This window comes from Pimephales promelas, chromosome 16, assembly GCF_988280905.1.
Source record: "Pimephales promelas chromosome 16, fPimPro1.hap1.1, whole genome shotgun sequence".
Lineage (NCBI taxonomy): Eukaryota > Metazoa > Chordata > Actinopteri > Cypriniformes > Leuciscidae > Pimephales > Pimephales promelas.
The window spans coordinates 22861311-23075973 of record NC_142784.1 but is presented as its reverse complement, the minus strand read 5'-3'; the positions used below and the strand labels follow the sequence as shown (position 1 = coordinate 23075973).

At 37.8% G+C, this 214663-nt stretch overlaps 12 protein-coding genes and 1 long non-coding RNA gene across 18 annotated transcripts; 3 read left to right on the top strand and 10 right to left on the bottom strand.

Moving 5' to 3' along the window:
- Positions 1–62174: 62174 nt before the first annotated feature.
- On the bottom strand, positions 62175–65701 carry LOC120478461 (uncharacterized). The gene is made up of 3 exons (XR_005622724.2): positions 65622–65701; positions 64301–64376; positions 62175–64153 (listed from the first exon to the last, which is right to left on the bottom strand). It is a non-coding gene; the product is annotated as an uncharacterized LOC120478461 (long non-coding RNA).
- Positions 65702–67230: 1529 nt separating this feature from the next.
- On the bottom strand, positions 67231–114495 carry mcamb (melanoma cell adhesion molecule b). 2 transcript variants are annotated; one of them, XM_039670678.2, is made up of 17 exons: positions 114368–114495; positions 97197–97410; positions 76627–76745; positions 75931–76180; positions 75754–75824; positions 75594–75681; positions 75327–75506; positions 74970–75103; positions 74293–74425; positions 74080–74192; positions 73138–73282; positions 72746–72861; positions 72388–72544; positions 71291–71332; positions 69999–70037; positions 69403–69529; positions 67231–68711 (listed from the first exon to the last, which is right to left on the bottom strand). In XM_039670678.2, the coding sequence occupies exons 2-17, from the start codon at positions 97252–97254 to the stop codon at positions 68597–68599; spliced, it is 1887 nt and encodes a 628-aa protein (XP_039526612.2). In that variant the 5' UTR covers positions 97255–97410; positions 114368–114495; the 3' UTR covers positions 67231–68596. The 2 variants fall into 2 exon arrangements, with proteins under 2 accessions (XP_039526612.2, XP_039526613.2); XM_039670679.2 differs by lacking the exon at positions 69999–70037.
- On the bottom strand, positions 103686–110400 carry LOC120472229 (uncharacterized). Of its 2 annotated transcripts, XR_016146879.1 has the most exons (3): positions 110141–110400; positions 103874–109992; positions 103686–103725 (listed from the first exon to the last, which is right to left on the bottom strand). XR_016146879.1 is itself a non-coding variant. In XM_039662311.2 (2 exons), exon 2 carries the CDS (start codon positions 109855–109857, stop codon positions 104179–104181), a length of 5679 nt encoding a protein of 1892 aa, XP_039518245.1. In that variant the 5' UTR covers positions 109858–109992; positions 110141–110400; the 3' UTR covers positions 103686–104178. The 2 variants fall into 2 exon arrangements, 1 of the variants encoding a protein (XP_039518245.1); XM_039662311.2 differs by having other exon boundaries at positions 103686–109992.
- Positions 113607–116763, top strand: rnf26 (ring finger protein 26). The gene has a single exon (XM_039670681.2). It carries the CDS (start codon positions 114186–114188, stop codon positions 115488–115490), a length of 1305 nt encoding a protein of 434 aa, XP_039526615.1. The 5' UTR covers positions 113607–114185; the 3' UTR covers positions 115491–116763.
- A 2963-nt stretch (positions 116764–119726) lies between these two features.
- On the bottom strand, positions 119727–123204 carry c1qtnf5 (C1q and TNF related 5). The gene is made up of 3 exons (XM_039670413.2): positions 123054–123204; positions 121200–121433; positions 119727–120610 (listed from the first exon to the last, which is right to left on the bottom strand). The coding sequence occupies exons 2-3, from the start codon at positions 121423–121425 to the stop codon at positions 120090–120092; spliced, it is 747 nt and encodes a 248-aa protein (XP_039526347.1). The 5' UTR covers positions 121426–121433; positions 123054–123204; the 3' UTR covers positions 119727–120089.
- Positions 123205–124272: 1068 nt separating this feature from the next.
- kmt2a (lysine (K)-specific methyltransferase 2A) lies at positions 124273–157091 on the bottom strand. 2 transcript variants are annotated; one of them, XM_039670515.2, is made up of 35 exons: positions 156771–157091; positions 147111–147180; positions 143160–146506; positions 142883–143060; positions 142578–142803; positions 142420–142481; positions 141871–142338; positions 141535–141605; positions 140508–140744; positions 140273–140419; positions 139457–139552; positions 139247–139367; positions 139051–139164; positions 138503–138687; positions 138244–138417; positions 137960–138070; positions 137797–137870; positions 136893–137095; positions 136643–136743; positions 136388–136525; positions 136104–136262; positions 135891–136008; positions 135722–135800; positions 135476–135636; positions 135245–135364; positions 130702–135157; positions 130544–130612; positions 130206–130288; positions 129956–130123; positions 129750–129824; positions 129487–129661; positions 129251–129358; positions 129089–129172; positions 128863–128992; positions 124273–128760 (listed from the first exon to the last, which is right to left on the bottom strand). In XM_039670515.2, the coding sequence occupies exons 1-35, from the start codon at positions 157014–157016 to the stop codon at positions 128485–128487; spliced, it is 12630 nt and encodes a 4209-aa protein (XP_039526449.2). In that variant the 5' UTR covers positions 157017–157091; the 3' UTR covers positions 124273–128484. The 2 variants fall into 2 exon arrangements, with proteins under 2 accessions (XP_039526449.2, XP_039526448.2); XM_039670514.2 differs by having other exon boundaries at positions 135245–135397; positions 156771–157090.
- A 680-nt stretch (positions 157092–157771) lies between these two features.
- Positions 157772–168178, bottom strand: ube4a (ubiquitination factor E4A (UFD2 homolog, yeast)). The gene is made up of 20 exons (XM_039670516.2): positions 168043–168178; positions 167281–167448; positions 167012–167188; positions 164691–164803; positions 164417–164569; positions 164116–164275; positions 163831–164033; positions 163568–163759; positions 163150–163483; positions 162943–163069; positions 162316–162620; positions 162095–162227; positions 161819–162009; positions 161638–161738; positions 161096–161209; positions 160758–160932; positions 160375–160555; positions 159960–160107; positions 159700–159857; positions 157772–159408 (listed from the first exon to the last, which is right to left on the bottom strand). Exons 2-20 carry the CDS (start codon positions 167405–167407, stop codon positions 159273–159275), a joined length of 3228 nt encoding a protein of 1075 aa, XP_039526450.2. The 5' UTR covers positions 167408–167448; positions 168043–168178; the 3' UTR covers positions 157772–159272.
- phykpl (5-phosphohydroxy-L-lysine phospho-lyase) lies at positions 168155–172706 on the top strand. The gene is made up of 12 exons (XM_039670520.2): positions 168155–168293; positions 168425–168543; positions 170121–170280; positions 170355–170429; positions 170521–170608; positions 170688–170804; positions 171083–171165; positions 171250–171475; positions 171580–171734; positions 171857–171946; positions 172017–172147; positions 172260–172706. The coding sequence occupies exons 1-12, from the start codon at positions 168235–168237 to the stop codon at positions 172310–172312; spliced, it is 1356 nt and encodes a 451-aa protein (XP_039526454.1). The 5' UTR covers positions 168155–168234; the 3' UTR covers positions 172313–172706.
- nherf4a (NHERF family PDZ scaffold protein 4a) lies at positions 172286–181295 on the bottom strand. The gene is made up of 11 exons (XM_039670519.2): positions 181265–181295; positions 179903–179930; positions 179717–179781; positions 179409–179614; positions 177917–178124; positions 176277–176413; positions 175975–176179; positions 175054–175250; positions 174541–174735; positions 172995–173225; positions 172286–172915 (listed from the first exon to the last, which is right to left on the bottom strand). The coding sequence occupies exons 1-11, from the start codon at positions 181278–181280 to the stop codon at positions 172883–172885; spliced, it is 1521 nt and encodes a 506-aa protein (XP_039526453.2). The 5' UTR covers positions 181281–181295; the 3' UTR covers positions 172286–172882.
- A 267-nt stretch (positions 181296–181562) lies between these two features.
- nlrx1 (NLR family member X1) lies at positions 181563–190094 on the bottom strand. The gene is made up of 9 exons (XM_039670517.2): positions 189930–190094; positions 188790–188912; positions 188382–188436; positions 188165–188274; positions 187413–188038; positions 185197–186620; positions 184442–184528; positions 183220–183471; positions 181563–183024 (listed from the first exon to the last, which is right to left on the bottom strand). Exons 2-9 carry the CDS (start codon positions 188893–188895, stop codon positions 182670–182672), a joined length of 3015 nt encoding a protein of 1004 aa, XP_039526451.2. The 5' UTR covers positions 188896–188912; positions 189930–190094; the 3' UTR covers positions 181563–182669.
- Positions 190095–191350: 1256 nt separating this feature from the next.
- abcg4b (ATP binding cassette subfamily G member 4b) lies at positions 191351–200700 on the bottom strand. The gene is made up of 14 exons (XM_039670381.2): positions 199532–200700; positions 197725–197842; positions 197423–197555; positions 197222–197272; positions 196984–197129; positions 196750–196873; positions 196544–196658; positions 196094–196236; positions 195816–195914; positions 195047–195215; positions 194799–194899; positions 194464–194622; positions 192873–192991; positions 191351–192786 (listed from the first exon to the last, which is right to left on the bottom strand). The coding sequence occupies exons 1-14, from the start codon at positions 199761–199763 to the stop codon at positions 192561–192563; spliced, it is 1935 nt and encodes a 644-aa protein (XP_039526315.1). The 5' UTR covers positions 199764–200700; the 3' UTR covers positions 191351–192560.
- A 4423-nt stretch (positions 200701–205123) lies between these two features.
- Positions 205124–209953, bottom strand: hmbsb (hydroxymethylbilane synthase, b). Of its 2 annotated transcripts, none has more exons than XM_039670491.2 (14): positions 209791–209953; positions 209194–209247; positions 208533–208605; positions 208376–208425; positions 208205–208260; positions 207964–208041; positions 207641–207718; positions 206964–207039; positions 206708–206821; positions 206355–206393; positions 206132–206251; positions 205715–205768; positions 205541–205627; positions 205124–205445 (listed from the first exon to the last, which is right to left on the bottom strand). In XM_039670491.2, exons 1-14 carry the CDS (start codon positions 209812–209814, stop codon positions 205266–205268), a joined length of 1083 nt encoding a protein of 360 aa, XP_039526425.1. In that variant the 5' UTR covers positions 209815–209953; the 3' UTR covers positions 205124–205265. The 2 variants fall into 2 exon arrangements, with proteins under 2 accessions (XP_039526425.1, XP_039526424.1); XM_039670490.2 differs by lacking the exon at positions 209791–209953 and adding an exon at positions 209326–209463.
- Positions 209954–210091: 138 nt separating this feature from the next.
- On the top strand, positions 210092–213277 carry LOC120478556 (uncharacterized). Of its 2 annotated transcripts, none has more exons than XM_039670484.2 (5): positions 210092–210366; positions 210669–210876; positions 210968–211071; positions 211149–211236; positions 211765–213277. In XM_039670484.2, the coding sequence occupies exons 1-5, from the start codon at positions 210184–210186 to the stop codon at positions 213144–213146; spliced, it is 1965 nt and encodes a 654-aa protein (XP_039526418.1). In that variant the 5' UTR covers positions 210092–210183; the 3' UTR covers positions 213147–213277. The 2 variants fall into 2 exon arrangements, with proteins under 2 accessions (XP_039526418.1, XP_039526419.1); XM_039670485.2 differs by having other exon boundaries at positions 210290–210366; positions 210601–210876.
- Positions 213278–214663: the final 1386 nt, after the last annotated feature.

The following is a 214663-nucleotide window of genomic DNA, read 5'->3' as shown; positions in this document are numbered from 1 at the left end:
GGTCAAAATTTTGAATTTTGATATCTCAGCTCTGGAAGGGTCTAAATCCTCCATTTTTGCACTCAGGTCAAAGTCTCACAGCCCTCTATCATAATCCAGAGTTTTGAGAAGATTGGAGAAACTTAATTTTTTGCCCGAAAATGAAAAAAAAACGAAAGGGGTAACACTGTCGTTTTTTTTTCGGGTCAAAATTTTGAATTTTGATATCTCAGCTCTGGAAGGGTCTAAATCCTCCATTTTTGCACTCAGGTCAAAGTCTCACAGCCCTCTATCATAATCCAGAGTTTTGAGAAGATTGGAGAAACTTAATTTTTTGCCCGAAAATGAAAAAAAACGAAAGGGGTAACACTGTCGTTTTTTTTTTCGGGTCAAAATTTTGAATTTTGATATCTCAGCTCTGGAAGGGTCTAAATCCTCCATTTTTGCACTCAGGTCAAAGTCTCACTGCCCTCTATCATAATCCAGAGTTTTGAGAAGATTGGAGAAACTTAATTTTTTGCCCGAAAATGAAAAAAAACGAAAGGGGTAACACTGTCGTTTTTTTTTCGGGTCAAAATTTTGAATTTTGATATCTCAGCTCTGGAAGGGTCTAAATCCTCCATTTTTGCACTCAGGTCAAAGTCTCACAGCCCTCTATCATAATCCAGAGTTTTGAGAAGATTGGAGAAACTTAATTTTTTGCCCGAAAATGAAAAAAAACGAAAGGGGTAACACTGTCGTTTTTTTTTTCGGGTCAAAATTTTGAATTTTGATATCTCAGCTCTGGAAGGGTCTAGAGCCTCCTTTTTTGCACTCAGGTCAAAGTCTCACAGCCCTCTATCATAATCCAGAGTTTTGAGAAGATTGGAGAAACTTAATTTTTTGCCCGAAAATGAAAAAAAACGAAAGGGGTAACACTGTCGTTTTTTTTTTCGGGTCAAAATTTTGAATTTTGATATCTCAGCTCTGGAAGGGTCTAAATCCTCCATTTTTGCACTCAGGTCAAAGTCTCACTGCCCTCTATCATAATCCAGAGTTTTGAGAAGATTGGAGAAACTTAATTTTTTGCCCGAAAATGAAAAAAAACGAAAGGGGTAACACTGTCGTTTTTTTTTCGGGTCAAAATTTTGAATTTTGATATCTCAGCTCTGGAAGGGTCTAAATCCTCCATTTTTGCACTCAGGTCAAAGTCTCACAGCCCTCTATCATAATCCAGAGTTTTGAGAAGATTGGAGAAACTTAATTTTTTGCCCGAAAATGAAAAAAAACGAAAGGGGTAACACTGTCGTTTTTTTGTTCGGGTCAAAATTTTGAATTTTGATATCTCAGCTCTGGAAGGGTCTAAATCCTCCATTTTTGCACTCAGGTCAAAGTCTCACAGCCCTCTATCATAATCCAGAGTTTTGAGAAGATTGGAGAAACTTAATTTTTTGCCCGAAAATGAAAAAAAAACGAAAGGGGTAACACTGTCGTTTTTTTTTCGGGTCAAAATTTTGAATTTTGATATCTCAGCTCTGGAAGGGTCTAAATCCTCAATTTTTGCACTCAGGTCAAAGTCTCACAGCCCTCTATCATAATCCAGAGTTTTGAGAAGATTGGAGAAACTTAATTTTTTGCCCGAAAATGAAAAAAAACGAAAGGGGTAACACTGTCGTTTTTTTTTCAGGTCAAAATTTAGAATTTTGATATCTCAGCTCTGGAAGGGTCTAGAGCCTCCTTTTTTGCACTCAGGTCAAAGTCTCACAGCCCTCTATCATAATCCAGAGTTTTGAGAAGATTGGAGAAACTTAATTTTTTGCCCGAAAATGAAAAAAAACGAAAGGGGTAACACTGTCGTTTTTTTTTTTCGGGTCAAAATTTTGAATTTTGATATCTCAGCTCTGGAAGGGTCTAAATCCTCCATTTTTGCACTCAGGTCAAAGTCTCACTGCCCTCTATCATAATCCAGAGTTTTGAGAAGATTGGAGAAACTTAATTTTTTGCCCGAAAATGAAAAAAAACGAAAGGGGTAACACTGTCGTTTTTTTTTCGGGTCAAAATTTTGAATTTTGATATCTCAGCTCTGGAAGGGTCTAAATCCTCCATTTTTGCACTCAGGTCAAAGTCTCACAGCCTTCTATCATAATCCAGAGTTTTGAGAAGATTGGAGAAACTTAATTTTTTGCCCGAAAATGAAAAAAAAACGAAAGGGGTAACACTGTCGTTTTTTTTTTCGGGTCAAAATTTTGAATTTTGATATCTCAGCTCTGGAAGGGTCTAAATCCTCCATTTTTGCACTCAGGTCAAAGTCTCACAGCCCTCTATCATAATCCAGAGTTTTGAGAAGATTGGAGAAACTTAATTTTTTGCCCGAAAATGAAAAAAAACGAAAGGGGTAACACTGTCGTTTTTTTTTCGGGTCAAAATTTTGAATTTTGATATCTCAGCTCTGGAAGGGTCTAAATCCTCCATTTTTGCACTCAGGTCAAAGTCTCACTGCCCTCTATCATAATCCAGAGTTTTGAGAAGATTGGAGAAACTTAATTTTTTGCCCGAAAATGAAAAAAAACGAAAGGGGTAACACTGTCGTTTTTTTTTTCGGGTCAAAATTTTGAATTTTGATATCTCAGCTCTGGAAGGGTCTAAATCCTCCATTTTTGCACTCAGGTCAAAGTCTCACAGCCCTCTATCATAATCCAGAGTTTTGAGAAGATTGGAGAAACTTAATTTTTTTTGCCCGAAAATGAAAAAAAACGAAAGGGGTAACACTGTCGTTTTTTTTTTCGGGTCAAAATTTTGAATTTTGATATCTCAGCTCTGGAAGGGTCTAAATCCTCCATTTTTGCTCTCAGGTCAAAGTCTCACAGCCCTCTATCATAATCCAGAGTTTTGAGAAGATTGGAGAAACTTAATTTTTTGCCCGAAAATGAAAAAAAACGAAAGGGGTAACACTGTCGTTTTTTTTTTCGGGTCAAAATTTTGAATTTTGATATCTCAGCTCTGGAAGGGTCTAAATCCTCCATTTTTGCACTCAGGTCAAAGTCTCACAGCCCTCTATCATAATCCAGAGTTTTGAGAAGATTGGAGAAACTTAATTTTTTGCCCGAAAATGAAAAAAAACGAAAGGGGTAACACTGTCGTTTTTTTTTTCGGGTCAAAATTTTGAATTTTGATATCTCAGCTCTGGAAGGGTCTAAATCCTCCATTTTTGCTCTCAGGTCAAAGTCTCACAGCCCTCTATCATAATCCAGAGTTTTGAGAAGATTGGAGAAACTTAATTTTTTGCCCGAAAATGAAAAAAAACGAAAGGGGTAACACTGTCGTTTTTTTTTTCGGGTCAAAATTTTGAATTTTGATATCTCAGCTCTGGAAGGGTCTAAATCCTCCATTTTTGCACTCAGGTCAAAGTCTCACAGCCCTCTATCATAATCCAGAGTTTTGAGAAGATTGGAGAAACTTAATTTTTTGCCCGAAAATGAAAAAAAACGAAAGGGGTAACACTGTCGTTTTTTTTTCGGGTCAAAATTTTGAATTTTGATATCTCAGCTCTGGAAGGGTCTAAATCCTCCATTTTTGCACTCAGGTCAAAGTCTCACAGCCCTCTATCATAATCCAGAGTTTTGAGAAGATTGGAGAAACTTAATTTTTTGCCCGAAAATGAAAAAAAACGAAAGGGGTAACACTGTCGTTTTTTTTTCAGGTCAAAATTTTGAATTTTGATATCTCAGCTCTGGAAGGGTCTAGAGCCTCCTTTTTTGCACTCAGGTCAAAGTCTCACAGCCCTCTATCATAATCCAGAGTTTTGAGAAGATTGGAGAAACTTAATTTTTTGCCCGAAAATGAAAAAAAAACGAAAGGGGTAACACTGTCGTTTTTTTTTCGGGTCAAAATTTTGAATTTTGATATCTCAGCTCTGGAAGGGTCTAAATCCTCCATTTTTGCACTCAGGTCAAAGTCTCACTGCCCTCTATCATAATCCAGAGTTTTGAGAAGATTGGAGAAACTTAATTTTTTGCCCGAAAATGAAAAAAAACGAAAGGGGTAACACTGTCGTTTTTTTTTTCGGGTCAAAATTTTGAATTTTGATATCTCAGCTCTGGAAGGGTCTAAATCCTCCATTTTTGCACTCAGGTCAAAGTCTCACTGCCCTCTATCATAATCCAGAGTTTTGAGAAGATTGGAGAAACTTAATTTTTTGCCCGAAAATGAAAAAAAACGAAAGGGGTAACACTGTCGTTTTTTTTTCGGGTCAAAATTTTGAATTTTGATATCTCAGCTCTGGAAGGGTCTAAATCCTCCATTTTTGCACTCAGGTCAAAGTCTCACAGCCCTCTATCATAATCCAGAGTTTTGAGAAGATTGGAGAAACTTAATTTTTTGCCCGAAAATGAAAAAAAACGAAAGGGGTAACACTGTCGTTTTTTTTTTCGGGTCAAAATTTTGAATTTTGATATCTCAGCTCTGGAAGGGTCTAAATCCTCCATTTTTGCTCTCAGGTCAAAGTCTCACAGCCCTCTATCATAATCCAGAGTTTTGAGAAGATTGGAGAAACTTAATTTTTTGCCCGAAAATGAAAAAAAACGAAAGGGGTAACACTGTCGTTTTTTTTTTCGGGTCAAAATTTAGAATTTTGATATCTCAGCTCTGGAAGGGTCTAAATCCTCCATTTTTGCACTCAGGTCAAAGTCTCACAGCCCTCTATCATAATCCAGAGTTTTGAGAAGATTGGAGAAACTTAATTTTTTGCCCGAAAATGAAAAAAAACGAAAGGGGTAACACTGTCGTTTTTTTTTCGGGTCAAAATTTTGAATTTTGATATCTCAGCTCTGGAAGGGTCTAAATCCTCCATTTTTGCACTCAGGTCAAAGTCTCACAGCCCTCTATCATAATCCAGAGTTTTGAGAAGATTGGAGAAACTTAAATTTTTTTGCCCGAAAATGAAAAAAAACGAAAGGGGTAACACTGTCGTTTTTTTTTTCGGGTCAAAATTTTGAATTTTGATATCTCAGCTCTGGAAGGGTCTAAATCCTCCATTTTTGCTCTCAGGTCAAAGTCTCACAGCCCTCTATCATAATCCAGAGTTTTGAGAAGATTGGAGAAACTTAATTTTTTGCCCGAAAATGAAAAAAAACGAAAGGGGTAACACTGTCGTTTTTTTTTTCGGGTCAAAATTTTGAATTTTGATATCTCAGCTCTGGAAGGGTCTAAATCCTCCATTTTTGCACTCAGGTCAAAGTCTCACAGCCCTCTATCATAATCCAGAGTTTTGAGAAGATTGGAGAAACTTAATTTTTTGCCCGAAAATGAAAAAAAACGAAAGGGGTAACACTGTCGTTTTTTTTTTCGGGTCAAAATTTTGAATTTTGATATCTCAGCTCTGGAAGGGTCTAAATCCTCCATTTTTGCACTCAGGTCAAAGTCTCACAGCCCTCTATCATAATCCAGAGTTTTGAGAAGATTGGAGAAACTTAATTTTTTGCCCGAAAATGAAAAAAAACGAAAGGGGTAACACTGTCGTTTTTTTTTCAGGTCAAAATTTTGAATTTTGATATCTCAGCTCTGGAAGGGTCTAGAGCCTCCTTTTTTGCACTCAGGTCAAAGTCTCACAGCCCTCTATCATAATCCAGAGTTTTGAGAAGATTGGAGAAACTTAATTTTTTGCCCGAAAATGAAAAAAAACGAAAGGGGTAACACTGTCGTTTTTTTTTCGGGTCAAAATTTAGAATTTTGATATCTCAGCTCTGGAAGGGTCTAAATCCTCCATTTTTGCACTCAGGTCAAAGTCTCACTGCCATCTATCATAATCCAGAGTTTTGAGAAGATTGGAGGAACTTAATTTTTTGCCCAAAAACGAAAAAAAACGAAAGGGGTAACACTGTCGTTTTTTTTTCGGGTCAAAATTTTGAATTTTGATATCTCAGCTCTGGAAGGGTCTAAATCCTCCATTTTTGCACTCAGGTCAAAGTCTCACAGCCCCCTATCATAATCCAGAGTTTTGAGAAGATTGGAGAAACTTAATTTTTTTTGCCCGAAAATGAAAAAAAACGAAAGGGGTAACACTGTCGTTTTTTTTTCGGGTCAAAATTTTGAATTTTGATATCTCAGCTCTGGAAGGGTCTAAATCCTCCATTTTTGCTCTCAGGTCAAAGTCTCACAGCCCTCTATCATAATCCAGAGTTTTGAGAAGATTGGAGAAACTTAATTTTTTTGCCCGAAAATGAAAAAAAACGAAAGGGGTAACACTGTCGTTTTTTTTTCGGGTCAAAATTTTGAATTTTGATATCTCAGCTCTGGAAGGGTCTAAATCCTCCATTTTTGCACTCAGGTCAAAGTCTCACAGCCCTCTATCATAATCCAGAGTTTTGAGAAGATTGGAGAAACTTAATTTTTTGCCCGAAAATGAAAAAAAAAACGAAAGGGGTAACACTGTCGTTTTTTTTTCGGGTCAAAATTTTGAATTTTGATATCTCAGCTCTGGAAGGGTTTAAATCCTCCATTTTTGCACTCAGGTCAAAGTCTCACAGCCCTCTATCATAATCCAGAGTTTTGAGAAGATTGGAGAAACTTAATTTTTTGCCCGAAAATGAAAAAAAAAACGAAAGGGGTAACACTGTCATTTTTTTTTTCAGGTCAAAATTTTGAATTTTGATATCTCAGCTCTGGAAGGGTCTAGAGCCTCCTTTTTTGCACTCAGGTCAAAGGCTCACAGCCCTCTATCATAATCCAGAGTTTTGAGAAGATTGGAGAAACTTAATTTTTTGCCCGAAAATGAAAAAAAACGAAAGGGGTAACACTGTCGGTTTTTTTTTCGGGTCAAAATTTTGAATTTTGATATCTCAGCTCTGGAAGGGTCTAAATCCTCCATTTTTGCACTCAGGTCAAAGTCTCACTGCCATCTATCATAATCCAGAGTTTTGAGAAGATTGGAGGAACTTAATTTTTTGCCCAAAAACGAAAAAAAACGAAAGGGGTAACACTGTCGTTTTTTTTTTCGGGTCAAAATTTTGAATTTTGATATCTCAGCTCTGGAAGGGTCTAGAGCCTCCTTTTTTGCACTCAGGTCAAAGTTTCACAGCCCTCTATCATAATCCAGAGTTTTGAGAAGATTGGAGAAACTTAATTTTTCGCCCGAAAACGAAGAAAAACGAAAGGGGTAACACTGTCGTTTTTTTTTCGGGTAAAAATTTTGAATTTTGATATCTCAGCTCTGGAAGGGTCTAAATCCTCCATTTTTGCACTCAGGTCAAAGTCTCACAGCCCTCTATCATAATCCAGAGTTTTGAGAAGATTGGAGAAACTTAATTTTTTGCCCGAAAATGAAAAAAAAACGAAAGGGGTAACACTGTCGTTTTTTTTTCGGGTCAAAATTTTGAATTTTGATATCTCAGCTCTGGAAGGGTCTAAATCCTCCATTTTTGCACTCAGGTCAAAGTCTCACAGCCCTCTATCATAATCCAGAGTTTTGAGAAGATTGGAGAAACTTAATTTTTTGCCCGAAAATGAAAAAAAACGAAAGGGGTAACACTGTCGTTTTTTTTTTCGGGTCAAAATTTTGAATTTTGATATCTCAGCTCTGGAAGGGTCTAAATCCTCCATTTTTGCACTCAGGTCAAAGTCTCACTGCCCTCTATCATAATCCAGAGTTTTGAGAAGATTGGAGAAACTTAATTTTTTGCCCGAAAATGAAAAAAAACGAAAGGGGTAACACTGTCGTTTTTTTTTCGGGTCAAAATTTTGAATTTTGATATCTCAGCTCTGGAAGGGTCTAAATCCTCCATTTTTGCACTCAGGTCAAAGTCTCACAGCCCTCTATCATAATCCAGAGTTTTGAGAAGATTGGAGAAACTTAATTTTTTTTGCCCGAAAATGAAAAAAAACGAAAGGGGTAACACTGTCGTTTTTTTTTTCGGGTCAAAATTTTGAATTTTGATATCTCAGCTCTGGAAGGGTCTAAATCCTCCATTTTTGCTCTCAGGTCAAAGTCTCACAGCCCTCTATCATAATCCAGAGTTTTGAGAAGATTGGAGAAACTTAATTTTTTGCCCGAAAATGAAAAAAAACGAAAGGGGTAACACTGTCGTTTTTTTTTTCGGGTCAAAATTTTGAATTTTGATATCTCAGCTCTGGAAGGGTCTAAATCCTCCATTTTTGCACTCAGGTCAAAGTCTCACAGCCCTCTATCATAATCCAGAGTTTTGAGAAGATTGGAGAAACTTAATTTTTTGCCCGAAAATGAAAAAAAAACGAAAGGGGTAACACTGTCGTTTTTTTTTTCGGGTCAAAATTTTGAATTTTGATATCTCAGCTCTGGAAGGGTCTAAATCCTCCATTTTTGCTCTCAGGTCAAAGTCTCACAGCCCTCTATCATAATCCAGAGTTTTGAGAAGATTGGAGAAACTTAATTTTTTGCCCGAAAATGAAAAAAAACGAAAGGGGTAACACTGTCGTTTTTTTTTTCGGGTCAAAATTTTGAATTTTGATATCTCAGCTCTGGAAGGGTCTAAATCCTCCATTTTTGCACTCAGGTCAAAGTCTCACAGCCCTCTATCATAATCCAGAGTTTTGAGAAGATTGGAGAAACTTAATTTTTTGCCCGAAAATGAAAAAAAACGAAAGGGGTAACACTGTCGTTTTTTTTTCGGGTCAAAATTTTGAATTTTGATATCTCAGCTCTGGAAGGGTCTAAATCCTCCATTTTTGCACTCAGGTCAAAGTCTCACAGCCCTCTATCATAATCCAGAGTTTTGAGAAGATTGGAGAAACTTAATTTTTTGCCCGAAAATGAAAAAAAACGAAAGGGGTAACACTGTCGTTTTTTTTTCAGGTCAAAATTTTGAATTTTGATATCTCAGCTCTGGAAGGGTCTAGAGCCTCCTTTTTTGCACTCAGGTCAAAGTCTCACAGCCCTCTATCATAATCCAGAGTTTTGAGAAGATTGGAGAAACTTAATTTTTTGCCCGAAAATGAAAAAAAAACGAAAGGGGTAACACTGTCGTTTTTTTTTTTCGGGTCAAAATTTTGAATTTTGATATCTCAGCTCTGGAAGGGTCTAAATCCTCCATTTTTGCACTCAGGTCAAAGTCTCACTGCCCTCTATCATAATCCAGAGTTTTGAGAAGATTGGAGAAACTTAATTTTTTGCCCGAAAATGAAAAAAAACGAAAGGGGTAACACTGTCGTTTTTTTTTCGGGTCAAAATTTTGAATTTTGATATCTCAGCTCTGGAAGGGTCTAAATCCTCCATTTTTGCACTCAGGTCAAAGTCTCACAGCCCTCTATCATAATCCAGAGTTTTGAGAAGATTGGAGAAACTTAATTTTTTGCCCGAAAATGAAAAAAAAACGAAAGGGGTAACACTGTCGTTTTTTTTTCGGGTCAAAATTTTGAATTTTGATATCTCAGCTCTGGAAGGGTCTAAATCCTCCATTTTTGCACTCAGGTCAAAGTCTCACAGCCCTCTATCATAATCCAGAGTTTTGAGAAGATTGGAGAAACTTAATTTTTTGCCCGAAAATGAAAAAAAACGAAAGGGGTAACACTGTCGTTTTTTTTTTCGGGTCAAAATTTTGAATTTTGATATCTCAGCTCTGGAAGGGTCTAAATCCTCCATTTTTGCACTCAGGTCAAAGTCTCACTGCCCTCTATCATAATCCAGAGTTTTGAGAAGATTGGAGAAACTTAATTTTTTGCCCGAAAATGAAAAAAAACGAAAGGGGTAACACTGTCGTTTTTTTTTCGGGTCAAAATTTTGAATTTTGATATCTCAGCTCTGGAAGGGTCTAAATCCTCCATTTTTGCACTCAGGTCAAAGTCTCACAGCCCTCTATCATAATCCAGAGTTTTGAGAAGATTGGAGAAACTTAATTTTTTGCCCGAAAATGAAAAAAAACGAAAGGGGTAACACTGTCGTTTTTTTTTTCGGGTCAAAATTTTGAATTTTGATATCTCAGCTCTGGAAGGGTCTAAATCCTCCATTTTTGCTCTCAGGTCAAAGTCTCACAGCCCTCTATCATAATCCAGAGTTTTGAGAAGATTGGAGAAACTTAATTTTTTGCCCGAAAATGAAAAAAAACGAAAGGGGTAACACTGTCGTTTTTTTTTTCGGGTCAAAATTTTGAATTTTGATATCTCAGCTCTGGAAGGGTCTAAATCCTCCATTTTTGCACTCAGGTCAAAGTCTCACAGCCCTCTATCATAATCCAGAGTTTTGAGAAGATTGGAGAAACTTAATTTTTTGCCCGAAAATGAAAAAAAACGAAAGGGGTAACACTGTCGTTTTTTTTTCGGGTCAAAATTTTGAATTTTGATATCTCAGCTCTGGAAGGGTCTAAATCCTCCATTTTTGCACTCAGGTCAAAGTCTCACAGCCCTCTATCATAATCCAGAGTTTTGAGAAGATTGGAGAAACTTAAATTTTTTTGCCCGAAAATGAAAAAAAACGAAAGGGGTAACACTGTCGTTTTTTTTTTCGGGTCAAAATTTTGAATTTTGATATCTCAGCTCTGGAAGGGTCTAAATCCTCCATTTTTGCTCTCAGGTCAAAGTCTCACAGCCCTCTATCATAATCCAGAGTTTTGAGAAGATTGGAGAAACTTAATTTTTTGCCCGAAAATGAAAAAAAACGAAAGGGGTAACACTGTCGTTTTTTTTTTCGGGTCAAAATTTTGAATTTTGATATCTCAGCTCTGGAAGGGTCTAAATCCTCCATTTTTGCACTCAGGTCAAAGTCTCACAGCCCTCTATCATAATCCAGAGTTTTGAGAAGATTGGAGAAACTTAATTTTTTGCCCGAAAATGAAAAAAAACGAAAGGGGTAACACTGTCGTTTTTTTTTTCGGGTCAAAATTTTGAATTTTGATATCTCAGCTCTGGAAGGGTCTAAATCCTCCATTTTTGCACTCAGGTCAAAGTCTCACAGCCCTCTATCATAATCCAGAGTTTTGAGAAGATTGGAGAAACTTAATTTTTTGCCCGAAAATGAAAAAAAACGAAAGGGGTAACACTGTCGTTTTTTTTTCAGGTCAAAATTTTGAATTTTGATATCTCAGCTCTGGAAGGGTCTAGAGCCTCCTTTTTTGCACTCAGGTCAAAGTCTCACAGCCCTCTATCATAATCCAGAGTTTTGAGAAGATTGGAGAAACTTAATTTTTTGCCCGAAAATGAAAAAAAACGAAAGGGGTAACACTGTCGTTTTTTTTTCGGGTCAAAATTTAGAATTTTGATATCTCAGCTCTGGAAGGGTCTAAATCCTCCATTTTTGCACTCAGGTCAAAGTCTCACTGCCATCTATCATAATCCAGAGTTTTGAGAAGATTGGAGGAACTTAATTTTTTGCCCAAAAACGAAAAAAAACGAAAGGGGTAACACTGTCGTTTTTTTTTCGGGTCAAAATTTTGAATTTTGATATCTCAGCTCTGGAAGGGTCTAAATCCTCCATTTTTGCACTCAGGTCAAAGTCTCACAGCCCTCTATCATAATCCAGAGTTTTGAGAAGATTGGAGAAACTTAATTTTTTTTGCCCGAAAATGAAAAAAAACGAAAGGGGTAACACTGTCGTTTTTTTTTCGGGTCAAAATTTTGAATTTTGATATCTCAGCTCTGGAAGGGTCTAAATCCTCCATTTTTGCTCTCAGGTCAAAGTCTCACAGCCCTCTATCATAATCCAGAGTTTTGAGAAGATTGGAGAAACTTAATTTTTTTGCCCGAAAATGAAAAAAAACGAAAGGGGTAACACTGTCGTTTTTTTTTCGGGTCAAAATTTTGAATTTTGATATCTCAGCTCTGGAAGGGTCTAAATCCTCCATTTTTGCACTCAGGTCAAAGTCTCACAGCCCTCTATCATAATCCAGAGTTTTGAGAAGATTGGAGAAACTTAATTTTTTGCCCGAAAATGAAAAAAAAAACGAAAGGGGTAACACTGTCGTTTTTTTTTCGGGTCAAAATTTTGAATTTTGATATCTCAGCTCTGGAAGGGTTTAAATCCTCCATTTTTGCACTCAGGTCAAAGTCTCACAGCCCTCTATCATAATCCAGAGTTTTGAGAAGATTGGAGAAACTTAATTTTTTGCCCGAAAATGAAAAAAAAAACGAAAGGGGTAACACTGTCATTTTTTTTTTCAGGTCAAAATTTTGAATTTTGATATCTCAGCTCTGGAAGGGTCTAGAGCCTCCTTTTTTGCACTCAGGTCAAAGGCTCACAGCCCTCTATCATAATCCAGAGTTTTGAGAAGATTGGAGAAACTTAATTTTTTGCCCGAAAATGAAAAAAAACGAAAGGGGTAACACTGTCGTTTTTTTTTTCGGGTCAAAATTTTGAATTTTGATATCTCAGCTCTGGAAGGGTCTAAATCCTCCATTTTTGCACTCAGGTCAAAGTCTCACTGCCATCTATCATAATCCAGAGTTTTGAGAAGATTGGAGGAACTTAATTTTTTGCCCAAAAACGAAAAAAAACGAAAGGGGTAACACTGTCGTTTTTTTTTTTCGGGTCAAAATTTTGAATTTTGATATCTCAGCTCTGGAAGGGTCTAGAGCCTCCTTTTTTGCACTCAGGTCAAAGTTTCACAGCCCTCTATCATAATCCAGAGTTTTGAGAAGATTGGAGAAACTTAATTTTTCGCCCGAAAATGAAAAAAAAACGAAAGGGGTAACACTGTCGTTTTTTTTTCGGGTCAAAATTTTGAATTTTGATATCTCAGCTCTGGAAGGGTCTAAATCCTCCATTTTTGCACTCAGGTCAAAGTCTCACAGCCCTCTATCATAATCCAGAGTTTTGAGAAGATTGGAGAAACTTAATTTTTTGCCCGAAAATGAAAAAAAACGAAAGGGGTAACACTGTCGTTTTTTTTTTCGGGTCAAAATTTTGAATTTTGATATCTCAGCTCTGGAAGGGTCTAAATCCTCCATTTTTGCACTCAGGTCAAAGTCTCACTGCCCTCTATCATAATCCAGAGTTTTGAGAAGATTGGAGAAACTTAATTTTTTGCCCGAAAATGAAAAAAAACGAAAGGGGTAACACTGTCGTTTTTTTTTCGGGTCAAAATTTTGAATTTTGATATCTCAGCTCTGGAAGGGTCTAAATCCTCCATTTTTGCACTCAGGTCAAAGTCTCACAGCCCTCTATCATAATCCAGAGTTTTGAGAAGATTGGAGAAACTTAATTTTTTTTGCCCGAAAATGAAAAAAAACGAAAGGGGTAACACTGTCGTTTTTTTTTTTCGGGTCAAAATTTTGAATTTTGATATCTCAGCTCTGGAAGGGTCTAAATCCTCCATTTTTGCTCTCAGGTCAAAGTCTCACAGCCCTCTATCATAATCCAGAGTTTTGAGAAGATTGGAGAAACTTAATTTTTTGCCCGAAAATGAAAAAAAACGAAAGGGGTAACACTGTCGTTTTTTTTTTTCGGGTCAAAATTTTGAATTTTGATATCTCAGCTCTGGAAGGGTCTAAATCCTCCATTTTTGCACTCAGGTCAAAGTCTCACAGCCCTCTATCATAATCCAGAGTTTTGAGAAGATTGGAGAAACTTAATTTTTTGCCCGAAAATGAAAAAAAAACGAAAGGGGTAACACTGTCGTTTTTTTTTCGGGTCAAAATTTTGAATTTTGATATCTCAGCTCTGGAAGGGTCTAAATCCTCCATTTTTGCACTCAGGTCAAAGTCTCACAGCCCTCTATCATAATCCAGAGTTTTGAGAAGATTGGAGAAACTTAATTTTTTGCCCGAAAATGAAAAAAAACGAAAGGGGTAACACTGTCGTTTTTTTTTCAGGTCAAAATTTTGAATTTTGATATCTCAGCTCTGGAAGGGTCTAGAGCCTCCTTTTTTGCACTCAGGTCAAAGTCTCACAGCCCTCTATCATAATCCAGAGTTTTGAGAAGATTGGAGAAACTTAATTTTTTGCCCGAAAATGAAAAAAAACGAAAGGGGTAACACTGTCGTTTTTTTTTTCGGGTCAAAATTTTGAATTTTGATATCTCAGCTCTGGAAGGGTCTAAATCCTCCATTTTTGCACTCAGGTCAAAGTCTCACTGCCCTCTATCATAATCCAGAGTTTTGAGAAGATTGGAGAAACTTAATTTTTTGCCCGAAAATGAAAAAAAACGAAAGGGGTAACACTGTCGTTTTTTTTTCGGGTCAAAATTTTGAATTTTGATATCTCAGCTCTGGAAGGGTCTAAATCCTCCATTTTTGCACTCAGGTCAAAGTCTCACAGCCCTCTATCATAATCCAGAGTTTTGAGAAGATTGGAGAAACTTAATTTTTTGCCCGAAAATGAAAAAAAAAACGAAAGGGGTAACACTGTCGTTTTTTTTTCGGGTCAAAATTTTGAATTTTGATATCTCAGCTCTGGAAGGGTCTAAATCCTCCATTTTTGCACTCAGGTCAAAGTCTCACAGCCCTCTATCATAATCCAGAGTTTTGAGAAGATTGGAGAAACTTAATTTTTTGCCCGAAAATGAAAAAAAACGAAAGGGGTAACACTGTCGTTTTTTTTTTTCGGGTCAAAATTTTGAATTTTGATATCTCAGCTCTGGAAGGGTCTAAATCCTCCATTTTTGCACTCAGGTCAAAGTCTCACTGCCCTCTATCATAATCCAGAGTTTTGAGAAGATTGGAGAAACTTAATTTTTTGCCCGAAAATGAAAAACAACGAAAGGGGTAACACTGTCGTTTTTTTTTCGGGTCAAAATTTTGAATTTTGATATCTCAGCTCTGGAAGGGTCTAAATCCTCCATTTTTGCACTCAGGTCAAAGTCTCACAGCCCTCTATCATAATCCAGAGTTTTGAGAAGATTGGAGAAACTTAATTTTTTGCCCGAAAATGAAAAAAAACGAAAGGGGTAACACTGTCGTTTTTTTTTTCAGGTCAAAATTTTGAATTTTGATATCTCAGCTCTGGAAGGGTCTAGAGCCTCCTTTTTTGCACTCAGGTCAAAGTCTCACAGCCCTCTATCATAATCCAGAGTTTTGAGAAGATTGGAGAAACTTAATTTTTTGCCCGAAAATGAAAAAAAAACGAAAGGGGTAACACTGTCGTTTTTTTTTTTCGGGTCAAAATTTTGAATTTTGATATCTCAGCTCTGGAAGGGTCTAAATCCTCCATTTTTGCACTCAGGTCAAAGTCTCACTGCCCTCTATCATAATCCAGAGTTTTGAGAAGATTGGAGAAACTTAATTTTTTGCCCGAAAATGAAAAAAAACGAAAGGGGTAACACTGTCGTTTTTTTTTCGGGTCAAAATTTTTAATTTTGATATCTCAGCTCTGGAAGGGTCTAAATCCTCCATTTTTGCACTCAGGTCAAAGTCTCACAGCCCTCTATCATAATCCAGAGTTTTGAGAAGATTGGAGAAACTTAATTTTTTGCCCGAAAATGAAAAAAAAACGAAAGGGGTAACACTGTCGTTTTTTTTTCGGGTCAAAATTTTGAATTTTGATATCTCAGCTCTGGAAGGGTCTAAATCCTCCATTTTTGCACTCAGGTCAAAGTCTCACAGCCCTCTATCATAATCCAGAGTTTTGAGAAGATTGGAGAAACTTAATTTTTTGCCCGAAAATGAAAAAAAACGAAAGGGGTAACACTGTCGTTTTTTTTTTCGGGTCAAAATTTTGAATTTTGATATCTCAGCTCTGGAAGGGTCTAAATCCTCCATTTTTGCACTCAGGTCAAAGTCTCACTGCCCTCTATCATAATCCAGAGTTTTGAGAAGATTGGAGAAACTTAATTTTTTGCCCGAAAATGAAAAAAAACGAAAGGGGTAACACTGTCGTTTTTTTTTCGGGTCAAAATTTTGAATTTTGATATCTCAGCTCTGGAAGGGTCTAAATCCTCCATTTTTGCACTCAGGTCAAAGTCTCACAGCCCTCTATCATAATCCAGAGTTTTGAGAAGATTGGAGAAACTTAATTTTTTTTGCCCGAAAATGAAAAAAAACGAAAGGGGTAACACTGTCGTTTTTTTTTCGGGTCAAAATTTTGAATTTTGATATCTCAGCTCTGGAAGGGTCTAAATCCTCCATTTTTGCACTCAGGTCAAAGTCTCACAGCCCTCTATCATAATCCAGAGTTTTGAGAAGATTGGAGAAACTTAATTTTTTGCCCGAAAATGAAAAAAAACGAAAGGGGTAACACTGTCGTTTTTTTTTTCGGGTCAAAATTTTGAATTTTGATATCTCAGCTCTGGAAGGGTCTAAATCCTCCATTTTTGCACTCAGGTCAAAGTCTCACTGCCCTCTATCATAATCCAGAGTTTTGAGAAGATTGGAGAAACTTAATTTTTTGCCCGAAAATGAAAAAAAACGAAAGGGGTAACACTGTCGTTTTTTTTTCGGGTCAAAATTTTGAATTTTGATATCTCAGCTCTGGAAGGGTCTAAATCCTCCATTTTTGCACTCAGGTCAAAGTCTCACAGCCCTCTATCATAATCCAGAGTTTTGAGAAGATTGGAGAAACTTAATTTTTTGCCCGAAAATGAAAAAAAAACGAAAGGGGTAACACTGTCGTTTTTTTTTCGGGTCAAAATTTTGAATTTTGATATCTCAGCTCTGGAAGGGTCTAAATCCTCCATTTTTGCACTCAGGTCAAAGTCTCACAGCCCTCTATCATAATCCAGAGTTTTGAGAAGATTGGAGAAACTTAATTTTTTGCCCGAAAATGAAAAAAAACGAAAGGGGTAACACTGTCGTTTTTTTTTTCGGGTCAAAATTTTGAATTTTGATATCTCAGCTCTGGAAGGGTCTAAATCCTCCATTTTTGCACTCAGGTCAAAGTCTCACAGCCCTCTATCATAATCCAGAGTTTTGAGAAGATTGGAGAAACTTAATTTTTTGCCCGAAAATGAAAAAAAAACGAAAGGGGTAACACTGTCGTTTTTTTTTCGGGTCAAAATTTTGAATTTTGATATCTCAGCTCTGGAAGGGTCTAAATCCTCAATTTTTGCACTCAGGTCAAAGTCTCACAGCCCTCTATCATAATCCAGAGTTTTGAGAAGATTGGAGAAACTTAATTTTTTGCCCGAAAATGAAAAAAAACGAAAGGGGTAACACTGTCGTTTTTTTTTCAGGTCAAAATTTAGAATTTTGATATCTCAGCTCTGGAAGGGTCTAGAGCCTCCTTTTTTGCACTCAGGTCAAAGTCTCACAGCCCTCTATCATAATCCAGAGTTTTGAGAAGATTGGAGAAACTTAATTTTTTGCCCGAAAATGAAAAAAAACGAAAGGGGTAACACTGTCGTTTTTTTTTTTCGGGTCAAAATTTTGAATTTTGATATCTCAGCTCTGGAAGGGTCTAAATCCTCCATTTTTGCACTCAGGTCAAAGTCTCACTGCCCTCTATCATAATCCAGAGTTTTGAGAAGATTGGAGAAACTTAATTTTTTGCCCGAAAATGAAAAAAAACGAAAGGGGTAACACTGTCGTTTTTTTTTCGGGTCAAAATTTTGAATTTTGATATCTCAGCTCTGGAAGGGTCTAAATCCTCCATTTTTGCACTCAGGTCAAAGTCTCACAGCCCTCTATCATAATCCAGAGTTTTGAGAAGATTGGAGAAACTTAATTTTTTGCCCGAAAATGAAAAAAAAACGAAAGGGGTAACACTGTCGTTTTTTTTTCGGGTCAAAATTTTGAATTTTGATATCTCAGCTCTGGAAGGGTCTAAATCCTCCATTTTTGCACTCAGGTCAAAGTCTCACAGCCCTCAATCATAATCCAGAGTTTTGAGAAGATTGGAGAAACTTAATTTTTTGCCCGAAAATGAAAAAAAACGAAAGGGGTAACACTGTCGTTTTTTTTTTCGGGTCAAAATTTTGAATTTTGATATCTCAGCTCTGGAAGGGTCTAAATCCTCCATTTTTGCACTCAGGTCAAAGTCTCACTGCCCTCTATCATAATCCAGAGTTTTGAGAAGATTGGAGAAACTTAATTTTTTGCCCGAAAATGAAAAAAAACGAAAGGGGTAACACTGTCGTTTTTTTTTTCGGGTCAAAATTTTGAATTTTGATATCTCAGCTCTGGAAGGGTCTAAATCCTCCATTTTTGCACTCAGGTCAAAGTCTCACAGCCCTCTATCATAATCCAGAGTTTTGAGAAGATTGGAGAAACTTAATTTTTTTTGCCCGAAAATGAAAAAAAACGAAAGGGGTAACACTGTCGTTTTTTTTTTCGGGTCAAAATTTTGAATTTTGATATCTCAGCTCTGGAAGGGTCTAAATCCTCCATTTTTGCTCTCAGGTCAAAGTCTCACAGCCCTCTATCATAATCCAGAGTTTTGAGAAGATTGGAGAAACTTAATTTTTTGCCCGAAAATGAAAAAAAACGAAAGGGGTAACACTGTCGTTTTTTTTTTCGGGTCAAAATTTTGAATTTTGATATCTCAGCTCTGGAAGGGTCTAAATCCTCCATTTTTGCACTCAGGTCAAAGTCTCACAGCCCTCTATCATAATCCAGAGTTTTGAGAAGATTGGAGAAACTTAATTTTTTGCCCGAAAATGAAAAAAAACGAAAGGGGTAACACTGTCGTTTTTTTTTTCGGGTCAAAATTTTGAATTTTGATATCTCAGCTCTGGAAGGGTCTAAATCCTCCATTTTTGCTCTCAGGTCAAAGTCTCACAGCCCTCTATCATAATCCAGAGATTTGAGAAGATTGGAGAAACTTAATTTTTTGCCCGAAAATGAAAAAAAAACGAAAGGGGTAACACTGTCGTTTTTTTTTTCGGGTCAAAATTTTGAATTTTGATATCTCAGCTCTGGAAGGGTCTAAATCCTCCATTTTTGCACTCAGGTCAAAGTCTCACAGCCCTCTATCATAATCCAGAGTTTTGAGAAGATTGGAGAAACTTAATTTTTTGCCCGAAAATGAAAAAAAACGAAAGGGGTAACACTGTCGTTTTTTTTTCGGGTCAAAATTTTGAATTTTGATATCTCAGCTCTGGAAGGGTCTAAATCCTCCATTTTTGCACTCAGGTCAAAGTCTCACAGCCCTCTATCATAATCCAGAGTTTTGAGAAGATTGGAGAAACTTAATTTTTTGCCCGAAAATGAAAAAAAACGAAAGGGGTAACACTGTCGTTTTTTTTTCAGGTCAAAATTTTGAATTTTGATATCTCAGCTCTGGAAGGGTCTAGAGCCTCCTTTTTTGCACTCAGGTCAAAGTCTCACAGCCATCTATCATAATCCAGAGTTTTGAGAAGATTGGAGAAACTTAATTTTTTGCCCGAAAATGAAAAAAAAACGAAAGGGGTAACACTGTCGTTTTTTTTTTTCGGGTCAAAATTTTGAATTTTGATATCTCAGCTCTGGAAGGGTCTAAATCCTCCATTTTTGCACTCAGGTCAAAGTCTCACTGCCCTCTATCATAATCCAGAGTTTTGAGAAGATTGGAGAAACTTAATTTTTTGCCCGAAAATGAAAAAAAACGAAAGGGGTAACACTGTCGTTTTTTTTTCGGGTCAAAATTTTGAATTTTGATATCTCAGCTCTGGAAGGGTCTAAATCCTCCATTTTTGCACTCAGGTCAAAGTCTCACAGCCCTCTATCATAATCCAGAGTTTTGAGAAGATTGGAGAAACTTAATTTTTTGCCCGAAAATGAAAAAAAAACGAAAGGGGTAACACTGTCGTTTTTTTTTCGGGTCAAAATTTTGAATTTTGATATCTCAGCTCTGGAAGGGTCTAAATCCTCCATTTTTGCACTCAGGTCAAAGTCTCACAGCCCTCTATCATAATCCAGAGTTTTGAGAAGATTGGAGAAACTTAATTTTTTGCCCGAAAATGAAAAAAAACGAAAGGGGTAACACTGTCGTTTTTTTTTTCGGGTCAAAATTTTGAATTTTGATATCTCAGCTCTGGAAGGGTCTAAATCCTCCATTTTTGCACTCAGGTCAAAGTCTCACAGCCCTCTATCATAATCCAGAGTTTTGAGAAGATTGGAGAAACTTAATTTTTTGCCCGAAAATGAAAAAAAACGAAAGGGGTAACACTGTCGTTTTTTTTTTCGGGTCAAAATTTTGAATTTTGATATCTCAGCTCTGGAAGGGTCTAAATCCTCCATTTTTGCTCTCAGGTCAAAGTCTCACAGCCCTCTATCATAATCCAGAGATTTGAGAAGATTGGAGAAACTTAATTTTTTGCCCGAAAATGAAAAAAAAACGAAAGGGGTAACACTGTCGTTTTTTTTTTCGGGTCAAAATTTTGAATTTTGATATCTCAGCTCTGGAAGGGTCTAAATCCTCCATTTTTGCACTCAGGTCAAAGTCTCACAGCCCTCTATCATAATCCAGAGTTTTGAGAAGATTGGAGAAACTTAATTTTTTGCCCGAAAATGAAAAAAAACGAAAGGGGTAACACTGTCGTTTTTTTTTCGGGTCAAAATTTTGAATTTTGATATCTCAGCTCTGGAAGGGTCTAAATCCTCCATTTTTGCACTCAGGTCAAAGTCTCACAGCCCTCTATCATAATCCAGAGTTTTGAGAAGATTGGAGAAACTTAATTTTTTGCCCGAAAATGAAAAAAAACGAAAGGGGTAACACTGTCGTTTTTTTTTCAGGTCAAAATTTTGAATTTTGATATCTCAGCTCTGGAAGGGTCTAGAGCCTCCTTTTTTGCACTCAGGTCAAAGTCTCACAGCCATCTATCATAATCCAGAGTTTTGAGAAGATTGGAGAAACTTAATTTTTTGCCCGAAAATGAAAAAAAAACGAAAGGGGTAACACTGTCGTTTTTTTTTTTCGGGTCAAAATTTTGAATTTTGATATCTCAGCTCTGGAAGGGTCTAAATCCTCCATTTTTGCACTCAGGTCAAAGTCTCACTGCCCTCTATCATAATCCAGAGTTTTGAGAAGATTGGAGAAACTTAATTTTTTGCCCGAAAATGAAAAAAAACGAAAGGGGTAACACTGTCGTTTTTTTTTCGGGTCAAAATTTTGAATTTTGATATCTCAGCTCTGGAAGGGTCTAAATCCTCCATTTTTGCACTCAGGTCAAAGTCTCACAGCCCTCTATCATAATCCAGAGTTTTGAGAAGATTGGAGAAACTTAATTTTTTGCCCGAAAATGAAAAAAAAACGAAAGGGGTAACACTGTCGTTTTTTTTTCGGGTCAAAATTTTGAATTTTGATATCTCAGCTCTGGAAGGGTCTAAATCCTCCATTTTTGCACTCAGGTCAAAGTCTCACAGCCCTCTATCATAATCCAGAGTTTTGAGAAGATTGGAGAAACTTAATTTTTTGCCCGAAAATGAAAAAAAACGAAAGGGGTAACACTGTCGTTTTTTTTTTCGGGTCAAAATTTTGAATTTTGATATCTCAGCTCTGGAAGGGTCTAAATCCTCCATTTTTGCACTCAGGTCAAAGTCTCACTGCCCTCTATCATAATCCAGAGTTTTGAGAAGATTGGAGAAACTTAATTTTTTGCCCGAAAATGAAAAAAAACGAAAGGGGTAACACTGTCGTTTTTTTTTCGGGTCAAAATTTTGAATTTTGATATCTCAGCTCTGGAAGGGTCTAAATCCTCCATTTTTGCACTCAGGTCAAAGTCTCACAGCCCTCTATCATAATCCAGAGTTTTGAGAAGATTGGAGAAACTTAATTTTTTTTGCCCGAAAATGAAAAAAAACGAAAGGGGTAACACTGTCGTTTTTTTTTTTCGGGTCAAAATTTTGAATTTTGATATCTCAGCTCTGAAAGGGTCTAAATCCTCCATTTTTGCTCTCAGGTCAAAGTCTCACAGCCCTCTATCATAATCCAGAGTTTTGAGAAGATTGGAGAAACTTAATTTTTTGCCCGAAAATGAAAAAAAACGAAAGGGGTAACACTGTCGTTTTTTTTTTTCGGGTCAAAATTTTGAATTTTGATATCTCAGCTCTGGAAGGGTCTAAATCCTCCATTTTTGCACTCAGGTCAAAGTCTCACAGCCCTCTATCATAATCCAGAGTTTTGAGAAGATTGGAGAAACTTAATTTTTTGCCCGAAAATGAAAAAAAACGAAAGGGGTAACACTGTCGTTTTTTTTTCGGGTCAAAATTTTGAATTTTGATATCTCAGCTCTGGAAGGGTCTAAATCCTCCATTTTTGCACTCAGGTCAAAGTCTCACAGCCCTCTATCATAATCCAGAGTTTTGAGAAGATTGGAGAAACTTAATTTTTTGCCCGAAAATGAAAAAAAACGAAAGGGGTAACACTGTCGTTTTTTTTTTCGGGTCAAAATTTAGAATTTTGATATCTCAGCTCTGGAAGGGTCTAAATCCTCCATTTTTGCACTCAGGTCAAAGTCTCACTGCCCTCTATCATAATCCAGAGTTTTGAGAAGATTGGAGAAACTTAATTTTTTGCCCGAAAATGAAAAAAAACGAAAGGGGTAACACTGTCGTTTTTTTTTCGGGTCAAAATTTTGAATTTTGATATCTCAGCTCTGGAAGGGTCTAAATCCTCCATTTTTGCACTCAGGTCAAAGTCTCACAGCCCTCTATCATAATCCAGAGTTTTGAGAAGATTGGAGAAACTTAAATTTTTTTGCCCGAAAATGAAAAAAAACGAAAGGGGTAACACTGTCGTTTTTTTTTTCGGGTCAAAATTTTGAATTTTGATATCTCAGCTCTGGAAGGGTCTAAATCCTCCATTTTTGCTCTCAGGTCAAAGTCTCACAGCCCTCTATCATAATCCAGAGTTTTGAGAAGATTGGAGAAACTTAATTTTTTGCCCGAAAATGAAAAAAAACGAAAGGGGTAACACTGTCGTTTTTTTTTTCGGGTCAAAATTTTGAATTTTGATATCTCAGCTCTGGAAGGGTCTAAATCCTCCATTTTTGCACTCAGGTCAAAGTCTCACAGCCCTCTATCATAATCCAGAGTTTTGAGAAGATTGGAGAAACTTAATTTTTTGCCCGAAAATGAAAAAAAACGAAAGGGGTAACACTGTCGTTTTTTTTTTTCGGGTCAAAATTTTGAATTTTGATATCTCAGCTCTGGAAGGGTCTAAATCCTCCATTTTTGCACTCAGGTCAAAGTCTCACAGCCCTCTATCATAATCCAGAGTTTTGAGAAGATTGGAGAAACTTAATTTTTTGCCCGAAAATGAAAAAAAACGAAAGGGGTAACACTGTCGTTTTTTTTTCAGGTCAAAATTTTGAATTTTGATATCTCAGCTCTGGAAGGGTCTAGAGCCTCCTTTTTTGCACTCAGGTCAAAGTCTCACAGCCCTCTATCATAATCCAGAGTTTTGAGAAGATTGGAGAAACTTAATTTTTTGCCCGAAAATGAAAAAAAACGAAAGGGGTAACACTGTCGTTTTTTTTTTCGGGTCAAAATTTTGAATTTTGATATCTCAGCTCTGGAAGGGTCTAAATCCTCCATTTTTGCACTCAGGTCAAAGTCTCACTGCCCTCTATCATAATCCAGAGTTTTGAGAAGATTGGAGAAACTTAATTTTTTGCCCGAAAATGAAAAAAAACGAAAGGGGTAACACTGTCGTTTTTTTTTTCGGGTCAAAATTTTGAATTTTGATATCTCAGCTCTGGAAGGGTCTAAATCCTCCATTTTTGCACTCAGGTCAAAGTCTCACAGCCCTCTATCATAATCCAGAGTTTTGAGAAGATTGGAGAAACTTAATTTTTTGCCCGAAAATGAAAAAAAAACGAAAGGGGTAACACTGTCGTTTTTTTTTCGGGTCAAAATTTTGAATTTTGATATCTCAGCTCTGGAAGGGTCTAAATCCTCCATTTTTGCACTAAGGTCAAAGTCTCACAGCCCTCTATCATAATCCAGAGTTTTGAGAAGATTGGAGAAACTTAATTTTTTGCCCGAAAATGAAAAAAAACGAAAGGGGTAACACTGTCGTTTTTTTTTTCGGGTCAAAATTTTGAATTTTGATATCTCAGCTCTGGAAGGGTCTAAATCCTCCATTTTTGCACTCAGGTCAAAGTCTCACTGCCCTCTATCATAATCCAGAGTTTTGAGAAGATTGGAGAAACTTAATTTTTTGCCCGAAAATGAAAAAAAACGAAAGGGGTAACACTGTCGTTTTTTTTTCGGGTCAAATTTTTGAATTTTGATATCTCAGCTCTGGAAGGGTCTAAATCCTCCATTTTTGCACTCAGGTCAAAGTCTCACAGCCCTCTATCATAATCCAGAGTTTTGAGAAGATTGGAGAAACTTAATTTTTTTGGCCCGAAAATGAAAAAAAACGAAAGGGGTAACACTGTCGTTTTTTTTTTTCGGGTCAAAATTTTGAATTTTGATATCTCAGCTCTGGAAGGGTCTAAATCCTCCATTTTTGCTCTCAGGTCAAAGTCTCACAGCCCTCTATCATAATCCAGAGTTTTGAGAAGATTGGAGAAACTTAATTTTTTGCCCGAAAATGAAAAAAAAACGAAAGGGGTAACACTGTCGTTTTTTTTTTCGGGTCAAAATTTTGAATTTTGATATCTCAGCTCTGGAAGGGTCTAAATCCTCCATTTTTGCACTCAGGTCAAAGTCTCACAGCCCTCTATCATAATCCAGAGTTTTGAGAAGATTGGAGAAACTTAATTTTTTGCCCGAAAATGAAAAAAAACGAAAGGGGTAACACTGTCGTTTTTTTTTCGGGTCAAAATTTTGAATTTTGATATCTCAGCTCTGGAAGGGTCTAAATCCTCCATTTTTGCACTCAGGTCAAAGTCTCACAGCCCTCTATCATAATCCAGAGTTTTGAGAAGATTGGAGAAACTTAATTTTTTGCCCGAAAATGAAAAAAAACGAAAGGGGTAACACTGTCGTTTTTTTTTCAGGTCAAAATTTTGAATTTTGATATCTCAGCTCTGGAAGGGTCTAGAGCCTCCTTTTTTGCACTCAGGTCAAAGTCTCACAGCCCTCTATCATAATCCAGAGTTTTGAGAAGATTGGAGAAACTTAATTTTTTTTGCCCGAAAATGAAAAAAAACGAAAGGGGTAACACTGTCGTTTTTTTTTCGGGTCAAAATTTTGAATTTTGATATCTCAGCTCTGGAAGGGTCTAAATCCTCCATTTTTGCTCTCAGGTCAAAGTCTCACAGCCCTCTATCATAATCCAGAGTTTTGAGAAGATTGGAGAAACTTAATTTTTTGCCCGAAAATGAAAAAAAACGAAAGGGGTAACACTGTCGTTTTTTTTTTCGGGTCAAAATTTTGAATTTTGATATCTCAGCTCTGGAAGGGTCTAAATCCTCCATTTTTGCACTCAGGTCAAAGTCTCACAGCCCTCTATCATAATCCAGAGTTTTGAGAAGATTGGAGAAACTTAATTTTTTGCCCGAAAATGAAAAAAAACGAAAGGGGTAACACTGTCGTTTTTTTTTCGGGTCAAAATTTTGAATTTTGATATCTCAGCTCTGGAAGGGTCTAAATCCTCCATTTTTGCACTCTTGTCAAAGTCTCACAGCCCTCTATCATAATCCAGAGTTTTGAGAAGATTGGAGAAACTTAATTTTTTGCCCGAAAATGAAAAAAAAAACGAAAGGGGTAACACTGTCGTTTTTTTTTCGGGTCAAAATTTTGAATTTTGATATCTCAGCTCTGGAAGGGTCTAAATCCTCCATTTTTGCACTCAGGTCAAAGTCTCACAGCCCTCTATCATAATCCAGAGTTTTGAGAAGATTGGAGAAACTTAATTTTTTGCCCGAAAATGAAAAAAAACGAAAGGGGTAACACTGTCGTTTTTTTTTCAGGTCAAAATTTTGAATTTTGATATCTCAGCTCTGGAAGGGTCTAAATCCTCCATTTTTGCTCTCAGGTCAAAGTCTCACAGCCCTCTATCATAATCCAGAGTTTTGAGAGGATTGGAGAAACTTAATTTTTTGCCCGAAAATGAAAAAAAACGAAAGGGGTAACACTGTCGTTTTTTTTTTCGGCTCAAAATTTTGAATTAAAATATCTCAGCTCTGGAAGGGTCTAAATCCTCCATTTTTGCACTCAGGTTAAAGTCTCACAGCCCTCTATCATAATCCAGAGTTTTGAGAAGATTGGAGAAACTTAATTTTTTGCCCGAAAATGAAAAAAAACGAAAGGGGTAACACTGTCGTTTTTTTTTCGGGTCAAAATTTTGAATTTTGATATCTCAGCTCTGGAAGGGTCTAAATCCTCCATTTTTGCACTCAGGTCAAAGTCTCACAGCCCTCTATCATAATCCAGAGTTTTGAGAAGATTGGAGAAACTTAATTTTTTGCCCGAAAATGAAAAAAAACGAAAGGGGTAACACTGTCGTTTTTTTTTCGGGTCAAAATTTTGAATTTTGATATCTCAGCTCTGGAAGGGTCTAAATCCTCCATTTTTGCACTCAGGTCAAAGTCTCACTGCCCTCTATCATAATCCAGAGTTTTGAGAAGATTGGAGAAACTTAATTTTTTGCCCGAAAATGAAAAAAAACGAAAGGGGTAACACTGTCGTTTTTTTTTCGGGTCAAAATTTTGAATTTTGATATCTCAGCTCTGGAAGGGTCTAAATCCTCCATTTTTGCACTCAGGTCAAAGTCTCACAGCCCTCTATCATAATCCAGAGTTTTGAGAAGATTGGAGAAACTTAATTTTTTGCCCGAAAATGAAAAAAATTGAAAGGGGTAACACTGTCATTTTTTTTTCAGGTCAAAATTTTGAATTTTGATATCTCAGCTCTGGAAGGGTCTAGAGCCTCCTTTTTTGCACTCAGGTCAAAGTCTCACAGCCCTCTATCATAATCCAGAGTTTTGAGAAGATTGGAGAAACTTAATTTTTTGCCCGAAAATGAAAAAAAAAACGAAAGGGGTAACACTGTCGTTTTTTTTTTTCGGGTCAAAATTTTGAATTTTGATATCTCAGCTCTGGAAGGGTCTAGAGCGTCCTTTTTTGCACTCAGGTCAAAGTTTCACAGCCCTCTATCATAATCCAGAGTTTTGAGAAGATTGGAGAAACTTAATTTTTCGCCCGAAAACGAAGAAAAACGAAAGGGGTAACACTGTCGTTTTTTTTTCGGGTAAAAATTTTGAATTTTGATATCTCAGCTCTGGAAGGGTCTAAATCCTCCATTTTTGCACTCAGGTCAAAGTCTCACAGCCCTCTATCATAATCCAGAGTTTTGAGAAGATTGGAGAAACTTAATTTTTTGCCCGAAAATGAAAAAAAACGAAAGGGGTAACACTGTCGTTTTTTTTTCGGGTCAAAATTTTGAATTTTGATATCTCAGCTCTGGAAGGGTCTAAATCCTCCATTTTTGCACTCAGGTCAAAGTCTCACAGCCCTCTATCATAATCCAGAGTTTTGAGAAGATTGGAGAAACTTAATTTTTTGCCCGAAAATGAAAAAAAAAAACGAAAGGGGTAACACTGTCGTTTTTTTTTCGGGTCAAAATTTTGAATTTTGATATCTCAGCTCTGGAATGGTCTAAATCCTCCATTTTTGCACTCAGGTCAAAGTCTCACTGCCCTCTATCATAATCCAGAGTTTTGAGAAGATTGGAGAAACTTAATTTTTTGCCCGAAAATGAAAAAAAACGAAAGGGGTAGCACTGTCGTTTTTTTTTCGGGTCAAAATTTTGAATTTTGATATCTCAGCTCTGGAAGGGTCTAAATCCTCCATTTTTGCACTCAGGTCAAAGTCTCACAGCCCTCTATCATAATCCAGAGTTTTGAGAAGATTGGAGAAACTTAATTTTTTGCCCGAAAATGAAAAAAAACGAAAGGGGTAACACTGTCGTTTTTTTTTCGGGTCAAAATTTTGAATTTTGATATCTCAGCTCTGGAAGGGTCTAAATCCTCCATTTTTGCACTCAGGTCAAAGTCTCACAGCCCTCTATCATAATCCAGAGTTTTGAGAAGATTGGAGAAACTTAATTTTTTGTCCGAAAATGAAAAAAAATGAAAGGGGTAACACTGTCGTTTTTTTTTCGGGTCAAAATTTTGAATTTTGATATCTCAGCTCTGGAAGGGTCTAAATCCTCCATTTTTGCACTCAGGTCAAAGTCTCACTGCCCTCTATCATAATCCAGAGTTTTGAGAAGATTGGAGAAACTTAATTTTTTGCCCGAAAATGAAAAGAAACTAAAGGGGTAACACTGTCGTTTTTTTTTTTCGGGTCAAATTTTTGAATTTTGATATCTCAGCTCTGGAAGGGTCTAAATCCTCCATTTTTGCACTCTTGTCAAAGTCTCACAGCCCTCTATCATAATCCAGAGTTTTGAGAAGATTGGAGAAACTTAATTTTTTGCCCGAAAATGAAAAAAAAAACGAAAGGGGTAACACTGTCGTTTTTTTTTCGGGTCAAAATTTTGAATTTTGATATCTCAGCTCTGGAAGGGTCTAAATCCTCCATTTTTGCACTCGGGTCAAAGTCTCACTGCCATCTATCATAATCCAGAGTTTTGAGAAGATTGGAGGAACTTAATTTTTTGCCCAAAAATGAAAAAAAAAAACGAAAGGGGTAACACTGTCGTTTTTTTTTTTTTCGGGTCAAAATTTTGAATTTTGATATCTCAGCTCTGGAAGGGTCTAGAGCCTCCTTTTTTGCACTCAGGTCAAAGTCTCACAGCCCTCTATCATAATCCAGAGTTTTGAGAAGATTGGAGAAACTTAATTTTTTGCCCGAAAATGAAAAAAAACGAAAGGGGTAACACTGTCGTTTTTTTTTCGGGTCAAAATTTTGAATTTTGATATCTCAGCTCTGGAAGGGTCTAAATCCTCCATTTTTGCACTCAGGTCAAAGTCTCACTGCCCTCTATCATAATCCAGAGTTTTGAGAAGATTGGAGAAACTTAATTTTTTGCCCGAAAATGAAAAAAAACTAAAGGGGTAACACTGTCGTTTTTTTTTCGGGTCAAAATTTTGAATTTTGATATCTCAGCTCTGGAAGGGTCTAAATCCTCCATTTTTGCACTCAGGTCAAAGTCTCACAGCCCTCTATCATAATCCAGAGTTTTGAGAAGATTGGAGAAACTTAATTTTTTGCCCGAAAATGAAAAAAAACGAAAGGGGTAACACTGTCGTTTTTTTTTTCGGGTCAAAATTTTGAATTTTGATATCTCAGCTCTGGACCGGTCTAAATCCTCCATTTATGCACTCAGGTCAAAGTCTCACAGCCCTCTATCATAATCCAGAGTTTTGAGAAGATTGGAGAAACTTCATTTTTTGCCCGAAAATGAAAAAAAACGAAAGGGGTAACACTGTCGTTTTTTTTTCGGGTCAAAATTTTGAATTTTGATATCTCAGCTCTGGAAGGGTCTAAATCCTCCATTTTTGCACTCAGGTCAAAGTCTCACAGCCCTCTATCATAATCCAGAGTTTTGAGAAGATTGGAGAAACTTAATTTTTTTTGCCCGAAAATGAAAAAAAACGAAAGGGGTAAGTAACACTGTCGTTTTTTTTTCGGGTCAAAATTTTGAATTTTGATATCTCAGCTCTGGAAGGGTCTAAATCCTCCATTTTTGCTCTCAGGTCAAAGTCTCACAGCCCTCTATCATAATCCAGAGTTTTGAGAAGATTGGAGAAACTTAATTTTTTGCCCGAAAATGAAAAAAAACGAAAGGGGTAACACTGTCGTTTTTTTTTTCGGGTCGAAATTTTGAATTTTGATATCTCAGCTCTGGAAGGGTCTAAATCCTCCATTTTTGCACTCAGGTCAAAGTCTCACAGCCCTCTATCATAATCCAGAGTTTTGAGAAGATTGGAGAAACTTAATTTTTTGCCCGAAAATGAAAAAAAACGAAAGGGGTAACACTGTCGTTTTTTTTTTTTCGGGTCAAAATTTTGAATTTTGATATCTCAGCTCTGGAAGGGTCTAAATCCTCCATTTTTGCACTCAGGTCAAAGTCTCACAGCCCTCTATCATAATCCAGAGTTTTGAGAAGATTGGAGAAACTTAATTTTTTGCCCGAAAATGAAAAAAAACGAAAGGGGTAACACTGTCGTTTTTTTTTCAGGTCAAAATTTTGAATTTTGATATCTCAGCTCTGGAAGGGTCTAGAGCCTCCTTTTTTGCACTCAGGTCAAAGTCTCACAGCCCTCTATCATAATCCAGAGTTTTGAGAAGATTGGAGAAACTTAATTTTTTGCCCGAAAATGAAAAAAAACGAAAGGGGTAACACTGTCGTTTTTTTTTCGGGTCAAAATTTTGAATTTTGATATCTCAGCTCTGGAAGGGTCTAAATCCTCCATTTTTGCACTCAGGTCAAAGTCTCACTGCCATCTATCATAATCCAGAGTTTTGAGAAGATTGGAAGAACTTAATTTTTTGCCCAAAAACGAAAAAAAACGAAAGGGGTAACACTGTCGTTTTTTTTTTTCGGGTCAAAATTTTGAATTTTGATATCTCAGCTCTGGAAGGGTCTAGAGCCTCCTTTTTTGCACTCAGGTCAAAGTTTCACAGCCCTCTATCATAATCCAGAGTTTTGAGAAGATTGGAGAAACTTAATTTTTCACCCGAAAGCGAAGAAAAACGAAAGGGGTAACACTGTCGTTTTTTTTTTCGGGTAAAAATTTTAAATTTTGATATCTCAGCTCTGGAAGGGTCTAAATCCTCCATTTTTGCACTCAGGTCAAAGTCTCACAGCCCTCTATCATAATCCAGAGTTTTGAGAAGATTGGAGAAACTTAATTTTTTGCCCGAAAATGAAAAAAAACGAAAGGGGTAACACTGTCGTTTTTTTTTTCGGGTCAAAATTTTGAATTTTGATATCTCAGCTCTGGAAGGGTCTAAATCCTCCATTTTTGCACTCAGGTCAAAGTCTCACAGCCCTCTATCATAATCCAGAGTTTTGAGAAGATTGGAGAAACTTAATTTTTTGCCCGAAAATGAAAAAAAACGAAAGGGGTAACACTGTCGTTTTTTTTTCGGGTCAAAATTTTGAATTTTGATATCTCAGCTCTGGAAGGGTCTAAATCCTCCATTTTTGCACTCAGGTCAAAGTCTCACAGCCCTCTATCATAATCCAGAGTTTTGAGAAGATTGGAGAAACTTAATTTTTTTTGCCCGAAAATGAAAAAAAACAAAAGGGGTAACACTGTCGTTTTTTTTTCGGGTCAAAATTTTGAATTTTGATATCTCAGCTCTGGAAGGGTCTAAATCCTCCATTTTTGCACTCAGGTCAAAGTCTCACAGCCCTCTATCATAATCCAGAGTTTTGAGAAGATTGGAGAAACTTAATTTTTTTTGCCCGAAAATGAAAAAAAACGAAAGGGGTAACACTGTCGTTTTTTTTCGGGTCAAAATTTTGAATTTTGATATCTCAGCTCTGGAAGGGTCTAAATCCTCCATTTTTGCACTCAGGTCAAAGTCTCACAGCCCTCTATCATAATCCAGAGTTTTGAGAAGATTGGAGAAACTTAATTTTTTGCCCGAAAATGAAAAAAAACGAAAGGGGTAACACTGTCGTTTTTTTTTTCGGGTCAAAATTTTGAATTTTGATATCTCAGCTCTGGAAGGGTCTAAATCCTCCATTTTTGCACTCAGGTCAAAGTCTCACAGCCCTCTATCATAATCCAGAGTTTTGAGAAGATTGGAGAAACTTAATTTTTTGCCCGAAAATGAAAAAAAACGAAAGGGGTAACACTGTCGTTTTTTTTTTCGGGTCAAAATTTTGAATTTTGATATCTCAGCTCTGGAAGGGTCTAAATCCTCCATTTTCGCACTCAGGTCAAAGTCTCACAGCCCTCTATCATAATCCAGAGTTTTGAGAAGATTGGAGAAACTTAATTTTTTGCCCGAAAATGAAAAAAAACGAAAGGGGTAACACTGTCGTTTTTTTTTCGGGTCAAAATTTTGAATTTTGATATCTCAGCTCTGGAAGGGTCTAAATCCTCCATTTTTGCACTCAGGTCAAAGTCTCACTGCCCTCTATCATAATCCAGAGTTTTGAGAAGATTGGAGAAACTTAATTTTTTGCCCGAAAATGAAAAAAAACTAAAGGGGTAACACTGTCGGTTTTTTTTTTCGGGTCAAATTTTTGAATTTTGATATCTCAGCTCTGGAAGGGTCTAAATCCTCCATTTTTGCACTCAGGTCAAAGTCTCACAGCCCTCTATCATAATCCAGAGTTTTGAGAAGATTGGAGAAACTTAATTTTTTGCCCGAAAATGAAAAAAAACGAAAGGGGTAACACTGTCGTTTTTTTTTTCGGGTCAAAATTTTGAATTTTGATATCTCAGCTCTGGAAGGGTCTAAATCCTCCATTTTTGCACTCAGGTCAAAGTCTCACAGCCCTCTATCATAATCCAGAGTTTTGAGAAGATTGGAGAAACTTAATTTTTTGCCCGAAAATGAAAAAAAACGAAAGGGGTAACACTGTCGTTTTTTTTTCGGGTCAAAATTTTGAATTTTGATATCTCAGCTCTGGAAGGGTCTAAATCCTCCATTTTTGCACTCAGGTCAAAGTCTCACAGCCCTCTATCATAATCCAGAGTTTTGAGAAGATTGGAGAAACTTAATTTTTTGCCCGAAAATGAAAAAAAAAACGAAAGGGGTAACACTGTCGTTTTTTTTTTTCGGGTCAAAATTTTGAATTTTGATATCTCAGCTCTGGAAGGGTCTAAATCCTCCATTTTTGCACTCAGGTCAAAGTCTCACTGCCCTCTATCATAATCCAGAGTTTTGAGAAGATTGGAGAAACTTAATTTTTTGCCCGAAAATGAAAAAAAACGAAAGGGGTAACACTGTCGTTTTTTTTTTCGGGTCAAAATTTTGAATTTTGATATCTCAGCTCTGGAAGGGTCTAAATCCTCCATTTTTGCACTCAGGTCAAAGTCTCACAGCCCTCTATCATAATCCAGAGTTTTGAGAAGATTGGAGAAACTTAATTTTTTGCCCGAAAATGAAAAAAACGAAAGGGGTAACACTGTCGTTTTTTTTTCGGGTCAAAATTTTGAATTTTGATATCTCAGCTCTGGAAGGGTCTAAATCCTCCATTTTTGCACTCAGGTCAAAGTCTCACTGCCCTCTATCATAATCCAGAGTTTTGAGAAGATTGGAGAAACTTAATTTTTTGCCCGAAAATGAAAAAAAACTAAAGGGGTAACACTGTCGGTTTTTTTTCGGGTCAAATTTTTGAATTTTGATATCTCAGCTCTGGAAGGGTCTAAATCCTCCATTTTTGCACTCAGGTCAAAGTCTCACAGCCCTCTATCATAATCCAGAGTTTTGAGAAGATTGGAGAAACTTAATTTTTTGCCCGAAAATGAAAAAAAACGAAAGGGGTAACACTGTCGTTTTTTTTTTCGGGTCAAAATTTTGAATTTTGATATCTCAGCTCTGGAAGGGTCTAAATCCTCCATTTATGCACTCAGGTCAAAGTCTCACAGCCCTCTATCATAATCCAGAGTTTTGAGAAGATTGGAGAAACTTAATTTTTTGCCCGAAAATGAAAAAAAAACGAAAGGGGTAACACTGTCGTTTTTTTTTTTCGGGTCAAAATTTTGAATTTTGATATCTCAGCTCTGGAAGGGTCTAAATCCTCAATTTTTGCACTCAGGTCAAAGTCTCACAGCCCTCTATCATAATCCAGAGTTTTGAGAAGATTGGAGAAACTTAATTTTTTGCCCGAAAATGAAAAAAAAAACGAAAGGGGTAACACTGTCGTTTTTTTTTTCAGGTCAAAATTTTGAATTTTGATATCTCAGCTCTGGAAGGGTCTAAATCCTCCATTTTTGCACTCAGGTCAAAGTCTCACTGCCATCTATCATAATCCAGAGTTTTGAGAAGATTGGAGAAACTTAATTTTTTGCCCAAAAATGAAAAAAAAAAACGAAAGGGGTAACATTGTCGTTTTTTTTTTTTCGGGTCAAAATTTTGAATTTTGATATCTCAGCTCTGGAAGGGTCTAGAGCCTCCTTTTTTGCACTCAGGTCAAAGTCTCACAGCCCTCTATCATAATCCAGAGTTTTGAGAAGATTGGAGAAACTTAATTTTTTGCCCGAAAATGAAAAAAAACGAAAGGGGTAACACTGTCGTTTTTTTTTCGGGTCAAAATTTTGAATTTTGATATCTCAGCTCTGGAAGGGTCTAAATCCTCCATTTTTGCACTCAGGTCAAAGTCTCACTGCCCTCTATCATAATCCAGAGTTTTGAGAAGATTGGAGAAACTTAATTTTTTGCCCGAAAATGAAAAAAAACGAAAGGGGTAACACTGTCGTTTTTTTTTTCGGGTCGAAATTTTGAATTTTGATATCTCAGCTCTGGAAGGGTCTAAATCCTCCATTTTTGCACTCAGGTCAAAGTCTCACAGCCCTCTATCATAATCCAGAGTTTTGAGAAGATTGGAGAAACTTAATTTTTTGCCCGAAAATGAAAAAAAACGAAAGGGGTAACACTGTCGTTTTTTTTTTTTCGGGTCAAAATTTTGAATTTTGATATCTCAGCTCTGGAAGGGTCTAAATCCTCCATTTTTGCACTCAGGTCAAAGTCTCACAGCCCTCTATCATAATCCAGAGTTTTGAGAAGATTGGAGAAACTTAATTTTTTGCCCGAAAATGAAAAAAAACGAAAGGGGTAACACTGTCGTTTTTTTTTCAGGTCAAAATTTTGAATTTTGATATCTCAGCTCTGGAAGGGTCTAGAGCCTCCTTTTTTGCACTCAGGTCAAAGTCTCACAGCCCTCTATCATAATCCAGAGTTTTGAGAAGATTGGAGAAACTTAATTTTTTGCCCGAAAATGAAAAAAAACGAAAGGGGTAACACTGTCGTTTTTTTTTCGGGTCAAAATTTTGAATTTTGATATCTCAGCTCTGGAAGGGTCTAAATCCTCCATTTTTGCACTCAGGTCAAAGTCTCACTGCCATCTATCATAATCCAGAGTTTTGAGAAGATTGGAAGAACTTAATTTTTTGCCCAAAAACGAAAAAAAACGAAAGGGGTAACACTGTCGTTTTTTTTTTCGGGTAAAAATTTTAAATTTTGATATCTCAGCTCTGGAAGGGTCTAAATCCTCCATTTTTGCACTCAGGTCAAAGTCTCACAGCCCTCTATCATAATCCAGAGTTTTGAGAAGATTGGAGAAACTTAATTTTTTGCCCGAAAATGAAAAAAAACGAAAGGGGTAACACTGTCGTTTTTTTTTTCGGGTCAAAATTTTGAATTTTGATATCTCAGCTCTGGAAGGGTCTAAATCCTCCATTTTTGCACTCAGGTCAAAGTCTCACAGCCCTCTATCATAATCCAGAGTTTTGAGAAGATTGGAGAAACTTAATTTTTTGCCCGAAAATGAAAAAAAACGAAAGGGGTAACACTGTCGTTTTTTTTTCGGGTCAAAATTTTGAATTTTGATATCTCAGCTCTGGAAGGGTCTAAATCCTCCATTTTTGCACTCAGGTCAAAGTCTCACAGCCCTCTATCATAATCCAGAGTTTTGAGAAGATTGGAGAAACTTAATTTTTTTTGCCCGAAAATGAAAAAAAACGAAAGGGGTAACACTGTCGTTTTTTTTTCGGGTCAAAATTTTGAATTTTGATATCTCAGCTCTGGAAGGGTCTAAATCCTCCATTTTTGCACTCAGGTCAAAGTCTCACAGCCCTCTATCATAATCCAGAGTTTTGAGAAGATTGGAGAAACTTAATTTTTTGCCCGAAAATGAAAAAAAACGAAAGGGGTAACACTGTCGTTTTTTTTTCGGGTCAAAATTTTGAATTTTGATATCTCAGCTCTGGAAGGGTCTAAATCCTCCATTTTTGCACTCAGGTCAAAGTCTCACAGCCCTCTATCATAATCCAGAGTTTTGAGAAGATTGGAGAAACTTAATTTTTTGCCCGAAAATGAAAAAAAACGAAAGGGGTAACACTGTCGTTTTTTTTTTCGGGTCAAAATTTAGAATTTTGATATCTCAGCTCTGGAAGGGTCTAAATCCTCCATTTTTGCACTCAGGTCAAAGTCTCACTGCCCTCTATCATAATCCAGAGTTTTGAGAAGATTGGAGAAACTTAATTTTTTGCCCGAAAATGAAAAAAAACGAAAGGGGTAACACTGTCGTTTTTTTTTCGGGTCAAAATTTTGAATTTTGATATCTCAGCTCTGGAAGGGTCTAAATCCTCCATTTTTGCACTCAGGTCAAAGTCTCACAGCCCTCTATCATAATCCAGAGTTTTGAGAAGATTGGAGAAACTTAAATTTTTTTGCCCGAAAATGAAAAAAAACGAAAGGGGTAACACTGTCGTTTTTTTTTTCGGGTCAAAATTTTGAATTTTGATATCTCAGCTCTGGAAGGGTCTAAATCCTCCATTTTTGCTCTCAGGTCAAAGTCTCACAGCCCTCTATCATAATCCAGAGTTTTGAGAAGATTGGAGAAACTTAATTTTTTGCCCGAAAATGAAAAAAAAACGAAAGGGGTAACACTGTCGTTTTTTTTTTCGGGTCAAAATTTTGAATTTTGATATCTCAGCTCTGGAAGGGTCTAAATCCTCCATTTTTGCACTCAGGTCAAAGTCTCACAGCCCTCTATCATAATCCAGAGTTTTGAGAAGATTGGAGAAACTTAATTTTTTGCCCGAAAATGAAAAAAAACGAAAGGGGTAACACTGTCGTTTTTTTTTTCGGGTCAAAATTTTGAATTTTGATATCTCAGCTCTGGAAGGGTCTAAATCCTCCATTTTTGCACTCAGGTCAAAGTCTCACAGCCCTCTATCATAATCCAGAGTTTTGAGAAGATTGGAGAAACTTAATTTTTTGCCCGAAAATGAAAAAAAACGAAAGGGGTAACACTGTCGTTTTTTTTTCAGGTCAAAATTTTGAATTTTGATATCTCAGCTCTGGAAGGGTCTAGAGCCTCCTTTTTTGCACTCAGGTCAAAGTCTCACAGCCCTCTATCATAATCCAGAGTTTTGAGAAGTTTGGAGAAACTTAATTTTTTGCCCGAAAATGAAAAAAAACGAAAGGGGTAACACTGTCGTTTTTTTTTTCGGGTCAAAATTTTGAATTTTGATATCTCAGCTCTGGAAGGGTCTAAATCCTCCATTTTTGCACTCAGGTCAAAGTCTCACTGCCCTCTATCATAATCCAGAGTTTTGAGAAGATTGGAGAAACTTAATTTTTTGCCCGAAAATGAAAAAAAACGAAAGGGGTAACACTGTCGTTTTTTTTTTCGGGTCAAAATTTTGAATTTTGATATCTCAGCTCTGGAAGGGTCTAAATCCTCCATTTTTGCACTCAGGTCAAAGTCTCACAGCCCTCTATCATAATCCAGAGTTTTGAGAAGATTGGAGAAACTTAATTTTTTGCCCGAAAATGAAAAAAAAACGAAAGGGGTAACACTGTCGTTTTTTTTTCGGGTCAAAATTTTGAATTTTGATATCTCAGCTCTGGAAGGGTCTAAATCCTCCATTTTTGCACTAAGGTCAAAGTCTCACAGCCCTCTATCATAATCCAGAGTTTTGAGAAGATTGGAGAAACTTAATTTTTTGCCCGAAAATGAAAAAAAACGAAAGGGGTAACACTGTCGTTTTTTTTTTCGGGTCAAAATTTTGAATTTTGATATCTCAGCTCTGGAAGGGTCTAAATCCTCCATTTTTGCACTCAGGTCAAAGTCTCACTGCCCTCTATCATAATCCAGAGTTTTGAGAAGATTGGAGAAACTTAATTTTTTGCCCGAAAATGAAAAAAAACGAAAGGGGTAACACTGTCGTTTTTTTTTCGGGTCAAATTTTTGAATTTTGATATCTCAGCTCTGGAAGGGTCTAAATCCTCCATTTTTGCACTCAGGTCAAAGTCTCACAGCCCTCTATCATAATCCAGAGTTTTGAGAAGATTGGAGAAACTTAATTTTTTTGGCCCGAAAATGAAAAAAAACGAAAGGGGTAACACTGTCGTTTTTTTTTTTCGGGTCAAAATTTTGAATTTTGATATCTCAGCTCTGGAAGGGTCTAAATCCTCCATTTTTGCTCTCAGGTCAAAGTCTCACAGCCCTCTATCATAATCCAGAGTTTTGAGAAGATTGGAGAAACTTAATTTTTTGCCCGAAAATGAAAAAAAAACGAAAGGGGTAACACTGTCGTTTTTTTTTTCGGGTCAAAATTTTGAATTTTGATATCTCAGCTCTGGAAGGGTCTAAATCCTCCATTTTTGCACTCAGGTCAAAGTCTCACAGCCCTCTATCATAATCCAGAGTTTTGAGAAGATTGGAGAAACTTAATTTTTTGCCCGAAAATGAAAAAAAACGAAAGGGGTAACACTGTCGTTTTTTTTTCGGGTCAAAATTTTGAATTTTGATATCTCAGCTCTGGAAGGGTCTAAATCCTCCATTTTTGCACTCAGGTCAAAGTCTCACAGCCCTCTATCATAATCCAGAGTTTTGAGAAGATTGGAGAAACTTAATTTTTTGCCCGAAAATGAAAAAAAACGAAAGGGGTAACACTGTCGTTTTTTTTTCAGGTCAAAATTTTGAATTTTGATATCTCAGCTCTGGAAGGGTCTAGAGCCTCCTTTTTTGCACTCAGGTCAAAGTCTCACAGCCCTCTATCATAATCCAGAGTTTTGAGAAGATTGGAGAAACTTAATTTTTTGCCCGAAAATGAAAAAAAACGAAAGGGGTAACACTGTCGTTTTTTTTTTTCGGGTCAAAATTTTGAATTTTGATATCTCAGCTCTGGAAGGGTCTAAATCCTCCATTTTTGCACTCAGGTCAAAGTCTCACTGCCCTCTATCATAATCCAGAGTTTTGAGAAGATTGGAGAAACTTAATTTTTTGCCCGAAAATGAAAAAAAACGAAAGGGGTAACACTGTCGTTTTTTTTTCGGGTCAAAATTTTGAATTTTGATATCTCAGCTCTGGAAGGGTCTAAATCCTCCATTTTTGCACTCAGGTCAAAGTCTCACAGCCCTCTATCATAATCCAGAGTTTTGAGAAGATTGGAGAAACTTAATTTTTTGCCCGAAAATGAAAAAAAAACGAAAGGGGTAACACTGTCGTTTTTTTTTCGGGTCAAAATTTTGAATTTTGATATCTCAGCTCTGGAAGGGTCTAAATCCTCCATTTTTGCACTCAGGTCAAAGTCTCACAGCCCTCTATCATAATCCAGAGTTTTGAGAAGATTGGAGAAACTTAATTTTTTGCCCGAAAATGAAAAAAAACGAAAGGGGTAACACTGTCGTTTTTTTTTTCGGGTCAAAATTTTGAATTTTGATATCTCAGCTCTGGAAGGGTCTAAATCCTCCATTTTTGCACTCAGGTCAAAGTCTCACTGCCCTCTATCATAATCCAGAGTTTTGAGAAGATTGGAGAAACTTAATTTTTTGCCCGAAAATGAAAAAAAACGAAAGGGGTAACACTGTCGTTTTTTTTTCGGGTCAAAATTTTGAATTTTGATATCTCAGCTCTGGAAGGGTCTAAATCCTCCATTTTTGCACTCAGGTCAAAGTCTCACAGCCCTCTATCGTAATCCAGAGTTTTGAGAAGATTGGAGAAACTTAATTTTTTTTGCCCGAAAATGAAAAAAAAACGAAAGGGGTAACACTGTCGTTTTTTTTTTCGGGTCAAAATTTTGAATTTTGATATCTCAGCTCTGGAAGGGTCTAAATCCTCAATTTTTGCTCTCAGGTCAAAGTCTCACAGCCCTCTATCATAATCCAGAGTTTTGAGAAGATTGGAGAAACTTAATTTTTTGCCCGAAAATGAAAAAAAACGAAAGGGGTAACACTGTCGTTTTTTTTTTCGGGTCAAAATTTTGAATTTTGATATCTCAGCTCTGGAAGGGTCTAAATCCTCCATTTTTGCACTCAGGTCAAAGTCTCACAGCCCTCTATCATAATCCAGAGTTTTGAGAAGATTGGAGAAACTTAATTTTTTGCCCGAAAATGAAAAAAAACGAAAGGGGTAACACTGTCGTTTTTTTTTCGGGTCAAAATTTTGAATTTTGATATCTCAGCTCTGGAAGGGTCTAAATCCTCCATTTTTGCACTCAGGTCAAAGTCTCACAGCCCTCTATCATAATCCAGAGTTTTGAGAAGATTGGAGAAACTTAATTTTTTACCCAAAAATGAAAAAAAACGAAAGGGGTAACACTGTCGTTTTTTTTTCGGGTCAAAATTTTGAATTTTGATATCTCAGCTCTGGAAGGGTCTAAATCCTCCATTTTTGCACTCAGGTCAAAGTCTCACTGCCCTCTATCATAATCCAGAGTTTTGAGAAGATTGGAGAAACTTAATTTTTTGCCGAAAATGAAAAAAAACGAAAGGGGTAACACTGTCGTTTTTTTTTCGGGTCAAAATTTTGAATTTTGATATCTCAGCTCTGGAAGGGTCTAAATCCTCCATTTTTGCTCTCAGGTCAAAGTCTCACAGCCCTCTATCATAATCCAGAGTTTTGAGAAGATTGGAGAAACTTAATTTTTTTTGCCCGAAAATGAAAAAAAACGAAAGGGGTAACACTGTCGTTTTTTTTTCGGGTCAAAATTTTGAATTTTGATATCTCAGCTCTGGAAGGGTCTAAATCCTCCATTTTTGCTCTCAGGTCAAAGTCTCACAGCCCTCTATCATAATCCAGAGTTTTGAGAAGATTGGAGAAACTTAATTTTTTGCCCGAAAATGAAAAAAAACGAAAGGGGTAACACTGTCGTTTTTTTTTTCGGGTCAAAATTTTGAATTTTGATATCTCAGCTCTGGAAGGGTCTAAATCCTCCATTTTTGCACTCAGGTCAAAGTCTCACAGCCCTCTATCATAATCCAGAGTTTTGAGAAGATTGGAGAAACTTAATTTTTTGCCCGAAAATGAAAAAAAACGAAAGGGGTAACACTGTCGTTTTTTTTTCGGGTCAAAATTTTGAATTTTGATATCTCAGCTCTGGAAGGGTCTAAATCCTCCATTTTTGCACTCTTGTCAAAGTCTCACAGCCCTCTATCATAATCCAGAGTTTTGAGAAGATTGGAGAAACTTAATTTTTTGCCCGAAAATGAAAAAAAAAACGAAAGGGGTAACACTGTCGTTTTTTTTTCGGGTCAAAATTTTGAATTTTGATATCTCAGCTCTGGAAGGGTCTAAATCCTCCATTTTTGCACTCAGGTCAAAGTCTCACAGCCCTCTATCATAATCCAGAGTTTTGAGAAGATTGGAGAAACTTAATTTTTTGCCCGAAAATGAAAAAAAACGAAAGGGGTAACACTGTCGTTTTTTTTTCAGGTCAAAATTTTGAATTTTGATATCTCAGCTCTGGAAGGGTCTAAATCCTCCATTTTTGCTCTCAGGTCAAAGTCTCACAGCCCTCTATCATAATCCAGAGTTTTGAGAGGATTGGAGAAACTTAATTTTTTGCCCGAAAATGAAAAAAAACGAAAGGGGTAACACTGTCGTTTTTTTTTTCGGCTCAAAATTTTGAATTAAAATATCTCAGCTCTGGAAGGGTCTAAATCCTCCATTTTTGCACTCAGGTTAAAGTCTCACAGCCCTCTATCATAATCCAGAGTTTTGAGAAGATTGGAGAAACTTAATTTTTTGCCCGAAAATGAAAAAAAACGAAAGGGGTAACACTGTCGTTTTTTTTTCGGGTCAAAATTTTGAATTTTGATATCTCAGCTCTGGAAGGGTCTAAATCCTCCATTTTTGCACTCAGGTCAAAGTCTCACAGCCCTCTATCATAATCCAGAGTTTTGAGAAGATTGGAGAAACTTAATTTTTTGCCCGAAAATGAAAAAAAACGAAAGGGGTAACACTGTCGTTTTTTTTTCGGGTCAAAATTTTGAATTTTGATATCTCAGCTCTGGAAGGGTCTAAATCCTCCATTTTTGCACTCAGGTCAAAGTCTCACTGCCCTCTATCATAATCCAGAGTTTTGAGAAGATTGGAGAAACTTAATTTTTTGCCCGAAAATGAAAAAAAACGAAAGGGGTAACACTGTCGTTTTTTTTTCGGGTCAAAATTTTGAATTTTGATATCTCAGCTCTGGAAGGGTCTAAATCCTCCATTTTTGCACTCAGGTCAAAGTCTCACAGCCCTCTATCATAATCCAGAGTTTTGAGAAGATTGGAGAAACTTAATTTTTTGCCCGAAAATGAAAAAAATTGAAAGGGGTAACACTGTCATTTTTTTTTCAGGTCAAAATTTTGAATTTTGATATCTCAGCTCTGGAAGGGTCTAGAGCCTCCTTTTTTGCACTCAGGTCAAAGTCTCACAGCCCTCTATCATAATCCAGAGTTTTGAGAAGATTGGAGAAACTTAATTTTTTGCCCGAAAATGAAAAAAAAACGAAAGGGGTAACACTGTCGTTTTTTTTTTTCGGGTCAAAATTTTGAATTTTGATATCTCAGCTCTGGAAGGGTCTAGAGCGTCCTTTTTTGCACTCAGGTCAAAGTTTCACAGCCCTCTATCATAATCCAGAGTTTTGAGAAGATTGGAGAAACTTAATTTTTCGCCCGAAAACGAAGAAAAACGAAAGGGGTAACACTGTCGTTTTTTTTTCGGGTAAAAATTTTGAATTTTGATATCTCAGCTCTGGAAGGGTCTAAATCCTCCATTTTTGCACTCAGGTCAAAGTCTCACAGCCCTCTATCATAATCCAGAGTTTTGAGAAGATTGGAGAAACTTAATTTTTTGCCCGAAAATGAAAAAAAACGAAAGGGGTAACACTGTCGTTTTTTTTTCGGGTCAAAATTTTGAATTTTGATATCTCAGCTCTGGAAGGGTCTAAATCCTCCATTTTTGCACTCAGGTCAAAGTCTCACAGCCCTCTATCATAATCCAGAGTTTTGAGAAGATTGGAGAAACTTAATTTTTTGCCCGAAAATGAAAAAAAAAAACGAAAGGGGTAACACTGTCGTTTTTTTTTCGGGTCAAAATTTTGAATTTTGATATCTCAGCTCTGGAATGGTCTAAATCCTCCATTTTTGCACTCAGGTCAAAGTCTCACTGCCCTCTATCATAATCCAGAGTTTTGAGAAGATTGGAGAAACTTAATTTTTTGCCCGAAAATGAAAAAAAACGAAAGGGGTAGCACTGTCGTTTTTTTTCGGGTCAAAATTTTGAATTTTGATATCTCAGCTCTGGAAGGGTCTAAATCCTCCATTTTTGCACTCAGGTCAAAGTCTCACAGCCCTCTATCATAATCCAGAGTTTTGAGAAGATTGGAGAAACTTAATTTTTTGCCCGAAAATGAAAAAAAACGAAAGGGGTAACACTGTCGTTTTTTTTTCGGGTCAAAATTTTGAATTTTGATATCTCAGCTCTGGAAGGGTCTAAATCCTCCATTTTTGCACTCAGGTCAAAGTCTCACAGCCCTCTATCATAATCCAGAGTTTTGAGAAGATTGGAGAAACTTAATTTTTTGTCCGAAAATGAAAAAAAATGAAAGGGGTAACACTGTCGTTTTTTTTTCGGGTCAAAATTTTGAATTTTGATATCTCAGCTCTGGAAGGGTCTAAATCCTCCATTTTTGCACTCAGGTCAAAGTCTCACTGCCCTCTATCATAATCCAGAGTTTTGAGAAGATTGGAGAAACTTAATTTTTTGCCCGAAAATGAAAAGAAACTAAAGGGGTAACACTGTCGTTTTTTTTTTTCGGGTCAAATTTTTGAATTTTGATATCTCAGCTCTGGAAGGGTCTAAATCCTCCATTTTTGCACTCTTGTCAAAGTCTCACAGCCCTCTATCATAATCCAGAGTTTTGAGAAGATTGGAGAAACTTAATTTTTTGCCCGAAAATGAAAAAAAAAACGAAAGGGGTAACACTGTCGTTTTTTTTTCGGGTCAAAATTTTGAATTTTGATATCTCAGCTCTGGAAGGGTCTAAATCCTCCATTTTTGCACTCGGGTCAAAGTCTCACTGCCATCTATCATAATCCAGAGTTTTGAGAAGATTGGAGGAACTTAATTTTTTGCCCAAAAATGAAAAAAAAAAACGAAAGGGGTAACACTGTCGTTTTTTTTTTTTTCGGGTCAAAATTTTGAATTTTGATATCTCAGCTCTGGAAGGGTCTAGAGCCTCCTTTTTTGCACTCAGGTCAAAGTCTCACAGCCCTCTATCATAATCCAGAGTTTTGAGAAGATTGGAGAAACTTAATTTTTTGCCCGAAAATGAAAAAAAACGAAAGGGGTAACACTGTCGTTTTTTTTTCGGGTCAAAATTTTGAATTTTGATATCTCAGCTCTGGAAGGGTCTAAATCCTCCATTTTTGCACTCAGGTCAAAGTCTCACTGCCCTCTATCATAATCCAGAGTTTTGAGAAGATTGGAGAAACTTAATTTTTTGCCCGAAAATGAAAAAAAACTAAAGGGGTAACACTGTCGTTTTTTTTTCGGGTCAAAATTTTGAATTTTGATATCTCAGCTCTGGAAGGGTCTAAATCCTCCATTTTTGCACTCAGGTCAAAGTCTCACAGCCCTCTATCATAATCCAGAGTTTTGAGAAGATTGGAGAAACTTAATTTTTTGCCCGAAAATGAAAAAAAACGAAAGGGGTAACACTGTCGTTTTTTTTTTCGGGTCAAAATTTTGAATTTTGATATCTCAGCTCTGGACCGGTCTAAATCCTCCATTTATGCACTCAGGTCAAAGTCTCACAGCCCTCTATCATAATCCAGAGTTTTGAGAAGATTGGAGAAACTTCATTTTTTGCCCGAAAATGAAAAAAAACGAAAGGGGTAACACTGTCGTTTTTTTTTCGGGTCAAAATTTTGAATTTTGATATCTCAGCTCTGGAAGGGTCTAAATCCTCCATTTTTGCACTCAGGTCAAAGTCTCACAGCCCTCTATCATAATCCAGAGTTTTGAGAAGATTGGAGAAACTTAATTTTTTTTGCCCGAAAATGAAAAAAAACGAAAGGGGTAAGTAACACTGTCGTTTTTTTTTCGGGTCAAAATTTTGAATTTTGATATCTCAGCTCTGGAAGGGTCTAAATCCTCCATTTTTGCTCTCAGGTCAAAGTCTCACAGCCCTCTATCATAATCCAGAGTTTTGAGAAGATTGGAGAAACTTAATTTTTTGCCCGAAAATGAAAAAAAACGAAAGGGGTAACACTGTCGTTTTTTTTTTCGGGTCGAAATTTTGAATTTTGATATCTCAGCTCTGGAAGGGTCTAAATCCTCCATTTTTGCACTCAGGTCAAAGTCTCACAGCCCTCTATCATAATCCAGAGTTTTGAGAAGATTGGAGAAACTTAATTTTTTGCCCGAAAATGAAAAAAAACGAAAGGGGTAACACTGTCGTTTTTTTTTTTTCGGGTCAAAATTTTGAATTTTGATATCTCAGCTCTGGAAGGGTCTAAATCCTCCATTTTTGCACTCAGGTCAAAGTCTCACAGCCCTCTATCATAATCCAGAGTTTTGAGAAGATTGGAGAAACTTAATTTTTTGCCCGAAAATGAAAAAAAACGAAAGGGGTAACACTGTCGTTTTTTTTTCAGGTCAAAATTTTGAATTTTGATATCTCAGCTCTGGAAGGGTCTAGAGCCTCCTTTTTTGCACTCAGGTCAAAGTCTCACAGCCCTCTATCATAATCCAGAGTTTTGAGAAGATTGGAGAAACTTAATTTTTTGCCCGAAAATGAAAAAAAACGAAAGGGGTAACACTGTCGTTTTTTTTTCGGGTCAAAATTTTGAATTTTGATATCTCAGCTCTGGAAGGGTCTAAATCCTCCATTTTTGCACTCAGGTCAAAGTCTCACTGCCATCTATCATAATCCAGAGTTTTGAGAAGATTGGAAGAACTTAATTTTTTGCCCAAAAACGAAAAAAAACGAAAGGGGTAACACTGTCGTTTTTTTTTTTCGGGTCAAAATTTTGAATTTTGATATCTCAGCTCTGGAAGGGTCTAGAGCCTCCTTTTTTGCACTCAGGTCAAAGTTTCACAGCCCTCTATCATAATCCAGAGTTTTGAGAAGATTGGAGAAACTTAATTTTTCACCCGAAAGCGAAGAAAAACGAAAGGGGTAACACTGTCGTTTTTTTTTTCGGGTAAAAATTTTAAATTTTGATATCTCAGCTCTGGAAGGGTCTAAATCCTCCATTTTTGCACTCAGGTCAAAGTCTCACAGCCCTCTATCATAATCCAGAGTTTTGAGAAGATTGGAGAAACTTAATTTTTTGCCCGAAAATGAAAAAAAACGAAAGGGGTAACACTGTCGTTTTTTTTTTCGGGTCAAAATTTTGAATTTTGATATCTCAGCTCTGGAAGGGTCTAAATCCTCCATTTTTGCACTCAGGTCAAAGTCTCACAGCCCTCTATCATAATCCAGAGTTTTGAGAAGATTGGAGAAACTTAATTTTTTGCCCGAAAATGAAAAAAAACGAAAGGGGTAACACTGTCGTTTTTTTTTCGGGTCAAAATTTTGAATTTTGATATCTCAGCTCTGGAAGGGTCTAAATCCTCCATTTTTGCACTCAGGTCAAAGTCTCACAGCCCTCTATCATAATCCAGAGTTTTGAGAAGATTGGAGAAACTTAATTTTTTTTGCCCGAAAATGAAAAAAAACAAAAGGGGTAACACTGTCGTTTTTTTTTCGGGTCAAAATTTTGAATTTTGATATCTCAGCTCTGGAAGGGTCTAAATCCTCCATTTTTGCACTCAGGTCAAAGTCTCACAGCCCTCTATCATAATCCAGAGTTTTGAGAAGATTGGAGAAACTTAATTTTTTTTGCCCGAAAATGAAAAAAAACGAAAGGGGTAACACTGTCGTTTTTTTTCGGGTCAAAATTTTGAATTTTGATATCTCAGCTCTGGAAGGGTCTAAATCCTCCATTTTTGCACTCAGGTCAAAGTCTCACAGCCCTCTATCATAATCCAGAGTTTTGAGAAGATTGGAGAAACTTAATTTTTTGCCCGAAAATGAAAAAAAACGAAAGGGGTAACACTGTCGTTTTTTTTTTCGGGTCAAAATTTTGAATTTTGATATCTCAGCTCTGGAAGGGTCTAAATCCTCCATTTTTGCACTCAGGTCAAAGTCTCACAGCCCTCTATCATAATCCAGAGTTTTGAGAAGATTGGAGAAACTTAATTTTTTGCCCGAAAATGAAAAAAAACGAAAGGGGTAACACTGTCGTTTTTTTTTTCGGGTCAAAATTTTGAATTTTGATATCTCAGCTCTGGAAGGGTCTAAATCCTCCATTTTCGCACTCAGGTCAAAGTCTCACAGCCCTCTATCATAATCCAGAGTTTTGAGAAGATTGGAGAAACTTAATTTTTTGCCCGAAAATGAAAAAAAACGAAAGGGGTAACACTGTCGTTTTTTTTTCGGGTCAAAATTTTGAATTTTGATATCTCAGCTCTGGAAGGGTCTAAATCCTCCATTTTTGCACTCAGGTCAAAGTCTCACTGCCCTCTATCATAATCCAGAGTTTTGAGAAGATTGGAGAAACTTAATTTTTTGCCCGAAAATGAAAAAAAACTAAAGGGGTAACACTGTCGGTTTTTTTTTTCGGGTCAAATTTTTGAATTTTGATATCTCAGCTCTGGAAGGGTCTAAATCCTCCATTTTTGCACTCAGGTCAAAGTCTCACAGCCCTCTATCATAATCCAGAGTTTTGAGAAGATTGGAGAAACTTAATTTTTTGCCCGAAAATGAAAAAAAACGAAAGGGGTAACACTGTCGTTTTTTTTTTCGGGTCAAAATTTTGAATTTTGATATCTCAGCTCTGGAAGGGTCTAAATCCTCCATTTTTGCACTCAGGTCAAAGTCTCACAGCCCTCTATCATAATCCAGAGTTTTGAGAAGATTGGAGAAACTTAATTTTTTGCCCGAAAATGAAAAAAAACGAAAGGGGTAACACTGTCGTTTTTTTTTCGGGTCAAAATTTTGAATTTTGATATCTCAGCTCTGGAAGGGTCTAAATCCTCCATTTTTGCACTCAGGTCAAAGTCTCACAGCCCTCTATCATAATCCAGAGTTTTGAGAAGATTGGAGAAACTTAATTTTTTGCCCGAAAATGAAAAAAAAAACGAAAGGGGTAACACTGTCGTTTTTTTTTTTCGGGTCAAAATTTTGAATTTTGATATCTCAGCTCTGGAAGGGTCTAAATCCTCCATTTTTGCACTCAGGTCAAAGTCTCACTGCCCTCTATCATAATCCAGAGTTTTGAGAAGATTGGAGAAACTTAATTTTTTGCCCGAAAATGAAAAAAAACGAAAGGGGTAACACTGTCGTTTTTTTTTTCGGGTCAAAATTTTGAATTTTGATATCTCAGCTCTGGAAGGGTCTAAATCCTCCATTTTTGCACTCAGGTCAAAGTCTCACAGCCCTCTATCATAATCCAGAGTTTTGAGAAGATTGGAGAAACTTAATTTTTTGCCCGAAAATGAAAAAAACGAAAGGGGTAACACTGTCGTTTTTTTTTCGGGTCAAAATTTTGAATTTTGATATCTCAGCTCTGGAAGGGTCTAAATCCTCCATTTTTGCACTCAGGTCAAAGTCTCACTGCCCTCTATCATAATCCAGAGTTTTGAGAAGATTGGAGAAACTTAATTTTTTGCCCGAAAATGAAAAAAAACTAAAGGGGTAACACTGTCGGTTTTTTTTCGGGTCAAATTTTTGAATTTTGATATCTCAGCTCTGGAAGGGTCTAAATCCTCCATTTTTGCACTCAGGTCAAAGTCTCACAGCCCTCTATCATAATCCAGAGTTTTGAGAAGATTGGAGAAACTTAATTTTTTGCCCGAAAATGAAAAAAAACGAAAGGGGTAACACTGTCGTTTTTTTTTTCGGGTCAAAATTTTGAATTTTGATATCTCAGCTCTGGAAGGGTCTAAATCCTCCATTTATGCACTCAGGTCAAAGTCTCACAGCCCTCTATCATAATCCAGAGTTTTGAGAAGATTGGAGAAACTTAATTTTTTGCCCGAAAATGAAAAAAAAACGAAAGGGGTAACACTGTCGTTTTTTTTTTTCGGGTCAAAATTTTGAATTTTGATATCTCAGCTCTGGAAGGGTCTAAATCCTCAATTTTTGCACTCAGGTCAAAGTCTCACAGCCCTCTATCATAATCCAGAGTTTTGAGAAGATTGGAGAAACTTAATTTTTTGCCCGAAAATGAAAAAAAAAACGAAAGGGGTAACACTGTCGTTTTTTTTTTCAGGTCAAAATTTTGAATTTTGATATCTCAGCTCTGGAAGGGTCTAAATCCTCCATTTTTGCACTCAGGTCAAAGTCTCACTGCCATCTATCATAATCCAGAGTTTTGAGAAGATTGGAGAAACTTAATTTTTTGCCCAAAAATGAAAAAAAAAAACGAAAGGGGTAACATTGTCGTTTTTTTTTTTTCGGGTCAAAATTTTGAATTTTGATATCTCAGCTCTGGAAGGGTCTAGAGCCTCCTTTTTTGCACTCAGGTCAAAGTCTCACAGCCCTCTATCATAATCCAGAGTTTTGAGAAGATTGGAGAAACTTAATTTTTTGCCCGAAAATGAAAAAAAACGAAAGGGGTAACACTGTCGTTTTTTTTTCGGGTCAAAATTTTGAATTTTGATATCTCAGCTCTGGAAGGGTCTAAATCCTCCATTTTTGCACTCAGGTCAAAGTCTCACTGCCCTCTATCATAATCCAGAGTTTTGAGAAGATTGGAGAAACTTAATTTTTTGCCCGAAAATGAAAAAAAACGAAAGGGGTAACACTGTCGTTTTTTTTTTCGGGTCGAAATTTTGAATTTTGATATCTCAGCTCTGGAAGGGTCTAAATCCTCCATTTTTGCACTCAGGTCAAAGTCTCACAGCCCTCTATCATAATCCAGAGTTTTGAGAAGATTGGAGAAACTTAATTTTTTGCCCGAAAATGAAAAAAAACGAAAGGGGTAACACTGTCGTTTTTTTTTTTTCGGGTCAAAATTTTGAATTTTGATATCTCAGCTCTGGAAGGGTCTAAATCCTCCATTTTTGCACTCAGGTCAAAGTCTCACAGCCCTCTATCATAATCCAGAGTTTTGAGAAGATTGGAGAAACTTAATTTTTTGCCCGAAAATGAAAAAAAACGAAAGGGGTAACACTGTCGTTTTTTTTTCAGGTCAAAATTTTGAATTTTGATATCTCAGCTCTGGAAGGGTCTAGAGCCTCCTTTTTTGCACTCAGGTCAAAGTCTCACAGCCCTCTATCATAATCCAGAGTTTTGAGAAGATTGGAGAAACTTAATTTTTTGCCCGAAAATGAAAAAAAACGAAAGGGGTAACACTGTCGTTTTTTTTTCGGGTCAAAATTTTGAATTTTGATATCTCAGCTCTGGAAGGGTCTAAATCCTCCATTTTTGCACTCAGGTCAAAGTCTCACTGCCATCTATCATAATCCAGAGTTTTGAGAAGATTGGAAGAACTTAATTTTTTGCCCAAAAACGAAAAAAAACGAAAGGGGTAACACTGTCGTTTTTTTTTTCGGGTAAAAATTTTAAATTTTGATATCTCAGCTCTGGAAGGGTCTAAATCCTCCATTTTTGCACTCAGGTCAAAGTCTCACAGCCCTCTATCATAATCCAGAGTTTTGAGAAGATTGGAGAAACTTAATTTTTTGCCCGAAAATGAAAAAAAACGAAAGGGGTAACACTGTCGTTTTTTTTTTTCGGGTCAAAATTTTGAATTTTGATATCTCAGCTCTGGAAGGGTCTAAATCCTCCATTTTTGCACTCAGGTCAAAGTCTCACAGCCCTCTATCATAATCCAGAGTTTTGAGAAGATTGGAGAAACTTAATTTTTTGCCCGAAAATGAAAAAAAACGAAAGGGGTAACACTGTCGTTTTTTTTTCGGGTCAAAATTTTGAATTTTGATATCTCAGCTCTGGAAGGGTCTAAATCCTCCATTTTTGCACTCAGGTCAAAGTCTCACAGCCCTCTATCATAATCCAGAGTTTTGAGAAGATTGGAGAAACTTAATTTTTTTTGCCCGAAAATGAAAAAAAACGAAAGGGGTAACACTGTCGTTTTTTTTTCGGGTCAAAATTTTGAATTTTGATATCTCAGCTCTGGAAGGGTCTAAATCCTCCATTTTTGCACTCAGGTCAAAGTCTCACAGCCCTCTATCATAATCCAGAGTTTTGAGAAGATTGGAGAAACTTAATTTTTTTTGCCCGAAAATGAAAAAAAACGAAAGGGGTAACACTGTCGTTTTTTTTCGGGTCAAAATTTTGAATTTTGATATCTCAGCTCTGGAAGGGTCTAAATCCTCCATTTTTGCTCTCAGGTCAAAGTCTCACAGCCCTCTATCATAATCCAGAGTTTTGAGAAGATTGGAGAAACTTAATTTTTTGCCCGAAAATGAAAAAAAACGAAAGGGGTAACACTGTCGTTTTTTTTTTCGGGTCAAAATTTTGAATTTTGATATCTCAGCTCTGGAAGGGTCTAAATCCTCCATTTTTGCACTCAGGTCAAAGTCTCACAGCCCTCTATCATAATCCAGAGTTTTGAGAAGATTGGAGAAACTTAATTTTTTGCCCGAAAATGAAAAAAAACGAAAGGGGTAACACTGTCGTTTTTTTTTCGGGTCAAAATTTTGAATTTTGATATCTCAGCTCTGGAAGGGTCTAAATCCTCCATTTTCGCACTCAGGTCAAAGTCTCACAGCCCTCTATCATAATCCAGAGTTTTGAGAAGATTGGAGAAACTTAATTTTTTGCCCGAAAATGAAAAAAAACGAAAGGGGTAACACTGTCGTTTTTTTTTCGGGTCAAAATTTTGAATTTTGATATCTCAGCTCTGGAAGGGTCTAAATCCTCCATTTTTGCACTCAGGTCAAAGTCTCACTGCCCTCTATCATAATCCAGAGTTTTGAGAAGATTGGAGAAACTTAATTTTTTGCCCGAAAATGAAAAAAAACTAAAGGGGTAACACTGTCGGTTTTTTTTTTCGGGTCAAATTTTTGAATTTTGATATCTCAGCTCTGGAAGGGTCTAAATCCTCCATTTTTGCACTCAGGTCAAAGTCTCACAGCCCTCTATCATAATCCAGAGTTTTGAGAAGATTGGAGAAACTTAATTTTTTGCCCGAAAATGAAAAAAAACGAAAGGGGTAACACTGTCGTTTTTTTTTTCGGGTCAAAATTTTGAATTTTGATATCTCAGCTCTGGAAGGGTCTAAATCCTCCATTTTTGCACTCAGGTCAAAGTCTCACAGCCCTCTATCATAATCCAGAGTTTTGAGAAGATTGGAGAAACTTAATTTTTTGCCCGAAAATGAAAAAAAAACGAAAGGGGTAACACTGTCGTTTTTTTTTCGGGTCAAAATTTTGAATTTTGATATCTCAGCTCTGGAAGGGTCTAAATCCTCCATTTTTGCACTCAGGTCAAAGTCTCACAGCCCTCTATCATAATCCAGAGTTTTGAGAAGATTGGAGAAACTTAATTTTTTGCCCGAAAATGAAAAAAAAAACGAAAGGGGTAACACTGTCGTTTTTTTTTTTCGGGTCAAAATTTTGAATTTTGATATCTCAGCTCTGGAAGGGTCTAAATCCTCCATTTTTGCACTCAGGTCAAAGTCTCACTGCCCTCTATCATAATCCAGAGTTTTGAGAAGATTGGAGAAACTTAATTTTTTGCCCGAAAATGAAAAAAAACGAAAGGGGTAACACTGTCGTTTTTTTTTTCGGGTCAAAATTTTGAATTTTGATATCTCAGCTCTGGAAGGGTCTAAATCCTCCATTTTTGCACTCAGGTCAAAGTCTCACAGCCCTCTATCATAATCCAGAGTTTTGAGAAGATTGGAGAAACTTAATTTTTTGCCCGAAAATGAAAAAAACGAAAGGGGTAACACTGTCGTTTTTTTTTCGGGTCAAAATTTTGAATTTTGATATCTCAGCTCTGGAAGGGTCTAAATCCTCCATTTTTGCACTCAGGTCAAAGTCTCACTGCCCTCTATCATAATCCAGAGTTTTGAGAAGATTGGAGAAACTTAATTTTTTGCCCGAAAATGAAAAAAAACTAAAGGGGTAACACTGTCGGTTTTTTTTCGGGTCAAATTTTTGAATTTTGATATCTCAGCTCTGGAAGGGTCTAAATCCTCCATTTTTGCACTCAGGTCAAAGTCTCACAGCCCTCTATCATAATCCAGAGTTTTGAGAAGATTGGAGAAACTTAATTTTTTGCCCGAAAATGAAAAAAAACGAAAGGGGTAACACTGTCGTTTTTTTTTTCGGGTCAAAATTTTGAATTTTGATATCTCAGCTCTGGAAGGGTCTAAATCCTCCATTTATGCACTCAGGTCAAAGTCTCACAGCCCTCTATCATAATCCAGAGTTTTGAGAAGATTGGAGAAACTTAATTTTTTGCCCGAAAATGAAAAAAAAACGAAAGGGGTAACACTGTCGTTTTTTTTTTTCGGGTCAAAATTTTGAATTTTGATATCTCAGCTCTGGAAGGGTCTAAATCCTCAATTTTTGCACTCAGGTCAAAGTCTCACAGCCCTCTATCATAATCCAGAGTTTTGAGAAGATTGGAGAAACTTAATTTTTTGCCCGAAAATGAAAAAAAAAACGAAAGGGGTAACACTGTCGTTTTTTTTTTCAGGTCAAAATTTTGAATTTTGATATCTCAGCTCTGGAAGGGTCTAAATCCTCCATTTTTGCACTCAGGTCAAAGTCTCACTGCCATCTATCATAATCCAGAGTTTTGAGAAGATTGGAGAAACTTAATTTTTTGCCCAAAAATGAAAAAAAAAAACGAAAGGGGTAACATTGTCGTTTTTTTTTTTTCGGGTCAAAATTTTGAATTTTGATATCTCAGCTCTGGAAGGGTCTAGAGCCTCCTTTTTTGCACTCAGGTCAAAGTCTCACAGCCCTCTATCATAATCCAGAGTTTTGAGAAGATTGGAGAAACTTAATTTTTTGCCCGAAAATGAAAAAAAACGAAAGGGGTAACACTGTCGTTTTTTTTTCGGGTCAAAATTTTGAATTTTGATATCTCAGCTCTGGAAGGGTCTAAATCCTCCATTTTTGCACTCAGGTCAAAGTCTCACTGCCCTCTATCATAATCCAGAGTTTTGAGAAGATTGGAGAAACTTAATTTTTTGCCCGAAAATGAAAAAAAACTAAAGGGGTAACACTGTCGTTTTTTTTTCGGGTCAAAATTTTGAATTTTGATATCTCAGCTCTGGAAGGGTCTAAATCCTCCATTTTTGCACTCAGGTCAAAGTCTCACAGCCCTCTATCATAATCCAGAGTTTTGAGAAGATTGGAGAAACTTAATTTTTTGCCCGAAAATGAAAAAAAACGAAAGGGGTAACACTGTCGTTTTTTTTTTCGGGTCAAAATTTTGAATTTTGATATCTCAGCTCTGGACCGGTCTAAATCCTCCATTTATGCACTCAGGTCAAAGTCTCACAGCCCTCTATCATAATCCAGAGTTTTGAGAAGATTGGAGAAACTTCATTTTTTGCCCGAAAATGAAAAAAAACGAAAGGGGTAACACTGTCGTTTTTTTTTTCGGGTCAAAATTTTGAATTTTGATATCTCAGCTCTGGAAGGGTCTAAATCCTCCATTTTTGCACTCAGGTCAAAGTCTCACAGCCCTCTATCATAATCCAGAGTTTTGAGAAGATTGGAGAAACTTAATTTTTTTTGCCCGAAAATGAAAAAAAACGAAAGGGGTAAGTAACACTGTCGTTTTTTTTTCGGGTCAAAATTTTGAATTTTGATATCTCAGCTCTGGAAGGGTCTAAATCCTCCATTTTTGCTCTCAGGTCAAAGTCTCACAGCCCTCTATCATAATCCAGAGTTTTGAGAAGATTGGAGAAACTTAATTTTTTGCCCGAAAATGAAAAAAAACGAAAGGGGTAACACTGTCGTTTTTTTTTTCGGGTCGAAATTTTGAATTTTGATATCTCAGCTCTGGAAGGGTCTAAATCCTCCATTTTTGCACTCAGGTCAAAGTCTCACAGCCCTCTATCATAATCCAGAGTTTTGAGAAGATTGGAGAAACTTAATTTTTTGCCCGAAAATGAAAAAAAACGAAAGGGGTAACACTGTCGTTTTTTTTTTTTCGGGTCAAAATTTTGAATTTTGATATCTCAGCTCTGGAAGGGTCTAAATCCTCCATTTTTGCACTCAGGTCAAAGTCTCACAGCCCTCTATCATAATCCAGAGTTTTGAGAAGATTGGAGAAACTTAATTTTTTGCCCGAAAATGAAAAAAAACGAAAGGGGTAACACTGTCGTTTTTTTTTCAGGTCAAAATTTTGAATTTTGATATCTCAGCTCTGGAAGGGTCTAGAGCCTCCTTTTTTGCACTCAGGTCAAAGTCTCACAGCCCTCTATCATAATCCAGAGTTTTGAGAAGATTGGAGAAACTTAATTTTTTGCCCGAAAATGAAAAAAAACGAAAGGGGTAACACTGTCGTTTTTTTTTCGGGTCAAAATTTTGAATTTTGATATCTCAGCTCTGGAAGGGTCTAAATCCTCCATTTTTGCACTCAGGTCAAAGTCTCACTGCCATCTATCATAATCCAGAGTTTTGAGAAGATTGGAAGAACTTAATTTTTTGCCCAAAAACGAAAAAAAACGAAAGGGGTAACACTGTCGTTTTTTTTTTTCGGGTCAAAATTTTGAATTTTGATATCTCAGCTCTGGAAGGGTCTAGAGCCTCCTTTTTTGCACTCAGGTCAAAGTTTCACAGCCCTCTATCATAATCCAGAGTTTTGAGAAGATTGGAGAAACTTAATTTTTCACCCGAAAACGAAGAAAAACGAAAGGGGTAACACTGTCGTTTTTTTTTTCGGGTAAAAATTTTAAATTTTGATATCTCAGCTCTGGAAGGGTCTAAATCCTCCATTTTTGCACTCAGGTCAAAGTCTCACAGCCCTCTATCATAATCCAGAGTTTTGAGAAGATTGGAGAAACTTAATTTTTTGCCCGAAAATGAAAAAAAACGAAAGGGGTAACACTGTCGTTTTTTTTTTCGGGTCAAAATTTTGAATTTTGATATCTCAGCTCTGGAAGGGTCTAAATCCTCCATTTTTGCACTCAGGTCAAAGTCTCACAGCCCTCTATCATAATCCAGAGTTTTGAGAAGATTGGAGAAACTTAATTTTTTGCCCGAAAATGAAAAAAAACGAAAGGGGTAACACTGTCGTTTTTTTTTCGGGTCAAAATTTTGAATTTTGATATCTCAGCTCTGGAAGGGTCTAAATCCTCCATTTTTGCACTCAGGTCAAAGTCTCACAGCCCTCTATCATAATCCAGAGTTTTGAGAAGATTGGAGAAACTTAATTTTTTTTGCCCGAAAATGAAAAAAAACGAAAGGGGTAACACTGTCGTTTTTTTTTCGGGTCAAAATTTTGAATTTTGATATCTCAGCTCTGGAAGGGTCTAAATCCTCCATTTTTGCACTCAGGTCAAAGTCTCACAGCCCTCTATCATAATCCAGAGTTTTGAGAAGATTGGAGAAACTTAATTTTTTTTGCCCGAAAATGAAAAAAAACGAAAGGGGTAACACTGTCGTTTTTTTTCGGGTCAAAATTTTGAATTTTGATATCTCAGCTCTGGAAGGGTCTAAATCCTCCATTTTTGCACTCAGGTCAAAGTCTCACAGCCCTCTATCATAATCCAGAGTTTTGAGAAGATTGGAGAAACTTAATTTTTTGCCCGAAAATGAAAAAAAACGAAAGGGGTAACACTGTCGTTTTTTTTTTCGGGTCAAAATTTTGAATTTTGATATCTCAGCTCTGGAAGGGTCTAAATCCTCCATTTTTGCACTCAGGTCAAAGTCTCACAGCCCTCTATCATAATCCAGAGTTTTGAGAAGATTGGAGAAACTTAATTTTTTGCCCGAAAATGAAAAAAAAACGAAAGGGGTAACACTGTCATTTTTTTTCGGGTCGAAATTTTGAATTTTGATATCTCAGCTCTGGAAGGGTCTAGAGCCTCCATTTTTGCACTCAGGTCAAAGTCTCACAGCCCTCTATCATAATCCAGAGTTTTGAGAAGATTGGAGAAACTTAATTTTTTGCCCGAAAATGAAAAAAAACAAAAAGGGTAACACTGTCGTTTTTTTTTTTCGGGTCAAAATTTTGAATTTTAATATCTCAGCTCTGGAAGGGTCTAAATCCTCCATTTTTGAACTCAGGTCAAAGTCTCACGGCCCTCTTTCATAATCCAGAGTTTTGAGAAGATTGGAGAAACTTAATTTTTTTCCCGAAAATGAAAAAAAACGAAAGGGGGTAACACTGTCGTTTTTTTTTTCAGGTCGAAATTTTGAATTTTGATATCTCAGCTCTGGAAGGGTCTAGAGCCTCCATTTTTGCACTCAGGTCAAAGTCTCACAGCCCTCTATCATAATCCAGAGTTTTGAGAAGATTGGAGAAACTTAATTTTTTGCCCGAAAATGAAAAAAAAAACGAAAGGGGTAACACTGTCGTTTTTTTTTCAGGTCAAAATTTTGAATTTTGATATCTCACCTCTGGAAGGGTCTAAATCCTCCATTTTTGCACTCAGGTCAAAGTCTCACTGCCATCTATCATAATCCAGAGTTTTGAGAAGATTGGAGAAACTTAATTTTTTGCCCAAAAATGAAAAAAAAAAACGAAAGGGGTAACACTGTCGTTTTTTTTTTTCGGGTCAAAATTTTGAATTTTGATATCTCAGCTCTGGAAGGGTCTAGAGCCTCCTTTTTTGCACTCAGGTCAAAGTCTCACAGCCCTCTATCATAATCCAGAGTTTTGAGAAGATTGGAGAAACTTAATTTTTTTCCCAAAAATGAAAAAAAAAACGAAAGGGGTAACACTGTCGTTTTTTTTTTTCGGGTCGAAATTTTGAATTTTGATATCTCAGCTCTGGAAGGGTCTAGAGCCTCCATTTTTGCACTCAGGTCAAAGTCTCACAGCCCTCTATCATAATCCAGAGTTTTGAGAAGATTGGAGAAACTTAATTTTTTGCCCGAAAAGAAAAAAAAACGAAAGGGGTAACACTGTCGTTTTTTTTTTGGGTCAAAATTTGAATTTTGATATCTCAGCTCTGGAAGGGTCTAGAGCCTCCTTTTTTGCACTCAGGTCAAAGTCTCACAGCCCTCTATCAGAATCCAGAGTTTTGAGAAGATTGGAGAAACTTAATTTTTTGCCCGAAAATGAAAAAAAACGAAAGGGGTAACACTGTCGTTTTTTTTTTCGGGTCAAAATTTTGAATTTTGATATCTCAGCTCTGGAAGGGTCTAAATCCTCCATTTTTGCACTCAGGTAAAAGTCTCACAGCCCTCTATCATAATCCAGAGTTTTGAGAAGATTGGACAAACTTAATTTTTCGCCCGAAAACGAAAAAAAACGAAAGGGGTAACACTGTCGTTTTTTTTTTCGGGTCGAAATTTAGAATTTTGATATCTCAGCTCTGCAAGGGTCTAGAGCCTCCTTTTTTGCACTCAGGTCAAAGTCTCGTGGCCCTCTATCAGAATCCAGAGTTTCTAGAAGATCAGAGAAACTCAAAATTTCGACCCGAAAAAAAAAACGACAGTGAAAAAAAACGAACCCCTTTCGTTTTTTTTTTTTTCGGGCAAAAAATTAAGTTTCTCCAATCTTCTCAAAACTCTGGATTCTGATAGAGGACCGTGAGACTTAAACCTGAGTGCAAAAATGGAGGCTCTAGACCCTTCTAGAGCTGTGATATCGAAACTCAAAAATTCGACCCGAAAAAAACCCGACAGTGGTTAATGCCATTATAAATATCTCAATATCTCAGCTCAGGAAGGGTCTAGAGCCTCCATTTTTGCACTCAGGTCTAAGTCTCATGGCCCTCTATCAGAATCCAGAGTTTCAAGAAAATCAGAGAAACTAAAAATTTCGACCCGAAAAAAAAACGACAGTGGTACCCCTTTCGTTTTTTTTTTCAGGGGTGAGAAATTAAATTTCTCCAATCTTCTCAAAACTCTGGATTCTGATAGAGGGCCATGAGACTTAGACCTGAGTGCAAAAATGGAGGCTCTAGACCCTTCCTGAGCTGAGATATTAAGATATATATAATGGCATAAATGCTACGCGGGATCTCAATAGCTCAGCTCTGGAAGGGTCTCTAGAGCCCACATTTTTGCACTCAGGTCTAAGTCTCATGGCCCTAAACAACCTAACATTACCAGCTGTAATATTTTCATGGGCAGTATTTTCATTTAAATGCCAGATACCTAATTCTTAACGGCACAATCAGTCTGTGTGATATTATATATATATATATATATATATATATATATATATATATATATATATATATATATATATCATATATTTGTTAATAGCAACTCTGAAGTGTCAAGTGTCTAAAGTTTGATTATGTTTTTAGGTGGAGCTGTCACTTGAGCAGCGATTTATAAGGGAGACGCAGTGCAACTACAAAGCTGGCTTGGGGCAGTCACAGCGCAACCATCTCATCAGGCTGCTCTACACTCTTGCTCACTTTGCCAAGATGGGCTACACATCTGTCCCCCCAACAACGTGCAAGACATCACTGATAATCTGTTTATGTATTTAGTTCTCTTTTGTTTTTATGTTTTTAAATAGTTTGTTCCTAATGCAATTTCTAATGTTCCGACCTGTTCCGGTTCCTTTTCCATACTTATACAAGGTTACCTTTACAAACCTAGACTATTCTGCCTATCATTGTTTTTGAATGGCCAGTTGATTTGAATTGTTTTCTGATGTTCTGGTTTCTTTTCCAAGCTTACATTACAGGCAGGCCATTTTACATTATTCCCCTGTACCAACTTCTATATACCTCTATATACTGTCTATAGCATATTAATGGTTGTTTTTTTTATGTTTTCTTATACCTGTTCTGGTTCCGGTATATTAAATTATACAATTATGAAGGAAATCATCCATGTGTAATACAATTGTACTTTATTGTTTAGATTGAGACACATCCAGTAGCATATACATACACACACATACATGTAAAACAATCAAATCACTCACAGGTATGTAAAAGTAAAAGAGCATGAGAAGTGATTATAAGGTCTGACAGAGACTGATCCTGTTACATACTGACTAGTATAAGGTGCTATGGTCACAAAGTTCACATATTTGTATAGATACATAAAGAAGAACAATAATGATGGTTACAGATTTGTATAGATTCTAATCTACCATAGTAACTTACACAGTCAACAACTCCATGTTACAGCTACCACCTCTAGCTGCTACAAGCTCGCAGAAACTGAGGTAAAGATACATCCATTCTTACGTTCAATGTAGTGGAAAAAACCTCCGATCCAGGTACTGTATCCCTTAAAGGAACACTCCGACTTTTTGGGACTTTAGCCTATTCACCTTACCCCCCCAGAGTTAGATAAGTCCATACATACCTTTTTCATCTCCGTGCGTGCTATAAGTCTGTTTGACGCACCCACCGCTAGCCTAGCTTAGCACAAAGACTGGATGTGAATGGTTGCAGCTTTCATACTAATCCAAATGAGTGACAAAATAACGCAAACATTTTCCTATTTACATGTTGTGGTTTGTATAGTCACAGAGTGTGCAAATATCAAGGCCATATGAGACACAGACATCTTTTGACCGTATAAATACTATATTTTCTGAAGGCGAAGCACTGCTACTTGGGCAGAGTGATAACCATCACCTGAGACGCACCGTGACGAGGAGCAGAGTGTTCGCTCAGTGTTGGAGTAAAGAGTCAGCAATTACTAACGTTAGATAGAAAAGCATAGTTTATCATGGGTGTTTGCTTCATTGTATGAGCTGTGACAATAAACAGGGGAGACCAGGTAAACAGTACCATGTTTCATTGATTTCCAACCAAAAACGCACCCAGATTTATAAATATCACATGAATAAATGATTATTATTACAGGAATCAATATATTTTAAATGCAATTTATTAGCTGAACCAAATGTATTCAACAGTATATATTATACAGTAAAATTGCATTACTATAGGATAGAATAAGGGGAAAGTAATAGCACAAATTGTTTTTGCACAATGAACTCACAGCCTATCGTACCCTTTTGCACGCTCAAGTTCGTTATTTCCATATTTCAAATTTAGGCTTCTAGGCGCGCCGCGCGCAGGGTGCAAGTTCAACGCGGTGAACGCGCTCTTTTTTTTTCCAAGCGCGTCCGCACCGCATCAAGATAAAAACATATTCATACCCTAATCATATAATAGTGTCACTAACGTTACATTAGATCTGGCTAATGGCACTGTTACAGTAGGTCATCTAAAAACATAACGGAATACTTACCTCAGCCGCAGGTGATCCACTTGTCCTGTCTGTGCTATCGATGGGATGGCCGTATCCTTCAGCACATTATGGTCCGTGTGGCAAATTCCATTTTTTCAAAATAGTCTTCCTCATTGAAATGTACCGAGCAAACATAATGTCCCTTGATAATCTATAGGTGTGTTTGGATAAATATCCAGAGTAAGTTAGCCATTTCTTCATCCAGTCAGCGTTTTTAGTTGGAATTCTGTGAAACATGGTTACCTCCCCTGTTTACAGTCGCAGCTATTTACAATAGAGCGAAAACCCATGACTCTAAACTACGCTTTTACTATTTATAAATTGCTGACTCTGTTACCCAAACACCGAGCGAACTCTCCGCTCCTCACCACGGCGTGTCTCCGGTGATGCGGTTATTACGCCGTCAACGTAGCAGTGCTTCGCCTTCAGAGAATAGTTCCCAGGTTTTATACGGTTAAAAGATGTCTGTGTCTCATTTGACTTTGTTATTTGTACATTATGTGACTATACAAATCACAACATGTAAATAGGAAAACGTTTGCGTTATTTTGCCACTCATTTGGATTAGTATGAAAGCTGCAACCATTCACATCCAGTCTTTGTGCTAAGCTAGGCTAGTGGTGGGTGCGTCAAACAGACTTATAGCACGCACAGAGATGAAAAAGGTATGTATGGACTTATCTAACTCTGGGGGGTAAGGTGAATAGGCTAAAGTCCCAAAAAGTCAGAGTGTTCCTTTAATTAACACAGCCCGGGGGATGTTGCAGTCACTGGCTCACTGCTTCACATTTTGCATCGTTAATTCGGGCAGGCAGGAAAGATTGGTGGTCCACACTGTGAGTTTTCATTGCTGGTGCTGCTGCTTCGCATGCATACTTCGGGGTGAGTGTAGCGGCGTTACGTTTTCAAAACGGCAGCCAGGTGAATAAGGCGAATTGAGATATTTATAATGGCATAAATGCTAAATGTGATCTCAATATCTCAGCTCTGGAAGGGTCTAGAGCCTCCATTTTTGCACTCAGGTCTAAGTCTCATGGCCCTCTATCAGAATCCAGAGTTTCAAGAAGATCAGAGAAACTAAAAATTTCGACCTGAAAAAAAAAACGACAGTGGTACCCCTTTCGGTTTTTTTTTTTTTTTTTTTGGGGGGGGGGGGGGGGGATTAAGTTTCTCCAATCTTCTCAAAACTCTGGATTCTGATAGAGGGCCATAAGACTTAGACCTGAGTGCAAAAATGGAGGCTCTAGACCCTTCCAGAGCTGAGATATTTATAATGGCATTAATGGTGCATGGGATCTCAATATCTCAGCTCAGGAAGGGATCCAGGAAGGGATCCTCTATCAGAATCCAGAGTTTCAAGAAGATCAGAGAAACTAAAAATTTCGACCCGAAAAAAAAACCGACGGTGGTACCCCTTTCGTTTTGTTTTTTTTTTCGGGGTGAGAAATTAAATTTCTCCAATCTTCTCAAAACTCTGGATTCTGATAGAGGGCCATGAGACTTAGACCTGAGTGCAAAAATGGAGGCTCTAGTCTAGACGCTTCCTGAGCTGAGATATTGAGATCCCACGCACCAATAATGCCATTATGAATATCTAATATCTCAGCTCAGCTCTATCAGTGGATTCTATCAGAATCCAGAGTTTCAAGAAGATCAGAGAAACTCAAAATTTCGACCCAAAAAGAAAAAAAAAACGACGGTGGTACCCCTTTCGTTTTGTTTTTGTTTTTTCGGGGCGAGAAATTAAGTTTCTCCAATCTTCTCAAAACTCTGGATTCTGATAGAGGGCTGTGAGACTTAGACCTGAGTGCAAAAATGGAGGCTCTAAACCCTTCCTGAGCTGAGATATTGAGATCCCATGCACTATTAATGCCATTATAAATATCTCAATATCTCAGCTCAGGAAGGATCTAGAGCCTCTATTTTTGCACAGTGGTACCCCTGTCGTTTTTTTTTGTTTTTTGTTTTTTTTTTGCCCGAAAAAATAAGTTTCTCCAATCTTCTTGAAACCAGAGCGGGACGAGGGCGTGGTGGAGCAAGCTGAGGGCGTGGCCAGGGCGGAGCAGGCCGCGCCTTTGTAAAGGGGGGCGTTCTGTCACATGCTGCATCCCAATTCACTTACTTATACTACGCCCTAAAAGTATGTACTCTTTTTGTGAGGAAAAAGTACTTTTGAGTGTGTAGCTAAAGAGTAGGCAAGCTTTGGGACATACTATCACGTCATCTTTAACGGACAGCTCTGTCGCGTGCTGCATGCATCCTGTCACCGTAAACTGCCCTGTCAATCATCTTGTCACAGTTAAAATCCTCCATTCTATCTAATTTGATTTCCTACCGTTTCTGAGAGCACGTTCATCTGCCAGTTGTGGGTCTTTCATGCTCTCCTCGTGTTTGCAAATTGAATATAATGATGGATTTAAAACGTAATGGCTAAACGTGTCTTTACAAAAGTTCACAATGCTGCTGCAAATGCAATATAATGTGGACAACATTGAATAAATTCAATTTCGTCAGGTTAGATACTGATAATTAATCACTCAAAGCTCTTTATCTAAACCTCTCTACACAACCGCGGGGACTCGCGCATCCTCCGTATCGACTACGTGTCTGTAGTTTTTTAACACTTTTTACTCGTGTTTGTAGTTCTAACCGTATCCTCGTCCAACGCGCAATGGTTTGTGGGCAATATCAGCCGTTAGAGTGTGCATCGATCTACACTTCGGATTCTGACCAGAAAAAGTAGACCATCCGGGTATCTTTGAAACACTCTTTTCAACATACTACGATTTGGGACGTACTAATTCTATTTTCGAATACTATTTAGGACGGATAGTATGCGAATTGGGACGCAGGGACAGTCTTCGTCTGCACAATTCTGTCTTCGTCATCTTCACTACACTTCCCAGCATCCTCTTGTCTCCACACCTGAATTCACTCCCTCAATCATCCACCTGTTCATCATCCTGATCATCTGTGTTACCTGTCGTCACCTTGTTAGTGTTCACTTTGTATCTGTATTTAGTTCTCTCTGTTTCAGTCTGTGCTAGTGTGTGTAATCTTCTGCCAGTTTTCCTTGTACCTGTTTGGAGTTTTTGAGTAAATGTTTAGCTGAAATGAAACTTAATGGGCGGGTGGGCTATCTCTTTGACTGGTGTGGAGTGGTTGGAAGGCCCTTGAACGCGCCGGCGCTTTCCCCTGGCTCCAAAAAGGGCAGGAAAAGACATGTAATGATAATTTATTAATTTGACATTACACAATACAAATACACACATTTCACTAGCTATAGTTTGAGAATTTAAATTGATGAATGTAAGGGACGAGTCAGTCTGACAAAGAAACCAAATACCTTGAAGAACCTAGTCATTTCTGTGTGGACACTGGGTCGGCCATCTCTCCCTCTTTCCTGACTCCTTCCCTGTCAGCTAGAATGACATGCCGTGTTCAGGAGACGCATCACATTATTTTGTACATGTTAATCTGGGTATGTGTTATCGTATTTGTTGCGAAACTAGACAACACCTTGGAGTCTCTGGGCTAATTTGATGTTGGGCACTGGGCCCAACAGGGGTAGCAGGGGAAGGTGTTGCATTTGTGAGCAAATTTAGGAGGTGTCTTGCTGAATTGACTACTATACTGTATACTTCTGGGTTGTCTCCCTGGCAAAAGTATACAAATTCGGCAGTAGGTTGGAAAAGCTATACAATACATCAACTTAATAACCCATAAAACAATATATAACTTAAATACTACCAAATCAAAAATTACAAAGTGGGATGTTTTCCATATTCCCAAGAAAATATATTGCAAAAAGTTATTCAAGTAAATGGCTAGCTATATCAATATAAAACAAATATTACTAAAAATAGGCACTATATTTATAGACCACAATACCATATGCACTATTGAATTTAATTAAACAAAACATCCAGCTTTCTTTCGAAGTGTAAATGTGCTATTTTTGTGTTCTAGTCAAGCGGAATTAGCTAACTTATCAATTCAAATGAATAGGGCTAGTGCTATGGTGTACAGTTATTGCCTGCCAAACACAGCGACACATAACTTACACGCTTACTACTCTCTCTCTCTCTCTCTCTCTCTCTCTCTCTCTCTCTCTCTCTCTCTCTCTCTCTAGACGCTCTAGAAAAAATGGCGATTTATACCACAAGAAAAGAAAAAATTGAGCAAAATGTTTCTAGCAGTTTGGTAGCAATTTTTGTAAAATTAGTCAAATCTAGGATTTTGATTGATTATCATTATTAATGCACGATTTTTTATCCTTTGAGGTAAGATGGTGTTTAAAGGTCCTTTGTGAAATTGTTGAAGAAGAGTTACTGTTTTGACAATGACAACCACGAGGAGAAGTTATCGGGGAAAAAATCACACTGAAGACATGACCAGTCTAACGTTACTTGGCGGCGGCTAATAATACTAGCTACGTTTGCAACAACATTTTCACCGGAGGCAGAGGCAAACGCTTAAAAATAATAAACACCAGGCAAAAATGTTGTTACCAGAGCTAGTAGGCTACCATAAAGACGTGGGATTATAGCTACTGTGTTAGCAACGTCGGGAGAAAGATTTAATTTCCCCCGTTTCTACAAAATAGCTAATAACATTAACAACAGTAAAGAAAAGATCGTTAAATCGTAAAAAAAAAATGTCATTACCGTATTTGTCCCAGCCGAATCCATGGTGTTGGTCACTGGTCACGCCAGTCGGCAAGTCAGAACTTCTTATACGTTTGTCAGACAGACTTTGTTTCATCATGGCGGGTAACATACTGTGCTCCAAAACATTGGTGCTGATTGGCCCATTCTCCAACTACCCGGATGTCTGTCTCAGTAACTTGAAATTGAATTTGAGAACTGCATCTGAATTATGAGAAGTGAATGTGAAGATATATAGTTTAATTTTCAGTGAGGACCAAATATTTTTGGACTTCAATTTCAAATTATACAATTCAGATTCAGTTTTTGAATAAATTCAATTTTAATTAAACAATACAATTTCAAATTATGTGATTTAAATTCAGTTTTTCAATCCAATTATTCAAGTTTAGCCATTCAAATTCAAATTTAAATGGTTCAAATTCAGTTTCTGGTAGCACATATTTCAGTCAATACAATATGTCGAAGGGGGTGCCCGCGGTTATGTAGATATAAATGTATCTTTCTAATAAAAACATTATGGTTTATTCTTTATACACCAATGAAAACATAGGTGTCATATGGGTGTCATATTGCATTTCTGTTTATATATACTTAAATGTTTACACATTGCACATTTAAAAGGATTGTTAACCCAAAAAATTAAAATGTTGTCATAATTTACTCATTTTCACGTTGTTCCAAACCTGTATGAGTTTCTTTCTTCTGTTGAACAACACAAAAGAAAATAATTTGAAAAATGTTGATTACCAGACAGCTGACAGTAGCCATTGACTTCCATATTAGAAAAACAAAAACTATAGAAGCCACACTTTGGCATGAATGTAACTCACTCAGTTCTCACAGTGAACATAAGGAACTTCATTTGATATAGCTAATAATAATACTTAATAATATTTGCTTGGGTATTTAGAAAAAGGTCAATCATGTCAGACTTTCCTCAGCTGCCTTACCAACATTTTTTGAAATATCATCTTTTGTGTTCAGCAGAAGAAAGAAACTCAGCAGGTTTGGAACAACATGAGGGTGAGTAAATGATGACAACAATTCAGTTTTGGTTGAACTATCACTCTAATGAGAATTGTTTTTTGGATCATCAAATATTAAACTCAGTTTTAAAAGATGAAGGTTAAATTAGTTTTGTCACAGTTAAGTGAATATAGGGAGGGGTGGAGGTATAAAATAATCTCAGCACTTTGCCAGTTATTCAAAAGTTAGTAATAATCGTGTTTATCAAGTATTCCAGACATTTTATTTTCTTTCAATATTGTTTTAATAATTGATATTATTGATTTTTCCCTGTGTCTCCAATTTCACTTTTCATATGATTGGTCTCTATCACTTTAAGAATTTGGTAATTTTTCATTGTTGACATGCCCCTACCCAGTGTATATTGTTTTACTATGGATACATTGAGCTGGAAATATTTCACATAAAAAGCTTAAATTATGGTTTTCATCATACTTTTTCAACTATTGTAGACATATAAAACAGCTCCCAGTCAGCAACATAGTGTTGTGAAATCCACACGTACCGGATCTGGGCCAACACTGTTGCTGTCTGGGCTGTTTTTGATTAACAAAAATAAATAGGCCAAACGGTGACAAAATTAAGGCTCAAGTAAACCAGCCATTTTAATAGAAATTTAAGGAAAATTCAAAAACAAGTATTAACAAAAATACTACTGACAAACAACAACAGTGTAGCATACCAGAGGAAATGAAACGAATCATAACTGTTGTACAGACCCTGTGGGCCTGCTTTGCTTACAGTACAGGGTACATACTTCTTAAGATACCTGCCTTGGTACAACTTCAAAATATGAATCAGAAAAAAAATTAATAATATAATACTAATTTGTGACCAAAATAAGTATAAAAATATTTTTTTTCTACTGTCCCTCCATGTGTTAAATTAATGAAGACTTCCACATGCATTTTAATATTCCCTCTAAAATAAAAAAATGGGAAAGTTGGTTATGCAATTCTTTTAATATTTACAATCAGTGCAAGATGAGGACAGCAGGTCACTGCAGTAAAAAATAATGGCAAAATACAGCTGAACTCTGCAGGGAACTTCCATTTCTCTCAGGACATAGGGACATTTTTAGCTCAAACTTTGGCATGAATGTAACTCACTCAGCTCTCTCAGTGAACATAAGGAACTTAATTTGATATAGCTAATAATAATAAAAAACATTGGCATGTCATGGACCCAACATTTTGCTTACATATTTAGAAAAAGGTCAAACATGTCAGACTTTCCCTGACAAATGTATCTGTCCAGAAATTGCCCTCAAGCTTCATCATTGGGCATTTTTTCAGCGCTGATCCAGAAAAATGTTTACAGTGATGAAGACGGATCTTAGAGTTTCAGTGCATGGACTATGATGTGGCAGAGGTGAGAGAAGGTTCAAAACACAATGACAGCACATAGCAAAAAACTATTCTTCGGCACTTGTCAAATGCCCCTAAACAATGGGACTTGCATTATCAAAAAGCGATATCCAGGCACAATCTTTCAAATGTTGTTTCAGGCATTTTAAATAGCTAAATATATACAGTATTTCATATATATATATGTACAATTTGTAAATACGGGAGTGTGGTCGTTCATGATGAACTTGGTGCTCTTTTGGATCGGCTTGCTGTATTTTGAATCAGATTAGCAGGTCAAATACAAAACATGGGCAAAAAAAGTAGAATTGAATAGGAATTCAAGTAGAGGGGAAAATGTGGGCATGTTGTGAGGTCTTTGTGCACTCATGTTGGGATTGACCCTGAGACGGAGCGCTGTAGGACAGAGGCTGCTATAGCGTCTCTCCACTTGTCCATGTAGTTTTCAGTCTTTGACTCTAATTGAAAGGAAAGTTCTTTAGGTTTTTCGTCAAATCTTTGGTCTTGTTTAAGATTGGATTTGAGTTCAGAGGGCTGTAAAAGAGCTAGTAATGTGAATCTTTGCTCAGAAGCAATGACCTATTCAGTAGGTGACTTTTTGTCTCCGTTGACTCCCTGTAGAAGCACCGCCTCTTCAGATTTACCGCTCTTCATCTCCATCACAATATCATCCTTGCTGGCCTTTTCCTTCGTGCTGGGGAAAGCAAAGCAACAGCTGAGGCATTCATGTTTTCTGTCATGATGGTTTTGGAAAATACTTAAATGCACATCTCTCCAGACACATTTAATGTGGACTAAACATTGGATATTAGGATATTAAGGTGACTACTTTTAGACTATTTAGCTTTATAAATGTACGTTTTTTTAAGTTATTGCATATATTTTATTTCAGCTTAAAACAATTTTAAAAGTTACTGTAAATGAGCTGTATGTAAGAAATTTATTTCAAATAATCATAAAATGGTTATATCACTATATCACTATACTTATATCACTGACAACAGTAGTCCAGCCAGGATATTGTCATTTAAAAAGTGAAGTTGCAGCCCTCAACTGATGTTGATGTTGTCATGTTGTGTTTTGGTCTGAAGCTCCACCCTCCACCTATCTACCAATCACGAAGTCAGTAGTGTTAGGGTTAGGGTTGCCAGATTTGTTCTAGGTACCACAGCTGCAGATACAAACATGTCGGATAAAAAAAAAATGTTGGATCCTGCAGCATATCTGGCAACCTCGAGTCAGGGGGGGAGGGCTCTACAGTAATTTGAAAGTGAATGCAGTAGCAGTGTTGGCCACAATCTTACATACAGCTCCTTTAATAACACTGAAACCGAACCTACAAATTCAAACATACTTATTATAAATTGCTTAATAAATGCACATACAAATCCTGCTTTCCCGAGCGTCCGCAGGGCAGCCTTCCTTTCTTGTAGAGGAAGTAGAGCACACTGCCCAGTATGGCTATGAGGAGCAGGCAGATGATGATGACTGCGATGACTACTCCACTGCCACCTGCGGGTCAGAGGGGAATGGAAGTCAGTGCCTTGACAGATAAGAGGAAAAGCTCACACCTAAAGTAAAGCCTGAAAGACATACTTTGGGTGAACATTTCCTACATGTCTAACTGAAATATACAAAGTCTTTGCTGAAACACTTCATTTCAAAAAAGGTTGCGAGTAAAGTGATCTGAATGTGCTGGGTAAAAAAAAGCAGTGATGATGTGTGTCATTGTATGAGCGATGATACGAGCAAAGCATTTATTCATTCATTCATTCATTCATTCTTTCTAGAAGAGTAAGTGCCACCATCCTACCTAAAAAACACATCGATGGCCATCGCTTATTATTTAGACCAGTTTGGTTAAAGTGAAGATTAGCATAATAAATGATTGCTTTCACACAGCGTGGAAGGGTGTTTGTGGGATGACTGGTGGTGATCGGTTAGGCTGGCGTTGGATACATGACAAAGCTGTAGTACAAACCTTTCTCCGGCTGCTTTGGTGTAATGGTAAATCCTGTTGCTAAGACGCAAATGGATTGAGTTACCACATAGGCAGTATATTAATACATCAGTTTTATTAAATTTAGACCATGGGGGCTGTCCTGGACCCTTAGATGAAGTTACTGGTATAACATGTAGTTTTTAGTGTCTTTTCTCTGCTCTCCTTGTTAAGGGTAGACCAGTGGGGTTTAAACTGTCATAAACTGTCATCTAGGGAGCTCAGGGGTTGCTAATGGTCTTAGTTTTTGGGTAGAAAAAAGTTGTATTAATATATATATATATATATATATATATATATAAACAATATTTTTTATCTTACTAAAGCCCAATTTCCCTAATATTATTTTCAATATTATATTATTTATATTATTTGATATATACAGTGTATATATATATATATATATATATATATATATATATATATATATCATCATATTATTTAATTTAAAATTTATAAATAATAGAATTTTCCAAATATTTCATTTATTTTCTTTAGGATTTATTACAATTAAAAATAAAAGTATATTATTTAATAATTCTGTGTAAAAATATGTAATATTTTGGACATTTTCCAAATAATATCTTAATTACATTTTAAAATGAATATTTTTTTAATAGTCAATCATTTAATTATGGTCTACATTCATGATATACAGCTACTTCTATATTTTGACTGACACATTATTGCTATTAACCTCTTGTGTTGCATTGAACATGATGCTAGAAGCAACCGCAGACATTAAGAGAGGCTCATTTTGCTGTAATAGCTGTTTATTGTCCTGACTACAGGCATAAACAGTCACAGAGATAAGGGCTCTGAGGACCGCCATAATAAGGAACGCGAATGTCAGCTGATATCCCGAATTAAGAGTAGCTGCTTCGCCTCATTTGCCCTGATGCCAAACGCTCTGGGCCCATGAGGTCACAGGCAGTCAGCCAGGCCTGATGCAAAGCCTGTCTTTGTCCACATGAGAGCATTTTCACCATCAACCACCTTGTTCTGTTACAGTAAAACTGCTCTGTGTTCAAACTCACCTCCACATTAGTAAATAATAAATAAATACATACCACATTAGCTGCCCTCTCAGATGACTGTTTATACAGCACATATACTGCTTTTTGTCATCAATTCTCAAGTGTGTGTGTTTTATTACGGTCTAAATACGGTGACTCGCTGCATTGATAGAAGTAGATGTAGAATTTACAAGTATCTCAAATGTAGAATTTACAAGTATCTCAAAGTTTTCTCGAGTGAAAGATTCAGAAACATACCTTTAGGGCTGATGGCTTGGGTTGTCGTTGTCACACGTGCAACTACAAAAGAAAGATGGTATGAATAAGGTTGTATTAGTTAGCATAATTTAACTCTTAACCTAAAATGTACAATCATTTTAAATAAATTGTGTACTTTTTTCTGTGCAATACATGTTTTTTTGTCTTGATTTGTTCAATTATAAACTAATCAGTTTTATAATCTAATACATCCTTAACCTTACAACCAATATGAACCAACAGTGAACTAATAATTTTCATAGCAAATTAAAGTTAAAATCACATGAATTAAAATATAAATGATATAATGATCAAGAGTGCAAACACTTAGTATAGTTAATGCAATAGCAATAGCATTGCATTAACAAAATTATTTTCTTTTTTTAAAGAAATTAATCATTTTATTCAGCGAGGACACGTTCTGTTCAAAAGTCACATTAAAGACATGACGACGTTACAAAAGTTTTCTATTTCAAATAAATTTCATCAAAGATTATTCATCAAAGAATCCTGGGGGGGGGGGATTATCACGGTTTCAACTAAAACAAAATTAAGCAGCATGACAGTTTTCAACAATGATCATAATAAATGTTTTTTGAGCAGCAAATCAGCATATTAGAATGATTTCTGAAAGATCATGTGACACTGAAGACTGGAGTATGATGCTGAAAATTCAGCTTTGATCACAGGAATAAATTACATTTTAAAATATGTATATTAAAATAGAAGCATTTTATTTTGAATGTACCGACACTTAAGGGTGTTTCCAGTTTGGAATACAGTGAGCCCAGAGCGGTTTGTGTGTTTTTAGCGAACCATACCATAAGATGAAAAAGAACCATTCTCAGACTCGGTTTGGCTCGCTTTAAATGGGTCTGAGATCGTTTAGAGTGGGTTCACATATGGGCCAAAATCACTGTTTTAGTGTATAGATATATTTTTTAACATTTCAATTCAGTAAAAAGAATATTGTTTGTCCATGATACTGACTGCATGAACTAGAGTAAATATGTGACAAAGATTAATCTAGTTTTTTCAAATGTGTTAACAGTATTCATAAACAGAGGAAATCATATATGCCGAAAACAAAAACTCACTTGCGTCAATGCTGAGAGAACCATCGTCTGTCCCGATCTCATTGTCGGCTCTGCAGTTGGCTGTGAGTGCAGACGTGGCCTTCACAGAGATCATGCTGAGAACACCAGTGTCTGTACTCTGGGTCTCCACATTCAGCACAGGGACAGGCTTGCCAGTCTATATACACATATACTGTCAAGGTAATATCCATTTAAAACAATCTATGAAACTGATTAAGCATGTTTTTACTCACAACTGCACAATAAAATTACAATGAAGCTTACATTGAAACTACCCTTAAATTCTGATGAGTTACTAGCAAAAGACGTTTGGAATTGTCCCTGATTGGTCCGAAACAGAGTGATGATGTAAGGATACCCATCGGTCAGTGAGGGTCCAGGTGATATTGGGGATTGGGTATCCTTCTGCATGGCAGGTCAGGTTAACAGGACGGTCCGCATTATTGGTCGAACCCACTTCTATCTTAGGCTTTCCTAAAGAAGGTTTTAGACATTTTTAGCCATGAAAGCAAACATTTTTGGTTTTTGATTGTTCTTCTGTAACATTGATTTAACATTGATTACACTGAGCTAATGAAATTTTCTATCCCCAACCCCTGAAAGAAATGTTCCTGAATGTGTAGACTTTCATGAAGACATAGTATGTTTATTAATCCAAAGTTGATTTTAGGTTTTAGGCTAATTTTACTATCCTTTTATGTGCAAAAGTTTAGGGTTATTAAGCAAAACCTGATCCACACACAAACCCACCTCGCACACTGATTTGCACAGACTTCTGTTCTCGTAGCTCAGGCAGGGAAGGGACCATCACTTCACATGTATACACCCCAGCGGTGTCATAGGAGGCATTGTGTATCTCCAAAACATGCCTCTCTACCACTTCTGACGAGCCATCCTGCATTGAAATACACCGTCAAATAGATTTGTTTATTACAAACTTGAGCATTTCAAGAGCACTGTTTATCAAAAAGATTTATTGGATTCATGCTGGATATTATTTATGTTGTAGTTTTGATCGTGTGTCTTGGTCTTGAGATCTTTGGAAAACACATAAACGTTGTCTTCTTTTATATTTAAGTCTTATTATTAAAGTCTGGGTTTTGAAACTCTTGATTTGGGTCTATGTGTAATGATGTTAGTAGTCTACACTTCTAAAAATATGGGGTCGGTAATTAAAAAAAAAATTTTTTTAAATAAATTATTACTTTTATTCAAGGATGCAATAAATTGTTTAAAAGTGATAGTAAATTATTTTATGTTGTTACAAAATAATTATATTTTATAATAAATGCTGTTCTTTTGAGCTGTTCTCATTTATTCATCAAAGAAACAATGTATCACGGTTTCTTCAAAAACATTAAGTAGCACAACTGTTTCTTGAGCAAAAAAATCAGCATATTCGAATGATTTCTGAAGGATCATAACATACGAAGACCGTAAATGACATTTAAAAACATTTAAATAGAAAAAGTTTTTTTTTTTTTTAAATTGTAATAGTATTTCACAATATTACTATTTTTGATAAAATAAATGTAGCATGTAGCTTTGGAAAGTATTAGAGACTTCTTTAAACAAAAACAAAATAAAAAAAATCTTACGGACTCCAAATGTTTGAACGGTAGTGTATTTTCAGCATCCTAAAATAGGATGATCATTTATGTGATTGTTTTTTAGTCCAAATTATCGTTGTACCTTAGTCCATGTTGTGTATGTGGGTAAAGAAGACAAGGCATTGCAGGTTAAGGTGAGATCTTGCATCTGGTCCAGAACTGTCTCCTCTGGTGTCACCACAATATGATCCAGATCTAAAAAAGAAGAAGAAAAAAAGTGTGTTCTCACCATGGAGAGACATAATCTCAGCAAAATCTACCACAGCGCAGGAACTGCTGAGGAACGTGCTCTTACAGTGTACTTTGATATTGATGGAGCCCTCAGCGTCACTGCCTGTGTCAAAGTCAAATGATGAGCACTCATACGTCCCACTGTCTGATCGCGTGACGTTTTCCAGAATCCGTATTCCATTATCTTCACCCACAATCTGAAAATAATTAAAACAGCAATGTACTCCAGAACTGCAGGTGATCAAATGAATATTTTCAAATGGTTGAGAGATTTCAGCTGACATTTAAGTTCATTTGTATGGCACTTTTCACAATAGATTTAGTTTCAAAGCAGCTTTACAGAAAATGCATGTTTCAGCATTTCATTCAGGTATTCTGATAATATCCAAGCTAACAAAAATATGCTAACGTTCCCATTAAATTATGAAAACATTTCTGAATGTTCTCTGTCTGAACACTTACAAAATCCTTTTTTGAACAAGTAGTAACATTTAAAACCGTTAGACGAACGTCCAACTAAAACATTTTAGAAAAAAAATCAATAAACAATGCATAAATAACGTTTTGAGAACATGATTAAAGACCTGATAACTTTGAACAAACATTCTATTAAAGTCATTGGAAGAATATTTGTTCATAACCCTAAGAGAGCCTTGCTAGAGTGTTAGCTGAAGTTCGTATACTTCATGTTTTCAGTTAGGCAGACATAACATGTATGATTACATCTTGATTAAATATTACCTCTTCATTTTTGAAACTTAAACTTAAAAAGGGCTGAGGATTTCCATTTCCCTCACAATGGATCTTCACGGTGTCGCCTTCTTTTATAAGCCTGTCGGGTGGATTTATGGAGAGTGTTACCTCTGTTGTAGGGTCTGAAATGATTAAATGAAATAGTAAGACACTGTGCATTGTGCTTGGTAGATTTAATAGATGGCAGCACAGAGCACTGTCCACAAATAAATGATAATTATGTTGTAAATCCACAGGAGAAAAAAATACAGGTTTAGAATGACATGAGAATGAGTAAATGATGACTATTTCATCATATTTCATCTCTCTTTAAAGTTATTATAGGCTGAAAAGATGTTGACTTACAAAAAACTGTGATATTGATTGGTTGGGACTCTGCCATTTTAGATGCACCAGGGACAAAGTATTGGACCTCACAGTAGAAAACAGCATCTTCATCTTCCCTTATGACCTTCATGAAAAGCTGACTCTCAACTGCGACCAGGCCACTGGTTTTGACTGTCACTGACTCCTTGATCTCTATCTCTAAAGGGGATGCATATGGGTTTTGTCATTGCCATATAAAATCACATTTTGTTTTGTAAAATGTTGACTGAATGACCCTGTATTTACCACCATCTGAGGGTTGGAGAGGAAATCTGTCCTTGTACCATGTGATGTTGGGTCTAGGATACCCGTTGTCAACTTTACAATTTGCAACCTGAGTTAAAATACCATAATTATGTAAAGTTCATGAAAACGTTCAAAAACAAGTGGTTTTGTTGAGCTCTACCTTTGATGGCTCCTCATCAGTCACAGAAATCCCTGTGTGTGTAGGTTCAATCACAGGCAGAGATGGCGAGTCTAAAAGAGAGAGCGGATAAAGGTGAAAACAGGTCAAGCAGCATATGATGGTGATTCCTCAGCCTGGCCAGGCTCTTCTACAAGGGACAAGCCTGTTTTGTCTTACTGAATACTTGGAGACGAGTGTGTCCTTCACCACTCTCTTTTAACACATTGTGCACCATGCAGATGAACTCCCTCTGGTCACTCAGTTCCACCTTGTCAATGGTCAGAACGGCGCTTCCGACAGCACTCTGAGCGTCATGAGAGTGACTGACTTGGATCCTCCCGGCATAATCACTGCCCTCTTCGATGATCTCAGTCTGATTTTCATAGTAGCAGATTCTTAACCTGCTTTGGTCCTTGCCTGGCAATTTCTGTACAAAGTCAAAAATGTTCAGATTTTCAAATGTATTGTAGGTCTATGGATTTGTGTGTATATTCTATTGAGGTTATTTGGGTGAATCTTGGGGGGGGGGGGTTATATATTGTACAAATATATAAAAATATAATATTTTTGCATTTTTTACAATAAATATGTTTTCACCCTAAAATCAAGCTACACAGAAATATAATATCTTATTCTCAATGAAAAAGATTCTCAATTTACATTATTTTTTTTATTTATTTACTGTAAATATTTCATACTATTATATAAAAAAAATGTAAATAACAATATAAGTATACATTGCATGAGTAATTGTACTGGATTACAGTAACAAGAATAAGATACTTCAGCAAAGATCAGTATTATTTTCTGATTTTGTGGGGGATACTTGTAAAACAAAAGTTATTGTAAAATGTGAATATTTCTCTTTCTTACCGTAAACCAGACTATCATCATTGCTGGTTCTTTCAGAGTGTATATACAGGGGATCTTGGCCTGTTCTTTTAAATATACTTCCACCCTGTCTTCTGTGCTCACATCCACTTCGCCCCATGCTAATAGAAAAAAAAAAACATCAAAACACACAGATTTGTCAATAGGCCTAAACTTTGTACAGTCAAAGTAAAGTCAAATCCACAAAATAATGAGGCTCAAAGTCTATTTGTTGGACATTGTTTGTGATCCCTGTTCCCTAAGCCCCTGCAGTATATCATTTGAATGTAGTGACTCCTTAACAGGAAATGGGGCATGGGGAAGACCACTTCTGATTGGACCACGCCACCCATGTTCCCATGTCAAATGCCCGATCTAGTGGGGGAGAAGATATTATGAGTGGAATTTACTGAGCCCACCCATGTGCAGATTAATGTGTAGCATTCCTGCATGTCACGCCTCAGGAGGAAGAAAGACTCGATTTATCTAGAGAATAAGTGACCTACTGTTTGCCAGAAATGAGCTGTTCTCTCCCTTAAAGCATCTTAAAGCTTTCTGAATCATGAGGAGGCTGAAACTATTCATCCTCAAAAACATGATCACTACAAGACAACAAAAAACTCATCTACATCTAGTTATTCTGGCCTCCTGCTTGTTTGTTCTGTGAGGAAAATGGTTTGCAAACTCACTTCACAGTGAAGGTGCAGCATTTCCCATTGATTTTTGCAAATGTTCTTCGGTTAGCTTTAAAATATATTGTAAATGGCCTTTCTGGCCTCTATGTAGACCTGTGGGCACTACAAGGGGATAATTGCGTATGAAGGATGCTTTCACATTACAGAAATCTGATTAGTTTCTCCCAACAAAGGCATTTCCTGTGCATTAGCGACATCAGCGCAAGGCCAACAATCTTTGTTGTGGATCAAACATTCACCTTGTTCACGGAGTACAAAAGGGAGGACCAAGGTATCTATAATGCCATGTTTCTGACATTTCTGAAGACTAGTGAGGTGATGAAACAAATGCTCTCATTTGTTCAAACAAACAGAATTAAATCCTTCATATTTTGATTGATATTTATATTGGTGGTGCTGGTGGTTTAGCATGCTAACTTTGTGCTATCTTTTGAGTGTCTCACACCAGCATGCATGCTGTTTTGCACATCGCAATATTAATGTATGTACATTATCCTACCATAAACGTTTGAGGTCAGTAAGATTTATAAAGTATGACAGTAGACATTTCTAAAGTTACAAAAATATATATTTAAAATAAATGCTGTTGTTTTAAAGTTTCTATTTTTAAAATGCTTTTTATCACACATCTTTTTCCACCACTTAAAAACATATTTACAAATATTACATGATTTGCTCATGCTTCAAAGATATACCCCTATGATATACCCCCATTAATAAAACTGAAAGTTTCAAGATGTAGGAAAACTAATATAATTTTTAGAAAAATATTTTTCTTTTAATAAATAGGAAATTTCTCTGGCATATCTTTTTGCTGTATCGAAAAAGTACTGAACCGTGACACTACTGTATCGTATTGAACAGAACCGTGAATTTTGTGAACCGTTACACTGTGAACCTAATTTGTATGCATGTGTATATATATATATAGCCTATATACACACAGGTGAAACTCAATTTTTTTTCAATCATGTTAAAGTTAATTTATCTTAGTAATTCAACTTAAAAGGTGAAACTAATATATTATACAGACTCATTACATGCAAAGTGAGATATTTGAAGCCTTTATAATTTTGATGATTATGGCTTACAGCTTCGTGTACTCAGTACTTGTTTGGAGCCCCTTTTGCATGAATTACTGCCTCAATGCGGCATGGCATGGATGCTATCAGCATGTGGCACTGCTGAGGTGTTATGGAAGACCAAGAAGCTTCAATAGCGGCCTTCAGCTCTTCTGCATTGTTTGATCTCATGTCTTTTATCTTTCTCTTGGCAATGCCCCATAGATTCTCTATGGAGTTCAGGTCAGACGAGTTTGCTGGCCAGTCAAGCAATGCCGTGGTCATTGAACCAGGTTTTGGTTCTTTTGGCAATGTGGGCAGGTGCCAAGTCCTGCTGGAAAATGAAGTCAGCGTCTCCATAAAGCTTGTCTCCTGAAGGAAGCATGAAGTGCTCTAAAATGTCCTGGTAGACGGCTGCATTGATTTCATGTAATATTCAAATTACCTGAGATTTTAAATTTGGGGTTTTCATAAGCTGTAAGCTTTATAATCATCAAAATTATAACAAATAAAGGCTTCAAATATCTCACTTTGTATTTAATGAGTCTATATAATATATAAGTTTCACCTTTTAAGTTGAATTACTGAAATAAATGAACTTCTGCACAATATTCTATTTTTGTTTTGTTTCACCTCTGTGTGCATATATAAATATTTCACAATAGCTTTAACTGTATTTTTCATCACATAAACGTAGTCTTGTTAAGTATAAGAAGTATAAGACTTCTTTCAAAAACAAATTCTTTCAGAGTCAAATTCTTTTAAATGCTATTGTATATAAAAAATAAAAAAATCCAAGATCCGGCTTTTTTTTCAAGCTAAGAATCATTACAGTGTAAATCTGTAATCATCTATAAGCATAAACATCCAGAATTGGGCGTCACAATGACTAGCATTTCCCTTGATACAACCTTACAGATTACAGAGATAAAATGAAACATAAAAAAGAATAACAGTGTACTCCAATATCTTGCCCAGCTAAAAACGATCTGCAGACAAATGAGTCTTGCCAAGATGCCACGGCAGCAACCATGCAGAACAGAACATAACAAGCTTCAATTATAGTTAAGTGATTTAGACACACTTAGCAGTTTGACTGATTAAACATTCTTTTGTTAAATGACTCTTTTTAGGCACAGAAAATCTCTCAGACAAAAAGAATGACCAAAAAAGGAAGAGAGACATTATAATGTGCCCATGAGCCACTGTTGACAGCCTGGTGTCTCCACAGTCTGGAGTGCAGACAACCGTTGCTGATGGGTTGTTTTGTGTCATCAGTCGAGTCAATATTAATATAAGTTCTCCTTTATTCTTTTGTGATATACTGTTTGCTCAGTACTGGGCAGACAGAATGACAAAAGAACAAAGAAGCATACGTTTTTGCCTGGGTTTCAAACAAAAGACTTTGAGCAGGAAGACACAACTAAAGTTTCCCAGCAAAGCTGTGAGACATAGTCCCAGATGAGCCCAATATTAAGCAGCTGTTCTGCCTCTTTACCTTTATACAAGTTGACAACAAAAATAGCACATCCTGTGACTGCTGGAAGAGAAATAGAGGCAGTAGAGTAAAGAATCAGACAATGGAAATCACCCCATGAAATCCTGAAATGAACAACTACCGACAGGAAGTCACAGATAAAAAAGTAACATACATGTACATTTACATGTAGATACACTAATACACAACAAGAAAGTCTCTAGTTTTAATAGGGATCCACAATATCTTGGTATATAAGTTATTTAAGATTTCTTTAATTCATTTGTGTATCTGGTCATGTAACAAGAATATCCATAAGAAAAAAATCCATACAATAGTATTGGTATATGAATGTCTTAGTGCATGATACTCCAGTGCTAATTGGTATCTTTGAAACTTTGTGACAATTCAACAGTCCACCATATAAGAAGCACACTATACAACATATTCTAGTCTGAGCTGCTCATAATGAGCTTATAGAAATCCCTGACAGCCTTTGAGGCCAGCCCAAGTACAAGTGGGCCTCGAAAAGGGAAAAAAACGGGCTGATTTTATCCAATTCATTCAATTACATTAAATTAGCACAGAAAATCCCTCATGGATGGGAGTTTGACTCCATTCTCCAGATTCCATGATTTAGGAATGTTCAACGAAATCCTCTGCTCAGTATAGGATCCTATAAATAGTAGTCATGAATAATACCTCTCTGAAACTGTGGATCTCAGATGTATGTTGTGCTCCTTTTATTGAGCATACAAAAACTCTTGAAGCGAAGTGCTGAAGCCACTATATCAATCACCGCATGCTTTATTTATAGGACGTTCCATAGACTTACAGGATAAACAAACACACACGGCCTACAGCAGCTCTGCAGTATAAGCTACCACTTCCTCTGGTGAATTTCGTTTTCTTCACAAATTACGCAGATGTTTGTTTAATACCTAATGCTACACAAGTTGTTTTATTAGGGTTGTTTATTTGGCCCTGTAGATTATCTTGTGCTAGTTGAGAACCTGCTGCCAAGGGAGATGACTTGTGTTATGGGACAACAGACAAGAGAATGACTGTGCTCGGCGACAGCAAACCTGCTTAGTAGAGGATATTTCCTTGTGTATCACTTCATGAGACAAATTTAAGGGTTAGTTGACATGTCCTATCACATCTAACTATAACAGTACCATATCAGGTGTGTTTGGCACTATGAAAAGGCTCCTATTATACCAGAGAGGTTGCATGCAATGAACCAAAGACAGACATTCATCTTAAAGTAGGCTGATGCAATTATAGACAAAAGCCTTTTTTCAATATTTACAAAATAATTCAAAATAATAGTACAATTTCATCAAATTAAATTGAATAATTCTTACATATTATGAATTAAGAATTTTAAATGAGTAAAAAAATTATACATAAGTTTAAGATTTGTAAAAAAAAATGTTTTATTAAGCTCTAGTTTCTTTTACTAATTTAAAATTAATTCAAAATATGTAAGGATTATTTAATTTGTTGGAATTTTTCTACATATTGAAATTTGTAAATCTTGAGTATAGCAAAATATTACACTAATTAGCAACCACAATAAAAAAAATCTTTATGTGTTGATGATTTAATAAACATTTCACATTTTTTAAGTAGGGCCAAATTCTGTTTTATGTTATTATTAATATTAAGTTATTAATTAATAATTAATTAATATTAAGTTATTATTAATGTTTAATATAACAAAATAACATAGAAGAGCTATATTGTTGTAATTATTATTATTATTATTTAGTTAAATATATTACCTTAAATGCACTATTGCTTAACTTTTCGATTTATTAACAACACAGTGGCAACTTTTCAGAAAAATCTGATAAGCTAAAAAGAGCATACAGATTAAAAAAATAAACCACCCACTTTTAGCATACCATTTTCAATGTTAAATCATTTGAAATGCACAAATTCCAATACACTATTCTGAATGGGACACAGTCATTGTTAATGTAAATTCATATAATTCGATCATTCGGCTAACCTAACAAAGGTAAGCTTTTCTTGAGAACAAGCCATAGAAGCAATCTAGCACCTTTTTATTATTATAAGCATGAATGTCATATTGTTGGTGTATATATAGACCTCCGCATGCTATCAGTCAAACATCAGAGTAAAGAGACAGGTGTGCTCTGAAGAGGAGAACTTCCTATTAAAGCATAAATGGCAGGCACTTCTATGCTTCCCAGCTAATTATTGCCTTGACCTGAGGTTCAGAGGTTCTTTTTAAAAGGCTTTAATGGGTTTCGAGTGAAGTTGCTTTACTTCAGCCTGGGCTGCTGAATGACATGGACAGAGTGTTGGAAAGCCTTAAGAAGAACAGCCTGAGCCAAATGCGATACAAAGCTTATCGCAAGATCTTTTAAAGCAGTTTTATGGTGAGATTAAAGTAATGAGAACATAATCACTATTTAAAAGCCCAAAATCTTGAGCTGATGTGACCTTGGAAAAGCATACCGTACTATAACCGTTGTCTGCGTGTTTTATTATTACTCTCAAGTGGAGAGATAACACACACAAAAGCAGCTGTTAAACTCCATCTCACACTCCCAGAGTGTCACACACACACACACCAGCAACCCACAACATGAAACGTCAGACTGTCGCCCCCCGCAACAACCTTCAAGATTTATAAGATATTATAAAGGGTGCACTTAAAAATGTTAATCTTGATTGGTTTACAAAAAGCATCTGTCTGAGCTCACAAACACACACGCGCACACACAAAAACTCAACAATCATAACAAATGGACTGTATTAGCAATGTTCTCTGTGGACTTTTCCCCAAGCATCCTCCCATGAACCTCCACTTCCCCTCTGTTCTTTTTTCCCACGTCTCAGACGAATCATACTCACTGCATGCTTGGGGAAAGCAAAAATAGATGCTGAGTTCTGGGCTATGGGAACAAGCAGCAGGACATGCTTTTTATTTATGCAGCACCCATTGTGATGACTTGCCCTGAGAAGAATGGGATATGCGATGGAGATCTCTCATTGGTTGAGCAGATCTAAGCTCTAAAGATAGCCGGTATCCCGACGTGATGGAGCGCTAGAGAGCGGCCCATTCCTTTTTTGGTGTATTGGAAACTGGCATGATGTTGAGTTCTGATTCACAAGCCTCCCAGCGTGCCAAAAGAGCTGCATTTACCTTGTGACACAAGTATGCGGGATAGAAAATAAAACAGATAAAAAATAAATGTTTGTTAGGTTAATCATCTTTTAATCTCCATGGAATTTTGTGATGACAGAAAAAGTGGAAGTCTCATATTTTGAAGGCCAGAATTATGTAAACAGAAGAGCTCAGAGAGGACTGGACTCTCCGGGAGAAAACGAAAAAACTTAAATCCTAGTTTGGTGCGTTGAAACGGATATATACAACAAATGTACTCTTCTACATATTCCATGTCCCAGAGTTAGATTTTTGTCAAAACTATTAAAAAAAAAAATAATGTGTGACAATATTAATTAGGTATATTTTGAATAGATGCTATGATGTTGTACATTGTACAAAAAATAGTTTCAGTCGTCATAATTTCCACCACATAATGCTGCCAAAATTTTGAGTTGTGGTGGGAATTTTTATTACTTTTAGAAAAAAATACTTCCTGCTAATGGACACATTAATTAAACTAGTGAGTGTGAGTTTATTTTATAAATGTTTACAGGGCCAAAAGTGCCCATAGTTGTAGAATACCCAAATGCTTCCAAAAATATTTTTGTATGTCCGAAGTGTGATCTATTGCACCCACATCTGTTTAAACACAGAAACCTCAGTTTACTATTGGAGACTGGAGAGTCAAGTATTGGTGGCCTACTGTAATGCAGCAATGCGATATTATAAAAATAACTATGAGCTCTTGCCAAGCCATTCTCAGTAAAAAGCAAAATGCCAAAATGGTAGTTTGTCCCTTTACAAAGCTCTCAAATTGGAGATCATCGACATCATTCTCTGGATCAGACAATGATTGAGTTCAAGTTTTTCACATTGAAATTTGAGTCTTCATGCCAAGCAATTCATTGATTCAAACAGCACTTCCTGTTGGCTCAAGACTGTGAGCTGTTGTGTCTGCCTGAGGAGGAGACGTCATAAAGGCCGTAAAAGGCTTCTTAGATGTTTGTGATCAGCAGAGATTGGTGTTTCCGGAAACAACATAAATTATTAAGTTGCATAAATGAAGGATGAGAAGAATCCGCTTTTCCTTGTCAACATCAGCTCCCTGAGGAACATCTATCCCTTTTCACTAATAGCTGAAGGCCTTCAAAGCCTCAGCTAGTGGCTGTTTACAATCTGCTTCACTACATGGATACAAATGGATCCCCTGCAAGACTGTAAAAGGTCCTACATAAAGATGGAAGGAAGTCCACTTAAAAAGTGTACATTGTATTGACGGAACGTTTGCAACGTATTTAATATTATGATAGTACGAAAATCTTTTCTTAAAGCTACAGTGTCAATTAAAACAATGGCCTTAAACTACTGACACCATAAAGCCAAATTTACAGTACTGCCACAAAAAGAGCAGGGGTAAGACCACACAATGGCCAGAGTGGCATTTTCCCAGCCAGAAAGATGGCTTCCGTGTAATATTGCGTTGCTGAATGAAAGTCTTAATTTATTTTAGAACTTTTTAACTGTATATAAAACTTGCAGAGGTTACATTGAATTGAAATAAGTTGCAGGATCTAAGGTAGCTGTGAATTTCAGAGAACACGTTAATGGTTTTGGTTTACAGCAAAAAGGTGGGGTGGTGCCAGTGGATAAGGATTTTATATGTTGTGTCAAGAACCATCTGGGATTTGTGGTGGTTTGTATCGCTGGGGTAAACTTTCACTTATGGCAAAGGTCCAGAACGAAGAACCAGGGGCACAAAACTCTATAAGGGGGAGCAATGAAACGGTGAGGGAAGATTCTGAGGAATGTCTGGCATCTCTTGCCATATCATGGCTGGGATAAGATGACTATTATGGAGTACCCTCTGTCCCACAAGCCAGACGCCCTACAATTCACTCTCTGTCACCAGCCACTAACCCCACAAGTGTCCGTTTCACTTGCAAGTGGGAAAGGGGAGCCACCGTTTTACAGAAATTAGGCACGCCAGCACCAAATCAGGATATATGCAGGATCCACAATGACAAAACTATTTCTCAGGTCATGAATCCTGAGCTGAGAACACGGAGGGGTCTGTATGACAGAGGTTACAAGGTTGGGAGCCTAATAAATTACACTGCTGTGCCTGTAAAAAGCCCATGAAATTACTTGATGAATGCAGTTTTCTATTCTGTGTGTTGACGTATTTCCAATGAAACAGAACATTTCAGGATATATCAAAGAGTTCATCTCTTAAAAAAGATAATAGGCTGTTTGGTTAACGTGATTTGCTATTTGTTAATGCTAGTCATTGGCAGATATTGGGGGGAGGGAGCACTTTTTTTTAATCAAAAATCTGTGTAGTACAGAGTCATTCATATTTTTGTCCATTTTCCTGGAAGAGAAAGACTCACAATTTTAAATGCATATCAGCAAAAAATAATAATTCAATCAACTTATTGGTTAATGGCTACAGATTGACAGATGTGACTCTGGGTGACAATATCAGACTGAAAAATCTTGCTGTTTTTCTGCCACATACTGATATGATCATCATAACAGCAAAACACAGCATATCAAGCAACACTTTTGACATATATTTTGCCTGATTTCAGAGAAAGACAGGGGTCTGTTTTCTAAAATCAGATCACATGGCCGAGCTCTTTAACTTATCTTTTCATATCCGCATTATGAAGGTGTTTGAGCCTGAAATCTTCCTCAGCTGTCCTCCTCCACATCTCACAAATGTGTTTATCTAAAAGACTTCTGTATAATCAAATAAAAACTGATTTCAAAAGAACTTCAGTCTTAAGGTGATGTCAGAGCTGCTCTGGCCATTCAAACTAAAATGTGTTAAACACTTTCTCCTAGCCCAGTTTAAAGTGAAAAACAACTATAAGTAAGCCATTCACCGACTGATTTCCCAGAAGAGTGTAAACACTGTGGCTCTAAACTATTGCTCTGTTTGTTTGAGCGATCTGACAGCAGTTAACGTAAGGCCCAACCAATGATGTGTGTTGGTTCTTAGATTAAGAAACTCTTTTGAACACAATGGCACAGACATGGCATGGCATGTATTATTTCAGTGAATTTAATAATCATGACTTAAATGGCGCTATGCGTCGAGATGCGTTTTTTGCTAGTTTCAGCCCGACGCAGTTATCATTTTCATAAAAATAAAGTAAATCATAATGTATAGCGAGGCGGTTGTTATAGCGAATTCAACACCGCAAACTCTAGCGTGAAGCGGAGGGGTCTTGAATCAGCCTGAAGGGGTTGTATTCACTGTAACAACTGCCTTGCTATACATTTTCCCACTTGTAACATGGCTACCTACCAAAGATATCAATAATTTCACTGATTGACTGACTGATTGAGGTTGAATGACAATGATTATATTACCGGAGTGAACAGAACTGTGTCCATGGCAACATGATCTAGCTGTTAAAACACAAAATATGTGATCAACAAAAAAGGCTAACGTTATAAGAAGTAAAAACTGAAAAGTGAATCAGTGAAAGGGAACAGCTTTAAATCCCCTCTCTGCAAATCAGTTGAGCCGATATGTTTAATAGTTTAACAAACATTAAATAAATGGCAAAACTGAAATTATACTTAAACCTTTCATTGAAAAGCATATTGCTGTTATCACTCCAACTATGCTAACGAGCAGTCGTACTAGTGCGTGCCAGGGCCAGTTGACTAAAAACTAAATGTCCCCAACACTTGGACCAAAGTTAGTACGTCTGAGAATTAATAGAGGAAACAAAACTAGACTGTCTAAATATATAACCTCATGACCTAACAACAAGCTAAGGTTTCAATGAATCCAAATTTGCTTAAAGGTCTAGTAACAGATTTTGACTTAGTTACAGAGAATCTTAAGCAACGCAGTGAAGCAACGCAATACACACATGAGACAGAGGTGACAGCGGTGCGTAAATCAAGTTACCCATCCCATTTGCTAGTTTTACTGAGATTTCTTATCCTGTGTGAATTGGCCTTTAATATTACAGAGGTCCTGTGCTAAAATTACATCACGCATGTACCCTTGTAAAACAAATCCCTTAGGAATAGGGCTTTACTGTTAGCTTAGCAACATGCTTAAATCAATTGCAAATACATTTCAAGTAGGCCTATAGTCTCTCATGCGGTGCACTAGTGTGGTGCACAGTAGAGCATTCCAGTTTATTAACTTATTAAGTTTCTTAAGACAGCTCTCAAGGTGTTGAAGGGGTTTACAGATTCATTGCCATGTGATTATTAGTAATTAAATATACAGTTGTGTGTGTTTCACATTTTAAGAGCTATTGAAAGACAATACCTCCATTCAGTTTAGGACACCCTCTGGCCATTCACATCCACAACTCATAATTTCCATCCCGATCTCCAGCACAAGATGATCCAGAGCTCTATTTTAAGAACACATAATTGCTAAAAAGTTTAAGAAAACCACAAAAATGAGGCTAATCACAATGCCAGTTTACTTAACATGCCACCATGCAGACTTCATATTGAGCATTAAACCATGCAAGGCTGTTAAAATCTGTCTCTAAGCTCACAGTGATTCTCAGTTGCACATGAGACAGCAAATTCAACAGAACATGATTAACAAACATAAAAATAGTTTGGCCTCGGGATTTGCATGCTGACCAACTGATGTTCTCCAAAACTGCACTGCGGTTCTGTTTAAAATCATTCGGCCATGCCATACAAATATTTTGATTTCTTAAGTATACATTTTAAAATATTACTTGCCAACAAAATATTCTGAATGAACTCCAAACAAACTCGAGACTGATGTTCAACTGCAATGACGTATCATGCCCTGCAGCCTCTACGCCACCCAATGTGTCAAACCACCGATCTAAATGGCATGAAATTTTTAACTTCAGCCCACATCTGCAAACATTATTAATGTAAAGGGATCCATTTATACAACTTAGATCCATTTGAAATGACGGCCCACTGCAGACACATGAACTGTGACCTATTTATTGTCAAGTCTAGCGAACAGAACAGCTGTACACTCATTTTTCCCATATCACATAAGCATTCAGATTCCTTTATAAATCTAGAAAAATATAGTCCAACATGATTTGTTCTTATTGAGTTAAAGTAGATGCAGAATGTTAGAAGCAGTTAGACTGTGGCACATGGCCAGAGCTGAGCAGAGTGCAGTTCCTCTGAGGCCTCCAGACCTCCAGAACAAGAGCCGCATTCAGGCCTACTGCGTTCCCACTGGGCAGGACCGTGGGCCCAGCCGACTTTTGCAAATTGAAGAGTTCTGTTTCCTCTAACCATTATGCATCTCATGTCCCCAAAGTGCAGCAAATGTTCTGGAGAATGAATTAAACTGGGCATCCTTTTTGGATTAAATCCGGACAGGAAGTGACGTTATTCTCTCAGGAGTAGTTTTTTTCCTAATTTGCTGACCCATGTCTTTCAAAACCCCTTTGAATTTCTGTCTTCTAAAGATTGTCCAGTCTGCTCTTTTCCATACAATGAAAATGAATGGTAACCACGGGTGTCAAGTACTCACTCAAATCTATTTTATAGCTTCAGTAGACTTGGATTATAGTACAGTATATAATGGTGTGATGCTTTTTGACTTTTTTTGGAGTTTAACAGGCTGCAATCATCATCCACTAGAATAGAAAAGAGCAGCTCAGACATTCTGCTAAACTTCTCATTTTCAACAGATGAAAGTAAAACATACGAGTTCAATTTAAATATGCAGGAACTATCGCTTTAAGAAAGACTTGCAGATGGAAACTGTTGTCTCTTAAACCTTTAATCTTTCAAATTGACAAACCTATATGATTTTAAAAACCCTCAAAATTTGTTCTTTGTTTTTAAGCAAACAGTTAGTGTGTGGTCAGGTTCAGAAACGGAAGTGGCAGTTCTTCCATCTGTCTTCAGTCATGTTATCAATAATGCAAAGTTAGAGTGTGTTGAACAAAGACTGAGATAATTTATTGTCTATACATTCATCATGAACTGGAATGTTCGCAGAAGTTCAAATTATGAACAGGGATAAAACATTTATTTAGCTTAAAATAATGCATTTATATAAACTACTTTATACACTACAGCTTTCAACTCTTTTCAACAATGATAATCATAATAAATGTTACTTCGCCAAATCAGCATATCAGAGTGATTAATGAAGAATCGTGTGACACTGTGACTGAAGACTGCTGTAACGGCTGCTGAAAATTACAATTGAATTACATTTAGAAAAAAATATGTTAAATAGCAAAAATATTACTGTTTTGGTGCATGAGCATAAGAGACTTTTGTCAAATCTAAAAATTCAAAACAAAATCGTACAACCACAAACATTCAAATACTAATGTAAATCCATTTTCACAGATTTTTAATGTTAAATTAACCTAGCAAAAAATTGCCCAATTTCACAGATTTGTTGAAAATTAATTATGTCTCAAAATGCAGCACTTTCATGTCAAAATCTTCTAGCTTGTTGTTCTACAGATCTCAAATGCAAACAGAGGTTTAGACAAACTGGCCAGCAGGGCTCTTTTTCCAGCCCACGTGTGGCCTGTTCCATCAGGAAATATTTCAGTGCTGCCACAAAGTTACCATGAATGTCAAAAATGAATGTTATATATCTAACGCAACAATCTTAGGTTTCTTTGTTTTATTACAATGCTGCTTGAAATAATAGTCCACTAATGAGAGCTTTTATTTTCTAATCATTCAAAATGAAAACTTGTCTATGAGTCTCACTCTCATCTAAGTAGTAGACAGTGATTGACTCTATTATGGGACTAATCTCTGAAGTTATGTGATCCATCAGACCATATGAATGTGACTTTATGCACTGCATGACAATGTATAATGAGCTTGACCATTCATGGTTATTATCAACCACATTCCCAAACAATCAGATAAGTTTGCCATGAGTATGTGCTGGTCATAAAAGGAAATCAGTCTGAAAGTAATGCAGACTCTGTGTTTGAGCAATCAGGGTGAATCATATGGCTGTAACACAGCGAGAGAGGTGGTGTTTTCTGAGGTGGGGGTTTCTGAAACCTGAACTTGAGCACGTTCTGTGATTGTTTGAATGCCAGGTGTGAGCAGCTGTTTGCTGGGACCCACATACAGAACAGTGAAAGCAGTTTGGGAATGTGTCAGATCTAGTCAGTGCTGGTGACATTAAACAGCTTCAGCTACACTGCAAACAGATCTCTCAATCAGAATTTTTGTCTTGTTTTTCAGTCAAGATATCTAAACATCCTTAATATGTTCAAATTTGCAAGATAAAACTGCAAATTAAGGCTTGTTTTAGAGAGTTTATTTTTTGGGTAACAAGGTGCCATAAACTAAATAATGATAATGAGCAACACATATTTATGAATCTTTGTTTAACGATATAATTGTTCATATAGTTCATGTTAGCTGAAGTTTATTAAATAAATAATATTAACAGATACTACTTTTAATTTGAATGTATTAGTGAATGTTGAAATTAACATAAACTAAGATTAATAGGTGCTTTACAAGTATTTTTCATTGTTAGGTCATGTTAACTGGTAACAAATGGCACCTTATTGTAAACGTTTTTCTTTCCCCTTTTGAAAATTTGTTTTTCTTGTTTTAAGAATTCATCAAGAGGTTTATTTGCTGTGCTTAAGTGAATGGCAAGTTTATATTTTAAATGATACTGATTTTTTAAACAAAATTACCACTATACATTTGACCCTAGACAGTGAATGGGAACTAAATATGATAAAAGTGCACATTTCAACCAGACAGTTGACAATTCTTTCCAAACAGACCATCTGTGTGTTTAAAACTGTATAGGTAAATCTCCGGCACAAGACTTCTTATTCCAAAGCCGATTTTCATTTGACATCCTGAATAACTGCTAATGATAATATTTAATTCTGGAAAGCCCTCCACACACAGCTTATATGATGATATCCAACAACACATACCACACTTTCCAACATTGTCTGATTCCCCTGACCACCATGCCATGATCATCATGTCATGTCATTTGCTTTGCTTAAAGTGCACACAAACCCAAACCCTGTTTTACACATAGCCCTAATTTAAAATTTGCAATTAGCAATGCTTAAAATATTATAAATTGTGCAGTATATAATGGAGGGAGAAAAATGTAATACACTTTTTGGAAATAACTAAGCTCCAAGCCAAGGAATCAAACATTACTAAATTTAGCTGCAAAGGAATTGTGGAGCCTCTGATCTCACTGTTCACTTACAGAGTTCAGTATCATCTACCATCCTTTGGAAAGAGTTTAAAGTCACAATTAGCAGCATAAATGTACAAAAACTTTGCGATTGGTAAGGTGTGACACAGTTTATGAAGTCTGCTCATTTAGATAAAACATGCTCTTGACGGTAACAGCAGCAAGTGACCCTTGCTTGAAACTTTATGTATGTTGTAGCATATGTCATGCTGGACTCTTACATTAACATGTTTAAAATTCAAAGACATAGCTGATTGCTTTTAAATGAAAGCAAAATATATTAAAAATTATTTATAATTTCTACTCCAATAATGTCAAAAAATACTGTCATTGGTTGAGCATTTTTATGTTGGGCTGGTCGGGATGATCAAACAAACAGAATAATGTTTGGATAAGGCCACAGTGTTTACATTTTTGGGAAAAAAATAGCTTGTTTTGTTAAAATTCTAAGTATTTCAAACAACATAAAAACTCTGGAAAATTACAACAACAACAAAAAACATTGATTTTATTACGTGTCTCCTCATAAAACTACAAAAAATGGGAAACAAGCTTGTCAAATGCAATAATGACTTTTCCTGAAAACAAGCCAAGCCTTCAAACTTCAGTTTATATAGTAATAATTTAACAAGAGTGCAGGGATTTTTATGCTAGCAGAGATCTGGATTGTGTCAGTTTAATCTCAACAATACTGCATTAACCAGACACATATTTATACAACACAGATAGACACAGAATTTCATACACTGGTTTCTTCTTCTGTTATAAGGACCAATATTTAGAGCATAGATATGGATAGAACGGAAAAATAATGCATATGCAATGCATGCACAATAAGCATTGATTATTCCTGGAAACCGAGTGGCAAGAGGCCACACTTGAGAAGATCTAGGTCTGAGCAGAAACAGAGAGCAGTGTAAAGGGGAAATGACTCTCAGTTGAGCACAGTGATTGAACACTAATGGATGGTCAGCTGCTATCCATCACTCAAATAAAATAGGGCTCAGACCCAGAATGCCTCTCATCAACAACAAATACTGTAGCACACACTGAATGCAAGGCATGCAGAAATTACTGTTCACTAATACATGTGATGAACACAAAAAGCTCAGACAGAGGCAGAGTATGTGAGCGGAGTGGAGTGGGAGCGGAGCGAGGAGTGGAGCGGCATGATTTTGAATGGAGCGCGGAGCGGATTTTTTAAAAGTCGGAGCGTCGTGGTTTTCACTCGCTCCGAGCGCGCTCCACTACCGCTCTATCACGAGGACAATTCATGCCAACGGCTCATTATAGAACTGCATTTTTAGTAAGGATTCAGGTGTTAAACACATTACGCTAGCATGATACAGATGGATCACTCAAATCAGAAAAAAATGTGAGGGTTATGATGACGCCGATGGACATGAGTGGCTGCGGGAGGTTATAGTTATCAAGCCTGTACTGAATATGAGCGGGCAGGCACCACGATCTCATGAAAGTGCGAATCTATAGCACACATTTTATTTCTCGTGCCTATTATTATATGCCAAAAAATTGTTTGTGCGTGCAAATGACGCACACTAAACCCCTTGGTTAGGATGGGTGTGAAGTGCGTTCTTGCCATTAAGTGCGTATCGTAGGCTATGCCCACGAGAAATAAAATATAGATAGCCTACGCACTTTCATGAGATGGGGCGCTGGATCGGGCGGGGTGAAAGCACATTTTAAACAGGTAACACTTATTCACCAACGCAATCGCTTTCTCACTAATGCATTGCATTCAAACAAATGTAATCATACAGTCGGCTATCTGTCAGTATTTGATTTTAAATTAGCATAAATCTGTGAGAAATGTAGCGACCCGTAGATAAATAACTGATGAAAACGTAGTTATTTTCTTCTTTCCAAACAAAATGTGCTCTGCAAAAAGCAGCAATGATATTTAATTTATAATGCTGATAACCTGTAATAAGCATAGCATGTCATAGGAAAAGTTTGCACACTATCCAAATCCAATAAACAACATTGCAACTATTCTCCTAACGTTGTTTTTTATTTATTTACTATGCCTATGTATCTATTATGATGAGGAGACATTTTGTGAGATTTTAAAGCATACTTAAATACTTTATTCGGAATTTCCTTGGGGAGCGAACACGGAGCGGTGTTTCTGATATCAGTGAGCGAGGAGTGGAGCGGGAGCGGTAAATGGTGAACCCGGAGCGGAGCTGGAGCGGAGTGATTATATAATGCTTGGAGCGTGGAGGGGAAATTGTTGCCGCTCCACTCCGCTCACATACCCTGGACAGAGGATACGGTCACATCTGAAGTGGTCATTCCTATAGCACACAGTTTACTTTTTTAACCTCAGATAAATGAAATAAAACTTCCCTGAACAACCTTCTGTTTGGAATAAACATATTATGCTTTATGACGTAGCTATGTAATGGACCTTGGGAGTTGTAAATCTCTTCACCAATAATAGAGATGCAAGATGGCGCCAGTTTGTATAAAACAAAGGAGTGTGAGTCTGCAGAGTGATACGAGAGATTAAAGTAGCGGCAGTTTCATTTATCCAGATGAGTGGAATGATATTCAGTTTTGCCATGGATGAAAATGAGGACTCGATAATAACAAACAAGTAGCCTATTTCAGAGCACCATTTCATAAAAGGAAAAAAAATGTGCCTTTTACTTTTTTACATTTTGTTTAGAATATACATGCTATTGTCGTAGAAATTTTAATAGATAAAGATTAATTATGTTGACTATAACCAGTTCTGATTTTATATTTCTATTGTGTGATAAAATCCATCATACTTTCACTTCTTTGTCTCAAGATGACTAAACTTCTCATTCTAGATCTAACAATAAAAAAGATAAATCTATCTTGGTTCCTTTTATTTAGGATGAAGCCATGAGATGAACTTTCAATATGAACCAACCCTCTAACAAACTTTTGACATAATCAAAAGTCAATCTTGGTCAATGTAACTTTTCAAAATGAACTGAACTTTCTGTTCTTTTACTTTAATAAGACATGATTGACTGAAATGTTAAGACATCCTTACTTCCCTGTATCCGATATATACAATTAAATACAAAGACCTTTACTGTTTTACAATGTCTTTGTAAGAGTAAATGCACATTATCTTTCACATAGCGCTGAGATAAAAATGGCCTTTAACCCTTAATTGGATGGTGTCAAGAATGACAATTTGTGTCTTTATGTGCTAAAATGTTAAGATCCTAGTGCTTTAGTCTTTCAATGACTCAGAGAGGGAGGCATCTCTTCAAAGCATCACTAAAGCTTTGTTCACTGTATATGCACTTCATGTTCAACCCCCTGGAATCTGACACAGAACAAGACAGCTGCAAAACACCAGCAAACACATTGGAATTTCGGCATGCACCACATACAAAAGAACATGTTAACACAAAGTAGTCAATCATTTCTTTTGATCTGGCTAAAAAAACAGGTTAATTTATTGTTGTCTAATAAACATCTCTGAATATATGGGCTTTGGGCTATTTTATCGCATGCATTTTCTTTAATAATGTGCTAATGATGGATTCAACCAAGTTGGAAAAGTGAAATGGTCCAAAGATATCCTGAACACCCTTACGAAAAAGAAGTTTATTTCAGTTTGATATTAATATACTTCACTTCTTTTAAACTTAAAAATAAAAGGTATACTTTCAGTCTACTTTTTATGTACTTCTCAGAAATATACTTCAATTGCACTAAAGTGGCTTATATTGACAGAAATGTCTACAGTAAGTATATTTGGCCTATAATGATCGACCTTGTTGGTCGAGATAAACTTAAAAGTATAATTAAGTATTCTAAGTATTTTTGGCTTGTACTTGTTTACTATTTTGTTTAGCTAGTTTGAGTAGCTTATTAAATACCTTTTAAAAAACATAATTTTATACACTGTCTTATAAACTTACATGTTCAAGTTTATAGTACCAAGCTTTTGGATGAAATAGCTTATAAATAAAATAAGCATGGAACTGAAACTGATCTTGTACACAGTGATAATCAATAGTTAGTTTTGATTATCTAATTATTTAAAGAGATATAATGCTGCATAAGCAATAAGTGCTGCACATCAGCCCATTCTCACTCCCAAGGCGTCACCTAACTGACGCCTTGGGAAGCATTTGGACATGCTTCAATATCTGACGCTTTAGGCGCCCTTTAGCGTCAGTTAGATGACGCCCTAGGATCGCGTGTACCCTACCCCCACCCCACACCTAAACCTAACCGCGTCCTCTAACTGACGCTTTCCTTTAGCGTCAGTTAGATGACGCCGTAGGATCGCGTCATGTAAGTGACGCTAAAGGGCGCCTAAAACGTCAAATATTGAAGCATGGTCAAAGGTGACGCCTTGGGGTGAGAATGCGTTGTGCACATTTATAAACACTGGGAACAGTTATGGATAATATAAAAATCAAATGCACCAAAACCTAATCCGTTAATTTTAGATTACTCATCTTATTGTATATTTTGCCCTTGTTTCTATTGAAAAAGCAGATAATGTAAAGCGGGCAATGTCCTGAAAGAGTGTTTTAAGTCAATTTTCTTAAAAAAAAATGTTCTCTGTCAAAAATAAATATTTTTGGATGGATGGATGGATTTTTGTTTTAATTTTTTTAACAAAATCAGGAAAAAACACCTTTTGGGGGGAAATTTGTGACTTGATTATCAGTGTCCGTTTCTAAATCAGCAACAGCAGTTAAAAGGATGAAGGATGTGATGAGATACACTACAGATTAGGTCAGAACTCCAAAGGTGTGGAGGAAAGGAAGTCGAGGAAGAGGAGAAGGTCAGCACAACAAGGAAAAGCTTGAACAGTGGTCAACGGAAGAGAGGATAATTAGGCAAAAGAATAAGAAAAAAATAAGAAATACTGAGGAAGTTCAGCACAGATGGGCAGATAAAAGGGTGAGGGAAACAATGTATGACTAAAAACTTAAACGTCCGTTAACAGATGCTTCTGAACAAAGAAAATGCCATTGGTGGAGGGGATGCAGTTCCTTCCTTTCCTTGTCGATTCTCACATCTAGTTATACAAAATGTAGTAGGCCACTCCATCATATATTCAACACAGCTCTAAAACACATCTGCAAGGTATGATCCAGATTCATTTAATGAGATAATCTCGTGGTAAACAGTCTTAAAAAACAGAATGTTATCTAACAACAGACCGCGTGAAGGCAATGACATAGACCTGCTACTGTGTTGCCACAAAACTCCTTTCACTGCTCGGACTGAAGGTCCTTCAGTTAAGAACATATCCTCACATCAGGCTCCTGCGCTTGTCCATAATGCTACAATAACATTGTTTTACCCATAAGTCATAACACTGTATCTTTGTCTACTGAATTAAAATGTATTAAAATTAGGAATGGTACAATGTAAAAAATGGCAACCTTGAAAAACAGTTTAATAATTAAATAATAAATTACATTTATAAATCTATAAATAAATTGAATAAAAGATGATTTTAAAGGTCATTAAAGTTAATTTCACATTTTTGGCCAAAGAACATCAAGGTGACATACTCAATACTCACTAAAGACTGCTTAAGTTGCAATCAGCCAAATCATTTCACTTTCTTTTAATTCAAACCTGCATGTGGGGTGTTGATAATGATACAATTTTGTTTTACGTTTACGTATAGCCTACGTTTTGTTGAACGTATTTGCAAACTTTACGTTTATATATAATAATAATAATAAGCTAATAATAATCACGAAAGTATTCTGTAACATTTTTATGATCTGAAGCAAAAATTAATTTGCTTTTGAAATCCATTCGTTTAAATTACAATCATATAGGAATTTTAGTTAATCTTTCATCACCCCAGATGCAGCATGAATTGTGAATGCATTACAGGTACAAAGTTCTCATTAAATTCTCATGAACGATGAAAGCATCTCATCGATATCATTTATGTTGTAAACTTTCCCGCACAATTGAAACTTTGACTTACTTTTGCAAGCGAGGACGATCAGTCCCACGACCAAGGGCGCGATATAACGGTGGGTCATGTCTTGCTGATCCGAGGTTTGGTGTAAGGAGTTTGTGCGCGGTGGAGAGCTGAAGTGTCCTGTAGATCATCAGAGAGGGCAGATGTTTGCACAGAGAGCTCGTGAAGTGCGGAGAGATGAGTGGGAGGAACCTAGTGGGCTGCGCCCTATACCACACTGCAACACAAACGCACATGAAACACGGACGTTAGCAATAGTCACGATTTGAATCTTTAATGTGCTTATCATTTCAGCTTATGCATGTAGTTTTCTGGAAACTATACATTTTGTGAACCCTTCAGAATTTTCCATATTTCTGCATACATTTTACGTCAGCTTGAAGGAATTCGACCCATTCATTTTCAAACACTACTTCAGTTCAGTGATGGTGTCTGTCTCACTGCATAGCCTATACTGCTTTCTTCGAGTTCCTCCACAACACGTCTGTGAGGTTAAGGTCCTAATTTTGCTATTCCAAAATAGGAATAGCAAATAATATTCTAATATTCAAATAATTGACTGGTTGTGCTACTGTTCCAAGACTGACATCCTTGACTTTGTGATGCAGCTTCTCGTTTAGCTTGAACAATATTGGTATGCTAAATTAATCCATATTGGCTGAACTTGGATTTTGCTTATTTAAAGGAGTAGTTCACTTTAAAAAAAAAAAAAAAAAAAAAAAAAAAAACGTTTGCTGATAATTAATTTACTCACCCCCATGTCATCCAAGATGTCCACATCTTTCTTTCTTCAGTCGAAAAGAAATTAAGGTTTTTGATGAAATCATTCCAGGATTTTCTCCATATAATGGACTTCATTGGGAACCAAACAGTTCAAGGTCCAAATGAGAGTTTCAGTGCAACTTCAAAGGGCTTTAAACAACACCAGACAATGAATAAGGGTCTTATATAGCGAAGAGATCGGTCATTTAAAAAATTAATAAAACAGTTTAACTTTTATAAGCACAAATGCTCGCCTTGCTCTGTTCTGTGATGAGCGTTCGTGACTCTCGTTCAAACTCGTTCATCAAAATGAACAAATCTTTTTTCGAGTCATGACTCGAAGGGTCCTAGATAAGACCCTTATTCATCATCTGGTGTCGTTTAAAGCCCTTTGAAGTTGCACTGAAACTCTCATTTGGACCTTGAACCATCCAAAGTAAATTATCAGCAAAAGTTTTTATTAAAAAGTGAACTACTCCTTTAAGCAACAGGCTTATTTCACCAAAGATCATATTTAGATATTTAAAAACACCAATAATAAAAAAAAAAAAAATGTTTTTATTTATTTAGACCAGGGGTGCCAAATCCTGCTCCTGCCGATCGACTGTCCTGCACAGTTCATCTCCAACCCAAATCAAACACACCTGAATTCCATTCAATTATATTCACGATAATTTTATGAATATTTATCCGCTATAACATGGAAATTATCATCGGTTTATATCAGTCCAAAACTGTGATTGTATTTTATTTTATTTTTTTATTCATCGGTCCATAAAACATTCTTCCATTCTTTTTTGGAGAAAAATATTCCCTCATGGAACATTTTGTTGAATAAATTTGTGAAAATGAAAAAAAAAAAAAAAAGTTTACATTTTCTTAAAGATTTTCTTTATCTAGTTAAATTAGTTAAAGATCTGATGACAGTGCAGGTCAAATTAATGCAAAAATATGTTGTTGTTTTTTTTTAGATAATGCATTGCTGTTTGGGTGAGAGATATTTGGCTTTGTATGTCTCCTGAAGTTTCTGGCCAAGATTTTTGACATGCAATCTAAATGCATTAGCAATAAACCAGCTATTTATTCAGTCGATAGAGCCTGAAGTCTTAATCAGTGCTTTCTATATTTATCAACAGTCATTATAAATGCTATTGTTCTTGATAATGAGCCTATTAGTTGGCTTTTTAAATAGTTTCAAAATTGACTTTATCTGAACTGTCTATCATTAGTGGATTAAAAACTGATTCAGAGAGCCTGTAATGTGATCATCCATCCAATGATCTACTGCTGAGAACTAACAAGACAAACCAAGGAATATGTATTTGAAAATAGGCTGAAGATTTCCTGTGGGACTGCAGTCAAGAATCAATTTGGCATGGTTTATCCCCTCACATGACCAACCCAGTCACATCTCTTTTGAGATTAAAAAAGCTCAGTATGAAAGAATATAGTGAAGGCAGCATTCATCATGTTGTTGGCTGTAATTTGTGAGTATGATGTTGACAGCTGTGTACCTCAGGTAATGTTTGTTTGCACACCTGGAGGAGAGTGTGGCGGTGCTCTGTTGACTAAAAACAAGAGATGCAGATTCAGTTGGTCACATTTTATATCACTTCACAAATCTAGTAAAATTTTGTACAAGTTGTCAAATTCTATTACTTTGGTTGTATTAAGTCTAATCTCATAGAACCTCATGGAATAGAATCTCATAGAATAGAAAGAATAGAACAGAACAGAACAGAACAGAATAGAATAGAATAGAATAGAATAGAATAGAATAGAATAGAATCAATGAATGAATCTCCAAATGAAACAATATCAAACCTTGCATTATTTCGAGAAAGAACAAATTCATTTTTTTCAAACAAGACATTTCACAAAAAAATTGTAGTTTTAGTTTAATTAGGGTAACTATAGTGTTAAAAAATAACATGTTGGTATTAAATAAATGAATTGCACACAACCTGGTTGTCAAACATTAGTGGAATAGTTTCAATAGTCACATTTAAACATTAGTTTAAATAGTCAATGGCTGCGTCCGAAAGCTGAAAAATGCTGCCTTCAGAGGAAGCATTCAAAGATAGGGTATGAAGACACATCTGAATCCAATAGCGTCACTTCCTGTCTCCTGAGATACCTTCATTCAATCAATATTTTTGTGTGTAAATGTACATTTTTGGCCAACATTTTCCACTTCTGATTCACTTCTACTGATAAATTACTATTTGAATATTTGCTTAGTTAACACTCTATTTGCTGTGAATAATTAAACCATTACACTGCCTCAGAAATCTGTCTAAAAATCCGTTTTGTGGTACCACAAAAGTCATTGACTGCCTGATAAGGCTGTGACTGTGAAGCAACAACTCAGCTGCTATTTTATTATACATCCTTCTAGACCGACAGTTAAAAAAAAAAAAGTTAGATTTTCCATGCAAAGAAATTCATGCATTTTAAGCATTTAGTAAAGTACTGGGTTTCTGGGTTTTACAAATATAAAATCAACTGGTTTTAACATGTAGGAAATATATTACTCTGGTATTCAACAATTTTTTAAGGACTATCATTTTGTGAATTATCATTAAGTTGTAACGTGCCTCTGTATAAACATATTTAAAGACAAGATAAATACAAAATGTATACAAGCTGATGGGCACGTCTCTCTTCTCAGTCCATTAAAGGTGGATCATGTTTGACATGCTCTGTTTAACACAATGCGTTCTGCAATTAGAACCATTCACATGACTGAATGAAGAGTGCAAATCCTGTTGTAACTTACAATAGAAAATGGGTTGTGATTTGACCGATGACAACGCACCAGTGATTAACATCTTTACATTGTCTTGCTTTCTTGAAGTGGTGGAAAGAATGCTGCTTTTCCTTCAATGACAGGAAGTAGGAAAGAGGTCATTCTTTCCAATCTGGATGCTGGGGGGATGTTTTTCTGGAGTTATTTGCTTTCATGAGAGGGACTATTGTCTATTAAACACAAGGGTGGTGGCTGTGAACGTCTGAAGAGTGAAGGGGCTCAAGGGCAGGGATCAGAAGACATTTAGGGTCCTATCTCTGCAATAGAGTCTTCACAAAACAGGGTTTGTTTAAAAAAAACTGACATCAGTGGTCTTCATCACAGCAAAAATGCTGTTTCTGTGATGATAGGAAGAATTTTAACTATATTTAGATTTACATATTATGCATATTCAGAGTTATATTCAGGATATACATATATATATTCAGATTTACATTTATATACTCAGATGTGTAACTATATATTCAGATTTACATTTATATATTCACAATTTACATATAATTATTTCCAGTTTGGCCCCCCATAAAATCTGGTGACTATCTAATGACTGTGGGGGCCATTTTAGTACAGTGAACTCATTGGCCCTCATTTATCAAAAGTGCGTACACCAAATTTCCAGCGTACACGAAAATGGGCGTGGGGGGAGCGAAGACTTGAATATATAGGGGCGTGTTCAATCGTTTTCAGCCACAGGATTTATAAAGGGCAGGTATTGCATACACCTGGATTTCAAAGGTATGGATAGCAGTGTTGTAGTCGAGACCACCTCACTCGAGTCCGAGTCGACACCGAGACCAGAGAGAGTCGAGTCCGAGTCAAGACCGAGTCCATAGAGAGTCGAGTCCGAGTCGAGTCCGAGACCAGAGACAGTCGAGTCCGAGTCGAGACCGAGACCAGTGAGGGTTGATTACCTAATTTACTTTTATTTACTTAGAGAAATCCTTTTTTTTTTTTTTTTTTTTTTTACTGAATTTACTTAGTTTAAAAAATATGATCAGTTTAGGGTAAAAATTTAGTAGGTGGTGTTAAAAGTAATTTTATTACAATTTGTCATGCGCAGTTGCGCACTAGAAAATCACCAATCACTGGGCGTGTCAATCAATTTAAAGAAATATTTTATTAACATACATTAATAATCATGAAAAATATTTTTAATTGAACTCGAGTGGACTCGGGAATAATTCCGAGTCCTAAAAAAAAAAAATGTTCGAGTACGAGTCAATTCCGAGTCCAAATGGACACGAGTCCATGACGAGACCAAGACCATTAAAATATGGTCTCGAGACCGAGTCCGAGACGAGTCCGAGTCTCGAGTACTACAACACTGATGGATAGCTTCATAAATCAGGTGGTGAGAGGAGTGTAAGCATAAACTTATGCCAACATATACGCCCGTTTCTACGTAAGAATGATAAATGAGTGCTATTGTCATTTTCAAGAAACGAATTTGAAATGATTCGAGCTTTGTGACATGGTGGATTATTCTGCTGGAAGTAGCCATCAGAGGATGGGTACATGGTGGCCATAAAGGGATGGACATGGTCAGAAACAATGCTCAGGAAGGCCGTGGCATTTAAACGATGCCCAATTGGCACTAAGGGGTATAAAGTGTGCCAAGAAAACATCCCCACACCTTTACGCCACCACCACTAGCCTGCACAGTGGTAACAAGGCATGATGAATCCATGTTCTCATTCTGTTTACGCCAAATTCTGACTCTACCATCTGATTTTCTCAACAGAAATAGAGACCCTTCAGACCAGGCAACATTTTTCCAGTCTTCAACGGTCTAATTTTGGTGAGCTCTTCCAAATTGTAGCCTCTTTTTCCTATTTGTAGTGGAGATGAGTGGTACCCGGTGGGGTCTTCTGCTGTTGTAGCCGCTAGTTTAATTTTAAAGTTTAGTTTAAATGTAGTTTAAAAGAGAGAATATAAATGTATATATTGAGAGAGAGAGAGGCTTGCATATGCATATCTCAGAATCTTTTGTAGCACTAGCAGCATTTCCTTTGTTTGCAATGGGAATCTGATGCTGAAGGATCACGCCCTGGTAAAAATTACATCACTGGGAAGGCACATTTTCACAGACTAAGAATAAAGGCCCAAGGGATTGTAAAATTGAACATTTAAATATTTTCTCTTCCACTTTCATGCTCCCTTCCTAAGCTTCTTTTTTAAACGGAGCCTGTGGGCTGCAGTGGTATGTGAGGTCATAGCCTAGGCTGTGACCAGTCTGCACACCAGTGGTTTCATCTGTTGAGAGTTTGTGTTTTCCCATAGAAGCTTCTGAATTACTGCACATCAGTCTGTCTCTAACTGCATGACTTTTAATAGTTCTCCTCATATTGCTTTTGATAAACTTCCTGACTCAACACAGTATCAGCTGCAAGCTATTCCAGTCTTATTAAGTTCTAAATTTGGTTACAAACATTAAAATTTCACCTTAATTGAATTCAGTAAAATTCACCAAAAATCACACACATAAACAAAAACACACACACAAAAAAGTTAAAAGCCAACCTTTAACAAATAAAAAAAATAACATGAGAATCTTTTTCATAAACTGTGAATATCTATCTATAAATTACAGGAAAGTCTGTCTGTCCGTCTGTCTCATAATCAAATATAGCCTATCTCTCGAATCGTTAGTCCGATGGATTTCAAACTTGACGGGTGTCTTGCACGAGTGTGTGTGTTTTGAGTAATTGTTGGTTTGGTGTGTTTTAGTGCTCATTACAGCAAAAGTTCAGTGACATTTTAATTTGTGCATGTAACGGCCAACAGTAACAGGATGTAAATGCAATAATGCTCTTTATTTAAGTGCACAGACAAAGAGGTCAGAAGCACAAAACAAAATTGCTACTATTATGTTGCCAAATGAACACGTAGATAAACCACTGAAGAAGACCAGGACCACAAAGGACGTTTTTGCATTTTAATTTCTTCTCCAGATGGTGAAAACTGAAAGCATACACAATATGCTCTTAGAAAAACTAATCTCTACACAGACGAAAATAAAGTCATACATTGGCGCTTTAAATGCATTTCTCAACTAAACAATACAAAAATACATTACTTAAGATCTGTATAAACATATTTATAAACTTACGGCATTGCCTTGACAGTGCTTTAATGAGAATGGCGACAGATCGCGGACCGTATCATGCTGGATTTCGCCTGCTCTGTTTACATGAAACCGAAACCGGAAGTTAGCGCGGCAGAACCGGAGGTGAAATTGTCCGCTAATATTTTTTAAATAAAACTTACAAATAAACATGAAATATTTATAAGAAACCTTTAGAAATGCTTTTTAAACATTTAACTTATTTACTAAATTATTAACTGCCTTAAGAACAACACATTCCCCGCCTGACCTCAGAGAGGACACTACCAACAACAAAACCTTAGCGGGTTTCAGTCCTTTGGCAAAAGAAGAATGACTTCAGTAACTGGTCGCAAAAAGGTCTTTCGAGTGCCTTGGTCATTTACTGTGACCTCGACCTTCCTTACTAGATTGTCCTTCCCAGGGAAGGTTGCCGTGACTCTACTCATGAGCCAGCTGTTCCTTGGGACCTGCTTGTCCTTAAGCAAAACAAGGTCACCAACTTGCAGATTACGACAAGATACAGTCCATTTCTGCCTCTGCTGCAATAAAGGCAGGTACTCTCGCTTCCAGCGTGTCCAGAACTGATTGGCAAGAGCCTGAACTTGTCTCCATTGCTTGGAGTAAAGGTCCTTATCCAAGAAATCTCCAGGAGGAGGTGTAAGGCACGATTTCTGGGTTAGCAGCATGGAGGGAGAGAGAATGAAGGGATTGAGTGGATCGGATGAAACTGGAAGGAGTGGCCTGGCGTTTATGATTGCTGACACTTCAGCCATAAGTGTGCACAATACCTCGTGAGTGAGTTGCACCTTACTTTGAAGCAGCATTGAATCCAATATTCTCCGTGCAATGCCGATCATGCGCTCCCAGGAGCCTCCCATGTGGGACGCATGAGGCGGATTAAATTCCCAACTGCAACCTTGATCATTGAGGTATAGTTGCAGAGCTTTGTCCATTCCTAACTCCTTGGAAGCCCCAATGAAATTAGTGCCACGATCCGATATAAGTTTTTTGGCAGGGCCTCTCAAGGCAAAGAAGCGTCTGAGGGCATTTACGCAACTGCTGGTGTCTAAGGACTCAATCACCTCAATGTGCACGGCTCTTGAGCTCATGCAGGTAAACAGGATGGCCCAACGCTTACTCTGTGCTTGACCACCTCTGGTACGTCTGGTGGTTACTGTCCAAGGCCCGAAAACATCCAGGCCGACATAGCTAAAGGAAGGACATGTTTTCAAACGTTCCGGGGGAAGGTCTGCCATGAGTTGCTCTTCCTGCTTTCCACGCAGTTTGCGACAGATAACACACTTATGGATAACTGAATTAACTAGTCTCTTTCCACCGATTATCCACAGACCTCCAGCCCTTATTGCACCCTCTGTTAGGTGACGACCCTGGTGCTTGACCTGTTCATGGTAGTGGCGAGTGAGCAGGATAGAAACATGACTGTCCTTAGGGAGAATTATCGGGTATTTTTCAGAGTTCTCAAGCTCTGAGTGTTTGAGACGACCTCCAACTGAAATGATGCCGCTGTCCAGGACTGGGCTGAGCTTTTCCAAAGGGCTTTGTTTGGCGATGGATTTGCCAGCGTTGAGGGCAGACAGCTCCTTTGCAAAGGTGGCCTGTTGCACTTGTTGAAGGATGACACGCTTTGCTTGATCCATTTCATCTGGTGTACGAGGAAACTGACATATGTGCCACCCTTTGCATCCATGGTTTGAATTGGAGCCATTGAAAGATTTTGCCATGTGAATGAGGAAGGCGACTCCACGGACCAAAGACTTGAAGGTGGAAAAGCGCTCAAAGCGCTTGCAGGAGACTACTTGAAGGTGAGTGGAACAAGTTCTCACTTGTGGCCTGATTTCACAGTCTTTGTCAGGCTCAACTAACTCAAAATAGTTGTTATCATTTTTTGCCTCTGGGGGTGAACGACGGATGAAGGAAGGTCCAGTGAACCAAGTAGTTTTTGATAGTTGAGCTGCTGTGAGCGAGCGTGATGCGTGATCCGCTGGGTTTTCCTCGGTGCGCACATAGTGCCACTGCTCCGGCTTTGAAGACTGGCGAATACGCTGCACTCTGTTGTGAACATATGTGTAGAATCTTTTTGATTCATTACAGATGTAGCCCAAGACCACCTTGCTGTCTGTGTGGAAGTGAACAGCGTCAAACTCTATGTCCAGCTCATTCCTGACGAGATCAGCTATCTCTACAGCCAAGACAGCGGCGCACAGTTCCAATCTTGGTATAGTGGGCTGTGACTGAGGAGTTAGTTTTGCTTTACCCATGACAAACCCCACCTCAACTTTGTCATTAGCATACAGAGCTCTCAAGTAGGCTACTGCACCTATTGCTTTGGTCGATGCGTCTGAAAAGACATAGAGTTCTTTGCGCTTTGCCTGACTGAGAGTGGTAGATGTGTACATTCTAGGGACATGGAGTTCCCTTAAGTTCTGCAGCGAATCCCTCCAAGCTTCCCATTTGCTCTGCTTTTCTTCTGGAAGAGGTGTGTCCCAATCAGAGTTTTCTGAGGTGAGTTCTCTGAGTAGAGCTCTTCCTTGAATGGTGACTGGTGCTAATAAGCCTAGTGGATCGAAGACACTATTAACAGATGACAAGACACCTCGGCGAGTAAATGGCTTGTTTGTTGTTGCCACTGAAAATGTGAATGTGTCTGTTATGGTTTCCCAAATTAGACCTAGACTGCGCTGTGATTCTGCTTCCTCACCACTCAGATCCAGATCTTTCAGGACTGCTGCACAATCTTCAGGAGAGAAGGCTTGCATGGTTGCAGGTGAATTAGACGCAAACTTATGCAGGCGCAGATTGGACTCAGCAAGTGAAGCTTGCGTTCTTTGGAGCAAGTCAATAGCTTCGGCTGGAGAAGGCACAGAAATCAGACCATCATCGACGTAGAAGTGTCTCTTCACAAACTTGACAGTGTCGGCCCCATAGTCTTTCGCTCCAGCTTCGATGGCCTTTCGCAGACCGTAAACAGCCACAGCGGGAGATGGAGAGTTCCCAAACACATGGACCTTCATTCTATAATCAATGACCTCCTTCTCAACATCATTGTCCTTGTGCCACAGAAAGCGAAGATAGTCCCGGTGATCCTCACGCACTACGAAGCAGTGAAACATCTGCTGTATGTCAGCCATAACAGCAATGCTTTCTTTACGGAAGCGGAGGAGTACCCCTATGAGACTATTGTTTAAGTCGGGGCCAGTGAGGAGTACACTATTGAGTGAGACACCATCCTCCTGGGCACTAGAATCAAAAACTACCCTGATCTTGTTGGGTTTTTGAGGGTGGTAGACCCCAAACGTGGGGAGGTACCAGCATTCTTCTCCTTGCTTCAGTGCGGGTGCTATCTCAGCGTGACCGCTGGAGAAAATCCCTCCCATAAACTCCACGTATTGCTGCTGCATGTGGGGTTTCTTTTGCATACTCCGCTTGAGAGACAAAAAACGTCTGACTGCTAGCTCTCTATTGTTAGGCATCTTCCGGCGAGGCTCTCTGAAAGGAAGTGGGGCGACCCAGCTATTGTCATCGTCTCTGTACATACTTTCATCCATGATCTTTAAAAAACGTGTGTCTTCTACGGAGGGAGCTGGCTCATTGTCACTTTTGCTGTGGTTGAAAACTGATTGTCCCAGACTTTTCTCTGGAGCCTTAGTGTGCCTGTTACTGTACGGCGTTTCCTTGAGCTGACGGAAGTTATCACACTGTCCAAAAACTGTGGGGCGGCCATTTTCAAGAATAATGGTTTTGAATGAGTTGACTGTAGGCTTGTGGACCTTACCTACACACACCTCCCCAACTACGACCCACCCTAAATCTAGGCGCTGGGCGAAGGGCGCATGATGAGGGCCATTAACTTGTTCCCTTACTTTGTGTGCACGTAAAACATCTCGTCCTAGCAGTAGAAGTATTTCTGCATTATGGTCTAGCTCTGGAATGTACTTTGCTATGGACCGAAGGTGTGGCTGGTGTCGTGCAGCGTTTGGAGTTGGGATCTCGCTTCTTTCGTTAGGAATGTCCTGACATTCAATGAGAGGAGGAAGCGGGATTACCGCAGACCCATCTAAAGACTCAATGTAAAAGCCTTCAGCCATTTTCCCCCGTGTTTCAACGAGGCCTGAACATGTTCTTAGATCATAACTGACTAGTCTGTGTTTAATGTTGAACAGATCGAAGAACTCTGGCCTTGCTAAGGATCGATTGCTCTGATCATCGAGTATGACGTAAGCCTTAACCGCACTGTCCTGGTGACCCTCTGGATACACCTTTGTAAGACAAATTTTTGAACAAGAACGACCCCACTGACCTGGACTGCACACTTTGGTACATGTAGTGGTTACTGCGATGCTGCCTGAGATGTCTTTTTCTTCCCCGCCATCCTCTTGAGCGGGAGCAGGAGCCTTGATGGTTTGAGGTGGAGGGCCAGGATGCATTACTGTTTCGTGGCTTGTACTTTCACATTCGGAGCACTTTACTGTGGATTTGCAGTCCTTAGCGAGATGAGAGTCCGAGGCACAGCACCTAAAACAGATTCCTTTCTCTTTGAGGAAGGCCTTTCTTTCTTCGAGCAGTTTGTTCCTGAATGTCCTGCATTTATTGAGTGGGTGGGGCTTATTGTGCAGCGGGCAGTTGCTTTTAAAGTCCTTGTTGGGGGGTGTAATATTAGTTTTATTTACGGAGATGGGTTTGGCGGAGCTAAAGTTTCTCAGGTAAGGTCTTTCTGGGTGTGATTGGGTTAGGCTGTACTGTTGGTTAAAGCTTGGATCGTTACGTCTCTTAGCTTCTTTGCATATGAACTTACAAAAGTAACTGAACGGTGGAAAGCAGTCTTGATGATCCTCTTTATATTGTGAACCTAGTGACATCCACTTCTCCTGAATTCCGTATGGGAGTTTGTCCACAATCGGCCTGATTCCGCGTGACGTGTCAAGATAGAGAAGACCAGGCAGATACCCATCCTCTTTTGCTCCTTGAATCTCCTGTAACAGATCTCCAAGTTCCCTTAATTTCACATTATCCTTTGCTGTCATTTTAGGAAAATTGTCCAATCTCTGGAAGAGCGATTTTTCAATTATTTCAGGAGCTGCATAACACTCATGGAGTCTGTCCCATGCTTTCTGTAGAGCTACTGCGGGGCTATTGACATACACAGAGCGAATGCGTTTAATTTGACTACTTGATTCCTTTCCTAACCATCTTGTCATCAAGTCGAGCTCTTGTGTTGGCGTGAGGTGAACGTCTGCTGTAGCCCCGGTAAATGAGGAGAGCCACGCTCTGAAATTCTCTGGTTTGTCATCATATTGGTAAAGACCTGAAGTGATGAGGTCACGACGTGCTATATATTGTGCAAGTGGCTCTGATTGGTGTGACGTACTTGCAGGTGAGTTGTAGGGAGGCACGAAAGGGCTAGAGAATGGGTTGAGTGCGTTCTTTATTTGTTCACTTTTTGGTTTAGTCTCACCTTTAGGAGAGGAAGATGTGGTTTGGAAAGCCACGGATGTGTGTTGGATATGGCGTTTGGGCCTAGTATTAACACGTGAAGGTTCTGCGTCTGAAACGTCATTTTCAGTAGGATTCCATGTGATGAATGTGCCCTCTATTTCATCACTTTGGTTGCAGGTGACTGGAGCGGGGCCATTATGTTTATTCACATCCATTTGAGATTTCACATATTCACATGTTCTTTCTCTTTTAACTCTATCTGATTCTGTTCTTCGGCTCTCATGCCCATCTCGTATTAGCTCTGCTTCTTCTAGCACCTCTGCCTCAGCTACTGCGGCATCTGCTTCTCTTTGTAATTCTAGCACGTGTAGCTCTGTGTCGATTTTCACTTTTTCCACTTTTAACTGTGCTTCCTTGCTTGCATATGAGGCTCTTACCCTAGCCGCTTCTGCTTTGGCTCGAGCACGAGCGGCACTGCTTGCAGATGAGGATGAAAGACTTGCGTTGGTAGCAGATCTGTTGCTAGCCGCCATTTTAACCCCGATGAAGCTCTGAATGCTGCCTTTTCACTATTATGTTGCCAAATGAACACGTAGATAAACCACTGAAGAAGACCAGGACCACAAAGGACGTTTTTGCATTTTAATTTCTTCTCCAGATGGTGAAAACTGAAAGCATACACAATATGCTCTTAGAAAAACTAATCTCTACACAGACGAAAATAAAGTCATACATTGGCGCTTTAAATGCATTTCTCAACTAAACAATACAAAAATACATTACTTAAGATCTGTATAAACATATTTATAAACTTACGGCATTGCCTTGACAGTGCTTTAATGAGAATGGCGACAGATCGCGGACCGTATCATGCTGGATTTCGCCTGCTCTGTTTACATGAAACCGAAACCGGAAGTTAGCGCGGCAGAACCGGAGGTGAAATTGTCCGCTAATATTTTTTAAATAAAACTTACAAATAAACATGAAATATTTATAAGAAACCTTTAGAAATGCTTTTTAAACATTTAACTTATTTACTAAATTATTAACTGCCTTAAGAACAACACAGCTACTTTTAAAAAAAAAAAAGAATCGCTACTTTTTCAAAATGAATCGCTACTTTGTCAAAAAGAACAGCCCATTCTCACCCCCAAGGCGTCACTTAACTGGCGCCTTGGGAAGCATTTGGACATGCTTCAATATCTGACGCTTTAGGCGCCCTTTAGCGTCAGTTAGATGACGCCCTAGGATCGTGTGTACCCTACCCCCACCCCACACCTAAACCTAACTGCGTCCTCTAACTGACGCTTTCCTTTAGCGTCAGTTAGATGACGCCGTAGGATCGCCTAAAACGTCAAATATTGAAGCATGGTCAAAGGTGACGCCTTGGGGTGAGAATGCGTTGAAAAGAATCACTACTTTTTTCTGAAAACAATTGCTTTTTTTAAAAGAATCACTAGGGTACTTTTTAAAAAGAATCGCTACTTTTTCGAAAGTGAATCGCTACTTTTAAAAAAATGAATCAATACTTTTTCAAAAAAGAATCATTACTTTTTCTTAAGTGAATCGCTACTTTTCACTTGCTTGTACGCTGGTGAACGGAAGACTGAGGCACTGACAGACTGAACAGAATTGCTGAATAGGCTATTGCAGTGGAGGTGGGAGAGGCGGGATCAGCGACGACAATGTGGAGATCTTGAAATCACCATGATCGAGTTTAATTCCAACATCTGGGATTTAATGAAGAAACAGAAAAAAATGATACAGACTAAATCCAGAGGAACTGCGGCTACGTCTCCAAGATACTCGAAAAAACCTTCCTGCAAATCTTCAGTACTGAGAAAACTTTTAGGCACTTGTAAAAAAAATACTGTAAAGTGAGGATATGTTCAAAAACAATGTCATCTGATTAATCAGTTAACTTCTTTTAACTAAATCAAATATATGTTTGGTGAGACAACCCTTTGCAACCTATAGTTTTTCATCTTTGCAGGTTTCTTCAAATGTCTTGGAGACATTACCGCAGTTCTTCTGGAGTTCGTCTGTCTCAGTTTTTGTTTTGTTTTTTTCATGCAATTGCACATTTTACAACACATCAGAGTGTTACACTTTGCAAGAATGTTTTTGACCCTAAATAAGAAAAGGTCATAACATTTCAAGCTATCTAGTACTCTTCCGACAACTCAAAAATCGAAATGGGTCAAAAAAGGGCCTATATTAAGCAAGTAAATGGCAAAAAATTAGCAAGCTCTCTTTCTTGATGATGTGTACCCAAAAAGCAGTTTGCTCAATGAATTTATGAAAACACAGTTAGCTAATTAAAGCTTGCAAACACACAATTATTGTTAAACAAACTTGTTAATTCAAAGTTTTGTAGAGCAAAAATCTAACTGAATTCAGTAAACCTTTCTAAAATTAGACTTAACCAAAGTAACTCTGTTTAAGCTCTTCCAGTTAATTGCTAACTAACAATGGCACATGGTAGCAAGCTAACAGGGACTGCTAAAGCTGTACAGCTAAAGCTTTTTTATAGACAATATTGCTTAGCCCACAAGCTAAGCTCCACTCTTCTACACAAAGGTAACCACAAAACTACAACATAACAAATGTTCCTTCATTTTCAACATAAATGAACCTAAAACACTAACAAATATTTCCCAAAACATATGCAAAATAACACATTTACTCTCCCACTCCAGTCCCATGCAAATCATGCTGCTAATTCCACTTGTCAAAAAACATGATTAATGTAGTCTTGACACAATGGGATTAAATTAAGTTCCATTTTCCAAAACGACTGGATGTAATGTAAATAAGTTGTGACAAAATGTTTATGAATTGTCCTACAGTTTCAAGAATATTTTGGGGACAAGGAAAACTTCAATACAACAAAATGTGTGCTAAGAAACACACATCTTTCCAAAACTACTTTTTCATGTTGTTGGTCTGAACAGAATCCAGCAGCTGTCATCACATAACAGGAAATACGTTTTCTTAAGGCATGGGTGAGTGAAACAATAGAACAGACATCAACAAAATATCCTATTGTTGTAATCAATTCACCAGTATTTTGTTTCCCTAAGAGATAAGGTTTCTTTTAATGCTCAAGGTAGCAAGGAGCAGACAGGAGCACTTAAGGACTGTCATCGAGTTTAATGGTGTGGAAGTGACCTGAATGGAAAATATGGCAGTTATGTTTTGTCTTATGCACTAGAAGAAGGACATTTGTTAAAGGAAATCTATTCTCCAGGCATTTGTTACTTCCAAAAACGGCCTCATATCAGTGTCGTTTGTTTATTTTCCCAAGAGGCCTACAGCAGAGAATGTCTGCTTGACCTCAAACAAAGGTTAAACAGTGTTTGACCTGCAACATGTAAAAAAAATGTGTGTGTGTGTGTGTGTGTGTGTGTGTGTGTGTGTGTGTGTGTGTGTGTGTGTGTGTGTGTGTGTGTGTGTGTGTGTGTGTGTGTGTGTGTGTGTGTGTGTGTGTGTGTATTTTCTCCTTTAAATATTAATGGAGGCATTTATAAATTCACTAGCTAATTTGGCTATTCTTTCTCTATTGACAAGCAAAACCACAACTTTTGTTCTATTAGCCATTATCAGTCATATATTTTCTTCTGGTTTGAATCTTGATTGGCATAAATGGAAATCATAATTTTGTTTATTTGTCCAATTTAAATGAGCAGATGAGATCATCATTATTTCACTGGACATTTCAAATAAATGTTTTCTCATCAAGTCCACTTCATGACAGAACAGACATTGTGATGATTGAGCTTAGGAAGCGGTCATATCCATGTTTTACCATGAATAAAGCACTATTGTCCAATCAGAATCAAGGATTGAAAATAACCGTTTTATAAATATATATAAACGAAACATACTGTATGTTTTTGATCAGGAATATAGATAGTTTACTGAATACTCATTTTGTGACAAAATATCTTGATAGGGCACGTTGTCACACTGTATGGGCTGTAAACAAACAGATTAGGGTCAGCTAACAGAAAACAAGCTTGATAGACAAACTACTGATAGCGGAAACACAGCCCTTGATCATTTAAATCTAAACAATGAAACGTTTAAAATGGCAACAAAGTCCACAATAGCTAAATGCCTGTAATAAGAGCAAAGATAATGACTTTACTTTGATCTATACAATTTTATCTGCAATATAATCAGATCATGCAACATGAAATAACCATAAAGGTAAAGAAAATAAAGGTGGTGCATAATAAGAGCAGCCGCGGGCGTTTCTGCACAGCTCGAGCGCAGAGTTGATCCACTTCAAACAACTACATGTAGTAAAGCGGAAACAACGGACTACAGAGAGAGACGCTTTCGATTCTAGCCCACGAATAATTCAAAGAAAGAAACGTCTGAGTTTGTCGTCGTCTTGGAGCTTCATAAAATAGCGCGGACGCTTGGATTACAACATGTTCTAAGAATCAACATAAGTTTGGGATACAGAGATCTGTACAACCAGACGACATGGGCAGTTTCATTTTTCAAACGTAAACATCCGCCGAGCAGTTTCCGTCCATGTGTGAGCAGCATGCTAACCCTATTTCGGATGAGTGTATCTGTCCAAATCAGAGGACACGTGCCATTCCCAGCTAATGCTCAGTTTTAATACGACTGGAATTGCTTTTATTTAAATCTTAAGCGGTTTGCCAAGACGATACGTTAAGACGCGAATGGGTTAGCACGCGAGCTAGCAGCTAGCTTGGCTACCAAAGCTGTTTGTTTGTGAACGCACAGACTGAACTGTGTCGTTTGGCAGCACAAATACTATGACAGATGATAATAGTCCATTACGGTGAACTAAAGTGACATTTCACAAGCAGATATCCTTATTATGGGTCTACTGAGCTTGATTTTTAGTTCAGTTGGAAAATGCATAGATGTCATTTGCCTCCTTCTGGATTTAAATTTTGTGATTGTCAACTCATTAATTCATCTGTTGGCGGCAGTGATCTCCTTTGTCAGTTGTCTGCCCATGCTGCTCACAAATTCAGTGTCTGAGTGCTGGAATCTCACCTTGCTTTGCATCATCACCATGCGGGACGGAGTGACCGTCGTGACCCATAACATGGTCGGAGGCTGGACGCAACTGCTCGGAGGCATGCTGGAAAGCTTCAAGATGATCGGATACCTGTCTTCACATCTGCTACTGCGCACCAAAGAGCTTCTTCACCGCGGTTTGCTGTCGGGACACAGTTTGCTACGGCAGGCGTGGGAAGGCTGTGGCATCGTGTTCAGCCTGTTGCTTTATTTCGTCAACACGATCATTAACTTACTTCTCATTGGTACGCAAAATTTATACTCCGTGTTGGCCAGCACTGTGGAGGCAGTGTCCTGCCCTTTGCAGAAAGCTCTTGAGCTGACCCTGACTGTGCTGACCTTCCTGTACAGCAGTCTCGTTGGCACCTCCATCCTGCTGTGGACACCATGCAGACTAGCCATGGAGTTTCTGGGATCTGTCTGCCAGATCTTCATGAGCGTGTTCTTGCTCAACTCTTACGGGCTGCTGCTCACGTTTGTCATAATCACGAGTACCACCATATACCTGAATCCAGCGATCCCAAGACAAGTATCTTTGAACATAATCAACTACATCAACTCTGTGCCACTCCTGCAGCGACTCAGAAGAGCTCTACACCGCCTCTACGTCCTCGAGAGGAATGTGTGGCAGAGACTGGCCTGGCATCGTAGTAGGATAGGCCTCCTGGTGATTCCTGCAAGGAGAGAAGCTGCGGAAAGGGACGTTAGAGAGCCTGAGCACAACCTTGAGCCTCAAGTTGACCTAAACGCAGCAGATCCGGTGGTGGAAAACGCTCGCGAGGACACCAACCAAGCAGACGATCCTCTAAACCTGCCGCTTCCAAGCTCCAGCGCTCACAGGCCGCTCCGGAAGTTTCCGTCTGAGGACAGTTGTAAAGGCCCTCCGTCGGACAACCTGCTGAATCTTCTCCAGGAGCAGGAGGAGAGGAAGAAGTGCGTGATCTGTCAGGACAGCACCAAGACTGTCGTGCTTTTGCCGTGCCGTCACTTGTGCTTGTGTAGAAACTGCACCAACATTCTGCTGAGCCAGCCCATCTACCAACACAACTGCCCCCTGTGCCGCCACATGATCCTTCAGACCATGGACGTGTATCTCTGAGGGAAATGTTTACGGATGTGTTTCCGTCATCCTCAGGTTATTTGAGCAGCACTGTTCTTGAACTGTGGGAAACCACGTGCCCTTTTTCATCTGTTCATTCCACTACTATTGCTTGTATATAAATTTGAATCACAATCTTTTATAAATTGCGATGGCGAGGCTGATGACTGGCTGTGTTTTCTTATGGTTTTATATACATTGTCACTGTTTTCATCAGCTTGTGGAATCAACACTATTTTTGTCATACAGCAATATCAAATGAATGTAAGTTTTGTATTAACAAACATTAAATGCTGTGGTAATTGTGAAGATGGAAGATTTGCTTAATTGAGTGTTTAAGGGGAACATTTATGCTACAATACTACTAACGTTGGGCCTTATTGTATGAATTGTTGTCTAATACATTTTTTTTGCCTGACTGTAAAGGTGATAAAAGGTTTCATGTGAACTTTCTTTTTTTTTATTAGATTGTTTTTAGTGTTGGAGAAATGTTCGTTTTGCTTTGCATATTTTGTAATCATTCCACCAAAGCCATTTTGCACTATTTGAGTAGACAAGTGTCACTACAATATTTTCACCAGCCATTCTACAATCTGATGCTGTTTTTGTCATTTATTATTGAACTGCATTAAGGCTCTCTCACTGCTTAAATGGTATTGATCAATGCATTTTCAAATCGAAATTGTGTGCTTGTTTTTTTTGTTTTGAGAGATAGTAATTTAATTCGGTTACTGGTAAAAACCAAGTGGCAGAAAGGCTTTTAGCTCAGCTTTGTCCACTGGGTGTTGTTAGAAATCACTATTTTTGGTTAACATCTTGTACATTAGAGAGACATGGTACAGACCTTACATTATTTTGGTCAAAACCCCGAAATCCACAATTGTATTCAGAATGACACAATGTGCAAGACAATCAAGTGCATTGAAGAAAAAGATTCATACAAGTAGATTCATAACTTTGTTGTCCTTTTGAAAAATACATTGATTCCATATAGTCCCTAGCTATTTCTGTCACTCTCAATTCTGCTCAGTGCAGGTGATGAGCACTAACCCATGTTTTTTAATTGTAATTAAGGTTTTTAAACATTCCATTCATTCCACATTTTTAGCCCCAAGCCTTTTGTATTCTAGTCCAGCAGACGTTTGTTTTCTATAAAGGTCTCAATTGAAGAAGCTTGTGGGTTAAGCAGATGTCTGTCTCTCCAGCGGCCTGGATAATATCAAAACCACAATCATTAACTGTCCAGATGAACAATAAACAGTATTTGACTGTGGTCGTATTGTCTTTGTCTTCAGCACAACTTGTTTTAGTTTCGTCATTGGACTAAAATGCAATTCACAACAATGTCTTTGATTGTGATACATGGCTTACTGAGATCAGCATTGTGGGACTTGGGATTCCAGTTGTTAATCTTGACATTTCCAAAACCTGATCCAATGTTACCTATAGTCCTATATCCAAATAAGTCTCATCTCAGGTCTGGAATTTTACATTTGTTAACCACTTTTTCCAGCTTTAATATGGTTAATTTAATAAAAGGTGTGTGAAATGCAATACTTATAAAAGGAAACACATTCAGCACTGGACAGCTCCACATTCCAGCTTTTTTTGCGAGAGGAAATGTTGTGAATCACACATTGTTGTTCACTTCTATACAGCATTCAAGCAATTCCCTTAGTACTTGCATTCGGATACTCATTTCATGTCTGTTATCTGTAACTGCATACTTGAGAACAGTGCTTTAAAAATAACCAAAAGCTTAGGAAGAGAGGCACCATAATGCATTTAACACAGTGTTAACTTCCTATTTATACAGATAAAAGAGGATTTACTAGTTTGTTGATTGATTTATCAATTTGAGTCCAGCTACAAGTTTATATTTTCTCTCTGTAATGGTCTACACTCTGACTCGACTTCCTCTATGACAAATTAATTAGAGCACTTCTTGTATATCAACCAAGTCTAGGACAGCTAGAATAGACTCAGTTCAGTAGGTCATCCAATTCACAGTGTATAATTCAGTGTCTGGCCCTGGGTCCACTGAACAAATGTGGACATGCTTGAGTTTATTTGACAAGCAAGAAGTCCTGCCTCTGGGTCAATGGGAACGTTTCTGTCTCTGAGGAAGGAAACTGGGAAAAACACCAGTTCCTCACACCCACACAGAGACTTCCACTGCACAGGGGACTTCCATTACATCTATCCTTCATTATACATAATGAAATTCCACAAGGATTTGTCTAAAAAGGGCAACTATTGAATTAATGGAAAGTAACTTGTGAAAACACGTTTTTTTGTTTTGTTTTTTTGTTACTATCACTTTTGTCCTAGACCATTCTTTGCTAATTCTTGTTTTTGAATGCTAGCCTAATAGTTGCTACATTAGTCTGGCTATGATGATGAATGGACGCCCCCTGCTGTTCTTAGACCGAAGTACACAACAAAAATATGAATGAATGGAAATTTAACGGACAGTGTCGCTGTTCTCCGAGAAGCCAAATAGTACATCTTAAGTAAATATTACGAAAAATAAGACACTATCCTTATTGTCTATGTATCCAACAACAGCGACGACACCTGCAAAAAAAAAAAAAAGTTCTAGAGCGATCGAGGCAGACTATCTGGAAGGATAATGAAACGACGCCCGTGCTGATATTAACAAAAAAATTAAAAAATGATGAGATGAAAGCAACAGACCTGTACAGATTATTTAATAATGGAGATTTTATGATGTTGTTTGGAAACCAAAAACAAAGAATTACAGTAAGTTAACTTTAACCTGAAAACAGTTGTTATTTTACGTGTTTTGGACATGTAGGCTGCCATGGTAGTTTCTATAAATAACATGATATATATATATATATATATATATATATATATATATATATATATATATATAGTTTACGACAGCATCAGTCGTAAATGATATAGGCCTAGTGTTGTGATATGATAAAAGTATTTGGGAGTTTGATTCAGACACCCTTCTGAGCTTGTTGCTGTATGGTTGCAGTGCTCTGCTAACAGCAGTGAAGGGGCAGGCCATGACCTAATGGAAATTAACTGCACAAAGGGAGGATACAAATGTACCTCTCATTCTTCTCAATGTTACTGCACAAACATTCTGTGTAAGACTCTGCCAGCAGCCTGGGGAAAATTGGAACTAGTACTTATCTTAAAACAAAACATTCAGAAAAGCAGGAGAGAAGAATTAGAGAAAGAAAGAAATAGACAAAGGAGAGAAAGCTAGCTATATGTTTAGACAATGGTCTTGTCTGTGTTTTGCAAATGCAAAGTTAAAGCTTTGTCTGTAAAATGATGAGGCTTGATTACATAATGTCTGTGACTCAGCACAGTGAGGCAATACCAAACACAAATCATGGATTTTGGCCTTTTACAGTTTGTATAAATCCACACAATCAGCTGGAAATTGTTGCATGGGGAATTCGTTTGCACAAATTACAAATCATGTGGATTCCTATTGAAATGACTAAATTTGCCATACAACAGTAAATGTGATCGCACCTTTACTTAGAATCACTTCCAACCTAAGCAGCTTTGTATTGGTCAAAACTAGTAAATTAGATTAGACACGTCAGAATTAGTGTTCAAAGTTTAACCAACTTAAATCCAGGGGCGTTTACTGGGGCAGAGGCCCCTCATCAAAATTTGTTTTGAAAATTGCACAGATTCGTATTGTGATGACTGCATTTTGCTTGTGGAATGTTAAGGTACAAAGGTAAATGCGTCTTCACCTATGGTGTAATATACTCAAACACTAGAGATACGGTATAACATTTTACGACTCCATAAAAGATAATAGGAAATTTCACAAGAATGGAGACTGGAGTTTCAACAAATCATTCTTGGGGCCGGATAATTTCAATAAATCATGTGATTTAGTTAAAAATGATTTGTTCTTGAATACGATGTAAAGTAGTAGATAATTTTATGATGCCTTTGCATCCTCCATTATTACATTGTAATTATAATGAAAAAGAGTAACCTGTACGGTCCTCAAAAATTCTCCATTTGCGTTTCACAAAAGGGACAGTCATAAAGAGTGAATAAATAATTACAGCATTTCCCAATAAAGGCGCTCTATTGCTTTAAATGCACCCTGAAACATGAAACCGCGGCTCTCCGTTTCCCGGCAGTAGAAATGGCTTTTCCTTGTACCATTTACTGACAAATTGGGTAATTATGGGTGTCATATTTCATTGAAGTCATATACCAGAGAAGTGTTGGAAAAGTATTTATTGTGCTTTTTCACAAAATATAGACTGCCACCAGAATAAACATTTTGTGAGAAAACAGTAGACGGTTTTCTTTAAAAAATTTGATTCCATGTTTCCAATGAAGTAATATGGTTCATTTGTGAATTTCCTACTTTGCATGGCAACCCACCAGTCGTTTTATTCTGTATGACTAAATGTGCTTATAACTGAATATTCTGTGCAGTGCTGATCATATCTGATTATATTGAAATGATTACAAATGAAGGCCAATCAAAGGCCTTTGTCTGATCCGTGACAGTGCTTTTCCACTTTTATGAAATTGGCATGTGACAAACAAGTTAGTTATTTATTGCTTCTATTAAATCTATGCAAAAACAGCAGAGTTTTTCCAGTCGGAGTACACTAGGAAACCAGTGAAAGTGCTGTCTGTCTTTGGGCTGGAGTAAAAGCCATTGTACTCGCCCAGGGCCATCTGCACCCACACCTGATCTCCTGGAATCAAGTGCACTAATGTTCCTCCAGACAGCGAGGCTGGTTTGGACCAGTTCCCGAAGATCTGAAAGTAGGAGGCCACGGTGTTTCCGTTCTTTATGAGGTCAAACTGCAAGCTGGAGCGGTAGACTGTGGCATGAACGGCGATGTAGTAAACGCCCGGCACTCTGCACGTGAATCTTCCGGTCTCGGGATTGTAATCGCCCTGCTCGTTCAGAACCACTTTGTCGAAGCGAACCGCATCCCCCGCCACCAATGGAGTCGTGCGGGCCTCAGACAGTTTGGCACTAAAAGCTGATTTGGGGGCCACCGCACACTCGCCCGGGGTTCCTCGCTCACCCTTTTCCCCTGGATCCCCTCGGTCTCCCGTGAAGCCCCTCGCGCCTGGCTGACCTGTCATAAGCATCATGGGATTTTTAAGTTTTACTATTGACATTCAATAGAGTTCTGCAGGTATTTTTGTAGGCCAAAATAAGGAAATGAGTTTGCATTTTAGCACTTCTGTTTTTTTTTTTTTAAATGGGTTTTTGGTTAAATGCCTGAAATAAGGTCTGTAGATAAAAAAAAGCTCAAGATATTTTTATGCTTTATTCTACAACATAAAACACATCAGTAATACCCCCTTGTGTTTTTCTTATAGCTTTTACGCGTCTTTTTACGGTTGTTGACGAGTGGCCATTTTGGACTACAGAGGTTATTGGGGACATTGACGTCATCACAGCAAACAGGTTAACTCATCTATTTACTAATCCGCTTTAACAGCCTCATTGTGTATATAATCATGCTATTGCAAACAATTCTAAATCAAAATTTAAAGATAAAAAAAGGTCACAGAGCTAATTTTCTGCAAAAATCGTGTGTTTTTTTGTGGAGGGAACCAGGGCGATGCTACTCTTTGAGTTGGCCTACAAAAATGTGTCATTACTGCAGCACATGGGTGTAGGTGGTGAGAAAAACACCATTGAGGTTGGTATTTTTGTACCTGGTTCTCCGCTCTCTCCTCTTTCTCCTTTCTCTCCTGGTTGGGCGTCACGGCCGTCTCGTCCATCCCTGCCGGGCTGACCGGGGCTGCCGTGCAACCCAGGGGACCCTGGGATACCGGGGCTTCCTGTGCACAAACTAGGGATCTTGTTGTCTTCAACTGAGTTAGACCAATGTACTGCAATAACAAGCAGCAATGTAAGAGGCCATGTCTGCAGAGATGTCATCGCTCACTCTGTGGAGAAAAGAACAAAATGGAAGAAAAAACTTAGTCTCATAATCTTGTTTCAAGATGATTTCAGCATCACTCAGACTGAAAATGGTATGAAGTCTGCACATAATGTGAAAAGCAGTGAAGCACCAGTCAGAGTGTTGCATTATCTCACCTCTTGGTCAATAGGGTGAGCATGCCAAGGGAAAGTTTATAGAACATAATAATTACTAAAGCACAAGCTCAACTGTGTAAGTGTAAAAGCAGATAAAGAAGACTTAGAAATATAGCCTAGGAATTCATATCTTATAGCCTACATTGACTGGAAATGGGGAGTATGAATAATAAAAAAGGTACTTTAACCTGGACAAGTCATTTGGATCACTATTATGTGGTGGGGTTTTTTTTTCTTTAAATCATTTTGTAGCCTGACAGCCCCAGTCCCGATTTCACTTTCATTGATACTGAAAAGAGTATGGGTTTGGAGCAACATGAAGGTCAGTAAATGATGACAGTTTTCCTTTATGGGTGAGCTATCCCTTTAATAACTCTCTGTCAGCTGTTTTCCATCTACAGTACTGAGGGGTTAAACCTGATGTTTGTAGTTAGCTGGTGAATAGCAAAAATGCAGTATGTACTAATCACTATAATAAATGTTACTGTCTACCATCTCTCATTGATGAGGTGCTGAAGCCAGTCAATATAATCAGGCTGCAACACACAGTCTCTACAGCAGGAAGTATTCATGGGCTTGTCAGCTCTCGTAATCCTGTCTGGAACTAACCATTTCCAAGATTTTATGTCTTTGCGTAAATCAGCAGGTTTCTATTCAAGTCTACTGTCTGTCAAACAGCTGTTTCTTATGAAATACGAGAAACTGCTGATGATTCACACTGAGAAACAACCAGACCACCAAAGCATTCTTCAAAAATTCTGCAGAATCAGTTAAAGCACTGGGATCTTTAATTTAAGAGAAACATCTGTCCTAGGACATCTGGACAGTTATCACTCGGGACTGTGTTTATGTATTTTGGGTCTAAATGCTGTGCGCAGCTCAATCCGTGAGTCATGTTTGGACATAAGAGAAATGACTGCCAAAGAGGGCAGAACAAATACTGTAATTCCAATGTCAACTGGATGGTCTGATTTCCAAACAATGGATCACTCGCTCTCATATGCATCACATTTTTTTTTTTTTTTTATGCATCGACTTAAACATTGAGGTACAATCCTACAATATCAGTGCAACATTTACAATACATTACAAATTGAGCTTTGTGGTGAAATATGGGATGAATCAGTTCTTTATCTTGAAACTGAAGTGGGTCTACACTGGCTCTCATGATAAAAATGACCAAACTGAGATCAGGAATGAGTTGTTACAAAAACAAAAGTTACATAAGAGACTGGAACATTTTTCCATTTAAAGACTCAGCAGTGCTATTTCATAGTAAAGATCATTATTAGTAGTCAAAGTGAAATAATAATAGTTGTATCTGCGTCAAAGTGTCTAAAGTGTAGACTGTCAAGGGAAAAAAATATTTGCCAATAAAATCAAAACCAAAATCAGTTGCCGTAACACATGAAAGCAGCCATTATGACAAGACCTATTTCACTATTATGTAAAAAAAATAAATAACTCACCATTTACGTTTTTTGAAGCTCCACTGGATTGACGGTCTTGAGCAGGCAAAGGAGAAACGAGCAGTGGAACTCCTCTTTTCTTTGCCGTCCAAGGCGTCTGGGAAAAAAAAAATCTGCACTCCTAGCCTTTAGAGGAAATGGGAAGCTATTGGAAGCCAATTAGAAATGGAGAGGCTGGGAGATGGAGAGGGAGAAAGAGGGATCATCCAAGGGACAGAGACTAAATGTTTGTAGCTTGTCCAACTTTAAAAGCATAAACATTATCCGATACAGTAGAGCCTTAAAGATGGGGTCTTGGGCGCCAACGAACAGTCTGGCGAGACCCTTTTGTATTCAATTAGTGTGTGGTTTACAAAGGAAGGATGCCAGTTTATTGTGGCGAATTTGCGAGAAATAAACCGTTCAAGGATTACAGCCCTGTGGTCAAGTGGGAGATTAAACTATACTTGCTTTAAAAACACAAAGCATATTTTCAAGACAATATAGATGATTATGTGACACGACCATTTTATGTAAACAAATGCTCTGGATTCATTGTTGCCACATCAAGAGACGGAAAAAACCCATACCTTTTGCATTTGAATTTTTTTTTTAAATGAGCAGTGAAAATCTGCAGGCATGAATGAAGGCTGGGAGATATGCTGATGTGGGTGGCTGTTCAGACACATGGTTCTAGTTACTTTTGTAGCTTTATTTAGAGGGCAAAGCTTCCCCATTAGGGGTATCCAGGCCTGTCTAGAACACTTATCCAGCCTTGTAATTCTCATTAGGTCTAATGCTTCAAACTACTTCAGAGAGACTGCTAGTGGCTCCTTATTGTCTACAAGGTTTCATTGGGCCGGGTTCTTCATTATGAACAGCTGGATGGATTAGACCCCATTTTCTGATCTCTTGGTGTGAATGGTTTCAATAAAGTGCCACATTTAAAAAACTTTTTTTTCTTAAAGCATAATAATTTGGTCTTTTTAACCCTAAAAACTAAAGAGCACATTATCAAAAACATTTTCTCCATGTAAAATCGGAAAATCAGCTGAATACCTTCGAAAACGGTAAAACCCAACTGTTTAACTCGGGGGGAGTGGTAAAATGAGCCTATTTACAAAAAAAAAGTCGAGTATCCCTTTAAAAGTGTACCATGTCACTTGATGTCCAATGGGTCTTTATGCAAGACATGGGAACTAGTAAAAATTATGAAATGGTTAAACAATAAGATATCCAGTTTGAGTAAACAAGACATGTTTATTATTTAAACTATCACTTAAATAAAAAAAGTGCATAGAAAATAAACATGATTAGAAACTTTCCTTTTTACAGTTGTTATGTACAATTTTTTTCCTCATACATTCATCCTTAAGTAGTTTGTGGTTGAATATTTTAGATTAACAAATTTTCCTTCATTTTTCTGAAAAAAGGTAAAACACTGATGGGGCAACTTGGAGAAAAAAAAAAGAAGAAATAAAAACCTTAAAACTGTCAGTATCAACATCAACATGATATCTCGAAACTACGGGGAAAGGAAGTATTGGTAAGACGATGAAAAACTTGCGTTTTCCAAGAGGAACAAATTCAAATCTCTCCTTCTCAAGACCTCTCGGACTCTCTAAAGTACCTCAGACGGTCTGCAACTTATTTCTGTACAAAGTGAACCAAGTTAAAATTCCAAAAACAGGGACCTGCTTTCAGAAGGAGCTTTACCTCAGAGTACATCTAGAGATGCTAGCAGAAATAAATAAACAGAATGGTCACCATTACTCATTACAGAACATCACATAAGAAAAAGTACAACTTAAGATCCAATAGGAGAGAGAGGTATAGGTGACATGGCTGGGTTTAGGAAAGGACATTTTTTTTTCCCTAATGTCCACAAACTGTTAGAAAATGTACAGAGTAAAATAAAGCCAACTACACCATCAAAAGCAAACAAAATATCAATGCTTAAAAAGTTTACAACCACATTTTACATTAACTTGTTTCATAATATAAATACCGGTCCTTTTCAAAAAAAAAAAAAAAAAAAAAAAAACCTGCAATGCTCCATTGAGGGAACATACAGAGACACAGGAAAACTGGTACTTGATCTTGATATTGATATTAAAATGATGCACAATAGTTACTCTAAAGTTTATCTGTAACACAAAACCATTACAGATTATACACTGAACATTGCAATTAACCATTATGAAGCTGCTGTTTGCTACTGTAACTAAGTTTGTCTGTCCATTCCGTATATTGTGTAGATATTGAAATACAAGTTACTATTCATACACGTTTAGTTTTTATATATATATATTCATGTATATTGTGTATATATATATGTACTGTTGATTATAATTACAGGACAAGGTGTGGTACCACTTGCGTGGCGTGGAAGAGTAAAGTCCAGGAAAAACGACAAGAGCGCTTCTGCTTCTGAAACACTGACCGGTCACTGTCACACCGGTTTTATGGAGCATCTGAAGTTGTATTGATGTCTGTGCAGGAGTCTATTACAAAGCCCTTAGGATTAGTAACTGCATTACAAAAAAAATAGATTAATAAAATAAAAATCTTATTTCATTAGACTGAGCAATAGTTTCTGTAGAACCCTGCAAAGATTGCCATTGCTGTATAGGTCCACCTATTTTATGAAATAAAAAGCTGTCCCGTATCTTCCCAGTCTTTCATGTTGGAAAATGAAAGAAAAATATTACAAAGAAAGAGTAAACAAAATTCTACAATACATTCAAAAACGGCCTAACTGCAGAGTTCAGCACGTCCCTGTTCCACAGGGGTGCCAGGGCAAGAGGAAAAGTTGGGCAAGACCCCCAAGAATCCCTGAAAAAGATGGCTAAAACACAAATTCTGATAAATACAAACACGTATACAAATATGAGGCAGCAGCCAACAAATGCTCAATGTGAGGCAACGTACAGAACTCTGATCTTCAGTGCCTTAGTCAAAAATGAAATTCTGGGAAAGTCAAGATTATTGCAGCCTAGGTACAGTGAGGGCTGTAAGGAGGGGGTCTGCAGTGGCCGAGGAAAAAGCAACAATTTTATTAGAGTTAAACTTACGAGGCAAAAAAAAAAAAAACTGGCCTTGAAAGTGGCTTTTTAAGGAAGCCACGGTTGTACACAGCAGCTTCGTCTAGAGGCATGTACAGATCCCAAGCCATTCTGCAATACACACATACTCGTGCTACAACATCCCAACGATCCCTAAAAGCATCGTAACTTTACATGAAATGTATAATAAGAGTCAAATGTCAAGTTGAATCTGTTTATGCCCTAGTTAAAATAGCTTAAAGCATTACTCCACAATCTGGAGATCCTCAGCTGACTGTCCAATCGAATTCAACCACCAGAGAAATTTACAGAGAAGGCACCAAACTCTTGATCTGAAAAACGGAAGAACAATCCACAGAACATCCACTAAAAAATAACAAAGCCACATCTGTGTCGGCCTTATTCAAATAGGGGTCAAACGAAACTCGAGCCCTGAAAAGAGCACAGACTGAGACAGGTGTTGGTGGCGTCTACATTTAAAAGAAAAAAAGATGATACGAGCAAATAATGTGCATTGACTGAATGGCTGGCTGGAGCGTCCATGCAGTGCCAAGGCAACATGTGTTGAAGAAGACTGGGAAGAAGACTGATCTTCAGTGCACAAGACCGTGAGGAAACAAGAGCCCTCCGCCCTCTCCTCCTCCATATAGTGCTTTACAAGTAGTTTAAATGGGATAGCCTCTGTGGCAATTCCTTGCTTTACACCAATCTCTAAGAAAATATTTTGATATAACAAAATATATGGAATAAACTTTGGGACTTGTCAGTAGCTAGAATGCTAGAGAAGGATTTCATGCATTTTTATTTTTAGACATTTTCTCCAAGTTTTGAAAATGCAAAGAGGGCCTTTTAGGGGAAGAAGGGCTGTTCTTGCATTCAATTTTAAGGCTGGCATTAAGAAAGGAGAGTCATATCAAACCGATCTGCACTTTGAAAAGCTCACTAAACCTAAACTCACATTTGACTGGCCGTGCTTGACTTGGGTTCACAACGAGAGCCTCTGGTGGACCGCACTCTGTGGGAACAGTAACTGCTTCAGTCTTTGGAATAGAAAGAAACATTCGGGCTACAAAAAAATAAAATCCAACTCAAAAATATTTTAGAAGACAGCACTAGAAAAATGTCTGGACAAAGCATTAGTGTTGTAAATCTATTATTTCCTACAAAAATGTTGATAAAATAAATAATGTTTTATTAAAAATATAAATACCATTGTTAAGTGCCATTTACCAATGAGTGCTTTTTTAGTCATTTGTATAGAAAAATATACATATTCACATACGGTATTTAACGAATTATATTTCTGTCAGTGACAAGACAGAACAAAAATAGTCAAGTTTTAAATTACCTCATAAAACAACAACAACAACAACAACAAAAACAATCACACAGAACTACGGGCCTAGGGAGGGAAATAAAAAATAGATATGGTAATAGCGTTTGGACTGAGCTAAAACCAATTAAATCTACAAGGTTTCACAAGAAGCCTTAGATCATGCAAATTAGAAAATTTTTGCAATACATTATGATTAAGCTACTTTCTCTCTAAATTACTATAAAAATGTCTAGTAAATAAAAGAATGTCATTCCCCCCAGACCTCAGAAATAGCTCTGGTCCATTGGCTGTCAGTCCACCAGGATCTCAACCCAGCAAGCCCCTACAGATCCCAAGCTCCTTGCTGGCCTACTCTTCATAGATCAACCACTGATTAAAAGAACATACAATCTTGTCTTTCTAATGACCATTATTCCAGAGACCACTGCTCCCCCTAGTGTTTCCCCTCATCATCTCTCCTCTGAGATAATATTTACAGTCTTTCAGACAGAGAATCAGGCCCAGCTTGTCAAGGATGACCATGGATGCTCTGAAAGGCTTCAATGTACATTCAAAAAGGGAAAGATGTCTAAACAGGTCAGGCTAAAAAAGGATTATGTATTGTCAATCTAAAAACATTAAATCTGTCCCTTCCAAAATTGCACTTTGGTGTTGAATGGACCTATGCGGCATTTTTTCAGTAATTTGTCGCACTCAATAAGTAAGGGCAGGCCAGACTTGACTTACAAATTTAAAACTGTTCACAATATCCTTCCTCGAAAAAACAAAATGGTCAAATAAAAGATCATATACAAAAGTTAAGAATAAGGGGGCACTGATTTCTTAAATCGGGCATTAATAAAGGGGACATAAGGGCAATCTTCACCATTGTGACTCTGTTCAATTGTCTTTTCTTAAAACGAAACAACTTAAGAGGCACAATACCATTAACCTTCTGATAACCTGAGCCTGCTTCATAGAAAATAAAACAAATAATTTAAAAATGTCTCTTCCCTGGCATTACACAGCCTTGATAGCATTTCACAGATGGTATTAGCTTGTGAGTTCGCTTTCAATTGAGGAATTTGCGACACGTCTTTGCCCCGCAGTTGCAAGGCAGCTTATTGCCTGGTTCTTCAATGGGGAACTTGTAATCGTATGTGAGCTCCTCTCCTTTATAGATTTTGCGCATGGCAAAAATGACAATGTGCTTCTGACCGTCAACATTGACCACGCGGGAGTAGCAGTTGGGCTCGCAGGAGTGGTTAATGAAACGGGCTGCACTGCCGTGCATGGTGGCATCCACCACCTCGTAGTCATCGATACGAAACATGTAGCAGCCAATGCCCTGTGAAAAATGAAGAAACACAGAAAGAAAGAAAAAAGTTGTGCAGTTGTGCGTTTTAAATGCATTGCACTAATAGATTACTAATAAGTATTAGTTTTCTACCTTGCCATCATAGTACTTCTCCCGGTTGTCAGTGAGGACAGAGCGAATGACATCACCAGAATACTCAATGACCATCTCTCCAGTGTCAATGTTCTTCTTGCAGAACAGACCTCTGCCGTGTATGGCTGATCTGTAAACAATACATAGCGATTAATAAGTATGCAACACAGATGCATGCTTGTTTTCAATTCAACCAATTTTTAGTTTGAATGGAAAGTGTATATACCTGTAGACACCCACAGCTTCTCTGGATGCTTTCTTCAAGTGCTTGAACCTCAGAGGCAGTGGCAAGTCCATGCTGGTGGCCCGTCTGTGAAAACACCAGGTGTTTTAATGCTTTAATCCATAACTGAACAAAGGTTAGAACAGGGTCAGTAAGGCGACTCACCGTGCAGACTTCTGCTGCATCTCCTCCTCATCTTCCTCCTGGGGGTTGTACACAGGAGGCTGACGGTGTTTGGAAGCCAGGAAATTAAACATGTCCAGAACTGATCGCCTAAAATCATGAATTCAAGCAGATGAAAGTCAGTTAGTGTTTAAAAGACTCAACATTCACAACAGTCCTTTGCAGAATTACTTGTTACCCTTTTCGATTGTGCAAAGGCTTAAGATTCTCAGGGATACCTGTGGTACACCTCAGCACGGGCAGATCCATGAGGGTTGACAGGAGGATCTTCTGGCTCCTCAGGTTTATGGAAGCGGAACCTGTAGTTTCGGCAATGCCTAGCTCCATACAACTGCTCCAGTAAAAACACTACAGCATCGTGAACAACACCCAGCATCTTTAACCCATTCACTCCTGAAAAACAAGATGCGCTTGCCAAATTAACAATCAGAAAATCAAAATATGTATAATATTTACAATAAATGGTCTATTATGTTTTTACCATCAAATGAAAGTGCCTTGAGTCTAGCATTGGACCGGGCTTCTTGCACTTTATCTGTTAGGGACTTCCAGGCCTCTGAAACAAAGGATTTTAAAACATGAAATTAATTTTAAAGAAGACTGATTGTAATTATCAAACAGATGAACATTAAAATCCATATCGGGTCTAAACTTCGCATTACACATCATTATCTAGGTCTTACTTACCCTCAATACTTTCACAGCGAATTTGAAATCCATCATCACTGCAGATTTCAAATATGAGCCCTTTCTTGGGCTTGTAGTCCAGAGAGGAGTCTCTCCCACTGTCCCTTTGATCAGGTGTTTCCACAGAGAATGCATTAGATCCTTTGCCATCACCCTTACTAGGTAGTCCTGCAAAAAAATGTGACAAAAATATCACATCTGTAACCACTGCAACATTTAACAGAGAGCTAGACAAAGACTTTTTACACACCTGCAGTCTTTGGTTTCTCATTATGTGTGTCCATGGTTTTATGTTTAAGAGCAGAGGAATCAGCTGACATAGTGGCAGAGTCACTGTGAAAGGAAAAAATGCAAAGAGTTTCGCAAAGTCAGGCAAAGTCAGGCATCTAATTGAAAATTTAAGATTGATCCTTATTACAGGGGTTAAAGTGAAAAGAATTATAGAGGCCAGTGAACTAAAATAAAGGCCAGTGGAGCCTTTATGAAGGCTAGTATCACTAATGTGATATATTATAGCTACTGATATCTCAATGAAAATGATGTCCCCCATGGTGCCAGAATACTTTAAGCCCTGTTATTATTGTTTACCTCTTTTTTGAACCAGTTTCATTTGTCTGCCCTGTATCCATTGGCTCAGGAGATGAAAGTTCCCGGTCGCTACAAAAAGAAAAAAAAGTTAGCACTTTTTTTATTTATTTTTTTTACCAACAATAAGCAAGATGCATTATAAAATTTCAGGCTCTTACCCTGGAAAACATGATAATTGGATTGCAGATGCGTCAACAGTTGGTGTATCTGACTGAAGTCCTTTATGTTTCTTTCCACTGCTCTTATCTGGGCTTGGTCGAGGTCTTTTAGCCTTTTGCTTTCCTTTCCCAACAGTTGTAGAGGCTGCTCCAGCAGATAACTTTAAGGATTGTTGCTGATGTGGTGGTCGAGAGATGGGAGAGGTTCGTGAGCTCTGAGTGAGGACGCCAACGACATGACCTTTGTTCAGTTCTTGAGCGATTAGATTAGGGGCGAGAGCAACTTGACCAGCTGAACTGACATTTGGGTCAAGGGTTTTATCTGCCAAGACTCCTTTCTCCATCTGCTGGTTGACGGACATGCTAATGCTTTGGTTTGGGGGAAACACGCAGATGCTACTTGCAATGGATGTCTGGGCAGGATTAGTAAGATGAGACATCATTGGAGTTCCTGAATGAAGAACCATCTGTTGCTCTGGAAGGCTCAGGTTGTGAGGGTTGATAAGGAGGTTACCTATAGGTCCTGTGATCTCAGTTGAACTAATGAGGCCTGGGGCGCTGAGCGATACAGAGCTTGCTCCTAAAAAGTTTCCCGGTGCACTGGAAGGCACCGAGACCACATTCAAAACAGACTGACTTGGGTTGAGCCCTGACACAGTACATGGGAGCAGGTGAGTTGAGGAATCATGTCCCAATATGCCAGGCTGAGTTGTGGTTGAAATGGGCATGGGCTGTGGAAGGAGAGTAGGCTCCAAGTACATTACCCCTTGCTTTGGGCGTTTTATGATGTTGGGAATTTTTCTATGAGGTGTGGCAGTAGCAGTTATAGTCCCTAGTTCCATCAGGCCTGTCTGAGCAGGGATTCCAGTAGCAATTTGTGAAGGTGACAAGTTTATCATAATATTGGGCCCAACATCAGAAGGAACAAGTGTGGGTTGAGTCTTTGGACGTGCATGTTTCTTGCTCTTGTGACTCTGAAGACGAGAAATAAGGCGTTTCTTGCCATGTCCAGAGGGGAGCATAGTCGGAGCTGGGGTGATGGAGGAAGCACTAGATACCATAGCAGCACTAGGGGCATGATCATGCCTATGTCCTGCTTCTGTCACACCAATATGGGGATCATGGGAGGTGACTCCTATGATGAGGCCTGATGTGGTGCTAGGAATGACTGGCTGGAAACCAGTATGAGAGGTGCCTGTGAATGCATGGATTTGTGGGTGATGAGGTACAGGCACTAAACCTTTGCCGCTAGCAGTAAAAATGGACTGAGAGGTGGAGATGCTACCACTGAGTCCTGTCAACACCGGGGCACTAGTGTTCATGACACCTGTTGCACTAACAGATGGTGCAATCTGGATCTTTTGGGGTACACCATTGGGAAGGGTTTGCAATACATAGAGTGGCTGCAGATGCTGGTTTACCAAGATCAGTTTCTCTGTGCCAGGCTTCAATTGAGAGGCGGTAGCTTGAACAGCAGAGCTTGCAATTGGAGTGGGACCTGAGCTAACAGTGGCAGCAGGGATGAACTTCTGACTCTGAAGAGGCAAGGTGGGTGAGCTGGAAAGCCCTGGTGTGCTAGTAGTTCTGGTCAGATCTAGGTTTCCAGTCTCTCCCACAGGTTCTACTCCAGGACTTGTGATGTGGTCGCCATCGATGCATGCAGGAATGAAGTGTTCTGGGGTCATGTGACCTTCTGGAACCTGGGAATCAGTACATCTGTCCTGAGGGCTTTTGTTGGATACAGTGGACCCTGTTCTCCGTTTCTTCCCACTTTTCTCAACTCCTGATTCCTCTGTGGCCAGAGCCAACATAGTACGGTCGGAGGTCTCTGAGATCAGTGAGCCATGATTTTGATTATTTACGGTGGGACTTCGGGTGGTTAACACAGAGAGGTCTGAGGGCAGCTCAAGAGGAAGACCATATGACTCCTCTACAGCAATGGAGGTGTTCACCCCAGTCTCGCCAGGTTCAGCACTTGCCAGTGGCTGAGTGAAATCTTCAAAAAGCATGTCCTTTCTTTGGTTAACATCCACCCCATAACTCTCATCTAAAGAGAATGGTTCAGCAGAAGGAGCTTCTGTCTGCTGTCCCAATGACTGCATTGAAGGAGTATTGAGCACAAACTCCATAATATCAGAAGGCAGGATGTTACCACAATCATCACTGTTGTTGTTATCAGAGTCAGACTTGAGGAGATCCGTGGTGAGTGACAACTGAGTTTCAAGGGGGTCTTGTCCTTGTGTTTTCACACTTCCTAATGGAAGGCAGTTATCCTTCTGATTTTTACGACCTTCACGACTGTTGCCGCTTGTGTTATTTCCTGCCTCCTTCCCCGAGTCAATGCTTGATTTTTCTGTCCTGCTTTCTCTACCCTTCCTTTTTGTTGAGCTTTTGTGTGTGGACGAAGTAGTAGCTTTGGTTGTGCTGCTAGTGCTTATACTAACGTCACTCTCAGAACCATCGTCCACACCATCCAGCTGGCCAATTTGTTGCAGCTCCAAATTCTTGGTAGCTGTTGATACCTCATCACTGTCATCTTCATGCTCCTTTGCCTGGTCCCTCAAGAACCTGTGGATCTGTGACCCTCTTCCCAAACACTGATCAATACCTGCAATAGATGGGAGACCAGAGTTGGGGTTTATTATGGTGCGTGTGAAGTTGTAATAATACGCGTCCTTATTTGAACCAATTCCTCCTTCTTCATCTTCTCCACTGTCTGCTGAAGATGATGTGCTCATATCATCTGCCCCATCGACTTGTCCTTCAGCTGAACGCTTGCTGCTCCCAGTTCGCTTCTTCATGGAGATTTCACCACTTCTGTAGAAGGGTATGTCTTCTTCACCATACGACCGGACACCGTAGAAAGGAGTTAGCCCAAAAAACATATTCGATCGAGCACGAGCACTCCGCCTTGGGTATCTGCGTTTTGCTGAACCTGCTGAACCATCACTATCTTCCTCGTGGTGCTTATCGATGCTGCCTTCGTCCTCTAAATTATTGTCCTCCCCATCATCAGCACACTGGTGATCCAACAGATGCTCCTCGGGATCATCTGGGTGGATGTGGCTGTCTGATTCAGAGCTTTCAGAACTTGCAGATGGGGAAAACACCACTGTTCTGGACCTTCTTTGGGGGCCCTGGTTGCTAGGGGTAACAGAAGTGAAAGTGTTTGTGTTAGGGGATATGTTGACAGCTTTGGTACCATTGGGATCCATTTTCTGAGACAATAAAGGCAGCCTCTCAGTTTGTTTCTTCACCACTGGTGTAACCTCTTTGCTTGATTTAGGGTGTACCTGTTGTGGTCTAATACCTCTCTCACCTCCTGCTTTCGGCTGAATAGCATCCATGGCTGAACTATGCTTTTTCTCTAAGCTAAATCTCTCTTTGGACTTTAATGGTATCTCCACTTCCTTCTGATCCAATTTATTAACTTCCACTGTACCAGATCCTGTGTTGCTGCTCAATGCAGCGTTTTTATTGCTAATGTTGTGAGGAGGTGGACCCTGACCTTGTGTTTTGACATTACTGCTTTTAGAGTTACTGTTGAGAACTGGGTTTCGATTCTGGGGAGTCTCTTTTCTTTCTTTTGAAACATCCCTGCTCACATTCATTTTGACTTTGGAGTGCTTTTCTTTGGTGCTAGAGGTTCCATGACTAACAGTGACGGCAGCTCTTGCCTGGAAGCCACGCTTTATTTCTTCCTCTCCCACCTTGGTACCAGACGACCAGAGAGGCTTCATTGCCGCTGCTGCAGCTGGACCAGACGCATAGTCATGAGACTTCCTACTCCCAGTTTTGCTGTAAACCGATTGCAGAGACCCAGTCTTTCCTGAGTCTTTTGATGCAGCCACTGGTGTCACATTTCCTTCCTTAAGTGGTTTAGCTTTGTCTTTTGGAAGAGTGGCAAGTGGATGACTGGACATAAAAGTGTCTCCAGCTGGTAGGTCAGTATCTTTTGTGGCTTGTTTCCCTTTCTCAGTTTTTAAACTGCCACTTCCTCTCTGATGTCCTGTCAAAACTGCAGTTCCGAGAGGTGGTGAGACTTGATTTACGCTAGCTGGTTGCGATGACTTCAAACTCTCAACATCAGACTGCTTTTTGGATGCCTCTCTACAACCATCTATTCTTTCAACGAGACCAAAACCAATTCGACGCTGTGCTCCGCTGTTCACTGAATTTGCCTCTCGATTGTGAGATCTCTCTCCAGATGGTACTCTTCCTTTCTCTGTGTCCCTGGGTAAAGGTTCTTTAGAGGTTGATGACAGGGAAGGGGCAGATGAATTGCCTGTCTGACTGGATACTGTGCCTCCCTGTGGAGGGGAGAAAAGTTTTTGCCTAGGTTGTTGAGTGGAGATGGAGGAAGTGCTGTGTCGACGAGATCCGATGCTTCGCAGACTGGAGTTCAGCAGAGGGTCCCCAACAGTCACAATCTCATGGGCTGAACTACTAAAACCATCTAAAGGGTAGAAAATATATTGAACAACATTTAAAAAAAAAAATTTTAATAAAGGAGATAAAGCCATATAAATACTGTAACTCATACCTGGGGAGGGAAGGGGTCTGGTTGAGGGAGAACGGTTACATGGTGGGTAGCTGGGGTGTCTGTTCCTAAAATAAACCCTTTGTTTCGGTGTGGAAGGCACATTTGACGGTTTTATGGAATCTGTGGGTCCAGGCAAAGCAGCATCTACTTCAGCTGTAATGTTTAATAATGATCGGTTAAAATGCCAACAAAATGACTCAATGAGGACTATAATAAATCTAAATTACTTACATGAAACAGGTGGAGGACTATGAGCAACAGTGTGGTTCTCCTCTTGAGCTACTGTGTTGTTACTGATAGCTTCGGTCATAGTGGGGCGGCACACTAAAATTCTACATTTATAAACGCATCGCTTACGGGCATCTAGAGTGCTCCAGTAGACCCTTGAGCATCTGTGTAATAAGATCAAATGGTCATTTCATTTTATATCTTGTTTACTGAAATGTAATTTCAAACACAGTAATTTCAAAGACTTACTGGTATCCCACAGGAAACAGCTTCCTCTCACAGTCTGACAGTTCAGTTAGCATACCAAGACAGTCAATTGTCATAGACCCTGGACAAAACAAAAGTGACATTTAATTTTGATGTAGAATGCTTTGATTATTAGTTATCAATAGCAAACACGGTGGAAAGACATGCATACCTATCATCATGTGGATATTATCTGGTTCAAGCCCATTAACAAATTTTTTTCTCAGACTGATTCCCTCAAAGTCTACAACGACCCTCCGAGTCACTTCAAAGCCAGACTCTGGAACCGCCTTTAAAAAAGTTTATTATTTTATAATAAATTCAACACTTCACAACAAATATACAAAAACATAACTAGCTTACTGTTGCATGCATGATTCCTTACCTCGCCCTTTATAAGATCTCTGTGATGCTGACAGTAAACCTTCTTGTCCTCTAAAAAAGCACACTGCTTCTGACGTGCACACATGAAATGGTAGTTGTTTGTACAGGAGGTCAGACAACAACTCACTGTAGCTCCGGGTTTGTGACAATTCTCACATTGCTAAAAAAACAAACAAAAAAAACAATGCAATCTTTTTTGGGGTGGGGAAGGCAACAAAAATAAATTGGTGTATTATGGCATTGCAACTCAATCTACGCCATGTGTCGTGTTTGTTAATTGTGTACCAGCTGTTTGCCTCGGCTGACTGCCATGTGCACATTTTTGAGAGCACCGTCAACATCCTCGAAAACCTCTGCTGACCACAGTGCGCAGTTCACATGGGCCCACTCATTCTGGCCAATATAAAGCAGTCTCCCACAGTCCTTGAAAACAGATGACCCAGAAGTCAGAAGTCTTACAAATCAAAATTAAAATACAGTATAATTAAAAATCCATATTTATACATGCTAATGAATTCTTTTTGGTTGGTGATTACTCACGTTTGTGTTCTCATCTCCATAAGTCAGACAAAGCGCACACTGTCTATTGTCACCAACACCAGGAGGAGGGGGAATCACAGGGCTGTCTTCAGGGCTGTGGTCTGAAATCAAAAGAAATATTCCTGTGTTACTTATCTACATACACTTAAACTTTGTTTGAACTGAAAAATAATCAGAATTAAGTTATTTGTCTCCTAACAGTATGTCCCATACAAGTAGTTTTTATAGCTGTTTAAAGCAACTTTCTCACCATGGATAAGCATGGGTGGAGGAGGTGGTGGTGTGGGGGCCATCAGGGAGTTGGGTTCTCCTGGGGCTTTAGGATGCGGAGCTGGGATGATCTTTTTCATGAGCACAGGCTGCTCAGCCCTGGCTATCTCCTCCCTCTCCTGCCACTGGGCATAGTTGTGATCCAAAGAAGGGGGCAGAACAGCATTGGGAAGCAGTCCACTACTGCAAAGATACAACACTGTCTTGTTAGTCATGTCTTTTTTACACAACACTGTTTAATTACCTAACATATGAACAAACGTATGTTAATACAGTCGTACCATTTAAAACGTTTCGATGTCATAACTAAATGCTAAATTGCCTAGATGCTCAATGGCAGTGAGGAGGAAAGTATGCAATAGAAAGAAAGAAAAAGCTGCAAAGGCCTAATCACAATAAATAGACTAAAGTCAGATAGCATAATTGCAAAATGAAATATAAACATTTGTCTCTTTAAAGACATTATTCAAAATCAGGCATGCACACACACACAGACACACACAAAACCTTTGCACTCTTAATAATTCATGGTAACAAATGAAGTATTCAAACATGCAAACCAAATGCCAACCACAAGACTTGTCAAAGCACCCATGTGAAATGTGACACTGCCTGTTGACCTCAAACAATGGAACTAGACCATACAGGCTGCATTCCCTATGGAAAGGTGATATTTCTGCTCTAGAAGAGAGCAAAGAATAGACAGACACTCGAAGGTGAGGTTGTATTCAATGCTCATATACTAGCTTGACTGGTCCCACTATTCACCATCAAACTAAACATAGTTTTCGTACTGAAAAATGTTTCTGATCAAAGAAATCAAATATGATTCAAAGTCAAAATGTGGAATCAAACAAATCATTAGATGCATGGGAAAGACTCACTTAGAAGAGACTTTGCACGTCTCCCAGAATTTGGACTCCTTCACCTTGTACCATGGAAAAATTCGGTCCATTTGCTGTAACAAATAATAGTGACATCAGAAACAATAATGAAGGACTGCAAGATGTTCCATCGTCAGAATTGTGTCCACCAGCTTTTCCTCACCAGGATAAAAAAAGATTTGAGCATGCTGTTGGCTTTCCTGCTCTCTAGCTGACCTCCGTCTGAATTGAAAGCTGTCTGGATGATTTTCACAATGTCATCACTGAACTCCAGCTGAAAGTGAGGAGCAGAAATTGACACCTGACCTTAACATGTATTTGACCGGTATATGAACCCTGCTGCATTAAAGGCTCAAAAGGCAGCAGGTAATCTTTCAAAGAAGATTAGAAAAATAAAAGCTTTTTGCTTTTAAGCGTTTCAAAAAGGACATATTCATAAACTCTTACCAATGATTTATAGCATCCAGAATCCATTTTCTTCTCCACAGACTCCAAATCGAGAGGCGAATCATTTGGTGAAGAGACCTCCGTCAGCACAGGGGGGTCAGGGCCCTCTGGGGAACGGCGTGAGGGAAGGCTCTCTTCTGTCTCTGGGTTCAACTCAGGTGGCTTCATGACCGCCTGAGACAAAGAAAGAAGATAGTGCTAAGTTCGGTGGTGAAAATACAGCTGGTGAGAACTTTTAGGATTGGATACGGCAATTCACCTGTCTGTAGCGAAGCAAGTGTGTGGATGTACGGGAGTTGAGCAGGGAGGTGAGAACTTGCCGCATGGATTTCTGAATTTCCTTCTCTAAGACGGCCCGCCACTCAGGGGGATTGGGCTCAGTGCAGTTTGTGCAGGTGTAGACCACACTCTCAGGCAGGTTAGACAAGAGCTCATACATATCATCTAAATATATAAAGGGAAAGATAACCTATATAGTGGTGTATTACAGAAACATACAAAATCTAAAATGCTACCTTATCTTTAATAACCACAGCCATGTTAGACCTGATCAGATCTTAACTAAATACATAAGACTGCTAAAGGTTTTTGAAAGAAGTCTCCGTAAGGCTGCATTTATTTGACCAAAACTACAGTAAAAACAGTAATATTGTGAGAAATTTTTTAGCCATTTAAATAGGCCTATATTTTAACATGCAATTTAATCTTGTGATGTTAAAGCTGAATCAACAGCTTTTATAAGTTGAATGTTATGGTGTAATGCCAGAGAAGAGACAGATAAGAGATGTTGAGAATAACATAACTCACCGGTTAAACTTTCACATTTGGCATGGACCCAGCAATCACACTTCCTGCACTTCATCATTTTGCTATCACAGTCATCGTCATCATAACACTTATTACAGAGTGGGCAGAAGTTGCCTGGGAGAAGAAAAACATTGATTACATAGTTAAGTGATAGTTTAGAGACATACAATAAAAATCCAGGATCTATAGCACTGACCTTTAGCTAAGAGTTTGGCACAGTCATGACACAAAGAGAAATCATGTGACCACTGGGCATCCCAGGCCTTCCCTGGTTTGGTGGCTCCACAACTCTTGCAGCACACACACTTGGTGCAAATCTGTGGCAGAAGGAAAAATAATTATGGGACAATGTAGCAAAAAATATAACAGATGTTACAGACATCTAGGATTGAGAGTGTGCAAGTACCCAGACTCTTTTCTTTTTGGTGGGTCTGGTAGGGTGGTTGGGTCCCAGGCACTCAGGGTGATAGCTGTTTCGGCACTTGTCACACTCCAGTAGCTGCTAGATGATGGAAAAAAATACAAAATATTAAGCGTTAGTCATTTCTGAAGATTTTGGGAGTGTCTAGGGGCTTTTAGAGAGAAATAACTCAAACTTGGAAAATGCTTAGTCAGTTATTAAATTTATTGAAAGGAAATGATAATTCCAGTGAGATGACATGTATTTTTTACTTTTCATAAGAAGGTATTTTTCATTAGAAAATACCAAATGAGGACATTCATTGTTAAAACGAGCAGACTCATGCTTTGAGAATTCAACTTTTTCATTCATCTTTAACCATTACATCAGAATGTTACAACATTTTAGATCTGAAGGTCATAATGTAGCATTGTGTGAAATAAACTCTTTAAGAATAATATCAATCGGTCTCATAGTGGTTACAGTAGTGTGTTCATTTTTTTCCCCATTACATCTGGAGGTATTAAAACTTTCCTTTCTCTGTTCCAGAAGTGTCTTCTTTTAAAAATCCCTTCTGTTGATATTGGAAGCACTTCATTATTCCCATGATCAGAGACTCTGAAATACTAAATTTTGTACTTTAGGATAAAGATATGAAACGCAAATACCTGCCGTTGAGTTACTTGCAAAGTAATTATTCTATTAGTCTCCATTTAGTCTCCCTTAATTTGACCTTTTTTGTAATGCATTTCTGGAGAAATGTCTGGATTATAAACATCTCTGATCTATATCAGACAAATGTAAATTAATAGAAAGTCTTACTTTTGTTTTCTGATACTTCCGACCACAGACATGACAAAAGCGGCATCGACGACAACACCAGTTCTCCCACTGTTCCTCATGGGGGCGTTCTGTCTCCCCCAAGCAAAAGAGGTGGAAGGGTTCACAGCACACCTGGCAGAAAACAAACTGAAGAAAACAAACCATAAAAAAAAAACCTCATTAATTTTTTGCCTTCAATACATTAGACAGGAATAACAAACAAAAGACAGCCCACCTCTACATTACCGCTGCTGGCACAAAGAAAGCACACCACCGGCGGGGTGATTGGCACAGAGGTGAGAATGCTGAGCCCACCCATCTCCCACACATTCTCAATGTCATAGTCCTCCTTGAAATCAACTCTGATTCGATGCACTCCATCGCAGGGCGCTTTCTGCTTGGCGGTGCCCCCAGACGAAGGAGTGCTCTGGGAGTTTAAAGTACTGCTGTCTAGTTTGGGTATCTGTTTCTCCTGTAAACAATGCCATTTAGATTACATTGGGCCATATGCAAAGACGCTTTTACCAAAAGTGACTTAGTGTAGTCAAGGTGCCTTTTGTCAGAATTTACATCCCCTGGGAATTTAACCTGACCTTGGCATCATTTGTGACCCGTGCTGGCAAAACAAGTCACAAGCAAATTTTTTTTAAGCAAATACACCCAATACCTTCAAATGATGTATGAGTGGTTGGAATCAGACAAAAAAAAAATGACTGAGCTTCAACGGTTTGACGTCGATAGAATCAGCAAAGTAAATTGAGAAAAATTTCTGAAGGTTCCAAAACAAAATCACCTAACAACCATATCTTAAAATTCCTGGTAAATGTAATAACACCAAATTTGGCCCACAGTTAACCGAACGTTCACATAAGACATAACAGATAATGTTTGTGTGAATCTATACATATTTTTTGAAATACTGTAATTCTGTATATGTGTGTATATCGGGACCACGCGCTGTCTGAGACGTCTTTTGATCGCTACACGAGGGCTTATTGAACTACTCTTTTTGTGAAAACCTCAAAATCAAAAATTTTCACTAGTTTTGCCAGTAGTTCGAAATTATCATTAACATTTCGACTGCTTTAGCCAGCACGGGTCACATTTGTGCTATGAATCCTGAATCTCAGGATTATCAACATCACAAAGAAAATCAACCACTATTCATGGGGGAAGACCCAAGACAAGAGACAAAGCTGTTTTTGTATAAAGTAAATTATGACATAAAAAAGAATGAAAATCTGCCTGCAAGATCTGCTTACCTTTTCTTTTGGTTTAGGCTTGAGTGGTTGAACACATCGAGAGATCTGTTTCTTTAGCTTTGCTTCGGATGCTAAAAGATGACATGACCATAAAACAAAAACATTAAGGCTATGTTAAGCCAGGGGTGTCCAATCCTGCTCATTGAAGGCCATCTTCCAGCAAAATTTAGCTACAACAGACCAGCCTGGAAATTTATGGTGATGCAGACCTTGATTAGCTGATAAAGGTGTTTAATTATTTCTGGAGCTAAAGTCAGCAGGAAGGTGACTTTCCAGGAGCAGGAATGGACACACTCTGTATTAAGTTAGCAACAGTAAATATCCTCATATCATTACCTGTGTCTGTTGCAGAGCTGGGTTGACTTTGTGGCTGAGATTTCTTCTTGGGCTCAGTGGGCTGGGACTTTGCAAGACCTTCCTTTTTTGCTGGCATTTGGCTTTGCTGCTGCAAGGACTGTGCTGGTGGGGAAGATGGAGCAGCATGCAGGGAGGTGGGTGAAAAACTGGGCTGCTGCTTCCGTTCCTTTCTAAAGGCTGAGCTTAAAGGGGTCTGAGATTGCTTGGGGTCGTCAGATGCACTAGAGAGCAGAAGGTCCTTTGGGGAGGAAGCTGGTGAAGATGGTGATGAAGGTTGTGTCTGCTTTTGTTTGTCCTCTCCCTGTGCAGGTGGTGGAGTTTCACTTTTCTTATGGGGAGGGTCATCCTTTGGAGGGGGGCCTGGCTTGGGGCTTGATTCAGAACACTGGGATTTGTGATGGGACTCCTTTTTTTCAGTCAATTTATTCCTCCTCTTGTCCTTTTTACCTAAAGTCAATGCAAGCAGACAATTAATTGAAATATAAGAGCATCTCTGGCTTATAATAAGGTTTTGTGATAAAAACTGACCTTTTGCCTGCTTCTGAAGAAACTTTGATGGCATCCACTGCAAGTTCTGACACTTCCGTACTCTGTGATGACACAAACAAATGTTTACAGGCAATTTTAAGGTGCAAAGGTTCAGAGACACAGAATTTACTATATTCATAACAAAATTTCACACTCACTTGCAACACTGCTTTTTAATATTGCGCCCCCCAAATTTGGGCTTATCCAGGCAGTTGGTGCACACCCCACAGTCATTTGGGACTTGGCAGCCTGGACACTGCCCGCAGCGTCGAGAGCGCCGGCCCTTTCTGGGTGGGGCCTCGTGGACTGTTTTCTGTCTCGTTACTGGCTTAATAGGAGGTGTGGGTGGCTCCGCCTCCTCTGATCCCGCCACTGATGATTTGTCTATTCAAGTATACCATTAAAGATTTAAAAACTGTCACTTTTTCAACAAAATCAAACCAGTTCTAAGATGTTTTCTCACCATCATTTCCCATGGAAGACAAGATCTTTTCTCTCTCCTCCCATGGCAAGGCACTAAGGGTAGGCATATCATCTGGGAACACAGCACGATTGCGACCCAGAGCTACAGCTGCACGACGACACACATGCTTAATGCGTGGACCACGGACTGATGTCTCAGAGGAGTCACTCTCTTGACCCTGAACAGGACAAACAAATGGAAATGGCCTTTTGTGCATTTAGGAAAAACAACCTAGGAACATTTTCCAAAGAAAAGGCAAACAAAAGACAGGACATACCGGCAATTTGGGTTGATCTGCAGGTTGTAAATCTCTCTTCTCTAACTTATTAAGCTGAGCTTTAGCTTTTTGCAGCAGTCCTGCAACGCGCCTGTCTGTGACTGGCTGTTTCTCAGCACGAGCTAACACGGAGCCCAGAGATGTGGTTGCAGGGGGTTTTCCCATCTGTCCTGCTTGGGTGAGAGCACTCAATTTCTCCTTGTCTTTCTCCCTCTCTACTCCCTCCTCTTCAATAATCTTCTCTGAAGGTCTGCCTTTTTTGGCCAGACGACCCTTGGATGACAAGGCCCCGACAGGTTGAATTGCTGCAGAGTCGCTTGGGGAGGCCTCTGCACCAGTGTCAACTGTGACTGACTTCTTTCGACCTGCTGTCCTTTTATGGGTTCGAGATTCTTCAATGTCCCTGGCCTCCACCACAAATAGGCTGGATGTAGAACTGGGGGAAGTCTCTGATGGGAGGCTTTTCCCTCTTTTATCCCAGTCTTTCCTTGCGTCTCTTTTGTTTTCCTTTTCACGCTCTCTACTCATCTCCCTGTCCTTGTCCTTTGTACCTGTGTCTCTAGTAGCAGAAACGCTCCGGTCTCTTCCTGCTTTTCCAGTACCCCCACCTGATCCTTGAGGACTGGGGGTAAAAAGTGGGAAGAGCTGTGAAGATGAACCAGAACTCCCACTCACACCGAGGCCTCCTGCTGCTCGCCGTCCATCGGAAACTCCGTGGCTTGTAAGACCAATAGTGCCAGAGGGGAAGCCACTGAAAGAAGCTTGAGTTAAGGCACTGGCTGCAAGTGCACTGACTGCGACTCCAGGCAATGGGCTCGAATTTCCAGTCACGCTTATTGGAACAGAACTGCTAATCATGGATTGTTCAGAGGCCTTCCCTGTTTGAACTCCTGACTGACTGCTCCTGGTAGTCATTGAGTGTGAAGGTGACCTGGGTTGTCCACGTGAGAATCTAGACCCCTTTCTCTTTTTGTTTGACGTTGGTGAGACCTGAAGGGGAGACAGAGAACCAGGGCTGCTCCCTGAGGAGGATGGGAGGGTGACAGACTCAAAGATGCGGGAATGAGCCGGACTCGGAGTGAAGAAAGGGGGACGTAGTAGTGGGCTACGCTTTTGGTGTGGCGTTTCAATCCGTGATGAGGGATGCTGGTGGTGATTGTGGTGAGGATGATGCAGGGGGGAGAAAAGTCTGGTACCTGTCCCAGCTGCGCCACTAGGTGCTGGGAATCCTCCTGGTGCAACGCCACCTCCACCAGGCCCTGGTGGCATGAGTCCCACATCTTCAGCAGTCAGTGGAGGAGGACGAAAGTTGTCGAAAGTGGGCTTGCGGATAAGGCCCTCCTTTGCATATTTGGCAGAGGAGAAGTACTTATTTTCTGCGCATGACAAAGACGTCCAGCGGAAAGTGGGCTCTCGTAGTATGGAGCGACGCTTGTCATGAGAGCTGGAAAGTATTGGAGGGGTGGGCAGAAAAGGGGCAATGGAATGTGACATCATCCACGGAGAATGGGAGTGATGCTCAGATGCATTGGATGAAGCTGCCTGGGGAGGCTGAGAAGGGCTGAGAAGAGGAGGCGGTGGTGGGGAAGAGGACAACGATGCAGTGGAAGAGGCTTGTTGAGATCCAGCTTGTGAAACCCCTGGGGCTGGGCTGATGGTGACCTGTTTCCTTCCACCAATCAGGCTGCCCCTACCACGTGCCACTAAAGCACCCCTCCGATGACTCTGAGCTTTACGACCCCGTCTGCTGTGCTCCATCAACACTACATGGTCTGGCTCCGGCTCTGACGGTGGGGAGGGTGGGTGCGAGGTGTGGTGCATGCTGGCCTCAGTCTCTCCCTGAGAGGCAGGGGAATGATCGCCCTCTTCCGAAAGGGCCTGGGTGCCCTCAGAGGCCTGGGAATCACAGGAGGAGTCATCAAGACTAGGGCTGCTGGAGCGAGACGACTCACCAGAAGAGAGCTGAGAGGAATGCTGTGAAACAGCGCTGGAGCCACAGGATGCAGCACTGCTACTGAAGCGCCCATTACTAGTGCTATTGTTGCAGCTGCTAAGGAGACTAGCTGCAATGGCAGTGGCACTGCCAGTTGGGACAGGAGGTGGTGGAGGAAGGAGAGAGTCAACAGCAGGGCCTGCCCCAGGTGTGGCAGTGGTTCCACTTGTGACGGGAGCTGTGGAAACCAGAGCTGGGGAGGATGATGCTATGGGCTGAGGTGCTGGGGCAGATGCTGCTGTGTCCAATCGAGCAATTTTCATGTGTGATGGTGGAGAACTGAAACTGCCTTCATCCTCGATAAACCGTTTTGGAGTCTTTATGATGCGCAAGGACACTGTGCTCACAACAGGCATGATAAACTGCCTTATGTTTGTTAGCTGTGTTCGCCTCCTGTGCTTCCCAACCTCAGGATTAGCAGTTCCCTGGGTGCCAATCGCTTCTTTTGCCAATAGTTTCTTTTTCTGGGCCCCTTTCTTTGCCCGCTGCAGCAGCTGCTTTGCAATAGTGGCATCAGTGCGTTTGGAGGGAGGGACGACCCGCACAGGTTTGATATGGCGAGGGCTTTGACGTAACCCTAACGGCCTCCCGAGTTTAGTTGGAGACATTGGGTTGACTGTTGTAGAGGAGTCATGGGGATCTGGGCTAGTGCGTTCATCAGCAGGATGAGAAGCCCTTAGCTTAAGATCTTGTGGAGAGCAGGCACCCAAATCTTGTTCCCGACGAACCCTGAAGGCCTTATGTTTGGCAGTCCCAGATGCTGCGGTAGACATCTCTAGGACCGAGGCGGCGTTAGCAGCCTGAGCAGCAGCAGCAGCAGCCTCAGCTTTGAGGCGCTCAGCAGAAGGCGGCCTACCCCGTCTCCGTCTTTGCACACCAGGAACTGGGACACTCTTCTTCACAATGGCCTTCAGCTTAGACTTCAGAGGGCTCAGTTTGACATCCCGCAGTCTTTTTGGTTTGGACATCTTGGACTCTCGGCTGATTTTGAGAAGCTTAGCCTCAGAACCTTGATGGTGCCCAGACCCAAGCGGAGTTTGCCTTTTCTCCTTGTCTTCGTCCTCCACACCATCCTTGCGATGTGCAGGACTGGAGCTGCACTCCAATGCGGTGTCATTACCATCTTCAGGCAGTGCATGGCCACTCTGTTGCCAACTCCTCTGGCTGGCAGAAGCAGGAGGGCGGCCTCTTTTCTTCTCTCCAGTGCCAGGAGGCCTCCCTGGTGGTCGTTTTACCTTCTCTGTAGGAGCTGTGGTGACAGGCAAAGGAGCTGTCTCAACACCAGTGCCAAACCTTTGTGCAGCTAGAGACCTAGGAGGACGTCCTCTGGGCTTCTTTTCCGGTGTAACTGGACCTGACAGAAAGAAAAGCACTCCATTAACAAGCACAGTATTTCTTTACACTTAAATGCATCTCAATTACAATTGAGCAAAATAACAAGTTAGACCATAGGAGGTCCCAATTACTTTTTTTTTTTAATTAAAATTATTTTACAACACTCTTGGAGAAAAAATACTAGGGGTGTAATAATAAATTTTGTTAGATTTAGATACTGCAATTTAAAAATGCGACAATACATATTGTTCATATAAACAATATGATTTGCGATATATAACGTTAGTTTTATCCAAGGCTCAAATTGTAGCATTTACTATTTTTATGGTATAATTCACCAAATTCAAGAAATGTTAATTCTGAAACTTTTTTTATGAAACCTGAGATTTGTATCCCTCTATTTAAAGTCAATTCCTCTAAAACTTAAGATCCAAAAAATGTCTAAGCCTTAATAATCAATCGAGTGGTCTAATCCAAATCCAAGTCTTCTAAAGAGGCACAATGGCTTTAAATGATGTAAAGATTACAACACATATACTGCAAGTAAACACCGATGCTTCATAACATGTGTATCCTTACACCCCTAAAGAATACACAATTAAGAGATGTAAGAGATATTTTACCTATTGACGTCCTTCCTGGGCTTTGTATTCTTCTGTTGTCACTGACTGTGGTAAAGCCTCCAAATTCCTCCTAAAGAAAAGAAAATTGAAAACAAAACAAAAAAATATTCAATGTACTCCGTGGTTCAGGGGCGTCAGTTTGAGACTTAACCCAAATATTCAACTAAATTCAATTCAACTGATTCAACTCATTTCAACTAAAGAGTTCATGACTGAGAAAATGGCAAGAGACCACTTATTATGTTAGCATATGTTGTTTGAAAAATTAGTTTGAAAGTATTTCAATCATTTGTTTAACCACCATTCATTAAAAACCACATCTAGTGTATAAAAATGCAATAATGCATTAAATGAACCTGTCATCGATAGATCAAGCTCCATGACCTTAAAGAATTAAGAGACAATTCATCCAAATCCAGAAATCCTAACCCTAAATGAAACAAATTTTCAGCCTGGCATCCATTTGTCGGGTTGCCCAAAACAACAGACTACAAATCGATAAAAAGTAGGCAAACCAACTTCAGACAACTTGACAAAGTAACAACCACATCTGTGATACACATCCTACTGAGATATGACTAGTTCAACCTATTCCACTTGGGTATCCTTAGGAGATACTGTCACTGGGCTGCATGACATCACTCACTGTTAGGAGTGACATCTGTTGCAATGGCCGTATCTCCTGACAACAGCTCCACCTCTGTCAATCAAACAGGCTAAGCTTTGCAGACGTCCTATGATAGGATTTAATAAAGCTCCAGGCTTTTATGATAGCCCAGTGCTTATCTCACACCTGACATGAGGGATACAGAGAGGAATGCTGATTACAAGGTCCATTTGGGCTCTTGCCTTTCTGGTCTAATTCTGTCACAACATTTTAGGTAAGCCATAATTCCAATTCCATTTTTGAGTCAACTTAAACACTCCACATCCCTTCAAGTCCGCTACAGTTCCGACATTTATCAGATTTTTCAACAGGCTTACAGTGCAGATGATTACTGTAATTACTGTCTGCTCTGCAGCTGGGCACCCTGTGTTTTACGTTGTGATAAAACTGTCTCAGTCATTGAAGTGTCCTTGGTGTGAATTAAGTTGTACTCACAAGGACACACACTGAGATAAAACTCATATGTACTCTAATTGTCTGTATGTGTAGAGGAGAGTTCTACAAATCAGACCATTTAAAAGGATTTTATGGGCCGAACTGAAACTGGGAGCACATCAAAAGGAATTCCCAGTTACTACTACTTCTAAAATAGAAGAAAAATTATGTTTTGAAAATCATCAAGCAATTAACCAGGCAGGTATTTGAGAAAGGACAGAATTTAAATCAGATGGGTTTTTGCATAAAAAAAACAGCTAGATGGAGAGGAATTAAATGGAAAAAAAAAAGGAGTTTACAAGACACATTTTAAACCTGCTAATTTCAACGCTCATAAAAATGGCCAAAACACGCCTATCCGCATGTGTATGGCTGTAGCACTGGTGGTCTGAAGAGGATGAATTTATGCACAACAGAAAGAGAAAAAACATATAGAAAATTGTATTAATATGGAAATGAATACATTTAATTAATAAATATGATTTCAACCAACCATCAGAATAGAGTGTGCAAGTGATTGTAATACAGTGATGCATTGTCTCAGCACTGGACAATGCATCAATGCCACTGATCTCTATGAAGTGAAGCATCAGCTTAAAGGGTTAGTTCACCCAAAAAATGATCCCGTCATTAATGACTCACCCTCATGTCGTTCCAAGTCCATAGTTTAAGATATTTTAGATTTAGTCTGAGAGTGTTCGGTCCCTCCTTTGGAAATGAATGTACGGTATACCGTCCTTGTCCAGAAAGGAAATAAAGACATCAAAGTAGTCCATGCGACATCAGTGGGTTAGTTAGAACGTTTTGAAGCATCGGAAAAATATTTTGGACCTAAATAACAAAAACTATGACTTTATTCAGCATTGTGTTCTCTTCCTGCGTTCAGTGATGCTGATGAAGTAAGGCACTGCTGACGTGTTCTGGACCTGGTGTGTCCGTGTATTCGGGTTCAAATAAATTTGACCAAAATGTATTTTCGGTGCTTGAAAACATTCTAACTAACCCACTGATGTCACATGGAATACTTTGATAATGTCTGTATTTCCTTTTTGGATAAGGACAGTATAGCGTAAATACATTTCCAAAGGAGGGACAGAAATCTCTCAGACTAATCTAAAATATCTTAAAAGGTGTTCCGAAGATGAACGGAGTGGAGGTCTTATGGGCTTGGAATGGCATGAGGGTGAGGCATTTATGACATAATTTTCATTTTTGGTTGGACTAAGCCTTTCAGCATTACCCCAGCGACATATTGGTCATTGGTTGAGTCTTGTAAATATAAAATACTTTCAACATATCGTTCGTTTCATTAATAAATGAAAGGTTTAATGACTCTGTCTCTTGGTCAGTTCTCTTTCGGTGTTGTTGTTTGTGTTATTCACCTGTGTGTTCATTCAGTGCTTGTATTATGCTAATTAACCTGTTTTGTTTTTGAATCTCATTTGCTTGCTGACCACATCGTCATTTATTTATACAGAAAAAAAAATTGTGATATCGCATGATAGAGATATTGTGCAACTCAAAATCACTGCAAGGGAAATTCCTTTACCGCAACTGTGGCCCTGTGTTTAACCATTTGCTTATAGTTTGCTACGTTACAGCACTGCTACTACTATTACAGAGAGTAAATGGGTCTTCATTACATTGAACAAGCACTGACATCATTTCGCTATGTACTAGGCCCAACCTCTCAAAAGATGATTAATGTCTGCAAGTTTCTTAAACAGCCTATTGTGTTGATTTTCAAGCCTTGGGGGGCATTTCATTTCATATTCTTTATTTATAGCAGCATGTGGGGCTGCAGCTAAATTCCCTTCGGTCCAGTTTGTAGAACAGATGCCGCCGGAGACTGCACACATACAAGTCTAATCTCACTAACAAATTCCCATTCAGCTTTAATTTCAACATATGGTGACAAATTTCTTATGGGAAGCAGACCAAAATTAAATGAGTGTGCGTTATTAGATGATCAGTGTTAACAGATCATCTTAGAGATTTTTTTATGATCATCTTAGAGATTTTTCAATGGGTGAAAATGAAAACCTGATTCAGATAAAGCTGTAATAATGCACAACTCTCCAGAGATAACGTTCACAGTTAACATTTATTGATCATTTATTTCCTCCAGCTCTTTTGGATGCAGGCTCTCAGAGCTCGATGACTTCATTGCAGCTTTACTGTTGAGCCAAAGGTGATAGAGTACTAGAGAGCTGCGAGCAATGGAGCTCAAAGTCAGTGTGACATCATGAGTAGCTCTCAATGACAGCACGACTCTGCCTCGGGCACTCAAAAGCATGCTCACACACACACACGGGTGAGCACACACACACCCTCCTCCACCTTGTGCGCAAGGCACACTGCAAGATGTAAACAACATCTCTAGACAAGAGGAAAGGGAGGAGGGACGGAGGGTGGGAGAAAGAGGGTACAGAGCATCATTCGGACCATAAAGGCATGGAGCGAAGATGCAGCAAGATGAAAAGGTTTGGTGGACGACAAGCACATGAAAAGCTAATCTAAACAACCCACCCACACACTACAAGTTCTCTGACTATCCGCTCTGACGGAGCTGCTCAATTAACACCCACGGCTGAGACGGAGGGGGGAACGGTGATACTGGGCTCGAGAAAGTGACACTCGGCTCGGCCAAGGCGCCCGAGCACCTGCTGCCAGTGCAGGATGGGGGAGGAGAGATAGTGGTGGTGGAGAGGGTGACACAAAAACACTTGTTTGTTATTCTCTACCTTCTTCATTAGTGTTATTATTACCCAAACAGTAAAGAAAAAGAACTATAAGCCAAAAGAAAAAAAAAATGGGGGGAAAAGGGAAACCAATAAGAATTTGGACACTTAAAGGTACAATATGCAGGATTTTTGCAGTAAAATATCCAAAAATCACTAGGCCAATGTTACATATTTTGTTTAGTTGATTACTTGCAATATCCCAAATTTTTCCAACTATTTGTAAATCGTGAGAAAATTGCGATTTTAACCAAGGAAACGGGGCTTGTGAGCAGGGCCTAATAAAAAAAAAGTTTGGTTCCGGTTGTTTGTCAGTTGAGGTCATGGGTCGGTAGGAGAATTTTTTTTTCCTCAGTGGCAGTAAGAAACATTGGAAAGATACTAGGCTACTTATAAACATAACACTAAACCACCAATAGGTGGCGGCAGGCGGCCGTATTAATGAGTGAGTCATTGATTCAATAATTCAAATAATTCTTTTAAACGGTTGATTCATTCAAGAATGAGATGGGTCATTGAATCTTTGACTCAACCGATTCGTTCAGAATGCTGAATCATTCAGTAATGAAAACAGGATGAGTGTTCCTGTGAGATTCGCCGTGGTTCTGCTGTGATTTGTCAAAAAACAAAAACAGCCAATATTGGATCTCAAATGTAAGTGACTAAAATGTTATTGTTTATTGAACTGTTGTAGGAAATCAATGTCACATTTTCAATCGTGATGGTATTCAGGAAAAATAATTGAGGTTTCTTAACACATATGTTAAAATATAGAAACTACACATTTAGATGTTTTACAGGCACTATGTTCTTAACTGAGTGTGTGTGTGTGTGTGCTGCGCTCATGTGTGTAGATTTCTCCTCGAGAGGCTGCGCAAGCGTCAACAGTGCAACCTCACCGTCAGTAGGCTAATTCTACATTCATTATCCACAATCGATCGCAACAAAATCAGAATCATTCTCTCGGTTAAGTGATTCCCTAGTTATTATTTTTTGTTTGTTATTGATGTTCAAATCAGGCTACTTGTCCGTTCGGGCAAGTAAAATACTCTTTTACTTGTCCTTCAAAATTGGATTTGTCCCGGACAAGCGGACCGGGCTCTGGAGATACGAAGCGTATTGTATATTGTAATCTTGCATATTGTACCTTTAAGCCATGTATAAAAAATATGAATGTATTTACATTACATAAATTCACACAAAGCTGCATTTATTTGAAAGAAAAACAAACAATAATAAATAATAATAGTAGTAAAGTGCTACTAGAAAATAATACTTAAAAATAATAAATGTTTTATTTTAATTTTAAATAGAAGTTATTAAATCACTTTGAAAACAGCTGGTTAAAAGTCATTATAAAAATGTCTGATGCTGATGCTGCTTGGATATATTTTAAAAACGCTTTAGGTTTAGCAACTGGGTTTTAAGAATGTCGAGTTGTGAAAAAAATGATCATCAAAACACCAAACACGTGAATATGCAAAGTAACAGGACAGGATCAAATCTCCCTTCTAAAAAGAGCAGATAAAAGCACTTGTTTGTGCCACTTTGAAATTCCCATAAATGAAAGGTAAGCAAACAAGACATAAACTATGTGTTTACATAAACTCATTACATCCTGTTCTGAGCAGATGGTCACAAACCCAGGAAAGTTGCTCAACATGGCATCTACAGTTCGCTTAAGAAACTGGGCATAAACTGGCAAACACACTGCAACCTGGCAACTCTCCCTCCCCAGAGCGGGACATAATTGCACTACTGTGTGTGTGGCCAATGATACCAAAACACACACACACACACACACACACACACTGTAATCACAGTAAGCCAACATATCCACATCAAGATATGTAACTGATTATCATCTCTAAGCCTGGGGATATGTTATAGTAGGCCTTTCATAAATTCACTGAATCACAATTTTCTAAACAATGAGAAGTTTTGACAACTGTGCTGAGCCATCAGATTCTCTCAAATGCCAGCATTAAAGATAAATGCAATGCACGAAACATTAAATTGGGGTCAGACTGATGGCATTCCCAGCTTACGGCTAAAATGGACAAACCCAGGACAACTCATAGCAACAAAAAAAAAAAAACATGTCTGAACATATCAGAAAAAAGAACGAAAGAAAAAAAGTGCCCTCTACATGGTCACATATGAGAAATAGTTCAGGTTGTTTCAAAACCCCCTTCTAAAAAACGAAACTGGCGGGGGAACCCAGTTAGTTTGCAAGAGACGATTATTCAAGCCTCTCAAAATACTTTCAAAACACAAAAGGCATCAGGAGAAATTTCCCTTCATGAGATGCAGATTTAATGCTCTGATCTGATGTTGCTCATGCACCCACATTCAAAGCACCCAGAACTGAGTTTCTGAAACAACATGTTCCAACACCTCACACCCACGCTAATGAGGAGCAGTGGCTTTAAGATAAAAACAAATGTGCCTCTTGCAAGGTGTAATGAGGGACATAAATTTGGAGAGAACTGCTCCATGCATTCAATGGCTGCCCCTGCTCCCCCCCACCCAGAGCAAAAAGCGAGGACGAAACCCCCTCTGCCCGCCTACAAAAGCAGAATAAAGCCATGGATGGGACGGCCTGTGTCTAATTCCCTCCCAGCGCTGTCCCAGGGGGAGGAGGGCTTGCTCTTCACCCTTTGATATCCACGTCTGTGCTCTTTCAGCTGCCTGCACTCCATAAAGGCTGGAATAAAAGCAGACACAAAGCTTCCTGCTATGATCCACACGCTGTCTAGGGGACAGGGCCCTCTCCAGATAAATAGGCCAAACACCTGCTGGACTTCTTCCCTCCGTATAGGCCACGCCATTCATTAGAAAGCAGCGGAGCAAAGCATTCATTTGCTGTATCCATTCAAATGCACTTTTGTACGAGGCCTTGATATTGATCCTCATTCTGCTTCTGTAAGCGGGGCTTTACTCTGGACATTAAAAGGCAAGCCAAATGGCGTCCCACACAAAGAAACCGATGAATGGAGACTTAAACAGGACACCTCCTGAAAGTAACAGTTGTCTAGCAAACAGCCACAGTCTTGTATTTGCACTTCAGATTTAGACGAAAATATGGTTCGGAAGATCAAAGGGAAAGCAAGCTGCGATTTCTGACGCTGCACGAAAATCACGCAGACGTATTTACCTCTATGTAAACATTTTAAGCCGTCCAAATGGGTTAATGATGTAGTCTAAAAGGCAGCCATCAGAAGTGAAATCCTATTGGGGGCCCTGTGGGCCCGTGCTGTTGGATTTGTGTCTGATGGGAAGGAGGGGCGGCGTGCTTCTGTTTACTGAGCACGCTACTGGCCTAGGGCTGCTCTGTGAGCTCAGCGGGCTGCGATGAACCAGAACAATCCTACCCAGGCACAACATCCCCTCTGAATGAAACTACAATGCTGTGTCCGCAGCTTGCATGAGCTGCGAGCTCCGCTGGGATTTTAGCCGTCTGTCTGGCTTGTATACACTATATACGTTTCACAAATGGATTCGTGTTTTAATTGAGCACTCTTCAAAAAGGCTCCAATTGTGTATTAAAGCATACTGAACTGCAACAAAGTACACACACACAAAAAAGTATGGTTTGGTTGCTATTCTTACAGTCATTTCTTAAAGTCAACATACACTGACATTCACAAACTTGTTCACATCTAACTGAGGCATATTTATGAATGAATCAGGATATTCAATGAAAAAGAAAAAAACAAAACAATGTTCCTTTAATAGTCAATGTTATCTACTGGTTAGCATTATTCAATAGCCTGCATGGCCTAAGTGACATCATGAGACAAAAAAGTTGTTTTAGAGGTGGAGCAAGCTATTACAATAATTAGCCTAGCGCCTTAATTAAAGCATTAGTAAAGCCTGTAAAAACAATTGTTTTCAATAACACACATTTTAACAATGAGACCCAAATAACTATATGGAAAAATAGGTATGTTTTGATTTAATGGTGACTATTTACATACATGTACAATTATAAACAAATAACGGTAGACATTGAAACTGAGTGATTTACATGGCAAACAAACCACAACATTATGTACCAAAAAAAGTACAAGAACTAAATATTTTATTTAAAAAAAAATGTTATATATGAGATTAATTAAATATGGTGAGTAGACTTTATTTATAAACACGCCTTAAGACATCATGTCTAATAATAAATCCACGGGACGTTTTCAAAAGCAAAAATGTCCAGTGGGCGAAACATAAAATCAAGCTCGCTATGGTTCAGCTTGCTCTCGTTTCGATCTCCCCGCGTTTCCGATGCGCAGCGCTCTACTACTGAGAAAGGAAGATGGTAGTTTGTCACAGTACACACCCCCACACATAACAACCTCCGTCATACACTCTTTTATTGCAGCAGCCGTTTGCACCGCTCAAAACACCGCACTTACCGTGTCTTTGATTAAACATATGGTCCTTGTAGCCTCGGTGAGGTTTTGCACAGGAATCACTTGATTCTGGTTAGAAATGAAATTTTTTTCCGAATGCGTACTGCTACTACGCAATATCTGAGAGGGAAAAAAACATGTCCACCTCCCATTTTCCTGTGCATCAGTGGATGCTAACAGGCTAACGCGTTAGCCAGCCTCCTCTCGAGGGTGAAGGAGATCAAACAGGGGAGGTTTAAAATTACACCTGGCAAACTTTTGCAACTAAATAAACAATGTGTGAATATATGACCCACCCTTCGCTACAAAAACACACGATGCTGCATATTTGTATAGCAACACTGTTTACTGCTACTAGCATCATCCATTTCTGAACCCAAGCTAGAGGGCAATGCAACGTTATAGCTGGGCAAAATAATATCAGAAGTGCACACATGCACGGCCACAGTAGTTTTAGCAACAGAACATTACATATTCTGAGCTCAATCTACCCTTTCGTCAACGCCAACACTTTAAACTGAAGTTTAACTAACACAGCTGGGATACATGCACTCTGCGAGCTATCGCTAAATGCTCAGACAACAACAACCAACTGCCACAGGGTGTTCAGTCCTGCTAAAAAAATCTGCTCGTTTATGCTTATTGAAACACCCTTACCAGTTTATTTCTTTAAAATATGAAATTCCGTTAACGTTATACACCACCAGTCTTTTGGTGAGATAACGTTACACAGTGAGCTAACTTGGAAGTCCAATATCGAGTCATCAAATGTCATTTAATCTCTTTTTGAGATGAAAAAAAAAACAGTTTAAAATGACCAGAGTAACTGAAAGGTGCTTAATATCTGTAAACCTCATCCTTCCTTGATGTGTCTTTAAGCGTTCTTGGACTTGATTTAATGGCAGAAGCTGGACGTTAAACTGTCTTAAAAAGTGCTTTCAAGGTGTTTCAATTCAAATAGCTGTGTCACATGAAACGCACGAGACTCCGAGTAAAACTGAAGTTAAGCCCAGAGCAGTCTACAGTTATCTGGCTTCGCATCTCCATCCTGTCAAAAATGGCAGTAAACTCTTCAGAGTCCCGAAATATGATGCCCGATCGCCTCCACATAGACACATAGATAGACTACAAAGGCACAGCAACATCAGTCATTAGTTTTGAATAGGTGCGTGTTTTGATGTGGGCTAGCTAGCAGTTTAGCCTGTCAGTGGTCCCATAGTGAGAAAAACAGCACATGGATGGAGGCATGTGTCTGCTGCGCAGCAAAATAACTAGCTCACTCACTCTCTCACTCACTCTCCTCTTCTCTGAGCAAGTTAGAGCTGCTAACGTTACACAGCCGCGGAGTTATTTGTAATTCCTTATTCATCGTGAATGAGGCTAACGCTTTAGCCTGGGTCCCGCTTACCTCCCCGCTGCTGGAGCCGCTCGACTCCCCCAAAACATCCCGAAATTTCTGCAGGTTGCTGCTGATGGCAGCGGACACTTGCAACGCAGCGTCGAAACCGGGCCCGAGCCCGTTCGCGGTCAGATTAGTCCCCGCGCTGTTTAGGAGGGAAGCATTGACTCGAATTCGGCCCGCTTTCTTCCCGGTGCCCGAGCTGCTGCTCCCTCCGGGCCGAGCAGGGAACCGCCACCGACAGCTGTGCGCCATTTTGCACTCTGCCTGCCTGCCCTAGGATCAGGAGCTCAGTGTGGGCGTGGCCCCGAACGAGCGATTTCAAGCACACGGCCGCTCTAGTCTAGCAGTCAGAATGGATTATCCATGTTTCAGGGTGGTGGTACCGAGGACCCCGACAAGATCCCAGCGCAGACTACGCTCAGCGATGTTTTTACGCAGGTTACTCAAGGAAGGGAGGAAAAAAACTCTACATCAGGCACAGGAACACTGCTTAGTAAAATGCCGTACACTTTTGGCCTTTATGTTTGAGATATAGTCTTTAAGAACTTAATTATATTACAGAAAATAGTTACGTTTTAAACATTAGCTGCTTTTACTGTAATATGTTATTAGCTTGGACAAATTATATTCTATTACGGATGCATTTTTTGGCACTCCTACAGTCACCAAACGGAATTGCAAAAATAGTGACTGTTTTCATACAGGTTTCTCTGAACGCCCCCATCTGCTATTGGTTGGGGGAAACAAATAGCCCCGCCCTTAACCAAAGGCATGGGTTGAGGTAATGTAGCCGTCTCAGGTTGCTCAAACAGCAATGTTTTGACCCATGAGATGTTTGGGGGTTTTTTTTATAAATAAAATTGTCGTGTAATTATTGTGAATTTTAAAGAACCACAAACGCAAAATTACAATACATTTCTGAAAGCCTTTGACAAACAGTTTTAAAAATAAATCGTAATAATTTACACATCACTGCTTTTTATTTTGGAAATTTGAAGTACAATACATATTTTTATTTTATTTTATTGCAATAAACAAGCCATAAGCACAATTAATACATGATTTAAAAAAGTTTAAAAAATAAAATGAACATCAGTGAAGCATGCTGTTATTTGGGGCAGTTCAATTGATTAATTTGACATAATCATTCATCTAATACCACTATAGAAAGTCTGGTTGTTCTATATTCAAGAGGGACATGTTAGCATGTACATTATATATCTACCACCTTTAATGCTATTAACTCAAGTTCAGTTAAAGTTATTTAATTGTGATTAAAAGAGACAAATGATTGCATATGCACATCTCAACAGACAGAAATATGTTTGCTTTGAGAATTCATGGGGCCAGATTTATTGACTGGATGAGGTCTTGAGCGTATGAGGGAACAAAGAATTTAGAAAACCCAACTAACTCACTGAAATGAACAATTCAATGAAAATCAAAATGCAGATATACCCTACAAAACTTAATGGGTCAGTCTAATGCAACTCTCTCACAACTGAAGCCACTGAGTGGACAGTGTCCTATCAATGTCATCTTTTAAGACAAATGTCAGAAGGAAAGTCCATCCACCCAAAGCATGCAGTTTTGCAACAGTTAACAAAAGGGCATGATGTCACTCTGCATGAGAGGAGGTCATAGGGCTGACTCAGCAGTCAAACAAGTCATTACTCGGGACATATTGCGCTGTTAAAAGACAATGGATTCTTGAAAAATGTACAGGGGTATTTCCAAACATTTCAACAAGAGCTCAATATTCTTAACAAGTCTCATAAAAGTCCATATTATAGCAAATGCTTCAATCATAAAATGTTCATAATGAACAAAAACACTCTGACAAATGGTCGAGTTCCCGACCAGCCCAAAAGGACGTGTGACTGTTGCATAATGGAGCACAAATGCCTTTAAAACCAATAGGTACAACTATGAAACTGAAACTCTGTGGAATATAATGCTGATGATCTTAGCAAAATATTCTGACATTTTAATCTCTTCTGCAGCCAACATTATCCTCCTTCCTTAATACCAAATGAGGCCACAACTCTTCTTCCTTAATATCATACAAGGTACACTGCTTACATTCTAACTTTCTAAGTTAACAAATAAGCAATGCATATAAAAGATTGCATACATATGAATTAAGTCAGAGGTAGGGCAAATGCACTGAACAGGTAAGCAAACCTTATACATGTCATCATCTGTCTATAAACCAAAGTTTTATTTCCCACAGTGAGCAGCTTGTAAAGGCAAAATGCAAAAGTTTGAGTTCTGCCTACAGAGACCTCGAGCGTCAGAGAAGTCTGAGAGAACAGATAGCTGAATATGCTACAGTATTATGACATTTTGAGATTTGCATTTGACCTTTGAGAAGCATAAATGCAGACGTGCTCCTCCAAATGTGGTTAAATGTTCTTGTTTCAAAGCGGTATGAGAGAGGCTAGAAACATCTGAATGGCTTAGTCATACAGAGCATGCCTGGGTGCTGGGGGAGGGGAGTAATGTGGTTTAGCCACTAGGTCCCATTTGCTGGTTGCTTTGCGTATGATCAGCAAGCCACTTTATGATCTGTTGCCTGAGCTCTGCGTTAGGCCTTATCTGGTCCATGGTGAGCGGACTGCGGTTGAAGGGGTCTGTCTGGTCACTAGAGCAAAAAAGACAAGAAAGACACTGTTATTTTACCTACTCAAATAGCAGTTCTGTTATTGTAAACTTCAACCATAGCTATTAAAACAGTTTTCTGTGAAGCCGAAATAAATAAAATATCAATATAGGATGATGTTACCTTTGCAACTGTTATTAAAGCTATTTATAAAATACAAAAGCACATAAAATGACTAAAATGATAAAAGCTAATCCTAGAGCTATAATAGTATATACAGTACATAAATAATACTAAAATAACACTGTCTGTAAAGTTGTATACATGGCTCACCTTAGTAAGTGTCGTGCTATTGTTGAACGGTCCACTGTGACGTTTGAAGAAGGTAGCAGCACCGGATCAAGCATCAAGGTAGACATGATGGGATCCAGGAATTCATCCGGAGCATCAGAGTAGGTCTCCTCCTCTTGCTGATGCCTGTCTGCAAGGGACTGAAGGAGACACAAAAAACCAACAAGATTACCATAAACACACCCATGACTTCCTAAGAAAGGTGTGTTTCTAAGATAAATATGTATAGCGATTAAATTAACCTTAATTTTATCTGCTAGGATACTAAAAGATACAATCATTTCGCCAGGCTTGTTGATTTTCTTGAGGACGCGGACAGTTTGGCAGAAGAGAGTGGGAGAATATGACCTTCCATCCTTTGGGACGGTGGCACAGAAATTTTCTTCATCTCTGTGGCCAAAAAAGCATCCATAATAGTTTACTTAGTTTAGTCAATATTATTCTCAAATAAATACATAAATTCATGCCCAGTTTCACAGACAAGGCTTAAACCTAGTCCCAGACTAAAATGCATGTTTGAGCTGCCTTAACTAAAAGCAACTTGCACTGGCATCTCAGTACCATTGCTATGTCTCAAGATGCACACAAGTAAATGTCTTAATTTAATGAATCCTGTCTGTGAAACCAGGCCTTTAATTAGACAAACAAAGAGCCTACCCCAGGTTTAGGTAAATAGTACAGATGTCTGACACTAGCTGCTGGGGCTTGAAGTCGAATTCACTGAAGTCTTTCACCTTCAGGGCGCCCATCTTGGGGCCTACCAGGTGCTGCAAAAAGTAGTTGAGCATCGAGATGATCCTCTCAGCAAGAAAGGGGTGAACAAAAAGACCTTTTATTTCTGGAGGGAAAAAATAAATACAGAGTTTCAGTGCTATTTTTTATTCTCTAATACTCTAAAAGCCAAATTCTTCCCTCAACAATTATTTCAAATCTTTCTGTTCAGGTCTAAATTTGTCAGGTAGTTTATAAACCCCCAAAAATGAATAATAGTTCAGTGATGTTAATATTTTAGTGCATTTGGTTTCTTTCACGTCTCTTACCAGATGTGAGAAAAGCCAAGGTGCCAATGGTCTCATTTGACATGATGTTGTGGAAGCGACCCAGCTGTCCAAACATCTGCAGACTAGATTCTTTCTCTCTGCGGGCGTCAGGGGCCAGACTGTCCCACTCTCCCCGATCCCTTTCCAGCTGGAGGATTTTGATTTTACTTAAGTACTGGAAGGAACAGATGCATTTGTGAGTGACGCATCTTTAATCTGTTTCCTGATACCAACCATATCGTGGTTAATATATATTAATGTAATTAAACAACCAAGCTAACTTGATCTTGATCGACCCTCTTGATCTGTTACCACCCGTGTAAATAGGTTGGAAGTACCTGTATAGCCTCGTCAAGTAAGAAGATTGCATCATTCATGAGGAGATTGAGAAACCTTAGGAAGAGGGGCGGATTCATAGCTTCAAGGTTTTTAGAGGCATAATCTGCAAGATGCTGTGAGGAAACAATTTTTTTAGTTGGTAACACTTTACAATAATGTCTTATTTGTTAACATAATTTTGTACAACGTTTATTAACCATTCATAATGCAACCTTATAAAAATACAATTGTTCACAGTGCATTAACTAATGCTAACAGATGTTAAGATTCAAATTTTAAGATTTGAAATGTAGAAGTATTGTTTATTGTTAATTTATGTAGTTAACTAATGGTAACAAATGAAATGTAAAATGGATTCATTATTTCATTGTTTTATTTTATCATTTTTTTAAACATTGTTTTAGATTTTATTTGATTGATTTTTATCCTGTAAGCTTTTTTCTTTCATATTTTCTTTTCTTCTTTTATTTATTCATTTTAAGTAATTCCAAAGCAACATTAAATATTATTTTGAATAATAAAATGTCTGCCTGGTTCTCACCTTAATGCTCTCCCTGTAACTTTCTTCTCCCCACATGTACTTTAGAATGGCATACATTGGCCTCCTGTAATTAAACTTCTGCTCAAACTGATGAGGATCACCTGAGAAATAAGCCGTAGACAAAATCTTATACAGGCTGTAATAATCAAATAAAGAAATGACAAATACTTCAGAAACTGACCAGTGAACTCTATATCCACAAACACTGTAATGAGGGCTTCAGCAAGTTGGGGTGCATGCCGATATGAGCTGAACGCCCTTTGGCGCTGGAACATGATGGGCTGGGTAGCGCTAGGTGACAGAGTCTCCATATGGGGCATCACTGCCTCAAGAACCTCTGCCAGCTTTGCCCGCAAATGAGGATTCTTCATTCTGTGAGTGAATATCCTAGAGTCAACAACAAGCCACATGGCATGCACAAAACACGTGAGAAACTCAGCATCACACTGGCTCACACCTATCAACGTTGCCCATGAACACAGTGATGAAGGTCAGGACATGTTCTAAGCTTTCCGCCGAGGACTCCAGCACCTCGTCAGCAAAGCGGCGGAGGAATATGAAGAAATCGCCCATGTTTTCAGCAAAGAACTCTGTGAAAGGAACAGGAGATTTGGTGTTCAAAATAATTGCAACGACTGCCAAGGTGTTTACTCAAAAGGAAAATAAAAACAGGGATACCTGGTACGAAGCATAGCAGGCTGTTCTCCAGTGCAGGTAAGGGAAAGGTGAGCGGGATATGTTCAGGGCCCTGGTTGCCCAGGCTGAGCTGAACCAGCAGGGCGGCGCAGGAGGCTTGAAGGTTGAGGCAGTTTTGTAGCATGGCGGGCTGCGTGGTAGCAGCCTTGGTTGAAAGATAGATTGTCATAAGGCGTTCAAATTGTTCCCGTAGCTCTGTGGCTGGGCCTCCACTGAGCTGTGTGTCCCGCCACGTCCCCTGGAGCCGGTGGAGAGACTGATTCATCTTCACCATCTGATCATGAAGTCTGGCAAACAAATACCATTAAAACATGTGTTTATTTCTGCAAATCAGTGTGTTTCCAACAGAATGCTGTGTAATTTCCAAAAGGTTTGACTGTGTAATATATATATATATATATATATATATATATATATATATTACACATATAAACTGGTGTCTGAATAATTTTTGGTTTGACTGTGTAATATAATATATATATTACACATATAAACTGGTGACTGAATAATTTTTGGTTTGACTGTGTAATATATCTATATATATATATATATATATATATATATATTCTATAATAAAAATAGCATGACTCTTTCATAATGAAGTGTTACCTATGGAAGCCCAGGTACAGGGTAAGTTGTGTGAGGATGAGGTTTTCTGTGAGAAGGCTGTATGATTGGGCAAATTCAACCGTTTTTTGAGGGGGCACAGGTATCAGACATGTCTCCTTGTCCAAACCTGTAGAGGGAAGTATAATCAGTTTAGATGGTTAAGTCTGAAAAGAAATAAGAAATTAAGGTGGAGCACAGGTAGATCACCTCTAGCGTGCACGTTTCTGTTACGCCGCTCTTCCTCACTCAGCTCCTTATGCAAGCAGTACGTGGGGTTAAAGGTCAGGAGTTTGGGGGAGTAGGGTCGAGAAAACGGCTGGCAGAGCTTGAGCAGGGCAGCTCCCAGATTCAAGAAGAACGCATCCGAAGCAAACATTTGGAAGAATATCTCGGGCATCTGGTTTGCCCAGATTTTTGCCCGCCCCATGTTGGCCTGCAGGCAGCAACCCAGCCATGAGAGCAGCAGGTGGCGCGTCTCACTGGACTGCTGAAGTAGGTTTTTCAGAATCTGATACAGCTTATCATGAAACTGCCCCATAAACTAGCACATGGAAAGACAAGAAACGAAAGGGGTTAGACTTAATGTCACAAAGCCTGAAAAGCTTTTTGTAAATTTTATACACACCTGGTGAATATTCGACTCTTGAACCTTCATTTCCTGTGGGCTGGAGCGAGAAGGATTGAGGAAAAAGCCATGGTTCTCAACCACACCAGGAGTTTTCAGCAGACATGATATATTCAGGATCGTTCCCAGAAGTGTTTTCTGATACTGAATCCCACTGTTGGGATCTTTGGGCTGACTGTGCTCCATTAAAACCTAGGATCAGAATATTATTATCCAAAAATATTTCAGATCTGTATGAAAGGAAACTGCAGAGCATTGCAAACCTTAGAAATATCCTTGTGTCGACAGAAGTACAGGAGAATTTCCAGATAGGAATACAGCAGCAGCTGACAGAGGTCTAAGTCTTTGACCCGGCCTTGGAAAATATCAAACACTGGCACCATAACCTCCCCGAAGGTCCGCACCTCTTGGTCAGCCAACAGAATAGCGATGACCTCATCCAAAAACTCCACAACTTCCTCAAACTCTGCAAAGACCATGACACAAACACATGGAATCAATTCAGGACTTTCAAACATATCATATGACAAATCAAATGTGACACTTACGGGCTCCTCTCACAGCCTCCAGCAACAGGTCCAGAAGCTGCTCATAAACATTCTGACTGATGTAGATCTCTGGGGTCAACAGTACCGTGCGGGCATTGGACAAAGTCAGGTTTCTGCAGCGAACAGCATACGACAACAGCTTCTCCGGGACTTTAGTGACCTGTGTTATTTTGAATTACATTATCACATTCAGTCAGTCACAAACAGAGAGTACGAGCATAAACAGTGCAATGAGCAGACGCATTTCATTGTTTTGGCACAACCATATAGGTCGACAATGTATAGAATCTGCAGAAGATACCTCCTCCTTAGCTCTCTGGTAGCAGGCATAAAGGTACGGTATGGCACGTTTCTCCCCAGCATCACGATCTGCTGAGAGATTCACTACACTGCAGGAGGTCATGTAAATGAGATGGTTACCTGGCTCTTGCAAAAGCAGCCTGTTGAACAAAGCCTGGAGGGGGCAAATGAAGGAATATTATTCTTATTCAAAGTTCATAATATATGTGGGAATGTCTATATACACTGTATATTACACAAATTTGGAAAAGAAAGAAACACTTAACATATTGTACCTGCTCTATGGTGTCCATGTTAAGCCAGTCCTGGCCGTCAAGATCAGCGGCCATTTCCTCGAGGTATACACAGCGTGGTGGGATGCCATTACCACCTCTTAGACTGGGGTCACCTGGAAAGATTTCAACCAACATGGATCATTACAAGCACAATATCTTAATACAACAATAAATACATTCTTGGTGCATATTATGAACTCACATATTCACAACCATTTAAAAGTTTGGGGTCGGTAAGATTTTTCTATGCTTTTGAAAGAAGTCTCTTATGCTCATCAGGCGGTATCTATTTGATTAAAAAAAAAAAAACAGTAAAAACGGTAATATTGTGAAATATTGTTACAATTTATATATTAAAAAGTATTTGATTCATGTGATGGTAAAGCTGAATTTTCAGCATCATTAGTCCAGTCTTCAGTGTCACATGATCCTTCAGAAATCATTCTGATTTTTATGAATCTTTAAAGAGAAAATTAAATCTTTTGTGACATTATATATGTTTTTACTGTCACTTTTGATCAATTAATTGTGTTCTGACTGAGGAAAATCCTTATTTTCTTTCTTGTCCCAAACTGATAATAGAGAATAATTAAAAGCTCTAATGGCTCATGATGGCTCCGACATCAAGTTTTCAGAACGCCTCTTTCAGCATGACTCACACAAATTGTGTTAAAGATTTGAATAGCAAACAGACCAGTGCGATGGACAGTAGATAGATGTAGAGGATAAAGATAAAGACACAAATGAAAGCAACATAAATGACGTAATGAACCAAACTGCAGTGGATGAGGTCATCTGCAGCACTGCCTGGAAACTGCATGTCATTGTGATACGATTACCTAAACTTAAATCATCAAGAAATTAGTCATTTACTATAAACAATCTAATGTCCCTTTCTTCCCAAACTATCTAGAAGTACACTTGCATACGCATGAAATGGACCGGTTACAGAAAGCATCTCAAAAGTAGTGATTCACAACTGGAAGGTCACCATGACCCAAATATGGTCACTTCTGATGGTGTCATGAGATGGTATTCATCCCTCCTGGGATGGTGCTGCTCTTCTCTCTAGTAATATGGCACATTGTCTTAGAGCCCATACATGACAATCTAGGGCTCAGGTCAGGAAGCAGACAGACTGGCTAAACCAACCATCTGTTAGCTGTCTCACGTCACCAAAGTCAGATAAATCCCATCACATAGAGACTCTTTCACCTAGATATCATCATATATATATATATATATAAAACAACAACTTCCAAACCCATCTAAGGGTAAAAATGTAATTGATGTTCAACAAATAAAAAACAGATATAATTCAAATGAGCAAATGATAAAGCTTGGGTTTCTGAACATTTGATTTGCTTCAAAAGCACTTATTGTTAATGATATAATTACAGATTATAACCTAGACATATTGTGTTTGAGAAAAAGCTGGCTAAAACCAAACAATTACATTACTTTAAATGAGTCCACACCCCAAGATTACTGTTATTAACATGAACCTCATCTGAAAGGCAAAGGTGGAGGTGTTGCTCTAATTTATAGTAATATTTTCAGAATTACTAAGATACTTATCTAGTTTCAAATATAATTATTTTGAAGTGTTGATGCTTAATGTAACAATATGTAGTGTAAATGATAAATCACATTCGAGATTTGTGCTGGCTACTGTATAGAGGCAACAAGGGGACAATACAGACTTTCTATCGGAGTTAGTACTCGGTGCAGATAAAATCCTAATTGTTGGTGATTTTAATATACATGTAGATAACGAAAAAGATGCATTGGGATTGGCCTTTAAAGATATTCTTAACTCTAGGAGACAGTATAGAGAAAGAAATCTCTGATGACCGAGGCACTCCTTAATTAAAATGTCTTTATTGCAAAAATGACATGTCCTAAACGCGTGGAGTTCAGAGGACAGAGGAGAACGCGGCTTACAATAAAGGTGAAATTTATGAAAAATAAGACTTTTAAAAAAAGAAAAAAACACAAATACATGTTATATTGCACACCATAAACACAATCATGCAAAGAAAAAAAGAAAACCACCCCTTTAAATAGAAACCCGTCATTTGAAATTGTAAAAATAAAATATGGTTGTTGGTTTTTTTTTGCATTTTTTATCAAATAAATGCAGCCTTGAGCATAAGACACTTACTTTTAACTTTTACGACCTCAAACTTTTAAACGGTAGTGTATATTTATTATGATTATATAGGAAACTGTGTTAACAACACTATTTAATTTACAATCACCAAATACTTATAGATAATGGGACATGTAGTTCTTATAACAAGTAGTTGTTTAACACTCACTGTTGTCCAGAGTGATGAGGAAGATCCTCTGGATCATGTGGTTGACATTGAGCTGCTCGCAGAGCTCCTGTCGCGAGCGGAAAGATCGGCTGATCTCTGCCACCGAGTCATCATTTTCATCAATGCTGTCAGACACAGAATTTTCTGACTCAGACTGGCTCTCTCCTGAATCTACAGCTGCATATGGGATAAAAAATTACAAAGTACCATCAAATTAATGTTATCCTGCAAGAATAATGGCAGAGCAGTGCTTATTACCAAAACCTTACATTGTTGCTCAGCTTGATGCGGTTGCTTTTGGCCAGATGCAAACTGTTTTGCGTCAGCGAGAGAACTGAAGAGTGCTGCGAAGGGGTTTTTGGAGATGTTCTGATTATTATTGCCCTGGTCTGTCATTTCCCTGGAGCACGTCCTCCATCAACAGGTGTATTTATAGCCTACAGTGAAAAAAAATGCATAAATGACATTGAGCATCTAATCCAAGTGCCAAGACCAGCCCACATCCATCTAGGTAAATCATAAAGTATTCTAAGCTCATTGCAAAGGGGTTTGCCTACATGAATGGGACACTGTATATTTACAATTACAAGCCAAACTATTCCCTTTTTATACTCTTCTGATGAGTCACTAATAAAAACGAACAAATGTATTAATCTGGGAGTCATATTTAAGCAAGAGGAGAGCAGAAAACAGATAGGGTCAGGTATGCTAACTTGCTACATACATGTCATATTAATTGCTGTCAGGAAATCAGACTACAATAGACAAACACTCAGTGGTCTGAAAAATGCGTAATGAATGTAAACCTTAATAAACATGAGTTTAATAGCAGTCAAAGACACTCACTGACAGAAGTCTTTACTGACTGTCAGGTGTCTCAATCTAGCTGAATAACTAGCAACATGCTTAGCAACTGACAGCGCGCTGGTAATGCTGCTGCTGATACACAGAAACTCAAGGCACAGTAAAGTAAATAATAGATTAAATAGCAGAAATACATTGGTAAATATCAGTGTGGATGCATGCCATACCTAGTTTTGGGTTGAAATATGGTAAATCTGATGTGGTTCAGTACTGCAGCTCCAGATCGTACTCGGTGTGTGACGTCATTAGAAAGGGACGAAACACTGTCCGGTGTTTACAGTTTCCTCTAAGTTTTTTTCCTCCCATTTCTACAGTTCAAAGTCTTCTCAGGTAGCAGACGACGAAACCGTATCGTTGGAATGGCTCTGGAAATTTTTCACAAAGACGAAACTCTGCAAATGCGGAGGGAGCTAATTGGGTAACTTAACGTTAAGTTGGATCAAATATTAGCTACACTGTTAAGGCCTGGGGTTGTTTGTAATTATTAAACTAAGGGCCCATTTTTAGACAATTCTGATTAAATACTCTTTCGAACTCTTTCCTTTTCAGAGAGTCCTGCAGACTCTTTTTCTCCAATGATCCCGTGAAAATATTGAGAGCACGGGGTCAATATTTATATGATGAGAATGGCATGCAGTACTTAGATTGCATAAGTAATGTTCAACATGGTAAGAAAGTTTTAAAATTATATCAGGCATGCTTATACGGGTATCTTCAGGGTGCGATTTGCCGGGGGGGATGCGTGGGATTTCCCCCTTTCTGGTCAGTGTGTCCCTGCCTCTGCTTAATTATTTTTATCCCCGGTGGGGATAAATTTATCCCCCCCTCAAAGTGATCAGTGCTACTAAACTAGTGGTGAAACGGATCAGAAAACTTATCATGGATCCGTGGTTTGATTAAAGTCAATTTTATTTTTAAATGCGCTACTTTGGCTGACTCTCATATAGCTGTCGCTCTGCACGAGTCTGCAGACTTGCTCAATGTCTCGCCCACGGCGCTATCTGATTGATTACACCTCACGCCTATCAACACTGGCGAGACGGTTGCATGTCCGCACTGGGCTGTGGAGCTGTGTAGAAAGGAAGGCAGCATTCAGAATAAACATCACAATCTGATTATCTGTTTCTATGATGACAAGCAGAGCTAGTGTCCCAGTCACTGAGAATGGCCGAAGTTATACACACACGATGTTTCACTCACTCTTGAACATCTGGCGCGAGTGATTTCAATGTTAAATCGATGTAAAGACGCGTTTGCGCGCGTCTAGAGGTTCTGCAGCGCGAATGAGGCATCTGTCTTTTCTATCATTTTGCTGTATCTCAGCATCGCGATGTAACATTAACATTATTACTTTCACTTAACAGCAGCAGTAAAACTGTTTCTATGACGGTTTAACTTTGCAATCAATCCGTGGTTCAGGAGAGGCTGATATAAATTTGCCTACCCTATTAATCTATTGATTTAATTATTGCATGTTTTTCGTTACATGATCACAGTTCAAATGTGTGGGAAGCTATTAGAGTAAAAATATTGCGTTAGGATACTTCATGTGTTAATAAGATTTTTGTTTCCTGCAGTGCAAATGCAGTGATGAAGTTCATGTTCTCATGATTTATTTTTTATGAATATATATATATATTTTTTCAAAACATCCCCCCCCCCCCCCCCCCCCCCCTCTGTTTTTTTCACAAATCGCACCCTGGGTATCTTAAGTGTCATTCAATTTAAAAAATGTGTCTGTATAGATAGATTAATTTGATTAAAAATGATTAAAAATTGATGTGTGCTGCTTAATATTTTTGTGGATTTTTTTTATTGATAAATAGAAAGTTTGAAAGAACACATTTTTTAAATAGAAATCACTGTCACTTTTAAAATGATAAGGCATTCTTGCTGAATAAAAGTATTTCTTTCTTAGTTTCAAAAAAGTCAGAACACATTTATGATTGTAGTCAGAACACATCTAGAAATTATAACTGAAAAAATGGTTTATTTGTAATGCAAATAAAGTATATTTCTTGACTCTCCTACAACGTTTCTACTTCTACACTTCTACCATAGTTAATGTTCCTGTAGTAAAACCATTATAAATTGTCCTAAAATGAATGCTAATAGAAACATAATCAGCTCTTGTCATCATCCCAGTGAATTTAAATAGGCTTTCCAGAGCACTACAGGAAGTGTCAAGTGTCATGATTACGAATCACAGAACCATGATGACACTTGATGCATCTCGTCTTTGCAGTGGGACACTGTCACCCCAGCATCACTCAGGCCGCGGCTGCTCAGATGGATCTTCTAAATTCAAACACTAGATTCCTTCATGATAATATAGTGCAGTATGCATCTCGGCTGGCAGCAACACTGCCAAAGAAGATTTGTGTCTTTTATTTTGTCAACTCAGGGTAAGTAACTCTGTTTATTCAGTTTAAAATAAATATTCAGTGAAATCTTATATAGATACTGTCTTCTTCCAAAGTTCCGAGGCTAATGATCTTGCGTTGAGACTGGCCCGTCAGTATACCCAACACCAGGATGTCATCGTGCTGGATCAGTAAGATTTTAAAATGTGAAATTTTGAACAATTATGATTCTAATATCTGCAGGTAATGGCTACATCATGTCATGTTTACCTGCCTCTCCAGTGCATATCATGGACATGTCACCTCACTCATCGACATCAGCCCGTACAAGTTCCGAAAACTAGAGGGACAAAAAGAATGGGTTCATGTGGTGCGTACCAGACATACATCTTTTTAAACCATTTTTTAAGGCTTTTTGCTGCATACCATACTTTCTTTCATATCTACAGGCACCACTCCCTGATACTTACCACGGTATTTACAGAGAAGATCATCCTGACCCTGGACAGGCTTATGCAGACACCGTGAAATGTCTAATTGAAGAGGCACATAAGAAAGGCCGCAAGGTATGGTGGGAAAAATCAGTCATTAACTTAAGTTAAATATTTATTACTAAAAATATACTGACTATCCTACTTAAAGTGATAGTTCACCCAAGATACTCACTCTCATGTCATTCCAAACCTCTTTTGTGTAAAGAAGATATTTTTTAAAAGTTTCCATTTTTTTGTCCATACAATGAGAGTCATCCAATGTTATTTTAGTTTGGAATGATATTAGGGTTTAGTAAATGATGAAAGAATGTACTTTTTTTTGATGAGCTGGCCCTTTAATTTGTCCACAGATTTCATCTTTTTTTGCTGAATCTTTACCCAGTGTTGGTGGCCAGATCATTTTTCCAACTGGTTATTGTAAAAGAGTAGCAGAGTAAGTTTTTTTTGTAACTTTTGTTGAGTGTCATCTTTTTATTCAGAACCTGCTGAATGAAGCTGCTTGTTTTTTCCCCCTCAGATACGTTCATGAAGCAGGAGGGGTTTATGTGGCAGATGAGATTCAGACGGGCTTCGGTCGTGTTGGGAGTCATTTCTGGGCTTTTCAGCTTGAAGGCGAAGACTTCTGCCCTGACATTGTGACTATGGGCAAACCAATGGGCAATGGTCATCCGATTGGATGTGTGGCAACTACAAAGGAGATAGCTGGTGCTTTTACAGCCAATGGTGTGGAGTACTTCAACACAGTGAGAACCGTTATGCTTAGAAATCATTTTGTGCTAATAAATGTAGCTTTTACATCCTTTGTAAAGTGAGTTTGGGTAATATTTAACCTTTTTATCCCATGCAGTTTGGTGGTAACCCAGTATCCTGTGCCATTGGTCTGGCGGTGTTAGATGTGATAGAAAAAGAAGATCTCAGAGGCAATGCTGTGCGTGTCGGAGGTCATCTTAAAGAGCTGCTCCTTCAGCTTCAGACTAAACATCAACTCATCGGAGATGTGCGGTAAGCATGAAATTTAGAAAATCAATTTTAACTGAGACCTCATTAAATACCGATACTGTAACATCATGCTATAATCTCAAAGAGGAAAACGAACAAATGTGTCTCCTGTCCTTTTTCTGCAGTGGTGTTGGACTGTTTATAGGTATGGAGCTAGTTAAAGACAGAGTGTCCCGAAAACCAGCAACAGAAGAAGCAGCACATTTTGTTCGAAGGTACTTGAAATTTTTCTTCTTTCTCAGCTTTTTGCATTTATCTGATAACTGCACTTTCTGATTTGTTCAGGCTTAAAGAGGAGCGCATAGTTATTAGCACTGATGGACCATGGGACAGTGTCATCAAATTCAAACCTCCAATGTGCTTCAGTATGGAGGATGCTGAAAGAGTCGCTACTTGCTTAGACCAAATTCTCACAGGTTGGTAGTAATTTAACAGTTAATTCAGCATGGTGTAACGTAGTCTGACTCAACGCAACTGCAATCATTTTGTTTAAATATAATAATTAACTATTTGTCTTTGGACTTGCAGAATTGAAGAATACCCACCAAAAAGAGAACTGTGGAAAAAGTGTATTAATGTAGTGCATAAAGCAAACATTTTACACGATTTGCATTCTTGAATATAAATCTGTATATTCAAAATTCAAATACTGAAAGGTGAAAATTCACTCATGCTACACATCTGTCATCAAAAACTTTTGAAATAAAACTTATATATTAGCATGAAATCACACCTCTATATGCAAGTTTCCAGAATGAGGTGTAAACAAATAATAAAGAGTTAAAGATTTCGTTGCTTTTATACTTACAGTCATACAACAATATAAATCACTTTCTGTAAACCTGATTGTATACAAATACTCTCTATAATTCTGTATATTACATTTGTACTAAAATGTGTTGTGACTGCATTAAATATGATGATACTATGTATAATGACACTAATAATAAATGTAGTAATAGACAAGAAGATTTGCTTTTTTCTGAAAAAATATGTTTTCCCTTTTGTCAATATCTTTGAAATACATAAGACAATCTTCGTAAGTGTGTGCAAAACATTTGAAATTACTTTCTTTTTTTTTAAAGAATGAAGATTTTACAGAAATTGTTAAATAAGTTAACAAAATGAATGTTTTACCTCGTTATATTAATTCATACAAAATCATCTTGTGAAGTCTCTGGAACCTGTAAAACAATGTTTAAATTAAAAAAAATAATAATCCTAAAATCACAAAACCCATGCATGTGTGTGAGCAGGTCTCACCTCATTTGAACTTAAAGTCTGGCTGGTTTTGAGACCTGAAGTCTGTCTGGTGTTTCTCAGTTTCTCATATCCTATTCCCTCCATGACTAGCAGCCTGAGAGTAGTTCCTCCCTCTTTTATCAGTCTCACTACTTCATCAAAATACTCTTCCTCCACATTCTGTCCATTCACCTCTACCACCACATCCCAATCACACAGCCCTGCTCTCTGTCCTGCACTCCCCGCCATCACCTATAGACAAGAAGGAGAATTACACATATCAGTTTCCTTGGAAAAGACTTGGGAAAGCATATTTATTTAAAGCTGTAGTCTGTAATTTTTTCAATGTTAAAGCTAGAATTACAATTTTTAGGTGTACTATTCCTTTAATATGCAAAGGCAAATATAAGTCAAGTTATTTTCGGTGAAAGTGTAAACATTGTAGTGATGACAATACGTTATTCTTTTTGCTTGAGCATCCCAACCCTGTCTTAGCCAATGGCATGGGTCTGGGGGCAAAGCTATCATCTGCCCGACCAATGGCATATGAGGGGCATGCTCAGTGAGACTTGTGTGAAAACATTGTGTCAATTTTTGCTATAGATTACTGCAAAGATGACATATTTTTGTTGGCTAAGGGCCCATCCACACAAAGACGCGATTCGTTGTATACGTATACATTTTTTTTATCGTATTGGCATTTTGTCCACATGGATCCGGCGTTTTGGGAGAGTGAAACCGATATTTTTTTAATCCGGGTCCCAAAGTGGATAAATCTGAAAACGACACCCTTGCGGTTTCGTGTGTACAGCCAATCCGTATATTTAGTGAAACGATGATGTCATCACGTCACGTGTCGGCTGCGTCACACGCCATCTTCTTATTCTTCTTGGTTCGTATACAGCGCGCAAGGTTATGTGCATGCTCAAAGTCTTCTTCTCTGTTTATAGTGTATCTCTGAGGCAGAATTACAGCGCCCCATACTGGTCTGGCATAAATACTACAAAAAAAAAAACGTATCTTGAAAAAGGCATTTGCTAACAAGTGCAGTAACACCTCAATGCAGCACATGAGATCCACGGGGAGGAGTCGGATCAAGATCCAAAGGGTGGAGATGGGTAGGATTAGGGTTGGGTTTAGGGATTAGGGGTGGGTTTAGGGATCAGGGGGCGGAGTTGGGTAGGTTTAGGTGTATGTAAGGTGGGAGGAGTTGGATCTGGATCCGACTCCTCCCCATGGATTTCATGTTCCGCAGTGAGAACCATCTCAACAAGTGTCTAATTGGGACTGAAGTTGTCGATGATATTATATGTCATGCATTTAGGCTTCAAAATTCATAAAAGTTGTGTTCTTTTCATGATGTAGAAAACATCTAAGAATTATGAACTTGTACTGGTCACAGCTTCTTTTAAGAAAAAATCCTATTGGGTTTTTGTCAAGGGAAACAGGGAGATGCTAACTTACCGATTGGCCTACTACAAACATCATTACTTCTAAAATTTTAATGAACATTTAAGACATTTAGTAGATTTACCAATAAAATAGTAACTAAACTGAGAAACAGTACCTGGCCGATATACGTCCCAGGCTTGTTTTGAACACAGCCTAGGTTGAAGCCAAATCCCGAGCGCTCCTTTTGAAGCACACAAAGTCGAGGCTGTGCTGGATTTTGGTGTCCCTCATGATGTAGTGGGGGAGGTTTAGAGAACTGTTCCCTTTTTGGAATCTGGTCTTCATAGAACAGCAATGGAGAAATACCCAGCTGAAGTGGATCAAATAACAGACACCTTCTCAGTGATCATTTTAAGCACTACTGCAAGAATACTGATTCCTATGCTATGTAGGTCACAGCAACCCCACCCATTCCCTGGGGTCCATGTCTGTTCCACACATTCATGATTCATTCATTTCATTTTAAAAACACCTGTTTCGATGTGTAGCATAAGAATTAGGAGCATGAACTTAGACTCTTGGTTAGCCCTCAGGGTCAAATGTCTTCAATCAGAGGTAAAATATGTTGATTTAGCAGCTGTTCGTTTAGCAAGTGTGTTGAGCATGTGCGTATGCGTGCATTAAGCACCTGTGTGTAATAGTCTCTGCCTGGGATGGAGATGGTGGTTAGGGTGACCTGCTGGCCGCTTTGCCGTATTTTGCTGACGATGCCCTCATGCTCTGCATCTTCCACCTGCTCCCCGTTTACTGCTAGCACAAGCTCTCCATCCTCCATTCCTGCAGTCTCAGCTGGGCTGCAGGGGTCGATCTCTCGTAATACATGAGCTGTAGAGTCAATATATCACAAAGTGATGCAAATATACTGTATACTCAAATAAAATGTCTACTGTGTTTCTGGCTAGTACCCCATTTGACTACTAAAACTGGGATTTAAAAAAATATTTGATGCCATAGACCCCGAAATATGTTCCTTTTATACAAGGGACGTCCTTCCTAAAATATATTTAAAATGGTATTTTTTTTATTTTTACTACATATAATATGTAGTAAATATATACACACACAATACAAAACAATGTTTAAAATATTATCTGAAAAAAGAAAAATTTTCTTTTTCTACCCACCAGTAGAGTATGTTATATGTATAAACCTGAAGAGAAACATAAAACTATGTATCAAAAATAAAATAACATCACATAATGTCCAACCAGTCTTTGGAATAAAATAATGTCCAATTTTGTAAGTTTTAAACTTGATTATTTACTGTATTTCATTTAATATTTATATTATATTTGTATATTTAATATTTATGTTTAATCAAGTATTAATGCTTATAAAATATGTGTAGTAATTATTTAATTATTATTATTACAGACGATTTTAGTGCTTCAACTTAAACTTATTTCAGTTATTTGCCAAGACACTATTTTTAATTTTAATTTAATTTTGTTTTCCATAAAATATTTAGATTCAATTTAAATTTTAGCTTAATTTCAGTTTACAAAAGCTTTTAATAGTTTTAGTTTTAATAAACTGATTGATTTCTTACCAATACATCCAGATCGTAACTTCTCTTGCCTTAAGAGGAACCCGTATCCCTGTGGTCCTTGAGTCAGGTGTAGTGTTTTTGGTCTGTAGGGTAGATTATGAGTTTTGGCGAAAGCAGGAATTATGGGTAATCTCAAGCGATTATAACTCTTTTCACTCCTGCTGTCAATTACCAAGACAGTCAGATGGTCCCCACATTTCTTCACCTGATGGAACAAAGTGGAATCTAGAAGCTCTGTGGTCCCTAAAACTGAAAATATTGGAGATTACATTCTAATGAAGATATCACATGACTACACTTACCATTTTTGACAGTGCTGCATATGTGAGTGCTGAAACCATGACTCCGTTGATCCAGATCAGCCTGTCTCCATTCTGGACTCCTGCTCTCTCAGCTGATCCATCGTTCACTGGACTGAGACGATAACAGCCTCGCTCACCTACTCAAATATTGAATGAACCAGAACTGTCCACAATGATCCATGTACACATACACCATGCTGAAACATCAACTACTTTTTCATCTAGTTCCTCATTTAGTACACTTTGACATCTATCCATCCATCAAGCTGATGGGTCCTTAACCCCCTTCACCGTCCCAGGACTGGGACACCTAACTTTACTTCACTATGTTTCTTTTAAATCCTAATCTAATAATGACAAAAAAATACCTAAAAAAAATCTGCATCATAACAGGAGGTTTTACCTTTGTCACAAAAAAAATCGATGTATCATTTGAAAGCTTATAAACTCAGAATTCATCCTGTGAAAAGCGTTTTATAATTGAACATTGCGTTATCATAGAAACGGTACTTATTTTATCAGGCTCCTCCCCTTTTGGGCATCATTATATTTCATAATTTATGATCAAAACCTTATCTAATCTTGACACAACACATATTGTCAGAAAGGTCTGAGTCTCAAGGTTCCAAATTTTGTGACAGAATTGATATTTGGACAGAAATTTATTAATTTGTTAAGGCAGAATACAACTAAATTCAATGGAATTCAATGGCACCCGGTGGCTATTTTTGGTACTACGCCTAAACAAAATCTCATGGGAACTTCAATTTTTGTGATATCAACTTCAAATTTCGAACATAATTTGGTTAGATTTATGGCTTTGATTTTATAGTAAAAAGTATTTTGTAAAATATATATTTTATATAAAATAAAAATATATAGTACAGTATATTTGATATACTGTAAATTGAAACTTCCATAACTGTTTCATACTTTCATTTTTTTTTTCAGCAATAGTCTGCTGACTGCTTTCTTTAAAACAAGACCAAACTTGGGTATATATTCCAAAGCATTCTTGAATTACAACCATTTAAGTTTGAATAGTGCATTTTAAACCCCATTCTCAAAAAGTTTAGCTAAAGCAACTAGCTGACAGTTACATTGTTAACTGGAACAAGTTGATTGGTTCTTGTCTGCAGCCAATGAGTTTGTTGCTCAACATTTAAATAGTTGGTCAGTGTTTGCTGTAGCAGTTTGCAGCAAGTTTTTTTTTTGTGGTGTTGCCATGGTATTTTTGTCACCAAATTTAGCAATTTTAAATTTTGCTGCAGCAACCTTTATTTATGTTTTGTCACAAGGAGCTATATGGCTATATGTAAATACAATTAGAAATGTTTTGTAGATTTACACACACACATACATACAAACATACATACATACATATATATATATATATATATATATATATATATATATATATATATATTCTATTCTGTATATTTATCCTAGTCTGTCCTACTTTTTAGTGCTTTTGGGAGATAAATTCTGTAACCTCTTTGAAGTCTTGATAAACTAAAACTTGTTTTGTGAATAAAATTTTTACAAATCTTAAACTAGTCATCTTAAATTAATAAATGTAAAAAAAATGCATCAATCTAAGCTTCAAACACATGTTTAGTGCAGAGCAAAATGAGGCGTACCTTCAATGGGAATGATGCTGAGGCCTAAGCCGCTCCCAGGCTCTTTAGTGATGTAACATAACCGTGGGCGAGAACAGCCCTCTACGGGATGGTAAGCTCTAGCAAGCAGCATGAGGTCTCTTCTCTCCGAAACTGCAAACTCATAATCCTGAGCACTCAGCACTAATAGATATAGTTTCAGCCCAGACGCCTGCACCTTCAGCACCACCTGAAAACAAGACACTAGGTTTACACTTTATTTTGAGCTGTCATTGTTACAGTGTAATTATATATTTAAGTACGGAATAATATGAATTAACAACATGTATTTCGCTCTAGGGTTAGGGGGTAAGGTTAAGTACAGGGAACATATGTAACAAGGACACTGTAAATTAAAGTGTTACCGAGTATACACAGGATATATGCTAGAAAGAGTAAGGTCTCATCAAGTAATATTAACTACAAAAAGCAATGCATTTGTTATAATGTTTGTTAATCTTTGTTATCTGTTCATATTAAGTTCATTAAATAATATTAAAATAAAGCACAACATTATATACAACATTAGTTAAATAGCCTATTAGTTAAAATGAACTAACAATCTAGGGTGAATCTCAACATTTACTAATATATTTTTAAGATCAAATCTGTTAATATGTTAATGCACTGTGTACTAACATGAATCTGAACCATATTATGTAACATTAACAAAGGTTAATGCATGTGTAACATTTATATTCTGTCATGTTCAGAGAGTCTTGTTTCTGTTTCCTGCCTGTCCTTGATTAGTCATTTTGTATTTAGGTTTTAATAAATTATATTTTTAATTATATTATTATATTAATTATATTGTTATATTTACTTCATTATATTTAATTAAGTTCTATAATAAATTAGTAAATGTTAAAATTAAAAACAATGCTATTAATAAAATGATTGTAAGTATTTGTAATAAAATGCTGTGTAAGTTTTCATTGTTAGTTCATGTAGGCTAGTAACTAATTTTAACCAATTTGAACCTTATTGTAAAGTGTTACTGGTTTAATAAAGAAATTATATAATTAGTTAGTTAGTTACGTAATGTATAGGCTAACTAATTAAACAAATTGAACCGTTGCTGGTATGTTCAATAAAAAATATTATATAATTGTTATTTTTTCAGGATGAATATTGGTATAAAATATGTGAATATCGGGAGTCTATTGTATATTTATGAACAATGATAGCGTTGTTGTTTTGTCACCAACACTCTGGAATACTTGATTCTCATTAGTTAAGCATGTAATATTCCCCTAATATTTGTCATCTGCCATGGTATTTTGTTGTAATGATGTTGTCTAGGGACAAAAATGATTTGTATTCCAAATCACATGTTTGCAAAAAACAGGAGTTTTTGAGTGAACTCTCCCTTAATGCTGCGCATCTACTTGCCAATATCATTTGTATTCCAGTGTCTGTGTGTTTAATTTACAGAATACAAAGCTCTCATGTTTGCATAAAGAAGTGCTCTCACAGTTGAGTGCTCCTTGTCATCCACAAAGTCCTCATTGACCTCCAAAACACGGTCCCCCTTCCTCAGCCCAGCCTGCTCTGCGCTGCTCCAAAGCTCCACCTGCCGCACCACATGTCCCCTGCAGCCAGGGTCCTTGCTCAGGTAGAAGCCAAAGCCCTGACCCTCCTCCCGCTTCAGAACACACAGCCGCGGATGCACATCAGGCTCTGGGGACATTTAATCCAGCATGTCAAATCTCTTTTTCTTTAAGCAAGTTGATGATCTATAATTTGCTGATTGGATAAAAAATATTAAGGAAGTAGCCTAACCTTTGTCATCCGAGATCACTAAAGCAGGGTTGTCGATCCCTTCTTTCGGGTTGAAGGTGAACTTCCTGTGGAAAACATTTGCACTGTGTTGTAATTATTATTTTTTTTTATGTAAACAAACTGCAGGGTAAACCAGATACGTGAAGAAAGTCTCAAAGCATTAAAAGAACATTCTGAAGAACTTACTTTGGTAACTCTGGGGCATCCACTGGATCTGTAATAGTAAACAATTAAAATTTACTAATAAAAATAAAGCATGCCTAGAAAAAGGTACAAAAACTCACATTAGTGGTACCTTTTAGGTGGTTCAAGGTCCAAATGGTTCAAGGTCCAAAAGACAGTATCAGTGCAAACTGTTCAAAGGGCTTTAAACGATTCCAGATGATTTATAAGGGTCTTATCAAGTGAAACAATCAAAATGAACGAATCTTTTTTGTGTCATTTGGTTCATTCAACGAACAAAATGAACAAGTTGACTCAGTAAAAGATTCTAACAGAGTTCAAACAGGAGAGTCACACAGAACAGAGCAAGGCGACCATTTGAGCTTATAAAACTTAAACTTTGTCATTTTTTTTTAAATGAGCGATCATTTCGCTTGATAAGACCCTTATTCATCATCTGACATCGTTTAAAGCCCTTTGAACAGTTTCTCCTTTTTGAACAGAAACTCCTTGAATGTTTTCATCAAAAACCTTAATTTCTTTTCGACTGAAGAAAGAATGACATGGATATCTTGGATGACATGGGGGTGAGTAAATTATCAGCAAAAGTTTTTTTGAAAGTGAACTACTCCTTTAAGCCTTTCTGAAAATGTTTTGAAAAAACAGGACACAATATTTTATTTTACTCATTTCCATAGATTCAAACCCTCTACACAGTTCCTTAACAGGACTTTGTTGTTTTTTTTTTGTTTTTTTTACAAAATTTGCACTGCAAGGGCCGAGCTATTTTACTTTAAAATAACACTCAGGAGTTTGCCTTCACAGGTAAACAGATATATGACTTACAATCACACAGTCAATCTGTACACAATGCTGACAAGACTTGAGGTCAGAGTTCAAAAGGAAAATCTTTAGTTGATCGGATTCAGTGCTTATTTTTGTCTGTACTTTCATTGTAAAATCTTTTAAAAAAGAAAAAATATTTTTTACAGAGGTAATGAAGAAATCAGCTTATTTATATAATTGTAACTCTTCGACTGTTTAAATAACTTTTTTGAAAATCTTTAAAAAATAATGTTCCAAATTCTCACAATGTAGTTTCAATAGTGTGCAACAAAAGAAATAAAGGGATGTAAATATATTACTATGACACTGCTAATATCACACCTATCCATCTATCATTATTACTTCATTCGCTTTTTCTTTAGGACCTTTTTTTATACAGTAAAGTTTGTCGATCTCCACTTGTTTATAAAAATAAATAATAAACCCCTATTAAAAGTTATTTTCTAACATTTACATTACAGGCTGCACAATCACTGCAATGGAATATAATGTTGTACATACATATGTGTGTGTATGTATATATATACAGTGGCAAATTACCTGTTGTGACTCTCATGATCCTGCTGAGCCCTGGTCTTCGTAAAGTGTGCAAGGTACACATTTAAATGAAGCATTACAATGCTTTTGTCAGTATGACTCCTCCTTGTTCCACCAGGAGATTAATATTTAATCTCAGGTTTATGAGACAACTGCCATCATCAGATGAAGGATGTATTACATAAACAACTGCAATTAAAACAACTAACTACAAACTCTCTAAATAAGCTTGATTGTTTTTGAGGAAATATGAGCAGCTTCTTTTCACTGAAAGTCAAAGCAATACAGTATGACAAAAGTCTTACATAAGCAGTTTTAGTTTTATTTTGATTTTATTGCACATTACGATTCGTTAACCTTACTTGGTTTAACCTTGGCTAGAGCACCATTTGACACTCAAATATTGTGTAAAGATTTTACACAGAGATGGCTGTAAATGCCAACATTTGTCATCATGCAACATGTTTTTTTCAAGTAGTAATCTGAAAAATTATGGAATATAATATATATTGATCTTTCCCTCAAACAATAAAACAACACACATTTGTCACAGTGTTTTCTCAAAATGATCTAAAGCTAAAGTAGACAGATGTGCTGTAAAAACAATGATTAGTAAAATCAACCCTAACCAAGTGAGAAATATTATTTAGTTCATAGTTCACCCAAAAATCAACATTCTGTTAATGTTTATTCACCCTCATGCCATGCCCAATGTGACTTTCTTTCTTCAGATAAACACAAACAAATGTGTTTTTTTGGATCTCTGCGAGTAAATGGGTGTCGCTTGGTTGAACGTGACGGTAATCTATACGACCCCAGTGGATGAATCAATGTCATTTAAAGCGAAACGATAGGTGTGTTTTAACTTTTTAACATTGCGTCTGGTTTACTGTGATACAAGCGTTCTTGAGAAGGGTGTTTTGACATGACGTAAGTGCACTGTAAAGCTTGCGCAAGAAGTGGCTGTGCTTCAGCATTACTTCCCACGCAAACTTCACCTCACCACGTACAATCATGTCAAGCTGAACTTGAGAAGAACTCGAGTTTTCATAGTTACAAGTGTTTAAAATAAGAGTATTTTCCTAACATGCACCTATCATCATACTTGAGAAGAAGAAATTGATGCACCCAATGGGCTCGAATGGATTACCGAAATGATCGCAGAGAGGTTTCTTAAGCGTCAACCAAGTGCCACCCATTCAGTGCATTAAATCCAATCCATTCACAGAGAAGGATGATTTTCCTAAAAATCTTCATTTTTGTTGATCTGAAGAAAGAAAGTCACACAACAGGGCTGGCATGAGGGTGAGTAAATCATTTTTGGGTGAACTATCCCTTTAAGGCTGACTGGATTAGCAACAAATATCCCTTTGAGAAATTAGACACTTTAGCTTCAATCATTATTGCATCATTTTGTACCGTTCCCTGTACCCGTATTACTGCTCTTTTCCAGTAAGCGCAAAGTTTGCCTCACAACACTCTCTACTCGCCGGAAGTGCATTTTTTTCCAGAAACTCGGGTGCTGTTTCCGACCCCATTCCAGGTCTTTCAGGAAAACCAGCAGTTGCTCGCGTACACGGCCTCTATCCCAGGAAAGAGAATTCTTTCCAATTACACTCAGAATAGGATGCCAGTCCTCTGAGATGTCTGAACCCTCTGTTACAGAGGCCAGGACTTTCACTCGCCGGCCCTCCTTCACCTGAGGAACACCACGCACGTGCAGCGACTGCTTGCCCACATCGGTAAGCTGGTTCAGGTACAGGCTGGGAGGAAGTATAAACATTAAAAATCTATTAACATCACACATTAGCATGAAATTAGGTGGATTTATAAGATTTATATACTTTGTATATATATATATATATATATATATATTTTTTTTTTTATTTTGTTATTTTTTTATTTGGGGGGGGGGGGGGGGGGGGTTATTAAATAAAAACATGTCTTTTTCTACTCACTGTACTGTGTGGATGCTGGGATGTTCACGACAGGCATCGACCAGTGTAAGAGCTGCATTGTCTCCGATGTTGTTGTAGGCCACATTCAGTTCCTTCAACATGTTATGCTGGCCCAGTTTCTCAGCCAGCATGTGTGCCGATTGGTCCCCGAGGCCCGTGTGCATCAGATACAGCTGTTGCAGAGAGTGGTTACCAGACAGAGCTTCCAGTAAATGGCTGATGCCGGCGTCCGTCAAGTAGTTGTCACACAACCTGTGATCAGAGCAACAAAAAAATTCACAAGAAACCCTTTTTTCCATAACACACTGATTCTTGAGAACTAGTATGAAACTGAAAAACTAGTTCATGTATCAATTTTTTTTTTTTCTGGATTAACCTGTTAATCCACATCGCCACAGTTATACATTTACATTTGGCCACAGCTTTTGGCATCTTTCATTTTCTCACGAATAGTTTTTTTTTTTCTAGCGTATTTCTATATGGGCCAATATTGTCAAAAATGTATTATAAATATTTACAAATTTTGCATTTACTTCAATGATTAAATGAAATATGAGTCAATAAAACTAGAACTAATAAAAACCTTTTAATTAAAAAAAAGCTGAAATAGTATAAATATTAGATGGAAAACCAAATGAAGATAAAAATGTTGGTCTGGCAGCTAACTAAAAGAAAAAACAACTGAAATAAAAATGAAATCAACCTAAATAGTAATATTTTTAAAAATCTATAAAAAATTAAAATCACATAGCATAATTACTAACAATTTAACTAAATGAAAACTGAATGAATAAAATTTTAAAAAACTTTACTATAAGTATAATATACTGTATATATATATATATATATATATATTATTTTCATCTATTTATTTATTTTTTACATGAAGTATTATATTATGATCTGATGAGAGTACTTTTATAAATAAAGAGTAAATAAAATTAAAATTAAATGGTGTGTTTGGGTAAAAACACTCTAGTGATCATCTCTGAATAATTTCAAAAGTGGAAGTGTTGCTATTTCCAAAATTCAAGGCAGGTAACATTTAACATGTTTTGTCCCATGTCTAAAGAATCAGTGAACAGTTGCTATGCCACTAATAAATACATTACATGAAGCTTACTGGGAAAACAGAAGTGGAATTTTTGGTCGGTAAAAATGTCACCTACCCATCAACCATGAATACATCACAGTTACAATATGCTATTGAAAGTAGGCTTACTGTAATGACTTAATAGTACAGTTGGGCTCAAGTAGAAGATCTCGCAGTAGAATGCAGGACTCGGGACCCAGGCTGTTAAACTGGAGACTGTAAACACACAGTGAGCAAAAACACACACGCATGCCATTAGTTTGTCAATTTCCCAGGCAGAAAATCAATAACTAATGAGGTAATAGTGCTTAGGTGTAATTATTACTGACTGCATTCTGCAAGCAAAGCAACTTAAATGCAACAATTGAATCCATAATACAAAGTTGCATGTTAAAGGTCCAATACTTTCAATAAATAAGATGCAACACATTTAAAAAAAAAACTTTTTGGTTATTCATAAAACTTCAGATCAGTGTATTACAGGGCACTTCATCTAGCTTCAACTGATGATCAGATAATTTCAATAACATTTTTAAGAGGCCAAATACTATTAAATCTAATGATCAAATTCTAGCACCTTATTGACCAGCTTAACGTGTTGACATGAACAACACTAAACACACTTATAACAGTGCGTTTATTAATATTAGTATAAAGCAGAGGTAAGGTCTCATAAAAACATTGAGATTTTTTTGCTGCTCATCAAGGCTGTATTTATTTGATCAAAATAGTAATATATTGCGAAATATTACTACTAGGGCTGTCAAACGATTAATCGCATCCAAAATAAAAGTTTGTGTTTACATATTATATGTGGGTGCACTGTGTATAATTATTTTGTATATTGGCTAGTTAGTTTTCTCTATAGTAAGTGCAAGTCTCACTTGAGTTTTCGAGTGTGATGGAAGGCTGGCCAGAGCATCTGCAGTAACTCTGGAGTGATGTGGCAGGAGGAGAGGTTGAGCTCATTCAGGTGGAAGCCTGAGCGTGTGCAGCCCAGAACGGTGCTCAGCACAAAGCACTTGTGTGGTGTCATGCGTACGGTCGACAAGTCAATGGTCTTGATGGATTGCAGGATTTCAGCAGTGAGTCGAGGGTTCTGAAACTCATACAGCAGGACCAGAAGGTCCATGAGTTCCTCAGGAGGCTGCTTCTTCATACTCTCCTTGATCAGGTGTTTTCTCAGCACACGAGTGATCTGAGCAACCGTGTGACTCTTTATGTTGCATCCGAGCTGGTCTAACAGCCTCCGGTTCCCGTAATGAAGTAGTCCACCCATGAAGATAGGATAGAGTTCAAACGCCCTGGTGTCGGTTTCCTGTTGTGGCTGAGGACCATGCACTCCCAGCAGACTTTGCTCCACCTGGTCCAAGACATCTTCGTTGAAGCTGTCCTCTGAACGAAACATTTCCGCAGCCATGGTGTTTGCGATACGCCCCTTGCTGAGGCTGCTGAATCGCTCGAAATATTTTGGGAACAACTTAAGCAGGTTGAAAACAGCGAAGATTCGGAAAGGTATGATTTTGGAGAGGATGCTCAGTAGGCTTGTTATGTCCTCACTGGCTTGTCCCAAAGCCTGTGAAACCTCCCAAGTCAACTTCTCCAGGACGCTTTTGTTCTCGCCAAGAACGACATAAAGTGCAGCTAGATATTCCTGCATGGCGGGAACAGCAAACACGTAGCGTCTACCACCAGTTTCGGGATCTGCACCATGATCATCACGAGGCACCAGAAAGAAATCAAGCACGTCTGTGCGAAACACCGCCAGTTGCTGGAGCTCCTCGTCCGTTTTAGTCTTGCCGCCGACCCACTGCTCCAGTTCGTCATCGGAGAACGATATCCGTTTGTTGGTGATGCCATCAAAAGCTAGTTTACCGACAGTGCGGACCACATAGAGCATTAATGAGTTCGGTTGCTCTCGTGAAGAGACGTCTCCGTCCAAACTTATCACTTCTCCTCCGAAGTTAAGCCTCATGAAACTGGTGTAGGTGCCAGTGAGGGTTCGAATTGGTGCCTTCGTATCAGTAAAATGCAATAAGTGAAGAGTGGCGCATGTGAGCCAGCAATAAGATGGTAAGAAGCAGGCGGTAGCTAACTGAGTTTCCCGCTGTAGATTTAGGTAAAGCATCTCTATGAGCATCTCGGCAGCCTTGTACGGCTTTTCTTCATTCTGTTGCAAGAGTCTACTGGTGAAGTAGGCTCTCTGGCGATCAGGATCATTGAAGCCACAGATCTGTACATAACGTTTTATGTATTTTCTAGGAACGTTGTCCACGGCAGATAGTCTGGTTGTAACCAAAATGCTGGCCTGTAAGAAAATCAACATGTTTTAGCAGCTATGAATTACAATATAGTATACATTCATCTAAAAACAGGCAGGTCGATGATAAATAAGATTCCCCACTTGCGCTAAGTTCTTATAAATGTATTCTCTAAATTCATTTTGGTCTCATATTAACGTATTTAAAAAACGTTGATGAAAAATCATCGAAAAAACATGATTGTCAAGAAAAGTGTTGATAAATGTAAAATCTAACCAAGTAAAAAGTAATTATTTGAATATAACTTTAAAAGTATCTGTACACATCTTTTCATTATTTTCCATCCAGTTTTATGTTTCAATATAAAAAACAATTACCGGTATTATAAATAAATACATATATTTACTGACACAGCCCTAAGGGTCTGCAGGGGTCCTCTTTATGATATAACTTTTATTTTTTTGGTATGTTGGTAGCACCACATGACTTTGATATGCCAGACACATTTTTATAAAATAAATAACAAAATTAGTTAACTTGAAAAGATTTTCTTTTCAAGAATATCATTCTTTTTTTCTTCATTATGAGAAACAAAATACCGGTATCAATTCATTTAAATTCAGAAATAAAAAAAAATCCTCATCATATAGCAGGTGTATTAAAGTCACTATATTTATGAATTGCCGTTTTAATGTAAATTAGAAAAGAGTGTCATGTCATTAACCCATGGTAATTCCATCACAAAACCACGACCCATTTAATCTGGAACATGACATGATTCCACATGCCAGGTCACAGAAAAAAAGCTTCAAAAATAAAGTGCTGAGCTCATTCAGTACCTCAGGTAGCATGTACTTCCTAAGCAGATTCACAACAACAGCCCCTGATGGGAGAGCCTCATTGGGATCACTGCATAACTCCGAGGAGCCGATACGAAAATCCAGCTTCATTTTCTCCATTCCATTGAAGACGAAGAGGACATCCTTAGCCTTGTCATTGTCTCCACTAAGATAAGGTGTCTTGAGAAGATGCATGTATTTCCTGCCTACAAGGTTTCGAAGGGATGTTGGTTTGGATAAATTGGCAAGATCCTCACAGGAGAAGGGCAACACAAGTTTGAACTGGGAGAAAATAGATCCAGCACACCAATCCAGCACCAGTTTACGGACGACAGTACTTTTCCCTGTGCCGACAGCGCCATATAACAAAACATTTAGTCCTCGTGCCTTGTTTCCATTATTATTATCATCAAAGAGCTGCTCAACTGTGAGAGAAGGACGTGGAGAAGATACCCTTTCCTTTGCCTTGAAGGGACTAAGGCCTCTATCCTCATCAGGATGACGTTCTAGGATAAGTGGCTCCACATGCATAGTTTCGGGAGAAAAGTAGCCACCGAATTGCCTCTCCTCTTGAGGAAGGTGACTGAACCATAACGACAACTTCTGTTTGTGAATCTCAACGGGATCTGCCGGTTAATACAAGCACGAAATGCATTGATATTTTATGAGATGAATGATCATTGATTAAGAGGCACTAAATCAAGATATTTTAATATGACATCCAAATGTAAACAATTAATGCATAAACTCACCGGTGACAGGCTCAGAAGTACAAAAGTACCTGGAGTTGAATCCAGAGATGGAATAGCACATAGATGTTCTCAGTTCTCTCCATGAATTTCTATAAGAGCTTGTTTTCTTGCTGACGAGACAACACACAGACAATTTCAGAACATATTTTCAGAAAATACTAGTCATAGATGCTGCATCAGGAAATGCTGGATTAATTTCTCGTAGAATTATACTTACATTGGGAATGGCAAGTGACGTTGTTTCACACTACCACAGATGCCATCTGATCGGGCTGAAATGAACAATTATTATTTCAATTTTACAGAACAAAATAAACAATGATATACATTACCTTTTAAACGTTTGGGGTCAGTATGATTTTAATATCAATACAACACATTTTTGTTAAAAAAAATTGTTTAACTTTATATTTATCAAATAATCCTGAAATAATAATATAATAGAAACTCTTATTTTAAATTGTAAATATACTTCACAATAGTCACAAATAAACGCAACCTTGGTGAACATGGTATGTTTTAAAAATATATATTTTGTGTGTGTTCATATATTTAGAAATAAATAAAATAAAACTCACATTTGATTAATTGATTATTTAAATATTAAAGGTTATCAAACACCAACCTGTCTCAAGAGCCCTGGAGTGAAGTTTGCAGCAGACATCTTTTGATGACCCTCGGCATCTCCATCTTAACACGTCCGTTCCTGATGGCCTTCCAAATCGCCACATTTTGACTAAAATCACCCCTAAAGTATTATATGTTTTGTGATAGTTACTTAAAAGTTTAAACAGGTCTGGAAACTGTGTAGGACAAACAAACAATGCTATCATCAACACAGTAACGTAAGTGTATCTGAGAAAAACAAGCCAAACCTTGTAAGGTCACTCCTTTGGGTTTGCGTTTCAATGACACATAATGCTTACACAGGAACATGATATTGTTGTTTTACCACACCCAAAGTGTTAATTTTGGATAATGTCTATTATCTAAAGAAATACCATGATGCGTTAGGCTACTAATTAGTGTGAACAATGTGGCATTTAAATACTTCCCAAATAAATTCCAGACATATAAATACTTCACAAGATGAGTTGAAATTTGATTTCACATTCCCAAACACAGTTAACAGCACATGGCACATATTCCAGACAGTTACAGTCCAAAATAACCAACAATCAAATGCTTTATGGTGATATTTAACAATATAGATTATTTTTAAAGTCTAGCTTAAAGACAATTGATACCAAGTATTGCATACAGAATGTCAATTTTAAGCTATACCAATTCCCTAGGTCCCTCGTCTAAAAATAGTAACGTTACAATCAGGTCATAACTCAATAAGGTCAGTGTTTATCATATGTATTTTTATTATTATTATTTATTTGGGTTGTACAGAGCTCTTTTTTAGAAGTTTCCATCTGTAAAACATTTGCATATCCAACTGCACTTCAAAACATTTCGTACAGGTCAAACAGTTTTGTCTGTAAATGTAAACAGAACAAATGTATCCGTCACTCGTGCCTGTCATGCATCTTCGAGTGTGATTCAGGGATATAATGGAATGTCAATTCGATTTTTGGAATTCTACGCAAACTCAGTTCTGAACTTGGTTTCAGAAGCGTTGTTGTGACGTACTTTTACTTTATTTCAATAATATCACATGTGATGATGAATGAGAGCAACAGAGCACAATGACTACTAAAGTTAACATGAGAAATCAGACGTAACGATTAAAATGCTTGTAATTAATGCAAGTCTTTACCTAATCTAGAGGCTGGGAATGCAGCGAATTCTTCCAAATTTTCCCTCGAACTCTGCCAGCGTCCTGACGCTCAGATCACAGCCGAAGAAAGCGTCCATTCTACGGCAGGACGATGAGAGCTCTCCGCCGCTCCGTCTTCCTGCTAACAGAGCTGCTAAGCTAGTCAGTCGTAGTACCGCCCACAAACACAAACTTTCAACTTTGCTCTTCATGTAAAGCCGCAGCAGCGAAGGTCAAAATACTTAATAAAAACCATAAAGTTGTTGTCGTTGGCACATATGCCCAATTAGGATTATAATGTGAAAGCAATTATTTTTTTTAAAGTTATCTTCCAGCAGTTAAAAATCTACAAGCTTTCTTCAGGCCTGAAGGGTTCTTCAGGTTCTTCAGGTTTCTTCAGGTTAGCTCACCCAAGCATTAATTATTTTTGACATTAATATTTTGCAATGTCATAAGCTGTTTTTGCCCTGATCATACTGACTCACCAACAATTTTCAGTATCAAGTCCAACAAGTTTTAAACCTAGACCTAGCTACAGGGGTTCCTCAAGGATGACGAGTGCTTCCACTGTAAGCTCTTTGTAGCTCCAAGGAATTCTGTGAAGTTCACACTTCTTGATGAAACATGAAACAAACTTTTTTTAGTTCACGAGTCAGAGTTAGTCAATGTTCAACCATAATTCTTTCTCTCTCCAAAATGCACTGTCAGATGGCTAAGTTTTTACTTACTGTAAGAGGTCAAATAAATTATAACAATTAAGCATTAATTTTTAAACTATTATATGAACCAGTATGTATACTACATTCAAGCACATTTGCAATTGTTAGTCAGAAACTGCACCTCTGATGGGTCTCAGAATTTTATTTCTAAACACACACTACATACATTTGGCATTATGACATGTTATGCAGTACATTGCTAACATAGTACATAAGTTTGTTGGTCTAAAAAAATTAAAAACTTTGTTTAATACATAATTTGTAGCACCAAGTAATTATATAAAATCTCAAGACGAAAAAACTAAATAATCAAAAAAGTAAAAACTAGTATAATAAAACATACTATGCAAAAGATTGATACAATGGTTTAATAGAAACCCAGGCACCGTGTGAACCTTCAGTCATCTGGTTTAAATTAAAACCTTTTCAGACTTGTGCAATGATATGTAAACATCCTCACCTCAGGCTAAATACGTTCATGATGTGGTTTCTGAAACTGAAAATGCAAAAAAATAAATAAATACTTTTTTTAAAAATTCTAATTAGTGTTTGATAATAAAAAATGGTGTTTGTGTGAGCCTAAAATCCACAGGTAACGCAGTTTGAGAATTGCCAGTAAGTTCAGTAAATTATCATTTGCATGCATATTTAGATTTGGTATCACAATTTGAATTTTCATATTACACCAATTTTTTCAACACCTTGAACTACATCAATGTAACACTGAAAAACAGTCAATTATTTACTCCAGTTTTAAAGCCAAATCTGTAGGGTCTTTCATACCTTTTCATAGTTCCTAGAACTATTGGCGGAAGTACCCGGATTTTCGCAGGTACTAGAAATGATTTTAGTTCTTGGAACTCTTTTGGAGGAACTAATTTAGCTCCAACTAGGGTGTCTAAGTAGGAGCTAAATTTAAAGAGTAGCATCTAAACCAGCACTATAGGAACTATCCGTGATGTTAGTGTATGCTGATTGGCCGAACGCATGCGAAACACCAGCTCCCCCCATTTTTAAATAGGCTGTGTAAACACAAAGATTATAGCCTCTATATACTCCACAAACTAACTCTACGAACAACAGTGATAGATAGCCACTTAACCTTTACGTGGAGGACAAAATCAAACACAACTTTGAGGGGACCAAGCGAAACATGATGATGTATTTCTGCTCAGCTAACAACAATAATAATTTGTTACATTTTTATAGTGCTTTTCTGGGTACTCAAAGTGCTTTACATGGAAGAGGGAATCTCCTCAACCACAACCAATGTGCAGCATCCACCTGGATGATGTGACGGCAGCCATATTGCCGCAGAACGCCCACCACGCACCAGCTTACTGGTGGAGAGGAGGCAGAGATGAAGACAATTAGTATATGTTGATGAGATTAGGAGGCCATGATGGACAGAGGCCAAACAGCAAATTTTTAAACACTGGACATCAACCACACGGCATACGCTAATAACTTTCCATTACTGTCTACTTTCTATGTATAACACTCCTATCTACTATCAAATTAGACAGTACTGTTAGACAGATCGTAAGCTAATGAACACGGAGAATGCGAGCATTATTTGTTTACTGAGGCTCCGGCGTTCGGAGCGCCGTCAAAATAAACATCACTTCAGAGGTCTTACTGGAGGTGCGAATGCAGCAGGAAAACGTTCCTAGGGGAACTATTAGTTCTCAGGGAACCATCCTGGAAGTTAGGTTCTACTTCCTAGAACAATCCGGTGCGAAAGCCCCTAATGAAATGTGATTTATTTAATCCAAATGTAAAACAAAACTAGAACACCAAAATGATCAAGTAAATCGGACCTTCCTGAGCAGAGGATGACACCTTTGGAAATGAATTCTAAAAATACTATACTGTCCTGTGCTGGAGACCATGAAACGGCATGACTTGAATATTATCGCTCTGATTTTATTTTGTACCGAAGAACCAAGTAAGTGGCGAGTCGCAGGATAAGGAAGAAAATACCCAGTACAATGAAGTCCATGTAGAGCTTGGCATCTTCTACATCCAACAACTGCAGAACTTCTTCAGGTCTTTGGAACTTGCAAACCCTTCCTGGACATTCAAGATCAGTTCGGTTCATCCCATAAATGGACAAAATCACCCCCTCAAATCCATACCTATCATAAGCACAATCAAACAAACATGAAACTGTAATTTTTCATTGTGAAAGCAAACACATCTATTTAAGATATAAATAGCATACCGGACATAGGACACATAAGAACTCCACAGTAAGTATTCTGGAATGGTGTCAAAGTTCACAAAGAAGCCTGAGAAAAGTAGAACTGGAATGGCTGTAACTGGACCAACAAAAGTGGCAACCTGTGAAGAAGATACACAATAGAGTATGTTTAAAAAAAAGTCTATGCCAAGCCAAGACAAACTGAAAAGTTATACCATAACCAAAAGCAGGCATCCAGACTGAACACACAGCAAAAAAATTAAACATTTAATTTAACTCGTTTATTTGTATAGTGCTTAAAGCAGGTTTATAGAAAATGCTCTGTTCAATGTTACAATTTAAGAAGCAATCTGTTATCAGTCAGATGATTGTATCATAGAATTGGTAATGGTCATATGGCAGAGACATGTTATGTGCTTGTATTTGATAAACAAATAGTTTTTCTTACACCATGTCTACACTAACATGACAGTTGTCGCATCCCAATGCAACAGCTTGAGGCTTTTTAAACAGGACATGACAAAGTGACTGCTGCAAATCCATTTGTCTTCATGTAAGAAGTAGTGTGCACACTTCAAGTATGTCAGAAATAGAAAAGGGCATCAGTTTACCATCAGGAATTTGTCATGTCACGTTAAGCCGCATCCAGTGTAGACCGCGTCACTGATTATAAAGGATCGGTTTTTGTCACATTGTGCCATTTGCGTCTAGTATAGACACTGTTTTAGTGTCAAATCAAACAGGGCTAACCAATGACCAATTGATTTTTTTTTTTTTTTTGAAAATAAGAAAACACATTTTTTTTAGCATAAATATAATGTTTCTTTAATTGCATTTTTTAAAGGAGTAGTTCACTTTCTTTCTTCAGTCGAAAAGAAATTAAGGTTTTTGATGAAATCATTCCAGGATTTTCTCCATATTATGGACTTCATTGGGAACCAAATGGTTCAAGGTCCAAATGAGAGTTTCTGTACAGCTTCAAATGGCTTTAAATGACCCCAGATGATGAATAAGGGTCTAATTAAGTGAAACGATCGGTCATTTCAAAAATAAATAAAAAGGTTTAAGTTTTATAAGCACAAATGCTCGCCTTGCTCTGTTCTGTGATCAGCACTCGTGATTCGCGTTCAAACACGTCCATCAAAATGAACAAATCTGTTTTCAAGTCATGACTCGAAGGGTCCTAGATAAGACCCTTATTCATCGTCTGGTGTCGTTTAAAGCCCTTTGAAGCTGTACAGAAACTCTCATTTGGACCTTAAACCGTTTGGTTCCCAATGAAGTCCATTATATGGAGAAAATCCTGGAATGTTTTCATCAAAAACCTTAATTTGATGGCGTGTACGTACACAGGTGGTCATCACATGTGCACCAAAAAGGTTTAATCTTTGTACCTGCATTATTTTTCTCCAGAAGTTATGACCAATAACAATGTCTTCGTAAACTAGAGTTGGAGGCATCTCTTAAACTTTTATTCTCTTAATATAAAAGCTATGTTTTCACGGCTATCCTGACATGATTTTAAAGCACTGTCGTAATTGTTTTTGTCACAGTCTGGAGCCCTGAGAAATAAAAACATATAGTTAACAGTGATAGTAGCTGCAACATGTACCTGAAGGGATGTGGAGGCAGCACCGACCAGAAGCCCAAGAGACTGAGCTACTAAAGCTGTACAGATTGACAAAGCCAAAAACAGCAAGTAGCGAGTTGCCTCTGGAGGCTGTTCAGTCATCCAGTACACAATACTGCAGTACATCATAGGACAAATGACCTGAGAAAGAGTGGACAAACCCATGACAATATCAAATGTTGGTGTTTTAAGTGTCCGTGATTCCTTTTTAGTCCATTAGATAAAACTTTCAGCAGCACTGTCAAAACATGCTCGGCTTATGTCAGGCATAAAAGGAAGGGAGCCAGTAAGGCTTAGACAGGCAGACAGGCACCCACCTGGAATGGAATGTCAGCCATTGTCTTAGCCAGATAGTAAGCCTTCAGACTGTACCAATAGTTTAGATGTTCTCTCAGAAACACAGCCATCTCTAGAGGAACTGAAAACAGGGTAGAGAATCAGATAAAAAGAAAAAAACACTTTCACTTCCCCTGCTGAATGTAGGACATGAGTTTAGACCTAAAATTGTGGTGTAACTGTTGATAGTAAAACTGTGACATGGCTACATACATTTCTCCTAACTTACAGGTAAGAACCGTAGGCATCAGCGCTCCAAACATGATAAAGAGCATTGAGAAGAAGAGGAAACCGGTGTTGTTGAGGACTTTGCTGGCATCATTGCCAATATTGAGGTAAAGCAGGCCTATCAACACTCCAATCGAGATGTGTGACATTAGCCGCAGATGTGTCAAAACCTAGATCAGGAACCAAACGCCATTTTTAAACATTTCTGCAAAATGCAATAGCTACAAATTTCAAAACTGAGTTAAGATCAAAATTGGGTCTTTTTGGATTCCAATATCCCCCAAATATGATGATCCCCTTCCTACAATTTAAAGCTGCAATAAATGTCCATGTTTTAAGGCCTAAATACTTAGTGAGAAAAATACTATAAAACAATGAAGACACCATATATCAAAAAATTATATATAAATTACAATAGAACTATATATATATATATATATATATATATATATATATATATATATATATATATTCATTGTTTCTTCATTGTTTTACAGTATTTTTCTCACTTAGTATTTAGGTCTTAAAACCTAAATACTAAGTGAGAAAAATACTGTAAAACAATGAAGACACCATGTGTCAAAAAATTATATTAAAATTACAATAGAATAATATATATATATATATTATTTTTTATCTAGTTTGTAAGATGGGTTTGACATCAAGTTTAATAAAAAATCAAATATTTTTGTCACTTTCAGTGTTGGTATAGTTACTTTGAAAATAATGACTGACATACCAGATATCAACTAAATGAAACAACTTTGTACCTGGTCTCTGCATATTGTAATAAATGTTCTTTTAAATAGAATGCAGAACTGAGTCAGAGAGCTTGTAGCAAAGGTATGGCTCTCAATGTGTCCTGAATCCTGTAAAAGCAAGTGTAGGAAACATTAAGAAGACAGTATATATTTTTTATTTGATAGAGGCTTTCAAACACAGTTGATCAGTTTGTCTAGCATACATCCTGACCACAATATATGCAAGTAAGCATTACAGCTGCTATCTACCGGAAGCAATGAGTGATTATGAAACTAGCATCACTCACTTTCACACATTTTGCAGCGCATGGGGTTACGGTGGTTATGTCGATACAGTTGCACTTTTCCCCCAAAGCACACATGCCACCCTGAACAGCCTCAAACAACACTGGGTTCAAGTCACCATACTCTCCTGATGCTACCTCAATGACTACACATAAAACAGACAGAAGCACACATTTATTATTTATTTGGTGCTCAGGAAATATGTATTATTTATTATTAATGTTGAAAACGTAATAATGTACTGCTTACTATTTTATGTGGAAACCATGATCTTATAAATGGTTTTAGAAAGTTTACAGGAACAGAATTTATTTGAAATAGAAATGTCACTTTTTTTTGCTGTCACTTTTTATCAATTAAATGCATCCTTACTGAATGTACATACACACACATATGTATATTGTATAATATGTGAGTATGTAAGCATGGGTATTTACACATGGTCAACTCACTGAAATCTGCAGGATTGTGGTATGTTGGACAGTGAAGACCCAGTCCCTTCAAATAAGGGATGAGGTATGGGACACTTCCCTTGTATATGCACTGGCCTTGGCTTAAAATATACAGCTGTGAAAGAGACACAGAATAAAACAAATGATGACTGAAGGGATCTGAAGACGTTTCAGATTCCCAAAAAGATTTGCACATGCCTTTGTACCTTATCAAACATCTCGAAGAGTTTGGCACTGGGCTGATGTATAGTGCAAATGATGGTTCGCCCTCCTTGTGCCAGAGACTTCATTAAAGACACTACCTGGAAACAGGACGCACTATCCAAACCACTGAAATCAAAAAGCAACATTTAACAAACATACTGTATATAAAAAAATCCATGTCACAAGCATATAAATAATGCTATTTTATTTTTGTCTAAAGTCTGTAACATCATTACCTGGTGGGCTCATCAAAGAACATGACTGGGGGGTTGTTTACTAGCTCGAGGGCAATAGCTAACCTCTTACACTGGCCCCCAGAGAGAGAGACTGTACGAGTGTGGACACACTCATGTAGTCCCAGGGCTGTAAGAATTTCTTTTATCTACATGCCAACATAAACACATGGAAAGTAGGTGAAATCTCACAAGGGAAAATACTGGAGCAAGTTTGATTGAGGTGATGAGCTTCACCTACCAGCTCTTTTTTCACCTCTGTGTTTTCATTAAGCTTCAGGTTGACTGATACCTTAAAAACAGTGGAGAAATCATTCAGTTGAGTTGACATTTCTGCACATCATTCATGAAAATCATTCTGAAGTGATTGCAATATGAGCATTAGCATCAAACCAGCAGTAGGGGGACATCCTTTACCACATCATTCTCCCTGCAGACTCACCATCATTGCTTCTTGAACGGTCAAGTGGGGCACCAATTTGTCTTCCTGCATAATGTAACAGGACATTTTACGAAAGGTTCGGAGGTCTCGGAGCTTTCCATTTACCAGTATCTGTCCAGTCATCCCTTTTTCCCTTCAACACACAAGACAACCAGCCATGGGCATGTAAGCTTTCAAGATTTAATTTAATTTCAAATATATAAGTTATTTATTTTAAATGCATTCCAAAAAAATTTAAGAAAAAAATTTAAATGCATATTTTTTTCCCTCCAGCATTACTTTTGCACTCAATGTAACCTCACCTATACCCTGCCAGGATGTTCATCAAGGTGGACTTTCCAGACCCAGAGGGACCCATAATGCCTACGAGTTCCCGACTGCAGAACTTGCCTGATAGACACTTGAGCAAGGCCTTATAACCTGCAGGGGAAAAAATATATATGCTTGGCTTGGGATCATATGGTTGGTTCTCCTTTTGAACAAACGGTCAACTTGCAGTTAATCCCTTCAAATAAGAAGTATGGTTTAATCCATGAACCTCATGACTGTTCTACATATCTTACTGTACGCCAAAGCTAAGAAATGTGAGAAAGTGAGTGATAAAGGTTTTTGAGTCTGATTCTCTCATCACCTTTAAGTTCAGAGGCTAATTAAACCACTCAGACAACAGACAAGTCTGCTCATTGACCTTTCTATGAGTCCACCAAGATGGCTTTCACCCACCCACAGACCGAAAGGTCACATAAAAAGATTTACTCCCAGGATTGTCAAACCCCGACTTACAGTATTTCAAAGCAAGGCACTCTAATTAGCAGCCTATATAAACCAAAAAAAAACTCTCTCCACGGTCGAATCAAGGAAAGCCCTCTGACTTTATTCCCATACATGTCTGTTCACTGAATGTTTAGAAGTCATTTGATGCTGCCATATTATCATCATTTCATTGGTGAAGCTCTAGCTTTAGACGACAATGGAAACGTTGAGTGCAAATTACACTCACATGTATCACCTCTACAAATATATTTAATTCTGACTGTATTTCTTTATCATAATGCAGACATATTGTGAATGCTACATTCATCATGCATAAGAATAATCAGGAGAATTACCAAAGAACAAGCATTAGTATGATATCATAAATCAAATTCAGATTTAAAATGTTATTCTCCCTAGTGATGTCAGATGTGATGTCATCTAATTTAAACTACTTGTGGTGATGGCACAGCAAAAATAAAAGTCTTATTGGCCAATGAAGGCTGCAAAATAGTAGCATCTTCCACACTGGTATCTTTTCACCAATACATCGTAAAAGTAAAGAACCAACTCCTATCTTTGGGCCAGACTAGACAGTAAAAACAAGTGATCAGAATGAGATACAAGCATTCATGAAGTTATACCTGCAAATCGAAAGATCTAAATAGAAAAGCAAGGCCAAGATCAGTCTTGTTAATAGTTCTAATGTGATTTTAATCTCCTTTATATGCTAAACTGGTATGCAATTACTTACCGTATCCGCTTTGTGAACGAACAAAAGCTGCTATAAGAATGCATCTAGTCATGAATGTTTTAATATCCTATTTGACTTGCATATTTACACCTCGGAGTTATTGCAATGGTTATATGACTATTTTAGGGTTGAATGTTGGGCGTCTTGGCTTTAATACCATGTAAACAGAGCCTTTGTTTTCCCATTTATTGACAGACATTTCTCAAGTCCTCACATAAACAGATTCAGCATTCCTCAAAAATGAATAACAGTGAAATACAAACTCAGAATATTACGCAAACCTGCTATAATTTAATATGTTAAATAATATACAAACATACTTTATGTATTTAATCTTACTTTAATCTCATCAGTCTTTGCTGCAGACCTTCGATGATCCAATTCAACCATGCTAATAGGGAAAATTACTTCAGATAACCAGCACATTTGTTTGATTTTTTGTTTGTTTTTTGCTGAAGTAAGAAAGTTGATCTTTCTTCTCCTGCATTCTATTCTTCTGCAATCCAGAAAGGTTTATTTGAGCTATAGCCTCCACTGTACAGATGTGAACTTTCTTTGTGTATGTATGGTTACATTAATCAAAATGTGTATGCACTCCTGACCTTTTTTCTCCCACCACGGTCCTTCTCTGATGGTGTAGGAGAGGTCACTGAACACCAGGTCCACAGTATTGCGTTTGGGCAGGTGAGAGAAGCACTGTGCCTCTGTGATGTGGTTCTCCACCTTCTTCAGATGGGTTAGCAATGGAGCTTCCTGGGGCTGTGTTGCTCCATTACAAAGGCTGTCTTCCATTGTAATGCTAACCGTCCCAGGATCAGACGTCTTCTCGGACATTCCACAAGTCTAAAAGGGAGCAAAAATGCTTCAATGCTGTGACATGTCTAATAAAAATATATGGTTACATTTTTACATTTAATTTCACTGTGACTTCTAGTCAACAAAGTACTTGAGTCGTTATACTGTACATAACCATACATTCAAAATGAGAAATCTCCAAGGGGAGCATCTTCCTATAGTCTGCCCTTGAAATGCAAACCTTTTTACACTATCTGCTCATTCAGGAATCAGGAGAGGCCCCTACTCGGTTAAATTGATCTGATTTAGAATTTGGAGCTTTTGTAAAAGGCTCGGATTTGGTTTCTTCCAAGAGATTGCATTGTGCTGACACACTGAACTAACAGGCTAGATGTAAGTCCCTGGAGTTTGACAGCCAAAAGAAAGGGCGAAATCAGAGATAGATATCATTGGCTCAGTCCCACACAGAGCATTGGGTAGGAGGGGATCGCTTGAGCGTTCACATGAGACTTAGTAGATTGTGCCGTGAGGAGACAGCCTGTACAATGGAAATCTTGTTGGAATGTATTGCATACATTTGAAACATAATCAGAATTTTTCATAGACGTATGGTAACAAATTATTGCCACTGTGATTTTTTTTTACTCACTATTTGGTGGAATACTGTGCATGTTCGTTTACAAGTGCTAGATAACATACACATCCAGAACATTCAGATAATAAAACATAATTAGTTTGCATTCAGTAATTTTGTAAATATTTCTTTCTTATTACCAACCCTTTCAATTTTATGAAGAGATATTTTAGAAAAGGAAGTTGGGGGGTCTCTGAAAATTAAAAAAGGGGTCTCTGCATATACTTAGATACAAACTGGAAATAAAAACTGGAAATACAATTTTAAAATAAGACGGGATATGTTAAAAAGGAAACTAAAGTGTTAAACTAAAGCCCTAAAGTAATCGAAAACAGCATTCTATTGATATTTTCCTGTTGTTTTAAGGGTAATAAGATTGTTTTATTGGACAAATATATGAAGAGTTCAGATGCAAAGCCTCTAAATGCCATTTTAAATTTTCTTCTTTAATGATGATTTTTTATCAAACTTGTATATTTAAGTTCAGTAATTTCACTTAAATGGCAATGATAATTACCTATTGTTATTTAAGTGAAATTACAGAACTTAAATATACAAGTTTGATAAAAATCATCATTAAAGAAGAAAATTTCAAATGGCATTTAGAGGCTTTTGCATCTGAACTCTTCATATATATATATATATATATATATGAAGAGTTCAGATGCAAAATCCTTTAAGTGCCATTTGAATTTTTCTTCTAGAATGATAATTTTTTATCAAGCTTGTATATTTAATTTCAGTGAATTCACTTAAATTGCAATGATAATTACCTATTAATTGTTATTTAAATGAAATTACTGAAATTAAAAATATACAAGTTTGATAAAAAAAAATCATCATTAAAGAAGAAAATTTCAAATGGCATTTAGAGGCTTTTGCATCTGAACTCTTCATATATATATATATATATATACACTATTATTATTATTATTATTTTTAAGTAACAGGCCAGCATAGAGAGTTAAGAGATTTGGCTTTGTGGTCTCTATGCTGTGTATGTACACTAATCCACAAGAATTAGTAGTTTTTTCTCTAATGATACCATGCATATACCATGCATACCAGCCCTCTTAAAAGAGCATATCACAGCATAGTATAGTATTACGATTAAAATATGTGATTAAAAAAATGATTCCCTGAATAACATTTTAAGACATAGGCTATATTATTATTCAGACATAAGTTATGCTATTGTTCAAAAGTCAGTCCTAGATGATAAAGCCAGCAGGCCTATTGTAAAGTTATGCTCCTACTGAGAATTAACTGCAATGGCAATGTTTAAAAATTAACTTACCTGGGGTAGGCCAACACTTGAAAGGAAATATATTCGTTTAAGTCTTGAAATGCACTTCACTTTTTTCCTTTACAATAAGTACCAGAAATAGGTCCTGCCACTGGTAATCCCGTACAGAACTGAATGAAATGAAAAGCCGAGTCCTGACTGCTGAGGGAGTTTAGTTGGGGGTGTGATGCAAAACCTGAGATAGAGAGGCTGCTCACTGTTTAGCCATGGGTGGAGTATGAAATCCAGCTCCCCCTCTTTAGATGTAATATGGGTGTAATAGGTGTATCTATAAGGTCCAACCACACTATTCCTAACAGCCTAGAGGCATGCACTCCCGTGGGAATACCGCGGGTCCCACAGGACCCAAAGTAACAGAGTGCACAATAGGCCGCGCGGGCGGTAATGCACTCTTGTGTGTGCGGATTGTGGGAGAATGAAACACTTTGAGGGATGTACCAACCAAACAGAAATATCTATAAATACAACATCTAAACCAATAAATTGTTATTCGTCTGGTGCACAAAACCAACAATAACAACTAAAACAAAATAGAAACCATTTACAGGCCAGAGTTTCAATTTATAACATGTTTCTAGCGTTGAACAATCCAGCCAAGACATGTTGATCGCAATAACGGCCAATCAGATGCATTTAAGACAGACTCCCCTCACCGGTCATAACATACTTTTTGTTCAGTGCTGAATCCTGCATTCTGACAAATGTTCTGATAATAACAAACTGTAGATATTCTGAAAGATATCGTGCAGTCAGTTTCACTGATAATAACTGAGATTTGTGAGATCGAGGTGAACTGAGATGTCAGATTTTTAGGAATTATGAGCGGAATTATGATCAGTTTCAGTCATGCAAACCATGCACGCAGTATCTGCTTGCTTTTATGTTAAATTAGCAAGGGTTTGTAAATGTTAATGCTTTATAACAAACAATTTATCGGGAGAAAAATCCGTCCGCGCAGGTCTCTGGACGTACTCCCTACCCATAACTCTATCCCTCCTCAACCCATGAGGTCCAGAAAGGGGGAGCTGGACGTCATTCGGCTCTGTCTGCAGTGAGCACCAGGTGAGCAACATGTAGCATGTTACGTGCACTCATGGAAAACGACAAAAATAGGCAAAACAAGTCCTTGTCCAGGAATTCATTTGATACTAAACTGCAGTCTCAGAAAGCTCCGGATCATCAAATATGCATCACTGAAAGTGTTCTACTGTAGTGGAACTACTGGTCTTAAAGGCCCCGTTTACAGGAATCATATCTACTATGAGTTTGATTTGCTTCCATTAAAAGGCTGGAGAAAAAAAACCCTCAATGATATTGCTGTGCTGGGACCAATGTTCATAATGATATAAAAGGCTCTAATGTGTAGGCTGATTATTCATTTTTAAAGCCATCAAGTTAAATTTACAGAATTATATCAGATTGAAATAGGCTCTACTTTGTGAGGTTTCAAAATATGGTCCTTGCCTTTGAAAAACGTTTGTTGTATTTCTATAAAAGGAATAGAGTTCAGATCAGATCAAATAAAATTGCAAGGTAAAAACAGGATGGGACATTTTCTAATTAAAGCAACCCAAATTACAGGAAAATATAATCATGAATTTGCAGAGAAGATGATTAATAGTAATGCTCATTTTGGTGATAAATTAAGTGATTATCAGCAATATTTGAGGCCTACATAAATTGCTTTTACATGTTTATTTATTTATTTTTGATAATTAGAGTGTTATCGTTTAGGATTTCCTATTTAGTTTAAATGTATATACCTATATATATATATATATATATATACATATATTAATATACATAGTATAAAGGCTATATATTTATATCTATATACATATTTTACATCATCGTGAAAAACTGTCACATAAATATGTGCGTGAAGCAGGTATGAGATTATGGATTTCTGTGGACAGTGTGGTATGTACTTTCCTGTTAAGTGGACGCGATGGCAACATGCCACAGCTGGTTGCCAGAAGCCACGCGCTAATAAAACGAGTTCACCCTCGGATCAAGATCTGAACGAGTCTAAGCTTGACATCTGACAGGCAGTCTTTCAGTGTGTCAACTGGTACCTGGAATAGATATATGAAACATTACTCATGAAAAGTAGTCAAGATTTGAAGTGGATCAAAAACTTTAATCAAAGTTATAGATTTAGATTTAGTTATAGATAGTTATAGATTAAATTTTGAACCCATTCTTATCTTAGGACAACTTTGATTAACTTCTCTGCTTCCAATGTTGACTACTGTAAATAAAACTGATATCTCAAATCTATTTTTCTATTCTATGAGTTTAGAGCAGAGACATTTTTGAAAATATAATGAATTACTCCTTTATTTATACCGCAGCCATGACATGTCAAGTCTCGAGTAAAACCGTATTTTATATTTAAGAAGAAAAAGTAGTGACTGCATTTATATTGCTTAATTTATTTCGGACTAGCAAAAAAAAGTTAGTAAAACCAATCAACTCTGCTCTTAAAACCACCAAACTTTTGAAATATGCTGTTTCATATAAATGCCCCCTTTCAAAGTAATGGCAAACAATGATATCAAGTTATTCAGAGTTCAGTTTACCAGTACACCACCGACTAAATGGAAAAAACTAAGTGTATTTAATGGAATTCAACAGTTTCAGTACATTCTACAAATCTTGCATATGCTTACATTAAATCAATTTGGTATCACTTAAAGTAGCTCTAAACCATACAAAATGAAAATCAGTGTTTTAGAATATCACAGCAAATTAATACTGGCTTAGTTTCATCATACATCGTTCAATTGTAAGAACAAGATGATGTCCAGTAAATACATTTAGCCAAATAAATAAAACAACAATATATTTGAGAGGAATGAATGAAAAGGATGAGGCAGTGCATACAAACTTTACATCTCTATGAGACCTAGAGCTCATAGCCACATACACAAAGAAATGTTTAATTTCCAGGCACTGATGTTAGAAAGATCTGAAAAAAATTTAAAGGGTTCAATGACAACATTTAAGGCATAAAATATATGGGAATGAATGAAAACCTTTTTTTAAATAAAAATTTCACACTAAATATGATCAAAAACCAGCAGGCCCAGTTATACAAAATCATACTGTAGTGTTATATAAGTTATTATGATGTATCGCTTCACATGTGCACAGTCAGTAAAGATAAAATGTAGATGATACCTCAAGTAGCTTTTGGAAAAGTACATCCCAGAATAATTCACGTTTCAAAATAAGCACGTGTTTAGATAAAACACACACCATCAAAGGCATGATTGTGTATTCATGGCTTAATATGAGAGAAAATGATCTCTCTGTAATGCAGATGTTTGTCTTCAGTGAATAAGTACTTTTGGCATTATTATTCTGCATCATCCAAGTCTGTTTAAAGCAGTAATGCAAATCGATCTTCGCTAAAAATCCTGTAAATACAACTCAAAGTAACTTTTTTCCGTGAAAAATGAACTAATATTTTAATTAGGCACACTATATAGGTAATCTATATTATGGGATGACACTTAAATAGTTGTAGACCTTTAAAAAAATACTTCTGGAAAAGGGGGTGGTTGGTCTTCAGCTATGAATACAGACTATTTTGTACCTATCGTGCATCATTAAGCTGTCTGGCTACAGTCAGTATCTCTTTGGCCCCTTTGCTGAGCAGCAGATTTCCAAGGTCAACTCCTAACTTCACTGCGGCATCCTGGGCTGCTCCTGACACCTTTAAAGCAGTGATACCCACACGCTGGACCTTCTCATCAACCTTCTCCTGTTCCTCAGTCTGGGAATAATGAGGTTACAAGCAAACGGATCAGTGTAAAATTCAAAACAGTCAGAGTATCGGAAATGATATCTGTATTTTAGTGGATTAACAACCTGATTGTCTGAGCTGATGCTTGTCTGCATTGTCTCCTTCAGACTGTCTGAACCATCAAGACTGAATACTGCTCCGGTCATGTAGATCTGTAAAATGAGCACAGATCTGTCATTCAGCTGAGAGACATTTTTTAGTTGAGTATAAAGTCAAATCAGAATGTAGTTTCTCACTACCTGTGAATTCTTAACTTCAGTGTAAACAGCGACTGGAACACTGCACCCACCTTCCTATAAAAAAAGAAGTTTAAGGTACATGCACAAAGTTCTTAGAAATGTATTCTTTGTATTTGTAGTGGTTTTAAAAAACTTTTATACAATTTTCCAGAAAATTCATATGGTGAAAATTCATATGTCATATGGTGTAACTATCAATAAAAGGTAATGGTGACACTTTACAATAAGCTTCATTAGTTGTGACATGAGCAATGCATTTGTTACAGTATTTATTGATGAGTATAAGATAGATACTTCTTTCAAAAACATAAAATAATCTTACTGACCCCAAACTTTTGAATTACAGTGCATTTATTTATTAATTATTAATTCATGTAAACAGGTGTGAAGGGTTTTACAGTGCAGCAGGATGCCTACCAGGTGTTTGAGGAACGCTCTCTCCGCGATGCAGCTCAACACAGTGTCCGTGTCATTTAATACTGACACCATTTCCAGGATGTCCTGGTCTCGAGCTCTCACCTCAACTGCCAGAGCGCCCTTCAACAAGACATTAAGAGCAGTCTGTAAGGATCAGTCCGATAGACATACACTCACCGCTGTGCAGGAGATTTGCTCAATGGGGACACTGAATGTTACTCACCTGTCCAACGGCATACATGCAGTCCTCAGGCCCAAGGATCTGAAACAGGATGATACAAAATATATCAGTATGCATTATAGGCTAATCAATGATGTTCTTTTGAACTTTTTATAAACATTCACATACATACATATATATATATATATATATATATATATATATTAAGCAGCACTGTTTTCAACATTGATTTTAATTAAAACCAAATCTTGAGCAGCAAATCAGCATATTAAATGATTTCTGAAGGATCATGTGACACTGAAGACTGCTGTAATGATGCTGAAAATTCAAAGGAATTTAGTTGACCTGAGATAAGACATTGCAGTTTATTGTAGGTTAAAGGAGGATAGAGGCACCTGGCCAATGCGGTTCTCCCAGCCCATTCTTCGAAGACCAGCTGCTGCTAAGACGATGGCAGAAAACTCATTGTTTTCATCCAGCTTCTTGAGACGGGTATTGAGATTACCTCTCTGAAACATAACTGTTAAGACATAACCTCACACAAAACATCAAGACCTTGATAACACACTAAATTCATAATTTACTTGTTTTTTGCATCTACAGAAAAAGTGAGAGAAAATCAAATGATGGATGCATCACACTGAAAGATACAATGTCTTTAAACTCCAGGTGGGGAAATCTTTTCTTCAGTTGTGCAGCCCGACGAAGAGAACTGGTACCTATAACACTTCAAATATAAAATGTAAATGTATGTATTTTTCAAGAAAACATGTATCCTATATATATATAAGTATATAGACGATTAAACTGTTTGGAGTCTGTAAAATGTATTATTATTATTTTTAAGTCTCTTATGCTGCATTTGTTTGATAAAAAAAAATACAGTACAAACAGTAATATTGTGAAATATTATTACATAATTAAAAAAATGTTTTCAATCTTAATAAATTTTAAAAAATGTAAATTATTCCTTTGAATTTTCAGCATCATTACAGCAGTCTTCAGTGTCACATGATCCTTCAGAAATCATTCAACATGCTGTTTTGCTGCTCAAGATTTGTTTTTTATTAATATCAATGTTGAAAACAGTGCTGCTTAATATTTGTGTGGAAACTATTCTGTATATATACGTATATATTTATTTATAAATATAGTTCAAAAGAACATTAATTTATTTGAAGTACAAATCTTTTAAAACATTATGTCTTTACTGTCACTTTTGATCAATTTAATGAATAAAGTATTAATAAAGTATTATCATTAATGATTAATGTTAATTTATTATACATTTAAAAAATATAATTCTGTGTACAGGCCACCGCTTTTACCTCTTGTTGATGAGAGCATCGAGACGTTTGCCTTTATTTTTGGGGTGCAAGACAACAGCATCATGGGGGTTTTCTCGTCTTTAAAGAGAGAGAAATGTCAAATCACAATGTTGGCTTCATAATTAAAAGGATTTGCAATCAGAAATACACTGCACATTAGTATTTCCATACTCTTTAACAATAATTGATGAATATTTAGGCTGATGTTTGTGTACTGTGTAACATGACATGTCAGCAACTTTGTTTTAAGATAAAAGACTCTTCAGATGTGGAGGAACATTTAAGCACTTCAGAAAATAGAGACACTATTGTGATTTCCTTACTTCAGCACGGCTCCTATAGTGAAGCCCACAGGAAGAACAGTAGGCAAGTCTTTCAAAGAGTGCACAACCAGGTCTACCCTATAGAGACACAAGTATTACAACAGCATTATTCATACTGAAACATATTCATCAACAATGTAGCAACACAAACCTCTGAACATCAAATGCACCAACAGACCAAAGACCAAATCTGCTGTGTACTGCAAGAGTGATATAAAGAAGCAAAGACGCATGGACTCACTCATTTTTTTCCAAAGCATTCTCCAATTCCTTTGTGAAGAGACTCTTTTCACCTATCTTTGACACAGAATTTGAACAATAATTAATTTCTCCAAAAACTTTATATACATTTACTGTTACTTTTATAAAACTAATTAATTATGACAGCAATGGGATTTAGATTAGGACTTACTTTGGATAGAGCCGTGTCCAGTATTTTATCTCCAGTTGTTGACATAGCCACTAAAATAAAATAAAAAATATGAAGTGGAAATATGTTTAAGCAGAGTGAATATTTACTTTCGTCATACTTGGTACAATGTTTTGGATATTACACAATAATCTCCTACCTATTTCAAAATGAACATCAGGGTGTAACCCCTTGAGTTTCTCTACAACACTGTCAGTCTGAATCCGAGCCAGCTGAAAGATATACAAGCAACAAAAAGGTTCAATAATATTCCATATGCCCTCTATTTGACCAGTTTCTTAACAAAAACTAAGCAATCTTATATCCTCCGTGACAAAGACAGAAAGCTTATCAAACACATCACCACCACTGACACACCCAAACAAACTTACAAACCTAAATTTTTTTATACTAAGAATCGATGAAGCAAAATCTGTATAGTTACAATATGAAACCCTTTTACATTGCTACTTTAAAATAAATGGATGATTCCAGTGACAAGCAGTTATACAAATTGTGAAACATGCACATTCAAATACATATTTAAATGTATTAAATGGTTAGATATTCATATGATATTAGATATAACAATATTTTAGATTATCTATTTTGTGTGTGCTCTACCATGCAAACGTTTGGGATCAGGCGTCAGTAAAGACATTTCTAATGTTACAAAATATTTATATTTCAAATAAATGCTGTGCTTTTGAACTTTCAATTCAATAAAAAATCTTGACAAAAAAATGTATTACTGTTTCACAAATATATCGAGTAACACAGCTGTTTTCAACATTGATGATAATCAATAAGCATACAATTACCTGGCTTTTTCTGGTGCCAACACGGATCACCCTGCTGACTCTGCCATCACCGTCCTGTAAAAGAATATTTCACACAAAAGTTAGTACCAATACAAACAGCACAGAATAACATTCATTTATTCATGTTCTGACCCTAATGAATTTATAAGGTCCATCTGCCATAGTTGTAGTGAGTTGCTGGAGTCTTCAGATACTTTGAGTATGAGAAAGCAATGTATAGTGAACATGAAGCAAGATAGACCGAAACAAGAGACACTAACGTTATGTTACGCCCCAGGGTCCTGGCTTCAGTAGATAAGACAATAATGCCTATTCATTGTGTCAGTTAAACACGGGGGAGGGAGTAACGTCAAAGGACCGAGATGTCATTTTTGACATATTATTACACTAAAACTTTTTTGAGTTAATATGGTTCAGGTGTAATTTCCCATACTTACTAGCCCTAAAACAAAATAACCTTAGCCATTATGTCATAATCGCATAATGTGCACTAATTAATTACTTATAATACCAATTAATAAATATGGTTAAAGTAGAGGAGTCAATGAATTGAATGGTTAACGTTAGATGGTCAATAGTGAATGAATGAAAACATACCTGGAGATTTGTCTTTCCCGACATTTTCTAAGATGATCCAAGCGAATCAGTGCTGATCTCGTCGAAACTGTAGTAATTTCTCATTCATGATTTTGAAAACGAAAATATTAAAGTAGGACAAATGTCATTCGCAACTGTTACAGGTTGAATATGGCTTCCGTAAAGTGCGTAAATTTGAATTTCAAAATAAAAGTCCATTCGCATGGACCTGTCACAGCCTCACAGCCAGCTGCGATCGCGCATTTCAAAATAAACACTTTTGAAAACTTTTATTTTGAATATGTAGTCCTTAGAACGGAAGTTAAGAACACAGTAAACGCAGAATCGTTTGTGTTGTCTCATTTTCCCAATCACTTTATACATACAAATTAGCAATTATATTGCAATTTTTGTATGAGTACAATGGTGGAGAATGAATTATTTCGCAAACAAACTTTGTCTATAATGACACTGTTGTCAGAAACAGCTCGAGACGAAATTCAGAAAGTTTTTGACTGTGAATTTCGCCCATCCCAAAATGAAATTGATTGTGACCGAGATCCAATATTGGAAATGAATGAGAAACAACGCAGATTGGTACGTTTAGTTTCTGTTCTGCAGATATTCTGTGTCCTATTCAAATTTTATTAAGGGATTTTATTTGTCAGCTGTGATCCATCAGACACTCCGTTCTTGAAGTGTCTCGTCTATATTGTATTTTATTTCTAGGTTAAGTAACATATGATTATTCAAATATTTTTCTATGTTTAACACTATAATAAGTTAGTGTATTTCATTATTTCAAAGAAATGTTCTGTTCCATCTTGCTAGTTCCAAAACTGAACATAAGGCATGTGAAGATGCCCAGAAAAACAACCAGTAGTTAATATCTGTTGCAGGCAAAGCTCACAGCTGTGATGGAGACCTTTACCAACGTGGCTGTTCAAAAAATATGCAAAGTCTTCAATTATTGCTTTGCTCTTAAGCCAACTCAGCTGAAGGGCTCTAAAAGTTACCATGATGATATAGTAAATGTGAAAGAGATGGCGAAGGAGCATCTGAACAAACCAGAAAGAAAAAACAATCCAACTGTCAAAAATGTGCCTGGTGAGACATCCTGCATTTTAATTTAATGTAATTTGTTAAGAATATTTAATACACTACAATTTTAACAAGTAATGTCTCACCCTTCTCTCAGATTCTGCAGCTGTAGCTCCACCAGTGTCGACGGAGAGACCGAATATACTCATCGTGTTACCTGAAGAAAATGTACAACCACAAGATTCGGTTAAAGCCCAGCAGGTCAGTTCAATGTTGAAATGATGTTACTTTGATTTGTTTGCCAAAATGCTTGCAACAGCATTTTCTTTTTCTTTCAGTGTGCAGAGGAGGGACACGTTTCTGAATTTTCTCCTGAGTCGTCAAGAGATGGAAAAGAGACGCCAATGCAAACATTTTTTATAGAATGTACGTTCTACACAGCTTTCTTATTCATGTGAAATAACAAGCTAAGAAATGAAGAAATTGAGTGATTATTAATTAAACGATTTATGATGGTATTTATGGTTTATTTTCACATTAAATTAAAATACTAGACTCTGTTGTTTTCAAACTTCTTCAGGCAGTGGACCATGTCAACATTACAAAATACAATATCTGTATTTTAAATTTGGTATTTTTTAAATTCTGTACCGCTTGACACAAGTACAATATTAGATTTGTTTTCTTATTTCTATGTTACTTTTAGCTAATGAATCGAAATGAGACAACTGTTCAACTGTTCTATTTGGGTACATTTTAAAATGTAATTTAGTCTTGTGATGCAGACTCCAGTCTTCAACGTCACATCATCCTCTAGAAATCATTGTAATATGCTGATTTGCTTTGAAAAATAAGAAAGATTTCTTATTTTTTATCAATGTCGAAATACACGCATACAAATACATACCTGTAGTAGTAACTTGTAGTAATTGAAACCCTGTTAATGTTTTGCAGTTGAATACAGTTCCATTGCCTCTGTTGAAGACCAGCAACCTGAAGTAAGCCCGCAGGCAGAGCAAATCAGTACAAAGTCCGAAAAGACAATATCATTTGACTGTAATGAATGCGGGAAGAAGTTAAAATCCTTGAAAAGGTTAGAGAAACACCTACTGCATCACAATTCAGGCGGTAAGAAAGGGGTCTGTAAGACATGTGGGAAAACCTTTGCCAATGTTAAGATGCACGAACGTGTCCACCTGGAAGTGAAGCCGTTTCTATGTTCCATGTGTGGACACAGCTTCACCGTAAAGGGGAGTTTACTGACACACCAGAGGATCCATACAGGTGAAAAACCATACAGCTGTGAGACATGTGGGAAGCTCTTTATAAACCAAGGAAACCTCAACAAACATCTGACTGTTCATTTAAATGAGAAACTGTGGAAATGCAGCGTCTGTGACAAGTCATTCAAAAGAAAAAGCGAATTGAAATTTCACCAGATTGTGCACACAGGGGAGAAACCCCATACATGTCACATATGCGGGAAGAAGTTTGGCCACATTACAAACCTTAGAAGGCATCTCCCTGTGCACAGCGGTGTGAAACGGCATGCGTGTGAAATCTGTTCCAAGCAGTTTTATTCGAGCAAATCTCTGAAAAGGCACATGGCAGAGCACGGAGCTCCGAAGCCATTCATGTGTGAAATATGTGGAAAGAGCTTTGTATTTAACTTTGCTTTAAAGAGGCACTTACTCACACATAGTAAGAAATCTGGAGAAAATCTAGATGGTGGCAAATCTAAAGGTGGGAAGATCACTTTCCCTTGTGATGTATGCGGAAAATGCTACAGTTCTACCTTTATCCTCAGAATGCACAAGAGAATCCACTCGGAAAAGGATCCGTACATGTGTAAAGTCTGCGGTAAAAGCTACAGCTGCTTGCATTCGCTAAAGGAACACAAGAAAATTCATTCAGGGGTGACGCCGTTCAAGTGTGGTGTGTGTGATAAGACTTTTATTCGGAAAATTGGTTTGAAAATGCACGAGATTGTTCATACCAAAGCTAAACCCTACAAATGTTCTGTTTGTGGGAGCAAATTTGGAGTTCCTTACAGTCTCAGACTGCATATGCGCATTCATTCCGGGGAAAAGCCACACAAGTGCGAAACTTGTGGAATGTGCTTTCGCTTATCTGGAAGCTTAATCCGACACAAGCGTGTCCACACAGGCGAGAGGCCGTTCAGCTGTGAGGTCTGTGGGAAAAGGTTTGTACAAATTAGTCATATGAGGGCACACATGCAAATCCACACTGGTGTGAAACCCTTCACGTGCCAGAAATGCGGGAAGAAATACGCATACCGTAGAAATTACAATGACCACAAATGTATACCTGGGTGAAAAGGAAATTTGTTTTGAGATGAATTGCAGTGTTATAGTTAGTTTCTTTCAGTCAAATGTTTGGAAATGTCATGAAGGTTCACTATCTGTTAAAGACAACAATATGTACAATAGCACGGTGTATTTGTTTTACCTTTATTTTCTTTCTTGGAAGAAATTCTGGATAAGTATCAATCAATTTTTCATACATTCAATAGAGATAGAAAATAGTTCTACATTGCGAATTCCTCATTACAGTGTACTATATGGCCAAGAATAAAATTTTTTTTGGGAATGCAATGTTTTTTTTATTATTTTGTTTTATGTACATTTATGGTAGGCATGGTTTAAACTAACAACCATTCTGTGGTTAAAGGATTAGGTCACTTCAAAATTAAAAATTTAAATAGTAATATAACATAATTTTTTTTTTTTTCGTTCATACTGCAGAGAAGACGTTCAATTTTAAGGTCTGTGGGGACTGGTTTCGAGAACCCGACCATGTTAAAGAACAGAACATATCTAAATTCATACTGGAGTGAAACCCTACACATGCCAGAAGTGTAGGAAGAATCATGTATATCGTAGACATTTTAATGATCACAAATGCAAACCTGTATGAAAAAGATGTGGTGGAAATATTGTAACATTAGGCAAATGTTTCCATTGTGAAAACATTAAATTAAAACATGCTGAACAATCTGTTGTAAATTTTATGTTACATTTTCAATTATATGCATCTTTATCAAGTGATTTTATACATAATATCAGGGTACATTCAAAAAGTAATAATAATTATGTAAATGTTGGCATATGAAAAACCTGGAAAATTTAAATTGAGGAAATTGGGTGCTCCAACTTCCAAGTCTGTGAAAGTCCTTGAGAATAATCAAATCTTAAATGCTAATAAAACATTTTATGTTTCATAAATTAATCTAAATGTTTCAAGTAAGCTCTGATATTAATGATTTCATCACTGGTCTTTGTGGTGATTAGGTGTGTTTTATATGTCTATCCGCTAGATGGCAGTAAAACCAAACATACAGTTAACAGATACCCTATGGTAAATAGAAGAAGAAACTCTAGGAAGTGGCACAAAGAGCTAATCACATGTTCGTGGAATATTCTAAAGAATAAAGAGGCTACACGCCAGTTCCAACATTTATTTGTTTGGAGTGTTTAATCAATAAACACCACATGGTACCAGGAGTGAACTGTCCTGTGATACAACAGAGATGGATTCTATCAAACCACCGGAATCTCTGAAACTCACCGGGAGTGTTGATAGCAGCTGGCGGACTTTCAAGCAGCAATTCGCGCTATACATCCAAGCTGTTGGTCTCAGTGATGAGTCGGATTCACGGAAAATAGCGTTGCTCTTGACAGTTGCTGGACCTCAGGCGATTGAAGTATACAATACTTTTACGTTTGCCGTCGCTGCGGACAGAGAAAAATATGACGAGGTCATAAAGAAGTTTGACGAGCACTGCTCACCCAAAAAAAATGAAACCTATGAAAGGTATGTGTTTCGCACACGC

What these genes read in the sequence shown, in the direction of transcription:
- mcamb (XM_039670678.2), bottom strand. Translation starts at nt 97,254, where the DNA reads ATGACCCACCGTTATATCGCGCCCTTGGTCGTGGGACTGATCGTCCTC. An exon ending in TCTCCAACCCTCAGATGGTG is followed by an intron (nt 75,507 to 75,593) that starts GTAAATACAGGG and finishes CATCCCCTTTAG; the next exon opens with AGATAGAGATCAAGGAGTCA. An exon ending in CGCTCGGGAAAGCAGGATTT is followed by an intron (nt 68,712 to 69,402) that starts GTATGTGCATTT and finishes TGCTTTCCCCAG; the next exon opens with CACGAAGGAAAAGGCCAGCA.
- abcg4b (XM_039670381.2), bottom strand. Translation starts at nt 199,763, where the DNA reads ATGTCCGAGAAGACGTCTGATCCTGGGACGGTTAGCATTACAATGGAA. An exon ending in CAGAGGTGAAAAAAGAGCTG is followed by an intron (nt 197,130 to 197,221) that starts GTAGGTGAAGCT and finishes GTTGGCATGTAG; the next exon opens with ATAAAAGAAATTCTTACAGC. An exon ending in CCACAATCCTGCAGATTTCA is followed by an intron (nt 196,237 to 196,543) that starts GTGAGTTGACCA and finishes TTTTATGTGTAG; the next exon opens with TCATTGAGGTAGCATCAGGA.
- rnf26 (XM_039670681.2), top strand. Translation starts at nt 114,186, where the DNA reads ATGGGTCTACTGAGCTTGATTTTTAGTTCAGTTGGAAAATGCATAGAT.
- hmbsb (XM_039670490.2), bottom strand. Translation starts at nt 209,355, where the DNA reads ATGGCAGATGGACCTTATAAATTCATTAGG. An exon ending in TTGGCACCAGAAAAAGCCAG is followed by an intron (nt 208,606 to 209,193) that starts GTAATTGTATGC and finishes TATATCTTTCAG; the next exon opens with CTGGCTCGGATTCAGACTGA. An exon ending in ACTATAGGAGCCGTGCTGAA is followed by an intron (nt 207,719 to 207,963) that starts GTAAGGAAATCA and finishes CTCTCTTTAAAG; the next exon opens with ACGAGAAAACCCCCATGATG.
- ube4a (XM_039670516.2), bottom strand. Translation starts at nt 167,407, where the DNA reads ATGACAGACCAGGGCAATAATAATCAGAACATCTCCAAAAACCCCTTC. An exon ending in CCTCATCACTCTGGACAACA is followed by an intron (nt 164,804 to 167,011) that starts GTGAGTGTTAAA and finishes AAATCTTTCCAG; the next exon opens with GTGACCCCAGTCTAAGAGGT. An exon ending in AAGAGTCGAATATTCACCAG is followed by an intron (nt 163,484 to 163,567) that starts GTGTGTATAAAA and finishes TCCATGTGCTAG; the next exon opens with TTTATGGGGCAGTTTCATGA.
- LOC120472229 (XM_039662311.2), bottom strand. Translation starts at nt 109,857, where the DNA reads ATGGCGGCTAGCAACAGATCTGCTACCAACGCAAGTCTTTCATCCTCA.
- nlrx1 (XM_039670517.2), bottom strand. Translation starts at nt 188,895, where the DNA reads ATGTGGCGATTTGGAAGGCCATCAGGAACGGACGTGTTAAGATGGAGA. An exon ending in TACTTCTGAGCCTGTCACCG is followed by an intron (nt 188,039 to 188,164) that starts GTGAGTTTATGC and finishes ATTAACCGGCAG; the next exon opens with ATCCCGTTGAGATTCACAAA. An exon ending in CATCACACTCGAAAACTCAA is followed by an intron (nt 184,529 to 185,196) that starts GTGAGACTTGCA and finishes GTGTGTTTACAG; the next exon opens with TCTCCAGTTTAACAGCCTGG.
- LOC120478556 (XM_039670484.2), top strand. Translation starts at nt 210,184, where the DNA reads ATGAGTACAATGGTGGAGAATGAATTATTTCGCAAACAAACTTTGTCT. An exon ending in ATTCGGTTAAAGCCCAGCAG is followed by an intron (nt 211,072 to 211,148) that starts GTCAGTTCAATG and finishes TTTTTCTTTCAG; the next exon opens with TGTGCAGAGGAGGGACACGT. An exon ending in GCAAACATTTTTTATAGAAT is followed by an intron (nt 211,237 to 211,764) that starts GTACGTTCTACA and finishes AATGTTTTGCAG; the next exon opens with TTGAATACAGTTCCATTGCC.
- phykpl (XM_039670520.2), top strand. Translation starts at nt 168,235, where the DNA reads ATGGCTCTGGAAATTTTTCACAAAGACGAAACTCTGCAAATGCGGAGG. An exon ending in ATGCGGAGGGAGCTAATTGG is followed by an intron (nt 168,294 to 168,424) that starts GTAACTTAACGT and finishes TTTCCTTTTCAG; the next exon opens with AGAGTCCTGCAGACTCTTTT. An exon ending in TTTTATTTTGTCAACTCAGG is followed by an intron (nt 170,281 to 170,354) that starts GTAAGTAACTCT and finishes CTTCTTCCAAAG; the next exon opens with TTCCGAGGCTAATGATCTTG.
- nherf4a (XM_039670519.2), bottom strand. An exon ending in GATGCCCCAGAGTTACCAAA is followed by an intron (nt 179,782 to 179,902) that starts GTAAGTTCTTCA and finishes TGTTTTCCACAG; the next exon opens with GAAGTTCACCTTCAACCCGA. An exon ending in ATGCAGCACTGTCAAAAATG is followed by an intron (nt 176,180 to 176,276) that starts GTAAGTGTAGTC and finishes TTGTTCCATCAG; the next exon opens with GTGAAGAAATGTGGGGACCA.
- c1qtnf5 (XM_039670413.2), bottom strand. Translation starts at nt 121,425, where the DNA reads ATGACATCTCTGCAGACATGGCCTCTTACATTGCTGCTTGTTATTGCA. An exon ending in AGGAGAGAGCGGAGAACCAG is followed by an intron (nt 120,611 to 121,199) that starts GTACAAAAATAC and finishes TGCTTATGACAG; the next exon opens with GTCAGCCAGGCGCGAGGGGC.
- kmt2a (XM_039670514.2), bottom strand. Translation starts at nt 157,016, where the DNA reads ATGGCGCACAGCTGTCGGTGGCGGTTCCCTGCTCGGCCCGGAGGGAGC. An exon ending in TCAAATCTTTTTTTATCCTG is followed by an intron (nt 137,871 to 137,959) that starts GTGAGGAAAAGC and finishes TATTTGTTACAG; the next exon opens with CAAATGGACCGAATTTTTCC. An exon ending in TAGTCCTCCACCTGTTTCAT is followed by an intron (nt 135,398 to 135,475) that starts GTAAGTAATTTA and finishes TAAACATTACAG; the next exon opens with CTGAAGTAGATGCTGCTTTG.